This window comes from Schistocerca nitens, chromosome 1 (assembly GCF_023898315.1).
Source record: "Schistocerca nitens isolate TAMUIC-IGC-003100 chromosome 1, iqSchNite1.1, whole genome shotgun sequence".
In the NCBI taxonomy this organism is placed as follows: domain Eukaryota; kingdom Metazoa; phylum Arthropoda; class Insecta; order Orthoptera; family Acrididae; genus Schistocerca; species Schistocerca nitens.
Genome location: NC_064614.1, coordinates 898,520,830 through 898,809,187, shown reverse-complemented (window position 1 = coordinate 898,809,187; position 288,358 = coordinate 898,520,830). Strand labels below are relative to the sequence as shown.

The window sequence follows — 288,358 nt, the reverse complement described above, 5'->3', positions numbered from 1 at the left end:
AGAGAGCAGACGATCATGTGTCATAACGCGACGTCACGGTAGCATCCTCTGGTGGTCACGATATGAACTAAGCCACTTGAGCTCTGGAGCTTGTGGAGGACACAGTGGGTGCAGTCATCTTGAATAACGTTAGATGTGTCATGTTCTGACATAAGGGTGGCACTGTCGGCTGGCAAGGATATGAACTAAGTCAGTTGGAGTCTGGACCTCATCGCAAACACATCTGCATGATATGGTTTAAATAATAAAAAAAGACAAGTCCGTTTCTCCCGCCATTATCATGTTGGAATTTAAACTTCGTGCGATTTTTATTGGGGAGGGGGTTAGGTTAGTGGTGGAAGGCCAAGTGTATAATCTTACACCACGTGGTGGATACACTGGGTGCTGCCATCTTGATTGACGTCACGGTCGCCACCTTGGATGACGTCACAGTGGCGTCCTCTAGCGGTGGCACTGTGTACTAATTCAGTTGGAGTCCAGACCTCGTGGTGAATACACTGGCTGTCACCCTCTTGGATTACGTCACAGATGTGAGTGCCCTGTGGTGGTGGCAATGTGTACTAAGTCAGTTGGTGCTCTGACCTTGTGGTGAACACACCTGCATGGATTTGTTTAAATAAAGTCTTATGTCCAAGTCCTTTTCCCACGAATCCTTAGGAGGTGGTGGCAGTTTGGTGACTGACGTTTGTAAAGTGTCTTTCCTTTCACGCCATTTTGTTAGCTTAGTAGACATATAGGAATAGAATTTTGTTTACCGCAAGAATTAAAAGTTGGTTCCAGTTCGTGGGAAGAGGTGGCAGTCGGGTGACTTAGGTTAGTGGAGGTGCTCTTTTTTCCTGCCATTTTCTTAGGTTAGTGGAGGTTGTCCTAATGGAATTTGAACTTCCTGCCAGGCAGGCGTAGCAGTGGGGCATGGCACTTTCCCACCAGAGAGGTTAACTAATTGATCAATTTAATTAAGTAGTCAATCAAATTAATAAGAGTGAGAGGGAGGATGCTATTCCATTAACTCTGACCTGAAAGTGTACCTGTAGCAGCGAGGGGGGAGGGGAGAGTGGGTGGGGGACAATAGGGTAAATTTAATTAAGTAGACAATCAAATTGATAAGAGTGCCGGCCGGGGTGGCCAAGCAGTTGTAGTCGCTACAGTCTGGAACGTGCGAGCACTACGGTCGCAGGTTCGAATCCTGCCTCGGGCATGGGTGTGTGTGATGTCCTTAGGTTAGTTAGGTTTAAGTAGTTCTAAGTTCTAGGGGACTGATGACCTCAGACGTTAAGTCCCATAGTGCTCAGAGCCATTTGAAGTGTTTTTTGATAAGATTGAGAGGGTGGCCTATTCCAATAACTCAGACCTGAAAGTGTACCTGTAGCAGTGAGGGGTGAGGAGGAGGGGGGGAGGGGGAGGGGACAACAGGTTAAGTGCCTGTCAATCAAAAGAAAATGGGTGTGACATGGAAAAGTGCTTAACAGAACAATAGGTTAACTCAGACCTGAAAGTGTACCTGTAGCAGCGAGGGGGGGGTGTTGGGGGGGGGGGGAGTGGGGGGGGAGGGGACAATAGGTTAAGTGCAGTGACATGGAAAAGCACTTAGCAGAACAATAGGTTAAGTACCTGTCAATCAAAGGAGAACAATAGGCTGATGTGGGAAAGCACTTAACAGGTTTCCCCCTGAGTACATACCAGCCCCTGATGTAGGCAACCCGCACTAACAAAATGTGCCAGAACATAGCTTGTTCTACTACTCTCCTGATATACTACTATTACCACATGGTTTTTTTCCTTTTACGCTCGATTGTTCGTCCACCACAAGTGCGATGGTTACGGCGAGTTCTAAGTTATCCATGAACAATCTAAACCCTGAAATTAAACTGAGATACACCCAAATTAATCTTATGCAAGACAAACGCCAAAACCTATGGCGACCCCATGCCTTCTTTCACATTCACTTTCAAAACATCATACATCCCATACAACATACTACGAATGCAGTAGGAGGGGAACAAGATGAATTCATCTAGCAAAGAATAAAGCGAATGTGAAACTGACAATTTGATAACATTGGATGAAAGTTAAACAGAAAATTAAAGAACATCTTTTTTACTGTTTGTAACTGTGGTTGTCCTGTTTGTATTGCTCTGGAAAATAAACACAGTTCACACAGCTTTGGGTCCCCTCTTACACTGAATGGATCGGAATATACTAATACATGGGTTCCTATCCATGGAGTGCTGCGCATTATCTATTAAACAGAGGAAGGAAAGAAGGATGAATTCAGGCTTGCATGTATGGTAAATTCTCTAGGAGAAACACAGAACCCAAGTGGAGTGGGAAGACTAGAATTGCGTCATATAAGATGTCTGTTCAGAAGGACAAGACATATTTCTGTGCGTTACATAAGATGGTTGTTCAGAAGAACAAGATACATATCTGTGAACCGAGATTTTCCACGCAAACATTGGCTCCTTCGTTCACTGAAATCATGGTACCAAGTTTGACCTGAAAAGCTACGTTCAAACGCAAATGTAAACTGAATACCAAGCTGAAAGCGCTGCTGCCTTTAGGATTTACTGCGTCCTAGTATCCTAAATGAGCCGACTTAAGACAGCATCTTTAGCTATACTCACAAATAACAGAAGCAACTGCTTTTCATGTGCACTTCTTCCGAATTCCTCTTCACAACCGCCTGCCAAGTACCCCAGTGCTGCTGACGTAATGTTCAACCACAACAATTTTGGAGAGACCTAATTTACCAGTCTGCAGTCGCCCAATCAGGGCCTGAGAGAAAGTATGGGTGGAAGACATGGTCGCCTTCCAGAACAGGGGAATTTTCTCGAATCCTCTGGAAGCTTCTGTTACGAAATCTGAGATGTCAATGACATACCTTGCTTTTAAAATAGGTGGGAAGCATCGTTTCTGTTGTTCGAGTTTCAGCACAAGTAAGCGGAACTTGGCAGTTGGCACGTAACCCATTAGGAATGTGCAGGCGCGCTGCCTGCCCATTTTTTTAGAAGGTCATAGCCCTCTCCAGAAAGACAGATGGAGAAGCCTACTTCAATACAGTGCTAATCCACAACGTACATTTCATGCAGTGTTCGTAGTATGCATAGAATAGAGGTTGTTCGTGATACAGAGCTATATGGGGATAATGAAACGCATGCCCCACAGACTCCTCAGCATTGATATGACCAGACCATATCCGAATCAGGCATAATAATCAATATGGGGCTTCGATGAGTTACAGATTTATGAATCATGAAAGAGATATGAGACTGACGTATGTCTTTCATCATCCAAGTACCCAGAGAATAATTCAGTAGGGACTTGTCATTTCTAAAAAAATAAGGAACAAGGAAATTTTGATCCAGGAGACAAACAGCATTCCTGGTGATTAACTGAAACTCATATTGTTACATGATGAGGAGCATCATGTACAACATGTGTTCCATATCATTGCAAAATTGTATGCACTGCAGAAGAGATTAGCTTATCTAATTGGCCTTGACACAGTTTGTCATGCCCTTTAAGATTCTTAAAAAAATTATTCTAAGATACATGTCTTTTAGACATATGAAGGGGTTTTTGGCATAATGGTGTAAATCGACTTTCCTCATTTTGAGAAATTAAATGTTCTGTGAAACACTGTACAGAAGAATCAGGAGAGCCTAATAGAATTATGTATATGGATATTGAATTTAATAAAGGATACCATTGGTACTGGAGCATAAATTAAATGTAGTAATATTAATATTATCCCTCAGTTTACTCATTTTGAGCCGCAAGGGTCTATGATAACAGATTAGAGAAGATAAATTACTTTGCCAAAGTCACTAACAGTAACATTTATTCTCAATAGCCGACTTTGGTAATAAATGTTACCGCCTTCAGATCTCAACAGACAGGTTGTATTTTAATAAATATGCAATAATGTGTCTGTCGAGATCTGAAGAAGGTAACATTGATTACCGAAAGTGGTTATCTAGAATAAAGATTGTCAGTAATCTTCGCAATGAAAATTATCTTCTCTAATCTATTAACATCGGTACCATAATTATTATACATTCCATGAATTTACTGTGAATTAACAATAATTGACCACCATTAAGCGTAGTAATATTAATTTTATAGTCATAATTGTCTGTAAATTACATTAATTTCAGTGTGAATTAAAACAAAAATACATCTCAGTCATCTTTGTCCCCAAAAATTTCTTTCAAAAAATTAAAACACACATGCTGTATAGGAGTCTAACATGTCCCATTTTTTATAGTACTAACTGATCGTATTTTAGCATATAGTGGTTCCTGTTTTCTTCTGCTGAGCTGGACTCGATGTCCCTTCTTTCACAATTGTGAGTGTCCAAGATGAAAAAATTCATATCAGCATTTAAGCTGTCTTGTAATGTACCTTTGTAGTTTCCGATCTGCTATACTGCAAACACCGAATTTGTAGTCAAGATACTGGAGACTTGAATTAATTAGTTTTTTCCGTTAACTACTGGCTTTTCCAAAGCTACCGTCGGTACAGATTCTTCTTGCTACATCTGTCTTACTGTAAATGACTTCCTTCATCGTGATTGAGCACTGATTCCCTACCGGTCTGACGGTGTGTAGATAGTTTTTCCTTTCGCCTGGAGTCCCACAGAGCCAAAATCAGCATCGATCGGCAGATATGAGCGCCGACCTGTCATAAAAAATATCGTCAAGAACATCCACATGAAGGAGTGCATCTGTCACAAGTTGCAAAACAGGAGATGGTCATTTTAAAATTTTCGTTTTTTCCAGTGTAGTCATCACTGTATGTTATTACATGTTTTCTTACACACTAGCCATTTCTTTTATGTGTTTCAGTATACAGGGTGAAAGATCCTGCGATCCTCTCAAAGCTATAGAAAGAGTGCGCTTTCTACTACACAACATAGCACTTAACTCATTTTCGTAAAAATCTGATTTGCACCACTGTGCCATAAACCTCTTTATATCAATTGTCGTCACCAGGATTAATGCTGAAGACAGACATAGTATTCACATTATTCACATTGAAGCTTTGACAGTTAAGGCAGAGAAAATTATCAATGCAGTTTGATTACCAGACTACTAAGTAGTGTCATTCACTTTGCATTATTTTCAATTTTTACAAACACATCGGCATACTTAGGTTACATACAATTGTATACACAGAGCTAAGCTGTGTTGAAACAAATGTGAGTAAATTGTAACTCAAGTAGTGTAAAACAAATTGAAATTAATAAATGTAAATTGCCACAACAAAAAATAGTAAATTTCACTAAGCTAGGGTGTGTACAACGAAAAAGGGACTAGGCTTTCAACAAAACAGTTCAAGAGATCTAAAGCATTAATCTAACCCATTGACTCGTGAAGGAAACATAGACAAAGAAACAGTCACACATATAATAACTAATGAAGAGCATAGACAAAGAGACACACATATGGTCACGAAAACCCGGTATACAAATAGTTAAGGGGAGATTGTACCTTATATACTTACAATTTTAAATTTGTCAATTTTAGGTACATTTATCTCTTGAACGGTTCATGATAATGTTATAAAATTTTAATGGCTGTTGGAGGAAGAGTCTCTCTCCATTCACCTATTTTTGTAGTTAAATCACTTACATAATTTATTTTTTAGAGAATTTTTTGCAAGTTGTAAAATTTTTCCACATCATCATCATCATAAGTCGTTGTGCCCATTTCTGAGCGTGGTGACCCATGAACCAAGCGTCTCCATCCCGGGCAGTTGACAGCTTCTCTTAGTGCCTGCTAAAGAGGTAGACCAGAGATCTTGATTTGATCTATCCATCTGCTCGCTGCTCTTCCTCTTGGTCTCGTGCCCTCGATCTTTCCTTGCAAGATTATTTTCTTTAGATTTTCTATTTCTTCTCACAATATGGCCAAAAAACTGGAGAATTTTTTCGGTGACTCGAGAGGAAAGGCGTCTGGAGATATCGAGTTGTTCAATAATGGACACATTTGTTCTTCTTTCGATCCATTTTATGCATAGCATCCTATGCCAGCACCAAAGTTCAAAAGCATCAATGCGCTGTTTGTCTCTGGCCTTGAGTGTCTATGTTTCACAACCATAAAAGAAGGCAGAAAACACGAGTATCTTTGTGCTATTTGTTATTGCTCTGCTCTGCCAGATCTTGGTGAGCTTCTTGATAGCCACTCGCCCTAGCGTGATCCGTCTTCTTATCTCATTTTCACAACTTCCCATGCTGCAGATGGTTGATCCAAGATAGATGAAGGAATGCACGACTTCCAGTTCCTTTAATCAACCCTTGAGCTGGATCTGTTCTTCTCAACGAATTATCATGAATTTGGACTTGCTGAAGTTGATGTCTAATCCATATGCTAGACTAATGTCCTTTATTCTTGTTAGTAGCTCAGCGAGTTCATCTTCGCTGTTGGCTAAGAGCACAGTGTCATCAGCAAAACGGACGTTGTTGATAGTTCTCCCACCAATTGAGATGCCTTGGTCCAACCATCAACAGCTTTCCTAATGACATGTAATGCATAGATGTTGTACAGTTGTGGAGATAGGACACAACCCTGTCTCACATCTTTTGATACTCTGAAGGAATCAGACGTGCCAGCACTTGTCTTTACAGCTGCAAAGTGATTATTCTATAGACTTTTGATCAGTGCTATCAAGTGAGATGGGACACCGAACACTGCAAGCACTTGCCACAACTTTTCCCAGACAACACAGTTGAAGGCTTTCCTATAGCCAAGAAAGCAGACGAAAACAGGGACACAGAACCCTCGCGATTTTTCTGTTATTTGTCTTATGTTGAGGATCTGTTCACGAGCTCCTTTCCCTTCAACAAAACCTGCTTGTTCTGTGGATATGTGAGGCTGAATGCACCGTATCCTTGATCATCTGCATTTTCTTCGTTCTCCCTGGCTCTCTTAGCATTCGTTGAGTGCATTCATGCCTTCCTAGCAAAATTCTACTTGCGTGAGATATGAGGGCAATAGTTCGGTAGTTGGAGCAGTTCCTGATAGACCCTTTCTTGTGTAAGGGGATGAAGAGAGACTTTGGCCAGTCATCCGGCCACTCCCCAGTTTCCCATATTCTTTTACACAATGAATGCAGCACATCAATACCTTCCTGTCACAATTCTTTCATCATTTCTCCAGATATACTGTCTACACCGGGGGTTTATAATTCTTCAGATGTTAAATCGCACTCTCTATTTCACTGCATAAAATTGTAGGTTCCAAAGTAAGTTTCTTGACTGATTGATTGTTCTTACAGTTGTTAATTCCAGAGTACAGCTTTTCACAGTACTGTTTCCACCTCGCAACAAAGTCTTCCTTGTCTCCTATAAGGTTACTCTTCTCGTCATTTACACACATTCATCTACAAGTTTTCCACATATTTAAACTTTATTAATTCATAATTTCTATAATATTAAACTGAGGTTCTTTTAAAAATGCATAATTGATGTGCAGCCCAGTTTCTGTAAGTTATATAAATTTGACTGTTCTCTGATGGTAAGTTCCTGAAAAAATTACCTAGTCATTATAAAATAAAATCTCTGGGATCTGGCTTTAAAGATGAGCATAGTTTGTTACTGACCTTAGAACATCCCTGCACTATATCCTTGATTATCTGCATTTTCTTCGTTCTCCCTGGCTCTCTTTGCATTCCTTGACTGCATTCTTGCCTTCCTAGCTATCACAGTCACTTCATAATCCGCTTTCTTCACACGGACAACATCCAATTCGGTACATGCCATCACCATATTTTCCCCAGGTTGTATGCCTAACTTTTGAACTCTCCCCACATTGCCATCATTAAATGAAAGAACAGCATCATAAACACCCAAATTCAATGTATCTTTACCTACAAATACTGTTTTAGGAATTCTAGACCAGATGACACTGTTAAACGATTCATTTGGGTTCTGGAAGGACATGGAACAAGTGAACGTAGCGCACGAACAGGGCAGCCGACTGTGAGCGCGAAACATTTTCACAAATATGCAAATTAGATTTTTGGCGTTCAAGAAGTTGGCAGCATGCAAAAGGGGAAGGGGGGGTGGCAACATGTGCTCCCCTTAAAGTAAATGAATATTTAAAGCCCTTAATAGCTAAAATGCCCTTAGAAAACATATTTCTCTAGTACAATACACTCCAAGGAATCTTTATGAGCAAAAAAATTTTTTTGTATTTTGCCCCCTACGAAGGTACAAACTCCCTTTCAGGGAAAAGCAGTGGAAGAATAGAACTGTCAGTTCTTGCCGACCGTTTGAAACAAGTCAAAAAAACTTGTTTTATTCAGTGATTACTACCAGTTTAAATCATAACTAATAACATAGAAATCATAATAAAATTTTAAAAAACAAGTTCTGTCGTTAAAATGCACTAATAACATAGAAATCATAATAAAATTTTAAAAAATAAGTTCTGTCGTTAAAACGACGAAAAAAACACCACGTATTAATAGTTCTTTGTCGGGCACTAATTTGGTAGCACGGAACACCAGTGTTCCACAGAGTACAACTTGGAAACCGTGCTCTACGGTTTTGAAGTGGGTACAGTCTTCTGATGCTATACTGATCTCCGGCCGGCCGCGGTGGTCTAGCGGTTCTGGCGCTGCAGTCCGGAACCGCGGGACTGCTACGGTCGCAGGTTCGAATCCTGCCTCGGGCATGGGTGTGTGTGATGTCCTTAGGTTAGTTAGGTTTAAGTAGTTCTAAGTTCTAGGGGACTTATGACCTAAGATGTTGAGTCCCATAGTGCTCAGAGCCATTTTGAACTGATCTCCCATTTATCTCCTAATAACTGCACTTGCATATATTGGAAATAAATGTCCATTGTGGCTGTTTTCTTTAACTACACAGGAGTCGCATTAGTTTTACCACACAGTCCAACAATCCTCATCCAAGACTGGTTTAATGTTACTTTGTCCTAAGTACCATGGCATATAGACAGTTATCTCCATGTATTCAAATGTCAACAAATTTGTTGTGCTCTTAATCTAACCTCAATTGTTCTGACGATGGACCGAATGTCAGTATCGTTAATTCTTCGTTAATGCTAGGCATAATAAGACTCGATTATTAGAATGTGAGTAATTGGTCGGGACATCAGAGCAGATAATACTAGAGACATAATTTTCGTAAGTCGAGCTTATTAGTGAGCGAGAGTTGTCCCTTGGCTGCCGTTAACCTAGAAATCGTTCATTGACACTCTGGGTAACAACTAATACTCAATGTTCATGGGGGTCTCGTTGTATAGTGTGTTGGAAGTCATTTGCTAGTAAATGAATGAAAATTTTTATAAGTCTCTCCTTTCGCCATGCCCCTGAAGAAATTAGGATGGCTCCGCAGAACTTGTTCTGGGCCTCTGACAGCTGAAGTCCTTTGAGGAATAAGCCGTACTCTCACTTCCGTTGGATGACATTACGGGGACACCGCCACAAACAGGATCGCTGACCAGTGTTCTCCGCGCAGAGGAGTGGGAAGTCTGTGATCGTGACTGACAGTTCACTCTAAAACATGTAATGAAGTGTATGCATTGCATTGTATCGTGCCCCAAATAAAAGCTTCATATCAACGTCTTGTCCAGTGCATTACTGGTAAGTCCCTTGTCCTATACAAGAGAAACTACCTGCATTGGTGACCCCGACTACCATGAATGCCACAATAACGGCGAAATTTCGTCCCGAGTCACCTTATTACGTACTAACAATGCACCCATTGGAAATAAAACCAGTTTCGTCAGCCTTTCCACGCGCCTCTGCTGCTCTGTTTTCATCTGGACCTGTCGCCGTTCATTGTTCTCACAGCAGACAATGTGCGAAATCGGCCGGGATGCTAGTGCAAATGTTGCTTCGCAAGACACAGTGAGTGTGACTCAACAGTGGCCATGAACTGAGTCATGATTAATGAACTTGCACTCTGAAGCCTTTCTGGCAAGTTTCAGTGAAACTCTGCGTTTGGTGCTCATGCAGACAATTATCATACCAACTGCATCTTCAGCGCCTACTGCACCATGATTTCTACGCAACCGCTTTGCACACACAATTATTGTGCTATGCGATGTGAAGTTCGGTGGTACAAACTCTTTGCGGATGCCTTCAGTGGCCCTGGTCGTACCTTACTATTCAGCTCCCACAGTACAACCATCATCTAACTATACAGCACAGCAGCGGTCTGCACTTCAAACTAAACTTCTGCATCTCCATTCCGGCAATGTAACATTGTGCTCTGCGATGGCAGTGTGTGTTTCATCACTGGGCATTGTGTATTAGAATTCGAAATTTGTTGTGCTAATGTGCTATCTTGCTGAACATGCTTAATTAACTAGTGACATCGTAGTCACTCCTCCTACCTACAACAAGTATGCTGCCATGAAGGCAGCCTTGCTATAACAGGTCTCTAGCATCCCGGAGCATCAGAGGCATCATGTAATCTATGATGAGCAACTCACTATGGGTCTCCTTCTCCATTGTAGGGCTGACGACATTCCTTGGTGGGATAGTCTTTGATGCTAGATCCTATTCTCTGGACCCTGTGGATCATTAAACTTCCACTTCAGCTAGCCATGATTTCTCATGAGGTAGAACTGTTGGAGAAAAAACTCGCTTTAGCAGGCAGATTGTTTACTGTTATGCAGCAAAGACAACACATCAATCTGGGCGAGTCTCTCCAACACCCTTCCAACTGGCACACACGCCAAAGAAACCCGACGCCACTCAATTCTGTTTGCAGCTGATGTCAGGGTTCCCATCCTGAGTGCTCGATTGCAGAAAGCACATGGCACCACAACATTAGAAGACAACGCCACATCAGCTGGTTAGCCACCTTTGAGCCACACTGCTGTTGGTACCATTTGCAATTTGGCGCCACTGCTCAATGATCATGCCCGCTCTCCGCGACTGATGAAGCCTCCCCCATAGGACATCCTGCAACAACACCCACCACAAGACAGTACTTTTCTTCCCGCGTCGTCCCTCCTCGTTCAGCAAACGCATTCCAGTTTCCAACTTTGCAAGCTCCTGCATGACACTATCAATGTGCTACCAGGAACAGTGCAATTTATGACATCAGTACGATCCTGGGTCCATCCATTCATTACAAAGTACTGTATCTTGCACCTGCTCTCCTCTATGCAGCATAGGCAGCGGTGGATGAACTGTTGCACTCAGATATTGTTCAACTTTTGGATAGTGCTAAGACCTCTCTCATGCATTTGTTCCCTAAGAAAGATAGTTTTATCTGGCCCTCTGCTGATTACAGGACTCTCAACTCCCACAAAATTCATGACATCAACCTCGTGCCAAACATCCAAGACTTCAAACACTTGCTCGTGGAGGCAATTATTTTCACTGTGACTGATTGCTGCAAGACCTATTATCAAATCCCCATGCACCTGAATGATGTCACCAAGGTAACTGTTGTTATGCTCTATAGCCCCTTTGAGTTCCTTATCATGCCATATCAAATGAAGAATGGTGCTCAAATATGGCACTGATTTCCTAATGGGGTGCTATCCAAACTGAATTGCTGTTACATACATGTAGTTGATAGCTTAATTTCCCCACCGATTACCAAAGCCATGAGCAACATCTCTAACTTGTTCTCACTGCCTCCATGATGCATGGGTGACTATCAATGAGGAAAAATGGCAACTGCAGAACTGGGAGGTAACATTTCTATGACAACTTGTCTAGACTACAAATGACGCAAAAGATGTTTCAACCATTCCAAGGACTATTTCATGATGCCTGTTTCCATGATTCATCCTATACCAGACATCCAGCTTGTCATCACCACGGACATGAAAGATTCAGCCATTAGGGCGATCCTTCAGCAAGAGGTAGAATATCACAACCAGCCCCTCTGCTTCTTCTCCAAGGAGTACATGGCCTGTCAGAGGAAAAAGTCTGCATTCGACCACCTGTTGCTCACAATATACGAGGCTCTATGCTACTTTTGAGAGGATACCGAGAGTCGCCATATCGTCACCTAAACTGATCACAAACCACTAGCAGATGCAATAAATCAGTAGTAGGGCAAAGAGAGCATCGCCCCACATTGCATTGTTGCCAGATTTATTCAAAATGGCTGATCCAAGATGGCAGGGGTAGATATGGCAACATAGTAATGACACTATGGGGGGAATTTTCATGGGAAAAAGGTCACTTTGACTACCTCCACTAACCTAAGCCATCCGACCACCACTTCTGCCTTGGAATTGGCGGGAAAGGACTCACCCTGTGTTGGGATGCTGGACATAAGTTTGTTTTGCATACTGTGTTTATTTAAACAATTTGAGTTGTCATAGTCAGTAGCTCCATCCAGTGTGTTCACCACGAGATCTGGAGTCCAACTGACCTAGTACACAGTACTGCAACCAGAGGGCACTGTCATCCCATGGTGGTCTGGGGAAAAATGGTAGGAAAACGATTCAGTCTGTGTCCAGCTGCTGGAGAGAGGAAGGAGTGTACTTTATTTATTTTCAGTGGAAAGAGGAAACAATTTATTTGGGGACAGATTTCAGATAGTTTACTTATTACACTGATACCAAACACTTCCCTTGACATGCCTGAGGTCACAATAAATAGCGTACAGACCTGAACACTGCTCGTAAATTACCAAAATAATGCAGTACACTGATGTACAGACACGTAAACAACTCGTACATTGTCAAAATAATACATGTATAACGCTCTGCAAACAGGCTCACTAATTATAAACAGTCGAAATAATGCACTGCACGGCCTACAAATCCGCAAACTACTCGTAAATTACCGAAATAATGTAGTACATTCGTAAATTGTCAAACGGATGCATGTAAAACGCTATGCAAACACGCTCACTTGTTATGAACTGTCGAAATAATGCGTTGCACAGCCTATAGACCTGTTCACAAAATAATGCAATACACTGATGCAGAGATTCATTCACTACTCGTGAAACAGTCAATAAATAATTCAGGTGTAACGCTATGCAAACAAGCTCCCAACGCTTAAACATCCGAAAATAATGCACTGCCCAAACATTTGTTGCACATCAAAAAAAGCTTTCGAACTATCGTTAAGAAATTCGACTACGACATATCAGCGAACTGTTCCCTACAGAGCTCCAAGGCACTCACACCTGGGTGGCGCACTCACCATGGTTCAATCTGTCCCACATGCGAGATGCCTCTGGCCTCATGCACATGTTCACCTAGGCACCGTTGCTGTCACGATGAGATGTACCTGCGAGATGTTTACCTAGCAACTCATTCTCGTACGCGGAGCTAAAAGTTTGTCAGAAATATCTTACACAGTCTTTAGATATTATGCCTAAAACCATGATTTCAGCAGTCATCGTGAACACGTTTCCTCTGAAAAAAGACGAAATTTCTTAGAATTGGTGCATTTGATAGTAAAAGGTGATCCTATAATCAAAGAAGATCGATAAAATTTGGAAGAGTCTGCTGGTAGCATGAAAGGGGCACCTCCTTATTTGTCAACAGAGATACAAAATGAATTTATTTTTATTTTGGGTGAACATGTGAAAAATTGTTGCAGATATAAAAAAAGGCTAAACATCAGGAAATAATTTTTGACAGCAATTCCAATAAAACCAAAACTGATCAAATGAGACAAATAATTAGATGGATCCATGCACATGGTCCAGTCACATTAATGTGACCACCAGCTATATTCAGAGTCAAGTAATAACCACTCACAGACGCCAGATGGCAGCACTAGCAGTGGAAAGTACACTCCTGGAAATGGAAAAAAGAACACATTGACACCGGTGTGTCAGACCCACCATACTTGCTCCGGACACTGCGAGAGGGCTGTACAAGCAATGATCACACGCACGGCACAGCGGACACACCAGGAACCGCGGTGTTGGCCGTCGAATGGCGCTAGCTGCGCAGCATTTGTGCACCGCCGCCGTCAGTGTCAGCCAGTTTGCCGTGGCATACGGAGCTCCATCGCAGTCTTTAACACTGGTAGCATGCCGCGACAGCGTGGACGTGAACCGTATGTGCAGTTGACGGACTTTGAGCGAGGGCGTATAGTGGGCATGCGGGAGGCCGGGTGGACGTACCGCCGAATTGCTCAACACGTGGGGCGTGAGGTCTCCACAGTACATCGATGTTGTCGCCAGTGGTCGGCGGAAGGTGCACGTGCCCGTCGACCTGGGACCGGACCGCAGCGACGCACGGATGCACGCCAAGACCGTAGGATCCTACGCAGTGCCGTAGGGGACCGCACCGCCACTTCCCAGCAAATTAGGGACACTGTTGCTCCTGGGGTATCGGCGAGGACCATTCGCAACCGTCTCCATGAAGCTGGGCTACGGTCCCGCACACCGTTAGGCCGTCTTCCGCTCACGCCCCAACATCGTGCAGCCCGCCTCCAGTGGTGTCGCGACAGGCGTGAATGGAGGGACGAATGGAGACGTGTCGTCTTCAGCGATGAGAGTCGCTTCTGCCTTGGTGCCAATGATGGTCGTATGCGTGTTTGGCGCCGTGCAGGTGAGCGCCACAATCAGGACTGCATACGACCGAGGCACACAGGGCCAACACCCCGCATCATGGTGTGGGGAGCGATCTCCTACACTGGCCATACACCACTGGTGATCGTCGAGGGGACACTGAATAGTGCACGGTACATCCAAACCGTCATCGAACCCATCGTTCTACCATTCCTAGACCGGCAAGGGAACTTGCTGTTCCAACAGGACAATGCACGTCCGCATGTATCCCGTGCCACCCAACGTGCTCTAGAAGGTGTAAGTCAACTACCCTGGCCAGCAAGATCTCCGGATCTGTCCCCCATTGAGCATGTTTGGGACTGGGTGAAGCGTCGTCTCACGCGGTCTGTACGTCCAGCACGAACGCTGGTCCAACTGAGGCGCCAGGTGGAAATGGCATGACAAGCCGTTCCACAGGACTACATCCAGCATCTCTACGATCGTCTCCATGGGAGAATAGCAGCCTGCATTGCTGCGAAAGGTGGATATACACTGTACTAGTGCCGACATTGTGCATGCTCTGTTGCCTGTGTCTATGTGCCTGTGGTTCTGTCAGTGTGATCATGTGATGTATCTGACCCCAGGAATGTGTCAATAAAGTTTCCCCTTCCTGGGACAATGAATTCACGGTGTTCTTATTTCAATTTCCAGGAGTGTATATGAAGCGTGTCAGAAGGACATGGCAACTAGTGTCATCTTGCTGGGAAAAAAATTCACAATACCACTCGAAACTAGTGACAGACACACTCAAAACTACCCTTCACCTACAAGGTCGTGGAAAAAAATCAAGGGGTGTAAGGTACTATCTTTATTCTTTTGAGCTGTAAATATGTTCAAGTGATGAGATGCTGGTGTTGGACAGACAGTAGTTTAAAAACTGTATTACCTGTAAGCATACAGCTGAGGATAGTATCTGTCGTTGTTTGACATCAGAGTTTGCTACAGACACCTGCTCAAAAACCACCCTGCAGCCCAGGTAACCGAAGCCAATTCACACTACCACAATAATGGAAAAAATGCATCACAGTTGTAATTACACTTCAGAATTGTGAAAAAACCAGTACTCATAATGAACGTGTCATAATGCAACACATGTACTGGGGAAAGTCGTCGTCCTAAATGACTGCAGAGGGGGCAGTAGTTCAACGTGCGTTCTCGTCAATAGGTGTCCACAAACTACCGAAAATCGAGGCCCTCTTCCTCATGCCTCCCCTCAATCCCTCTCTCCCTGCATCTACATACGGGGGGGGGGGGGGGGGGAGGACGGGGGGACAGGCTTTTTCAAATGGCCAGCTGCTCCGCCATGCTTTGCATGGTCGCTAGCCACCTTGAGGCGACGCTCTTTCGCCAACACAAATGTATAGGCAACTAAACAATATGAGATAAAAGGACGGCCACGAAAGTGCAACTTGTTCGTGTAAAATATAGAGACACAGTCCCGCCCCCACACACAGCCCCCATAGTCAGGAGGCGACCACCCACAGACTATGCACACTCCCAACACTTCCAATAGGCATGTCGTTCTGCTATGAGAACACTTTTATTTAATGTCAACGTAACTCTTTCTGGCAATCTGTTAAACGTATTTCTCAGAAAGACTGGACCCCTCTGGAACCACCGAGCGAGGTGGCGCAGTGGTTAGACACTGGACTCGCATTCGGGTGGACGACGGTTCAATCCCGCGTCCGGCCATCCTGATTTAGGTTTTCCGTGATTTCCCTAAATCACTCTAGGCAAATGCCGGGATGGTTCCTCTGAAAGGGCACGGCCGCCTTCCTTCCCCATCCTTCCCTAATCCGATGAGACCGATGACCACGCTGTCTGGTCTCCTTCCCCAAAACCAACCAACCAACCTCTGGAACCATAATATTCTGGAGAACACTCAATATCGCTTTTACAAATGGCTAGCTGCTCTGAAAAGCGCTTTGTTGTTTTTCTGCGGCTCCACTGCCACCTCTCTGTGGTCACTGGCCTTCCGCTACCCTCCGCGATCGCTCAGGGCAAGCGGGATGTCTTGAGGCAGCGACCCTTAACGCTTAAAGCGACCACAGCCTCACACCGCAGTGTCTTCAGTACAATGCACTCCGGCGAGACGCTGCTGGGTGATCAGCGTCATCGACTCTGACAAAAGCTACACATCTAATATAGCACGACCCGGGCGTCCCTCAGAACAAAACCGTGATAAGTGAGGGCTATCCTGACCGGGGGTCGTTTGTCTAAAGGGACAACTGCGACCTCATAGGGAACTCGGCCACCACGCCATTCCAAGCACTGGACTGTAACATTTGTATAAACATCAACCCGACTCATATAATAAACAACTATTAAAACTGGGCCAGCCGGAGTGGCCAAGCGGTTCTAGGCACCTCAGTCCGGAACTGCGCGACTGCTACTGTCGCAGGTTAGAATCCTGCCTCGGGCATGGATGTGTGTGATGTCCTTAGGTTAGTTAGGTTTAAGTAGTTCTAAGTTCTAGGGGACTGATGACCTCAGATGTTAAGTCCCATAGTGCTCAGAGGCGTTGGAACCATTTTTTTTATCCATCTAATCTTCAGTATTCTTCTGTAGCACCACATTTCGACAGCTTCTATTCTCTTCTTGTCTAATCTGGTTATGATCCATATTTCACTTCCATACATGGCAACACTTCATACAAATACTTTCAGAAAAGACTTCCTGACACTCAAATCTTTACTCTATGTTAACAAACATCTCTTCTTCAGAAACGCTTTCCTTGCCATTGCTGGTCTACATTTTGTATCCTCTCTTCTTCGACCATCATCAGTTATTTTGCTCCACAAATAGCAAAACTCATCTACTACTTTATGTGTCTCATTTCCTAACCTAATTCCCTCAGCATCACCCGATTTAATTCGACTACATTCCATTATCCTCGTTTTTCTTTTGTTGGTGCTCATCTTACATCCTCCTTTCAAGACACTGTCCATTCTGTTCAACTGCTGTTCCAGGTCCTTTGCTGTCTCTGACAGAATTACAATGTCATCGGATAACCTCGAAGATTTTATTTCTTCTCCATGGATATTAATTCCTACTTCAAATTTTTCTTTTGTTTCCTTTACTGCTTGCTCAATATTCAGATTGAATAACATCGGGGAGAGGCTACAACCCTGTCTCACTCCCTTCACAACCATTGCTTCCCTTTCATGCCCTTCGACTCTTATAACTGCCATCCGGTTTTTGTATACATTGCAAATAGCCTTTCGCTTCCTGTATTTTACTCCTGCCACCTTCAGAATTTTAAAGAGAATATTTCAGTCAACATTGTCAAAAGCTTTCTCTAAGTCCACAAATGCTAGAGACGGAGGTTTACCTTTCCTTAATCTATATTCTAAGATAAGTAGTAGGGTCAGTATTGCCTCACATGTTCCAACATTTCTACGGAATCCAAACTGATCTTCTCTGAGGTCGGCTTCTACCAGTTTTTCCATTCGTCTCTAAAGAATTCATGTTAGTATTTTGCAGCCGTGACTTATTAAACTGATAGTTCGGAAATTTTCACATCTGTCAACACTTTGGGAATGGAATTATTATATTCTTCTTGACGCCTGAGGATATTTCGCCTGTTTCATACAACAGCAGATTCTTTGCTTTCTAGTTTTCTGAGTAATTTGATCATCACAACCTGTTTCACGCAATCTACTAACATGTCAGAAAAAGTCTATCATTTCTAGATTGCACGACGAAACTTAATTCAAATGGTGTCTGCTTTATACTTAGAGGTTATGAAGTATGAAATAAAACCTATTTTTAAACACACAATCGTGACGATAATAATACAAAAAACAATCATGAATCCACAAGAATAGAGACAGCCAATTCCTATTAGTTTTGTGAGCAAAGTTGGTGTAGTTTTGAGGGAACTATCAGCTTCCAAACTTTAACCAGTTTAATCTCATAAGATTTTTCCTTGCGCGTGGTACCACTTGTCTTAGAAAGAGAGGCGTAATCGTCTTACAAGCGGCCAGATGTTAAAAACACCACCACATCGACCATGTACAGTCGCATGTGGTCTTGCTTGTAATAGTACTTCCTATAAGACTTTACTGCGTCTCTCTCTCCCAATATATCGAAAAACAATTACGTCTCCGTGTTGTCACTGAGCATATTACTTATACCGTATCGCTCTATTGGAACTGGAGGCCAGTGCTCGAAGGCCTTTGCGCAGATCTGCACAAAATTTTGTCGTGTGTACTGGAAGAAGACAATATCCATCAAACTATTAATCACAAGAGAGGGCTCCTTTATTGTTCCTTCATAAGCAGTGTAATAAAAGAATCTTGCGTTCCCCTTAAGGTTATCGCAGTCAAATCCATACCTTCCCTGGCGACAGGACATTGTCATTTTCTTTGCACACATCGGAACACCTACATACTTTATAAGCCTGTTGCTCTAGGTGAATCTATCACGCATCCCCTATTACTACTACTCAGTATAATATTTCACCAATAACTAAAAGCTGGCTATATGAAACAATTGTGAGCGAAAATCAGCGATGGGTGGACATATCTGATAAGATTTTTCCTAGCGCGTCGTACCACTTGTCTTAGAAAGAGAGGCGTAATCGTCTTACAAGCGGCCAGATGTTAAAAACACGACCGCATCGACCATGTACAGTCGCATGTGGTCTTGCTTCTACAAGTGCTCACAAGTATTGCTAATGATATCCATGTTAAAAACAATACAAGCCTTATAAATCGAGGTATGGCATTACCTCCAAATGAAGTGGTTTTCCACATAAATAACTCTACATTGAATATAATCAGTGATCGCCAGAGTGTGTATTAACAGACCGACATTGCTGTTACACGTCGTCAACACTGTAAGCTCATAATAAAATCACCGAATTTAGAAAGTGACTCGCCTATGAAACTCGGTATGAAGGTGGTATTTGCAGCTCCTTCATGCCGCCGCTAGATATTTCTCCAGTATTTGTAATGCATTCTGTCTCAATGCACTTCAGAGGCTCTGCGATATTTCCACTGGGTTATAGGCGATGGTTGATTGAGAATAATCTCATACAGTAGATGCTGTGCTAATTGAGATCGTAAGAAATGTACATGGGCTTTTCAGATCTGTAGTGTTACGCTCTCGATGTCTGCAATTCAAGACTTTCCATTCAACCATATACCTTCGTTAGATCCTGTGGAGAAGTTCTTTAATGATTACAGCCACTAATGTACCATATTCTTGGCGCTCTCGTTATCTCGAAACGAGTCACCCTTTTCGAACTTATCTGCTACAGCAAAATTCCAACTTGACGTTTTAGGCAGTCCCTATGCCTCTTGAAACCGCTGCCATTCCTGCAGCTTTGCGCATATGATTGTTCCAATTCAAGTCAGAACTGAGCAGAAGTCGGAGAGAGCTATGTCTACCACCTTCTGCAACCTGTGTAGAAACAGGGTGACCTGAGTTAGTTTGACAGGACCGTGTTTTGACCATTCGGTGGAAATGGGAACATGGTGCCGTAGCTATGCCAACAGTGTACAATGTGTAACGTCAGTGCCAAATGAAGCACACTCCTGCAGGCAATGGTTGATTGAGAATGACATTGTGTTGATTGAGGTCGTAAGAAATGTACAGTGGCTTTTCAGATCTATAGCCTTACGATTTCTGGTAGAAATGCTGTCTGCAATTTGGAATCAAGTTTTTCCATTCAACCACATATCTGCATTGGATCATATGGAGAAGTCTTTTAATGATTATAGCCACTAGTGTACTGTATTCATGGCACTCTCATCTCTCGAAACGAGTCAACCTTTTCGAACCTATCTGTTACAGTAAAAATCCAACATGGTTTTAGACAGTTCATTTGCATCTTGTAACTGCTCCTCAGACTCTGCCCCACCATCCCTGCAGCTTTGCGCATGTGTTTGTCCCAATTTAAGTTGGAACTGAGCGGAAGTTGGAGAGAGCTATTTCTGCCACATTCTGCAACTCGTGTAGAAACAGATTGAGCTGAGTTAATGCTAAAGGACTGTGGTTTGACCACTCGGTGGAAATGGGGACATGTTGTCATAGCTCCACCAGCCATACACGATGTGTAAGGTCGGCGCCAAGCGAAGTTTGCTCCTGCAACACCAAGTAGTATAAAAGACCCTATGAACAGTTACGGTGGTGTTCCTTAGCAGGAAAATTAGGAAGAATCAACATCATATAGGTACTGGAGCCTGAAGCAGGTCCAGGTCCCTCAGGGTTCATTCATGTCTATCACCCAAACATTCTATCATCGTTATTCTGTATCATTCAACAGCGAAAAATTACAGACTATAAAAGCTCCGCTAACCTCATCCAATAGCTTTTTACTGCATCTCTCTCTTATGATATATCGAAAACAAATACTGTCTGTGTGCCGGCATCGAGCATATGCAGCGATCCTTTTAAATATACAGGAACCGATCCATTGGAGGAGGGGGCCGGTGATCGCCATCGGTTGCACATACCAGTGTAAAGTTTTATCGCCTGTACCTTACAAGGACCATCTCCCACAGATTATCAGTCGCAAGAGAGGGCCCCTGTTTTGTTGTTTGATACACTGCTTTTTCTGATGTAACACACTTTGTGCACTGCCATACATTTTGTTATTTTTTCCGCCACGACTTCGAGGTCTGTATCAGGTTCTAAAATGACATTAACACTTTCTGATCCATTGACTCTCACAGAAAACTAGACATTGCACAGAGTAAATCATGTTGTTGCCGCTGCTCCCACAACACACACACACACACACACACACACACACACACACACACACTGAGTGATTGAAATAAAAGACTGAGGCATTGTGGAGCGTTTCCAAACTGCTCTCTGAAGGTGACTGACGACCTCTACATTTAAACTCGTCATTCACAGTGATGGGATAGCTGGTGGTACTGTGTTCCGGTTGATCGATTCCTCATATTCCTGCCATGTACCGACTGCTGTTTCAGTGCTAGCCATCCACGGAAGGTGTTGCCCCTTCCACCAAGACTCTTTCTCCATCTCAAACAAGTGATGTCAGTCAGTCGCAAGAGGTGGAATGCTGCAACAACAGCACACCAAGATGTTGAAGACCCAACTGCCAGTCTACCAGATTTCATCTGCAGAGAAGTGAGTGGACAAGGATGAACAGAGTAAGAACTGGCCACGCCAGTTGCAATGCTATGATGCACAAGTGGGGACTCCGAGATTCTCCAGCCTGTGATTGTGGGGCCCAAGAACAAACTTTCAACATATTGTCAGATACTGTCCTCAAAGGAAGTATCCTGGACCATATACTGACTTTATCAATGCTACTCCCTCTGCAATTAGTTGGCATCAATCATTAGATATTGAACTATGATTAAATGTATCTGTCTTTTTTCAACTTGCAATTATATCAGTTAAAGTAGTTAGTAATTTTCACAATTTAAAAATTTGTATAAAATTTATGTCAAAAATTACAACTAAACTATACGTAAATACTTAACTAGATATACATGTAAAATTAAACTTTATGTACCTGTCAATATTTGCTGTTGTTACCATACTATAAATTAATTAATTAATTATGTAGTAATCAACAGCATACCAGTGAACAGATGGGATGGGAAAGACACCATCGGTGTACTGTAATAATAACAATCACAGCTGACAGTGTGATAAATTTTAGCAATTTTACCATAATTTCAACAATGACCAATGATGTGGCAGCATTGTTTCAAATTTCTGTATCATCGCTAAAAAGCCCCTCCACTACTTTGCTAGTAGCATTGCAAAATGTAAATAGATGGCTGCGCAAAACTTTCGTTCATTGTTAATTCTCGAACATATACACCAAAGTATACCAGACAGCGACCTACATTTCTCTAGCGCTTCGATCATAATGCGTAATTTATGATCTTTCTCTATGCGGATGGGAGTCGCAGGGCATTCTGCATTCTTAGGATAAAGTTAGAGGCCGAAAGATCTCCTCGCATTGTCTTTGACCAACGCTCCCTGCAGCACTGGCACCGATTTAATTTGTAGCTGAGCAGAGTAGACTACCACATCCCAAGTTTCGTGAAGGAACAGTGCGAATTGAGGCTGTAACTGCTGTTCCACACCCATCCAAGTGCACATGATTTCTTCAGATGGACGCATGTCGAGGAGGTTAGCACCCCTTGTCGGTGTATAGTAGTAGATTTGAAAGTATTATGATGTAATAGCAGACGGTTAATAACAAGAAACGGGTGGTTTTTGGGCATGATGAGCTACAGACAGACAGAGTTTGCAGCATTATACGTAAATCAACTGCACTATCAATTCTAAAGCATTGTTCTAGTGTCTGGCGTCATTACCAAGAAGGTGTTGATAAGAGAGAACATAAACACATGCGCTCCTAAGGCTACAAGGTTCTACACTTAAAGAACGGTACAATGTTCGATCATTGTAGCTTCTGCCCTATTGATGATGAAGTCCCATGCTACTTGACAGAGCGTAGGGGAACGATGTGGGAGACCCGCACCGCCGTACTAGGCAAGGTCCTACTGGAGGTGGTTTGCCAATGACTTCCTCCGACCGTAATGGGGATGAATGATGATGATGAAGACGACACAACAACACCCAGTCATCTCGAGGCAGGTGAAAATCCCTGACCCCGCCGGGAATCGAACCCGGGACCTCGTGCTCGGGAAGCGAGAAATCCACAGCGAGACCACAAGCTGCGGCCTCTGCCCTGTATGTAATTCAAGGCTGTTGCTATCCCAATATATTTCGAGCACATGACATACATTCTCCTTGCAGTTTTCTCTACGATAAAATATGGTGACAAACTGTAAAATGAAAAACTACTTCCTTAAAGCATCTATTCCTTGTGGTACATGTACAATATAGTATTCCAGAGGCATATAGCCCCCACTGTTCACATCCCATCACAGTTCAGAAATTATACTATGCTCGCATCAGTCCTATAAAAAATGATCGTTAGTAATGGAGACTGCCTCCTACAAAGAAAAAGAAATGCATAGCAGCAGTGTTTGACATGTGAAATTACACGTCATGCCGCCACTAACTCCGTAAACAGGACATCTGTCAAGCAGATGTATTCACAGGGATTGTAGTACCTCACAAACACCTGTCGTTAACTTAGAATCACCGTTGTTATGAAACGATTTTATGTCCAAGATGCGGCAGGGGAATGGAATACGTCACATAAACCTTCGTTCGTCTAGAGCAGGGCTTCCCAACCTTTTTAGCTGGCGGACCCCTTCTTCAGTCGAAAATCCATGGCGGACCCCTAGTCAGTTAAGAGCACAGTAACTTTAAATTTCAGAGCGAAACCCATGGGAACTGAAAGCTTCTTAATGCAAGTGCCATGTTCCCAATGACCCCCCCCCCTCTCCCCCACCCCACCCCGAAGTATCAATAGTCTTTGGTTTAGAGATGAATGAAAATTACTTGAAATTAACGATCCAACTTGAATTCCCACTGTATCTAGACACTTACTAGTGGATTTACTCCCTTTGTTCAACATACTATAGCCTGATTAAAATTACTTGGTAATTGACATTTCACACGTTGGAGCTGCTTCCTCCAAGAGCAATCAACGTCATGTCCAAACTGTTCGCTGTTGACAAGCTGCCGCTTGTGGTCTGTTCACTTCCACTGTTTGGCTACTGTTGTGTAAGGAGCATGCATATTTCGTAACAGTCGTGTGTGTGTGTGTGTGTGTGTGTGTGTGTGTGTGTGTGTGTGTGTGTGGTTTTTCGTGAAATCCGAAGAAAAATGTTCAAATGTATGTGAAGTCTATGGGACTTAACTGCTGAGGTCATCAGTCCCTAGTCTTACTCACTATTAACCTAAGTTTAACTTCCGCTAAGGACAGCACACACACACACATACACACACACACACACACACACACACACACACACACATGTCCGAGGGAGGATTCGAACCTTCGGCGAGAGCGGCCGCGCAATCCACGACGATATGGCGCCTTATACTGCACGGCCATTCCGCGCGGCTGTGAAGAAAGGAGGCAGACCCATGATTCGGGATACAAGCATATCACGAAAGAAAAAAAGCCAATGTCGCGCAATGTGTGGGAATATATTCACTCAGTTTGCATGCGTTTTCAAAACCGGATTTCGTAAGCCGATGTCCCAGTTCCGCTTTTGGTTGGTCAGGTAAACACATCAAAATCGATTCTGGAAAGCTGCTTTTATAAATCCGTTTTCCAGTTCCACAATCGATTTTCGTGCCCATGTAAACAGCTCGGAAAGTCTAGTTATTTTTACGTCTTTGCGTATCTACTGAACGGCAGCTGTCAGTCCATAGCCGGCAGCTAGCAGGCGGCGTTGCAACAGTGTACTGTCAGTTGGTAGCTGGCAACTGGCAGGCGTCGTGGCAACAGTTTAGCCATAGCTGACAACAACTATTACTTGGACACTATATCGTGGCAGTCAGCCTCGACTGTAAACAAATTAGAAAAACAAACAAACAGACACTCCTATTTCTATATAAGAAGACAAAGCATTTCACAGAATGTAAGACTTTTTTTCTCAAAGGAAGCAATTCTGGCAGAGGAGGTTTACCTTTTACAAGGTGGCACGTGAAAAGTCCTCATTTGTTTACGCTCGTAGCCAGTTGCCACAATATAGTGTCAGAATAATAGCAAGTAATTGTAACTGAAGTATAGGCAGGCCATATTTTTAACTGAGAGGACGGAATATATCATAAAAAAATAGAAATTAGCTTTAGAGATCATTTTCATTTTCATAACAAAAATATCAATGCCAACAGAATTCAATTAATAATTATTTTGTAAATGACAGAAGATAGAAACAAAATTCCTACAGAGTTATAGTTCAGGTACTTTCACTGAGCATCTACGAAGAAAAATGCTTTCTTCTTTACTATAGATGAGTCTGTATGAATAATAATGGAATCATAATGTGATGGTTGAGGGTGCTTCTGCTGACACAATTTTGAAAAGTTGGGTTCAATTCTTGACAAATGGAGGTGCTTCTGCTGACACAATTTTGAAAAGTTGGGTTCAATTCTTGACAAATGGAGACGGATGTCTGGTTCTGCATCTAGACAGCTTCGGTACTTAGTTTTGTGGGCAGCATAGATCGAGAATCCAGAGTCACACATGTATGTTGTGGCAAATGGAAGAAGTACACGTTTTGCCTTTTCAACAAGGTGGTAGTATTTCTTGTTGTCCAAACGGATCCGAAAGTGTGAGTAACCGTCAATGTCAAAACTTGATTCCAAGGTAGGGTCCGTGGCAATTTCTGTCAACATCTCATATTCATTTGATGATAGAATGTTCGGCTTTTTGGATACAGTGAATGAGTTGACCAACCGTTCGTATTTCTGCAGCTACTCATCTTCAGCTGTTGGGAAATAATGCTCCAAAACTACATCAAGCTCCGGAGATGTTCCAGGATTTGATGAAGCAAATTCTTCCCAAGCGCCAATGTTTTGTTTTTCAAAAACTCCTTGAGAAGAGGAAAACACTCGACCTCCCCCTCCTCGACACTCTCTGCCCAAAAATTGATTTTCCTCTTGAATGCTAACTTTGTCGATAGCAGTGACCTTTGTTTCACTTTGCCCTTGGAGTGAAATATTAATTTCGTTCATTTTGGAGAAAATATCTGACAAATAGACAAGTATACACTGCCAATTTTCGTCATTAATAAGGTCTGCTAATTTGGTGTTATGCTCCAAAAGGAAAGCTAATACTTCCAATCTTAATTCGTACAACCGAGAGAGTGCATTCCCATGTGAGAGCCACCTCATTTCTGTGTAGAGAAGCAGGGAACGATGAAGGCTTCCCTTATCTTCACACACTTGTGAAAAGTCTTGACTTCAACGGCCTTGATTTTATGTAGGCCTAGTTAATGATTTGAATGGGTTCGTCTAAAACTTTCTTGAACGAAAGAGGCATTTGTTTCGTAGCTAAAGCGTATCTGTGGAGAACACAATGACTACTGCTGCAATTCTTGGCGTTTTCTTTTATTTTCGTTATTGCTCCAACTGTAGGACCCGTCATAGCTTTTGCACCATCTGCTTTTAATGAATTTTCATTAACTGTTTTTGTATGAGTTTTCATGCAATACTGAGAAGCAGCTAGTTCAGCACTCTTCCTTTTGAAAAATCGACGTCTTTAGCCTAGAACTCCGGGTGAGTACCTTCAAAATGACGGCGCAATTTAACTGGAACCATTGAACTGTTCGGAAGGACTCGCGCACAAATTACACACTGAGCTTTACCGTCCTTTGTCTCCATAAAGCCCATTTCTAAATAGCTTTCGTTGTACTTACGCTTCTTGGTTATTCCACTTCCACAGGATATCGCAACCAATGGCGTACTTGCAGCGTTTTCACATAATAAATCCGGCTGTGGAGCTTCTTGTGGTTGTTCTTCCTTTGGTCGTCCTCCCTCCTCACTCATTTCAACTGGAAACTTCCATTGTTGTGAAGGCGATGGAGAAACTGCACCCTTCTTCAATAATCCTGACTTCAACCACCGATCCATGTTAGAAGTAATAAACTGGTCAAAAATCGACTTATGAAATAGGTAGTGCACTGACAAAGCAAGCTTAACATTTAATGATGCCTGGGGCCGCATACGTGCCTGCGAGGGCTGTGGTTGGTCGACAAAGCTCTCTGCAAGCATGCGTAAAAGGTTTCAGCGCATCTAGCGCCCTGAGCCGGCGCACAAACGACCCCCGTATTGTTGCGAAACAGTCGATCAGAGAAGCCGCATTCTCCGGCACTAAACTCACTTAAGAACCGCAAACTTTCTCTGCCTCGTGATGACTGGGTGTTGTGTGATGTCCTTAGGTTAGTTAGGTTTAAGTAGTTCTAAGTTCTAGGGGACTGATGACCATAGATGTTAAGTCCCATAGTGCTCAGAGCCATTTGAACCATTTTTTTGAACCGCAAAGGCTGCTTGAAATACGATCTGAAGTAAAAATACACGTTTTTCACGCGAAATAAAAAAAAAAATAGTGATGAATTTGATTTTGACATTTTTATTCAATAATTTTATTCATTATTTTACACGATTTGGTGAAAAGTGGCCGCGGACCCCCTAGAAAGAGCCGGCGGACCCCTAAGGGGTCCGCGGACCACACGTTGGGAAGCCCTGTCCTAGAGGAATGTTTCGAAACAGGATGGAAGTCCTCTGATGTCAAAGAGGTTTGCTGTTAACGATCGCAAGTAGGCAGTGTTTTCTAAGTCACACGCAGAACACGCAGTTGTATGCGAGTCGAACGCAGGTTATGTCACACAACTGATGTATCCCAACAGAACAACCGAAAAAAATAGTCAAATAACCTGCAGCAACATGTCCCTCTCTCTCTAGAATGCATCATCAATCTACCATTAAATCCTACCTCGTTACAACTCCATCTCAACCGATCACTCCGTCCACTCACTTTCATCCTTTAACGCATAGAGGCAGATGGTTCTCATTTTTCCAGGAAAGCACAAAAGGTAGCAGTCAACTCGTGTGTATCAGTATTACCTCAATAGACATATAGTAGAATGTTGCCTCGACGAAAAATACTGTTCTCTCGGGTCCCAGTGCTTCCATCCCAACGTTTTCTTGTATTCCTCTTGCTGTCGTATACTCGTTCCCTTGTACAATAATTGTTCTGCACCAATCAGAAGAATTGCAAGTACTCCCTCAATTTCCCCGCATTTCGGAGTATTTTCTCTCAATTTATACGTATTTTCCGTCATTTTTCGTAATTTTATCTATTTTATACCACTTTTATCCATGCGAGCATAACATGACTTCTCGTAGAACTGCCAATACCAAGTGCAAATGCACCATTTTGTGGTCGGGCGGCATAGTGTAGCACTGTACTCGAATGCATCCAGTCACTTCCAGCTACGTATTCTACAGTTGCAGCACGTTTGTTCTGTTTTCTGTATTTCTTTGTCTGTGCATATGTCGTGGATGACTCCCAGGTCCCACAGAAGACCAGATGTAGGGTTCGAGTGTGGATACGCCGAGCATTATCTCTGGAGTGCTTTGTGGAGCAGCTAGCCACTTGATAAAGCGATATGGAGCATTCTCCAGAATTTTGTTGTTGTTCCAGAGGGATCCACTCTTTCTTAGAAATATGTTTTAACAGGTTGCAAGAAAGAGTTACGTTGATGTTAAATAAAAGTGTTCTCCATTCCAGAACGAAATGCCTATTGCAAGCGGTGGGAGTGTGCATAATCTGTGGGTGGTCACCCCCTGACTATGGGAGCTGTGTGGGGGCAGGACTGCGTCGCTATATTTTGGACGAACAAATTGCTCTTGGGGTGGCCGTCCTTTTATCTCCTATTGTTTAGTTGGTTATATGTGCTACTGTGTTGTCGGAGGAGCGTCCTGTCAATATGGTTAGCGACCAAAGCACGTCGGAGCAGCTGGACATTTGAAAAAGCCTGTGCCCCCCACCCCATAGGTTGCTGGAGGGAGGGAGGGAGGGAGGGGAGGCCTAAGGAAGAGGGCTTCGATTTTCGGCAGTTTGTGGACGCCTATCGATGAGAATGCATGTTAAACTACTGCCCCCTCTGCAGTCTAATAGAACGACGATTTTCCCCAGTAGATGTGTTGCACAATGATATGTTTATTATGAGTGCTGTTTTTTCACAACAATTTCGAAGTGTAATTAGAACTGTGATGCATTTTTTTGCATCAGTTGTGATAGTGTGAATTGGTTTCGGTTACCTGGGCTGCAGAGTCTGTAGCGAACTCTGATGTCAAACAGTGGCAGATACTGTCTTCAGCTGTATGCTTACAGATAATACAGTTTTTAAACTCCTCTCTGTCAAATTCTGGCATCTCGTCACTTGAACGTATTTCCTGCCAAGAAGAATAAAGATAGTTCCTTACACCCGTGACATTTTCCCGCCAGCTTGTAGGTAAAGGGTAGAATCTGAGTGTGTCTGTCACTAGTTTCGAGTGGTATTGTGAATTTTTTTCCCAGCAGGTTAACACCAGTTGCATGGTATCGTCAGTTTTTGAGCTATATTGCGATTTTAGGCCATCCGTGTGTAGCGCTATACATATATTTGTGTAATTAGACCCGATCTTTATGATTAATTATGTAATTAGGGTCTATCTGTACTTCATTTTCCCGACCAAAATAAATAAAGTACACTAACCTAAACCTCCTCCCCTGTACCTGGCTGGTTTCCATGTGTTGGGGGGAGCACTTTGGGATTCCACCTAGTAGAACCAGGGGTCGAGTCTTGGAAAGGACACCGCCATTTTTAATTTCCCGTCAATTCCCAGGGCGTCTGGTGGTATAATTGTGGTAGGGGGGTGCACTTGGGCTCTCCATCCAGAAGGACCAGGGTTTGAGTCCTGGAAAGGGCACTGTCATTTGTAATTTCCCTCCAATTCCTGGGTGGGGGTGGGGTGAGATGTGAGCACGGCCCTGGGACAAAGAAATCCCCACTAAAATTCGAAATTTCTGACAATGGGGTAGGTGGTGGTGGGGGTGAGTGGGAGGGTGGAGAGAGCTTGGGCACATGAGCAGGCTGAGAAAAACACGTCACGTCATCCAGGGGTGAGGGTAGGCGTGGTAAGTAGATTAATAAAAATTCACATAAAGCTTATTTTAAGAAACCATGATTAAAGTTAATAAATGTTTTAAAACGAGAGGAAAAAGGAGACCGAAAGTCTGCGTTGTGATAAATTTTATTTGGTTTCTTAAATCTTTATTCCTGTGACTACTTTTTGTTGTAACACACATACATATATATCCGATCCACTCACCCGCTGACCTCCCCCCCCCCCCCCCCCCCCTAGTCACTGGGCTGGCGACGCCCTTGTGTGGAAGTCTTAAAAACTGTCTCCATTTCAGCCAGCGAACTTTGCTTATCATCTCACAAGGGGAGGCCACGACGTTGGGATCACGGATTTACTTCAAACTTTGTACACCTTTAAGAGGCCATAAAAACAACACAGTGTGCAAGTCGTAAGGCGTAATACTCTGGCAATTCCGAGAAAATCGCTAAATCGCTAGAGAAATGTTACGCGTCTGTTACGTAGCTGATGTATGTATGCGTAGGTGCTGGTCGTTAGAATTAATGATGGTCAGGTACTTAGCGTTCGAGCTAAATAACACGAACGTATATGAAACGACGGTTCGACTCCCGCTCGAACTTAGCTTTTAATCTACATTTTTTTCATCACTGGGCATATCATTTAATTTATACGACATTTGAGAGGTACAATTTAAAAGCTACGTGTATTTGCATGAATTTTTGGTGAATTTCATGTTATTTGGCTACTTACTATTTTTAATTAAATTTAATTATAACTATCGATAATTTCATTAAGAAACGCGTAGAGTTTTCCAGAAAATGTACGCCTGTCGTGATTTTCGAAATCCCTTATACATAAAATCTGGTAAGGTACCCGGAACTAGTTTACACGTCGCCGTTTCGAGCTGGAGACACAGAAGCAGGTCCCATTTGGTAATTGCAGTAACTTGCGTAGCGGTGAGACGTAGCAAGAAAGAATAGTCCACGTGATTTTTTTAAATCTCTCAGAATTAAAATGAATGTTTCAGCGAGACTCGAACCGTCATCTCATACTTGTTCGTCCTAGAAAGCTCGAACGCTAACCACCTGACCACCATTGACTCTATCGTCCAGCTCCTTCACACATCAGTTACCCAATAGACAGGAGAAACGTCTCTTGCGATTTTTTCGTAATTGCCAAAGTAGTGCACCTTACTACTTGTATGTTATTTTGTTTTAATGGTCTACTAAAGGTGTACAAAGTTTTAAGTAAATCCGTGATCCCAACGCCGTGGTGTCTCTTTTCGATCCCTGTAATAATTCCATTATACCACCCACGCGGAGTGGCCGTGCGGTTTAAGGCACCTTGCCACGGCTCGCGCGGCTCCCTCAGTCGGACGTTCGAGCCCTCCCTCGGGCATGCGTGTGTGTGTTGTGTTGTCTTTAGCGTAATTTAGTTCAAGTTGGAGTAAGTAGTGTGTAAGCCTAGGAACCGATGACCTCAGCAGTTTGGCCTCATAGGAATTTACCACAAATTTCCAATTTCACTATACTGGCCTTTCCTCGTACAAACAAATTAAATGCACAACTTCGTTATGAGTCCATTCCCTGACAGCCTTCTTCATCAACTTTTTTGCCGACACATTACTGACATTCACTCATAGTGCATGTTATAGCGAAATTACTCTCAACTGTCCCGACAATGCCTGGACACACTTATAGAGCGGCTAGTTGCAGTGTTGATGTCGCGCAGTGGGTAGCATGTTAAGCTGTAATCCGTATTACTCGTAACGCGGGGTCGAGTCAACTCAGTGAATTTCGTTTTTATTATCATTTGTTAATTCTATGTAATATGTGTCTATGATGTTTTATATGTTACTTGCTGCGTAGCATTGTGTAAGTCTAAATAGATTAACTGCTTCCAGAATTAGATTTTCACTCTGCAGCGGAGTGTGCGCTGATATGAAACTTCCTGGCAGATTAAAACTGTGTGCCGGACCGCCGGCCGGTGTGGCCTGGCGGTTCTAGGCGCTTCAGTCTGGAACCGCGTGAGCGCTACGGTCGCAGGTTCGAATCCTGCCTCGGGCATGGATGTGTGTGATGTCCTTAGGTTAGTTAGATTGAAGTAGATGTGAGTTCTAGGGGACTGATACCACAGATCTTAAGTCCCATAGTGCTCAGAGCCATTTGAACCATTTCGTGTGCCGGACCGAGACTCGAACTCGGGATCTTAAAAGCGGTGGCTCGTTTTTTTACTTTACAGGTTACTATTACTTGCTGTATGGGCTGTGATTTTTGATCCACTACTTCCACCACATCAAGTGGATTTAGTGCTCACGTACTCACACTGAGCCGTGAACACTTCCCAGTTTATCACTGGGGAATAGTTGAACATGAATACTACTGTTATCGGTGCCATGCGTGCAATGGTCGTGCCAGGCGCGCGATATTGAATCTTTATACTATCGTTAGTGGCGCGAGACCTGCACGACCTTATAGTAACCGTTATAGTTCCACATTATTCTGTTACACTAGGGGTGAGTTCACGTAAGGAAAGAGAGAGAATGTAAGATTAACGGACTCATTTATTAAACAGTTGAGAATCGAACAATAATACAACCAAATGGGGGTGGGGGGAAGAAAGATTGGAGTTCAACAACCTGCCCCAAAGTACGTTCATAACACGCCACGATAGCAGGAGGAAAGGAATTTTAGTAACGATCGTCGTATTATCAAATAGAATTCCATTTAGTAAAGGAAGGGGTTGCAGGCGTGCAACGACCACCACCAGAAATTAGCCAACGACTGAGAAGAATCGCTCGGTAGCCTCCCGTACTAAAGTAATAAAACCCGCAAGACGCGAAACTATTCACAATGACCTATCAGGTTCCCTCTGGGCCGCAGGGCGCGAATCTACAGTGCACGTCGGCGCTCATGCGTACCGAACTTCATCCCCTGGAAGCGGCACCTCCGGTCTCCGGCACGGTGGCACTAGAACTGAACTACTGCCCCTTTGTCCACCACCCATCCGCGGAGGGCGGTTGGTGCCCACCCGCGAAAAACGGGAGCGCACCTCAACTGGCCAGTCATAGGGCCGGAATTTCACAGGGAGGCGACCTTGCGACGTTAAAATTGAGCAGAAATAGCGTTTACAAGGTTGGTAAGGCAGGTTGGGGAACTGAGAACAGGAGAAACTTTGGCCACTACTGAATGTTCAAACGACACCATGTGCTACCCTGGCGATCGGAAAAAGGATGGGAAACGGGAAGCAATCGTGGCTGCTAGAAAGACTGCTGCCCTCGCCCATAAATAAAGAAAATCTCTAGCGCCAAGCTCCTCTCACAGATCAGTGTGAGACAAGCTGTAAAAATCGTCAAATAAATCAGGCAACCCTGGCTCTTTCTCTTCCCCGGAGTCAGAGACCCTAATTTAACGAGAGGCGACTCCTAATAATCCATTCACTTGCTCATGGTGGTCGTTAAACCCTCAGTACGTGCAGCTGCTTTAGTTTTGAGACAGGTAGAGGAAATGTGTTTACTTTGGTCGAAGTAAGTCAAAACTTATTAAGTAACCGTTCCGTGTGCCTTGGAAACAATTCTGTATTTTAATTTTTTCTGGTTTTCATTTCTTCTCTTCAGTTGCTCACCTTTTTTTTGTTTTTGTTGTTTCTTTTGAAATTAATTTTTTTCCGCCCTTTGGCGCGCCTAAAAACTTGCCGGCATAGGCGGCCGCCTCATCTTGCCTAATGGTAGAAACGGCCCTGGGCAAGGGGCAGGGGATAGCAAGTTTCACTTCTCACGATCGCCCATGGCCACAACCATACCGACTTTCCAGTCTTGTCGTAGTTAAGGTGAGCAAGGATAACGGATGACAGTCTTTAGGGGACGAAAAGCAACAGTGATTGTAGCCGTCTCCGGGGAAACGGCGAGGCGTGATGGCGCGCAAGTCGTGCAGCGGGCGGCTGCAGCTGGAGCAGTCGCTGAGCCACGCCGCCGCCGTGGTGGAGGCGGCGCAGGAGATGCGCGAACGCAGCCTCGCGGCCGAGCGCGCAGCGTACGAACTGCGCGCCCTGGCCGTGCGCGCCACCAGGGCCGCCAACAGCATCCACGCCTCTGCCAGGTCCTGCTTCGGCCTCGCCCACAAACTGCTAACCGAGGTGAGATGCTGCTGCTACTACCACGTCTGAGCAACAACAGGCACATTCATCTACGGCGCCTTTGGTTAACTACACTACTGGCCAATAAAATTGCTACACCACGAAGATGACGTGCTACAGACGCGAAATTTAACCGACAGGAAGAAGATGCTGTGATATGCAAATGATTAGCTTTTCAGAGCATTCATACAAGGTTGGCGCCGGTGGCGACACCTACAACGTGCTGACATGAGGAACGTTTCCAACCGATTTCTCATACACAAACAGCAGTTGACCGGCGTTGCCTGGTGAAACGTTGTTGTGATGCCTCGTGTAAGGAGGAGAAATGCGTACCATCACGTTTCCGACTTTGGTAAAGGTCGTATTGTAGCCTATCGCGATTGCGGTTTATCGTATCGCGACATTGCTGCTCGCGTAGGTCGAGATCCAATGACTGTTAGCAGAATATGGAATCGGTGGGTTCAGGAGGGTAATACAGAACGCCGTGCTCGATCCCAACGGCCTCGTATCACTAGCAGTCGAGATGACAGGCATCTTATCCGCATGGCTGTAACGGATCGTGCAGCCACATCTCGATCCCTGAGTCAACAGATGGGGACGTTTGCAAGACAACAATCATCTTTCTGCACGAACAGTTCGACGACGTTTGCAGCAGCATGGACTATCAGCTCGGAGACCATGGCTGCGGTTACCCTCGACGCTGCATCACAGACGGGAGTGCCTGCGATGGTGTACTGAACGACGAACCTGCGTGCACGAATGGCAAAACGTCATTTTTTCGGATGAATCCAGGTTCTGTTTACAGCATCGTGATGGTTGCATCCGTGTTTTGCGACATGGCGGTGAACTCACATTGGAAGCGTGTATTCGTCATCGCCATTCTGGCGTATCACCCGGCGTGCTGGTATGGGGTGCCACTGGTTACACGTCTCGGCCACCTCTTGTTCGCATTGACGGCACTTTGAACAGTGGACGTTACATTTAAGATGTGTTATGACTCGTGGCTCTACCCTTCATTCGATCCCTGCGAAACCCTACATTTCAGCAGGATGATGTACGACCGCATGATGCAGGTCCTGTACGGGCCTTTCTGGATACAGAAAATGTTCGACTGCAGCCCTGGCCAGCACATTCTCCAAATCTCTCACCAATTGAAAACGTCTGGTCAATAGTGGCCGACCAACTGGCTCGTCACAATACGCCAGTTACTATTCTTGACGAACTGTGGTATTGTGTTGAAGCTGCATGGCAGCTGTACCTGTACATGCCATTCAAGCTCTGTTCGACTCAATGCCCAGGCGTATCAAGGCCATTATTACGGCCAGAGGTGGTTGCTCTGGGCACTGATTTCTCAGGATCTATGCACCCAAATTGCGTGAAAATGTAATCACATGTCAGTTCTAGTATAATGTCCGCAGATCGTGGTCTTGCGGTAGCGTTCTCACTTCCCGCGAACAGGGTCCCGGGTTCGATTCCCGGCGAGGCCAGAGATTTTTTTCTGACTCGAGATGTCTGGGTGTTGTGTGTCTTTCATCATCATTGGCTCACAAGTCGCTGCAGTGGCGTCAGCTAAAAAGGACTTGCAATTTCGGCGGCCGAACACACCGCATGGGGTCTCCCGTCCAACAATACCTTACGATCATTTCGTTTCTAGTATAATATATTTGTCAAATGAATACCCGTTTATCATCTGCTTTTCTTCTTGGTGTAGCGATTTTAATGGCCAGTAGTGTATATAACCTTATTAATCCTGGATCTACATCTACACTCTGCAAACAGCTGAAGTGCATGGCAGAGGGTACGTCCCATTGTACCACTTATTTGGGCTTTTCCATTCACGACTGGAACGCGGGAAGGATAACTAATTAAATGCCTCTTTCTGTGCTGTAATTAATCTAATCTTATTCTCACGAAACCTATGGGGACGATATGGGGAGGGCGTTGTAGTATCCGGTATTCCTAGAATCATAATTTAAAGCGAGTTCTTGAAACTTTGTTAGTAGCCTCGACATACGAGAGTTGTCCAGAAAGTAATGCACCGCATTTTTTCCCAACAATTCTTTATTGAACATAAAGAGAATTACACACACTAAAGAATGGTGTTTCATCTACATACCCTGTGTTTCCACGTAATCTCCATCCCGTTCTATGGTCTTCCGCCAGCGCGAAACAAGAGCATGTATATCCTGTCGGTAATAATCCTTGTCATGGTGGCGGAGCCAGTGCTTCACTGTGTGAGTCACTTCCTCATATTCCTCAAAATGTCTTCCACGAATGGCATCCTTTAATGACCCAAACAAGTGGAAATCCGAGGGGGCTAGGTCAGGGATGTAGGGTGGATGGGGTAACACTGTCCAACCCTGTTTTGGGATGTGTTCAGCAGTCCTCATATTTGTGTGGTGCTGAACGTTATCTTGTTGCAACAAAACATCTCCTAGATTGCTGTGGCGCCGAAGTCGCCAGAAGCGCGCCTTAAGTTTTGTTAATGTGTTGACATATGCTTCTGAATTAATGGTACCGCCTCTTAGCATCATATCAATGAGAATCACCCCTTCACAGTCCCAGATCACGGTGATCATGACCTTACCAGCGGAAGCACTTGCTTTGAATTTTTTCTTCTGTGGTGAGTAGGAATAACGCCATTCCATCGACCGTCGTTTTGTTTCAGGTTCAGAATGGTGAACCCAGGTTTCATCACCTGTCACAATCCGGCAAAAGAGGGCTTCCTCCTCAGCTTCAAAATGTTGCAACAATTCAAGACAAATGTTTTTTCTAGTGCGATTTGTGATACACCGTTAGACACCATGGGACCGATCTTGCACACACTTTTGAATATCCAAGTGCAGATAATTGCATACACACCTCCTTTGCTGATTGACAGATGCAGCGACAACTGCCGAATGGTAATGCGTCCATCTTCGCTAATGTCGTCAGCTCGCTGCAACATGTCAGGTGTGACAGTCAAATCGTGGAGCTCCACCGAGCCCCCTTCTGAAGACCTCACGCTCCGTGCCCAGTGGCGGATTTAAGAATTTTGCGCCCCTAGGCACACCATATAATATGCGTCCCCCCCCCCCTTCCCCAAGGAAAAACATGTTTTAAATAATAACTATTACCATTTTGGGTGGGAGCGCTGTGATCTGTTTCCGTACTCTGCTATTCGCTGTTCTGAAGGACACGTCAGCAGTCTAGTCGCGCTCAATCAAAATGTAATATGGTCCCTGAACTGTACTTGGTGTATGGCAGCGGATAAAACAAACTTAAAACTGAATTTTGTTAACACATTCTTCTGTCGAAAGACAACAGAAACGAACAAAAGGAAAATAACTTTTCTTTTACGGCCTAAAAATTGAGCAGAGCGTGTAGGAGACAACGGATTTTTGTTATCAATCAAATCGGCGATAGTGGAGCCTGTAGATCATGCGCTGACCTCACAATGCTCCCCCATAGATGGCGATCTTGTGCACTTTGGATCCAGTTGTCACGGACTCCTAGCTGGCAAAGGTCTTGCTGTGGCTCATCCTCCCATCGCTTCCTGAGTCTTCCGATTGGACGGGTATCATCAGGTCTTCCCATAAGTACGACTATTGCCCGAGAGGTGTCTGGTCTCTTAGCAAAGCGGCCTGCCAAACTTATTCTCCGCGCTTTCAGTTTTTGAATGATGTTCGGTTGCCTCATGCCGGCCGTTGTGGCCGAGCGGTTCTAGGCGCTTCAGTACGGAACCGCGCTGCTGCTACGGTCGCAGGTTCGAATCCTGCCTTGGGCATGAATGTGTGTGATGTCATTAGGTTAGTTAGGTTTAAGTAGTTCTAAGTCTAGGGGACTGATGATCTCGTATGTTACGTCCCATAGTGCTCAGAGCCATTTGAACCATTTTTTTGGTTGCCTCATTGGCTCATACAATTCTTGGTTTTTTCTACGTCTCCACGAGCTTCTTTCGAAGACCAACAAGTTTTCTTCATCCATCATTGTTATGCTTGGGGTTTCTGTCCCATACAGAAATACTGGCACTATCACGGCATTGTATGCTTTAAGTTTGGTCTTAACTGATGGATTCTTGGATGACATTATCTGCTTTAGACTGAAATAAGTTTTAGAGCCATTCACAATACGTTGGTTTATTTCTCGTTTTAAATTATTTTGTCTGTTGAACCATGTACCAAGGTATTTAAAATTTTCCACTTTATCTAATTTCCATATCCCTACCTGTAATGGGATGTAATTAGGGGCTTCTCTTGAGACCTCCATTACCTCGGTCTTTTCCGCATCAATCCATAACCCAATCTTACTTGCATTTTGCGCTAGGTACTCTACAGTTTCTGACATCTCTTCCTCTGATTCTGCTGGAACTGCGATGTCGTCTGCATAGCCCAGTAAATCTGTCCTACCACTTAAGTGTTCTGCTAGAACTGCGATGTCGTCTGCATAACCCACCAAATCTGTCCTACCACTTAGTGTCACCCCTTTGATTTCCCTTTTTATTTCTCGGATTGCTTTCTCTAGGACCAGATAAAATAACATTGGTGAAATAACATCACCTTGTCTCACACCCATTCCTTGGACAGCTACCCTTGGTATTTGACTTTGGCTATTGTCTCCGCTGTGCACACCTTGACCATATTTATTAACTTCATTTGTATACCAAGCTCTTTCAGGATGTTGTACCTACTTAATCTGTGGATACTGTCATAAGCCTTTGAGATGTCCACAAACGTCACCAGAAACTGATGGTTGAATTCCCAGCACTTTTTCCAGATTTGCCTCATGGTGAAAATTTGATCGATGGTCGATCGTCCTTCCTGGAAGCCTGCCTGGTACTCTCCTACAACGTCTTTTGCAAATGGCTCAAGTTTATCAAGTATTATTAAAGACAGAACTTTATAAGGTACACTTATGAGAAAGTACCTCTGTTGTTGTTACAATTCCTAATACTGTTCTGGTTATGCAGTGAGATAATGACGGCTGATTTCCACTTTTCTGGGATTTCCTCTTTTTCCCATATTTCTTTTATGAGATTGTATAGCTCTTCCTAAAGTGTTTCTCCACCTGCCTTCAACATCTCTGCCGTTATCCTACCCTCTCCTGGTGCTTTACTATTCTTTAGTTTCCTCATTGCTCTTTCTACATCTTGTTGAGCCACTTGAATGTTTGCGGCTTCTCCTTCACCCTCTGCATTATTCTCATGTGGAAAGACACTCTCTGGATCTTCAGCATTTAATAGGTCTTCAAAATATTCTCTCCACCTATTCAGATTTTTTTTCTTGTCTGTTAGCATATATCCATTCTTATCATTAATAACTAAAGCTTCGTTTCTGTGACCATTCCTCACACGTTTCAACATCTGAAACATTTTCCTGCTGTCAGATATTGTATTTCCCTTTTCGGTTTCATCAATCATATTGTTCATGAACTTTCTTTTTTCTGTTCTCAGAATCCTATTTGTTTCTTTTCTTACGGTCTTGAGTGCTTCCTGTTGTACCACACATTGTCTGTCCAGCATGTGCACCGATCTTGCTCTCTTCCAGCAATTCACATTTTGTTCACATGTCTCGTTGAACCATTTCTTCTTCGTTGTTAGCTTTTTCTCTCCTAGAATTTCTTCAGCTGCTTCAGTTGCAGAGGTCCTTATTTCTTCCCATTGCTTGTTAACACTTATTTCGTCAGGATGGTCTGATGCCAATATTTCAGACATGTTACTCACTTTAATGTTGTACTGCTGGCATATATGTGGATCCTTAAGCTTCTCAATATCCAACTGTCTCTTGGCCGTGTTGTTCTTTTTCATTTCGTAGCACAGCTGTAACCGTAATTTGACTGTGACTAGGAAGTGGTCTGTGTCCGCATTTGCTCCCTGTATGCTCTCAAATCCATCACACACTTCTTGTGCTTCTCATCTACCAACAGATGATCTATCAGATTGACGGTGCTACCATCTGGGGAAATCCAGGTGTCTTTGCGGATCTGTTTGTGGGGGAAACGATGTTGAGATCACCAAAAGATTCTGACTTAACCCAAAACTGATTAACAGCAGGCCATTTTTCATTTGTTTTTATATGTAAACTCTCTTTTCCAATTGGTTCAAATGGTTTTGAGCACTATGGGACTTAACATCTGTGGTCATCAGTCCCCTAGAACTCAGAACTACTTAAACCTAACTAACCTAAGGACATCACACACATCCATGCCCGAGGCAGGATTCGAACCTGCGACCGTAGCAGTCGCGCGGTTCCGGACTGCGCGCCTAGAACCGCTAGACCACAGCGGCCGGCTCTTTTCCAATTGTTGGTCTACACATCTCTTCTTGTCCCACTTTGACATTGAAGTCTCCCAGAGTAATCTTAAGATTTCTGTTGCTAATGCTCTCCACAGTTCTTTCCAGTTCTTCATAGAATTCACTCCTCTCTTCTTCATCAATTACGTTTGTTAGTGCCTATGCATTAACAAGAGTGAGATCGCCATACCTATGTCTAATAGCTATACACAATATCCTGTTGCCAGAAGATGCCTGACACAAGTAAGTGGAAGTAATGTCAGACTTTGCTAAGGGCCAATGTGGTTGCCACCCACATACTCCCAAGGCAGGAGCCCCTTGGGGGACTTCTCTTTGTCTGGAACCTCACCAACTGAGCTGTCTGGCATGGGTGACCCTACCAAGAACATAACTCCCGCCAGCATAGCTCAGTGGATCACTGAGACACGCAAACTTCCCCACCAACGTTATGGTGGTAGTCCCTGAGGAGAATTTTTGCTATACATTCACTTTTAATGTGTTCTTTTACACGAAACAGTTGAAAATGAAAATAACAAAGTTGTGTTACGATCTAAAAATTGAGGCGAACGTCTCATACATTAGAAATGAATACGTGCTTTTACAGAGATTCGTTCAAAATGAAAATTAAACTCGTTTTACGATCTAATAACTTGAATGTGTAGCAGATAAAAAAACACGTTCAGTATTAATACGTGAATTTATAGGAAGCGTAAGAAATGAAAATGAAACAGAGATTTCGGTGCACGAACTAGTTACTAAATACAGATGAACAAACACAGAACTGAATTTGCTATTACATAATTTTACAGACTAGTGTGGAAAAATCTAATAGCCGGCCGATGGTGGCCGAGCGGTTCTAGGCGATTCAGTCCGGAACCGCGCGACCGCTACGGTAGCAAGTTCGAATCCTGCCTCAGGCATGGATGTGCGTGATGTCTTTAGGTTAGTTAGGTTTAAGTAGTTCCAAGTTCTAGGAGACTGATGATCTGAGATGTTAAGTCCCATAGTGCTCAGAGCCATTTGAACCAAAAATCTAATATGTTTTGTAATCTAATAGTTAACGTGTGAAGAATTAGGGTCTGTGTAGCTAGATGCTGCATAATAAGTGTACAGAATACCTTTAATCCATGTAAGAACCGAACAGTTTTGTACTGCAGCTACTGCTCTCACCATAGCTCTTTCTAACGGTATTTCCAAAGCTTTTACGTATTTATCAACAGAACTGAACTATGTTATTTATTAACACTTTTTCATCTGAGCGTACTCTCCGATAACGTATATTTCCGCGATAACTATACATTTCACAGCAGATGCCAAGAATACGCATCAGCTATGATATGCTAAGTATCAGTATGACTTGACTGTGCAGCACCGAGCGGCCTGGGTCATTCGGATACTGTTTAGTACTGTAGGGCGCCTTCGGTCACGTCTGCACGTAAACGAGATTTAGTTCCACATTCTGCTATCGGCAACTGTAAAATAGATAGGTAATACGTAGTTTGTAAATCCAATGAATGTGCTCTTAAGTTATAATAAAAATCACATTATAATCTTAAATTTTTATAACTAATATGAATAAATAAACAAACTCACCAGTCAGCAAAGTTTGTGTCTGGCTATGATGGAAGAAAATTTGTTGATCATATCTTCATAGTTCAGACGGTTATCAGTTAGGAGGCCGGCTTCGATGTGAAGAATGGACAAGGCGTTCAGTCTCTCCTCAGACAACGTAAAACTTAGGTACGATTTCAGTCTTTTAAGAGCCGAAAACTAGCATTCTGCTGAACAATTTGTAAGTGCCTTACAGAGAAATTTTCTAAGAGCAATGTCAACATTCGGAAACACGAACTGTAACCTCTCTTTTCATAACAGTGTACTCATTTCGACTGTATATCACTAATCTCAGAAGATTTCAAAAGTTTTGCAAAATGTACACATTCACTGGGGAAGAAAGGCTCTAACTCTGTGTCATATGACGCTTGGAGTTCTGCTACACGTTCAGCAATATCGTCAGGTGAACTGTTCTTAAGGTTACGGAAAACTGTGAAGGCGTCCAACCTGTAGCTATTCTTTCTCCATACTAATTTGGCGTACTAGTTGTCGGGTACTGGGAGAAATGTTTCGACTCTAAATTTTCCCTTCCAGTCAGAAAAAATTCTTCATAGTCCGCTTCTTCGTCATCATGATGTTTGCGTTTTCGTGATCTTTTATAGGTGCATTCATATTCTATATCAGTCACAATCTCCATGGATTTATTTTCATAATAGTATAGCATGCCACAAATAGATGCAATAAATCCTACAAGTGAGTCATATAATTCATGCACTATTTTAGTATCAATATTTACACTTTGCAATTTCAGATTTACACTGTTAAATCTCTGGAGTACGTCCTTCCAAACTGTCGTCATGAATACTGTTTCCAGTCTGCTGAGTTGATTCAATAAAGCTTAAGACTCACTTCGCACAAGTGGTTTTTCAAACGTATTATTGGCAATATGTGTGAGGCACCTTCCAGTTTTCATATAGACTTACACACGCTTCCTCTCTTGCTGACCAACGTGTTTTTGATAAACTTTTTACCGTTTTGCTTCCTGCTTTTATGAAAGAAAGAATTTTATCCCAGCGTTGTGTAGAGGAAGAGAAAAAATTATAAAGGTTTTGCACTACATTGAAAAATGAACATGCTTCCCGACAACATCTTGCAGTACTAGTGCCGACTAAATTCAAAGAATGTGCTGCACAAGGCACATAATGTACTTTCGCATTTCGTTCTCTAATGCGTGCCTGCAAACCAGTGTAGGTTCCTGACATATTGCTTGCATTGTCATATGATTGGCCTCTACAGTTAGTAATATCAATGGAATTTGTAGACAGGACTTTTAGTACGGCTTCAGTTAAGTTTTCGGACTTGTGTCCCAGGTTTGGTAAAAACAGAAGGAAACGTTCAACAGGTTCACCATTCTTGTTCTCATATCTTAATCTGAAAGATAATTGAGCAATATGTGAAATGTCTGCAGTAGAATCTACTATTATAGAGAAATATTTGGCCTGTTTTACTTCACTTGCGATACTTCTTTTTGTTCGTTCAGAAAGAAGCTTTATTATTTCATCACAGATTGTTGAAGAAAGGTAAGTTGTATGTCCCTGCCCCGGATTTCCATATCGTTCGATGTGCTCTGTAAGAAAAGGATCAAACTCGCCTATAAGTTCAAGAGACATCATAAACTGAACATTACGTAATGAATGGAATCTTTCAGCGTGTCCACGTAGGGGAAGTCCACGACTTGTTAGCTTCTTCACTAGTGCAAACACTCTTTTCAACACACTACGCCAGTTCATTTTTTCTATCTCAACATATGACTCGAAATGGTTAGGTCTATCTATTGTTCCAAGTGACTTTTTTCTTGTTAAGAGTGATAACTCAGAAATGATGAGATAAAATATTAGAAATATTTTTCCAATCTGCAATACTATTACTAGCAATCGCGGTCTTACCTCCAAACAATTTACATGGTGCACAAAATAACAGCACCTGTGCTACAGGAGTACACTAGAAAATCGCGCAAAGCTGATTAACCATTTTAAAGTTTACGGTAAAATACATTTTTGTTCAAATATCAGGTTTTATCGCCTATTGATCTTCAATTAGAAAAATCACCGTTACAATTTTGATTAATGCCACACTGTAAGAGAATGTCGATTGTTGATTCATTGACACACCATTCCGCAGAATCACCACTAACGAGGTTATATCTGTTTGTTATGTCTGACTCGACACTTAGCTTTTCGTGAAACTCGAAATCAGGAGCGATTTGCTTTTCTTCATTTTTAACTTTCGTTTCGTCTGTATTTACTTCTTTTACAACAGGTACAGTGCCAGAAATATCATCTGTACTACTTGAACTCGAAGTAGAACCAGCAACATTTTTTGCGAAAAATTTATCTACTCTGCCAAGCGTTTTTTGAACATTGGCTGCTCGTTCTCGCCTTTCCTTCGGTAGTTTCCGAAATGCCGCCCAACGTAATTTTGCACGTTTGCTTTTTTTCACTGTTATTCATGTTAAGGCACTTACAAAATCGTCAACCAACAGTCAAAACAGAACAAAAAAAATTGTAAAAGGAAAGAAAGAAAGAGTGTATCCAGTTACAATTGTACTACACGGCACATGAGCACAAAGCTTTTTTACTTTAAACACGGCACATGAGCACAAAGATTTTTCCTTGAAACATGGAGCGATGAATTGACCAATTTGGATTATTCGACGTAACTGTGCTATGAAAGAACGACAATGCAGAATAACTTAATTTCATTGTTGCCTGCTTCTCTGTTGTCAGTGAACAGTAGAAACACACCTGCCAGCTGGAATTTGTCTCGTAAAGAAAACGGGACAGTCCCTTTTTTGGCTTTTGTTTCCCACTTCGCAGGAATTTTAGCTGGGACGCAAATATGTTCTGAATATTCTTGACACAGTCTTTGTAATTTAAAAAGCAAATAATTTCTGCAATTTCTAGTGGAGAGGTGTACTGGATCGACTTTTATCCCACTTATTCTTATAACATTTTAGCGGTTTCTGTGGGCAGACAAGACTACAAAGTTTAAGTAGTCTTGCTGGTAGTTGATGTGGTGTGTTGTCATTTGTGTGAACACTGCTGTTATATCTACACGCAAATGCACCTTTTGTTCCAAGATAAAAGAAAAATAACCTTTCCTCGAAGAAAAAAAGCTTATTTAAGAAGTTTAATATAAAATTTGCAATCCCACGATCTATTCGATTGCACAGAGTGGGAACTTTGACATCGTGCAGGCCTCAGCACAAATAATGAGACAAACGAAAGTTTGTTGGCTTATGGGGGGGGGGGGGGGAGGTTTTGGGGGGAATGGAATATTGCTTAACAAAAGGAGAGTTGGGGCCCTCTACCGACCAATTGGTAAAAATTAGTGCCCAAAAAAAAGGAACTAAGTAAATAAATTTTTTTAAAGGGTTGTGAAGTGTATTTCACAAATTATTAGATATTCTGTTAATGTTCTTTTTCGTATAAACATGTATTTAAAAATGAAAAACGTTCCCAGTATCAACATGTTTCGTTAAACTGGTGTCATTCAATCAAAGCTTAGATATTGAAGACCACAGAGCTTTCACAGTAGTTACAGTAATGGAGGGTTGACTAGATACTTCCCCGTAATTTCTACAAGAAATTTAAGTAGAGTCGGGTTTTACATACTGAGGCCCACACATGTTGCAGTATTTAAGAAACTGCTGATTAGTTTTCAGGGGTCCCGGTATTTTCACGGGGAAAAATATGGTAGGGTTAAGTAGAAGCCGGCAGATTATCGGAATAATAACATTTCAAACATTGTATTGTAGACTGCCGTCCTGACAGTTTACTTCAAAATATTTTGAACAATCATGAAGATGATACCAGACAGAAACCCAATGTTAAGTTTCCATGTATATTTCCGAGCTTGTATTGTCGAATTTCGCTCTTAAGGCTTATTTAAACTAGCAAGCTGTTTAACAATATCAAAAATTTTTGTCGTTTGTAATCGCAGTTATTTTAAAACGTAATAGGTTAACATGAGAACAAAGCAAAAAATGCCGCCCCTAGGCCTGTGCCTTGTGGGCTTATATGTAAATCCACCACTGTCCATGCCCAGTGGCTAACTGTACTTCTGTTGACAGCAGATGCTCCTCAGACTTAGCACAAGCGTTTGTGAATATTCCCCACAGTTTCTTTCTCTGCAGTAAGAAATCCAATAATGGCACATTAATTGTAACGTATGCTGGGGCGATTCTAGTAGTCGGTCATTGGGGAGGGGAGCTTATGGGGGGGGGGGGGGGGGAGGTTTTGGGGGGAATGGAATATTGCTTAACAAAAGGAGAGTTGGGGCCCTCTACTGACCAATTGGTAAAAATTAGTGCTGTTTTGGAGTTCAGGGTAAAAAATGTATTTTAATAAATAATAAGACGCCTATTTTAAGTAAAATGATATTTACATGTTTGGATAGTAAGCTATATGCCGCTCTTATTGTTTTGTTAAAATGTGTTTGAAATACATTGTGATCTATACTTCTAAGTAATTATTAAAAAAAATGATTGAATCTGTTGGAGTAATACATTCACTGATTCTGAAGTCATTTTATCCCTTCCCCTTGCCACCGCCCCTGGGGTAGCATTCATCTCACGCTAGCTGATGAGAGCACTACGTCATAGTGACGTAACGCTACGTCATCGTGACGTTAATAACCCTAAATCGACTTCATAAGTATGTGTATCGATCTTTGCAGTTGTACGACAGAGGTTGCGCGGTAACGTGAAAGCTAAATGTGGTATGTTCAGCCCAGTTGAATTAGTTATGTAGCTGGAATCCCAACAGTTTTCGATGTTATTGTGTGTTTCTTGAACATAATGAATGTCTGAACGAAGGAACCATAACGAAAAAAAAAAAAAACGCTCGCAGTCATTTTTTTAAAACCGATGAATCGGCCAGAAATCATATGGAAGAAACGTGAAATAATTAATTATTAAGCCGTAATCCGAAGAATTTAGGATGTTATTGGGTATTTCATGAATATAACGAAAGTAAAAAAAAAGCTTGTAGTCATTTTTGAAAAATCCCATGAATCGTGCATGATTGTGTCGACAGAAACGTGAAATTAATTAATTTTAAGCTCTAATCCCAAGAATGTGGGATGTTATTGTGTGTTACATGAATATAGCGAATATCTGAACGAAGGAACCATAACCACAACGAAAGTCAAAAAAAGCGAGTAGTCATTGAAAAAAATCCGATTAATTCTGCATAAATAATGTGGACAGACACGTGAAATAGGGAGAAATTAAAGTGTTTCATATTTTTATATAAGTCAATGGATTGTACATAACTCTTCTGGGCAGAAACGTTAAGCCGAGAAATTAATTTGGTTCCAAAGATAATTCGGAATGTTTCTGGAGTTTTAATTTTGCCTTCATTCTTTATACGCTGTATACTGTGAAAAAACAATGATATTTAGTCTATAATTGTTACTCACATTTTAATATGTAAGCAGTATCAACTATAAAAAAAGTAAGTCTCCTAGTAGTTGCCAAATGATGTTGGAACACTGGCTGTCACAATGGGTGAGCTACTTGACAAAACAGTCACAACAGCCCACAGTTTTAGCAGCAATGTTTCATATGCGATGGTGGAATACAGTGTTTTTTTATTCTTTCTATAGACATGGTATTAATTTTAGAGGTGTTTGGCATGATTACTATAGCTATTTCCATATTACCTAAGAGTCATACAAAAAGTAACTGAAAATGGCAACAGTACTCACTGCTCTCAGTTGATTAAATTTCTGGTAAATGTGACTCGCATGTCATTGTTTTTTCATAGTATACAACATATGAAGAAAAATAATGACATGTGTTATAACAGGTCAGTACATTATAATCATCAGCAATAACTTATTTCTGAAGAGCAAAAGAGTCTGCGCTGATCTACAGCACGAAGGCAAAATTAAAATTCCAGCAACATTCGGAATTATCTTTGGAGCCACATTAATTTCTCAGTTTAACGTTTCTCTCCAGAAGAATTATGTACAATCCATTGGCTTTTATAAAAATAGGAAACACTTTAATTTCTCTCTATTTCACGTTTCTATCCACATGATTTATGCACAATTAATCGGATTTTTTTAATGACTAGACGCTATTTTTGACTTCCGTTATTGTTTTGGTTCCTTCGTTCAGACATTCATTACATCACCTCACCCAGCATGACATGAATGCTACCCCCGCCCCTGAACGTATGTCACATACAGACGCAATTTTGAAACTGTCCTGTAGCTATGCTATATGTTGGAAGTGATGGAAACTTGGTGCGCTCGCTCTGGAGACTTCAAATAAGACACAGGGTGTGGTGGCAAGGGGGGAGGGGGGTTATGGGGGCTATAGCCCTATCCCCTCCAATGGAGTAACAAATTACACTTGATAAAATGACTTCACAAAACAGCGAATATATTACTCACACAGATTCAATCATTTTTTAAATAATTATGTAGCAGTTTAGGTTGCAATGTATTTCAAACACATTTTAACAAAAGAATGCGAGCGGCAAATAGCTTACTATCGAAACCAATAAATATCATTTAACTTAAAATGTGGTTGTTATTATTATTTATACAAATTTTTTCCTCCCCTATGAACCATGGACCTTGCCATTGGTGGGGATGCTTGCGTGCCTCAGCGATACATATAGCCGTACCGTAGGTGCAACCACAACGGACGGGTATCTGTTGAGAGGCCAGACAAACGTGTGGTTCCTGAAGAGGGGCAGCAGGCTTTTCAGTGGTTGCAAGGGCAACAGTCTGGATGATTGACTGATCTGGCCTTGTAACAGTAACCAAAACGGCCTTGCTGTGCTGGTACGGCGAACGGCTGAAAGCAAGGGGAAACTACGGCCATAATTTTTCCCCGAGGGCATGCAGCTTTACTGTATGATTAAATGATGATGGCGTCCTCTTGGGTAAAATATTCCGGAGGAAAAATAGTCCCCCATTCGGATCTCCGGGCGGGGACTATTCAAGAGGATGCCGTTATCAGGAGAAAGAAAACTGGCGTTCTACGGATCGGAGCGTGGAATGTTAGATCCCTTAATCGGGCAGGTAGGTTAGAAAATTTAAAAAGGGAAATGGATAGGTTAAAGTTGGATATAGTGGGAATTAGTGAAGATCGGTGGCAGGAGGAACAAGACTTCTGGTCAGGTGACTACAGGGTTATAAACACAAAATCAAATAGGGGTAATGCAGGAGTAGGTTTAATAATGAATAGGAAAATAGGAATGCGGGTAAGCTACTACAAACAGCATAGTGAACGCATTATTGTGGCCAAGACAGATATGAAGCCCACACCTACTACAGAAGTACAAGTTGATATGCCAACTAACTCTGCAGATGATGAAGAAATTGAAGAAATGTATGATGAAATAAAAGAAACTATCCAGATAGTGAAGGGAGACGAAAATTTAATAGTCATGGGTGACTGGAATTCGGCAGTAGGAAAAGGGAGAGAAGGAAACGTAGTAGGTGAATATGGATTGGGGGTAAGAAATGAAAGAGGAAGCCGCTTGGTAGAATTTTGCACAGAGCACAACTTAATCATAGCTAACACTTGGTTCAAGAATCATAAAAGAAGGCTGTATACATGGAAGAAGCCTGGAGCTACTGACAGATTTCAGATAGATTATATAATGGCAAGACAGAGATTTAGGAACCAGGTTTTAAATTGTAAGACATTTCCAGGGGCAGATGTGGACTCTGACCACAATCTGTTAGTTATGACCTGTAGGTTAAAACTGAAGAAACTGTAAAAAGATGGGAATTTAAGGAGATGGAACCTGGATAAACTGAAAGAACCAGAGGTTGTACAGAGTTTCATGGAGAGCATAAGTGGACAATTGACAGGAATGGGGGAAAGAAATACAGTAAAAGAAGAATGGGTAGCTTTGAGGGATGAAGCAGTGAAGGCAGCAGAGGATCAAGTAGGTAAAAAGACAAGGGCTAGTAGAAATCCTTGGGTAACAGAAGAAATATTGAATTTAATTGATGAAAGGAGAAAATATAAAATTGCAGTAAATGAAAGAGGCAAAAAGGAATACAAACGTCTCAAAAATGAGATCGACAGGAAATGCAAAATGGCTAAGCAGGGATGGCTAGAGGACAAATGTAAGGATGTAGAGGATTATCTCTCTAGGGGTAAGATAGATACTGCCTACAGGAAAATTAAAGAGACCTTTGGAGAAAAGAGAACCACTTGTATGGACATCAAGAGCTCAGATGGAAACCCAGTTCTAAGCAAAGAAGGGAAAGCAGAAAGGTGGAAGGAGTATATAGAGGGTCTATACAAGGGCGATGTACTTGAGGACAATATTATGGAAATAGTAGAGGACGTAGATGAAGATGAAATGGGAGATACGATACTGCGTGAAGAGTTTGACAGAGCACTGAAAGACCTGAGTCGAAACAAGGCCCCCGGAGTAGACAACATTCCATTGGAACTACTGATGGCCTTGGGAGAGCCAGTCCTGACAAAACTCTACCATTTGGTGATCAAGATGTATGAGACAGGCGAAATACCCTCAGACATCAAGAAGAATATAATAATTCCAATCTCAAAGAAAGCAGGTGTTGACAGATGTGAAAATTACCGAACTATCGGTTTAATAAGTCACAGCTGCAAAATACTAACGCGAATTCTTTACAGACGAATGGAAAAACTAGTAGAAGCTGACCTCGGGGAAGATCAGTTTGTATTCCGTAGAAATGTTGGAACACGTGAGGCAATACTGACCTTACGACTTATCTTAGAAGCTAGATTAAGGAAGGGCAAACCTACATTTCTAGCATTTGTAGACTTAGAGAAAGCTTTTGACAATGTTGACTGGAATACTCTCTTTCAAATTATGAAGGTGGCAGGGGTAAAATACAGGGAGCGAAAGGCTATTTACAATTTGTACAGAAACCAGATGGCAGTTATATGAGTCGAGGCACATGAAAGGGAAGCAGTGGTTGGGAAGGGAGTGAGACAGGGTTGCAGTCTCTCCCCAATGTTATTCAATCTGTATATTGAGCAAGCAGTAAAGGAAACAAAAGAAAAATTTGGAGTTGGTATTAAAATCCATGGAGAAGAAATAAAAACTTTGCGGTTCGCCGATGATATTGTAATTCTGTCAGAGACAGCAAAGGACTTGGAAGAGCAGTTGAACGGAATGGATAGTGTCTTGGAAGGAGGATATAAGATGAACATCAACAAAAGCAAAACGAGGATAATGGAATGTAGTCGAATTAAGTCGAGTGATGCTGAGGGAATTAGATTAGGAAATGAGACACTTAAAGTAGTAAAGGAGTTTTGCTATTTAGGGAGTAAAATAACTGATGATGGTCGAAGTAGAGAGGATATAAAATGTAGACTGACAATGGCAAGAAAAGCGTTTCTCAAGAAGAGAAATTTGTTAACATCGAGTATAGATTTAAGTGTCAGGAAGTCATATCTGAAAGTATTTGTATGGAAGTGAAACATGGACGATAAATAGCTTGGACAAGAAGAGAATAGAAGCTTTCGAAATGTGGTGCTACAGAAGAATGCTGAAGATTAGATGGGTAGATCACATAACTAATGAGGAGGTATTGAATAGGATTGGGGAGAAGAGAAGTTTGTGGCACAACTTGACCAGAAGAAGGGATCGGTTGGTAGGACATGTTCTGAGGCATCAGGGGATCACCAATTTAGTATTGGAGGGCAGCGTGGAGGGTAAAAATCGTAGAGGGAGACCAAGAGATGAATACACTAAGCAGATTCAGAAGTATGTAGGTTGCAGTAGGTACTGGGAGATGAAGAAGCTTGCACAGGATAGAGTAGCATGGAGAGCTGCATCAAACAAGTCTCAGGACTGAAGACCACCACAACAACAACAACACAAATTTTTTATCCTAACTCCAAAACCGTTACCAAAAACTATTTTAAGCAACACCAAATTTTACCAATTTGTTGGTGGCAGATCCTAACTCTCCTTTTCTTAAGTTATATTCCGTTCCACTAACCCCCCCCCCCCCCTCCCCACCGACTGACTTCTAGAATCGCCCCCGATAGATAACACATATTGTAGGAGAGTAAAATATCTTTCACTCAATTAGGGCATCTGATACAGCAACTGTATGTAGAGTATTTGAATTAAAAACAGAATAATTTGCAACCAAGACAGATTTTAATAAAGATACTCTTGGATAAGTTACATGAGTGATATGTAAGCAATCTCCTTTGTAGACAGATTGTATTTCCCTAGCATTCTACAAATATAGCGAAGTCTACTATTTGTTATATTGCGACTGGGCTTATGTAATTGTTCCACTTCATCTCCCTACTAAGTGTTACATCCATGTATTTGTATACGTTTACTGATTCAGCCAGTGACTCACTGATATTATATTCATAAGATACTATGTTTTTTTTTTTAGGTTTGTGAAGTGCACAATTTTTCATTTCTGAACATTTAAAGCAAGTTGTCAATCTCTGCGCTACTTTGAAATCTTATCAAGGACTTACTGAATATTTTATACAAATGACTCAGGTGACTTTGCAAAGCCAATGAATGTGAAATAAATTTTGTGCTAACAGACTGGTCTGCAGTAAAGCGTAATGTTTACATTCTTGCCATTTGTAACAACTTTGCCTTGTTTCACAGGGGTAAATTCATGAGGCACAATACCGGTAGAATCGAAAAAAATCATCGACATTGTCTTCACCTTCAATCGACTTTGCCGTGCTTTTTTTGGTTGTGGTGAACCTGGAGTCTTCCACTGCGAAGACTGCACTGTGGTTTCAGGATCAAATCCATATGCCCTCAATTTGTCACCTGTAATTTCCCTATTTAACAAATTTGCGTCATTTTTAGTCCGATTAATCAGTTCTTGGTACACTTCAAGTCAGTATTGTCTCTGGTCACTTGACAACACTTTTGGAATGAATTTTGAGCACACTCAACGCATGTTCAGATATTCAGTTAAAATTGACTGAACTGCATAGAAACTTAAATCAAGTTCATAAGCCACCTCCCTGATTGTACGTCTATGATCAGAGCACACTAGGTCACGAACTTTCACAACAATTTTGAGGTGGAAGGATGGCTGGAGGTGGAAGGATGGCTGGACCTTGGTTCATCTTCAAATGATTCGCGGCCATTTTTAAACCTGTTGAACCAGACAAAAACATTTGACTGGCTCATACAATTATATCCAAAAGCTGTTTTTAATAGTGCGTAAGTCTCAGAAGCTGATTTTCCGGTTTTAAAACAAAATTTCACACAAACTCGTTGCTCCGTTTTTACGTACATTTTCACGCAGACAGAATCTGGCAACAGGCCCTAATAGACCCACACTCAACCAGGTGCCACTGAATAAGGAAAACACAGTTTCCTGTCAGAGGGCGTTCAAGGACAAGGCAATGACTCACTCCACACCCTTCATGTACCGGCCCACCAAACCAGTGAGCAGTAGCGGATCCACACACGTAGAAATATGAGAATTTGTTTGATATTCTGTTTAATTAACAATATGCAGTAATAAATATTGACAGACTGAGTGGACACAGGAGTAGTTACTTCAGCATAAGATTCTGTGTGACCGAGGTTATCTTTCAGATGTAAGCTACAGTCCTTGCCAGATAATTCTGTACATTTCAACCATGTAAACTAAACTGGACACTGTCACCAACAAATGAGTACATCGTTTAGTGTGTTCACTCAAAATCGTTCAGTGCTATTGCATGAAAGTTCTGCTAAGTCCGAAGCAATATGCAATATGAATAATTCAGAGTTCCTTACTGCTCCACACTGATTTTTTTACAAGTCTGAAACTTGAGCTTCTGCACTGAATTGTGCATAGTTCAGCCCTGCTTCTGCACCGAATTGTGCATAGTTTAACCCTACGGCATTCCAGCCACCCAGAATCTTTCTTGGTAGGTTTCACTACACTTTCCAACTCATGTAACACACAAATTCCACTCAAGTAATTCCTGGTTCCCACACTGCCCTCACTTCACATGCTTGGTCCCTATATACCCGAGCTACCACTCTACCTCAAAATAATATACTTTTACTTCCTAAATACAGAAAAATGCATATAAGAACTATGTCTTATAACCTAAACTGAAAGCAATGGCACCACAATCTTCTGCTTTCAAAGTTGCATCCTCAAATCACCACAGCAGTATTTGAATTTATTGTTTGACTGCAACATCATTTATCAAATTTCTTTGTCATAAGTTACTATACTTTCATTAATTTAAACGATTCTAAAATGATGTATGAGCCTATTCTTTTCCAAAGAATTTTTCCTGCTCTTTCTTCTGATGATGACCATTTGAACCTAGCTTCAATAATTTTTACTGAATATTCAAATTAGCTATACCTGAGACTTAAAAACTAATTAATTCTAAGGAATAGACTTCACCCAGTTTTTGATAGATTCACAATGTTTAATATCACTACGCTTTTATCTTTGGTCTTCCATAATTTCTTGTTGTGATTTGTTTTTAATTAATTCAGAAATCAATATTTAACTGTAATTAGTGTTATGACAAACAATTTTGTACAATGCCACACCGAAAAGCAATGGCTCCGATTTCTTTATGTGAAAACTCTTTCAAAGCTTTTTAAATAATACAAACATTCTTAACATTCTACATCTTTATTCTTCATGACTACATATTTGCAGCCCTTTCCCACTAGAAGCCTCCAAATTGTAACGTGGAACATGGGTGTGCAATGTAACTATGTTGGTATGTGAGAAACAGCATGCTGTAATTGAGTTTTGAATTTGATGGGTTCTTCTGCAAATGGAGCATCCTCTCGTTCAGCATGACAGAGCCAGACCATACTCTATTGCTGTGACATTTGCAGTAATCCAATGCCTTGTGTTCACATTCTATAGTGGTGATATCAACAAACAGATCTCTTGTTTGGAGAAATAAATATGTGTACATGAAGAATAAAGATGTAGAATGTTAGTAGCACTTTTTCATTTGAAAAAGCTCTGAGTTTGCACATTAAAAATTTGGAAGCATTATTTTTCAGCATATCATCATATATTGATCAAAATTTTCATGTATCATTCACTGTCACATGAAGTGCTTCATCGAATGACACCTTAATTATAGCTGCAAAATTTTTTCTATGAAAATTATCAATTTCCAAAGTAAATGTTAAAATTTTCTCTTTACTTTTGTTGTGACTCAGTCATTTAGCATCCAATGAAAAGTGTTCCTGCTTTAAACATTCTGTACATTTTTTTAATAATTCAGACAGTGTATTCAGCTGTTCAGTGCTACCTATAGTGGTGATGGTATCATAACATTATATTGATAAGATATTGAAATGGCAGCATTCTCTGGCAGCACCCAGTGCGTAGTCATCAGGTACAGTTTTGGACGGCAAACTTCTGGGAATTCCACCAGATAATCTGGCCTGCCACACATTTTATCAGTGCTGGCTTGCACACCCATGGTCCCGGGGCCAATGGCAGTGATATCTGCTGGCAGCTCAATGAGCTACTCAGCCAGGCCCACCTTTTACTCAGGCTAGATGGAGTTGGTTGTTGGTGGGGACTCTGTTTTCTTTCCACTGGCTTATGCAGGCATGTGACTAATATATATTCAAATGATTTATAGAGTTCAGTCGTACATCTGTGATAATGCTTAAGTTTTTCATTTATGTGCAGGTCATCCACAGTATAAATGAATTATCAGCAGGTGATGCAGTGGGATTTAGTGTTCTTCAACATCAAGCAGAACGGCTTTTGTCTGTAATTAGCCATGAAGCAATTCAACAATGTGTGGATGACACAGAGCATTTGCAAACAAGTGGACTGTCTGACAGAATACTTCGTCTTGAATCACGTGCTCGACCAGTGCAAGGTGTAAGTCATTATAACAATATTATTTTAGAGGTTGGGAAACCACTGCCAAAATTTCACATCATGAGTAAGATCTCCTGCACTAGCTATTAAAATACTTTTATTGAAAAGTTATGAACAATTTCACATCAGGGGAGATGCACCTTAAGGTGAGAGGGTTTGTTTATTTATTTTTTAAACCAGTCATGGCATGCCAAAGCAAATGCTATGAGCCAACTCCCATTGTTCATTGTCAAGTTGAAAACAATTACTTTGCTGTACATAACAGTTAAAAAAGAAAAAAAAACTGTAATCTGAAATGCACCTTCACTGATGTGAAACCAGTCATGAATGACTTTTGAATAAAAAAGTATTCTACTAGTCAGTGTGGAAGATTTTATTCTCAATTGTAGCAATGCTTATAATACATTTTATTTTCTATGTGTTGTGGTAATATAATGGCTGAAAGAAAAAAAATGAAGCAATAGTTATCTATATAAACAACAGAAGACAATATTAGTCTTCTAGCAAATCTTGTGTTATAAGTATTTTAAACGATGATACAGAGCTGTATAAACCTCTGTTAGGTAGCAGTCATGGAAGTGGAATATCAGAATTTGTTCAAACTCGTGGATAGTGGAAATATAAATATATCATACTCTCTTTAGAGAAAGATCTTGGTAAAGTAGGTCATGTAGTAATATGAAAGTAATTTTATAAATAATTCTCATTTATTTTTATTTATTTGACATTATCTGTCTTCTGTCATTTAATTTAGTTGCTCTGTCCTCAGCAACCTGCTTCCTCAGTGTTGTGGAAGTTTTATAGTTCCATTTATGATACCATCTTTATCCATCTGATGAATGATTCCGGTGGTGGCATCAGAAGACTCTTCTAAGTGATGGATAGTGGTGTTTCTTGCATGGGTTGTTTCAGCTCTGGGAATAAGTTGAAGCCTGCACTATCAGGTGCATGAGGAAACACTTCCCAACCATATTTGTGCAGCTATTCAGTTACGATTTTGATGTTATGTGTATGAACATTGCCACGGAAAATGAGCAACTGAGGTTTTCTGTCCAATTGTTGAATAAATTAATGGTAATACATCTCTGTCACATTTTGCCCACATGGAATTGTTTCGACAATGATGATTACATGAACGTCATACAGTAATTTGTTTGACCTTTGATTAAGCTTTGTAATATTTTTTGGTTCACTATGAACTCATCACTAGCTTCGCCTAAAGCACTATGGATTTTGGCCCAATTTTTGACATTTACATTTCAGTCTTCTTGTGAAATCTTTGATCCTCAACAGCCACAGTACCCAACATCAATCTGGGTACCATTTCTAACTTCTGTTATTACAAAATAAAAGATGGTATCAGCAACAACAAAACACAAACTTCTTCTGCAAACTTTACCCGATAGGGGATATAACCAACAATATCAATGTGTCATTCACTCTGCAGTGCAGCCAGTCTGAACCTTATTAAAAAATAACCCAACTGAACTCTAGCAATTCCCTGAAATGCTCCTTATTGCGCTATTGTGTCGCTTTTTGATCGGTATGACACATGTTCTGTTGTAAATATCTAAATTCAAGACTCAATTCAGAAGGTCGATCAATCACATGTTGATTTCACTGGTGAATTTCTCTCATTTGCCAACAAGTGACAAGACCTAGTTGCACAAATAGTGGTCGATGGCCCACACTGTATCCAGAGCACTATCTTTTCAGTCCAAATGATTTCCAATATTTTCACAGTACAATTTTTGCAATAGAAGAGTCTTACAGGTCGAGTTAGAAATACCAACTCCAATATCCAGTGCAATTGTGGAGTCCGAGTGTGGGCTATGCTGAAGTATTAAGTGTGAGGATAACAACAAGTGATTTAAGTGCAGTAATACCTGCCCTTTTGGGTGATAATGGGTGTTGTGTTGAGGCTCGACAGCCTGGGCCAGATACACAGAAAAGTGCATGAGCCGGTGATATTCGTGCCGTGCAGACTGGAACTGCAGATGATGTTGTTGTGGTAGACACTACAGGGAATGCTCAAAAAGTTGTTGATATTTGTGTTGCTGATGATGTGGAACAAATGGCACCGACATATATATTTCCTCATAAGCAGGGCAAACAGAGGAAAAGAAAGAGGAGACGAGTTTGTAGTGTGTGCCAAGTCGACACAGCTGAGTCTGTTGAAGACTGTAGCGCAAGCAAAAGTACTGGCTCACAGCCTTGCAGGGCACGCAGCTGACATGTGCAGCAATCAGTTTAGAGCACAGCTACAATCTGATGTATGCAACAAGTATGAAGTCGGTGAAGGGGACAATGTTAGCTTGAAAGTAAACATTCTGACTGAATGTCATACCAAAGTTAACCTTTGGTGATAGAAAGCTGTTGTTGCCAGTGTAGATCTATCACGGGAAAAGTCTGTTGTATAGGAAAAGCCAGTTAAACCCTGTACAAATACAGTAAGGTGTAATTCATGTGGTACAGTGTCATCAGGCACCAAGAAATCGTCGTGAGTAAGTAGTGTAATCTTACCCTCCCTCATTAAATTTTTTGTAGTGTCTTCATTTCTTTCAAATGCTTCAAGAGGTGTAAGATTTACAAAAGAAAAACTTTTTACTTATCTTCATTTTCTCTCCTTGCTGTTGGTTCCAAGTCTTGCATCTAAGGGTACATTCTTGCAGCTGAAATTTTGGCTTACTGGGTTCCACATGACTAAGTAACTGATGAAGTGTTATCTGTTGCTATTGTTTTCTTTTATTTTATTCCATTCTTCTGTATCACACTGTCTTCACAATTTTCATTTTCATAAAATGATTAATTATACTGAAGTTGACAAGATTAGCAAAATAAGTGCATTTCCATCAGAGGCATTTTGACGTTGACAAGATTAGCTAAATATGTGCGTTTCCATCAGAGGCATGCCCACTACTACTTACATTCTGTGGTACTCACAATATTCCAAAGAGTTTTCCTACTTTCTTGACAAAAGAAGAATCATCACCAAGATATAACATTATTTTATTAATGAATCCAGAAATAAATTAGTGTTAGATTGTGCAATTAATAATAGGAATTTTAAGTATGCCAGACAATCGTAGTTTCAAACATTTCCAAAAGATGAATAATTTTAACTGCACTTACAGAGTGAAACAAATTAATTTCTTTTTATACAATTTAGTCTGAAATATAATACATTGCTCTCAAAATCATATGAAATTCTTTCAGTTAAACAGCTGACATAATGTTCACCTATGCAAGAATATGTTTTCTTGGGAAGCATTAGGGGAACCTCTGTTGCAAGGACAAAGTTCTGAAAGTTATTCAAAAACAAAAGATTAAAAAACCACCAGACAGAAAGATGAGATGCCAAGCATAAGAGTTTAACTGAGCCAGACCAAGTATTGTTTATGATGAGGTTTGGTTTGTGGGGCACTCAACTGTGCAGTCATTAGTGCTCGTAAGTCCCAATTTTTAAACTTTCAAATTTTTACACAATCTAATTGAGCCACGGTCACAAATGATGATGATGAAATGATGATGACAACACAAACACGCAGTCCCCAGGAAGTATTGTTCAAGCTGATATGTAATGTTAACTTAGTAGGAAAGAAAGTGTGTGTAATTTTTAGTTTATAAGTGTGGAATGGAGAGTTAGAAGCTGTTTGTGCATAAGCATGGAAAGAGCCCTAGCAGTGAAATATGTTGTGTATTATTTGAGTTAATGGACAGGGCAACAAACCCATGAGACACATTGTGAGATTAAGCAATACAAGGAAAGATTCTAAGGTGATGACAGTTATAGGAAGTTTATGAAGAGTATTGTAGTGTAAATATCAGAGAAAAATGAATTTGTAGAGTGTAAGGAAGAATGGAAGCAGTTGTAAAATGTAGTGCAGTAAGTGTATTGTGTTTATAATTGCCAGTCTAATATAATCAGAGTGGAGAACTAGCCCTGAGCAAGACCCAAGGGGCTGGGTCTTCCCCATGGAGGGGAACAGTGTAGTGTCACTACCCAGTTTTTAGAAACATTTGGTAAGGAAGCCACTGCTAAATGTTGCAATAAGCATCTGCGGGCTGGTATGCACAGTGTGGCAACAAGTGGGTCAGAACAACAAATACACTATAGGATTGTGAGACAAGCTAGCTGTGCTTCGCTATATCTGCACCACTCAGCAGTAATAGCTGGAGTGGGCGGATGTGACACCACACCAGAGCAAGACCCATGTTGTGAGCTATATTACCAGAAGCTTGTGAATAGTGCAACAAATGTCACTCAGAGCCATGTAAATAGCTGCAAATTTTGAGGCAGATTCATTTGGAGTCCAGTAGTACCACCCCACCAGGATGCCAGATTCACACTACCACCAGGGGCAGCCATGGGTTCGAGTTTAGGCCAGGCCAGCTACTGCCTGCACTGTCTCCTTGTGGGACTCGATGCCACAGCATCACGACCTGCTGTCGCCAGACTCCTGCCAGGGGGCAACAGGTTGCTTAGTGCGTGCAGCTATTCCACAGAGGAACGCCAACACTGCTGAAGTGGGAGAATATCGCTGACATCAAGGCCGTGGGCTGACGTCAGCGTCGAATGGCGCTAGCTGCGCAGCATTTGTGCACCGCCGCCGTCAGTGTCAGCCAGTTTGCCGTGGCATACGGAGCTCCATCGCAGTCTTTAACACTGGTAGCATGCCGCGACAGCGTGGACGTGAACCGTATGTGCAGTTGACGGACTTTGAGCGAGGGCGTGTAGTGGGCATGTGGGAGGCCGGGTGGACGTACCGCCGAATTGCTCAACACGTGGGGCATGAGGTCTCCACAGTACATCGATGTTGTCGCCAGTGGTCGGCGGAAGGTGCACGTGCCCGTCGACCTGGGACCGGACCGCAGCGACGCATGGATGCACGCCAAGACCGTAGGATCCTACGCAGTGCCGTAGGGGACCGCACTGCCACTTCCCAGCAAATTAGGGACACTGTTGCTCCTGGGGTATCGGCGAGGACCATTCGCAACCGTCTCCATGAAGCTGGGCTACGGTCCCGCACACCGTTAGGCGCTCACGCCCCAACATCGTGCAGCCCGCCTCCAGTGGTGTCGCAACAGGTGTGAATGGAGGGACGAATGGAGACGTGTCGTCTTCAGCGATGAGAGTCGCTTCTGCCTTGGTGCCAATGATGGTCGTATGCGTGTTTGGCGCCGTGCAGGTGAGCGCCACAATCAGGACTGCATACGACCGAGGCACACAGGGCCAACACCCGGCATCATGGTGTGGGGAGCGATCTCCTACACTGGCCGTACACCACTGGTGATCGTCGAGGGGACACTGAATAGTGCACGGTACATCCAAACCGTCATCGAACCCATCGTTCTACCATTCCTAGACCGGCAAGGGAACTTGCTGTTCCAACAGGACAATGCACGTCCGCATGTATCCCGTGCCACCCAACGTGCTCTAGAAGGTGTAAGTCAACTACCCTGGCCAGCAAGATCTCTGGATCTGTCCCCCATTGAGCATGTTTGGGACTGGATGAAGCGTCGTCTCACGCGGTCTGCACGTCCAGCACGAACGCTGGTCCAACTGAGGCGCCAGGTGGAAATGGCATGGCAAGCCGTTCCACAGGACTACATCCAGCATCTCTACGATCGTCTCCATGGGAGAATAGCAGCCTGCATTGCTGCGAAAGGTGGATATACACTGTACTAGTGCCGACATTGTGCATGCTCTGTTGCCTGTGTCTATGTGCCTGTGGTTCTGTCAGTGTGATCATGTGATGTATCTGACCCCAGGAATGTGTCAATAAAGTTTCCCCTTCCTGGGACAATGAATTCACGGTGTTCTTATTTCAATTTCCAGGAGTGTATAAAGTAGATCCTAAACTGATACAGTTCCTAAACATAGTAATGAAAAACTTGAAAACCACACTTAATATCCAAACAAATTCAAATAATATCACATCACAGCCAATACAGATTAAGCATGGAATATACCAAGGAGACTCATTAAGTCCTTTCTGGTTCTGCCTTGCTCTGAACCCACCATCCAACATGCTAAATAATACAAATTATGGATACAATATTACTGGAACATACCCACACAAAATCACACATTTGCTATACATGGATGATCTAAAACTACTGGCAGCAACAAATCAACAACTCAACCAATTACTAAAGATAACAGAAGTATTCAGCAATGACATAAATATGGCTTTTGGAACAGACAAATGTAAGAAAAATAGCATAGTCAAGGGAAAACACACTAAACAAGAAGATTACATATTGGATAACCACAGCGACTGCATAGAAGCGATGGAAAAAACAGATGCCTATAAATATCTAGGACACAGACAAAAAATAGGAATAGATAATACAAATATTAAAGAAGAACTGAAAGAAAAATATAGACAAAGACTAACAAAAATACTGAAAACAGAATTGACAGCAAGAAACAAGACAAAAGCTATAAATACCTATGCTATACCAATATTGACCTACTCATTTGGAGTAGTGAAATGGAGTAACACAGACCTAGAAGCACTCAATACACTTACACGATCACAATGCCACAAATATAGAATACATCACATACATTCAGCAACAGAAAGATTCACATTAAGCAGAAAGGAAGGAGGAAGGGGATTTATCGACATAAAAAACCTACATTATGGACAGGTAGACAATTTAAGAAAATTCTTTCTAGAACGAGCAGAAACTAGCAAAATACACAAAGCAATCACTCATATAAATACATCGGCTACACCACTGCAATTTCATAACCACTTCGACAACCCTTTAGATCACATAACATCAACAGATACGAAGAAAGTAAATTGGAAAAAGAAAACACTGAAAAGGCAATATATACAGTGAGACGGAAGGATTCACGATTGCAATACAGGATCAAACAATAAACACCAGATATTACAGCAAGCATATTATTAAAGATCCCAATACCACAACAGATAAATGCAGACTTTTCAAACAACAAATAGAAACAGTAGATCACATCAAAGCGGATGTACAATACTAGCAAATACAGAATACCCAAGAAGACATGACAATGTAGCAAAAATAATACATCAACAGCTTGCCTTACAACATAAACTTATAAAACAACACGTTCCCACATACAAGTATGCACCACAGAATGTACTGGAGAATGATGAATACAAATTATACTGGAACAGAACCATTATAACAGATAAAACAGCACCACATAAAAAACCTGACATCATACTCACCAATAAAAATAAGAAATTAACACAACTAATCGAAATATCCATACCCAGTACAACAAATATACAAAAGAAAACAGGAGAAAAAATTGAAAAATACATCCAACTGGCTGAGGATGTCAAGGACATGTGGCATCAGGATAAAGTTGACATTATACCAATTATACTATCAACTACAGTACCAGTACATCAATGCAATACAGCTACATCCAAACTTATATATGCAACTACAGAAATCCGTAATTATTGATACATGTTCAATTTCCCGAAAGTTTCTAAATGCAATATAACATATACCGTACAGTTAAAAGGAAGTCATGTTTGATCAAGACCCGTGTTGCTTTCCATTTTTGACCAGACATAACGTCTGAGAAAAGAAAGAATAATAATAATAATACAAAAATCATAAGATTATTCTTCGGGATTAATCAAGTTACAGTATTCAAGTTTAGAATACAAAAAATAGATTTTTATAGGTACATATGCAAATCCAATACAGTTTTGAGGTTTCAAAACATTTTACATTTATAACTATATAGTGACTATATCACAACTTATGGTTGTTTTGCAAATACTGTAACTTAATTCTGTGAAACTGATGTCCTTGCGAAACTGAGTGCAGTTGCAATGTAATACTTGTGCTTGGGTTCTACACAACAATTTTGTTACACGAAGACGAAAAATTCTTCAAGTGCATAAATTTCTTAGTCAAAGCATATGTTGCTTAACTTAATACTAGAGAGGACTTGATAGTTTGAGGCAGGACACTGGCTAGTTTCAGACCACAAGGCAATACTAACCTTACGACTTATCTTAGAAGAAAGATTAAGAAAAGGCAAACCTACGTTTCTAGCATTTGTAGACTTAGAGAAAGCTTTTGACAATGTTGACTGGAATACTCTCTTTCAAATTATGAAGGTGACAGGGGTAAAATACAGGGAGCGAAAGGCTATTTACAATTTGTACAGAAACCAGATGGCAGTTATAAGAGTCGAGGGGCATGAAAGGGAAGCAGTGGTTGGGAAAGGAGTGAGACAGGGTTGTAGCCTCTCCCCGATGTTATTCAATCTGTATATTGAGCAAGCAGTAAAGGAAACAAAAGAAAAATTTGGAGTAGGTATTAAAATCAATGGAGAAGTAGTAAAAACTTTGAGGTTCGCCAATGACATTGTAATTCTGTCAGAGACAGCAAAGGACTTGGAAGAGCAGTTGAACGGAATGTACAGTGTCTTGAAAGGAGGATATAAGATAAACATCAACAAAAGCAAAACGAGGATAATGGAATGTAGTCAAATTAAATCGGGTGATGCTGAGGGATTTAGATTAGGAAATGAGACACTTAAAGTAGTAAAGGAGTTTTGTTATTTAGGGAGTAAAATAACTGATGATGGCCGAAGTAGAGAGGATATAAAATGTAGATTGGCAATGGCAAGAAAATCGTTTCTGAAGAAGAGAAATTTGTTAACATCGAGTATAGATTCAAGTGTCAGGAAGTCATTTCTGAAAGTATTTGTATGGAGTGTAGCCATGTATGGAAGTGAAACATGGACGATAACTAGTTTGGACAAGAAGAGAATAGAAGCTTTCGAAATGTGGTGCTACAGAAGAATGCTGAAGAAAAGGTGGGTAGATCACGTAACTAATGAGGACGTATTGAATAGGATTGGGGAGAAGAGAAGTTTGTGGCACAACTTGACTAGAAGAAGGGATCGGTTGGTAGGACATGTTTTGAGGCATCAAGGGATCACAAATTTAGCATTGGAGGGCAGCGTGGAGGGTAAAAATCGTAGAGGGAGACCAAGAGATGAATACACTAAGCAGATTCAGAAGGATGTAGGTTGCAGTAGGTACTGGGAGATGAAGAAGCTTGCACAGGATAGAGTAGCATGGAGAGCTGCATCAAACCAGTCTCAGGACTGAAGACCACAACAACAACATGTTAGTCTGTTTCTTATACTACTGTCATATGACTATTTAGATGGCATTTTAATTTCATTTTAGCACTGCGCTGTCATAGATCACACGTGACTGAGATAATGTATATTTTGACTTGTGGCACATCCCTAATGGTTTCTCTACACAATGGAATCTATGGAGCATGAGTCACCTATGAATCTATCACAAAATAATAGTTATGGATCCAGCACAAACTATTGTAAACCTTGGGGATACTTGATAAATAAATCATTACCTTTGTGGCCAGTATATTTCTTGATTTCATGCTCTTCAATTTTTTTCTTTGGGAGAATGTCAAAAGTATGGTTTATGTTTTTTGAACTGCCATATCTGAACTGCTACCTAAAATCCATTATGCATTTCACAACATGAAACAGAAACCTGCCCAGCTTGACAGAACTGGATGGTCAATACCACAGTGGTATTAACCAAGTAATGAGGCTCATGCCATAATGTTGGAACATTTGTAAATTTATTCAAATGTTCCTTTAATTAAATGTGTTTTGTGTCCAGTTGTTATTGTTCATTCTCAGAAACTTATGGGTGTCTTATCAGCATAGCTGTTAAATAACCGGGTAAAAAAGTCATTTTTAGTAACAAAAAATGGTCCACTGTGAGTCTGTCTAATCATTTTGAAAACTTAGTCTGTGAAATCTTGAAGATCTCTTCAAAATCCAAATCCTGATATCAGTGACCATACACTCCTTTAATATGTAAAATAAAATAGTTTCTGTGGTTCAAATCTCACCATTAATCATGAAGTTTATTTTGTGTTTTCTCTGTTATAGTATGACAAAGTATACAAAATCAGTAAAATCAGTGCTCAGAGAATCTGTATGCTGTATATATACTAAAAGAAAAATAATTCACTATGTAACAGGTTTCAGAGCCAGATGTTTATAATGATATATTCTGCAAAACCTTTCATATGGACATTGTTACAAAGACATCAAACATCTCAATTTTCCAATACAGGTAGATTCATCTGTGAACACACGCGGGTCACGATGTGACATCGATGAGCGTTATCCCGATATGAGCAGCTCTCGGGAATCCCTTATGGATCTGGGTAATGTGGTGAGTCTGCCACCAGTGCCTGAAGACAGTCTTGGAAACTTCTGCAAACTTGCTGTCAGAACGTCTAGCCTGTCATCACTGAAAAACTTCCGCAAAGTAAAACTGTGTTTGCAGCGTGCATCCTCTGAGGAGGATGAGGACAGTGAAAGTGAAGAACACAGCTTTGCTTCATCGGTAAGGTTTTTAACATTTCTGCACCTAAATATTAAAAAACAATTCAGTTATAATCTCACTTGCTACATACACAAAGCAAAGTAGTACAATTGTTAAAACATTGGGCTTCTGTTTAGAAGTGAAGTTGAGATACCTGTACAACCATCTGCATAAAGGTTTCCTGCAGCATTCCCAAATCATTTAAAATGAGTGCCTGGACAATTTCTTCATCAAGGCCACAGGCGATTCCATCCCCTATCTCTGAGCCAGTGTTCCATCTCTAATTACCACATTGTCAAAAAGATATTACATTTTAACCTTCCTTAACTTTTTAAAATTGCCATTTTTATAGCTTTGCAACTGTTTTCCTTGTATCAACAGTTGGCTTGGATACATTTTCATTCCTTATGGGGCACCTGTATCCAAGTAATATGGTTACTTCATATATATGATTTAAACAACTGACACAGTACCTTAAATGAGGATAACATTTGAAGCACAGCAACTCAATAGCACATAAAAGTGTGATCTCTTCATATGATAACTGGACTGATGGTAAGGAACAAAAGATTTTCTTACATGTTCATAAATCACTTCAATTTTTTGCTCTGGACTAAAACATGACGTATATGGTCAATATTCATAGTTCAGGAGCAATCCTTGAAACTGTAAAGGCAAGTGACATAACTGTTCAGGGGCATCTGTATTTAAATGTGCTATCACCCTATTGGTCTGAAAATAAGCCACATTTTTATTCAAATTTCACCCTAAAAAAATTAGGGTGTGGCTTCTATCCACTACGTTGTCTTTTCACAAACCTTTGCTGTAAAATTATACTCTTTTACAACAATACAACTAGCATCAGTTGCAAAAACTGGTGACAAGGCATTTTATTACACAACAATCTTTTACCTGTATTTTATTGGCTAGATCTACCAATATTGTTTTGTTAGCTTACAATTCAGTTTCAGTTGGATACTGGAAAGAAAGCCTGTTTTGTGCCAATACAAATGATCATTTTAGTGATAAAGCATCATCACGCCAAGCAATTGAGCACTCGTTCAGGGGACAGACATGTGGCAAATATCTGAAACTTGAAGCTAAGGTTTTTTCCCCAAGTACAAAATAAGAGGAAAGATGGAATGCTTATCTCACAAGAAATAATCCAACTGAAATGCTTGGAAATCGCAAGAGCTTTAAATGTTCCACAAGGAGGATTCTGTGAGAGTATAGGTTGGTGTCATCATTTTAGTGGAGAAATGGCCTTGGTCTCTGGTGAATTACTACACCAGCACAAAGAATGCAATCAGGTTTCCAGGGGAAACTAGTTAACTTCAAACTAGTTCGGCATACAGTTGCAAAAGTGTCACTCATACCCTATTCATCAGATTGGCAAAGCTGACAGAACACCAGTAATTTTTTACATACTGAGCAGTGTGACAGTAGGCATGAAAGAGGCAAAAAGTATCCCATTAAGAGGAACTGTGAATGAAAAAGAGAAAAATAACTGTGATGTCAGCTGTTACAGCCAACGGGAGAAAGTTACTCCATTATGTCATCCTGAAGAGAAAAAACTAAATGCAAGAAAACCTTCCTAAGGGCATAGTGATTCACTGGCAAGAAAGGCTTGGATGACAATGCAACTGATTGTTGACTGGCTGATGATTAAAATTCATCTGGATTTTGTACCATGTCATTGTATAAAATACTTCAATTGTAAAGTTAAAACCAACATTTCAACCATATTACAGTGCCCTTCCTCAGGGAAAGACGTAGTTATGTCGACTGGCTGTCCACTGTATGAAATCGCAGACCTGGGGCGCTGCTTGCTAAGATAGCCATAATAGTTTTGGATCCTTTTAAGGGACATCTAACTTCTGAAGTAAAAAGATAAGCTTGCTGCATGAAAGACATACTTTGTCATAATACTCAGAGGAATTACTTCAAAACTATTGGTGTTAGATGTGGCTATAAACCATCCATTCAAGGATAACTCTGAAAAATGTATTCAGATTGGCCCCTGGAAGAAGAATATACCCTTACACAGTTTCGTAAGACTAAGAAGCCATCAGTCACTCTAATGTACAAGTAGATTCTTGCTTTGTGGGCCTTCATATGATCAGAGTCTAGCACACGGGGGTTCAAGAAATGCTGCATAGGAGGTAGCGAGGATGGGAAGAGACAGAATAAATGATGGGACTGAGAGTAATGAAGCAATTACAGTTTATGACAGTGGATATGACAAAGTACGGTACCAGTACGTTAGATGCCAATGAGTAGTATCAGATGTTAGAACAAATGTTTACAGGCTACCTATGTCTTACTTATACGCAAACGTAAATTTCTGGTAATTTTTCTCTCTTCAATAAGAGTTTAGCTTATTTTCACACTCAATGTTTTTTTCTTCCTCAAAATTTAGAGGTGTGGCTTATTGGGCCAATATGAGATATAATGTAACTTATAGCAGAGACTATCATCCTGAGGATTTTTTCCCAACTGTTTCTCTGTCCCATTTGCCTTCATTCTTTCCTGTCTGGTGCCTTTCTCTCTTTTCCCATCCATAATTTCCTGTTTGCCTTGTGAAAAATACATACTTTGTCTGCACACAACACACAGTGATACAATTCCTATGGTATTATGTAGTAATGGTCCCATCCTTTCACACAGCAACTTACAGTCTGCCCAGATGACACACGTTATGTGTCTTATTATTTTCTACTTCTCAGAAATATTACATCTGCTCACTGCACTTCGTGATTTAGTAGCCTTACCCCACACACCTTACACACACACACACACACACACACACACACTCTCTCTCTCTCTCTCTCTCTATCACTTAGACTCTACCAACATGCTGTCTTTTTATGCTCATTCACACTTGTTACCTAACTCCCAGTATTGATGGAAGTGCTATCTGACCATAAATTTTATTTTGTCATCAGTCATAACTACCATTATTCACTATTTTGCAGCTCCACTACACTTCCCACAAAATAAATTTTATTTTTTGCTCTCTCCTTACTACATTTGCTTCATTTATTTAGTTGTACATTTTTTTTTACTCTAGCCATCAACCATGTATCCTTGCTCTTTCCACCTACCAAAACACAGAAAAATTTGCCTACCACAAGCAAACACTCAATTCTACATACTCTTTGTACCTTGCTGGTTAGAACAAATGTTACACTGTAAAAGATCTTTGACAAAACTTCTATAAAAGCTAGGACCACACTGACAAAGATCTCTTACACTGTAATACACACCTAATCCATGGTAAGCAACCCTCCCTCCCAACCCCTGCAATGGCCTGAAGTCAAAAATCATCTTTCTGGTGCAAATCTTCAATAACCTCCAATTTATTCATCAGATTAGAATCAGACCAAAGCTAACTCTGAACCCTGACTATTTCAGTTAGTACCTATTTACAACTGTGATCCTCCCTGTTGCCAGCTAACTATAACCTTATTAACTTACAAAAATTTGCAATCAGTTTCAGTCCACCATCTTAAATCTGATCTTGACCCAATTATTCACAGTGCACACCACAAATTTCACCTGCCATGATGAATTACATGATTGTGTGGTGGAGGACTTTTACCACACACAATTGCAAGGCTTGCTGGGAGCCTCATTTATGAAGACCAACATAACCTACAGTTTCTTCTCAAATACCCTCTCGAGCATCTGCCTCTATCCCTTTACATGCTTCTCAAGATCCAATCCAGCACCATATACATCAAAAATAACTATGTTCTCTCTCTTTGCACTGTAGATGCCACCTCCCTGACCAATGTCCCAGTGACCTTAGTATTGTCATTACCTGCCTCCTGCCTGAGATTCAGGATCAATTTCTACTTTTGAAGGTTCACTTGTTAGCAAATCAGCAGTACTGCGATGAGCTCTAATGTCAACATTACATACCAAGTTGTTTGTGCAATATCTTGTGTAATCCTTTATAGCCGCTCAGAGTCTTAAACCCCACACCTAGTTCAGATTCAGTGTTGACATCCTAATGAACTGAATCAAGACTGAGGACAATCTATCTTCATTCTTCACTCGTTCTTTGGCTCAACCTACAAATCTCTAATAATAGGGTGTGATCGTATAGTTCCGATCCACTTCAGTGAAATAATGGATGTTTTTACATAATACGCATGTGTGTTCTTTGTCAGTCTATGTATATATTTCCTCTGCACTTCAAAATGACCTCCATCCATTTCAAAGCATTGCTCCCACTGTTGAAGAGCAGGGCTGAATACATTCTGAAGAATAACTCGTAAAATATCCCTTACCTTTGTTTTGTACACCCTTCTCTGAGCTGCAGATACTGGATATTATTTAGCTCACCTTTATTCTTGACCACAGATGTGACAAAGCTAGGATTTCGTCTTCTGATTCTGTAGCAGAAGTTGGCTGTCATGAAACTTGCACAGTATGCAATTGCGTAAATAAATATGCTGCTTCTCAGATCTGTGTGACATATATTCCCTAAGTACCACACAATTGACTCTTTATGATAAACAGTTCTTTCTACAGCATAATTACGAGGGCTTTATAACTCATTTATGAAAGTACACATCAACTTGACAGTTCGGAATACGACAACAGAGTGAATATATTTTACAATCCCCCCCCCCTCCCCCCCCCCCCAATCAATGTTAGCACATTCGACTGTGGATCTTGCTCCAGGGTTGATGCAATACTTCAGCCTGGGCCAACGACAATAGATGGAGTGTGCACAAGTGGACCCGCAGGTACTCACTCTTGCGAAGTTACAGCAGTCGCCATCCCCCTTGAAGTCATGTGTCATACCACTATGTGGCTCTCCATATGAAAAATATGAAATAAAAAATGCACGGCAGTTGCACTCTTCTATAAATTACATCATTATATCGTTTTATTGCTTGGGAGCATATTTTGTCAGAAAGGTCGACAACAGGTTACACATTATTTCAGCATAGTCTTACATATTTCCCATTCAGTAGTAGTGTGAGATGACTCGCAGTTATGTTTGTTAACTTTATCGCAGATGTGGAATGTTACCTCATCAGTAAACAATAAGTGACTCATAGGTGTTCTGTTTCAGCAACTGCAATTGACTCAGTGCCAAAAAGTCCCTAAAATATAGCTGCTTGATCTACAGACAGTGCGGAAAATCTTGCACAGCCCTTCACTGACTGGGATTATTCTATCTGACCTTATTCAGACACAGATTTCCAGTTCCCCTTCTGCACATAGCACCTCCTCCCACAACTTCTAACTGACCACAAAAGGGGACTCCCTTCATCATTTAGTATGTATCAGGACTGATCAAACTGAATCAGATTTGCCTCCAAGGCAACTACTCCCCATCCCCACTCTCCCTAAACTGTCATTTTACAAAAAAGTATAGACTGAGCACTGCACTTTAAATTTAACTTACAGGTTTGCAATAAGATTTGAATGAAAAACAACTCAAACTAAAATTCTATTAAGCACTGCTCAGTTATAAAATGAGTATATGAATACTTATTGGGAAGAAAGAAGCAAGGATATATCAGAAAGCCCAAATAATTGTAACAGATTTTATTTACACACAATATCATTCACTGCTTTATAAAAATTTCTTTGGCTAGCAAATGGTTCACAATGTAGTCAGTTGTATAAAATGTTCACAAATGTGCTCTTGATCGATTTACACAACATTAAAATTTATGTATCAAAAATAAATTACATATCTGTAAAAGCACAAAACATAGGACCAGAAATTTATGTAATTATAAACATAATGCAGTACACAACAAAACAAACTGACTTGTTGTACAAGTAATAAATGGTAAAATTCGTTCTTATAAGCAATAAATAATGGAAATTCAAAGGCCAATAGTAGTCACCTTCCCAGTGTCATTTAAGCTTGCTTACAGCCCTAGACATATTTTACGTCAGTCATCATCACAGATGTTTTACATACACAATTCTATTTTTACATCATTTTGCAGTCATATTTGGGATAAAAAATAACTAATACATTTTAAAAAGTAAAAAGAATATTGTTATTCTTATATGAAGCAACATAATCAATGGATGTACCTTAACTCCAAAACTGTTACTTTGTGCACAGCTGAATGAAATCTTAAAAATAATATGTTTAGGTGAGGGCCTCAAAAAATAATGCTTATATTACAACACTATCATTTTGTTTTGCAGGATGAGCAAGGAAGCAGTGACAAGGAAATGAGGCCAGCTTTTCTGTCGCAAAAAAAGAACATCATGCTTGGTAACATTAAAGAAGAAGTTTGAAGACTTCTGGCACTTGACACCATTTCCTGGTTTATTTTGTCTGCAAAAACATTAATGGCCTTCTGGATTTTTTTGTGGGCAACAGCTCCTAGATATACTGGAAGAGAGGAGAATAATTGTTGCAAAAATACTTGTAACTTAAGAAGTCAAATTATAAGGAAACAATGTTCACAAAATATTCTCTGTTATATGACTGCTATATAAACTTGATTTTATATCTAAACATAGCAATAAAAATTGTGAAAAACAGGAGCAACCACCTAATATTGGGAAAAAGCAGAGATGTATATAGGAAATCATGAACAAGCCTCAAACTTCTCTTAGAGTGCTTTATATTGTAGTTCCAAGGAAAATGCACGTTTTGTTTTAGAAAAGTCTGCTGGAGGATGTGATAACTCTAAACTACAATTTTAAAATAACAATTTATAAAGGCTTCAAACAAATCATTTTTAAAGTTGTAGTTTAGAATTATCAAGACACTTTTCCAGCTTCTGACAGACTTTTCTACGACTGAACAGATGTACGAGGCATGATCAGAAAGTAAGTGTATTACATTTTCAAGTGTATTTGAAAAAGAAATTACAGGATATTGTTGATATACTTGTGATTATTTTTACCATATACTTACCATACTGTTCAATGGATGTGGTGAGCTGTGACACAAGTTTCCTAACTCCCACCTCTAAGAAGTTTCCCACCAACTCCTTCCCCCACTACAGAATCTCTTTCAGCACCTGCTCGTCTATTGAAAATTTAATTTTGTAGCTCAGGCTATGTGAGGACATATGTCATCATGCAACAAGCACACTCCTCCCATCAGCATTTACCTCATTTTTGTTTTGAATGCTTTTTTTTAAGGGTCTCAGTACCATTGTGCATTGATGGTCTCCCAAGGCAAAGATTCCACCAAAATGATGCCTTTCTAGTCCCAGAAAACTGAGGCCATGATTTTTCTGTTCGATATAGTGGTTCAGAGTTTTTGACACATGGGGAATTGGTGTGAAGCTAATGTAGCAACTCTTTTTGTCTCAGGAATGTAATGAGCTGCCTACATTTCATCTCCAGTCAGAAAATCCTCTTCTTCCATTTCAAGTTGCTCAAGAAACTCGTTGGCGCTATTGACTCGATTTTTCTTATGCCACTCAGTCAGCTGTTTTGTGACCCATCTCATGCACAGTTTCTGATATCCCATTGTTTCTGTGATTGTCTCGTATAAAGAGAGTGCCAGAGAGTTGTGGAAATACTGCAGAAATTTAATCTACTGTCAACTATCAGTCTTCATGAACATGCATATATGGACTGGAATGATAAGTGAAAATTTGTAAAATTTGTCCAAAGGCCGGGAATCTAATCCAGGTCTCCTGCTTGCTAGGCAGGTTTGTTGTCCACAAAGCCACTTGGCACAGTGGTTCACACAACTGTACAGGTAACCCTTGCATGCATCCCTCCTTGATCCAACTTCTCATAACCACCCCAGTCTACTTTTAAATTCCCCCTTACACAGGAACAGAATTGCCAAGGCTTTCCATATTCTGGAATAGCATCTCAGCATTGAACATAATGGGGGATCCAGCATGAAACCCAGGTGCAGGTACTTATAAAAAATGAAATCTTCTTGTATAAGGGGGAATTTAAAATTAGACTGGGGCAGCAGTGAGAATTTGGATTGAGGGAGGCATGCCAGAGTAATCCATGCAGTTGTGTGAACCACTTTACTGGGGTGGCTTAGTGGCTAACGCACCTGCCTAATAAGCAGGAGAGCTGGGTTTGATTCCCAGCCTTGGTACAAGTTTTCACTTGCTGGTTCAGTCTACATATACATAAAATCATGTGCACAAGACCAGTAAAGTCTCTGAAATTCTGTAATTTCATCTTCATGAACAGTGTCCTTGATTTTTTGCACCAACTCATCACACAAAAAGGTAAGGTCTTCCACTCCTCTGTTTGTCTTGAACATTTGTTCTGCTTCCACTAAACTCCCCACACCACTTATACACACTTGTTCTGTTCACAACACCTTCACCACAAACAGTTTTGATTTGTGAAAACATTTCAACAGGTGTTCGTCCTTCCATGAGTAGGAAGCAAATCACAGCACGACTCGCCTTTGGCACAATTTCTTACCACACTACAATGCGAGTTTACACACTATCTTTTTCCTGCGGTGCTTGCTCTGGTGAGAGGATGCCCCTCTACCACACAGTGTTGCCAATACTCAAATATCCATGGCCCATTATGGTCACAGTACACTTACTTTAGAATATGTCTTGTAGACATTATGCCAAGAACCTACTGCACTGCCGCAGCTGGTGGAGGAATGACACCCTACTTGACATGTCTCAGGTAGCAGATAGGAGGGTCCTCACTGGCTGCCGACAGACTGGGGTGAAATAAAATAGCTCTCTTGGACCAAACACCACCACCACCACCACCACCACAACTACAACAACAACAACAACAACCTGTACTGTAGTTGAAGCTTGGAGCTTGCTATACACGAGGTGAACCACCTTTGAGAGTCCAACATGGGAGGGAATCTGTAAGTAAAATTCCACCAGGAAGACTGAACTCAAATATCATGGGAATAACTTGAGATGTAATATGGATGAAATGGAACATCTGAAAATACCCCAGATTGACAGATGATTGAAATTTAGGCTCAAGACAGGACAGATAAAAAATTTAGCAACACCCAATATAAAGTCCCTTAGCGGCCCAGGGAAACTGAAAATTTTGATCGATAAGAGATTCTGACAACTGGACTCCACAAAGTGAAGGACAGAATTTACAGCAGAATATCTAGAAAAAAATTAATGAAGCAATGCCCACAATTTGGAACAGACTTTGTGGTCAACCTCAAAATAACAATGTCCACAATGGAACTCGGATCACAATCCCCCTAGGCTTTGAACATTGATTATATGAGCTGCAGATAGAATATACATCGTAATGAATGCCCATCACCAACTGATGATAAGAGTGAGAGGAAAAAGGCAAAGGAGATTTGGATGGACTCTGCGAGTTTTTGGATACGATGGAGAACAGTATCAACAAAATCACACTAAACTCTTAATTGGAGGCTTTAATGCCCAGTTACATAGGGAAAAGAGCTATAGGGATGTTTTAGGGACATAGCCAGCATAAGGGAGAATGAATAAAAAAAAAGTAGTGGAATCCTGCAGAAATGAGGACATGATCTCAAAAGTCAACATCCTTCATGAGAAGACTAAATAAACTCAAAACTCTGAAACAGTGAGACTAGAATAAAGAGAAATGGCAGGTGGACCATGTTTGCATGAATAACAACTACCACAGGGAAATTTACAGTGTGAATGTCCTGAGAGCACCAAACACCAGTTCAGGTCATTATTTGAGTAAAATAAAAATTAAATTCATGCCACTGACAAAGAAGGAAATAATTCCCAATGGAAAAACAGAGCTGAACAACTAGCCCTAATAAAGTAATGGAAAAAGCACCAATGGTGCAATGATGAATGCAATAAAAACAGTGGAATACTAACAATATTATGAAAAGGATAGACTGCTACTCACCATATAGAGATGTTGAGTCGCAGACTCGCACAACGAAAAGATTGCTATACATTTAAGTTTTCCACCAAAAAGGCCTTCTTATAAAGTAGAAAACACACACATGAACAAACTCTCACACACGACCACCATCTTAACTGGTGTAGCCAGACAGTCAATAGACACAAATCCTGGTTAAGGTATGAAGAGTCAAAAAAACAGAAGAATCATACTTGTTACTCACAAATCAAAGAAAGATAACCCAAAAAATAATAAGGAGAGTTAAATACCAATACCAAAAAGATATGCTGTTAATGACAGAGACAAATGTTGAGAAACAAACTCACGAGATGACTAAAAAATATTTAGCGGACAACTCCAATGATATGATCCTCCAACACCAATGCTAAAACACAAAAACTGTAAGATGGCCCATAGCAATGGATGAAATCAGAAATTTTAGCAGAAACATTTATCAAACTACAAAATTTTGATGATCCTCCAGAACTTCTTCAAATAAACGCAGAAGTCCCAGTAAAAATATCAACGGAAAATCTAAACCCACCAACTATCCACAATGTCTGCAAAACTTTGACAGAGCTTGGGAACTACAAAGCAAGTGGAGAAGATCAAACATTTGCAGAACTCTGGAAACATGCAGCAGAACTAGCAAAGACATCTTTACCCCCAGGTATGACTCATTAATTACACAAAAAATGAGAAAAACACATCTGGATAACTAGGGAGAGATTTCCGTCTTTGATTGCATGAATAAAGTCTTACAAACAATTCTGTACAATCACAGTACAGACCAACTTGAAGAGGAAGTAGAAGACTGCCAGGGAGAATTTAGACCCTGCAGATGCTGCCTGGAACATATAGCGTCCCCAGTGCTATATTACGAAAGGACTTGAAAAACAGTATTTATAAATTGAATAATATGTTTTTATCGTGTAGCCGTAAAATAATAATCTCTCTGTCCAAGTTTCAAATGCAAAGAAATAATTTATGACAAAATGATCTAAAGAGACGACAAGATACGCTCTTTTGTTAATTTTTTTTTAGTCGTACCCACTTCCTCTTTTGTCTTGAATGTGTTTAGAGGGGCATCTTGCGAGTGCTGGCAAATGTAAGCATATTTGTATGAGTTAAGCATATAATATACTGATTTAATATTATTGTGCACTTTTAATTTGTAAGAGGTGATCCCGATTTCATGTCCGCCTTCCTTGAATTAACCTGCATTCAAGTAATTTACAGTTCAACAATCGCAGCGGCCGATGCAGCCAACGACGCCATTACGTGGCGATATTAACTTATGAAAAATTAGCGGAAGCGGAAAACTCGCCCGCTATTAACATAGTATTAATTTTTCTCCACAGCCGCCCGACGTTGCAGAAAATATTTAGCTTTAAGATTCTTATTTTCAGTACCATAGCCGAGACCCAGAGCCAGGACTCTGACTACAATACAATGGTTAACGGAGGTAAGAAAAATACTCTCGCGCGTGTGTGGGCCGCAATTGTAATTAATAACTAAAGATCTTATGCTTTAAGGTGAACTGACTAGCCGAGGAAATTAATATGAAAAGTTTATTACATTGTACAACTTATATGCTCATGTTTTAAGATTCAGCGAGTCTAACATTCATTAACGTAACGAATAATTTGAAATTAATATTGTTAAAAAGGAGAACTTCAGGAAAGCATTTAATTGTAAAATCAAAATTAAATGGAATATCATTTTTATTCAGGCCCACCACGTAAGTCGGCAACAATCAAATAATAATAATAACCATAACATTATATATATTAAATTACGATGGCCGACGGACGTGAGAAACAGATAACCATTTTAAAATTACTCTAAGTCCAGACTGTTATACAGATGGTTGTGGGGCCTCCGCTGTTCAATATAAAATGTCGAATCTTAGCATTTTCAGCTGTCTACAATTCCAGTTGTTATTTTATTGAGCAACCAGTTCAGCACTACATCACACCATCTTTATCTTCAGACTGCCTGATCAACATTTAGTAACAATCCCAACTCTGGTCCAGACAAAATAGGGGCAAGCATTCAGTGACTGGTATCCACAGATTTCTACTTGACACAGCGATCCCTTTGATCATCACTTGCCAACAACTGATGATCAAAGGGACCACTGTGTCAAGCAGAAATCTAGTTGAGGGTCCCCAAATCTAGAATCTAGCGGGACACATTCCACTCCCCAACGACACCACCACACGGGTAACTGAAACTTTAGGATGTGGTGCATTCCAACTGGTAACCTCCGCACATGAGGATAGATGTCAGAAGTCAATGCTCCTCATATGCAAAAATAATGTCATACTCATTGGACAATGAGACAACTGTCAGATGGTGATGAGTAAGTGAGCTATAGTCGGTATCATTGGAACTTAAGAGTAAAGATTCTCACTTCTGCAAGGAGATTGTCGAGGGAATTAATCCCACAGGCAGCCTTATGTCACAATGATAGACTGGGTCTAACAATTTCAAACTTGAATGTATGCTGAGCCATAAACCTGGCAGCGATAGTTCAGTCGGGACAAGACCAAGGCCTGGTAAATATGCAGAAGAGTAGCATGATCTCTAGCCCCCACGTGGTGTGGGCAACGAAGCAGAGAGCGTTAAGTTTCCGCATTAGCTAGTCTTTAGTTGACAAACATGGGTCTGCAAAGTGAGCTTTTTTCAAAGAGGAAGCCCAAAAACCAAACTGTGCAACAACATCCTAGCACAGGATACCCGAGTAAAGTTCTGGGTCAGGAAGGACTGGTTTGATGACAGGAACACAGGATTTAACATTTTTGCAGGAGAGAACTAGGAACCATGGAAAATAGTCCAACTGGAGGCCCTTTCAACGGTGCCTTGGAGCTGGCATTCAGCTGAGGGTATGGCATAAGAAATGTACCACATGCAAAAGTTGTCAACATACACTGCGGGTGTGACCAGTGCCCAAACGAGGTCACTAACCCATTGACATTGATGAGGAAGTTTGTTACACTTAGCAGAGCCCTGTGGAATGCTGTTCTCTTGGACCCATGGAGAGCTGAGTGAAGTACCAACTATAATCTGGAACAATCATTTTGATAAAAATTATGATCAAGCAGTTTGCAGAGCATGTTGATGAGACTCATGGTCAGTAGATGCCAACTGCAACTGAGCTTTCATTTGGCTTAAGGATCAGGATGATGATATTATCTTGCCACTGTGAAGGGAAGACACTGTCAACAAATACGGTTGAAAACCCTGTGTAGATGTGGCCTTAACATTCAGATGTTGAATCGTCTAACTATGAACTGAATCAAGGTCTTGGGCCATATCATGAGGAAAGATCCTGAAGTAGTTACCCGTCAGTGAAAGATTCATTATATAATTTGGTTTGGCAGAGAGTGAAATATATGAGGACATCTCCAACTTGTCATTTCTGTCATAGAAAGGACACTGACACAGTTGCAAATTCAGCTGTAATGTATTCAGCATGAACCGATGCTCAGTACAAAAACAACCCTGAAGTATGAGACCTGGAATGGTCGTCAATCTTTGGTGATACAGCAGACTAGGGACCTTGGTCCACAGCTGGAAAGATGAGGCACATATTTCCGAGGAGGAGACGTAGCACTTCCAGAATTCCTTCTTGCTGTTCTTAATTAGATAGTGAGCCTTGGTTTTCTCTGCTTAAAAGTGAGTATGGAGTCTTGTGAAAGGAGCTGCCCGAGACCTTGCAGGGCTCTATGATGAACCTGAATAATTGTTGCAATGTCCTTTGTCTACCAAAGGTCTGGCCGGCAGCATGGTAGCAGAGTGTGCCTGTAGAAAGAGGAATAGTAGTTCCAGCAGCGTGGCTGACTGCATCAGAGCTGTCTCCCACAACCTAGTCGATGCAGTGTGACCGGAGGAGGGGTGGAGGAGAATTATATAACTGTCAGTTGGCTCTTTTAAGAGACATTAGTGCATTGGGTAGGTACAAGGAAGTGACAGGGTCACCAGAAAGTGGTGGAGTGACCACTGTTGTGAAGCCAAGAGGTTGGGGGAAGAGATCATTTCATAAGGCTGATAGCCAAAAAGGTGTCATGAGCACCACTGTAGTGGGTACGAGTACTGTCATTAAGGAGGAATACATCAAGATTGGAAAGAAGTTGGTCAATCAGAAGACCCCTAGCAGATGAAGAGTTACTTCCCCACAGGGGGTGGGGTGCACTGAAATCCGTAAGGACAGGGGTGCTGTTCGATTACGGCGGTAATCTCAAGGGAAATAAGTGCCCTGGCTAAAGGTAAATGAAATGTTAAAAATGGTGATTGCTGTGATAGTTTGCACTTGTACCGCTATTGCTTCCAACGCAATATGAAGGGGTCTCCACTCACTTATGACATCTGCATGCGAACCAACGTTCAAACCCCTCCAGTTGCCCTACCATGGCCAGCACTGGGGAATGGTCATAAAAAAAAAAAAAAGAGTTACTTGAAAGGTGATACATACTGCATAATAAGAGGAAATTAGGTTTTGCACCTCCACAGGGTGTATATGTGGACAAGGAAAAAAAATTCCCGGTTTTCCCGGTTAAAAATACACTTTCTCCCGGGTGAAAACATAGTTTTTTCCTGTTAATTGACAGTATATTTTCTCTCGGAACTGTATAACTTATCAATCCTTTGAATGGTTATGATTTTATACATGGGAGTAGAATTTCCCGGCGCTTTAGAAAACGAAACACCTTTTGGAAAGATGTTTGATGTGCAGTAACATATACGCTGCATATTTTCATATTACGAAAGTATAAATTCTAATTCCACCAAACACCGCATGTTACTTTCCGAAGCATTGAAATCGAGACTGCGATGTGTATTTGTAAGCCAGTCATAGCTCATGTCACTTGATCTCGCCAGCCGATGACGGTGGATATTCAGAGCTTCGGACATGTCGTGTAGTCAGTCAATAGCAACATCACTGTTAAGCAGCGCGAACGCACAAACAGGAAAAGTTAATGGTTTATATATATATATATATATATATATATATATATATATATATATATATAATGTTGCTAGAAGAAAAACAAAGCTTTCACATATAATATTGGTCTCTAAGGCCAATACGCTGCAAGAGAAGCTAAGCTTTCGCATATAATGTTGGTCTTTTATGCACGTATTACATTTTAAGATGTATCACAGAAATGTGCCAGTAAATTTTTTAATAACGACATAAAAGTGTGATCTTCTGGGCTAAAAATTTCTATTAGGCCTACTACAAGCAAAAAGCTTTACGTTAGGAAATAGTTTTACACCATTCATACACTCCAGTGTCTCAAGCATGAGATCGAAAAGTAGTAGTGCGAAATTTTTATGGAAATTTGGAATCGTCTTATTCTTCCGCAATTTGTGTGATGTCCCCGTTTCTTCTCCTTCCTGATTCTAACAGACAATGTTGTCATCACTAATTCTGTATCTATTCCTGCCAATGTCAAAGCTTATTCGCCGGTTAACTTCACTAACTCTGCCAGTTTAGTTACCCCGCAATTATTCTCCGGTTAGGCATTGTTACGTGTTCATACAATGCGTTTTCCGCGCTACGTCCAGAATAGACCTTAAAGCAACTGCTAGCCGGAGACTGTACAACTGGCCCTTGCTAGTATAGGAATCTGGCCAAAAATTTTCTGTCAAAATTTCATTTTCTTGGATACACCGAGAAGATAATACGTAATCTTTCTTACCTGTTATTCCTGTTAGTAGTTTATTTGCACTCTGGAAGTCTGAATCTATGGATTTAGCTGGTAATCGTAACAACGCTCATCATTCGCAACCCTATCAACCACATAATCAGACAGTGGTTAGCTTTCTTTCATTCGGCTATACTCTGCTCAGCTCGTATGGCTCCTTTTTTGTCTGCAGGAAAGTTTATTTCTAGATGTGACGAGGATTCCACTGACAGAGACATCACGTACACTATGTTGTGTTGTTGTTGTGGTCTTCAGTCCTGAGACTGGTACTATGTACGCATTCACATATCAACTTATGATTCATTCAGAAATCAACTTAGAACGTGTTCAATGATGTTCAAAAACCGACAGGGACACGTTTCAAAGTCATACGAATAGTCGATAGACCAACTCACGCTGGATGCTAGGCGCTTTGTGAAACAAGTTTTATATGAATTTGCCCCCCCCCCCCCCCCACCCCCACCCCCTCCCCCGCACTGCGACTGCTTACACAGCCAACAGCCACGTTTCTGTAGCCAGAAGCGGAAGAAGGTTGTACTCAACTGTGCACGCGTATGATCCCACTCGTAACTGCTAAAACAAATCTAATAACAGTTGTGACATCATGCTCATCAGAGGCAATTTGTTGTTACGAAGCATTGCATAGTCTTCCTAAAGTCTTTGACACATTTTGCTGTTGGCAGACGCTTGTATGAGCACTGTGTTTTGTTGCTGTATATAACGCATTTCCTTTGGAATTTAAGTTTTATTTTAGTTTTTTCTCTCTTTCATTTTTTATGGCTGCAGTATTATTCTGCAGTAGCAGGATTCAGTAATATCCTTTGTTAGAGTATTGGTTCTTACCAGTCAAAACTACAAAAATTTAACTGAGAACAAAAACAATGAAAAATTCCCGGAATTCAAAAAAATTCCCGGGTTTTTCCCGGATGAAAAAATTCCCGGATTTTTCCCGGATCTCCCGGGTCGTAGACACCCTGCCTCCAGCAGATGACAGCAGTATCCATTACAGCTCCACTGAAACATCATGTTGAGGATACCTTGTTTAGGCATGAAGGGGCCAGGAAAATTGGTTACATCCCAGGACCACTATTGGAGGACATCATCAGAGAACACTGGCTCTGCATGTGAGGGCATGGGGGGAGGAGGCGGGAGGGGGGGGGGACTTGGTGCCTCCAGGACCACCTCAGTAGCCTTCTTGAGAATATTATGAAAATGAGAGATTGCTACTCACCATGCAATAGAGATATTGACTCGCAGACAGATACAACAGAAAGATTGCTAAACAAGTAAGCTTTTAGCCAAATGACCTTCTTCTGAATTAGACAACATACATTCCACATTCACGGAAACAAAACTCATACACACATAATCACTATCTCAGTGGAGAAAGATGGTGGTCATATGTGTATGAGTTTCATTTGCATGAATATTTTTTCCCCTAATTCAGAGAAAGCTCTTTTGTCCAAAAGCTTACTTGTTTAGCAGTCTTTTTTTGTGCCTGTCTGGGACAACATCTCCACTATGTGGTGAATAGCACTCTATCCTTTTCACAATATTTTCATTGTTCCAGCCTGAATTTTCCACTGTGGTCGCTTTCTTCCTATTTTTTTCTACTCTTTCACAAATTTTGGTCACTGAGATTCTTGCAAGGACTTATCCGCTGTAGATGTGGGGACAGACCACAAAAATACTGTTTTATCACTGTGAAAGTGTCTCAGTCTGTTCTAGTACACACCAGGTATTTGAGTAAAATGTTTCACTCCCAGTCATCTGGCTTGTTCCTCATCCCATGGGATAATCAGGTTGGGGAAAGCAGAAGGATTGCAACTGTGCGAATTAAATTATCTAGATTTGTCAGTTGAGACAGCCAAATCAGAATGGCCAATGTATTGGTTCAATTTGATACATGTCACATGTGAAATGTCTGCCCTGATGCTAGCTACAGAAGGATTGCAACTGTGTGAATTAAATTATCTAGATTTGTCAGTTGAGACAGCCGAATCAGAATGGCCTATGTATTGGTTCAATCTGATACATGTTACATGTGAAATGGTCTGCCCTGATGCTAGCTACTCCAATCAAGGATTCTCTCCATCAGCGCTAACCTGCCACAACAAAGGTTATCTGGCACAATGGCTGTCGCTGGGAGTTCTGAAGTCCCAGGAAAACTGCCATCTACTCCTTGGCTTGTATTGACAATTAACAGCTCAGAGATCACGAAGTTGCTTGAGTATTCTACTGGAAGGGGATGTAATAACCCAAATATGTTGGATTGGCTACCACAATGGTTCTTAAGTGTGTATATGGGTCTATACAGTTATTGTGAACAGAAGATCGTCGACACCATTGGCAGTAGGCAATATTTAATGAATTCTTCCCCAGTTGGGCCACAAAATGGAGATCACACTCATAAGGGGACCAAAATTACTTCAACCAAAGAGTGATGTAAGGGACATAAATCAAGATGTCAATGAAAGAAAGCTGGACATAAGGATATAGCTGGGTCCACATCAAATGCTGTCACACGAGAAGGAAACAGAACTAAGTATAGTCAGAGAGTGGAGAATGCACTACAAGAAAGGACGTAGGTGCTGCAACAGCTTGACACCCCCTGCTCGTCATACACATACTCACAAAAGAGTTGTGTGGGCCCCCTGAGGAGACAAGATGATTTAAACCAAAAATAAACAAATGACAAACAATGAAAGGGTTATTCACAGATGATGAAAGATTGAAAAGGTCACAACACATGAAAGATACTGGACAATTCAGAAGAAACAAACATGCACTTATCACAGAAGACGACTAGCAAATGATTGACTGAAGTTGTCACAGGGCACCATGAGATGAAATTAATAATAGATTCACGAAAACAGATGCTTGGAAAGATGTGCATCAGAGATCAGGGTTCCCCACAAAAGCAAAATCACTGCACTAACCCAGCTATCTGTGGCTCATGAAATATACGTGTGATAGAAGTTTTAGGTCTGTAGATTTAATTATAGGCGTTTTTGAAGTCTACAGTAGTTATGACTTCTTGTTTGTGTCTTCTTTTGCTGACATCCCAATTACTAATTTTAAAGTAATTATTTGTTCTAGGAGTGTGTCTGCAAGGCCTATATTCTCCTTTGTAGTCTCCAAATTTCTCTTCAAGTTGATCTTTACAAAGATTGTACAGAATTTCGGATAAGACTTTATATGTGCAATCCAAGAAAGAAATCTCTTTGTAGTTACCCACATTTGTAATGGATTAATTATAGCTGGGCATGCAAGCAACAGTTTGTACCAAAACCTAAACTGTATGGCTGAGTGCTCATTTGTTGCCCCCTCACACTGATCTATCATTGTGAGTGGTACAAGAGGGTTTGGAGGTAGTGTTATTGCAGTGCTTGGAGTGCAGTTTAGTAAGGGGTATTGACATTTATGTAACCAATAAATGACATGTGGATTTGTCTACACCTGAATGATCTGAACTAGAGCCTAGTTGCAGGGTTAATCGGCAGCCATATCCAGTCTGACCAAAATAGAATACATTTCTAGTTATATGTGAAACTGTTAATACCACTTCCAAATACTGCAGGCTTGGTTAAACATGTGGATCTGAAAGAACACTCAGTTAATACCCTGGCACATACACCTACATACGTACTCTACAAGCAATCATACGGTGCATGGCGGAGAGTACTTTGTACTAATACTAGTCATTCTTTTGCCTATTTCACTCACAAACTTAGCAAGGGAAATTACTGGTTACATGCCTCCATATGAGCCGTAATTTCTCTTCTCTAGTATTTTCAGTCCCTACATGAGATGGTCAATAACGTTTCACGAAAAGAATCTCATCCTCCCTCTATGGATTCCCATGTGAGTTCACGGAAATTTTCACAATACTCTCATGTCGGTCAAACCTTCGGGTAACAAATATAGCACCACGGCTCTGAACTGCTTCAACTTCTCCCTTTAATCTGACCTGATGCTTACCTCAAACACTTCAGCAGTACTCAAGAATGAATTGCATAAGTGTTCTATGTGTGGTCTCCTTTATAGATGACCTAAACTTTTTTAGAATTCCCCAATAAACCAAAGTCAGTCATTCGTCTTACCTACAACCTACATCATATGCTTGTGCCATTTCATACAGCTATGCAACATTTCACCTAGATATTTAATCAGTTTGACTGTGTCAAGCGGCACACCACTAATATTGCATTCGAACATTACAAGACTGTTCTCGCTACTCATCTGGATTAGGTTAGATTTTTCTGCACGAGAGCAAAATGTCATTCATCACACCAAAGAGGAATTACGATTCAGTCATTCTGTATCCTCCTCCAGCCACTCAGCAATGACACTTTCCCATACATTATGGCATCTGCTCGCCCTATCCATCAGATTGTTTATTTATACACAGAACGAGAGTGGTCCTAATACACTTCCGATATCAACACAGGAAAATGAAAGACCATATGACATATGAGGGTTGCTCAGAAAGTATTTTTTCTGAGCTGAAAAAAAAAAATGATACAAATGCGAAATATTACGTATGTATTATCTGAAGTCTCTCGAGCGAGCATGCCAAGATTCCCTCACTTCCGACAAATAGCATAGCTGCAGGACAGTTTAAAAATGGCGTCTGTAGGTGAAGTACATTACAAGCAATATGCTGTGATTGAATTTCTCACTGCAGAGATAGAAACTGTGGGGAATATTCATAAACACTTGTGCAAAGTCATGGAGCATTTGCTGTCGACAGAAGTACAGTTAGTTGCTGGGCACGGAGGGTGAGGTAATCAGAAGACGATTAGGCTGAGCTCCATGATTTGCAGTCGTTGGGGAGACCATCCATGGCTGTTACTACTAACATGTTGCAGTGAGCCGATGTTGTCATTCATGGGAACAGATGCATTATAACTCGACAGTTGGTGCTGCATTTGTCAATCAGCAAAGGAAGTGTGGATGCAATAATCCACACTCTTGGATATTCAAAAGTGTGTGCAAGATGGGTCCTATGGTGTATCACAAATCGCACAGAAAAAAAAATTGTCTTCATTTGTTGCCATGTTTTGAAGCTGTGGGGAAGGCCTTCTTGTCCCAAATTGTGACAGATGATGAAACCTGTGTTCACCATTTTGAGCCCAAAACAAAATGACAGAAGAAAAAATTCAAAGCAACTGCTTCCGCTGGTAATGTCATGATCACCATGTTCTGGGAATGTGAAGGTGTGATTTTCATTAATGTGATGCTAAGAGGCGGTACCATTAACTCATAAGCATATGTTAACACATTAACAAAACTCAAGATGTGCTTCCGGTGACTTCAGCGGCAACACGATAACGTTTAGTCCCACACAAGTCTGAGGACTGCTGAACATATTGCAAAACAGGGTTGGACAGTGTTACCCCATCCACTCTACAACCTCTACATTTCCACTTGTCTGGGCCATTGAAGGATGCCATTTGTGGAAGACATTTTGAGGATGAGGAGGAGGTGATTCACACAGTGATGCACTGGCTCCACCACTGTGACAAGGAATGGTACCGACAGGGCATACATGCACTGGAGGAAGGCCATTGAACGGAATGGAGATTATGTAGCAAAATAGGGTGTGTAAATAAAACACTATTCTTTTGTGTGTGTAATTCTCATTATGTTCAATAAAGAATTGTTGAAGACAAAATGCGGTGTATTACTTTCTGGGTAACCCTTGTATACACAGATCTGTTATGTTTATCAGGACATTGCTTTGAAATCCTAAAATTAATAAGAAGCAATACACATGGGCACAACAAAAAGACTTGTCACAAAGTGAGCTCTCGGCCAACTAGGCCTTTGTCAGAAATCCCCAACACACACACACACACACACACACACACACACACACATGTGCACAGGTAGACAGGCAAACACAACTCTCCCACACTCTGGCTATTGAAGCCAGACTTCTGGTCTGATCTGGCTGTAGAATCACCCCTTTTCTGTCACTTTTTTCTCTTAAAATGCAATTGTTTATGCATAACTGCACAGGTGATCTATATGGATCAAAGATTCATTACGACTGCAAGAGATTATCTCCAGTTTGTGATGACAAAACCTCTGTGGATAGAATGTGGAACTTCACATGTACTATGGGCTGACTTCCTTCCAATTTAGCAATCTTGGAGAGTAGGATCATGGCGGAACTGTAATTAGCAGCAATGTTGTAAGCTGCCACTTTGAATACATAATTAATTTGCTTAATTATGATAACATTGCATCTCATACAAATGGAGGATGTATCTTGAAATATAGCAAAGATTTCATGAATGGAAGAGGTACGTTTAACATTTTGGTTATTTTAATTCTCCCTTGTTTGTGGCTCAGAACATTATTTGGTGTGTCTTAAGGGGACCACACCATGGTTCAGGTCGTGGGGGGGGAATTCGATTTTCAATTTTCATCATATTTTGATAGATTAAGGTTTTATTTAAGTACTCTGAAAATGATTTTGCCGAAAAACTTTTTTTCAGGCATTTAAAGAGCATTTTCCTACCACGTGTGTTTATGTGCCACGCCCTCTTTTCTGTATATATTTTAGATCCTTATATCCCCTACATTGTCATTTTCCTTTTTTTTTTTTTTTAACTCCCGAGTGTGTTGGCTACCCTTGGAACGCAACGGTCGGTATTCTTTTGTTTCTGCTGTTTGTAAACAACACGCTGTTAGTTATGTTCAAGTGAGATTGTGAGTAGTTGTTATATTTATGTTTGCAGTGCTTGTTTACGTGTGTTTTGTTGTGTTTATTGAAGATGACGAAACGTAAAGGCATTTTCAAGAAACGACAATTTAGAGGAAACAAGTTTAGAAAGCTTTCTGTGCAAGAGGTTATGTCGCCTGGCAACAATGTTTCTAATTGTAATTCTTCAACAAGTGCATCATCAAAGAAGCTCTCACCATTTCAAGAGAGCGACAACGAATTTACTGTAGGTGACAAGGGGTGCAGTAACATTATTATAAATTTGAGAATATTATCAGATGTAATTTCTAAATTTGTACAATGTAGACAGTGTGCTGAGTCACAGAGTGCGAAAATTTGCGAGAGTGCCAGTGGGAGAAAAGGCCTAGCAATTGCTTTGGATTTAATCTGCACTAAGTGCTCAGCTGTGATTTCATTTATGAGTTCTTCAAAACCAGATGCAAGTGGCCCTTATGAAATCAATACTAGATTAGTTTATGCCTTACGATCCATTGACAAGGGCATGGCTGCAGGGAGAACATTTTGTTCAGTGATGAACTTACATCAACCACCAAATAAATTTGAAAAACTGACTTCAATATTAGAGAAAGCTGTATGTGAGGTCAGTGGGGAAAGCATGAAGCTGGCTGCTAGGGAAGCAGTGGAAGAAAATGATGGATGTTAGGATATTGCAGTTGCACTTGATGGAAGTTGGCAGAAAAGAGGACATAATTCTCTGAATGGAATAGGGACTGCCACGAGTGTAGACACCAGTAAAGTGTTAGATGTGGAGATAGTGTCTAAATACTGCAAATGTAAAGTCAATGAACATAAAGAACACAACTGTGTGGCTAATTTTAGAGGAACAAGTGGTGGTACAGAGGTTCATGGAGTACAACAAATATTTCATCGCTCCGTAGAAACAAGAGGCGAACGACACACCAAATATTTGGGCGATGGTGACAGTAAGGCATACAACAATGTGGTGAACTCTAAGCCATATGGAGATGCCCTTATTAGCAAAATAGAATGTGTAGGTCATGCTCAAAAACGTTTGGGAACAAGGGTGAGAAAACTAGCTGCTGATATGAGGGGGGAAAAAAAAAAAAAAAAAAAAAAAAAAAAAAAAAAAAAAAAAAAAAAATTAGAAGACAGAAAATTGTTGACTGGACAGGGTCAGTTAACTAAAAATGAAATAGAAAACTTGCAGGTATACTATGGGCAGGCAATTAGGAGAAATAAAGAAAATCTGGAGGCACTGAAGAGAGATGTTTGGGCTATATTCTTCCATAAGTCCTCTACTGATGAGAAGCCATGTCATGGATTGCGTCCATCAGGAGAAAATTCATGGTGCACATACAATAGGGCTCAGGCAACTGGAGAATCTTATTCTCGCCAGCATTCTCTTCCTGCTGCTGTTATTACAGCAATTAAACCCATTTTCAGAGACTTGGCTCATCCTGACCTTCTAAGGAAAAGTTTGCATGGGCAGACACAGAACCCAAATGAATGTTTCAACAGCATAATTTGGAACCACCTTCCTAAAACTGTATTTGTAGGCACGCATACAATGAAACTAGGAGTTCACGATGCTGTTATTACATTCAATTGTGGTAATATTGGAAAGTGTTGGTTACTGAAAAAGCTGGGAATATCCTGGGAAAATATGATCGCTGGGCTGCAACACTGTGATAAAATGAGGACAGCCGATGCAGACAGGTCTGAACGTAGTATGGCCAAGAAAGCAAGACAAACATCCACAAAGGTGAAAAAGAAGCTGGAAGACCTGCTAGAGGCCAAAGAAGGGCAGGACAGTTTTAATGAACTGTAAGTAACAAATTTCAAAAGTTTTTTCTTTTAAGTCAATTTCCCGCAAACTAAAATTTTCAGTACATATGCCCAATTATATCAGAAATTATCATAGATAAATGAATGAAATTTTCAGAGACACTGCATAACATAAAAAGCCACCTCTGGTACTGCAGTCATCAATATTCCCCCATTAGGAAGTTCACAAAAAATATTTTCTGCAGAAAAAACTTAATATTTTTTGTTAATAAATTTAAAAAAGTATTTCTTAAAAACTGTAAAATGGATAAAGTAGGTTTTAGTACAGTTGACTCTATTAGCATCATGTAACATACAATAAAAATATTAAGGTCCTGCATCAAATAGTTTTTTTCAGAAATGGGTCAAATACTTGCCTAAATTAACATGGGTTAGATAGGCAGAGTGTGGTCCCCTTAACTCATATGGAACTTTGTATCATGAGAAATCAGTAAAGCCTAAACCGTGGTCCTTCGAGCAAAAGAAATTTCATTCCAGATGCCGACTTTGACACTGAGAGGCAGTCAGAGTTATGATTATGAACTGTAACTGTCTAGTAATTTTGTTTTATAGACTTGAGTATTCAAAATAGGAACTCAATTTACACCTGCGAGTGTGGGAGATATTTGTGTTAAAATATTGGAGAAACAACTTCTAACGCCCAAAAGTTTCCATTCAAGTAACTAGATATTGTTCAGTGATAATAATAAATTAACTTCTGTTAAATAGGGAGACAAATTAAATATAGTTGTAGAGCCAGCAACAGAGGGACTGATTACTTATACAAAAAACAGTGTTAAGTTTCCAGCTTTACAGAATAGTGAATCCTGTACTGAACAGGCCTTTGAAAACTATGCCACAACGGAGGAAATTGATATTCATATACCAGGTAAGTCTAACGATTTACAGGTCACTACTACGAAATATCTCGTCCCATCAAGCACTTATGTTGATTCTTTATTAGACTTAAAGACTGAGTTTGTCTGATAGTGCTGACAGAGGACACCAAAGTTGTTGCCATTCAATTTTTAGTTATTTCCCACAACACAGTTCCGAAAGAGGATTGAAGGTCACTGGTTAAGATTCACTGACAACTTCTTCTTACACGCTATCTTTGTTTTGGTTGTAAAAACACTAATCAATAGTTTATTTGACCATGGTGGTCAAATGTTGACCATAAAACATTCTCAGCAATTAGGATCAGGTCACAAAACAAAAAAGTGCAACAGAAACATAACCAATGATTCAGTCAAAATGTTTCGAGAAAAATTATGAGATCAGCACTGGGAAGAAATTGACAGTGCAGTTGTTACTGAAAAAATTTCATTATCGCAGTAAGATAACCTATAACTAAAACAAGAGACATGCTGTAATGAAAACTCTGTGAGTATTGTATGCCATCTAGTTTGCAATGTTGTTGTTGTTGTTGTTGTTGTTGTGGTCTTCAGTCCTGAGACTGGTTTGATGCAGCTCTCCATGCTACTCTATCCTGTGCAAGCTTCTTCATCTCCCAGTACCTACTGCAACCTACATCCTTCTGAATCTGCTTAGTGTATTCATCTCTTGGTCTCCCCCTACGATTTTTACCCTCCACGCTGCCCTCCAATACTAAATTGGTGATCCCTTGATGCCTCAGAACATGTCCTACCAACCGATCCCTTCTTCTGGTCAAGTTATGCCACAAACTCCTCTTCTCCCCAATCCTATTCAGTACCTCCTCATTAGTTATGTGATCTACCCATGTAATCTTCAGCATTCTTCTGTAGCACCACATTTCGAAAGCTTCTATTCTCTTCTTGTCCAAACTATTTACCGTCCATGTTTCACTTCCATACATGGCTACACTCCATACAAATACTTTCAGAAATGACTTCCTGACACTTAAATCTATACTCGATGTTAACAAATTTCTCTTCTTCAGAAACGCTTTCCTTGCCATTGCCAGTCTACATTTTATATCCTCTCTACTTCGACCATCATCAGTTATTTTGCTCCCCAAATAACAAAACTCCTTTACTACTTTAAGTGTCTCATTTCCTAATCTAATACCCTCAACATCACCCGACTTAATTTGTCTACATTCCATTATCCTCGTTTTGCTTTTGTTGATGTTTATCTTATATCCTCCCTTCAAGACACCATCCATTCCGTTCAACTGCTCTTCCAAGTCCTTTGCTGTCTCTGACAGAATTACAATGTCATCGGCGAACCTCAAAGTTTTTATTTCTTCTCCATTGATTTTAATACCTACTCCAAATTTTTCTTTTGTTTCCTTTACTGCTTGCTCAATATACAGATTGAATACCACCGGGGAGAGGCTACAACCCTGTCTTACTCCCTTCCCAACCACTGCTTACCTTTCATGTCCCTCGACTCTTATAACTGCCATCTGGTTTCTGTACAAATTGTAAATAGCCTTTCGCTCCCTGTATTTTACCCCTGCCACCTTTAGAATTTGAAAGAGAGTATTCCAGTCAACATTGTTAAAAGCTTTCTCTAAGTTCACAAATGCTAGAAACATAGGTTTGCCTTTCCTTAATCTTTCTTCTAAGATAAGTCGTAAGGTCAGTATTGCCTCACGTGTTCCAGTATTTCTACGGAATCCAAACTGATCTTCCCCGAGGTCGGCTTCTACTAGTTTTTCCATTCGTCTGTAAAGAATTCGTGTTAGTATTTTGCAGCTGTGGCTTATTAAACTGATTGTTCAGTAATTCTCACATCTGTCAACACCTGCTTTCTTTGGGATTGGAATTATTATATTCTTCTTGAAGTCTGAGGGTATTTCGCCTGTTTCATACATCTTGCTCACCAGATGGTAGAGTTTTGTCAGGACTGGCTCTCCCAAGGCCGTCAGTAGTTCCAATGGAATGTTGTCTACTCCGGGGGCCTTGTTTCGACTCAGGTCTTTCAGTGCTCTGTCAAACTCTTCACGCAGTATCGTATCTCCCATCTCATCTTCATCTACATCCTCTTCCATTTCCATAATATTGTCCTCAAGTACATCGCCCTTGTATAGACCCTCTATATACTCCTTCCACCTTTCTGCTTTCCCTTCTTTGCTTACAACTGGGTTTCCATCTGAACTCTTGATGTTCATACAAGTGGTTCTCTTCTCTCCAAAGGTCTCTTTAATTTTCCTGTAGGCAGTATCTATCTTACCCAAGGTGAGATAAGCCTCTACATCCTTACATTTGTCCTCTAGCCATCCCTGCTTAGCCATTTTGCATTTCCTGTCGATCTCATTTTTGAGACATTTGTATTCCTTTTTGGCTGCTTCATTTACTGCATTTTTATATTTTCTCCTTTCCTCAATTAAATTCAATATTTCTTCTGTTACCCAAGGATTTCAACTAGACCTCGTCTTTTTACCTACTTGATCCTCTGCTGCCTTCACTACTTCATCCCTCAAAGCTACCCATTCTTCTTCTACTGTATTTCTTTCTCCCATTCCTGTCAATTGTTCCCTTATGCTCTCCCTGAAACACTGTACAACCTCTGGTTCTTTCAGTTTATCCAGGTCCCACCTCCTTAAATTCCCACCTTTTTGCAGTTTCTTCAGTTTTAATCTACAGGTCATAACCAATAGATAGTGGTCAGAGTCCACATCTGCCCCTGGAAATGTCTTACAATTTAAAACCTGGTTCCTAAATCTCTGTCTTGCCATTATATAATCTATCTGAAATCTGTCAGTAGCTCCAGGCTTCTTCCATGTATACAGCCTTCTTTTATGATTCTTGAACCAAGTGTTAGCTATGATTAAGTTGTGCTCTGTGCAAAATTCTACCAAGCGGCTTCCTCTTTCATTTCTTAGCCCCAATCCATATTCACCTACTACGTTTCCTTCTCTCCCTTTTCCTACACTCGAATTCCAGTCACCCACGACTATTAAATTTTCGTCTCCCTCCCTATCTGATTAATTTCTTTTATTTCCTCATACATTTCTTCAATTTCTTCGTCATCTGCAGAGCTAGTTGGCATATAAACTTGTACTACTGTAGTAGGTGTGGGCTTCGTATCTATCTTGGCCACAATAATGCGTTCACTATGCTGTTTGTAGTAGCTTACCCGCATTCCTATTTTCCTATTCATTATTAAACCTACTCCTGCATTACCCCTATTTGACTTTGTGTTTATAACCCTGTAGTCACCTGACCAGAAGTCTTGTTCCTCCTGCCACCGAACTTCACTAATGCCCACTATATCTAACTTTAACCTATCCATTTCCCTTTTTAAATTTTCTAACCTACCTGCCCGATTAAGGGACCTGACATTCCACGCTCCGATCCGTAGAATGCCAGTTTTCTTTCTCCTGACAACGACATCCTCTTGAGTAGTCCCCGCCCGAAGATCCGAATGGGGGACTATTTTACCTCCGGAATATTTTACCCAAGAGGACGCCGTCATCATTTAATCATACAGTAAAGCTGCATGCCCTCGGGAAAAATTACGGCCGTAGTTTCCCCTTGCTTTCAGCCGTTCGCAGTACCAGCACAGCAAGGCCGTTTTGGTTATTGTTACAAGGCCAGATCAGTCCATCATCCAGACTGTTGCCCTTGCAACTACTGAAAAGGCTGCTGCCCCTCTTCAGGAACCACACGTTTGTCTGGCCTCTCAACAGATACCCCTCCGTTGTGGTTGTACCTATGGTCCGGCTATCTGTATCGCTGAGGCCCGCAAGCCGCCCCACCAACGGCAAGGTCCATGGTTCATGGGGGGGTAGTTTGCAATAAAAAATTCAAAAAACAAGTATTGCACAAAAACAATAAAATATCCAAAAAATAAAGCAAAAACAACATGGAGTATAGTCATATAAGAAAAAAATGAACACACTGAATTAAATGAAACTGAGTTCACAGTTAACAGCTGTGGTAGAAATGATGACACTTGAACCTTTCTTTCCTCTGAGCTGAGCTACATACCAGCCACAAGCAGTAGCTTAAACATCAATAATTTATATGGAATAGTATTAATATAATTAACATGCTTTAATACACAATGTATTTTAAAATTTGTGATTTATTTAACTCAATAAAATTCAGTTTCAATGCCAGATTAAAAATGCAGAATCCCCTGAGAGTTTATGAAATTCTGTGAGATTTCCCTGATTTTTACAGGTAAAATGTAATTCCCTAAGAATTCCAGGTTTTCTAGAAGAACCCCACCCTGACAACTGGCAGCCATTACATAAAAAAATAAGTCCCTAAGTAAATAATAAAAATCATTATCTTAATAAAAAATGTTAAATCTGGCTATGGCAGCATCTCTAGCAAAATATTACAGCTAACTTGATAACACCACCTTCGAGCAGTCTAAATAATTGGTAATGAACTCATTGGTTAGTGCCAGACAAGATTTAAATCCAGCTGTTGTAAATCCTATCTTTCACTGTGAGATAAAAGAATCACTTCTGATCATACATTTATTTCACTCCTCTAAATCTTTTTAAAGATAGTTTTAAAAGCTAGCACAAAAACTTTATTTATCCTTTTTCTGAAATGTGTAACAGATGACTTGTTATTTAAATGGCTTCCATCATTCTGCTTCCTTTTATAAATATTTACTGAATTTCAACTTTGACAATTGTTGTAGACAAGCATTTTCAGTAAACACTTTCCTTAGCAAGAAGCTTCCAAATTTCTTTCAGCTGGCAGATGATAGTCACTCATGTCTATTGGAAGTCCATAAAAAACATTGCCACAGAGGCAGTAAAAAGAGGAAACTCTTGATAGAACAGAGAAACACAACAAATGTGACATAACAGTACAAACTTTGAGTTTGGTGTGCCAGTAACAGTCCATGTGAACAGAGATGTTTTGTATTATGGTTGCAACTGTGTTGAAAATATCTGTCAGACATTATTCAAGTAGTATGAAAGCAAGGCAATGTAGCAAACACATATGGAAGATCTTATGTGTAGCTAGGTCAGGTTTAATTTCATGGTTGTTGAGAAGATTGCAAGTAGAGTTAACATTCAGATGTGGTACAGGAAGGTCAAAAGTAGTACAGGAAGGTCAGTCACACACTTTACAGCTCACCCCAAGATCATTATATTACCAAAAGTAGCATTAGTCCTGGGTAGTGAGCAGCCTATTACTTAAATTTAAATCTGAATGAACTAGCATGGGATTCCTAGACCATAGGAATAAAACTCTTAAGGCTTCCACTACCGATCACTACAAACTTCAGGAAGCTGCCTGATTAGCAATGGTCCACTATTAAAAGCAGTATTGAACAACATTATCAACAGACTGACAAGCAGCTGTTCATACTGTACTATTATGTGAAGACATCACACACTCCGTGCACCACAATGCACAATCACTGCAAAAATACAATGAGCTGACAAAACTCATGGGATAGCAATATGCATATATACAGATGTCGGTAGTATGGCGTACACAAGGTATAAAAGAGCACGGCATTGTCGGGGCTGTTAATTTGTACTCATGTGTCATAGCAGAAATCAACGTGGGACTTATGATGAATGTGTGCATTAGGACAGTGCAGCAAAATTTGGCATTAATGGGCTAAGGCAGTAGATAACCGATGTGGTTTACTAACAGCATATCACTTGCAGAGCCACTCCTGCGCTCGTGACCATACCGGTTGTACACCAGATGACTGGAAAACTGTGGCCTGGTCAGAAGAGTCCCAATTTCAGTTGGTAAGAGCTGATGGTAGGGTTAGAATGTGGTGCAGATGCCACGAAGCTATGGACCCAAGTTGTCAACAAGGCATTGTGCAAGCTGGAAGTGGTTCCATCATAGTAAAGGCGTTAGTTTACATGGAATGGACTGGGTGCTCTGGTACAACTGAACCACTCACTGCCTGAAAATGGTTATGCTCAGTACTCGGAGACTAATTGCAGCCATTCATGGACTTCATATTCCCAAGCAATGATGTCATGTCACCGGGCCAAAATTGTTCACAATTGATTTGAAGAACATCTGGATAATTCGAGCGAATGATCTGTCCACCCAAATCGGCCAACATGAATACCATCATACATTTATCAGATATAATTGAGAGGTCAATTTGTGCACAAAATTCTGCTTTGGCAACCAGGAGGTATCCCACGACTTTTCTCACCTCAGTGTAGTACACTTACATTGATCAGCCAGAACATTATGACCAGCTACCTAATACTTGGTACATACACCTTAGGCATGGATAAAAGTGGTGACACATCATGGCATGGACGCAATGAGGTCATGGTAGGTTGTTGGTGGGAGTTGGCAAAACACACACACACACACACACACACACACACACACACACACACACACACACACACACGTCACCTAATTCCCGTAAATTCCAGGGAGGGGTGACAATGAGCTTTGACGCCACGTTCGATCTCATCCCAAATGTGTTTGTTTGGGTTCAACTCTGCCAGTCCATCACACTCTGGGCCTTGTCACAAGGACATTAGCTTGGTGATAAATGCCACTATCGTCGGGAAACATGATTGTCAAGAAGGGGAATACGCTATCTGCAACCAGTGTATGATACTCCTTGGTGATGATGGTGCCTTACATGTGCTCCACTGGACCTACGGATGCCCACATGAATGTTCTCCATAGCACAATGGAGCCGCCACCAGCTTGTCTCCATCATGCTGTACAGGTGTCAACGAGACGTTCCCCATGAAGATGATGGATTTGTGCCATCCCATTGACATTATGAAGCAGGTACTGAGATTCATCAGATCACACAATGCTCTGCCACTGCATCAACGTCCAGTGGCAATGGTCACATGCCCATATCAGTCATAGCTGCCAATATCATGGTCAGACTCAGATAGATTGCGCACCTTCCCCATTCTACACATAATGTAGTATCGCCCTTTTTCTGTCATTTTTTCTCTTGCAGGACAAATGTTTAAGCATAACTGCACAAGTGATTTATATGGCTCAAAGACTCAGTACGACTGCAATAGAGAAAGAGATTATCTTTGGCTCGTGATATCAAAACTCTGTGGACTGAATGTGGAACTTCTGATTTAGAATTGCAGAGGGTAGGATTGCAGCAGAACTGTAACTGGTGGCATTGTTGTAAGTTGCCATTTTGAATACGGTATGAAATTTCATTAATTGTGATAACATTTTATCTCATACAAGAGGATGATGTCTCCTGAAATGTAGCTGTGTTGTTGTTGTGATCTTCAGTCCTGAGACTGGTTTGATGCAGCTCCCCATGCTACTCTATCCTGTGCAAGCTTCTTCATCTCCCAGTACCTACTGCAACCTACATCCTTCTGAATCTGCTTAGTGTATTCATCTCTTGGTCTCCCTCTACGATTTTTACCCTCCATGCTGCCCTCCAATACTAAATTGGTGATCCCTTGATGCCTCAGAACATGTCCTACCAACCGATCCCTTCTTCTGGTCAAGTTGTGCCACAAACTTCTCTTCTCCCCAATCCTATTCAATACCTCCTCATTAGTTATGTGATCTACCCATCTAATCTTCAGCATTCTTCTGTAGCACCACATTTCGAAAGCTTCTATTCTCTTCTTGTCCAAGCTATTTATCGTCCATGTTTCACTTCCATACATGGCTACACTCCATACAAATACTTTCAGAAATGACTTCCTGACACTTAAATCTATACTCGATGTTAACAAATTTCTCTTCTTCAGAAACGCTTTCCTTGCCATTGCCAGTCTACATTTTATATCCTCTCTACTTCGACCATCATCAGTTATTTTGCTCCCCAAATAGCAAAACTCCTTTATTACTTTCAGTGTCTCATTTCCTAATCTAATTCCCTCAGCATCACTCAACTTAATTCGACTACATTCCATTATCCTCGTTTTGCTTTTGTTGATGTTCATCTTATACCCTCCTTCCAAGACACTATCCATTCCGTTCAACTGCTCTTCCAAGTCCTTTGCTGTCTCTGACAGATTACAATGTCATCGGCGAACCTCAAAGTTTTTATTTCTTCTCCATGGATTTTAATACCTATTTCAAATTTTTCTTTTGTTTCCTCCACTGCTTGCTCAATATACAGATTGAATAACATCGGGGAGAGACTACAACCCTGTCTCACTCCCTTCCCAATCACTGCTTCCCTTTCATGTCCCTTGACTCTTATAACTGCCATCTGGTTTCTGTACAAATTGTAAATAGCCTTTCCCTCCCTGTATTTTACCCCTGCCACCTTTAGAATTTGAAAGAGAGTATTCCAGTCAACATTGTCAAAAGCTTTCTCTAAGTCTACAAATGCTAGAAACGTAGGTTTGCCTTTCCTTAGTCTTTCTTCTAAGATAAGTCGTAAGGTCAGTATTGCCTCACGTGTTCCAACATTTCTACGGAATCCAAACTGATCTTCCCAGAGGTCGGCTTCTACCAGTTTTCCCATTCGTCTGTAAAGAATTTGCGTTAGTATTTTGCAGCTGTGACTTATTAAACTGATAGTTCTGTAATTTTCACATCTGTCAACACCAGCTTTCTTTGGGATTGGAATTATTATATTCTTCCTGTAGTTTGAGGGTATTTCGCCTGTTTTGTACATCTTGCTCACCATGATTATGAACTGTAACTGTAGCTATGAAGATCATTTATGGAAATATATAATTCATGAATGGGCAATGGCGCATTTAACTTTTGGTTATTTTAATTTATCCCTTGACTGTTGCTTGGATCATTATTTGGTGTGTCATTGCTTGTAGGGAACTTTGTATCTTGAGAAATCAGTAAAGCCTGCACCACGATCGCTTATGCTCTATTTTGAGAGATTAATTCTTGGACTTTTATCAAAATTAATACACAACTTTGACACTGATTCCTAAGATGCAGAGTGAGTATGTCATAGCACCCAAGATGGCTTCCCCATGGCGTTGACTGTAGCTCTTGACAATCTTAAGAATTTTCTGAGACAACGATAGCTGGAATTCTGGCAGAGCCACAGAAATTTTATTCCAGGTGCTGACATCAAGAGACAGGCAGAGTATGATTATGAACTGTAACTGTCTAACCATTTTGTTTTATAGACTTGAGAATTCAAAATAGGAAGTAAATTCAAACATGAGAGTGTGGGAGATATTTGTGTTAAAACATTGGGGAAGCGACTTCTCTTTCCCAAAAGTTCCCATTCAATTACCTACATTTTTCAGTCATAGTAATTTCACATCAATTTAATGGGAAAAGAAGTTAAATTGGTGATTGTTTAGGCCATGACTCTGTGTCTAATATTTGCGTGTATCTGTTTCATGACACACTGGAACAGGTACTGCCGCTACAACATTGGGTTCAAACTACGAAAGACCAGAGACTCAATGGAAGACAACATATTCAGGCAGGACCTCTGATCAATTATCTTTCTGCATCTTTTATGCCACCAACTTGGTTCTTGTAGTGAGTAGAAGTGGCCTGGACTCCGTTGCTGTTCTATGTAAGGGATAGTTTTCCATTTTTGCTACCATTCTGTACACAAGCTTCTGTAGCGACAGTCTGTGAAGTGCTACGAGATTTTACTTGTGTGTGGAATAGTTACAATTTATTTCATGTGTTGATCAGAACTGTCAAGTTTATGGAACTGCAGTGCAGGATCTAGCTAGATCCTCAGCACCTGTGATTGGTGCCCTCACCAACTACGCAAAAGCTTAGTTTGCTGTCTGATAATATGTCTCATATTGTGCAGGTGTAGTCAACCATGGCACAAGCACAGTCAAATATGGCACAATCGCTTTCAACTATGGCACGTGCACAGTCTGAAATCCAGACACAGGTTGCCTTAACTTCGTTGATCGTGCAAAATCAAAACGAAATGCAAGAGATGATAGCTGATCTTGTCAGAAAGCGTGATGTAATGTCAAATGAGTTACAAGAATTGTGACAGGCTCATGAGAAATTTCTGATAGAGATTGAAAAGACATGTGATGCTGCTAATGAAATTGTGGATCAACAGAATCAAGTAGAAGAAACAGTTTCTAGCCTAAGCAAAACAGTGCAAAATATTTCCTCAGGACAGGAAGGTAAAATCGAAGAAAATTTTGAGGTACATAAGCATTACTTTTCGGAGTAGATCAACTGGGGAAAAGGCAAAGGAACAGCATCTGAATCAGGCGATAATAGATGGTGTAAAAGGTGCTATCTCATCCTTATCCTCAGACGAATTGCCAGAAGAGAATTTCTTTAAGAAAAGATCAGAAGAGGTTAAGACTCAGGTAGGCTCCAATTTTGTGAAATAGAAGGAGCAAGTCAAGGAATCTATTAAGATGACCAAAGGAAAGCTACAAGAGTTTTGAGGGCTGATGAACAGTGGTAGCAAGGTATATCAAGCTCCACAACAACAAACTTCGTGTGACAAATCAAGTTACAGAAATCAAAATGTTCATTTGTCATACTACAGTCCCCCATTCAGTCCACAAGAAGCCACTATGGGCCATTACATGTTTCTACACCTAACATCGAAGAGAAAATGCTCCAATATCAACAATTTCAGATATTTAATCCCGATAAGAGGACTGTAAACCCTGTACAGTTCGTGCGACGGTTCGAGGGAGCTTTACCTTGAAACTGAACTGATGCAGAGAAGATAAGCTATGTATTGGGATATATTCAAGGAGAAAGTGCACAGTGGGCAACCAATGCATGCGAATCTTGTCGGATTTATGATGAATTTGAACAGGTGTTCTTAGCAAAATAATAGTCACATGGAATTCAACAAAGGTTGCACCAAGAAGTATTTTACCCTCATGCTCATTCAAGCAAGTGACGTTAAGAAACTACTTAGAAAAATATCTTAATAAATGTCGCTACTGGGATGATCCATTACCACAACAGGATCTATTGAAAATATTAAAAGCTAGATTACCAGTTAGTGTCAGAAATCAGCTATTTATCACTTATAAACTCACATGGGAAGTATTTTATTATATTGTTTTAAAATATATGTTAAAATTTTCACGTGCGTTACTTCAAGATCTAAGTGGTAATTTTTTTTATATAGAGGGCTGTGGATTGCTGTGTTAGAAAGGTTAAATAACGTGTTTGTATTGGTAGCACAGTCAAAATCAGTATCTTATTGTTTCATAGTATAAACACGCATTGTATGTCAAAGTGCTAATGTTTTTGATGAATAGATTGGTAATCTCTCAAAAAGTAAAGTATGAAGCCAAAATGAAGTGTTTTTAAGAAACGTGGGTTTCAGGGTAATAGATTTACGAATAAATGGAAACACTGTGTTCAACATGTGGCGTGTGAAGGTAGAGACAATGAAATACAGGCAAACTTGTCAGTATCTAGAAAAACACCTATTAGTGCTTTGAAGATTAAAATAAAACGTTGTGATACACAGTTTCCTCAAAACTAAAGTGATGTAAATGGTTGGTCAGGTTATATTCTGATAAATTTACACATCCTAACAAGGGTGTTAAGTGAATGTGTGTGTTGTAAAATATGTGGAGGGCCAGTTAGTTTACATGAAGACAGTGAGGTATCAAATGGACTAGCCATGAAACTTATCATTAATTGTGCCAGTTGTAAATATACTAATTCGTTTTGGAATTTTGATGAGAGTAAAGATAACTATTTTGAAGTAAATGTTAGGTGGTTTTACGGATTGAGAGCTACTTGCAAAGGACACACTGCAGCAGAAACAATGTGTGCCATGATGAATATGTCATGCCAATCTTGTAAAATTGACAAGTACGCAGGATTTATTGGAGCTGCTGTGGAATCTGTTGCATGTGAGTCAATGAAGGGTGCTGCAAACGAAGCTGTTGAAATAAATGATGGTACGACCAACATACCAGTAGCTTTTGATGGCACTTGGCAGAAGTGCGAATACAGTTCTAGAATTCTGTTTCTATGGTGGCGAGTGTGTATGCTGGAAAGGTAACAGATTTCCAGATTTTAACCAAAAATTGTTATAAGTGTAAATCAGGGAATGAAGAAGGGCACATCTGTGACAGAAATTATGAAGGAACAAGTAGTGGCCTCTGCAGCTATTGAAATTTTTAATCGACCTGTGTACAAAAGTTAAGTGTGTTACATTAAGTTCTTAGACGATGGAGACACAATCATAAACAGTGTAGTAGCCACTCAGCCTTACGGTGAGAAGATTATCACAAAACTGGAATGTGTTGGTCATGTCCAGAAGAGGATGGGACCAGGTTGAGGAAGTTGAAACAAAGTTTGAGACACAAGAAACTTTCTGATGGTGAAACCATACGAGGCAGGCTGACAGAAGAAACGATTGATGAACTACAACAGTATTATGGGATGGCCATTAGAAATAATACTGACAATTTTTTGAAAATGAAGCAGGCAGTATGGGCTACGTTACCTTCTTCCACAGACTGTCAACTGATGAAAAACCAGTACACCACCTTTGCCTTCCTGGACCTGATTCATGGTGCAATTACTACAATGCACAGTACTCATATAGTTCATACAGCCATAAACATTCCATCCCTGCAACAGTTGTGGATATCATAAAACCTATTTACAGAGACCTGGCAAATCCTGAACTACTGAAGAAGTGTCTGAAAAAATCCCAATGAGTCATTCAATTACCTTATACGGACTCGCTTACCAAAAAATGTTTTATTGGAACGAAGACACTAAAGTGGGAGGGGGGGGGGGGGGGGAGGGGGGTCAGTGATGCTGTTACTGCTTTTAATGATGGCAACATTGGTAGGGTGAAAGTGCTACAGCATACGGGAATCAATCCTGGACCAACCTGCATCAGAGAACTTGAATGGATGGACAAGGTTCCCATTGATAAAGAAGAGTATGCAGCACAGTTGGCCACTAAGGAGTCCAGAAAGAAGAAAAGACTTGGAAAAAGATCAAGAGGATGATATACAGTATGGTGCAGGGTGCTTCGGAGTGACTAAAAATAAAAAAATAAGCACATATTAATTGAGTTACACTCTTTTGAAACTTTAGAAGCCATTCCCGAAAATTCACATTTTCTGTTGCATTTTTCCCTAAATCTCAGAAACCACTTTGAGTAGAGTATTCAAATTTTCAGGAAGTAATAACATACATATCCTGAGTCTACTGAACCAAAATAAGATTATAATGTTATGTATAATTAAAATTATTTAGAATAATGTAAAAAATGGTACACAAAATTTTAACCGTGTAATAAAAAAATTGTATTTCCGAAAGAAGTGGCTGAAATGCAATTATTGTAGTTCAGTAGAACCAGAACATACAGTTTTAATGTCCTGTAAAAGTTTCATGTAAATGTTACATTTGTTCCTGAAATACAGGGAAGCCAAGTCACTAAATTTAACATTGTCAGGATAAGGTGTTCCAGCTGCCCTTTATGTGTCAGACAAAAATTTGGAGGAATTTTTGTTTGTTAGATTCAACTGACTTCACTGTTGGAAGAACAACAGTGGAAATGGAAATGGTAGGGGCTTCCAACTGGACAGAAAGAAAGGCTAACGGAAGTACAATCCAGTCCAACCTAATGACCAACATCTGTCTACTAGTCAGTTTTGGAACAATAACTTTCTGCAACAGCAACAATAGAATGAGCTGCAGTCTCTATGCTGGGAAATTGGCATATGTAGACACCAATAATTACAGAGGTAACAGACGACGCAAAAAGTGGCAGACGCGCATCCAACAGACTAATTGTGACCACCTCGAGTCCCAGAGACGCGGTCAGGGATTCGAATAACGGTCATGACCAGCAACTGCAGATGCTACGGTACAACGATGGAACAGAATTATCACACGAATTGTGTGAGGATCAGTATGACAACGTTTGTCCTTTTGTGCAAGTGTCAGAAATCCTTGCCACAATCAAAGGAATTCCAGTCACTGTAACATTAGCCGTGGCAGCTTCAGCTAATGTTATAATAAGCGCCTTGTTCCAAAAGCTATTGTGAAAAGCAAAAGTACCAATTTTGCCAGTGATAACTGCAGAAATATAGGAGCCTTAAGCACAAGATCCACAAGAGTCAGGATGCAGACACAACTGAAGTTGAAATTGGGAAATGCAGCAATTACATGCACAATCCTGGTTGTTGAAAAATTGATCTTTGATTATATCCTGGGCATTAGTATCACACAAGATATGGATGGAAGTATCAACTTCTCAGTGGGGAAAGCAAAATTTTGTATTGCTGGTGCTTTAGTGGAAATTGACTTAATACGGAAGGAAGGAGTACATGAGCAGTACTACCATGTGGCCCATATAAGCTTGATCATCACAAATAATAAAGACCGAAAAATGTTTTCCCTGAACACAATGAAAGTATCTACTTATTCAGATCAAGTACTCAAGAAATTAAAGGAACCTTTGCACTTCACTAATTCACAAAAGCACCATTATCAAGCCTCCTATTACCTCATATGGTTGTTTTTGAAGACAAACCTGGCGTCATCAAAGCATGGTGTGTGTCATCTTTATGTTATGCCACATAGTACATACAGTCATAGCTTTTATCCAGTTCTCTGGTGTCTTAAGAAACAAGAGGAAATTATGAAAACTTGTTCATGCCTCAACCAAATTCACTCCTGCTGAGTTGATGTTTAGAAGAAAGGAAAGAAATGAATGCGTAGACAAAACTCCAAAGGCAGATGATACTGACATACCTAGGGAAAAGAAAATAAGACAAGCTCTGGTTAACCTCACTGAGAAGGCCAGGTTCAGAATAGAGGATTATGACAGGAAGCTCAAACGGATGCGGACATTGAGGATTGGTACTGCTGCAAGCACATCTGCAATCCTCATTACTTTCCAAAAATAATGGTAAGTGGCAATTATTATACACTGGACTGTTTATGGAAATGTCTTCCGGGTCTGGTACAATGGCTAGTGCATCCCCCATAGGTGATGCGGCCGCAAACTGATGTATAAGGGCACACGCGAAACAGCTAGTGGCGTTGGTGTTATAGTATCATCCAAGTTTGACGGTAATATTTCTGAAGTGCAAAGATATGACGAGTGTCTGATGAATATTGTCTACATCACTGATGGCAGAAAAATTCTCTTTTTCAGTGCCTACGCTCCACAAACTGGCCAAACAACTTCTGTCAAGGACGCCTTTTGGAGGATGCTTGATGCAAAGACTGCTGAAGTGCCCTCAGAAGATTACATCATCATCACTGGTGATCTGAATGGGCACATGGGGTGCAGAAAGGAAGAACATACTGCTCATGGCCAGCATGGGTTTGGAGAAGAGAATTTGAACCTCATAATCTGGCAACGTCAAAAACATGGTTCAAAAAGTGTGACTCACATCTAATCTGTTTCTTTGTTTTCGAAAGTGCCACTCAGTGACACTCTGGAGCACATTGGTTCCATTTTCCTGCAAGACATCACAAAGCTCTTCCATGCATGTCTCACTACTAGCTATTTCACGTGGAATGGCAATTTCTACGAACAACTGGAAAGCGTTGCCATGGGTAGTCCCCTCAGTCCAGTGGCGGCCAACTTCTTCATGGAGCATAACGAAGCACAGGCACTGGACTCGGCGACTTGTAAACAAAAGGTGTGGTACAGGTACATCGATGATACTTTCGTTGTGTGGAGCCATGGTGAAGAACACCTCGGTGACTTCCTAAGACACTTGAACAGCCTCCACACCAACATAAAATTTACCATGGAAGTAGAGAAGGAAAATAAACTACCATTTCTAGATGTGCTTGTCAAAAGGGACTGCGAAAACCTGGGACATCGCGTGTACCGAAAACTGACACACACGGGCCGATACCTGCACAAACTATCAAACCACTACCCGAGCCAGAAAAGAGGCATGATTCCTATGCTCATAATCCGAGCAGGACGAATATGTGAGCCACAGCACCTCAAATGTGAAATGCAACATCTGGAAAGTGTTCTGAGGAGAAATGGGTACTCCACAAATTATATTAGAAGTGTAACAGAGTCAAACACTCGATGAAGTAAGAGATCAGGAAAAGAAATATCGGGTACGGCCTTTCTGCCATACATTCCCAGAGTGATGGACAGAATTGGCCATATATTGCACAAACACTGCGTAAAGACAATTTTCAAACCGACAAGGAAGATCAAAGAATGTCTTAGATCAGCAGAGGATAAAAGGGACCCACTTGCAATGTTGGGAATATACCGCTTACCGTGCACATGTGGAAAAGTTTATGTCGGAATGACTGGACGATCAATCAACACCAGGATTAAAGAACATAAGCGACATTGCAGGTTGGGGCAGGTGGAGAAATCGGTCGTGGCAGAGCACGCGCTGAGTGAGACCAACCATGTAATAAAATTCACCGACACGGAAGTTCTGGCTGTAGAGAAGCACTATCACACTCACTTGTTTAGAGAAGCCGTTGAAATACACAAACAGGGGAACAGCTTCAACAAGAAAGAGGAAAGCCTTAAGGTAAACGGATGCCGGCTTCCCGTACTGCAGCGAACGAGCGTCGCAGGTAGCAAGAGGAGAACCGCACTGGAAATGACCGCAGAGAAGCCCTCGGATGTTGGCTTGCCAGGTACATATAGTCTGCGACCACAAGCTCGGCTCCAGTTCACCACCGGCAATGGAGGGAGAAGCTTTGACAATGCCAGCCACTCGTGCTGGCGAAACGTTAGTAAAATCATCAGACGAATGTTGACCAAAGAACCCAAGACAGAATCAAATTGGCAGTTTGTCAACAAGTGGCCATGAAAGCCTTAACAATTTTGTATACAAGCACACTGATCGCACAGGACCTGCAAGAATCAAATGGTGAAAGTTCAAGGATAAGGAAGCAGACATCATAGCCCGAATTATTTTGCCACCAGTTACCACAGTTGAAGAAAGCTGGGAGAAACTAAAAAGAGTCTGCTCACGAAGCTGCACATGCAATTCTTGGGACAACAAAGCCAGGATCACGAAGGGTTGATCAAGATAATGTGGCTTTGGAATGACACAGTCAAAGACATGGTGTACACACACACACACACACACACACACACACACACACACACACACACACAAAGTCTGTATCATGAGTTTCTCACCGATAAAACACCGGAGCGATGGGATGCATACAGAACAGCCCGAAGAGATGCAAAACAGGTTATAGCAGCAAAATCCTCACGTTATGCTGATCTACACGCAAAACTTGACACACGTGAAGGAGAGTGGGTCTTACATCGACTAGCTAAAGAAAGACATCGCAATTCAGAAGATTTTCATTGGTTCTACTGAGTCGGTGATGAAATCGGTAATCTGCTAGTTGACTGGAAGAAGGCCAGAGAATGATGGCACAGCTACTTCAAGAAGATCTCAACAGAAGAGTTTCTCATCTACCAATACCCACCGGCAATGTTGCTGAATGGCCCGTAAGAGAAATTGCAGTCAAAGAGGTCAAGAATGCTTTGAGGAAAATGAAGGATGAGAAAGCCACTGGCCCAGATGATCTTCCAGCAGAGTTACAGTGTTCCTATCATTGGAAGGCAGCCAAATGATAAATGGAAGTCTTCAAGAAGATAATTGAATTGGCGAGGGACAAACACCAACTGATTGGCAACAGAAAACCACCATGCCTATCTTTAAGCAGGGAAATCCCACTGAGTGCACTAACTACCACCCAATTCGAGTTCTCTGCCACGCCATGAAAAACTTTGAGCATGTTCTGGACCAAAAGATCTGTGAGATCACACAGATTTCCAGAAACCAAGCTGTATTTGTGAAGAACTGTTGCACAACTGATGTGATTCATGCTGCAAGACTCTTAGTCCAGAAATATCATGAGAAAGCCAAGCTGCTGCACTCAGCATTCCTAGATCTCCAAAAGGCCTTTGATCAGGTGCCACGCAGTCTCATCTGGCTAGCACTTCGACAGCAAGATGTGTCAGAGCAGCTTATTAATTGGGTGTAGATAATTTATGCACAGCCAAGAAGTTACGTCCGTACAATCTCAGGACTATAGAAGGACTTTCCCATCACAGTCGGTGTCTATCAAGGTTCTTAATTATCACCACTTCTGTTCATTCTCTTAATGGACACTGTGACAGCTAACCTGCACTGGCCATTATGTTGATGATGTGTTGTTGGCAGCAGAAAACAAGCTTGATATGCAGAGCCAAATTCAAGAATGGGGTGACCGATTGGCCCAACACAGTTAGCTCCTCAATTTGACATCAGACAGACATGAAATGGGAACTATCACAATTAATGGTATAGATCTGACTCATGTGAGTAAGTTTAAGTACCTTGGTTCCACGATCACTGTTGATGGGCGACTCACCAAAGAGGTCAACACCAGAGCTCAGGCAGCCTGGATGAAGTGGTGAACAACAACCGGAGTCACTAGCGACCGCAGGATGAAAGATAATTTAAAATAAAAAATCCATCGCACAATCATCCGACCAGTCGCCTTGTATGATTGTGAGTGCTGGTCGACTACAGTTGAGACAGAACGCCGCCTAAGTGTAATGGAAACAAAGATATGGTGGACAGTGGGCCTCACTTAGTTATATCACGTTTCCAATGACATCATTAGGAAACAGTTTGATGTTACACTGGTCCAAGACAAGGTGCGTGAGAGTGGTCTTCAATGGTTTGGGCAAGTTTTACGGGCCGGTGATGACTACTGCCAAGGCAGGTTACATACTTGAAGTTGATGGAATTCTAGTCTTGAGAATTCAAAATAGGAAGTAATTGTGGTAAAATATAGGGGAAGCAACTTCTCTTACCCAAAAGTTTTTATTCAAGTAAGTAGTATTATTCAAACATAATAGTACAACAATATTATAAAAACGAAAGTTGCTACTCACAATATAGCGGAGATGCTGAGTCACTGAAAGGCAGAGCAGAAAGACTGTCACAAATAAAGCTTTCGGCCCCTAAGGCCTTTGTCAAAAATAAGACACACCGTGTGTGTGTGTGTGTGTGTGTGTCTCCACTGTTTATTTTTGATAAAGCCTCGTATGGGTCAAAAGCTTTATTTGTGACAGTCTTTTTGTTGTGCCTATCTGTGACTCTACATCTTCGGTGAGTAGAAACTTTCCTTTTCATAACATTGTTACATTCCATTCTGGATTTTCCATTGTTCAGTCATAATAATTTCACTCCAATTTAATGAGGAAAAACATTAAAACAGACAGAATGTTCACTGATACTACATGCACCATGCGTGTGTCTGACTAACAGTCAGTCCTCACCAGGTGTAGTTCATCGAGAATTTCGGGGTAAATTCTAGAGACCCTCGTATTTACACCGTCTTGAAAACGTGTTATTTTAAAGATGAGTGTGTGAAAGTGGAACTGTGTCTACTGCACCACGATTGTGTGTGTGGAGGACTGGCGTGTATTGGGCGGTTGATGGGCGCAAGCAGGTAGCCACAGCACTTGCCTCGGAAGTTACACACCCAGCACAAGGAGCAAACTTGACATATTCCATGACGGTGCTACGTAAGTCATTATTGAGAACAGTTGAATGCTGTTAAAGAAAAGAAAAGACATTTACTTATTCACTTACTTTTGTGAGGTCCAGATGGTGGACTTGCTAGAGCTTTCTAGTTTGCATTTGTTATAAAGTATGTAAGAGTATCTGTCGGATCGGTAATTGTTGGGCTTACAAAAAATGATTCAGTTATATAGTGTCATGTTTGTGGAAGTGAAAATATAGTGAGATTGGTTTAAAAGTATCCTGAGTGTACGGAGTTATTTTAAGAGTATAAAAAGTTCCTCCAAAACAGCACCTTATCTTCAGAGAAGAAGTTGGGCAGGCAATTGCAGCCGGCTATCCTGAAAGGAAGATCGGTGAAACAACTCCGTGTAAGCTCAATAATAAAGTGGGGGTGTGAGTTTGGCACACCAGCACCACACTGCTCCCTCCAGTCGCCGGAAACCACAAGACAGGTGATGCCGCTATTGCGTGGACGGGTTTATGTCGATAGTAGGTCGGTGGTCATAATGTCACAGTGTTATGGCTGATCAGTGTATTTCAGTAACTGAGAAGCATTATGATCAAAGAATAGATTAGCAAAATATCAATTGCAAAGCCATTGTTGAACCTCTGTAATTTCAATGTCATGCGATTATAAGAATAGAAATTTATGTTTTAATTATATATATCATTATGCAACCATTTTCTTTACAGTCACTCAACATGAAATGGTAGAGCTTACTCCATCCTTTCTGCACCACTCTTCTTGACATATAAGCTATCACCTCTACAACACCTAAAATAAACTGGAGATTCTATAAATTTAAAGCTCAAACACACAATAATCTCGACTGAATCCAAGTCTCAGAGTATGACAATATATAATGAACACAGACTAAATATTTACCTTAAAATTTTGTGTCCATGTTATGGGGACACATCAGGTGCTCCATCAGGAGCATTCAACAAATCTGGTGAATGGCGAGTGATATTGCTGACTGTATTCCTGTTTTCTGTTGGAGACGATAATGCTGCTCGCAGTAGGACCAGTAAAATCCACATGATAAACACCATAACAGGAAAAGTGAGCAGATGATATCCACGTAACCTGAAGGCTAGCGCACCCACAGAAATCCAGATCACAAGTTCTCGACTTCCTAGGCGTCGAAGACTGAGTCGTGGTGGTAGCTGCTGTGTAACAAGAACAGGGAACCGACGAGATCCAGAAGTGTTACGTTCATAAGAGTGAATGGTTTGAGGTGGCAACAGTACTCGCTGCATCACTCTGCCTACAACACCAGGCCTCCGGTACAGTTCTGCTAACTCTGATCCATACTGGAAACATAAAAATGCATTTATGTTTTATCACAAGTGATAACAGAAAATGTAAGTCATAATAGTTACTATTTACATATATATCATTTATCTATACATCGTGTAGAAGTTACATTTGTTATTTTACGTAAGAGGCAGAGTGATTGTAACAGCTGTATGCACACACAACATTCTAATATTCTACTGGCCCTTGGAAAAGAATGGCAGATGTAAGTCATCAAATAATCAGAGATACAAATGTTTCTACAATTTCACCTTTAGATCTGTAATATAACAAACAGGGTATGAGACTGCATATCTCAGATCATGGAAAAACACTAATTAAAATACACTTTCTAGATAACCATTATTCACGAAACACAGAGACAGCAAAAGAGTGAGGTATTTAGCTATAAAAATCCTTAACTAATTACACAGTAATGTGAAGAATCTAATGCAATAAAGGTCATTAAAATTGTGACAAAATGGAGGCAGCATGCAATTAACTTCAAACTGGCATGAAGCTTACTGCAAGCTTCAATATGCAAATGATTAGCATTTGAGTGCAACCACACAGAGTAGGTTGGAGTATGGTGCACCCGAAACTGAACTTATATTTAATTTATTTATTCAAGTTATTAAGAACAACCATTCAATCTCCTACTAAGTACTATTGTGTGGCACTAAGACACCTAACTCATCTTTTATTCTGTTGTTCGAAGAAACATTCTGTAAATTTGTGACTCTGAAGCCCTAACACCACCTCCATGTGACCATCAGCCATCGAGTGATCAGTGTAAACCACTTCATGGCCCCAGTAAATGTTGAGAATCAAGAGGAAGAGATAGCGGAGAGCAGCAGGGTTAATGGAGTCTTTAGGGCCATGCGAAAGGTCCAGAAGAATTGGTGGCCTAGGTATACACCAAGGAGGTGTACATGAATGGAACTCGAGGAGAGATGGTAATGGGAAGGACTCCAGTTCAGACAGAAGGGACCAGATGTGAACTGCAATTGTATGCCCTGACCTGGGCCGCCAATGCGGGAGATGAACTGCTGTGGTTGGGAAAAGAAGACGGTAATTCGGATTCACAGGAGAACTACGAACATGTGCAATGTAACTGGCAAGCAGTTGTGCACACCTAGCCTTCAATGGAGGGACTCCAGCCTCCACCAGGACACTGGCCACCGGACTCATTCTAAAAGCTCCCGTCACTAGGCTAATGCATGGATGAGTGTCTTCAGTTTTAGAAACGTTCAGTCATAAATAAAGTAATAGAACAAAAGCAATGTCTTGATAGCAGACATTCTTTTATAGAAAGTTTGGAAAAATCATTCTTTATACCAATTGCTTCATATTCTATTAATTAATTAAACCAAAGAAGCAATAAGACTCCAAATTCAGGCGATAGCAAGGAAAGGTGTTTGTATCACTCTCACGAACTGCTTTTTCGCAATAAAGAACAGCAGTAATTGTTTATTTCCTATTGTACTTCGACGAAGCGTTAGTAATTCATAGTCATACCAACAGCGTTTGTCAGTATTTTGCATGATGTGTTATAGTTCTCATGACGTTATGTAGGCAGACGAGGTGCGTTGGCGTAACAGTTAAGGTGTCGGGCTGCTATGCGAAAGGTTATGAGTTCAAACCTTGTGTGGTGCTTAATATTTTCATTATTTAAAAACAATATCGAAGTGCCTTACTTCGCGAATTATATTCGTTTGAATGCAATTTTTTGAAATTTCTAGTGCTTTGTCTCTTCATTAACCCTTTTGCTGCTGCAGACACGTGCTCCCCGCATTCCGCGCTGTGCGCGATTTTGTCATCACTGCACTGTTCGCCTGTGCAGACACATGGTGTTCCCACTGCTTTGACATACTTATCATTAGATTTCACAAAAACTATTTGGCACAAAAATTTGATTTTTACACGTCTTCTTGACTGATACCTTCCCCCCATAAATGACTTAATTTTGTTTCGATATTCAACGCAGTTATTATGCAGCATTAAATGTAGTAAACCATTGCACGAAATTTTGAAGAGTTTCCGTATGGTCGATTTTAGTTGCCACAATGTTGAGAATGAAATGTGGACAAGATACCTAAATTTCATATAAAATTTGCTGTATAACAATATCTCATTTAATTTAAGTACTACGTAGGTGTCGTGTGTAATATTGAGAAATATTCCGTCTTTCGCGACTGTAATAAAAGTATTATTTACACCGGACGCGTTTGGCTTTATATATTCAAGTCCTAATGTTTTTGTATGTCCACAGTTTTGTTTAATGTATTTTGTCTACTTCCTTTTGATTGATTGAAGTGCTTTAAAATAAAGCCAAACGTGCTCAGTGTAAATAAAACTTTTGTTACAGTCGCGAAAGACAGAATATTTCTCAATATTACATACGACACCTATGTGGTACTTAAATGAGCTATTGTTATACAGTAAATTTTATATGAAATTTAGGTATCTTGTCCACATTTCATTCTCAACATTGTGGCAACTAAAATCGACCATACGGAAAGTATACTCTATGGACTTTTACCTCTGCAAACTCTTCAAAATTACGTGCAATGGTTTACTATATTTAATGTTGCATAATAACTGCGTTGAACATCGAAACAAAATTAAGTCATTTATGGGGGGAAGGTATCAGTCAAGAAGATGTGTAAAAATCTAATTTTTGGGCCAAATAGTTTTTGTGGAATCGATTGATAAGAGTGTCAAAGCAGTCGGAACACGATGTGTCTGCACAGGCGAGCAGTGCAGTGACAAAATCGCGTACAGCGCGGAATGCAGGGAGCACGTCTTTGTAGCAGCAAAAGGGTTAATGCGGCCGTGGTGGCTTTACTTCATGAACTGCGCGCTCCCCCCTACACGTAAGCTTGCGAACGATGCTATACTATGGCGCTGCTTCTATTGGCGCGTGCGTCGTGTGCAACTGGCAACGCAGCAATCTCCCGCGTCTGGGCGGGCATGCGTGAGTCGCCAAGATAAAAGAATTGAACTATAGTACTGGAGGAGCAGTACAAAATGCATCTGCATACAGAGAAGGTGAGACCGATGGCCAGACAGCTGCTGCTAGACCGTTAATGGCCACTAAAAATAGAGATACACTCATTACAGAGGCCTGCGGGACCCCCGATATGGGGGGAACTATGGGAGGCACGGAAAGTAGGAGCGATAGGAAATTTTGGATAAAAATCGAGAGCAGGCCCTGGAGACCCCACTCATATAATGTGGCAAGGATATGATGTTGCCAAGTCATGTCATAAGCTTTTCGTAAATCAAAAAAGACGGCAGCCAGGTGTTGGTGTCTGGAAAAGGCTGCTCGGATGGCAGACTAGAGGGACACTAGATTATCAATGGCAGAGCAACCCTGGCGGAAACCACCCTGGCATGGAGCCAGTTGGCCATGTGACTCCAGGATGTAGCACAACCGCCGTCTTATCATACGTTCTAACAGCTTACAAAGAACGTTGGTGAGGCTCATGGGCCGATAGCTATCCACATCAAACAGGTTTTTACTGGGTTTGAGCACTGGAATGATGGTGCTCTCCCGCCATTGCGATGGAAAGATGCCTTCGCACCAGATCCGGTTGAAGATGATGAGGAGATGTCGCTTGTAGTCGGACAATAGATGTTTCATCATCTGACTCTGGACCCGATCTGGCCCAGGAGCTGTCAGGTCAATGTGCAAGGACGTTGAGGAGCTCCCACTCCATAAATGGAGCATTATAGGGTTCACTGTGATGTTCAGTGAATGAGAGGGCTTTCATTTCCATCCACTGTTTGAGGGTGCAAAATGGTCAGGGATAATTCTCTGGCGCCGGCCGAAGTGGCCGTGCGGTTAAAGGCGCTGCAGTCTGGAACCGCAAGACCGCTACGGTCGCAGTTCGAATCCTGCCTCGGGCATGGATGTTTGTGATGTCCTTAGGTTAGTTAGGTTTAACTAGTTCTAAGTTCTAGGGGACTAATGACCTCAGCAGTTGAGTCCCATAGTGCTCAGAGCCATTTGAACCATTTGAATAATTCTCTGACCCGGAGGCTCGAGCATAATGTTCAGCAAAGAGCTCGGCAATTGTGTTTGTGTTGGTAGATAACACGCCATTGATGTTAATGCCAGTAACACCTGTCGGGGTCTGGTACCTACAAACACGTCTGATCTTCGTCCAGACTTTGGAAGGTGACATATGGCACCCAATGGTCGAGACGTACCTCTCCCAACACTTCTGTTTCCATCCTTTTATAAGCTGGAAAATGCAGGCATGGAGCCATTTAAAAGCTATTAGGTGCTCTAGGGAAGGATGCCACTTATGTCGCTGTTGAGCTCGCTGACACTCTTTAATGGCCTCAGCAATTTCCAGCGACTGCCAAGGTACTGACTTTCGCCGGGGACATCGTAAAGAACAAGGGATCGCGTTTTCCGCCACAGAGACGATCGTTCTAGTGACCTCCTCAACTACCATATCGATGGTACCATATGGAGGAGATTCAACAGTGACAGTAGAGGTGCAAGTGTCCCAGTCTACCTTGTTTAAAGCCCATCTTGGTAGATGTCCAGGGGAATAGTGCTGGGGAGTGACAGGAAGATGGGAAAGTGGTCACTATCACACAAGTAATCGTGGCCTCTCCAGTGAACAGATGGGAGAAGTCCTGGGCTGCAGAGGGATAAATCAATGGCCGAGTAAGTGCCATGAGCCACACTGAAATGTGTGCAGGCTCCAGTATTTAAGAGGCAGAGGTCAAGTTGAGACAGGGAAGTTTCAACATCTCTACCTCGACCAGTAAGCACAGTGCCACTCCACAGAAGGTTATAGGTGTTAAAATCACCCAAAGATGCGAAAGGTGTAGGGAGTTGATGAATCAGTACTGCAGGGGTACTGTACCATCTGGAGAAAGACATACGTTGCAGACAGTTATTTCCTGCATTGTCCTTATCCTGACAGCCACAGCTTGAAGAGGGGTTTGAAGCGGCAGAGGTTCACTGCATACCGAGTTCAGGACACAGACACAAACTCCACCCCACAAGCTATTACAGTTGCTACGGTTTTTGTAATATCCCCTACAGCCGCGAAGGGCAAGGGTCTGCATTGTCGAGAACCAGGTTTCCTGGAGGACAATGCAGAAAGCAGGTGTAAAGCTTAAGAGTTGCCGTAGCTCAGCCAGGTGGTGGAAAAAACTGCCGCAATTCCACTGGAGGATGATGAGATTGTGAGACTGGGAGGCACGAAACAGTCAATGAGGCAGTTTACGCTTCAGGGTTGCCTCCTGCCACCGACTGAATGTTTGTGTCCATTTGTACTGTGGATGAGGCATCAGTGAGATCCATATCCTCAGGGGATGCTGAGATCTCCACCTCACCCGCAGGTGGAGGATTGGTAGGGAGTGGTGATATTGGGGCCACTGGAGAGTTGTTTTCCTTAGCGGACTTCTTTGTTTGCTTGCCCTCTCGCTTCTCTTTAGGGGCTTGCTGGGAGGACTTATCCGAAGTAGCTTCAGGCACGGAGGTAGACAGTGAAGCTCTTTGTCCAGCAGTTTTTGGCTCATTTAGCCACTGGCGAGTGTTCGCTGTGGCATTAGTGGAGACCTTGGGAGATAGAGTCCCAAGGGACCCCTTCCGCATGAAGGGAGCCAAGGAGGCTGTTGCTTCTCCGGCTGGGGGGAGGGGATCGATATCCCCTGCGTTTGTGGGGCCTTGCTTCTGAAGTAGGTACTCTGGAAGCAATGGAAGGAAATTTTCCCCCTACCACCCAGGGGGCGGATGTATTCTGAAGGCCCGGAGGGCCCACTGTTCGTGGCACAGAATGTGGTACAACTAGTATTTGTGGTGGCGATGGTAATGTAGCTGCAGCGTATGTGGAAGTCAACTGAATGGGGTGTGATTGTTCAAATTTATGTTCAGCCTCTTGGTAAAACAACGGGTCCAGGGTCTTGTTCTCCATGATTTTCCACTCCTTTTGGAGTACTGTGCAGTCTGGCGAGCAGGAGGAGTGCTGCTCTCTGTGATTGATTCAAGTGGGAGGAGGTGCACAGGGAGTATCTGGATGCAGTGGAAGTTCGCAGTCTCGACATGTGGCGTTGGCAATGCAGCGGGAAGACATGTGCCCAAATTTCCAGCACTTAAAGCACCGCATAGGGGGAGGGACGTATGGTTTAACATCACAGTGGTAAACCATCACCTTGACCTTTTTAGGGAATGAATCACCCTCAAAGGCCAAGATGAAGGCACCAGTAGCAACCCTGTTGTCTTTGGGTCCCCTGTAAACGCGCTGGATGAAATGAACACCCCACCGTTCTAGATTGGCGCAGAGCTTGTCATCAGACTGCAAGAGGAGGTCCCAATGGAAAATAATTCCCTGGACCACGTTGAGGCTTTTATGGGGAGTGACGGAGACAGGAATATCACCCAGCTGGTCACAAGCGAGTAATGCCCGGGATTGGGCTGGGGATGCTGTATGAATCAAGACTGCACTGCTTCTCATCTTGAACAGCACTGTCACTTCCCCAAACTTATCCTCAAGATGTTCAACAAAAATCTGAGGGTTCATAGGTAGGAAGGAGTCCCATCCATTCTGCTACAGACTGAATACCAAGGCAAATATGGCTCTCTTCTTTCTGTAGCTCTAAGTTTCTCCCATGGTGTAGCGAGGGAGGGAAATGATTTATGGTCATATCTGTCAGCATTGTACTCCATCTTGCCCTTTTTAAAGACTGCTGGTGCCGTATGCTCACCAGGAAGAGATGACTTAGTCCATTTCATTGTTGGTCATCCGCCCTGATACCACCCATTCTGATCAGGGGCTCCCCCCACGGGCGCCAGCCAGCCACAGCAAAGGGCACCTGGCATGATGGCCATTGCTGGTAGTCCTGATGCCCCAGGAAGACTAGCATATACTCCTTTGCATACGTGGGGAGTTTACCACTCAGGCATCAGCAGTGCGAACCCTGGGTTGTCAGGGGGCTACCATCAAATGGGTACATGACGGCCCCACAACAACGGTCTGGTTACCATGCTGAATATTGGGCACAGAGAAATCCAATAGTCACGGGGGCGAAAGAGGACAGGAGACAATGGAAGAAGATGACATATCGTGGAAAGTATCCTTGCCCAAATAGTTGAACTGTAGATGGAGATGCAATGCCATGACAAGAGATTCAGGAGATCGAATCTAAGGGAACTATGGATAACTTGTGCACCAGGTAAGGTGTCCTTCCCCTTATGGCCCGCACTTCTGTAGAATTTGGAAAGTGGCAGGTGAAACCATAAAATGGGACCTGAACGTACAGGGCCTAAAAGTGTGAGACTACTTTTAGTCGCCTCTTACGACAAGCAGGGATACCTCGGGCCTATTCTAACTCCTGGACCCGTATGGGGGTTGGACAATGGTATGAACTGGAAGAGGCAGGGTTCAATGTTGGAATTAGGGTGGTTTTGGTTGGAGGGATTGGCGGCAAAGAAGTGCTTCCATTGCAGGGAGTGGGGACAGGAGAGTAGGCCTTTGACAATTCTACCATAGTGAGTTTTTCATTCTGCAGCGGAGTGTGCACTGATATGAAACTTCTAGGCAGATTAAAACTGTGTGCCGGACCAAGTTCGAGTCTCGGTCCGGCACACAGTTTTAATCTGCCACGAAGTTTCAAGTCTACCATGGCTAAATTTGGATGTAGGGCAAAAGCCAGAATTTGGTGGAGGGTTCGTAGGGAGTTTTGGGGGGTATGGCAAGTTGGAAAGATCAGCTAGGCAGTGTTTAGCTGCTATGAGGGATGTGGGAGGAGCAACACTGTGGGTACGATAGGTGTTGGATAGTGGTGCCCCAAGGCAGCAGTAGGTTGGATAATTTATGGAGGTGATGTCTGGGATGCTTCTCCAGGTGCCGGTGAGGAAGGGATTCAGTTTCAGAGAGGCAATGTCAAGAGTAGGGATTGCAGAGTAGCAGTATCTTTGCAGAGGAAGCAGAGGTGGTTTTGGGATGCCTGTGCCATGGAGATACGTTTTTGCAGTACCAGATCTGCAAGGGTCAGGAACAGGTGGAAACTGGAAAGACGTGGATCATTGTGAAAGGAGGGATTGGATCCAGATAAAGGCTGTTGGGGGGATTCCATGGTTTAGGCAGCATTTGAGAAACAGGATGTGGAGCTGGGTTTTGGACAGGGAAAGGGGTACTTTTCTAAACTGGTGCAGGAAGTTGGAGCAAGCATCCATTGTGGCAAGAATGGTGCAAAAGGAAAAGGGAATAGCACAAAAATGTGCAAAATAGGTGTTGATAGTTGTGAGAGGTGCTGGATAAGCAAATAGACATATAAAAATGCATAAAAAATATGTAAAGACGCACAGAAGCAGGCACCAATATACAAAAATAGGCACAAATGCATGAAACTGTGTGAAACCCCATAAAACTGCGCACAAATACATTAAAAACATGGGCAAAACGGTACGATGAGGTATGGGTGTGTGTGTGTGTGTGTGTGTGTGTGTTGCAATAAGTGAAGAGATTGGGGGGAGGGTGGGGGTGAGGGGGGGTGGGGGTGGGGGAGGAGGGGTGTTTATGTTGAGGATTGAAAGTACATGTGGCAAGGACAAGGTTGGAAAATGAAAGTCTAAAGTACGTCAGGATGAGGCATGAAGTGGGATCAATAGGAATAAATGTAATTAACTAACAGAGGAAAAAATCTGTGGCATTAGATGCTGCATCAATAATCCACGCGGTCACAAGGTCTATGTTGTGAATGGACAGTCATTGATACAGTGTGGCTCGGAAGTAGATGCGGCTTGCAAGGTGGTGAATAAACACATGAGAGAAGAGAAAGAATGGACACTAAGGATGTTTGGTTAGCGGAGCACTCAATTGCGCAGTTATAAGTGCAGACGGACACTAAGAAGAGTAATGCTATAGAGAAGAGCAACAGAAGAAAAAATCTCAGGCTTGTAGGGTGGAAGAAAGCATTTAGCAATAATCAAACAATGGAAACTCCAGGTAGGAATATCAACAATGTAGGAAAAAATACATTGCTACTTACTGTAAAGAAGACACCTCAAGTTATATACAGGCACGATTAAAAGACACTCACATAAAGCTTTTGGCCACAGCCTTCATCAGTAAAGACACACGCACACGCACTACTGCCAACTCCAACAGCTTGGGCATGAATGCAACATCACTTTGGCTGTAAACAAAAATCTGGAGGGCTTGGGAAAGGGGAAGGGACAGTAGTGTATGGGTGGTGAGAGAGAGACGAATGCTCCTTGCAACTTGACATGTCTTCTTTATGGTAAGTAGCAATCTTTCTTTTCCTACATTTCTGCCTGGAATTACCATTGTTGGATTTTTGCTGAATGGCTTTCTTCCATTCTACAACCCGGTATGTTTTCTTTTGTTACTCTTCTCTAAAGCATTACTCTTCTTAGCGTTCATTCTTTCTCTTCTTTCCTGTGTTTATCCACTGCCTTCAAAACCACATCTCCTTCCGAGCCACATTGTATCAACAACTGTCCACGCACAAAATAGACTTCATGACTGTGAAGATTGTCAATGCAGTACCTAATGCCACAGATAGTTAATTACATTCATTCCTATCAATCCCACTTCATCCCACATCCTGACGTACTTTAGAGTTTTGTTTTCCACAGCTAAACGTGCAATACGAACCTTTGATTCTTGAGCTAACCCATATCCCCCGCCCCCTCCTCCTCCCTTCACTCATCGAAACACACACACACACACACACACACACACACACACACACACACACACACACACACACACACACTCACTCACACTCACAAACCTCATCATTTCTTTTCACCCATGTTTCTTTATATTTTTAACGTATTTGTGGGTAGTTTAACTATGTTTCACATATTTTTGTGTATTTTAACATATTTTTACATATTTGTGCATTATGTGCTTGTTTCCGTGTGTCTTTAGTTATCCCGATCCTCTCACAACCATCAACACCCATTTTGCCCATTTTAGGGTCATTCCCCTTTCTTTGCACCATTCCTGCCACAATGGACGCTTGCTCCAACTTTCTGTACCAGTTTAGAAAATTATCCCTTTCCCTGGCCAAAACCCAGTCCCACATCCTGTTTCTCAAATGCTGTCTAAACTATGGAATCACCTCAAATGGCCTTTCTATGGATCCAACCCCTTCTTTCATGGTGATCTACATCTTTCCAGATTCCGCCAGTTCCTGGCCCTTGCAGATCTGGTGCTGCAAGAACACATCTCCATGGCACAGGCATCCCAGAACCACCTCTGCTCCCTTTGCAAGATACTGACTCTACAATCCATACTCTATACATCACATCTCTAAAGTTGAATCCCTTGCTCACCAGCACCTGGAGGAGCATTCCTGACACCACCTCCATAAATTATCCAACCTACTGACATTCTACTGCCGTCTTGGGGCACCACTACCCAAACCTATCATACCTACAGTGTTCCTGCTCATACACCCCTCATAGCAGCTAAAGCCTGCCTAGCTTACCTTTTCAAATTGTCACATACTCCAAAACTCCCTATCAACCCTCCACCAAAATCCAGAGGCAAAACATTGCCATAACACTGCTGTTAACCTTTCCACCAAAACCCTCAACTCCATAGATGTTTCAGTCTTATCCAAAGGCCTCACCTTTGACCCAACACACAAAATTAAACATGGTGGACTTGTCAAAGAACTACTCTCCTCCTCTCGATCCCTGCAATGGAAGCGCTTCTTTGCCACCAACCCCTCCAACCAAAACTGCCCTAATTCCAACACAGAACCCTACCTCTTCCAGTTCGTACCACCATGCCACCGTGATCTCCCCCTCGCACCTAATCACCCGCTGGCCGCCTTACCTCCAACTTAGCCCCACCACCTTTCCCCAGGTCTCTTTCTCAGAACTCCAACCTAACAGTAGAAGAAAGAACAGCCAGACACAACTTCAAAACAAATCCTGACCTAATCATCCTACCTCAAACAAAGGTTCCACCACTGTTTTTAAGAATCGCAGTGACTGACTGGCAGAAGGCCTCCGCCAATTGTCTCGCAGTGACTACCTGGCAGAAGGCTTCTGCCAATTGTCTGACTCCTCCACCTATAAATTTTGCCAGAGTGATCCCATCCCAGAATCACAACACAAACTCCAATCTCTGCTGTGTTTTGTTTTGCTTTAGCTTGCAAAACACAACTAGGATCATAAGCGCCCAAACTCCAAACTCTGCTTAAAGCATTAGGCCTTTCCCAGAACATCTCCCCTGAATCCATTCCCCTCCTTGACACTGTGATAGCCTGTACACCCACCTTCTACATGCTCCCCAAAATCAACAAACCCAACAATAATGGACGCCCCAATGTCGCTGGTTACTGTGCTCCTACTGAAAGAATGTCGGCACTCACTGACCAACACCTCCAACCGATTGCCTGTAATCTAGCATCCCATGTCAGACACCAACCACTTCCTGCACCAACTCTCCACAATCCCCATCCCTTTACCTCTGGATCCCTACTGGTCACTGTTGACCCACCTTCCTATACACCAACGTCCCTCATGCCCATGGTCTAACCGCTATTGAACACTACCTTTATCAATGTCCTTCAGTCTCTTAACACACTGCCTCATTCTTCAAACTCCTCATTAACTTTATCCTAACCCACAATTACTTCTCTTGTGAAGGGAGAGTATATAAACAAATCCACAGCACAGCCATGGGCACTCGCATGGCACTGTCCTATGCCAATCTTTTTGTGGGCCATCTGTCATCTAGAGGAGGCCTTCCTAGCCTCCCAAAACACCAAACCCCTAATCTGCTTCAGGTTCATTGATGATATCTTCAAGATCTGGAGCCAGGACCAAGACACCCTATCTTCATTCCTACATAACCTCAACACCTCCTCTTCCATCTGCTTTACATGGTCCTCCTCAATCCAGCGTGCCATTTTCCTAGATGTTAACCTCCTCCTCTCTGATGGCTCCATGCGCACCTCTGTCCACATTAAACCAACCAACCACTAACAGCACCTGCATTTTGGCAGCTGCCAACCCTTTCACACCAAAAAATCCCTAACATATAGCATGGCCACCTGGGGTGCAGTGACAAAAACTCCCTTGGTCAGTATGCTGAGTATCTCACGAAGACCTTCACTGACAGACACTATCCCCTAGAGATAGTCCACAAACAGATCTCCCATGCCATTTCCCCTCCAACCCCCAATCCTCGTATCACCCCCACAAACCAGCCACAAAGAAATATCCCCTTCATCACCCACTACCACCCCAGACTGGAACAACTGAACCACATCCTTTGGCAGAGCTTTGATTACCAACCATCATGCTCTGAAATGAGGGACATCCTACCCAACATACTTGCCACCCCACCTAAAATAGTGTTTTGTTGTCCACCTAACCTCCACAACAACCTAGTCAATCCCTATGCCACTCCAAATTCCAACCCATTGCCACAGTGATCATATCCCTGTGGGAGGTCCAGTTGCAAAACTTGCTCAATCCACCCACCCAGCATTTCCTATACCATTCCTGTCACAGGTTTATCTTAGCCCATCAGCAGCCAGGGCACCTGTGAAAGCACCCATGTCATTTATTAGCTCTGCTGCAATCATTGCACAGCTTTTTTTTTTTTATATTGGTATGACTACCAACCAACTGCCCACCAAACAGCCGACACCAAATTGTGGCCAAGAGCAAAGTAGACCACCCTTGGCACAACATGCAGCTGAACATAACAAACTTTATTTCAATGGCTGCTTCACAACCCGAGCCATCTGGATCCTTCCCTCCACCATCAGTTTTTCTGAACTGCTCAGATGGGAGTTACACTCACAACACATTTTCTGCTCTCATGATTATCCTGGCCTCAACCTGCAATAACATACTGTCTCCACACCCTCTACCCAACAATTTCTACCCCCCTCTGCTCTATCATCTCATCCCCATTCTCATCTACCACCCTGTTTATTTGCAGACCTCTGCCAACATATCTGTGCGTCATTCCTCACTTCTCTCCTTTTTTTGTTTCTTTTTTCCCCACCTCCCTGACCCACAACCTCCTGATACTGCAATTGGAATTGACAGATTCAGAAGGGCCATATTCATATTCACCACCAAAAATCTTGAGTCAGAAAATGGGCTTGTTTGCTGGAAGACAGTTAAGTATCCACATGGATAGTGTAATGACGTATGGGCACTACAGACAGTTAAGTTACCAGACCAGACCATGACTGTCTTCACAAGTTGCAAAACGAGAGCAGTCTTATACACACACCAAAAAAAGTTTAGCATCACCATGGTCCCGGAACCTGTACAGAAAACTGGAATAGATAACATAAACATCATTTCAGTCCTTTTTATTGCTCATGAAAGCCACAAATTGCATGTTGTACACCATACAGCGAAACCTCCAGAGGTGGTGGTCCAGATTGCTGTACACACCAGTACCTCTACTACCCAGAGCATGCCCTCTTGCATTGATGTATGCCTGTATTCGTCGTGGCAAACTATCCACAAGTTCATCAAGGCACTGTTGATCGAGACTGTCCCACCCCTCAACAGCAATTCGGCATAGATCCCTCAGAGTAGTTGGTGGGTCATGCCGTCCATAAACAGCCCTTTTCAATCTATCCCAGGCATGTTCGAATAGGGTTCATATCTGGAGAACATGCTGGCTACTCTAGTTGAGCGATGTCATTACCCTAAAGGAAGTCATTCACAAGATGTACATGATGGGGGTACAAATTGTTGTCTATGAAGATGAATGCCTCACCAATATGCTGCCAATGTGGTTGCACTATCGGTCAGAGGATGGCATTCACGCATTGTACAGCCATTATGACGCCTTCCATGACCACCAGTAGCATATGTCGCCCCACATAATGCCACTCCAAAACATCAGGGCACCTCCACCTTGCTGCACAGTGTGCCTAAGGCGTTCAGCCTGACCAGGTTGCCTGCAAACACGTCTCCGATGATTGTCTGGTTGAAGGCATATGCACTCATCGATGAAGAGAACATGATGTCAGTCCTGAGCGGTCCATTCGCATGTTGTTGGGCCCATCTGTACCGTGCTGCATGGTGTCGTGGTTGCTAAGATGGACCTCACCATGGACGTTGGGAGTGAAATAGCACATCATGAAGCCTACTGCGCACAGCTTGAGTCATAACATGACGTCCTGTGGCTGCACGAAAATCATTATTAAACATGTCAACATGCTGTCTGGGTTAATCTGAGCCATAATCCGTAGGCAACAGTTATCCACTGCAGTTGTGACCCTTGGGCAGCTTGAGGGAGGCATGTCATCGACAGTTCCTGTCTCTCTGTATCTCGTCCATGTCCAAACAACATCACTCTGGTTCACTCCGAGACATCTGGACACTTCCTTTGTTGAGAGCCCCTCCTGGCACAAAGGAACAATGTGGATGCGATCAAACTGCGGTATTGACCATCTAGGCAGGGTCGAACTACAGACAACATGAGCCGTGTACCTCCTTCCTGGTGGAATGACTGGAACTGATCAGCTGTCGGGCCCCCTCCGTCTAATAGGTGCTGCTCATGCATAGTTGTTTACATCTTTGGGTGGGTTCAGCGACATCTCTGAACAGTCAAAGGGACTGTGTCTGTGATACGATATCCACAGTCAACGTCTATCTTCAAGAGTTCTATGAAATGGGGTGATGCAAAACTTTTTTTGGTGTGTATTTACTAAATACGGTAACCGATATCTGCTAGTAGCTCCCATATTGTTTCACATTTTCCAAAGCAATGTCTGCTCTTCAGCATATGAAACAGGTAAAATTAACAAGAAAAACAATAATCAGTGTAAAGACTGAATATTAACAACTTTAACATCTTGAAAGAATTAAATTAAAGCTCCCAGTTCTGTCTGTACCTGGTTCACTCCTTTTATCAAAATGTTGAAACGTGTAGTGAAACAACAGATTTACAATGATCGTATCTTGCTGGAATTATTTTTTTTATCAGACTTATTTTTCTTCATTTTCAGGAAATTTCATACTAAAAAGTGACTATTAACTGCTGTAATTATATCTGTGTAACAGATTCATAGTATACAGAAAGTATTCCTCCTTTTCTTCAATCTGTTGATGAAGAACATTGACAACAGATCTGAATAACAAACCTAATTTGATTTGTTAGGCACTTCAGTGTATTTCAGGCAGGCTATCTTCAGCAACCTAATCCATAATTTTTCCTTTCCAACCGTCCTACTAAATATATTTTTACATCAGTCTCAAAGCATTTTAATACTATTACTTAATCCATGATGACAATGAGAAAGTCTTCTCCCTCTGAAAGACAACAGTTATCAGTGATGGTCTTACCTGCATCAATGGTACCACTTAGTTAATTACTGTACACACTTCTGAAATCACATACAATTTGACACTGCAAACTTTGGTACAATGCCAAACAAAAACATGATGCTGTTGAAACTTGGTTGTTTGTATTTTTTATTACATAAGGAAAATTTGTGGCTAAAAGTCCACAAGAAATTCTGAGCTCTTAGAGGCAATAACTGTCTAGATCAGATTATGCTTTCCTAAGCTTTTCATACCATTCCTGTTCAATGATGATTTATTCTCAAATTGCAAAAAAAGTTCTACAATTTTCAATGTAATTCATTTGGTTCAGCTTCAATTTTAGTCACAGAAAATTGGTTGTAGCTACCCTCTCTTAGTTGCCTTCAAATAGGAGGAATATAAAATATTGCTAGGAGTAGAAAAATTTCATGTAAACAATAATGCGACAAATAACAGGAAATCAGTGATTTACGAATATAATGCGACTCTGCCAGATTTTACAAGTTGTGAAATTTGGTATTTTCACCATTCCCGTTTAGAAATGTTGTAAACATGAAGGCAATGGGTTACTAATATTGGCAACTGCTATTTGTTTAATGTTGAAATTGTGTCCTTAATTTTTTTTTCAAGGTTGATGTATGCATGTAAGTTTAAAATGACCATTTATTTCCAGCCTAAGGAACTAATGCCTTGATATGACATCAGCCGATAACAGTTTTATCTGCCAACATCAAATTTCCCTACCCTTTTGTACAACAAATTCATATTTTGGAGACACCTCTAATGCGGTGCAGCAATTGAACGGCACAGTTTCATAGTACGCAGTATAAATATGAAAAACAACAAATACAGCAATTTAGCTTTAAAAACACGTGAGCCAAAATGGAGTCTGATTAACTTGCATCTATCAGGCAATCAGACCTCTAATTACACTGCAGAACACGCAGCTATCACAACTTCATTTTGCACAATAGTAAAAATAATACTGAGTACATATTGTTGCAAACATTTTCATTGTACTGTTGTACCGCAAGAAACATGTCTCTGTGACGTCATGTGTTCTGTATTGTGACTGGCTGATACAAGTCAATGAAGCAGTGTTTGTTATGCTAAAATGCCGTATTTGGTGTTCTGAAATACAGAGTTCAACTGGTGCACTACATTAAGGGTCTCTACAAAACACGTCATTTTTGCTACGGTTTGTTGTGCAAAAGTATTAAAAAATGTAATGTGCTGAGGGCAATTTGGCCCCTATGTTCAAATACAGATTCAGAGTGGCAGTTGTAAAATTATAGTGAAGTATTGAAGCTTTTGTGGCTTAATGTCTCAACAGAGATCTTCAAGAGTTGTGATTATAAAACTTTCAATGTTGTTTGGTTGCAGAGTTCTTTGTTCTTTAATTGATTAGATTTAATAGATTTAACATAGAGGTTTTTTTTTCAACAATGGAAATAAATTAGATGTGCTATATCAATCATAACAACAACTCTCTCTCTCTCTGTCTCTCTCTCTCTCTCTCTCTCTCCCCCCCCCCCCCCCCCCCCCCTCAGTGGTCACAGGCCCTGTAGACCACGTGCTGCATCAACGATCTGCTTCCACCCTGCGGAAATTTCTAATGCTGCGTTTCCACTTTGTACGAGGTCGGCCCAATGGTCTTGTTGTCTGCAGAGTTCCTTCAAATGCTTTCTTGGTGATTCTGTTGGTTTCCATTCTAGCCACATGTCCAGCCCATTGCAGTCTCCTACTTTTTAATTTCTGGATGATGGTGGGCTGCTTCATTAACTGATTTTGACTTCTCAATACGCCATTCTCCCACACAGGTCCCCAGATTTTTCTCATTACTTTTCTTTCGAAAACATTCAGTTTTTCTCTTTCATTTTTTGTAAGCGTCCAGCTTTCTGAACCGTACAGTACTATGGGGCAGATGATAGTGTTGTAATAAGAACAACACTGATCATTAATAATGTAACTAATGGGTATAATTCTATTTTCATCATAACACTGAACAATAAGGGCAGCATAGTTTACAAATAAGCTGTAAGGAAATAACACCAGCACAAAATAATACCTAAATCAGCAAATAAATAAACAAAAATTTCATGTCTCTAAATGCAGCTTGTCCTACCAATAAGAAAATTGTGATTAGTCATCATATGACTAGAGAGTCATTATACACATGGAATCACAGGTAGCATACAAAAATATTTGTGATTACCATTTCATTAAGCTTTGAAGAAATTTGGTAGCCAATCTTCACAAGAAAGGCAATTTCTGATGATCTTATTGGCTGCAGTTCTGGATCTCCTTGGTACTCTATTAAGCGCCTCTGTCTCCAGTCACGGATGGAAGGACTGACAAGGGGATCCTGTAAAAAACTGTTGCTTTCACAAGTGTAGTCAAGAACACCATAGCACTATGCATTGCTGTACACAAAAATGTAAACAAATTTTTGTTAACCCTGGCAATGCCAACAGTGGAGGTGAGGTTACTTCATGCTCACCTTTTGTAAATACTGTAATCTAGTTGTGAAATTCTAAAAAACATTCATTGTTTTTAATCCACTCTTCGACCAGATTCAACAACTGTTTCACTTTGTCCATTACACTCAATCCAAAAATTTAAGTCTTACTCAATAAATAATAGCATCAAAACATATTTTCTGGTTTTGGATCACACAGCATTACCTCTTTAGGAAGTAGCTTTTTCAACAGTCAACAATAATTAACAATTTTTTTTTTGGTGGTTGATTATAAAGTACAGCTCCCGCCTCCCCAGTCAGTATACAGTAATAAGCCAAAACATTATGACCACTGCCCACTGTGATGTCTGGCGCCGCCTGGTGGCGCTGCGGGCATGTGAAGCGGTAACAAAAGTGTGCCAATGGAGGATCATCCTAACGAACATATGGGCTGCAAATGGGGAAATCCATTGCAATAAGTGACTTTGACGAAGGGCAGTTTAATATTACACAGAGCATATGGACAAGTATCTCAAAAATGACAAAGCTGTTCGATTGCTACTATCTTGAGCATTTACGGAAAGAGGTAGGAGGCAGTGAAGCTACCACTAGGCACTAAATAGTTGGATGTCTACAACCCTTCAAGAACGTGGGGTTCAGAGGCTTTGTCTGCTGTAAAGTAGGACAGATGGTGATCTGTGGCATCTATCTGGCATCTATTCCAACAGATAAAGAGCTAGAAGTCAAAGGTGCAAAAATTTTCCTAACTGCAGTTTGTGGGGTGTTTGTTAATCCTCTAATACAATAAGTAGATACTAAAACACTGGTATTGTAAGTTTGATCTTTTATAGTATGATTGGTTGGTTGGTGGTTTTGGGGTATAAAGGGACCAAACTACAGGGTCATCAGTCCCTTTTTCCTCAAGCAAACAAGTCTCAAAGTAAAACAATTAAAAACAAATGAATTGGGGGAAGTAAATGGGGAACCATATCGAAAGAGAAAATAAAAAAAGTGAACCAAAGGGGGAGATACACACTAAATGGAAAGGTAGAGGGAGGCAGTAAAATAACATAGCAGACGGCTTGAGCTTGCTGATCACAACGATAAAAAAAAAGGATGAGCCAGCCACTCTGCAACATACTAAAATCGCCAGCCTAAATGACAAGGCGAGCATAACATACATAGGGAAAAGACAAACAACAAGGCAAACAAAATGCAAAGTAAGAGCGACGAAGATGTAAAAGGGAGGGAGGATGGAGGCCTGGGGGACAAGGCCAGGTGCCCAAGCTTCGATGGTACGATAAAAAAAAAACCTCGCAAATGAAACAAAAAACTAAATTGGCCGTTTAGGCATTTTCGCCCAACATTGTAGGTATAGTGCTGGGAAGGTTAAAAGTCCACCACAGAATAGCTAAAATAAGGCAGTCCAACAAGAGGTGGATGACAGTTATACGGGAGCCACAGCGACACTGAGGTGGGTTCTCATGATGGAGGAGGTGGCCCATGTGTTCTCCATGTATGGCCGATGCAGAGCTGGCAAAGGACAACAGAGTCCCTGCGAGTGGCTCGCATGGATGACCGCCATACATTCGTTGTCTCCTTGATAACACGGAGTTTGTTTGGGGTTCTGAAGGTATGCCATTCAGTATCCCAGAACGTGAAAACTTTGCGGCAGAAGACCCATCAGAGAAATTTCCAGAGTTGGTTTACCAGCAGCCTGTTTGGCCAGGCTGTCGGCAAGTTCATTGCCCGGTATCCCGACATGTCCTGGGGCCCAAATGAAGGTCACTGAACGTCCACTGTTCTATGGCATAAAGAGACTCCTGGATAGTCATTACCAAATGATATCAAGGGAAACACTGGTCAAGAACTTGAAGGTTGCTTAAGGAGTCATTATAGATGAAGGACACACCAGTGCAGGAGCAAATATGCTCAAAGGTGCGACAGATGGCTACCAACTCTGCAGTGAAAACACAGCAGCCATCCGGCAAGGAATGCTGTTCAGTATATCCAACGTGAGCATAAGCAAAGCCAACAAGACTGTCAGCCATTGATCCATGGTGTCGACTATTTCTGAGCCCTGGAACTTGCCAAGAAGAGAAAGAAATTGCCGGCAAAGGGCCTCAGGTGGAACGGAACCTTCTGGGCCTTGCGATAGGTCCAGCCGAAGCCTTGCCCGAAATATGGACCATGGAGGGATATGGAAGTGGGAGCTGCAGGAAAGGTGGTAGTTATAGTACAAAAAGCAAAGTATTAACTTCATACATGCACAGTGACTCAAATTATCTCACCAAGTAAAATATTACTCTTCTGCAGAAGGCTCTCTCATCAGCAGTTTGCAAAAATCCCCCAAAAATTCTTCGGCTAGATACGCTGTATGAGAGTGAACAATCTCCTATAAGAAGCTGACGTGTTTCACTAATGGTGTTAAAACAAGAGCATGCATAAAATCAAGACCTACTGAAGCACAGAAATGTCCCATTGTCCTTGAATGTCCCCACCAAATTGACAATCTGAGTAGTAGCTTCCAGTGTTCATGTTGCAATTCACATAGACTGTGCAGCAAGTCTTGTTTTAGCCTTTACTTTGGACTGAGCTTGACTTCGTCAATACTTCCAATCCCAAAATAGTAAATAAAGCCTCACAACTTGCCACAAGTATCCCCAAGTGAAATTCCCTGATTTCCAGACAAGTTTTAGCATTTTTCCATGACAAATTTTGAGATCTCAAGGGTAAGTAAAGACTTAAGTTGACAATCCACCTTCGCAGCTACAATACAAGAAATAATAGTACCAAAAAAAGAAATATCCAAATAAAACTTGCAAGCAGATGGTGTTTCCTAATGTGAGCAAAAATCTTAAGTACTAACATCAACATTTTTTGTAATGAACTGTTTTTAGATGGAGAAAGCAAGCCAAATGGAATGTGGGTTTTATTAAGTCCACTGACTTTTTTTTTCAATAAAACAAAACACATTTGGTAACAAAAATACGCATTTCCTTTGCATCGCAAAATAGATTTAAAATAACTTCACTGATTTCATAAATAACCTCAGAAAAAAATAGGCCTCTTGAAAGAAGTGTATAAGGTAGGGAAGAGTTGTGTAAACTAACAATATAGGTGACTGCCAATAAAATGTTGATTCTACTATGTTCATTACTGTAGGCTATTACCAACTGTGTTACATGTATTATTTTACAGGTATTATGTGACTTTTCTTTCAAGAAATATCTGAGCACATAGTGTACAAACCATCAACCATCAGAGACTGCCAAAATTGTCTTCTTCTTGTCATCCATACTTTATAATATATAAGCTACTTTTGAAGTGCTAAAATAAATAAAATTTCTATAAAACAACACACTTTGTGATGTGTTTGTGGTGAGACAGTTGCAATTTCTGAAATCCATCGCCTGTGGCTTCTGGCCTACAGAGGAACATTACAGTACCGGGTCCATGGATGATGATGATGATAATGATGATGATGTTGTTGTTGTTGTTTTCATCTTCAGTCCAGAGACTGGTTTGACATAGCTCTCCATGCTACTCTAACCTGTGCAAGCTTCTTCACCTCCAAGTAATTACTCCAAGTTATATCCTTCTGAATCTGTTTAGTGTATTCATCTCTTGGTCTCACTCTATGATTTTTGCTCTCCAAGCTTCCCTCCAATTCTAAATTGGTGATCCCTTGATGCCTCAGAATATGTCCTACCAACCAATCCCTTCTTCTAGTCAAGTTGTGCCACAAACTCCTCTTCTCCCCAATTCTGTTCAATACCTCCTCATTAGTTATGTGATCTACCCATCTAATCTTCAGCATTCTTCTGTAGCACCACATTTCGAAAGCTTCTATTCTCTTCTTGTCCAAGCTATTTATCGTCCATGTTTCACTTCCATACATGGCTACACTCCATACAAATACTTTCAGAAATGACTTCCTGACACTTAAATCTATACTCTATGTTAACAAATTTCTCATCTTCAGAAACACTTTCCTTGCCATTGCCAGTCTACATTTTATATCCTCTCTACTTCGACCATCATCAGTTATTTTGCTCCCCAAATAGCAAAACTCATTTACAGTACTACTTTAAGCGTCTCATTTCCTAATCTAATTCCCGCAGCATCACCGATTTAATTCGACTACATTCCATTATCCCCATTTTGCTTTTGTTGATGTTCATCTTACATCCTCCTTTCAACACACGGTCTATTCCTTTCCACTGCTCTTCCAGGGACTTTGCTGTCTGTGATAGAATTACAATGTCATTGGCAAACCTCAAAGTTTTTATTTCTTCTCCGTGGATTTTAATTCCTACTCCAATTTTTCTTTTTTTTCCCCTTTACTGCTTGCTCGATGTATAGATTGAATAACATCAGGGATAGGCTGTCTCACTCCCTTACCAACCACTACTTCCCTTTCATGCCCCTTGACGCGTGATAACTGCCATCTGGTTTCTGTGAAAATTGTAAATAGCCTTTCGCTCCCTATATGTAACCCTTGTCACCTTCACAATTTGAAAGAGAATATTCCAGTCAATATTGTCAAAAGCTTTCTCTAGAAATGCTTGAAATGTAGGTTTGCCTTTCCTTAATCTAGCTTCTAAGATAAATCTTAGTGTCAGTATTGCCTTGCATGTTCCAACACTTCTACGGAACCCAATCTGATCATCCCCAAGGTCAGCTTCTACCAGTTTTTCCGTTCACCTCTAAAGAATGTGCATTAGTATTTTGCAGCTATGATTTATTTAACTGATAGTTCATCATTTTCACACCTGTCGACACGTGCTTTCTTTGGGATTGGAATTATTGTATTCCTCTTTAAGTCTGAGGCTATTTTGCTTGTCCTATTAATCTTGCTCACCAGATAGGTAAAGTCTCGTCATGGCTGGCTGTCCCAAGGCTATCAGTAGTTCTGATGGAATGTTGTCTACTCCCGGGGCCTTGTTTCAATTAAGGTCTTTAAGTGCTCTGTCAAATTCTTCATGCAGTATCATATCTCCCATTTCATCTTCATTATGTCCTTTTCCACTTCCATAATATTGTCCTCAAGCACATCGCCCCTGTATAGACCCTCTATATACTCCTTTCACCTTTCTGCTTTCCCTTCTTTGCTTAGGACTGGTTTCCCTCCGAGCTCTTGATATTCATACAGATGGTTCTCTTTTTTTCCATAGGACTCTCTAGTTTTCCTGTAGGCAGTATTTATCTTATTCCTAGTGATATATGCCTCTACATCCTTACATTTGTCCTCTACTGATCCTTGCACTTCGTATCAATCTCATTTCTGAGACATTTGTATTCCTTTTCCCCTGCTTTGTTTCCTGCATTGTCACATTTTCTCCTTTCATCAATTAAATTCAATATTTCTTCTGTTACCCAAGGATTTCTACTAGCCCTCGCCTTTTTAGCTACTTTATCCTCTGCTGCTTTCACAATTTCATCTCTCAAAGCTACCCATTCTTCTTCTACTGTATATCTTTCCCCTGCATTTGTCAACTGTTCCCTAATTCTCTATCTGAAACTCTCTACAACCTCTGGTTCCTTCAGTTTATACAGGTCTCACCTCCTTAAATTCCCGCATTTTTGCAGTTTCTTCAGTTTTAATATACAGTTCATTACTAATAAATTGTGGTCAGAGTCCGCATCTGTCCCTGGAAATGTATTAAAATTTAAAACCTGGTTCCTAAATCTCTGTCTTACCATTATATAATCTATCTGAAATCTTCCAGTGTCTCCAGGCCTCTTCCACTACAACCTTCTTTCAAGATTCTAAAACTAAGTGTTTGGTTGGGTTGTTTGGGGGAAGAGACCAAACTGGGAGGTCATCGCTCTCATCGGATTAGGGAAGGACGGGGAAGGAAGCCGGCCGTGCCCTTTCAAAGGAACCATCCCAGCATTTGCCTGGAGCAATTTAGGGAAATCACAGAAAACCTAAATCAGGATGGCCAGACGTGGGATTGAACCATTGTCCTCCCGAATGTGAGTCCAGTGTGCTAACCACTGCGCCACCTCACTCGGTAAACCAAGTGTTAGCTATGATTAAGTTATGCTCTGCGCAAAATTCTACCGGGCGGCTTCCTCTTTCATTCCTACGCCCAGACCATATTCACCTAAAACTTTTCCTTCTCTTTCTTTCCCTACTATCTAATCCAGTTCCCCATGACTATTAAATTCTTGTCTCCCTTAACTATCTGAGTAATTTCTTTTATCGCATTATACATTTCTTCAATCTCTTCATCATCTGCGGAGTTAGTTGGCATGTAAACTTGTACTACAGTGGTAGGTATGGGCTTTGTGTCTGTCTTGGTTACAATTATGCATTCATTATGCTGTTCATAGTAGCTTATCTGCCCCCCTATTTTTTTTATTCATTATTTAACCTACCCCTGGATTACCCCTCTTAAGGCGGGTCCACATTGAGCGCACCGCACCGTGCTGCTGCACCCCGCACACCGCTGTAACAGAGAGGAGTGCGCTGTCCGCACCGCTTCGAGTTGCGCACTGTGTTCCAGTTGGAGCGCGCACATGGTCTGAAGGTGGAGCGAGCCAGGAGCCGTCTAAACTGAGCGCGCGCAAACACGCCACTTCCTTTGATGTACCGAGAACAGCCGGAAAACTGCGCGGCACGGCACGGCGCAGCGCGGTTCGCCATCCACACTGAGCGCGCAGAGCCGTTTTGCGCAGTGCGGCGCGCTCAGTGTGGACCCGCCTTTAGATTTTGTATTTATAGCCCGTGGTAGTCCTGCATTCACCTGCCCATGGATAAAACACAAAACTCCACTGCATTATGCCACACACAAACAGACCCGGCATGCGGGCAGGTTGATGAGACCAGATCTGATGGGCAAGACATGCACATTAATGGGAAAGGAAGGGCTTCAGATTGGCAGGCCTGATCCATTAGAGATACCTGTTGCAGAAATTCACTAGTGTGGCCAGCTATTCAAGAGTCACAGGCAGCATGTTGATGAAATGGGACCCCATTGATCAATCCATGCAACAGATAACTTGTGCAAATATTCTGAGAATCAATAGCAATGATGATAAGTGCCAATTCACCATAAAGATGATCACTGAGCTGCAGACGAGATTTTTTCAGTGTTTTAATTTCCCTGACATGTTTGAAAGTCCGTGATATTCCCTGAATTCCAGAACCTGTGGCAACCCTGGTCTCACAGTAAGTGCAGATACTATGTATCCCTGAATAAAAAATCCTTAACACAAAACATTACAATCACTAGTACTAGATTTGCCTGTGTTCATTCAGTATTATTCAGAGTGGCAGCGTTAGTAAAATGAACAATTTTAGCAAAGCTGTGATAATTTCTGTCTAAATCAGACTGGTTGAATGAGGCTTTGAAACCTGCTCCTTCCTAGCAAGTGTCTACTACCTTAAATAGTTTGTACTGTAAAAATTACAAAATAGTACAACTTTAACATTTACTAAAGTGACTGAACTGCAACATTTTTGTATTGTACCTGATTTTGAACGAAGTGCACTTGTACACACGTTAATTCAAGTGGTACCCATTTGGGAGCATGATTACCCATATTACCAATCCTTTTGTAGAATATTCAGAATGACTGCCTGGTGTTTATCAAGCTGTGCTTATGCACTGCAACAGCAACCACCACCTATTCTCCTCCAAGGTTATTTGAACATGGTCGATACCAGTTTGTTATGACCTGTTTATTTTCCAAGATAGGTTATTCCTTTACTTCACTTACAGAAGCTCATGTGACACACCTAACAGATGTCCTACTCTATTTAGAAATTAATTAAATGCACTGGAATGAAGTGAATAAATCAATGAGTATATAATCAACAAAGATGCAAAGGTGTGAAGTGATGGTGTGAAGTTGCAATTGAAAATTTCATGTTACTGCATCTTCAATGAGTCCATTCTCACTGACCGAATTAATTTCAGTGCATTTAATTCATTTCACGAATATTCCTCTTTGATGGGTAAGCCACAGTCCTCCACCAACTTCATTCCCCCAGTGGTGCTATTCTCATATATGCCAAGAGAGATCCTCTACTAACATTGTTCAGAAATTGTAAGTACACACATCAGAAGTCCGAGTCTGGCCTGCAGGTGCACTCAGATAGCCTAATTGTTAAGGTAACTGTCCACTATAAGCAGGAATTTTCAGTTGTCACTGCAAGTTTATTACTCCTCTAAACCATAACTAGTTTCAAGCACTTTATACTTATCTTCCAATAGTTTACACTCAATGTAAAATTTTGGAACAAATTATACGAGGGGGACCAAAAGAAATGGGATTGTTGTCATAAAAAATTTATTGATGAACATTTTCACAAAATTACTTCAGTCACCTTCAAAATACTCTCCATTACATGCGATGCACTTGTCAAGTCTCTTTTCCCACTGTTGGAAGCATGTTTGGAACTCTTCAAGTTTGATATTGTCCAGTGTCCTTTGCGAAGCTGTTTTTACCGCCTCCATAACGCTCCCCTTTTAGCGGTGGTTGGTTTTTTTTTTTTTTTTTTTTTTTTTCATGGAAATAGGAAACAGTCACACGGGGCTAGGTCTGGCGAATACGGAGTGTGGGGAATGACAGACCACTTCTGAGATGCCAAATAGTGGGTCACTCGTAAGGCCGTGTGTGCTGGAGCGTTGTCGTGATGCAGAAACCAGTCACCTGATCGCCAAAGTTCCGGGCGTTTCCTCCTCACATCCTCTCGCAGATGCCTTAAAACATCCAAGTAAAAGTGCTGGTTAACAGTCTGGCCAGGGGGTATGAATTCCCGATGCACAATTCCACGAACATCAAAAAAGACAATGATCATCGTCTTCATATTTGACCTCACTTGCCTTGCTTTTTTTGGTCTGGGAGAGTTGGGAGTCCTCCACTGGCTTGACGCTTGTTTGGTTTCTGGGTCATACCCGTAACACCTATTCTCATCCCCTGTAATGACTTTGTTCAAGTTTGGATCACATGCAATCTCTGTTTTCAAGCCATGACACACATTTATGCGGATGGTTTTTTGCTCCTGTGTGAGAAGGCACGGAACAAATTTAGCAGCAACACGTCTCATGTGCAAATCCTCACTCAAAATCCGCTGGCACAAGCTCCAACTGATTCCTGTCTCTGCTGAAATTTGGTTGATCATTTGGCGACGATCCTTGCTGATCTTCTGGTGAACCTTTTCAATGTTCTCCTCATTTTGCGATGTTGAAGGGCGTCCAGAATGAGCTTGGTCTTCAACACACATTTCACCACACATCTCACCATGCTTAAAGCGCCCAATCCACTTGAAAACCTGTGTGCAGCTCATAGCGTCCTCCTGGAAAGCTTCCTGAAGCATTTGGTGTGTCTCTGTTGCAGTTTTTTTTAAGCAGGAAACAAAATTTCACACACACTCATTGTTCTTTTAAAGTTTCCATAATGACTTCGCAGAGGTAACCCACCAACAGTCAGAGAAACACAATACCACACTTGCACGTTCAGCTCTACACTGACATCGTCTGCACAGCTGTTTCATGAAGGTCTCTACTAATACCATCTAGCGTGAGAACCCTGCACTACGTCTACGAGTGGCAGCACCCTCGGAGTCCAGTTTCTTTTGGGTCCTCCCTTGTACACTCTTTTGTCATGTACATACTCTATTAGAAAAGTAAACTGCCTCTTTCTACTATTGTTGTCATCAATGAGGTGAGTTATATCACACTGATGTAAATGTTTAGTTTCACATACTAGAGTGGTATATAACATGTGTTTTCTGTAAGACTAGTTGCATTTCAGCAGGACTGTTCATTTTAAGGCATCTGTTGTAAGGAAACAAGGCATGCCACTGCTTCAGTATGAATGATAAAGTAAAATAAACAAAATTCGTATCTGAGATGTATTTGGAAAAGGGAAAAATAAGAGCTTTGGGAACTCTGATTCATTGTAGTGATTGCTGTTGTTGTTGTTGTGGTCTTCAGTCCTGAGACTGGTTTGATGCAGCTCTCCATGATACTCTATCCTGTGCAAGCTTCTTCATCTCCCAGTACCTACTGCAGCCTACATCCTTCTGAATCTGCTTAGTGTATTCATCTCTTGGTCTCCCTCTACGATTTTTACCCTCCACGCTGCCCTCCAATACTAAATTGGTGATCCCTTGATGCCTCAGAACATGTCCTACCAACCGATCCCTTCTTCTAGTCAAGTTGTGCCACAAACTCCTCTTCTCCCCAATTCTATTCAATACCTCCTCATTAGTTATGTGATCTACCCACCTAATCTTCAGCATTCTTCTGTAACACCACATTTCCAAAGCTTCTATTCTCTTCTTGTCTAAACTATTTATCGTCCACATTTCACTTCCATACATGGCTACACTCCATACAAATACTTTCAGAAACGACATTCTGACACTTAAATCTATACTCAATATTAACAAATTTCCCTTCCTCAGAAAAGCTTTCCTTGCCATTGCCAGTCTACATTTTATATCCTCTCTACTTCGACCATCATCAGTTATTTTTCTCCCCAAATAGCAAAACTCTTTTACTACTTTAACTGTCTAGTTTCCTAATCTAATTCCCTCAGCATCACCCGAGTTAACTCGACTACATTCCAATATCCCTTTATGCTTTTGTTGATGTTCAACTTGTATCCTCCTTTCAAGACACTGTCCATTCTGTTCAACTGCTATTCCAAGTCCTTTGCTGCCTCTGACAGAATTACAATGTCATCGGTGAACCTTAAAGTTTTTATTTCTTCTCCATGGATTTTAATACCTACTCCGAATTTTTCTTTTGTTTCCTGTACCGCGTGCTCAATATACAGATTGAATAACATCGGGGAGAGGCTACAATCCTGTCTCACTCCCTTCCCAACCACTGCTTCACTTTCATGTCCCTCAACTCTTACAACTGCCATCTGGTTTCTGTACAAATTGTAAATAGCCTTTCGCTCCCTGTATTTTACCCCTGCCACCTTCAGAATTTGAAAGAGAGTATTCCAGTCAACATTGTCAAAAGCTTTCTCTAAGTCTGCAAAAGCTAGAAACGTAGGTTTGCCTTTCCTTAATCTTTCTTCTAAGATAAGTTGTAGGGTCAGTATTGCCTCACGTGTTCCAATATTTCTATGGAATCCAACTGATCTTCCCCAAGGTCGGCTTCTATCTGTTTTTCCATTTGTCTGGAAAGAATTCGTGTTAGTATTTTGCAGCCATGGCTTATTAAGTTGACAGTTCGGTAATTTTCACATCTGTCAACACCTGCATTCTTTGGGACTGGAATTATTATATTCTTCTTGAAGTCTGAGGGTATTTCACCTGACTCATACATCTTGCTCGCCAGATGGCAGAGTTTTGTCAGGACTGGCTCTCCCAAGGCTGTCAGTAGTTCTAATGGAACGTTGTCTACTCCCGTGGCCTTGTTTCGACTTAGGTCTTTCAGTGCTCTGTCAAACAGGTCTTTCAGTGCTCTGTCAAACTCTTCACGCAGTATCATATCTCCGATTTCATCTTCATCTACATCCTCTTCCATTTCCATCATATTGTCCTCAAGTACATCGCCCTTGTATAGACCCTCTATATACTCCTTCCACCTTTCTGCTTTCCCTTCTTTGCTTAGAACTGGGTTTCCATCAAAGCTCTTGATATTCATACAAGTGGTTCTCTTTTCTCCAAAGGTCTCTTTAATTTTCCTGTAGGCAGTATCTATCTTACCCCTAGTGAGACAAGCCTCTACATCCTTACATTTGTCCTCTAGCCATCCCTCCTTAGCCTTTTTGCATTTCCTGGCAGTCTCATTTTTAAGACGTTTGTATTTCTTTTTGCCTGCTTCATTTACTGCATTATTATATTTTCTCCTTTCATCAATTAAATTCAATATTTCTTCTGTTACCCAAGGATATCTACTAGCCCTCGTCTGTTTGCCTACTTGATCCTCTGCTGCCTTCACTACTTCATCCCTCAAAGCTACCCATTCTTCTTCTACTGTATTTCTTTCCCCCATTCTTGTCAATTGTTCCCTTATGCTCTCCCTGAAACTCTGTACAACCTCTGGTTTAGTCAGTTTATCCAGGTCCCATCTCCTTAAATTGCCACCTTTTTGCAGTTTCTTCAGTGGTAAGGATTTATTATTGTTTTGAACTTTCAAATGTTTCACCACATTGTAAGCCACTTTCGTCCTGCCTGACTAAGACAGAGGCAAGGTGATAACACTGTCACTTTCAAAGAGATGTCAAGCCTGGAAGCTGAGTATGGACAATACCAACCCCATGACACTTAGATTCCCACATGGTGCATGAGCAGTCTCAAGGATCGTGACACTGTCAACAGACAACAAACAGTGCCTACAGTCTTGGAGATCGGTGGATTGTTCATGCTTGTTAAGAATGGCTGAATTATCTCAGGCTATCAACTATCCTTGCAGACAAAAACTGAATTGTCTTAAGTTAATAAGAGGCAGTAATAGATGAGGGATTTTCACACCTTTCTCACAGTTTTGTATCAAATAAGGAGCTGAGACACGAAAGTTTGTGGACAAGGGATTGAGGCAGGTAATTCAGTTGTACTTAACAACAATAGGTAATTGTTTAAAACATATTGTAGTAAGTTTAGTGGAATTTTCACTTACCCGAGCTTTTGATCTTTATGAGATTTTTATGCATTTGGCAATGTAAGGAAAACAGAGGAACCTTATTGTCCATTTACAGAAGAAAAATATTTTTACAAATTAAGCAAAAAGTCTGTTTTAATGTACTACTTTTTTTAACTTAGTTGTTGTAAAATACAATTTATTAATTTAAGTGCATTCATACGAACAGATAGATTCTGGAAATAAACAGTAACATTCAAAAAATTAAAATATGATTAAATGGATTTACCTGAGGAGTTATAATTGGTGATATTGGGGTAACTGTGCTGACATCTGGCCTTGGAATCTGTAGAAAAAAGAGGTATCAAAAATAATATGATTATCTTCAGTAACGATAGGTTATACCTAACAACCATCTAGCATGTGTTACTCGGGACTTAACCATTAAACTATATAGAAAATTTCACCTACAATTACACTTCACCAATGCACTGTACACAATTAGTTACGATGTCCCGTCTTTATACAGTAAACTCTTAAGCAGACTGAAAATACCTAATAATAATGTGGAACTGGGAAAGGGCTTGATGGAATATAAATTACAAATTCGCAGTACGGGCATGGGCATCTGTCTGTAGAGAAAACTCTTCTAAAAACCCAAACCCCCTGTTTGGTTCGGGTTCAGTGATAATATTGTACGATATGGGTGCAAGGGCAAGGCACACTATACTTATTCCTCTACAGCCTCTCTACCACCTGCTTCCTTCTCAGACTGGTGCACATCTTGCTGGACATTGTCCTCAGGCTCTCTGATGGGTCCATCCAAATCTTTGTCCATATTAAGACCACTAATTATCAACCGACCACTAATTATCAACAGAGTCCACATTTTGCTAGCTGCCATCCCTTCCACACTGAAACGTCTCTCCCCCGTCAGCTGGCAATCCTCGAGTGGAGCATCTGTAGTGACAAGTAGCCCCTTGCACCATTTGATGAAGGTCTTATTAAAGCCTTCACAGACAGCGATTACCCCCAAAACTTAGTACACAGAGAGTTTTTCTGTGTCATACACACATGCTGCTAACCCTCTGACCACCCATGAGAACCAGCTGCAAAAGTGGTATTCTGGGGTCACCCAATCTACACAACATTCTAGCCCATTCTTTTGCTTGACCTGCTCTAAAACCCTTTGACACATTGCTTCTCTGAATTATGTAGATGGGAGTTGTTCTTGCAACACATCCTTCAATCCCATAACCCTCCTGGCCGCAATCTGCAACCCCCACTAGTCCCTGCACCTCAACCCTCTCCACCCTTGCACTATGACCATGATTTCACTCATCCTGCACCCACCCCATCTCCTCTCCAGTCTCCCTCACATCTGCTCCCCAATCCATTCCTCATCAAGGTGCACTGCACACAACCCCCTTGCCTGTGGCCAGTACAAGTGCACCAGCTACAGGATGCACCTATTGTTTCTCCCTCCCAACTATGACCCACCCTTCCCCAACACTCTCTCCATTCCCTGCCTTCTTTCTCCCCTTGCCCATTCCTCCTGACACAATCCCTCAGTCCAGATGACTTGCAGTGCTAGCACAATGTAGTCATTTGGGGCAAAGTAGTCATATAGGTGTGTGTGTGTGTGTGTGTGTGTGTGTGTGTGTGTGTGTGTGTGTGAGAGAGAGAGAGAGAGAGAGAGAGAGAGAGAGAGAGAGACTATAGTAAGGGTCAAAAAGTAGCAATGTTTTCAGTCCTGTTTATGTACCTGTTAATGCCTGAAGAGTTTCAACTATTCCATGAGTTGTTACCTGAATTCGATAAATCATCAAGCATTACACAGGAAGGTGAAACACATCGAATGTAAAAAAAGAAGATAGATACAAGAATGTCCTGGATGTAACACAGACAATGAATGGAGTAAAGGAAACCACTCACAAAATAGTTGAGAAAATGAGTAGTATGCAGGTACATGCTTTGGATAATGTTCTTACTCAGAGCTATGAAATGAAAACAAATGAACACACACACACAATTATAAAAAGAGTAGTTAACTTTACTCCTCCTATTTTTGGAAAGGAAACAATTACTAATTAACATTTCTCACCTCAAATGTAGAGCAGAGTAGCTGTAAGCTTGTGTCCAAATAAGCAACAACCTTTCTCCTCTCATCCAGGGGAATGTCTGCTGTAGCAGAAGATCCAGAAAAGAACTCACGGAAACTAGACAAGAAGCCTAGATTCTTACATGCATGTTCTTCAGCTTCTTTTGCGAGAAGTCTAGCTGTTCCAATGCTTTGTCCCACAAGTAAGACAAATGCCTTAACCTGCTCAAAATAAATAAATAAATAAATAAACAAACAAACAAACAAACAAACAAACAAACAAACAACACAAATAATAATACTATTTAAAAAATAAATTCGAAAATTGAGCACATATAACATTAAATTTCAGAAACTTTATACCATCTGCAAATTTTCCATGTAGCTTGCAACTCCTGTGCAATGAACATTAATCAATATTTCATGTATCCATCATTATCAAGTGATTTTACTCTTCGGCTCCTCACTTATGCAATAGAAAAATGTGTTGATCACAAGCTGGTCCTCGGGCGACATCGGTGAACTACATTCAAAACTGTTCCTCATCCTTGTAAAAACAGTCTGAGTCATGCAAGTACATGAGTCTTCCTCAGTGTGTTGACCCCGAACTGTACTGCAAGTCTTCTAAACATTTTGGATGGTTTTACACCAACTGTTATGAGAACCTTGTTATAATGCGTTGCATGACTGATGGAAGGTGTCTTTTGCTCTGACACTGCGATTCTGACTAAAGAAATGGTCTACCACTGGAAATGACTGCAACAATGAACAGAGATTGCACCACTCTGTGTTTGCAAAAAGGCACTTAAAAAAATCTGTTTTCTAACTGATTCACTCTCTTACAATCACTATTCCGAATCTGATTGTACGAGGTGCATTCAAGTTCTAAGGCCTCCGATTTTTTTTTTTTCTAATTAACTACTCACCCGAAATCGATGAAACTGGCGTTACTTCTCGACGTAATCGTCCTGCAGACGTACACATTTTTCACAACGCTGACGCCATGATTCCATGGCAGTGGTGAAGGCTTCTTTAGGAGTCTGTTTTGACCACTGGAAAATCGCTGAGGCAATAGCAGCACGGCTGGTGAATGTGCGGCCACGGAGAGTGTCTTTCATTGTTGGAAAAAGGCAAAAGTCACTAGGAGCCAGGTCAGGTGAGTAGGGAGCATGAGGAATCACTTCAAAGTTGTTATCACGAAGAAACTGTTGCGTAACGTTAGCTCGATGTGCGGGTGCGTTGTCTTGGTGAAACAGCACACGCGCAGCACTTCCCGGACGTTTTTGTTGCAGTGCAGGAAGGAATTTGTTCTTCAAAACATTTTCGTAGGATGCACGTGTTACCGTAGTGCCCTTTGGAACACAATGGTTAAGGATTATGTGTTACCGTAGTGCCCTTTGGAACACAATGGGTAAGGATTATGCCCTCGCTGTCCCAGAACATGGACACCATCATTTTTTCAGCACTGGCGGTTACCCGAAATTTTTTTGGTGGCGGTGAATCTGTGTGCTTCCATTGAGCTGACTGGCGCTTTGTTTCTGGATTGAAAAATGGCATCCACGTCTCATCCATTGTCACAACCGACGAAAAGAAAGTCCCATTCATGCTGTCGTTGCGCGTCAACATTGCTTGGCAACATGCCACACGGGCAGCCATGTGGTCGTCCGTCAGCATTCGTGGCACCCACCTGGATGACACTTTTCGCATTTTCAGGTCGTCATGCAGGATTGTGTGGACAGAACCCACAGAAATGCCAACTCTGGAGGCGATCTGTTCAACAGTCATTCAGTGATCCCCCAAAACAATTCTCTCCACTTTCTCGATCATGTCGTCAGACCGGCTTGTGCGAGCCCGAGGTTGTTTCGGTTTGTTGTGACACAATGTTCTGCCTTCATTAAACTGTCGCACCCACGAACGCACTTTCGACACATCCATAACTCCATAACCACATGTCTCCTTCAACTGTCGATGAATTTCAATTGGTTTCACACCACGCAAATTCAGAAAACGAATGATTGCACGCTGTTCAAGTAAGGAAAATGTCACCATTTTAAGTATTTAAAACGGTTCTCATTCTTGCCGCTGGCGGTAGAATTCCATCTGCCGTACGGTGCTGCCATCTCTGGGATGTATTGACAATGAATGCGGCCTCATTATAAAACATGCGCATGTTTCTGTCTCTTTCCAGTCCGGAGAAAAAAAATCGGAGGCCTTAGAACTTGAATGCACCTCGTTTGATAGCTTCAGTCGTAAATGTCACTTTCTAGCCAAAGTAAAAATTATTTGTCACATCTACATAATTATGTAGTCACAGGTATATTTCTACTGATGTACTGTCTTCCCAAGTTCTATCTCTAATTATTTCACATCCAAATATAGCACAGAACATGGAAGGGGTGTCGACCACACTGGAGGAGTGGTGCAGATGGGGCTGAGAGTTCTCTGATGTGTGGTCAGTCACGCATCGGTGGATCTGATCTTAGTGTCTTGACATCAAAGTATCGGAGGCGTGCACAGTGTACAACTGCTGGTATCCACATTTGGTGCATGCTAAACGCTCGGACCCAGATGTGAAGCACAGATGGAAACTCTCTGAGGCAGGTGGTCAGGTGTCAGCCAGAGCATGTGGAGCACTGTACAGGGTGGGCTAAGGTTGCTGATGGGAGTGAACCTATATGAACTCAAGAATGTATCAACGGCTTCCTCAGGACAGGATTGAGTGACATGTTTTTTCATCTGAGTCTTGAATGTAGGGGTCTGTGGCTCTACCCCTCGACTGGATAGGAGATGAAAGGGAGAGGAGCTAACACGCATTGTCAGTTAATAGCATATATGGGAATGTTTCTATGGAAAAAATCTCTGTAGGGGTGTAACAGTAGCTGTCAAGGGCATGGATGGTCACAGAACCACATAAGGAAATTTTGAGAAAGCATCAACCTCTACAATCCAAAAGCAGTTACAGGGTGTATAAACAGACAAGAAAAGAATTTCTGGGGTTTTCCCTTATTTCCTGGTTAAATAATCACCTTTTCCCAGGCGAAAATTCACTTTTTCCTTGTTTAGTGTTGATACACTTATCAATCCTTTATGTAGTGAAGGTGTTTTTTACACCAGCAAAGAACTTACCAGCACTTTAGAAAACAAAAGCCAGTAAAAAGAAAAACCACATTTTGTACAGATCTTTGATAAGTGGCAATATTTACACTGCATATTTTCATATTTTGAAAGTAAAAACACAGATTCCACCAAACGCACCACATCAGCTTCGGAAGAACTGAAATCGAGACTGCAATGCTCTTTTGACAGCCAATTACAGCTGACTTCATGTGATCTCGCCAGACAATAACAACAGATATTCAGAGCACAGGACATATGATGTAGTTAGGTGATGGCATCATCATTCACTATATTTACATGGCCTCCCAAAACTGGATTTCATAAACCAACTTTCCTGTACCGCTTTTAGTTGGTCATGTAAACACTCCGAAATATATTCTGGAAATCCACTTCTTACTGCCAGTTTTCCACTTCCACAACTGATTTTCACTACCTTGTAAACGCACAATCATTTTTGAAATGTGGTTGGTCTGGCAGATTACTATTTGTTTTAAAAAATTTCAACTAATATAGATGGAGTGACTCATTGCACCGTGAAGGAGAAGTATATATATTACACTGTGCATGAAGCAGTCTACTACTAACATTTAATTGAAAGAAATAGTGATTGCGCCCACTAAACTTGAAACTGGAACAGCTGATTTCCAGATGCCATATCTGACTGGGCTACCAAATCCATTTCAGGCCTCAAAACATGTAAACATGACAGTGATGAAAGGTTTCCAAAATTCAACTTTCGTCTTCTGGAAGATGTGTCACGTGTAAACATAGTGACTGTTAAGTAGTGCAAACAAACAAATAACAAAAGTTAATGGTTTAAATTAATAAGCATACAGCAGAGGTACAAGGAAAACTAAGTGTTCACAAATAGTATTAGTCATCAAAAAGGTTTTACTGAATCCTCAGTAGCCAACAGTAACACACCATCAAGTGCTGAGGAATGAGAGGTGGTGGTGGTGGTGGTGGTGGTGGAAAAGGTAATAATTACACAAGGGCACAATGCTCAGACCAGTGGTTTACCCACCCAGCTGTGGTGGGCAAATTACCCAACCTGAAGTAAGACAGGACCCTCCACAACAGCCACCAAAAGCTGAGCACTGGTAATGGGAAAACCATCCACAGTATTTTGGGCTTTGGTGTCTGAATGGAAACACAACAGTTCATCCTGATTAAATGCTGTATCAGTGCCAACTGACAGAGAGCACCTGCAGTAGTGTGTTGTGCAGTGGGTCAAGAAGAAGAAGAAGAAGAAGAAGAAGAATAAGAGAGAGTCCAGAGTTGCAGGCGATGGGCCACTTTGCCTGATAAAGATGCCGAAGGGTGGAAAAGAGAAGATAGAGGTTTATGATGAGTAATCAAATGAAATTTAGAAGCATGTAGGAAGACAAGACTTTTTTTGAATGCATACACAATAACAAGCGCTTCTTTTCTATCAGTGAGTAGCACTGCTGCACCTGATTCAGAATTTTGGAAGCATACGCAATAGGACATACAGAACTGTCTACATATTTGAGCAAGAGTATGGCTCCAAGATCATACTATGAGCTGTCAGTGGCTAAAACAAGATGTTGCCTGGTTGGAAAGTAACTAAACAAGGTGCCGAGTATAATTTTGACATCAATAAGATAGAAGCACACTTATAAGCAGGCAACCACAGAAAAAAGAACACATTTACATAAGAGAATATGAAGCAGCCGAGCCACTGTGGCTGCACCAGGACAAAATTTATTGAGGTAAGGAATCTTCTCAAGAAAGGCCTGCAACTCTATGACATTGGTAGGATGTGGCGACACCATAATGGCATCGAAACTTTGGCATAAATGTATGACGCCCGAGTGCAAGACTTCAAAGTGAGACAGACAATAGACGGCTGAATAAACCGTAATTTGTCTGAGTTGCTTTTCAGAACAGCAGCCTGCAGCACTGTGAACAAGCAACAAAGGTTCAACCAACGTTCATCTGTTGAGGAACCTGAGGGCACAATGTCATCCCGTTAGTTAATGCATTTCAGCACGGATGCTGTGAGTTGCTCCAAAAACTGCTGGAAAGTGGTAGGGGCACTAGTCATTCTAAGTGACATGTGCTGGTATTGATGTAACCAGAAGGGAGTTTTCATTGTAAGGTTATGTTTGGAATCATCATCCAGAGACATTGCAAGTAGGCTTCCGACAAGTCCATTTTGGAAAAATATTGGTTGACTAGAAGAAGGGATCAGTGGTATGGCCCGTTCTGAGGCATCAAGGGATCACCAGTTTAGTGTTGGAGGGACGACAACAACAACAACATTGGTCCCTTGAAAGGTGTGCTAAGAGTCCATCCCGAAGGGATAACGGATGGGTATCAATAATAGACTGTGAATCGACAGACTTTTTAAAATCATCTCAGAGCAGAAGATTGCCATTAGGTTTTGCGACAATAACCAATGGAGTATACCATTCACTAGAATAGACAGGCATGATAACACCAAAGACATAAGTTTATCTAGTTCTAATTTGACTAACTCGCCGTAAAGCTATTGGGATTGGGTGGGCAGGAAAATAAAACTGGAGCCCGCTGTCAGTTTCATTATGGTGTGAGCCTTATTATCAGCAGCACACCCTACACCTTCTGAAAAACAGGGAGGAATATTCCAAGCATACCTGTTGGTATGGAACTTGATATGATACCAGAAGCACTTGATCAGGAATAGAGAATCCAAAAATTCTGAAGGCATCTAACCCAAATAAGTTTTCAGTGTTGGCATCATACATTACTAACAAGGTCAAGCCTGCACAACTGCTTTATACACTACAGGAGTAGGAAATGTTCCCAATATGAGAATTTGTTGTTTCTTGTAACTCACTAACTGACGAGAAACGGGGACAATGCTGGTGATATGATGGTTGCCTGTCGTCCATGTGGCCTGCTCATGTTGAACAAAACAATAACGGCAAGACTGGAGAGAGCATGTGGCCACTGTTGTGATGCTGACTGCTATTGTTGCTTAGCACAACACTACCCCATGTGGCATGGAGACTGTGGTTGCACGAAAGCCGCTTAGGAGGAGAAGCAGCACTGGCAGCTACCTGACATCAAGCTTCTATCTGATTTCCTGTTGCCTATACTTCAAAGGTCTGGGCAAAGTTCAAAGCTTCTGTGAGAGACATGGTAAAACACATTCAAGATCTTCGCTATCGGGAGCCATGCATATTACAGCATTGGGAACCACTGAATCAGCATATGAGTCCCAGTGAGTTTCAGTAACAAATGGAATGACACCAAAGCACACGAACTTTTGCTGCCCAAGCTCTGTATGACTGTTGCAGCTACTTTTGACAAAGGTAGAACTCAACATGAGCAGCAATAACATGACTAAGTTTGCAAGGATAATTAGAGAGCAACTGACACATTTCATCAAAAGAGAGACTTGCAGGTTTCTAAGAGGAACTATCTGACACAAAATGTGATAAACATGAGAAGAAACCCATGACAGAAACAAAGCCTTACACACCTTGGAGTTAGTGACTAGAAAATATTGCCGAAGGAGTTTTTCATATGCAACCCAATCTTCTCGATGAACCCTGGCACATCAACAATGCTGACGAACTGTTTGGTGCCACAGCGGCATTATGCTTCTGACTGGTGAGAGCTTGTTGCTGTTCAACAAGAGATTGAAGAATTTCTTCTGCAAACATATTGGCCATAGCGAATTTAGAAACGAAACACGCAGAGTAGAATATTGCAATCATCACCAAAATGTACAAACTTAATATCAAAATTACCACCAACCAACTTTTGTTCTGTTTCCATGTGAAGGGATACACAAAGACACTGAATGAAGTAGGAATCTGTACAGTCACACTGAACCATAGCATATATTAAAGCACAGTCCAACACCTGAGCAAAACATTTTTCATGTAAACGTTAGTCTGTGGAAGGCCTGGCACACCACATTATATACGGCTGTTTTGTACATGGTGCAGCACTTGTTGCGCTGTCTGTAGTTATGCAAGGTGACCTCTTTGGGTCAGCTTTGCAAATTATAAACAGTGCTGTAAAATTTTTAGAAATTGACGGACAAGGCAGTAAAATCATATTGTATATTGTATTATCAGACCAAAGACTTTGCTGTGTTTTATTATGTTGTTTATTGCTATAGGGCTATTTTGGAGTGGTTGTCATATTCAGGTTATCTTCAAAAGGTACATGATTTGGGACAGTATTTCAAATTTTTAAGTAGATAATTTACCATATTGTAGAATTATGGTTCGCTATGTACATCACATTGTCTTGATTTCCATGTGACATTAATGTCTCAGTTGCTGTCACATTATTGTGTAAGTTTGCTACTTTGATGCTGCTAGAGCTACAGTGAATGTTAAACTTTTGTTGGAGCAGTTACTTGTGTAGTTGTTGAATTATGAAAGTTTATTTCATAATGCCATTTTGTGACAGCTGTATTGACAGTTGAGTCAGTGATGTTACATGGTTACAGGCTCCTCGCTTCCATAGTATTCTGTAGGTCATATCTTTGTTCTTACCAGCTATATTATATTGCTTGTATGATTCGCGTTTATGTGATTCTACTCCCATGTGTGACTTTATCCTACTTTTCGCTATGGAATTGGTTATGCCAGATAGTGGTGCGGTGCATGATGTTTGTGACAATTTCTCAATGTTGTTTTCTTAACCCTTTCACTGCTATGGGCACGTATACACATCCGGCTACATTGTTCCCCAGGCGTCATGGACTTGTATGTGTGTCACCTGGATTTTCCTACAGTGCTACATCTGAATGCGTTCTGAGCCGTTGACCTCTCACTGCTGCAGATGATTTACTACCATATCTTTGTATCTTGAATCGTTTATGAGATAAGACGATTGTTACGATCACATGAATTGCGATGCACAAGAACATTAATAGGTGCAAAGGGTGCAACTGTCCTTCAGATATAAAACACAATAACTCATAAACGAACTGAGATAGCCTTCTGCTCTCAGTTTTAAATAAAAGTTCGATATCTTATAAAATTTTCATTTCACTGGAATGTATGAGCTAAAATCAACAACATGGAAAATTTACGCAATGTGCATTTACCTCTGCAAAATCTTTAAAATTTTGCATAATGTTTTACTTAATTTGATGCAACACAGTACCTATGACGGTTAATAAAAGGAAATTCAGTACTTTATCAACTGAAGATATGAAACTTTACCAGATACTAATTATTTCATAACAGCCAGGAAGTTGCATGGACAGAACTGGGCACATCTCATTAGAACAAAATGACTATTGTTTTGCTCTCAATTTTAAATAAAATTTTGATACCTTATCTACATTTGATTTACTGCAATGCATGAGCTAAAATCAACCATACTCAGAGTTTACGCAAAACATTTTAATCTCTGGAACACGCTAAAATTTCATGCAATGTTTTACTTAATTTGATGCAGCACAGTAAGTATGATGGATACGGAAGAAAAAGAAAAATATCCAGTCCTTTATCAAGTGAAGATATCAGACTAAGATTTCCAAAAAACAATTTTTTTCACTTAATAGTTTCCAAAAAATCTGTTAAATATTTCATATTGGCCAGAACACCACCTCCCACCATAGGTGTCAGCATCTGGCAAGCAGTGCAGCCATAACAAAAGCAGCCTCTGCATGGAATGCAAAGAGCTCATCTGTAGCAGTGAAAGTTAGACATATGCTTTCCAATGTTTACTTTTAAGTGATGGAAGAAAGTTGATGGGTTACAGCTGCTTTCTGTAATGTGTTCTCGGTATTGAATGTTGAAATTATGCCCAGTTTGACCCATATAGAATTTATCACGTACTTTACATTGAATTTTACATATACCTGGATCTGAATACATGGTTCAAAAATTGTGTCATGTCTGGTAAGCAAAATTTTATGTTAGTGTGTTTCCTTAGAATGTTGTTGACAACTGGATGGATAGAGACAGATGTATTATGAATTTTCAGATGTCTACATAATTTAAGTACTCTAGGATTTATCACCAAACATTCTCTTTCTTTGAAGTCGGACAGAATAGTATAACACTGTTTGATGACTTACTTTGTGCAGCATATTTGTTTGTGGGATCTCTAGTGATTTCTACAATGTTATTTTCTGTGAAAAAGTAATTTACTTCTTGTAGATAGTAATTTGTTTTAGTATTATCAACAATTACATTTGACAATATTATGAAAAAGATGGCGGAAATGTTGAGTCGCAAAGAGTCACAACAAAAAGATAAAGCATGTAAGCTTTCACTCTGAAGGCCTTCTTCTAAAACACACACACACACACACACACACACACACACACACACACAACTACCATCTCTGTCCTATACTAGAGATGGGCAAAACTGTTCTTTTCAGAGATTGGATCAGAACTGTTCACTCCCTGAAATGAATTAGGTCTTTTTCATGACTCACCACTCATTTACAATAGAAAATAAATGGAAGGCACATTGCCCTTTAAACTTGGTTTATTCCAGTACTATACCTGTATTTTGATCTTATTTGATCCTATTTTGAAGTAACACAGATAATGAGTAAGAATTTTGTATTGTTTATTGAAATTTCCAAGATATGACAAAGTTTTTGATTATTGATTTATTTTGCACTATCGTGGTTTTTTGGGTGATCGGAAAATGTTGTAACTTGAGATTTACATTAACAATATATTTGGCTATAATGTATTAAAATTTCATTAACCTCATACAAATACATCGCAAGCCATATATTTTTAAAGTGAACGTTTCCTTCCGAAGACGCCTAAAATCGCAAAATCCGTACCAGAATAAGAAAAAAAAATATAAATTTGACTGTAAAACGAAATGGTAAGAGGAGTCATCAGGAACCTAATCTAATCAGTTTAAACAAATAAAAATAAAATAAAAACGATTGATGTATACATAACATAATAATGTAATATACATAGCGGTATTACTACGAAGAACAATATCCAGTGGGGACGAACTCCGATGCAGAGGCGCTGAGTCGAGCAGGTCGAGCCGCGAGCTGTATTACTGCATGAGCTGAGACCGCAGAGACCAGAGTGACACCTGAGTTGCTTTGCTCAACGCTCTGGCTAGAGTCGAGACGGTGGGGTGAGCGTTGAGCGGGCGAGTTCCGAGGGTGGGGGGAGCGGTGAACTCACCCGCTCAGAGACAAATCGTCCGTTCCCTTGCGAGCAGGTTTTTGCAAGTAGTTCCTATGTTATCCGCTAGGTGGCTCTCTGTCCTGTTGCTCGCATCAACTGCCCAGAGGGCAGGACGTGCGACTGAAACGATCGCCGACAGAGTGCGATTCGAAGTTAAGCTGCGCCAGACACTGCACACGGCAGACGACGCACAGAGACGGCACGGCATATGTGAAACACAAAATCCAATGGGGCACTGCACAATGCAGGCAGCCAAGGTAGAAGCAGGGCAGAGGCCGGCGCTGGCTGTGTTGTGTGGCGTGCACTGTGCTCTGACCAGCAGAGGCGCTGCTGATATGCTCCGTCTCTCTCTCTCTCTCTCTCTCTCTCTCTCTCTCTCTCTCTCTCTCTCTGCCGTGGGAAACGTTTGGAGCTACCGTTCTTTTTTTCTGAATCACTGATTGTTCACTCCTTTGAAAGATTCAACTCTATGAATTAGTTCAAGAGCGGATCCCCCATCTCTATCCTATACGTCATATTGTCATTATTACATAATGGATTTTCTATTGCTTAAACTATTACCTTTGTCTGACTTTATAGTTATTGCAATACTAGGTATTAGTTTATCACTAATTTGGCATAATAGCATATAACTTCTGTACTGGTTGTTGTAATTATTGGTGCTCTCTTTTTCTGTTGCATTCGTTGTCCTAAAAGTGATTTTGTTTTGTTGTTTTATAGGTAATCGATCTGCCAATCACTATTTTAGTTGTTGCTGTAAGTTGTTTCCTGATAGTGCTCGGAAACTTGCGTTCTGGATTATATTTTTAAAAAACTATTAGACAAGGGTTTATAATATAATCTAGAATTGAAATTTAAGTACACTATCAGGAAACAACTTACAACTACAGCTACTATAGAACTAATGCAGCTAGATTACCAATTAAACACAAAAAGAAAATTGTTATTAGGACAGTGAATGCGATACAAAAAGAAAGCACTGACAATAACAAAAATCAGTACAAAGACTGTATGATATTAAACCAAACTAATAATAAACTAACATCAAGTAATGCAATAACAAAGTCAGACAAAGGTAACAGTTTAGTCACATTAAAATGTAATGACTATATACAAAAACTAAATGACTTTTTTATGGTAAATAATATCACACAAATCATAATATTATTATATCACACACCACAAAGCGAACCACAAATGAGTGTTCCTGAAGAAATCAAAATATACACTCCTGGAAATTGAAATAAGAACACCGTGAATTCATTGTCCCAGGAAGGGGAAACTTTATTGACACATTCCTGGGGTCAGATACATCACATGATCACACTGACAGAACCACAGGCACATAGACACAGGCAACAGAGCATGCACAATGTCGGCACTAGTACAGTGTATATCCACCTTTCGCAGCAATGCAGGCTGCTATTCTCCCATGGAGACGATCGTAGAGATGCTGGACGTAGTCCTGTGGAACGGCTTGCCATGCCATTTCCACCTGGCGCCTCAGTTGGACCAGCGTTCGTGCTGGACGTGCAGACCGCGTGAGATGACGCTTCATCCAGTCCCAAACATGCTCAATGGGGGACAGATCCGGAGATCTTGCTGGCCAGGGTAGTTGACTTACACCTTCTAGAGCACGTTGGGTGGCACGGGATACATGCGGACGTGCATTGTCCTGTTGGAACAGCAAGTTCCCTTGCCGGTCTAGGAATGGTAGAACGATGGGTTCGATGACGGTTTGGATGTACCGTGCACTATTCAGTGTCCCCTCGACGATCACCAGTGGTGTACGGCCAGTGTAGGAGATCGCTCCCCACACCATGATGCCGGGTGTTGGCCCTGTGTGCCTTGGTCGTATGCAGTCCTGACTGTGGCGCTCACCTGCACGGCGCCAAACACGCATACGACCATCATTGGCACCAAGGCAGAAGCGACTCTCATCGCTGAAGACGACACGTCTCCATTCGTCCCTCCATTCACACCTGTTGCGACACCACTGGAGGCGGGCTGCACGATGTTGGGGCGTGAGCGGAAGACGGCCTAACGGTGTGCGGGACCGTAGCCCAGCTTCATGGAGACGGTTGCGAATGGTCCTCGCCGATACCCCAGGAGCAACAGTGTCCCTAATTTGCTGGGAAGTGGCGGTGCGGTCCCCTATGGCACTGCATAGGATCCTATGGTCTTGGCGTGCATCCGTGCGTCGCTGCGGTCCGGTCCCAGGTCGACGGGCACGTGCACCTTCCGCCGACCACTGGCGACAACATCGATGTACTGTGGAGACCTCACGCCCCACGTGTTGAGCAATTCGGCGGTACGTCCACCCGGCCTCCCGCATGCCCACTATACGCCCTCACTCAAAGTCCGTCAACTGCACATACGGTTCACGTCCACGCTGTCGCGGCATGCTACCAGTGTTAAAGACTGCGATGGAGCTCCGTATGCCACGGCAAACTGGCTGACACTGACGGCGGCGGTGCACAAATGCTGCGCAGCTAGCGCCATTCGACGGCCAACACCGCGGTTCCTGGTGTGTCCGCTGTGCCGTGCGTGTGATCATTGCTTGTACAGCCCTCTCGCAGTGTCCGGAGCAAGTATGGTGGGTCTGACACACCAGTGTCAATGTGTTCTTTTTTCCATTTCCAGGAGTGTATATTCACACACATGAAATTTTATTGAAATTATCCTTCCAAACAAGAGACAAGTAGAAAAACAAAATCTACAAACATATCCACTGATCATTTTACCATGAAATTAGAAGTAACCATTGGAAATCATATGTCTAAGAAAACAACACTGTAAGCCTTGTCTCAACCCTATTTGGCATAATCAAGTTATAAAAAAACAATAGGATTAAATTACATAAACACAAATCATGTAAGCGATATGATATAGTGAGTACAAACACAGGTATGACCAAGCAAATGGCCTGTAAGCACATAACATTGCTGAATGAACTGTCTATGCTGCCACAAAACATCATTATGAAATAAAGTATCATAATTCGACAGCTACACAAATAACTGCTCCAACAGAAGTGTAACATCTATTATAGCTCCAACAACATCAAAGAAGCAAACTTATACAATAGTGTGACAGCACCTGAGACATCAATTTCATATGGCTATCAAGACCACCTGATGTATGTAGCAGACCATAATTTGAAAATATGTTATACTATCTACTTAAAAATTTGAAATATCATGCCAGACTATGTACTTTTCACACATGACCTGAAGACGCCAATCATGGTGAAATAGATCTACAGTAATAAACAATATAACCAACAACAGCAGCATCTTTGGTCCCATAATTAATTGGTCACACATGTGTACAAAAATTAAATTGTTGTAGAATATTGCTGAAAGAGAAAGAGGGACAAGGAAGGAAATGATTGAGGATGAAACTATTTACATTAAGAAGAATGTAAGTGTTATAAATATATTTGAGCTGCAGAATTTTTTAATAATTACTTTTTAATAGCAGGTGAAAAAGTTGGTTCTAGAAATTGAGAAGAGAAAGAGAAACAGTGTACTGCTGCAGCAATGCAGAGGAAATTGCGTGAATGAAAATTTCACACACTGCTCTACCTAAAATAAGGAAAATCATTATGGCTTTCACAAATAAATGTTTATATGGAACTGATACCTCCATTAAGACATAACTAAGTTGTGGCTCTATAACAGGTAATGTTCTCATTCACATTGGTAAAAAATTATTAATTTAGATTATTTTTCCAAACAAATTAAAATACATCACTGTTGGAGACACTTTACAAGACTGATAACTCCATATACAGCAATAACTAGCAGCTAGTTCAGTATTTAGATAATTTCACAAAATACTTGAGAAGTTTATGCTCTCTGTGATCATTATGTATGACTATTGGATGTTCAGTACGTCACAGTTTGGATTTCATTTGTTCATCATGTTTATTCAAATCGGCTGTTCCACTGAGGAAGCTATATACACGTTCATGGTGACATAATAAAATTTTTAAATGTTAAAATATCAAAGATTTCTTGATTATTTCAATTTTGGTTAATGGAGAAATTGTTATGAGATGCAGGTTTCAGCACAAGCCTGAGACAGAGGACACAGACAGTCTTGTATACACTACTGAATACTTAAAGTTGGGGGGGAAAAAACACATATAAAGAACTGCTAAAACATTTAGGTATAGCTAGCAGTTTGAGAATAACACAGAAATATTCTACATAAAATACTAGAAGGAAATATTATCTCCTCTTCACTGTAATGAATCTAAGTTTGGCAGTGGTATGAGTGAAACACATAACTACAAAACTCTTTTGATAATTTGCTAATGGAAATATAATGCCTGACAGATAACAGAGATATTTTCAGATAGACTAAACTTGTTTCTCCAGAACAATCCTTGAATATCATGGAGGAATTCTTGAATAAGCAATGAATTACAAACTTGTAAATGGCCAGCATGTAACCAAATACAGATTCTTTCACAACCACTATTACAGGCTTCTAGGAGTTAGAAGGGGAACTGAATATGAGTAAATACAGTTCTGAGAAGGAATCCATGCCTGGAAATCTACTGTTTGGGTGTAAATCATGTTTGAAGATTGGGTCACTTTGAAATCTTGTTCTTCACAGTATGCACACAGTGGTGACAGTTCAATGACCTGGATTCCTTACAGGAGCCCATGGCATGGCAATGTTTTGTGTACTTATTGTCAGGTTGTTTTCTGCACGATGAAGGATGTCCTCCTCAAAACCAAGATTGCCGAACATCTGTGGAGCACCACAGCCAACTCTCCAGTTACAAATGTACCTGTTTCTTCCACTCCTTATTTTAATCAGATGAAATTGTATGTGGTGTTATTAAAAAGGAAAACAGTTCCTAATGTTCAGCAAAATTATATTCATTTGATTTGTTCACGAACTGACTTTCGGCTTCTCAGTTCATCTTCAGACAACAACTGAATGTCGCAAACACAGATACAGATAAATATGATGTGTGGCTTACACAGATATTATTTGTACAGAAGATACAAAATGACAAAGTGTTTACACAGGAAAACATTGCAATAATTACATTAACTAAAAAAAGAGGAGGTTAAAAAGTTTTTACCTGGAGATACATTTAACAAACAATGAGAAATAATATGAATTTACAGTTTGAATATAGTATTTATAACGAAAACTTTATTTAACAAAGGGGAAACTGAGTCCAATCATTTAATACGAGCCTGGTATTCCGTGTCGTGCATGTTGATTCCAATGGGGTCATCTTTCTGCTTTTCTTGACATAATGTAAAACTTCACATTATACATCATATGACTAGTTTTCTGCTAAAAGATGATCAGTACAGGTTGGTTCTTTCTTCTGCAATAGTCAGCTTCTCTCATATTCATGTAGCCTAACGACCACAGCTTTGCCTGACTGAACGTAATACACTTTTTCATACTGCTTGCAAGTGATTTTATATAAACCACTCTGTGCCAAGGGTTGCAATTTGTCTTTACCATTGATTAAAAAAGTTTTGACATGTTATTGGTATTAAAATGTAGGTCTGTAATGTGAGACTTCAAACTTTTATAAGATTGTCTGAAATGCTGCAAATATATGGAAATTTGCACCAAGATTTGTAACTATTGAGTGATTGTTGTTGGTCAGCATACTGAAGTAGTTTAATTTTATTCATTTTCATTTTTCGTGGCATATTATCAATTATGGCAGAACTATAACCATTGCTGGAAGCAATTTGTTTGATGGTTTGTAGTTCTATTTGGAATGTTGATCTTGATACTGGACCAGATATGAGGTGATGCACCACCAAATGGAAAACTGCATATTTTGTGGATGCTGGGAACACACAGGGATTATTTTATCAGTAGCTATGCTTTTCTGTAAATGCTAAATTTGTGTTTTCTCTAACTGATGTTTATATTATGGTCCAAGAAATTTATAGAACAGCACCACTGTAAGCTGAATTTTCTTATGTTAGAGTTTAAATGCTGCACTAATGTGTCTAACTGTCTAGTGGTGCCAGCTTACAAACACAGCACATCATCAAAATATCCAATTCAATTGTTCTTTCTGTAAGAAAATTTGTTCAAACTGTCAGTGAAAATACCTTTAGAAATTAAATACATTAATACAGCATTTAAACTCAAAACACCAGAAAATTCAGTTTACAGTGGAGCTGGTAAGTTGTTCTATAAATATGTCTGGCCATAATATAGATAATAGTAAAAGAAAACACATATTTAACATTTACAGAAAAACATAGCTTCTGATATGGTACTTACTGCAAGCTCCCAGCATCCTCACAGCCACAAACATGTAGCTTTCTATTCAATGATGCATCACATCATATCTGTTGCATTACCAAATCAGCTTTTCAAACAGAACTACAAACCATCAAACAAATTGCTTCCAACTTCTGCCTTGATTGACAATATGCTACAGAAAAAGAAAATGAATAAAATTACACCACTTCTGAATGCTGGCCAACACCAGTCACTCAGTGGCTATGGATCTTGCAAAATTCCATATTCCGGCAAAATTTCTGACAACCTTGCAAAAAAGTTAAAGTCTCACAGTTACAGAATATTGATAACATATCAAATTTTTTATTCAGTAGTAAAGACAAATTGCAACTCTTAGCGCACTGTGGTGTATGTAAAATCACTTGCAAGTAGTGGGAACGTTTACTGGTCAGTCAGGCAGAGCTATGGCAATCAGGCTACATGAACATGAGAGAAGTTGGCGATCGCAGAAGAAAGGTTCACCAGCTGCTGATCATCTTTTAGCAGAAAGCCATTCAAGTGTCATAGAATATTAAGTTTCACATTTGTCAAGAAAAGCAGAGATGACCCTACTGGAAATCAACACACAACAGAATGTCAGCCTAGAATGGCTATGATTGGACTTAGTTCCCATTTCCACTTTGTTAAATTAAGTTTTCATTATGAATACTACAATCAAACTGTAAATTCATCTTATTTCTCATCAATTTTAAGCGTATCTCCAGATAAAAACTTTGTTTAAGTCCTTTTTTAATTCGTGTTGTTATTGTAATGCTTTCCCATATAAACACTGTCTTTTCTGTATCTTATGAAGAAATAATATCTTTGTAAGTCACACACTATGTTTATCTGTGTTTGTAACATTCAGTTGTCACCTGAAGATGGACTGAGAAGCCAAAAGCCGGAAAGTGACCAAATCAAACAAATATAATTTTGCAGAACATCAGGATTTGTTTTCCTTTTAATATTATCATCACTTTCTGCCCAGCACCAAAAGGAAATTCAGTTAATGTTTGTTCTGAAAATGATCACAATCTCTGAACTTATGTTATATCCAAATGGTACATTTGTAAGAATTGTGAAGCACCCTGTGTAGTATATACAATTAACTCTACAATATTTTGTCCAACTGACATTCCCGATCATAACATTTATTACGAATATGGTCTATGGAAGATGGAGTCAGTTAACTAACAATGTAACGAAGTAGCGAACAAGGAGAATTGTTGCCAGTGGTCCCTGGCATCTGGTAAAAGTGAAGAATTGAGAAGCAGATGCACAGATAATTAAGTGACTTTTTGTGCTTTTCTTTTCAGTGCGATTTACAAAACACACTAGTATCAATGCAACAAGTGCCAAAAATTAATGCACACAACTAAAAATGTAATGCGGGTGTATGGACAAAACCTATCCGGATAATTTTTTTTTTCCTTTCCAAATCAGATGAGTACTGCAACAAACCTTAGAAATCCCAGGTTCTGAAAAAAGTGGTTGATAGTTTTCGAATTCAGTAAGTGGCTGTTGATGTTGATGCTGGATAAGTCCTTGCCACTTGTTAGGAATTTTTGGTACAGGTCCTGAGCGATCTGCTGAGGGATCAAATGATTTTTCCAATTCAGAGAGAACTTGTGAAAGGCCTGGCTGAGAGAAGACCTGCAACAAAGCAAACATCTGACATCAGGAACATTAACCTTATTATCTTCACTTGCCACATGCCGCAAAACATTGTCAAACCCAAAAATAAAAGTCCAGACATCATTATACGAAATAACAACTTATTAAAAATTATCAAATTGTATGAAAGAGTAGCACACAGCCTCTGCCCATTAATTACACAGGGTGTATACGCGGGCAAGGAAAAACAATTCCCAGATTTTTCCCAGTTAAAAATACATTTTCTCCCAGATGAAAATACACTTTTTCCATGTACAGTATCAGTATATTTTCTCTCGGAACAGTAAAAGTTATCAATCCTTTGGATGGCTATGGTTTTATACACCGACGTAGAATTTCTCGGCACTTTAGAAAACGAAACTCAAGGGGGGTAAAAAGTAAAAAACCACACTGTGGAAAGATCTTTGACATGCTGCAACATGTACGCTGTATATTTTCATATTACGAAAGTATAAATGCGAATTCCACTAAAAACCGAATGTTACTTTCTGAAGCATTGAAAACGAGACTGCGATGCGCTTTTGAAAGCCAGTCATAGCTCATGTCATGTGATCTTGCCAGATGATGACATCAGATATTCGGAGTATACTACACGTGATGTAGTCAGCCAATAGCTGTTAAGTAGTGTGAACACACAAATAGGAAAAATTAATGGTCTAAATTAATATACATAGTGTTGCCACAAGAAAAACATAGCTTTCACATATAATATTGGTCTCTAAGATTTGTGGGGACATAGGACCACTGGCTCACCCCCCAATACCATCACTACCCTACCGCAGTGAGAACAATTGTACCTTTGCCAGATCAGTTCTTTGTAGTACGCGCTCTATGCTACACCATACACTATCTTACTGTGTTTCTGGTAACACTTATCCTTGAGGAAACTGGAGCCTTACTTGCAATACTGTAAATCCCACTGCCATTTAAAGTCTTAAGAATCAAAGAATGAATATGAAACAACATTATACTCTTAAGTTCACACTGTTTCTCTGTAATTGCCTCTAATGAATTCAGGTATCTCATCAAGATTTTATAATGTGTAATAATATTATGGAAAGGAAAGTTGCTACTACCATACCACAGAGATGCTGTATCACAGGTAGGAACAACAAAAAGACTGTCGCAAGGTGAGCTTTCAGCCAACAATGCCTTTGTCGAAAATTGGCAACAGCCAGACACACACACACACACACACACACACACACACACACACACACGACGACAGTCTCTGGCAGCTGAAGCCAGACTACTCTGTTTTAAATACAAACTACTGTTCCACACATATTTTCATTTCTCCAGTCTATCTTGGCAGGCTGTTACAGCAAATGGTTTCAAAGTGTTTCTAAACAAAAACAGTTTTGGTTGCGAAATTATTTAATGTCAATGACACGTTCCACCCTTTTGAGGCTTCATCAGATTGTCTATAAAAATGAGCAAACCAATCAATTAAATACAAGTGGAGGAAAAAAGGCACAGTCCTATCTTGCACAGCTACATAGACGATGTGAACTAAAAGTAATAAAACTTATGTAAAAGTACGATAATGATCAAAGCAGAAGAAATGAATTAAAATTTGTGCTGGTGGAGAAGGCACTGCACTCAACTTGGGTAGTTCGTGCAGCAATATTAACCATGGTGCTGCGGTGATGTGATGGTTAGCATTTCTGCCTAGCAAGCAAGAACACCCTAGTTTGAGTCCCAGCCACAGCACCAATTTTAATTCATTTCTTCTGCTTCGATCATTACCGTAGATCTAGAAGAGACTTAAACCTCTCAGGGAAAAATTTAATTATAAGATTTATGTAAAAGTAGCTGCATATATGAGCGATCAGTCCGTTTTACGTTATATGTGGTTTTATAATGTAAAATGGACACCAAGGTAACCGAACATATAATCCATTCATCATGAAGCATCTAAACCATGAAGTGGACATAGTGAAAGGAGAGAAACAGTCAGAATAACACCGAGAAAGTACAAAAATGTGGCAGAATAACTTCCAAAGTTACTGTATATTACCTAGAGCACATCAGCCGGCTCCGCTGTGGCTGTACAAGAACGGTCCACGGTTTGAGTTGCAAACGGCACAACGTCTGTATTGATGCATGCGCACGCGCACATGCACGCACGCACGCACGCACGCACACACACACACACACACACACACACACACACACACACACACACACAAAATTACTATGACAAACTGATATACAGATATACACTCCTGGAAATTGAAATAAGAACACCGTGAATTCATTGTCCCAGGAAGGGGAAACTTTATTGACACATTCCTGGGGTCAGATACATCACATGATCACACTGACAGAACCACAGGCACATAGACACAGGCAACAGAGCATGCACAATGTCGGCACTAGTACAGTGTATATCCACCTTTCGCAGCAATGCAGGCTGCTATTCTCCCATGGAGACGATCACAGAGATGCTGGATGTAGTCCTGTGGAACGGCTTGCCATGCCATTTCCACCTGGCACCTCAGTTGGACCAGCGTTCGTGCTGGACGTGCAGACCGCGTGAGACGACGCTTCATCCAGTCCCAAACATGCTCAATGGGGGACAGATCCGGAGATCTTGCTGGCCAGGGTAGTTGACTTACACCTTCTAGAGCACGTTGGGTGGCACGGGATACATGCGGACGTGCATTGTCCTGTTGGAACAGCAAGTTCCCTTGCCGGTCTAGGAATGGTAGAACGATGGGTTCGATGACGGTTTGGATGTACCGTGCACTATTCAGTGTCCCCTCGACGATCACCAGTGGTGTACGGCCAGTGTAGGAGATCACTCCCCACACCATGATGCCGGGTGTTGGCCCTGTGTGCCTTGGTCGTATGCAGTCCTGATTGTGGCGCTCACCTGCACGGCGCCAAACACGCATACGACCATCATTGGCACCAAGGTAGAAGCGACTCTCATTGCTGAAGACGACACGTCTCCATTCGTCCCTCCATTCACGCCTGTCGCGACACCACTGGAGGCGGGCTGCACGATGTTGGGGCGTGAGAGGAAGACGGCCTAACGGTGTGCTGGACCGTAGCCCAGCTTCATGGAGATGGTTGCGAATGGTCCTCGCCGATACCCCAGGAGCGACAGTGTCCCTAATTTGCTGGGAAGTGGCGGTGCGGTCCCCTATGGCACTGCGTAGGATCCTACGGTCGTGGCGTGCATCCGTGCGTCGCTGCGGTCCGGTCCCAGGTCGACGGGCACGTGCACCTTCCGCCGACCACTGGCGACAACATCGATGTACTGTGGAGACCTCACGCCCCACGTGTTGAGCAATTCGGCAGTACGTCCACCCGGCCTCCCGCATGCCCACTATACGCCCTCGCTCAAAGTCCGTCAACTGTACATACGGTTCACGTCCACGCTGTCGCGGCATGCTACCAGTGTTAAAGACTGTGATGGAGCTCCGTATGCCACGGCAAACTGGCTGACACTGACGGCGGCGGTGCACAAATGCTGCGCAGCTAGCGCCATTCGACGGCCAACACCGCGGTTCCTGGTGTGTCCGCTGTGCCGTGCGTGTGATCATTGCTTGTACAGCCCTCTCGCAGTGTCCGGAGCAAGTATGGTGGGTCTGACACACCGGTGTCAATGTGTTCTTTTTTCCATTTCCAGGAGTGTATAATGCGGCAAGAAGTACCTAGGTGGTGTACATGACCGGCTTAAGGCACATTTTCGAAAAACAAAAGTGTGTAAAACTAGTAATTAAAATGAGGGTAGTCGCAGTGAGACTGACATCCGTCAAGAATTATTCAGTGCAGTAGACAATAATACTGAAGGTCCCTCAGAGTTTGTTCAAGCCGCTGTCCCAGCAGTTGTGGGAGGTATTCTTACAACACTGATTTTAGATACCAGTGCAAGTGTAAATGTGACAGACGCTAATTTCTTTAAGAAAACAGCACAGTCTGTAAATATTCTGGCTTTGCCAGTTCAAAACTGAGTGGTATCTCGTGCTATTGTTGCCAGAGGCCAGACAGTTATGTTGCAGGCACAGATAGATGTAGAATTTGAGAACAGAGTGGATGAATTAATGTTTCTCATTCTGAAAATTTTAACCGTGTCCTGTATTGTAAGCACAGAATTTGTGCGGGAACAGGACATAAAGACAGACCTCCCGCATGGGGAATGCCATATAATGTTGGAGGTGACGAGTTTGTTTTGAATCTTATGAAGACAAAAGCGAAACACAGCCGACTTTGCCAAGGAATACAAGTTAAAATAATTAAGAATAGAGTGCTGTGGGTGAAAGACCATTGACAGTACATGAAGCCTGCAACTAAACTAAAGAACAGAGGGTTAAACGAAAAAGATTCTTCGCTCATAAGATGCATATCCGAGGAGACAAAAACATTATTGGATGAGCAGAAAATGGAATTATGTGTATTACTGGAGAAATATGTCCAGGAATTTTCATTAAGGCCTGCCATGATTAAGGACTGTGTGTACTGGATGGAAGTCGTACCGCATAAAACTTACTGCTATGCAACCTATTCTGTCCCACAGTCCAGAAGGGACGCTGTCAGACAAGAGATCCAAAAAATGATACAGTGGTGTATCACAGAGCCTTCCCTTTCACTACGCAGCAGCTCATTATTAGCTGTGGGCAAGGCAGGCAGAGGGGTGTGCCTTGTTCTTGATGCACGATGTATCAACAAAATAATTGTTCCGGTAAGAAGCACGCCAGAAGTTTTATTATCAACAAAAGGATCTGAAGAAATGCGTTCAGTGAGGATGTTTGCACAGATGTCAAAGTATTTTGTCTTATATATTTTATCTACAAACCTGTATTGTGAATGTATACATTTACAGATAGCACTAGAAGATGCATAAAATTACTAACATTCATTTGACATTAGAAGTAGTGGTAATGATCTTTTAGTGTTAAGTATCTGCTGAAAATAAGTAGTAGTCCAAAATTAATGGACATAAATATTACCAATGATCACACACACACACACACACACACACACACACACACACACACACAAAAATCAGTAATGATTTTTTAGTTATAAGTATCTGTTGAATATAAGTAGTATTCAGGAAGTTTTTCTATGTGTTTTCATGAAAGTATGTTTATGCTGTCAAAAGTGATTCTACGTAATGAGAAAGTATCTTTCTACAGCACTACAACTGTGAAATACGAAAATGAGGACCGTGTATTTTGTCAGTGAAAAGGTTATTTTCAGCATTAGTTGTATGAAGTCTAGAGTGTATAGGTAAAGTATAGTTTAAGGAAAGGTGATGAACAAAAGCCACATGAGAACTGAAGTTATGTTTTTTATAATGTGTTACCTACAACAACGTAAACAGATGAACTGCTACTTGCAAGTAAGTGTGTATCGAGCAAGACACAGTAATATTCAGTCTAACTACTTACCTTGTGGTAAGCACTTTTCTTTCCAAGTTTAATTTCTATGGAACAAATATGCGATACACTTAGACACAGAATAGTGCCAAGTAAAGAACAATTAGTTAATCCTGGTAGTGAACTGTATGTAAACTGAGTACATTCTTGGCCACATTTGTGCTTTATAGAATGACACTAAACTAAGCTTATCATTTACTGAAAGAAATGATGTACAGGCCAAGCAATAACTATAATCAAATTGTAAATATTAGTATGTAGCAACATGAAAGAGAGCATTTCTAGTTGATAAGTCAAACAGAAGCCAGTACAAGGTGCTATTGGACTGATATTTCATTTTGTATGTAAATATTTATATTTATGCTAATCTCTTACTTATCTGTTTAATATGAGTTGATATGAGTTTTATTTTGAAATAGAGAATTGCTATGTAAAGACAGACTAGCACAATTTATTCAGAATGATCCCTTATATGGTAAGAGACGTGAGACCACGCGTTATGCGAGTTTATGCAGAGCAGGAGGTTGGATTTTTGCCACATGTGATTTCAGAGGCATGTGTTAATTTTGTGATCACAGTCTGCGTTGTTTGGATTTTGTTTATGCTTTGCTCTTTGCCAATCTGTTCCAAAAATAGAATTATTTTATGGGTATATGGTAATATGACAATATACCTAGGTAATGGTACTCAATCTGTAAAATATAAAAAGAGGGAAGTAAAGAATTTTGTGAACATCAGACCACAAGCAATGCATTGGAAAAAACACAGCTAACATACCAAAAACACACAAGTGACACTTTATTCATGTGAAGCCACTTGTAAGAAAGACAAATGTAAAAACTATGTCAGTTAATTTGCACACGAAGTAAATACGATCCATGAAACGAACAGACTTGTGCAGGTAAGAAAAAGGAACTCATTTATTTATAAGTGAAGATCGCGATGTGAACTGGTGGACAATGGTCATAATAGGACATTCGAATGAGTGACATTGAGTACCCAAAATGGACAAAGCAAATAAGAGTTACATGAAGTGAACAGTTTATGTGTCAAACTCACCGTTGTGAACTGCATGCCAGCCAACGCAGTGAGAAGTCCTGTGCAAATGATTTTTTTTTATGTGTACACACACATTGACACATGTATCCACACACATAAAGGATTTAGTGAACTTATAAAAGGTATTATTGCACTGGCGAGGCAACGGGCGAGTAAAAGATTGGCTCGTCAATAAACAAACACTGTGTAAAAGTGTGATTAATTGTTACCCCACATAAACTTTGCAGTTGTACACAGAGTGTTTTTTTTTTTTTTTTTTTTAATGTACCAATTCTAAGCAGTGATCTCCTTGAAATGCCTGTGCTGAACACTAAAAAACATATACGAGTATTGTGCTTAGACAAACTCAGTGGACAAGAACTCGACTTACTTAGTTTGAAAATACGTCATGATCTGTAGACAGTGTTGCCAACTACGAACTAGTGAGAACTAAAGTTCCCAAAGAAAGAATTGGATCACAAGATCTATAAACACGAAAGACAATAATGAAAGTGAACTCTGTTATACTAATCAAATTTTTCCTAGGGCAACTCTGCGATATTGAACTAATTTTTGTAGGACTGATGATACTGCTTTGCTTTGATTTTCGCGTGTCAATGGAGAGAAAAAGATCATGATTTAATGTAGGGAATGTATTTTTGTGCTGTTCCGATAAGGAATGTTCTTGAGAAATGTTTATATATTGCTCTGTCATCCAAGTTGAAGGCAGCTGCCATAACTTGTTTTGGACTCTATAAAAGCAGAAGCTGTGAGGTCTCTCTCTCTATCTCTCTCTTTCTCTCTCTCTCTCTCATTTGTTTTCGATGGATGTTTCATAAAATGTAAGTGTCGCTCTCGTATCTGTAACTTTTGGTTAAGTAATTATGTTAATTTTTATTATAAAAGTCGTGTTTGAATCAAGAAACCTACTTTCCTCTTCCACTAATGCCACATCTCAATTTATTATGATGCATTTTAGAACTTTTTCAGGCTGCAGTGAAGGAGAGTTGCTGACGAATTGTTTGGTGGTCACAACCGAATGCTACTATTGTTCAATCGGCATTTACTTCATCAAACTTTTATTTCAGCATCCTTGAGATATGTTTTACTAATCTTTTCTATCAGTATCTGGGCAAGGTAACTACACAAAATGCATAATTGTGAGATCGGTCACTGGCCACTAAACAATTCGATTGGTCAATGGTCTTGTCGGTCTGACAGGAATCTGATGCTGTATGGTGAAATGCAATTTCATTAATAACTAAAACTAATTTTCTATGCACCTTCTACCATTTCAGGAGCTTTACCACTAAGCAGAGTTGATCTAAAAAATTTTATAATATAACATTATTTTACTTTTTTAAATATCAGCAATATTTTAAGAGATAACATAGATGTCAAATAAAGCTAAACTTTAAGTGAAGCACTTAACAGAACCAAAATCTACACTAATAATAAAACAATCATTTCTGTCTGCTGAAACACACTATTCTTCAAAACTGCCAGACCAATTTTCATGAGGTTACCAACTGACACAGTTTATGAAGTGTCTAATGCAGAGCAGATGATTTTTTGTTGTTTCAAATGGCAGAAAGAGTCAATGGAGAATGCAGGAGAACAGCTTTCCCAAGGAAGTGTGCTGGCTCCAATAATAAGTAACATACTACCAATGATCAGCCACTGAACACTGGAACCTGGTGCTTCATCTGCACACATGACACAGCTGCTGCTGCTGCTTCTCAGGGAATGGCATTTGAAGACGTAGAATCCAATCTAAATCTATTTTCAAAGAACTTGCTATCTACTATCACAACATCACTTGAAATTCAACACAGATAAAACCCAAGTGTGTGTGTTCCCCCATACAATAAAGAGGTAAGAATGTTTGCAAACATTGTAACTTCTTTGATGATAATACTCAGTAAATGTCTGAAGATGGCCTTGTAAACCGAAAACCAGTAAACAAAATAAAAGTAATATTGTAGAGCAAAAGCAAACTGGTGCTTTTCATTTATTAGGTAAGAAGAAAGTTAGACATAACCTGGAGAGGACACAGTCTAAATCATTGTGCCCATCTCCAATATCTAGTGTCGAAGTCGGATTGTGCCTTAAGCTACAAAGAACAGTGTATAGACACAAGACACAAGGTATGCACCAGAAACAACCTCATCCATAAGCTGACCTAACACCACATGGGGTCCCATTGCAGCATCCCCTGCACATCTGCAGTTGTTTTATGTTTCTCTGCTGTGGAGTATGCCACGCCAGTCTGGACGAACTCTGTGCATGGCTCTTCACGAGACAGGCTGTGTAGTCACAGGGTGGCTATGATCAACCCCAGTCAACAAGATATTTCTACTCAAGGGAGCACCACCTTCACATGTAAGAAGACAGGTAGCAGCAGAGAATGAAAAGAAGAAGCAAGAAATGGATTCAAGGCATCCACTGTTTGGAACTCACACTTATCCATCACGACTGAAATCCAGAAGACGCTTCCTACTTACAACTGTACCAATTCCAAGTTCAGCAGAAGAACTGAGATGTGGAGAATAAAGTCTCCTGTAGGATTATGGATAGAAAAAGAGAAAGTACAATCAGGCTTCCATCTTCAATAGGGGACCTGGAGAACCTTCAATATGTTTAAAACAAGGGTGAGATGGTGGAAGACTAATATGAAGAACTGTGGTATCAGTGTTGCTGAATGTTATGAATGTGGAGCAAGGCATTACTCTTTAAAACTTGTTGGTCTGCAGTAACCTGAGCAAACCCTATGACATGGAAGATGTGTTTGCAGTAAATATCTGCCATTCTGGTTGCTGAACATTGGACTCAAGTGTGAAATTCTTTGCAATTAATATTAAGATTGTAGTTTTTATTATATTGTATTTTATTGTTCCTTGAACTGGGATAAAAAAAAACACATCTTGTTTTTCACAGATAAATTGAGTGTAGATTGGGTAGCGGGAAAGGGGGGGGGGAGAGGGGAGGGGGGACATATAGGCATAGATAAAAAGATATCGTAATTTAAATTATTATCTAAAACTCAGACATTCAGAGTTTGGATGTTCAAACATCATGGTGTAGTGCACCAAAGAACCAACAGATGGCACTCTTTGTCTATTAGTACACCAAAGAACCAATAGATGGTGCTGTTAAGATCTGTATTTCTAAAAAATAATTAAAAGATTAAAAAAGGTAGAGGGGTAATGTGGTGACAGCTTTCTGACGAGTTCTTAAGATCATTGATCATCTTCTGAGCATTTATTTGCTTAAATGAGGGCTAAATAAGGATCAAGGCAGTGTACTCTGTATATGGCTGCCTCTAATATAGGCGGCTGTGGTTTGCCCCATCAACTTGTTGCTCAACCTCATAGTTCACCTCGATACATATTGGGAAAGTCAATAGTTTTCATGATTTTGACTGTTGCCAAATGCAGCAATCTAATGTTTATTGTGTTACATCAGGCTTGAATTAATTTCATATATTATAACAAATTACAATTTTTCCTAATCACACTGTTAATTGCTTCAACCTTGTATTTTTTATTTGAAATATCACAGTACATTTTCATTTAAAAGTACACAAATTTCCAAGCAGCTACCACTACTGACAGAATCAGCAATCAAATGAGTTATTATCAGTGTCACAACAGACTTAATTTAACTTCACTGCTGAAAATAAACACTACAGCAGTCCATGCACAACAGTTCATGGTACCAGTATGTTCTAAAACGTCATCTGTGATAACGCATTTTTTTACGGGGTCATATCTCAGGTTCTATTGATCAGAGTGTTTCAGACAACCCTTCACCTAGCGACCATTTCTATAGTTTATGGATGAATGTCTACTGTAACTATCCTTTACTGCAGGGTCAAAATTTCAACTTCCTCCAACCCAGACAAATTGAAAAAGTCTGGTTGTTCTGGAGCATTAGGTGTGGTCTATGGGGACTTTAAGCAGCTTATAGAAGCGCCATTCATTCATGGGTGGTTCCTGAGAAAATCCCGAAAAACCCAGATTTCTTGGTACGAAAAGTACTTACTGCGAGGATGGCCACTTCTATAATTCCTATTCATTACAGAATGTAAACTTATTACACGTGTTACTAAGATAATATTCTCGAGGAACTTAAAACTCTTTTCGACATCATTACCCGTTCCTGATATCCAGAGGGTCAGACTACCATAGTACACAAACAGAAAGAAAGCTAGTAGTTGGAGTGCCGACTCACCATGCTGTCCAGTGCAGCTCTACATGCCTACAGCTGCACACAGAGAACGACGGTTAACCTGCTAGTGAAGGTACAGCAATGTCATTATGAGTAGAACATCATACGTGCTCCATTAGCTCTCCCCATTTTCTCACTTGAGTTTACACACACTATTCGGTAAAAAAGTTACTTATGTGCTCATTATCTCACAAATGGTCATCCTTACTGCAATATTCACATATAAGTAAGTGTAGGTTGCTATGATTTTGTGTTTGGTGTGTTTCACACTGTATGTTACTGTGTATGTCTCCAATCTTGAGAAAATGGATTTTATGTAAGGAATTCACTACTGATCACATGCGTGTGACAGTGAAACATTCATAACATTCCTCTTATCTTCTAAACAGGTTGTGATATTGAAATGAGATTTTGTCAAATGATAGCATGCACAGAGGAGATTATTTTGCCGAATGGTTAACACATAGGACTTTCTTATCTACGGGGATATAACATAAGCTATAACTTTTATTTTTATTTATTTTTTTCCCAATCCAGTGCTGAAATGATTAAGTTGCATTGACAATTAGTGAAAAGAGAATTTACTAGTATGAAAATAAACATGAAATTTCTTCTCCCCTTATGTTACTGGAAACTGACATAATTAAGTTTTCAGTACTCTAGTAACCTCTCTGGTCGCCACCTGCTTTATATATTTAATGAGACACTCTGTTCCAAGTTTCTGTCCCAATAGCTATTGCAAGGTTTTTGTCGAAATTATACTGTATTTGGCAAAAGAAGCCAAAGTAAAACTGTCAACAAGAGAAATGTAGTTGTTACTCATATGTGATGAGAAAAGGTTAACAGTGCAGACTAAAACACACTGCCAATTCTGTTGCAAGTTTGACAGCATCCTGTAACCCACTGTATTTTTATAGTGAACAACTGGAATGGAAAGTTATCAAAGGATTTTCTTTCTGTTCTTCATCTGAGCAATATGGAAATAATTCACAGCAAATAGTGTATCATATTTTTGCTCCTGGGTCCATTCAGAGTGAAGTGGTCAACTTATCCACTTTAATTGTCTTTTGATGTTTAAGAGATAGATTATATACATTTATAAAATGTTTTAACCTTAATGGCTAGTCTCAAACAGTTCGTAAAGTAATGACTATCATATTTTCATAACCTTGTTATCCACAGAACACCTGGCATCTTTTGCGTAACAGATATATTTATCTAGCTGCCACGTTAAATTTTGCTTTTTTGCTAAAACATAACAGAAAATCAACACCGAGAGGCCCTCAAAACAAAGGCGTGGAGTCACAATCATTGCAGCTGGAGCACCTGAGCAGTGCCAGAAATACACAACTAGATAATTGTGCAAATGACAGGTGAATGAACAAGAACCACCATACAACCTTATTCTTGTGATTTTAAAGAAACAATTTGATAAACTATATTTGTATCTTCACTGTGTAGTGAGTTATCTTTTTGCATTCCTGTTGTGTTTTGCAAAAGAAACAAAATTTAACATGGCAACTAGATAAATCTATGTGTTACTCAAAACTCCTCACTGATGATGCTTCTCTGAAGAAATGAAGTTCAACAAGTAAAAAGAAAACAAATCGTCAATTCTGTTGCAATTTCAGGGGTATCCTGTAACCCAGTGCATCTTCAATACTGCACAGTTGGGAATGAAACTCACTGAAGGAATGAATGTTTTTACTACAAATATAATTTAATTCAGCAGTGATACTGACTTTGATCAATCGTTAGCAATTTTCTGCAAGTTGCCAGTGTGTCACAGCTTAGAGTTTTATTGGGTAAGTACTAGTCTGAAAAATGCAGCACTGTTCTATCAGAAACAACAAATTTGATGCCTGTTTATCTGAAAACATGATAGTAGTTGATACTAGTACTTGAGGTTAAAAGAGATTATAAATGCATATAATCTATCTTTAATACATTAATCTTTAATCTTAATCATCTATCTTTAATACATTAATCTTTATCTTTAATACATTAAAACCACTTAACTCTGAATGGGGATAGGAACAAAAACTATGGTACACTATTTGCTGTGAATTATTTTCATATTTCTAAGAAGAAGAACAAGAAGAAAATCCTTTGGTAAGTTTCCATTTAGTTGTTCACTACTGAAAATACAATGAGTTACAGGATTCCACCAAACTTGCAACAGAACTGGCAATTTGTTTTAGTGTGAATTGTTAACCTTTCCTTCTTTGAAGAAGCATCATGACTTATGAGTGATAACTACAGTTCTCTTGTTTACAGGTTTAATTTGGCTTTTTTGCCAAAACACTAACTGCGCAAACTCACCCTGCAATAGCTATTGGGACAGATTCTTGAACATGCAATAGGCAACCAGACAGATCAGCCTATGGAAAACCACATTGTGTTGCTTTGCAGTAACATAAGAGAAGAAATTTCATGTTTATTTTCATAACAGCTACTTCTCTTTTACTATCTGTTGATGACTCTTAAAAAATTAACGTATTGGACTAATAAAAATAAAAGCTATAGCTTCTGCTATATGGACTTGCATAAGAAAGTTCCTTATGTCAACCATTTGCCAAAATACTCTCTTCTTGCTTGCTGTAATTTGCCAAAATCTCGTTTCGATATGTCTACCAATTTAGGAGCTATGAGGGATGTTGAGAATATTTCATTCTTGCTCACACGCAACTGAAAATGAATGCAATACATAAAATCCATTTTTACAAGGCTGGGGACCACCTCTCAAGTCTAAAGAAAAATGTTAGCCAAATTTCATACATAACATTGGTGTAATATGCACCAAATGCAAAATTACAGTGACCACTATTTTTCACTGCAAATTTTTAAAATTTTGCGCCTTGTCTTACTTAAAAGTGAATTTCACAAAAAGTGTAGCAAGATGATGAGCACTTCACCTTGAAGCTGAAATATAAATCTAAAATTTAATGAATAGTGCCTGTAAAATCATTTGAGAAAGACTTGCCTTGGTTCTGTCAGCACAGTGTGTCATCAACTGGCATTCCGAAAGCCAGTGAAAAATGTCTTGTTCGTTCCAGATTGGTTGCAGACATGGGGTTGCACCAGTCAGCACTGCCAGCCAGCAGCATCATCAGATCACAAGGGGGATATTTTCTCCGCTAGTTCAAGCAGCCTCGCGCCATGCATGTACACCACCTTCTTTCTATGAGCCTCCTTACTTATGCAGAAAACTGCAAAAATCAGTTTGTAGCAGTTTCTACACTGTGGGCAACGATTATCAAAATAACTAACCATAGCAAATGGCTCAAACTTAAAGTGCACATTCTTTAGACATTCATCTAGAAACTCCATTTTCAAAAATCTGTATCTGTTACCAAGATGCACCACAAAACCATAATTTTTCAGTAGCACAAGTACCAACTGTGGGGATAGCTACTTCTATAATGTCTATACATAGCCAATCAATGAATTTTTTACATGTTCTTAAACTGATTTTCTCAGTGAACAATGAACTATTTCTGACATCATGGTCTGTTGCCAGGATTCAAAGGTTCAAAGTTACCACACCAAATAACATTTTTTTCAGCAAATTTACTTCAATAAAGCTTTGTCATGGGCTGTCACAGTATAATGTGCACTTCACACCTACACAAATTTGGCAAAGTGGTACCAAAGTGACAGAATATGGGCTAAAAAGGGCCATAACATGCCAGAAATGAAGTTAAAATAACTAAATAGAAGTTAAAGTAACTACGAAAAATTATTTAAAACCTGAAAGACTGCAAATCCAATAAAATATATTTCTATAAACATTATTGCTCCTTAAAGATGCAAATCATAAACCGAACATTTTCAATGAATGGCGATCAATGAGCAGGTATCAAGAAGAAACATAAAACAAACAATTTTGTGTTAATCTTATGTGTACTTATATGTTATTTAACTTCCCCCATCAACCATGGACCTTGCCGTTGGTGGGGAGGCTTGCGTGCCTCAGCGATACAGATGGCCGTACCGTAGGTGCAACCACAACGGAGGGGTATCTGTTGAGAGGCCAGACAAACATGTGGTTCCTGAAGAGGGGCAGCAGCCTTTTCAGTAGTTGCAGGGGCAACAGTCTGGATGATTTACTGATCTGGCCTTGTAACATTAACCAAAACGGCCTTGCTATGCTGGTACTGCGAACGGCTGAAAGCAAGGGGAAACTACAGCCGTAATTTTTCCCGAGGACATGCAGCTTTACTGTATGATTAAATGATGATGGCGTCCTCTTGGGTAAAATATTCCAGAGGTAAAATAGTCCCCCATTCGGATCTCCGGGCGGGGACTACTCAAGAGGACGTCGTTATCAGGAGAAAGAAAACTGGCATTCTACGGATCGGAGCGTGGAATGTCAGATCCCTTAATCGGGCAGGTAGGTTAGAAAATTTAAAAAGGGAAATGGATAGGTTAAAGTTAGATATAGTGGGAATTAGTGAAGTTCGGTGGCAGGAGGAACAAGACTTTTGGTCAGGTGATTACAGGGTTATAAATACAAAATCAAATAGGGGTAATGCAGGAGTAGGTTTAATAATGAATAAAAAAATAGGAGTGCGGGTTAGCTACTACAAACAGCATAGTGAACGCATTATTAGGCCAAGATAGACACAAAGCCCATGCCTACTACAGTAGTACAAGTTTATATGCCAACTAGCTCTGCAGATGATGAAGAAATTGATGAAATGTATGACGAGATAAAAGAAATTATTCAGGTAGTGAAGGGCGACGAAAATTTAATAGTCATGGGTGACTGGAATTCGAGTGTAGGAAAAGGGAGAGAAGGAAACATAGTAGGTGAATATGGATTGGGGGGAAGAAATGAAAGAGGAAGCCGCCTTGTAGAATTTTGCACAGAGCATAACTTAATCATAGCTAACACTTGGTTCAAGAATCATAAAAGAAGGTTGTATACCTGGAAGAATCCTGGAGATACTAAAAGGTATCAGATAGATTATATAATGGTAAGACAGAGATTTAGGAACCAGGTTTTAAATTGTAAGACATTTCCAGGGGCAGATGTGGATTCTGACCACAATCTATTGGTTATGAACTGCAGATTGAAACTGAAGAAACTGCAAAAAGGTGGGAATTTAAGGAGATGGGACCTGGATAAACTGAAAGAACCAGAGGTTGTAGAGAGTTTCAGGGAGAGCATAAGGGAACAATTGACAGGAATGGGGGAAAGAAATACAGTAGAAGAAGAATGGGTAGCTCTGAGGGATGAAGTAGTGAAGGCAGCAGAGGATCAAGTCGGTAAAAAGACGAGGGCTAATAGAAATCCTTGGGTAACAGAAGAAATATTGAATTTAATTGATGAAAGGAGAAAATATAAAAATTCAGTAAATGAAGCAGGCAAAAAGGAATACAAACGTCTCAAAACTGAGATCGAGAGGAAGTGCAAAATGGCTAAGCAGGGATGGCTAGAGGACAAATGTAAGGATGTAGAGGCTTGTCTCACTAGGGGCAAGATAGATACTGCCTACAGGAAAATTAAAGAGACCTTTGGAGAGAAGAGAACCACTTGTATGAATATCAAGAGCTTTGATGGCAACCCAGTTCTAAGCAAAGAAGGGAAGGCAGAAAGGTGGAAGGAGTATATAGAGGGTTTATACAAGGACGATGTACTTGAGGACAATATTATGGAAATGGAAGAGGATGTAGATGAAGATGAAATGGGAGATAAGATACTGCATGAAGAGTTTGACAGAGTACTGAAAGACCTGAGTCGAAACAAGGCCCCGGGAGTAGACAACATTCCATTACAACTACTGATGGCCTTGGGAGAGCCAGTCATGACAAAACTCTACCATCTGGTGAGCAAGATGTATGAGACAGGCGAAATACCCACAGACTTCAAGAAGAATATAATAATTCCAATCCCAAAGAAAGCAGGTGTTGACAGATGTGAAAATTACCGAACTATCAGTTTAATAAGTCACAGCTGCAAAATACTAACGCGAATTCTTTAGAGACGAATGGAAAAACTGGTAGAAGCGGACCTCATGGAAGATCAGTTTGGATTCCGTAGAAATGTTGGAACACGTGAGGCAATACTAACCTTACGACTTATCTTAGAAGAAAGATTAAGAAAAGGCAAACCTACGTTTCTAGCATTTGTAGACTTAGAGAAAGCTTTTGACAACGTTAACTGGAATACTCTCTTTCAAATTCTGAAGGTGGCAGGGGTAAAATACAAGGAGCGAAAGGCTATTTAAAATTTGTACAGAAACCAGATGGCAGTTATAAAGAATCGAGGGGCATGAAAGGGAAGCAGTGGTTGGGAAAGGAGTGAGACAGGGTTGTAGCCTCTCCCCGATGTTATTCAATCTGTATATTGAGCAAGCAGTAAAGGAAACAAAAGAAAAATTCTGAGTAGGTATTAAAATTCATGGAGAAGAAGTAAAAACTTTGAGGTTCGCCGATGACATTGTAATTCTGTCAGAGACAGCAAAGGACTTGGAAGAGCAGTTCAACGGAATGGACAGTGTCTTGAAAGGAGGATATAAGATGAACATCAACAAAAGCAAAACGAGGATAATGGAATGTAGTCAAATTAAATCGGGTGATGCGGAGGGGATTAGATTAGGAAATGAGACACTTAAAGTAGTAAAGGAGTTTTGCTATTTAGGGAGTAAAATAACTGATGATGGTCGAAGTAGAGAGGATATAAAATGTAGACTGGCAATGGCAAGGAAAGCGTTTCTGAAGAAGAGAAATTTGTTAACTTCGAGTATAGATTTAAGTGTCAGGAAGTCGTTTCTGAAAGTATTTGTATGGAGTGTAGCCATGTATGGAAATGAAACATGGACGATAACCAGTTTGGACAAGAAGAGAATAGAAGCTTTCGAAATGTGGTGCTACAGAAGAATGCTGAAGATAAGGTGGGTAGATCACGTAACTAATGAGGAGGTATTGAATAGGATTGGGGAGAAGAGAAGTTTGTGGCACAACTTGACTAGAAGAAGGGATCGGTTGGTAGGACATGTTTTGAGGCATCAAGGGATCACCAATTTAGTATTGGAGGGCATCGTGGAGGGTAAAAATCGTAGGGGGAGACCAAGAGATGAATACAGTAAGCAGATTCAGAAGGATGTAGGTTGCAGTAGGTACTGGGAGATGAAGGAGCTTGCACAGGATAGAGTAGCATGGAGAGCTGCATGAAACCAGTCTCAGGACTGAAGACCACAACAACAACAACAACATGTTATTTAAAAGTGCCAAAGTATATAAACTGTCAACAATATTATGAAAAGGAAAGTTGCCACTCACCACATAACAGAGATGCTGAGTCATAGCATATCCACTATGTGGTGAGTAACAACTTTCCTTTTCATAATATTGTTACATTCCATCCTCGATTTTCCACTGTTTGATATAAACTGCCACAATTTTACTGACATAAAGAATTCATTTTAGACTATATAAGCATCACACCCTGCTGTAGCACGGAAAACAAGGGAACCAGCAGAAAAATGCTCCTGTCTGAGCACAAAAAAAATGAATACGTTCCTTTTTATAAGACTGACAGAAATGGGGAACCAACTGCATCTTCCTCACCAAAAATTCTGGCATGAGAACATACTCGTAGTTATCTGTGTTGAAAGAGTGTAGCACAGAGACAATGATGGTGGAAAAGACATGAGACAGTCCCAGTGGGAGAGAAATAGAGAGGACACGGCAATGGTGGGAGAGACAAAGTGACAATTACAGAGAAAGGGAGATGGATGTAGATAAAAGTAGTGACAGCAAAAGAGAGTGGGTGAATTTTGAACCAAAATTTTAAACATGTAGGTATAGGGGAACAAGTAAGTTGCCACCTGTGCAACCAGTTGGCAGGAATCTCAAGGATTGAAGGCTCAGGATGTGCACAAAGTTGCTGTCCACCTAGGAAATGTCTATGAGTGAGACAGATGGAGAATTGTTTTCATCAGAGAGAGCACACAACAGCCTTGAATTTAGGCACACTGTTGTCAGTTCTTCAAATGTCAGTACTCTACTGTCAATGACACATTTGAGATGTGACTTCAAACATTTGATTCCTGCTTCCCTCACTCCACCAAAGTGAAGGGCACAAAGCGGAGTAAAATTCCAATTAATACCCTCTGAGGTTGAAAAGTTCATCACACTTTCAACTGCAGCACCACAGAAAAAAACGCTTAAGTTCATTGTGTACACTTATAAATGTGTACCATTATCACTACACATGTGATAAGGTTTTCCTCTTCTAGCAATGAACTCCTGACGACAGTCAGAAATGATCTGGTTACTAAGTCACCAACTCACTTTATAAGGATGGCTTTTGTTACCATACAAATAAATAAAGTAATATAGACCATGGTGGTAACCTTACTCCATCTTGCACTGCATTTCACAGTAACAGGGCTGTGTAGTCCTCTCCACAATGCTGGAGAGGACAAGAATGGTTCACTTTAGAGGCCAATAGTTGACCCTACAGGTGAACCGCCATGTGAAAACATTTCCCGATAACTCCTTTAGTTGTGCTGTGCCCGTTGGGAATCCAAAATCTCCTACACAACAGACAGCGAAAGCTGTGACCTAGCGTGCAACAGGTTTTCATGTTCACACACAATGAGAATTTTTATCAGATGATGCTTAGGTGGTATGATAACAAGACGTTGCTCATCCTACAGGTACTTGGCATTCATTAACCTTCCCCTCACTCACAAAATACCTTCTGCGTCAACAAACGGGTGGAAATCTCTTAATTTGCTATTATGTGGAACAGAAAAATTGGCCTTTAACAAAGTGATCTCACCATACTCACCATGATGAATTATGCAAACGCCCTTTTGATAGCATTTTGACATTCTTGTAGGAGGAGGAGGAGGAGGAGGAGATTAGTGTTTAACGCCCTGTCAACGACAAGTTCATTAAAGACGGAGCACAAGCTCGGATTAGGGGAGGCTGGGGAAGGAAATCGGCCATGCCCTTACGAAGGAACCACCATGGCATTTGCCTGAAGTGATCTAGGGAAATCATGGAAAATCTAAATCAGGATGGCCAGATGGGGGATTGAACTGTCGTCCTCCTGAATGCGCATCCTTGTGGGGTGAGTGGCAAAGTTACCCTGTCAGCTTGATGCAACATAGCGTTTTAAACAAACCTCAGTGCATAGCCCAAACCCATGAAGTTTTCTTGAATGAGGAATATTTACACACCAATTCATCACCAAGTTCAATGACAGGCACAAAAGATACTCACACACACCTTCATTCTGGTGCATCTTTTACCACTTGTGAAGGACAAGTGCTCTAGTCCAGGTCACAGTTGGATAGCCATGAAGGGCCAGTCCACCACTGCAGAAGTTAGCTCAAATGTTCTGGACGAATGTCACATGATATGTGATCAGCAGGATTGTCTTCTGATTTTACAAATGTCTAGATGGGAACTGAACTTAGTTCCTGAATTTCAGAGTCTGTGATGGCAACAAAGGTTTTCCAGTGACTGGGACTACGATGCTGCCAGCAGAGAACTATAATGGAGCCCATCCACAGATGGATATCACCACCGTTTATGATGTCTACAGTACTGGCCATCTTATAAATGAGTTGAGCAAGAAGAAGAGCACCACATAATTCGAGTTGTGGGAGAGATTGTTTGACAGGGGCTACATGAGATTTGGCTGCAGCCAATGAAACTACAACTTTTTTGTTGGGAAGAACACATCTGATGGAAACACAAACATACACCAATTGTGAAGCATCACAGAAAATGTGAATTTTGTGTTTAACTTATTGAGCACAGGGAATGATCTTCCTCCTAATCAAAATATCATTGAGGGAAGGCAACTGGATATGAAGGACATTTCATTCATCAATTATGTTGGATGAAAGGACTTCATCCCAATAAAGGCTCTGTTGCCACAAGTGCTGCAAGAAGAAGCTTGCATCCTATGACATGCGCCCAAAACCCCAGGCTGGTCAAAAACAGATGCTATTGTACTGGGTGATCAAAAAGTCAGTATAAATTTGAAAACTTAATAAACCACGGAATAATGTAGATAGAGGGGTAGAAATTGACACACATGCTTGGAATGACATGGGGTTTTATTAGAACCAAAATGAAGGATGGCGCTCCACCACATATTGCTAGACACGTGGAAGATCTCTTGCGCGTGTCGTTTGGTGATGATCATGTGCTTAGCCGCCAGTTTTGTCATGCTTGGCCTCCCAGGTCCCCAGACCTCAGTCTGTGCAATTATTGGCTTTGGGGTTACCTGAAGCCGCAAGTGTATCGTGATTGACCGACATCTCTAAGGATGCTGAAAGACAACATCCGACGCCAATGCCTCACCATAACTCCGGACATGCTTTACAGTGCTGTTCACAACATTATTCCTCGTTGGTTGGTTGGTTTTGAGGAAGGAGACCAGACAGCGAGGTCATCGGTCTCATCGGGTTAGGGAAGGACGGGGAAGGAAGTCGGCCGTGCCCTTTTTGAAAGGAACCATCCCAGCATTTGCCTGGAGCGATTTAGGGAAATCACGGAAAACCTAAATCAGGATGGCCGGACGCGGGATTGAACCGTCGTCCTCCCGAATGCGAGTCCAGTGTCTAACCACTGCGCCACCTCACTCGGTCATTATTCCTCGTCTACAGCTATTGTTGAGGAATGATGGTGGACATATTGAGCATTTCCTGTAAAGAACATCATCTTTGCTTTGTCTTACTTTGTTATGCTAATTATTGCTATTCTGATCAGATGAAGCGGCATCTGTCGGACATTTTTTGAACTTTTGTATTTTTTTTGGTTCTAGTAAAACCCCATGTCATTCCAAGCATGTGTGTCAATTTGTACCTCTCTATCTACATTATTCCGTGATTTACTCAGTTTTCAAATTTATACTGACTTTTTGATCACCCGGTACATAGGACATTACACTCGGTAATCTTTCAGCACCGATGACTCTCCAGCTGCACTTGGCTCTGAAATGTGTCAGAGCCATGGTGCCACAAGATTCCTAATGTTTTTATGGCTTTTTCTACAGCAAGATTACAAGGCAAAGACGTTTCTTTGTCCTGCAATGGAATTTGTCCCATAACACATTGGCTACTGCAGCACCATTTCATCACTGGATGTTCACAAGCTTTAGTTTCAGTAGTTGACCCACAAAATAAGTCATACACATAGAAGCTAGAAAACAATGATTGCAATGCCATTGAAAACTTCTTCCTTCTCAGAGCCAACTGTTGGAGACATCTAGTCACAAGACAGGCTGCAGGAACAGTTCTTTAAGGGGAGTTAAATTGGAAAAAAAAAATTCACATTTTTGGATTTTTATCTCATTATAAAATTTGCAATTTTTCGAATAAAATGATATATATCTCACTTACAAACTCACATGGGAAGTATTTTATTTTACTTTTTAAAATATGATCTACATCAATTGAAAATGTTAAAAAATTTTACATGCCTTACTTCAAGATCCAATAAAATCAGTATTTTTTTATATAGAAAGCTGTGGATTGCTGTGTTATAAAGGTTAATATATGTGTTTGTATTGGTCATGCCCAGAAGCGGATGGGCACCAGGTTGAGGAAGCTGAAACAAAGTTTGAGAGACAAGAAACTTTCTGATGGTGAAACCATATGAGGCAGGCTGATAGACAAAATGATTGATGAACTAAAGCAGTATTATGGGATGGCCATTAGAAATAATACTGACAATTTGTTGAAAATGAAGCAGGCAGTATGGGCTACACCACCAGCTTCCACAGACTGTCAACTGATGAAAAGCCGGTACACCACCTTTGCCCTCCTGGGCCTGATTCATGGTGCAATTACCGCAATTCCCAATACTCAAACAGTTCATACAGCCATAAACATTCCATCCCAGCAACAGTCATGGATATCATAAAACCTATTTACAAAGACCTGGCAAATCCTGAACTACTGAAGGAGTGTCTGACAAAATCCCAATGAGTTGTTCAATAATCTTATATGGGCTCGCTTACCAAAAAATGTTTTTATTGGAATGAAGACACTAAAGTGGGGGGTCAGTGATGCTGTTACTGCTTTTAATGATGGCAACATTGGTAGGGTGAAAGTGCTACAGCATACAGCAATCAATCCTGGACCAAACTGCATCAGAGAACTTGAATGGATGGACAAGATTCCCATTGATAAAGCAGAGTATGCAGCACAGTTGGCCAATAAGGAGTCCAGAAAGAAGAAAAGACTTGGAAAAAGATCAAGAGGAGGATATACAGTATGGTGCAGGGTGCTTCGGAGTGACTAAGAATAAAAAATTAAGCACATATTAAGTGAGTTACACTCTTTTGAAACTTTAGAAGCCATTCCCGAATATTTACATTTTCTGTTGCATTTTTCCCTAAATCTCAGAAACCACTTCGAGTATTCAGATTTCCAGGGAGTAATAACATACATATCCTGAGTCTACTGAACTAAAAGAAGAACATAATGTTATGTACAATTAAAATTATTTAGGATAATGTACAAAAAAAGTACACAAAATTTTAACGATGTAATTAAAAAATTGCATTTTCGAAAGCAGTGGCTGAAATGCAATTATTGTAGTTCAGTAAACTCAAAACACACAGTTTAATGTCCTGTAAAAGTTTCATGTTAATGGCTACAGTGGTTTCTGAAATACAGGGAAGCCAAGTCACTAAATGTAACATAGGATAGAGCGTTCTAACTCTTCTTAAGTGACTGTAGACAATCTATATTCTTTCATCAGTTCAGTGATTCCCACCACAGAATTCTGTGGAATTTCCTATCACCAGGATGGAGAGACACTTGAAGATACATTTTTTCTAGCCACATTAAAGGAGCAAAATTTTATAATAATCGAAAATAAATCTGGTTGGATAGTGGGGCCAACCATCAAGATATGTTTGAGGGGTATTCTATTACAAATGGCAGCAGAGCCATCAAACACTACCCTCAACTTAGTAGCGGCACTGCATTCCTTGAAGACAGCACGGTATGGGAGGTAAAACTTTGGACCTACGATACCATGAGAGTTCGAGAGCCCCATGTGTCCTAGTTAAATATACTCATGCATGACTGCAGCATATTCGTGTTTCAGATTTGCATGCCTTTTAAATCTTGGTATTCCAGACTTCATCAGGTTTCACTGGCAGATGAACCACAAACCTCCCACCTTCATCTTGAGCTGTGTGACACTAAATGCAAGCCTCACAAATTTTATCCTGCTTACATAGGTAGTTCCTCTAGCTCCTAAAACCTTTGCATTTTGGCATCTAAATCATCACCTCTAACAAATGTAGGTTACTGCAGAATGAGGCATGTTGCATGAAGCTGAAGGAATCCTACCAGGCAAAATCCAGCTACAAGGGTAATCCCAAAAGTAAGGTCTCCTATTTTTTTATAAGTACATAGACCTGTTTATTTCTACAGTGGTTTACATCAGTTTACAGCTTGAACATTTAGCTATTTTTCGACACAATCACCATTTCTGTCGATGCATTTTTGTAGACGCTGTGGCAGTTTTTGTATGCCCACTTCATACCAGCTCACCGCCATGCTGTTCAGAAAGTTATGAACCTCAACTTTCACCTGCTCATCGGAGCTGAATAGCTTTCCGGCCAAATGTTCCTTTAACCAGGGAACAGGTGAGAGTCACTGGGCGCCAAATCAGGACTATAGGGGTGATTATGTTCCACTGAAACTGTTGCACGAGAGCAACGGTTTGCCGAGTGATGTGTGGGTGAGCGTTGTCATGGAGAATGTGTATGCCCTTGCTAAACATTCCTCTTCTCCGGTTCTGAATTGCCCATTTGAGTTTTTTCAGAGTCTCACAGTACCTGTCAGTGTTAATTGTGGTCCCAGCGATTCATTTCCGACAACGAGGTGAAAGAAGAGGTTCATAACTTTTTGAACCGCATGGCGGTGAGCTGGTATGACATCGGCATACAAAAACTGCCACAGCGTATACAAAAATGCATTGACAGAAATGGTGATTATGTCGAAAAATAGCTAAATGTTCAAGCTGTTAACTGATGTAAACCATTGTAGAAATAAACAGGTCTATGTACTTATAAAAAATAGGAGATCTCACTTTTGGGATTACCCTCGTAAATTTAGTTTCAATCAGTGATGGATCTTTTGGTTTCTCCAGCCTTTCCCTACATACAACATCGAAGAAAACCTTGGCACCAAGAATTGAATCTACTGTGGCAAGCATGTTGAACTAAGGATCAGCAAGTGGTAGATCAAGTGGGACATTCCTACATCTTATATCTATACAGCTTTCTGTTAAGTCACTGGCGACATTGTCCACAATAGCACAAGTGGTTCTAACATGAAGGTCACTAAGCCTCGACAACAGTTCAATGTTATGGGTATAAGAACTGAGGCTGTAAAGGCAATGTCTTTGCTGTCGCAGGAAATGGCTATTTTGTTTCAATTTTAATTTGATTGCCATGCCTTAGATATAAAAGACAGCTGGCTCACACTATCTTGCAGCACCCTACAAGACTGCAGCTTACCCTTGTTGTCTAATGTTGACAACTGCAGTTGCCAACAAAACATTAAATTTTATGTTTGATCTCCCTTTCATAGGCTGATGAGCCAAGGAGTAGCTTCCAGATTCACCATCCTGTTTATCCTTTGAATAAGCTGACTTGTGGAGCAGTATATAGTGCCTTCCCTTACAGGCCTTACAAGGAGAAATCTTGCATTTACTCGAGAAGTGACTGGACACATGCACAAAAAACAAAACTTATTTCCTGTTACAAATGCCTGCCGTTCATCGATACTTAGCGCTTGAAACCACTTGCATTTGCTGATAGCATCAGGTTCTTTAGAAAACTGACACAGTTCCCCCAGCATCAACATTAGCCATATGTCCCTTCTTCACATTCCTCATTTGATTTGAGTTACTGGCATGTTCTTGTGGATTGTTTGAGGTGATGTCTCTGAATCTGATCAAGAAGAGCTTGTTATAAAACCAAAACATCTATCAATTGATTCTGTGTGGTGAATGTGCATCCAGACATTTTTACCTCCCACTCATGATGATCTGTGGGGTCACAAAGCAACTAGAATTGCTTCTGAAAGAATGACTTGTGAAGTGGGACATGTGTAGGGGGAAAAAAAAGGTTAAGCTATGGAAGCAGCTACTGAGGTAACAACGTTCTTGTGGAGTGCACATAGGGAATGTTAGGCCAAAACAATGAGTCACATACAAGAAAAAGATCAAAAGATCACTGAATTGCTTCTGGGGTTTAATTGACAAGGCATGAATGAAATGTGTACAGTTATTACAGGATGTTTGAAACCTACAGTACCTGTAAAATTATACCAGCCGCAGGCACTGTGACACCAGATATTTGTCATGAAGTAGGCAGCCAATGCAGAGAGAACTAATCAGGCTTATCAGGAAAACAATCCATTATATGGGCACATTCCAGCAGTTACAGTGTTGATGTCCAGAAGTTTCAAGGCCGCTTCAGTGTTGTAAATAGCAGTTGCTATCAGCAAGGAAACCCTTCCACCTGGGCATGAACACAACTGGATCATACGGAGGTCACTCAGCAGTCTTTCAATCTGGAGTTGGAAGATCCAGGAGTAACCACCACAAATGGCACTTCCCTGTGGACTGCAGAGAAGAACACGCCATTGAACACCTAGTAGTATATCAACTATGCGCTGCATCTTGTACAGAAGAAGATCTTCTGCTCACAACTCAGAGAGCAATTTGTGTTACAAGATTTTGGGCAACAACTTTTATTATTAATGATAATTATCATGTACTGCATTTGCTCCCAACTCAAATGTGTTAATAAATAAAGCAAGGAAACTTTGAATGTAAAAATTTTGATGGTAAATTGCCAAAGCATCCCTAACAAAATCCCTGAGTTTACTGCCCTCCTGGAAAGGTGTCACACTCAAACTGTACTCTGAACCTACAGCTGGATGAAATATTTAATGAGGTATGAAACATATATTAAAAACACTGGTTAGACAGCACGGGAAGGATGGTATTCATTGTGATTGGCTACATATTGTGTCTACTTAGGTGGAAACTGAAAGTGACTGCGAAGTTATCTGGACATGAGAAACTTGTCTACGTGAACACAAGTTAATCATTCGATGTTTTTATCTACCACCTGATTCTGCCATGACAGTTACAGAATCATTCAAAGAATGTCACTGCTCAGTGGCACAGAAGTAGCATGATCATGCAATATTAGCTGGAGATGGCTTTAACTTACCGAGTACAGACTGGGACGTCTATGGATTCATTGCAGGTGGTACGAAAAGACAAGTCTTGTGAAGGAGTCCTCAATACATTTTCCACAACCTGAGCCGAGCAGCTAGTTTGATGGCCCAAATACTATGGAAAAATTTTATACCTTGTAGCCACAAACATGCTTGATGTTACTGAAAGTGTCAATAGTGATCATGCTGTCATCAAAGCGAAGATGGTTAGTAAAGTTAATAAATCCACTCAGAAGGCAGAAAGAGTTTTTATGCTGGAACGAGCAGATAATCAGTTATTAATGTTCTGCTTCAACAAAGAATGGGCATTATTTTGATTCCAATATTCTGGACATAAAGAATTATAGGCAAAGTTTAAATTGATTGTAAATTTGTAAATTGTGTTCTAGAGAAGTATGCGCTGAGAAAATGGATTAAGGATGGAAAAGTCACACCATGGTTTAATAACAAAATTCAGAAAATGTTGAGGAAAGAGAGAGTGTCGTATTCGCAGTTCAAAATAGACTACAGAAATGCCAAAGGCAACAGTTATCAGAAATTTGTAAGCCTGCACAAAAAAAAAAAAAAAAAACACACACACAGTGCAATGGGTAAGTTGTTATGGTGTTGGACTGCCAAGAGGGTGAGCCATGTTCCAAACTTCCTTGTGGCATTTATTCATTTATTTATTTATTCTTCACAACATTATGAACTATCCGTCCAGTCACTGAAATGTTTGTTCTCTTTCTGTAGTCTTGGCAGTTGTCATACTACACAAGGGTTATAGAATATGACTCATGTAGTAAGAATACATTATTGCTGCAAGTAAATGTGATCAATAGTGAGGGCAGGCAAGCTACCACGTTGACACCTCATAGAAATGAAAACAAGAAATATATGGGTGTGAACTATGCAAGAACAAATGAATTCAAGAGTCAAGACTTCCAAAACAGAATGCAGCTTCACAAACAGATTTTGACAGAGTACAGAGAAACTGTGTGATTGTGAAACTATTGCATTCATTTGTTGCAGCTTATGTGACAAACTATTACATTTTCACCATTTCCTTGGGAGGGGTCACAGTCACATTCGTACGAACACCTGTATCGGGCAAGGAGACATATCTCACTCATCATTCGTACAAGTTATGTGCATCAATAAGAGATTCCTATCATATGACAAATGTACTGTCACTAATGCTGTGTATGACACACTAGACGCGTTTTCCGGTGGAGGATTCAGCTAACTAGACACGTGGTCCTCACATGTTTGTGGTTTTCCTTCGAAAGCCACTTCCTTTTAGCTGTTAATAAAGTAGTTGTCCGGTTTCTGATTGACTGTCCACTGGATCCTCTTATCACTAAACCTGAGGGGAGTGTGAAGGGGAGTTTCCCTTGTTAGTGAAATATCTTAAAGCCGAAGTTTTAAATTTCTCATTTAATAAATCATTCACACAAGAAAATCAGAGAGACTTTCCATAATTACGGTAGATTGTCACACTGACTCCAGTATGGAGGATGCACACAAAAGCATTACTGGTATTGAGAAGCAACTGAAAGAGTTGAAAACAAATAAGTTGCTTGGATGAAGCTTTGATTCTGTTTTACACAGAATACTCTTCAGCACTGGTCCCTTTCTTAGCTGGCATTTATCGCGAATCTCTCACTCAGTGCGAGGTTCCCTGCGAATAAAAAAAAATGTAGGTGACTACTGTAAAGAAGAAGGGTAAAAGAATGAACATTCGAAATTACAGGTAAACATCCTTGATACTGGTTTGTTCCCGAATCCTTGAGCATATTTTTAGTCAGAATATAATAACTTACCTAGAGACAGAAAAACTTCTTTCGTCAAATTAAGGACAGATTTAGAAAACATCGCTCATGCAAAACTGAGCTAGCTGCTTCTCACACTATATCCTGTGAACTATGGATGAAAGGCCACAGACAGACGGTATATTTCTAGATTTCCGGAAAGCAGTTGTTTGACACAGTGCCTCACTGCAGATTGTTAACATAGGTCTGAGCATATGGAACAGGTTCTCAGATATGAGTGGCTCAAAGACTTTTTAATTAATAGAACCCAGTACATGGTGAGTTCTCATCAGAGGCAAGGGTGTCGTCTGAAGTGTCCCAGGGAAGTGTGCAAGGACTAATCTTGTTCTCTACATGCATAAACAATTTGATGAGCAGCAATCAGTGACTATTTACTGATGATGCTGTTATGTATGGGCAAGCACCATCGTTGCTTCACTGTAGGAGGATACAGTATGACTTAAAGAGAATACGTATCTGGTGTGATGAATGGCAACATGATCTAAATGTAGGAAAATGTAAGCTAATGCAGGTAAGTAGGAAAAACAATCCGTAATGTTCAAATACGGTATTAAGTTTAGCTAAGGCATTGCAACATATAAAGTTTTCCTTAAGAACAGTTGCAGCCACTGTCAGATCAGGGTGTCATAAAACTGAAGGCACCTACGCCACAGTTAGCAGAGGAAGAGAAATCTGCTGCGATCACATTGATCTCTCACACAATGAAAACATCAGTCAAAATTGGCAGAACTCTCTGGCAGAATAATGCCAAGTATATTTTCTGCCTCCTGCCAAAGATGAAAGCCTTGTTGTGGGTCTGCCAAGGACTCCAGAAACCACGAGTCTACCACGTGCCATGCCAGGGCAGGAAATGTATGAAGGCCAGATTATCTGGACAGTACAGGAAGTAAGTGCAGAACGCAAGTGTCATACAGGTAAGCAACAAACAACAAAGCCAGATCCAAACAACATATCACAAATTATGACGGCACCAAGTTGTTAAAAACCACACCAACATCTTTTAGGATAGCTTTTTAAAAGAGTCTGTTGAGATCCGGTTATATGAAGAAATGACAAAGTCAGCACTTTCCAACTAGGTAAGGCTTGGGATACAGCCTTGAGCACCATCAACATGCAGCAAAAGATTGCAGGAAGATCCACCCATGACACATCAGTGGAAGAACTGAGGCCACACCACATCAGCAGCATCTCAACCTTCGTGATGGCTCATGTTATGACCAAGCACTTCCATTTCTGTATCACCAGTGGAGCTGCACTTAGGTACAGTGGACTCGAGAACAGCAGCAGGAGGAAGAGATTATATAAGATGGCATCCAGCAAAAGACTCTCAGTCATCAGGACCACCTGAAGCTGGCAACACATCAGATTTCCAAAACATCATACTGTTTGGACAATGTCACATGGTTCGATACCTGACAATATTTCAAAATCATCATCATGGTGGCAATTCAAACTGGGAGGGGAAAAAAAAGGTCCCTGAGAATTCCGGGTGTGAAAATGAAGAATGATGTCGAGAAGCTCCTGAGAAATTAATGGCAAGTGGGGATGTCAAACGCAATAATGGCTTTTCTTTCCTCTGAACTGAGCTATACTAACCAAAGTTTTTGAATATCAATCATCAATAATTTATATGGAATAATATATAACTAACACTCAGAAATATTAAGTATTTTAAAACTTGTGATTTATGAAAGCCAATGAAATTAAATTTCAATACTAAGCTAAAAACAGAATTCCCTGAAATTTTATGAAAGTCCTGAAATTCCATGATATTCCCCAATTTTCCCAGGTAAAATGTAATTCCCTGAGAACTCCACTTTTTCCACAAGAGTTGCCACCATGATTATACACCACAAAAGTCTACAATCTCACAGATTTTGACTTCTTGCAATTTGAGACAGTGCCTGCTGACAGAAGTGACACTATTAGAAATATAACAAATTGAAAGGATAGTTGCTACTCACCATATAGCGGAGATGCTGAATCGCAGATGGGCACAGGTCTGGCTCAGCTGCCAGAGACTGTGGTCATGTGTGTGTGAGAATTGTGTGTTGTCTATTTATGGCAGAGGCCTTGTTGGCTGACAGCTTATTTTGTGACAGTCTTTTTGTCATCCCTATCTGCAACTCCACATCTGTACTGTATGGTGAGTAGCAACCATCCTTTTCATAATATTGTTACATTCCATCCTGGATTTTCCATTGTTTGACACTATTAGGAACTGCATACAAAAATAAGTCAGAACTCCTTGAGATGCTATTCATCAAGGAAGTTCCCTGTTTCCTGAAGTTTACTTCATGAATGATGCAGCTGTTGGCAATTACATTCCGAAGTAAAACAAATTTATCATACCTATCTTATTTCACAGTTGACAGATTAGCAACAGCAATAATAAAAAACCAGAAATGAACTACATTGGCTCACTGCAGAACCAAACACACAAATGCCACACTCAAACAATGAGATACATGCTTTAAATGAGTGTGTATAAACCACCCTTTCGAATAAAATGCAAAACCATGTCTATTGCTGGACATCATCACTTAACTGTGGAAACAAAGAATGGTCAACCTACAGAGTATGATGCAAAGCAGTGAAGTTGTGAAGCTAACAGGAATGGGCCACCAACAGAGAGGCACCACATTGACAAATGGTTGGTTCCTCTCACCTTATGGTCACATCCTGAGTCAACCAGATATGGCTGATATTTAGATTGTAAAGTATAATCGATTCGCTTCAAGAAGCGTGGAGGGAAGATCACCATGCAATTGTCGACTCCTTTACGGTACATAGCCATTCTAGTTTCCAAGCCTCCAAAAGCTAAACATGTGGTGTCAACATCCTGTCTGATCCCAGTTTTCTAATCTCTAAAGTGTCCATTTCAGACCTAATTATTAACAATATTATGAAAAGGACAGATTACTACTCACTGTAAAGATGACACATTGAGTTGGAGACAAGCACAACTAAAAGTCTGTTGTTACACATTTGAACTTTCAGCCTAAGCCTTCTTCAGGGAGGGAGGGACACACACACACACACACACACACACACACACACACACACCATATGCACGCATGACCACTATCTCCAGCCAGAGTGACCACTCTGGCCGGAGTTCTGGTCATGTGTGCATGACGTGTGCTGGTTTGTGTGAAAGTGTGTGTGTTTTCCTTTCTGAAAAAGCTTCTGCCCAAAAGCTCAAAGTCTTTTTGTCTTGTCTGTCTACAACTCAACATGTCATCTAAGGTGGGCAGCACTCTATCCTTTCCATAATACAGTTGCTACTCCAAACTGGACTTTCCATTGTTGATATTAGTCATTAATTTTGATAAAGTCAAGCTCAAGACTCTGTGTCTATTGTTGTATGTCATGTCAATGGGTTTAATGTTCCATTAACATCAGTGCTATGGGAGAAGTTCGAGGAAGCATCTTGAGAAGAACTATTTTAGGAATAACCTGGAAAGGAAAAAACAGAAAGCACAGAGTTTGGATTATTGTTGCCATATCTTCATGCTGTTGGACAATCTGGGATATTCTATTTTTTTGAATATGAAGTTTAATGTCTATTACGCACACCACAAACATATTTTGTATATTACTTGTCAAGGGACAGAAATATTAAAAATTACAAAGTAAAATAGAAGCTTTAGCAAGATATAAATATTTTTATTGATTTTCTTACTTTAAAAGGTCTGAGTAAGATAGATTCTTGAGCTTTGCTTTTAATTTAGTGAACTCACCTTTGTGACCCTATAAAGCATGTAAGAATTTTTTGGAAGAGGCAAATCAAGGCGAGAGAAACGAGGTAACAGTTGGTGAAAGATTGCTGTGTAGGCCGGCAAATTTTCTGCCACAAAGTAACTCCATATGCGGATATCACATGTCACGAGAGGCCCTCTCTCAATGCCTCCCCTATGGCGTTGTTCTGTGTAGCGCCATGGCTGGATGAAACTGAGCCACAATTCGAGAACCCACCGAAATGAACCATCGAGTGGCCAGTGTTGCATGCAGTGTTGCAGAAACAGGAATATCTTCCCTTGCACTGCACCCAATATTACTCTGAAAATTCAAGGTAAATTATAAACACAGTGCATGAAATGTTCAAGTTCATATAAATGTAAGTATAAAGTACTTCAAACGGAAGTGTGAATGCATGCTCTCAAGATGGTATCCGTTAATAAAATATTCTTGGGCTTCAAGATATGACAAGTGGTCAGCTGCCCAAGACACTTCAGCAGAGATCTCCTCTGTCATTGTAAGTGGTTGACAGTCAGGACTCGGAGAATATTTTATTAATACACGACTTTTGTTCATATGGTAACAATGCATCTATGTTGCCTGCTAAAAAAATGTTTAAGATACTGAGTAATACTACTTTCAGCAATTAAAGCGAGAAAACATCCTCCTTCAAATGCTGTATTCCTGTGTGTACTGCCCCACATAAGACATCAAAAGGCTGCAATGAAGTCTATCAAAAAATGGCTCTGAGCACTATGGGACTCAACTGCTGAGGTCATTAGTCCCCTAGAACTTAGAACTAGTTAAACCTAACTAACCTAAGGACATCACACACATCCATGCCCGAGGCAGGATTCGAACCTGCGACCGTAGCGGTCTCGCGGTTCCAGACTGCAGCGCCAGAACCGCGCGGCCACTTCGGCTGGCGAAGTCTATCATTCAGATGCCTTGAGACAGTAATAACTGTCTACACCTACAAAAGTGATCAATATGAAATTCTGCATCTTAAAAATTTACACTTTATTTAGGAAGAAGTGGTCTTTTTACAGCAACAGAACCACAATAGCAGAGATAATAAGAAAAAAGAGCAAGAATTTTCAGTCAAGAGCAGGAGGAGGAATCCAAAGACAGAAATGACTATGCTACTGACAATTTCTAGTAATCATGAAAAACTTAACAATGATCTTTTACACTTAAGAAAATAGCTTCAAGATAGCTGCCAGCAATAAGAAATCTTGAACTTGTTATTATTCAAAATGGAAAAAAAATGTCAACACTGTGATTCTTTCCTCGAGCTTGTCACAATACAAGTAAAATTAAATGTTAGAAAGAAACAGAGGCAATATTTTTTATCACAAAGTGCTGTAACAGCAGACCTTGCTTTACAAAAACTTAACACAGGAGGTCATTACACTCCGCTTGATGAAAGTATATGCGAACATACACCAATGGTTCACCTGATAGGAGAGTCAAGGGTGGCCTTTTATCATGTTATTGCAAGTGTAATGACTGTCAACATAGATCAAATATTCTAAGAATCACCAGAAATAAAGCTAATGAGCCACCAACCTTTGATCCTGACTAGCTCTGAGTAATCATCTGATGTTTGTAATTATGTAGTATCACTTACCAGCCAAAATACCGCTGTGTCCTATTCAATAAGCTTGGATAATTCATCTGCTTGTAACTGCATTTGAAAGCATCACTTAGAATATGTCACTGTGAAGACTGTTGTGTGTTGAAATATTCATACTCCTCTTGTAAAATCATACGCAGAATTCTCCCACAGCTTACTTGAAACAGAGCTCTCAACTAACATGAATGAGTATACACTAGTATAGTTATAAGGAACAAAGAATTTAGTCATGTGTACGGCACACAGTGCAGCTGTAGGGACTTGAATGCTTGTCACTGCACTAGCAATCCCAAGTTTATACACACAAACACGTTCTCTACCCAACTTAGCACCAGAAACTCCCACATGGCATGGATTATGTAGCAACAGTTCGAGTGAATGACCAGTGGTGAGTAGTATGCTGTGCCATTAGATTGTCAGGTTTGGCCACAATTTGGACAGAAAACTGAATAGTTGGTTAGAGGCCATGTGCAAATACTTTCTTTTCCATAAGTTTGGAGTGTAAAATATATAAGGAAGACAGCAATAACTTGAAACAAACACAAGGTAGTTGAGATGAAAACTGAACTTTTTGCTACCACACAAAACAAACAACTACACACAAACCAGAAGTCTGCAATTCATTTGTGGCATGTGCACATTGCATAAAAGTTTCTTTTTATCTCTATTTTTTTCCGAGAGAGAGAGAGAGAGAGAGAGAGAGAGAGAGAGAGAGAGAGAGGAGGAGGAGAGGAAGAAGATGAGCTGGGATATAATGCTTCGTCCAACGAGGTTCAGCAACCATTTACTCGACGGACTACAGGTAATTCCAAAAAAAGACATCACAGGTCATTGTACTTTGTCCATCTTGTTAACTAAATCTTCTATTACTGATCTGTAGGATACATTAACATTTTTTGGATTACAAGGCCATCCTCACTCCATAAGTTACAGCCTGATGACAATCTCGTAAGTTGGTAACATGTTAATTAATTAAATTAATACTCTAGAAAATTTTTGTGCTTTTCATTCACAAGGAAAAAATGTGGTTTTGTCATCCCACACCAGATATTTGCTTTTTTGCTCTCTAAGGAGTAGAATGTTGATTCTACCCAAACCACAGTCTGATCCTTATGGGGTTGCCAAAATGCTGGCAACAGGAAGTATCATGCATGAGGATATTGCACTTGCTGATGTAATACAAAATATACTGTATATACTTACAGCATACCGATTGTCACAGGAAGAAACACATGCAACTGACATACAATGTGTACTCTTCCCTGCTGATTAATGAAGTGTCTGTCTGTCTGTTTGTTTGTTTATTGTCCTAAACAGTTCAGTATCCTCTTTACAAATATTGTTGGACACACAGTTAAAATGGAAACAAGTAGATCAAAATGAGAACTGCATACACATGCCACATATTAAAATGAAAGATTAGAATAAAAACACAGAAAATGAACAAACAGGTCAGGGCATGGTAGTTAATTGACCTTTACATAATAAGTGCATGATCCAGTCACCTACATTTCCCACTAAAATTTCCTGCCTAACAATTTAAGTAGTACACCATTTCCAGCAATATTCTTGAAATTCATGTCAAATCTATAATAATGTCATTTAAAATAGAGAGATCAGCCAAAAACTGGCTGCTGCCATCTTGTCAAGGTATAAAGCACTCTCAACTAACATGTGATGTATAGTTTAGCTGCATGTCGTAAGCACCACAAAGTAAGAGGTCTTCATGCCAGAGAAGGAAGCCACTTAACACAGGACTGTGTCCCATTCAGAGACATAATGGGATGAGTGTCACACCTAAGAGCCCACAAGATGGAATTCAACAATCTTATGAAGTTGATTTTGTAAAATACATTTTGTTATGCATCATCTTATAGTACTGCATTGTTCCTGATAGAAACAGACACTGCTGGGTGACAATCACCCTCCACTTCTGATGTATGTCCTCAGAAGTCACGCCTTGTCTCCAAATCTAACAGCAGTTGGTAATCATAAGTGTTCTGGGGTAAAGTATGTAACAATTTTAATGCATTGTCTAAAGCTTTTCTGATGGGGTACCTATTGTTACAGTTCCTGAGGACCCTGCAAGGTGGATATCAACAACCTCCTTAACAATAGTGGCTCATCAGGATGAAGCTTGCACCAAAATTTGTATTTTTCCTACTACATAGCCACATTTACATTCAGGTATATGTTCAGTGACGGATAATCTGTTGGACTGGAGGAGTCCGGTGTTGTGCTTGTGATCACCCACCATCTCTTGCACCATTCTTATTGTCTATCTCAAGCATTCCTTCTCACCATCTCATGGAATGCAATATACCCCTAGTTCAGGAATTTTATATTATCTTCAACTTTGTTGAGGAGCTCTTGTGTTTTGGCAAAAGTGGGATGAGGCAGAAGATAAACATGATAATATTCATTCCTAAAATGTCGCTAATTCTTCAGGGTGTAGAACTGGCATAGCATTCACTTTAACGCAGAGCTTAACAACTCCCTGATTCTATGTTTGAATACTCATGCCTGCTCATGCTCCTAAGCACAAGTACAACAGTAATGGCGTTGTGGGGAGCACGGGAAATGCACGCGCACACTGTGCTCATAACACATGATAAGTGCCAACTGTGAAATGGGAAAGGGTCAGTTTTGACAGTGGTGCCATCTAACATCAACAACAGCAAGTCAGTGTTGGATAACACTGCTTGACCAACAGGCACAGAGACTTTTGCTATCCACTTTGACCTGTGTGTACTGTGAGTACTTCGATTTCTGGGAGACTGTCACTACCAGAGAGAAAGGCCAAGAGCAATAATGTACCAAGAGCAATAACGTACTGATCATAAAGTTTACCGGCAATTGTCACAGGTTGTGGAAAAAAAAAGTCAAAAATCATCAAAATGTACACCAATTTAATGCTGGAAAACAAGCCTTTACTATGGGATGGGATATGGTCTAAAGATGACAATGGTTGCCTGGACTGATGATTTGTAGTTCCCGCTAATGGTAGGCTATGTTTGTTTGTTTTGTTTTGTTTTATGACACAAAAACAACTAAGTTCATATTCGTCCTTATCAGAACCATAGAACACTAAGACAAAAAAGGCGTTAAAAGTGACTACACATTAAGCCCAATTGATGGAAGGAAAGACAGCTAGAAACAGGGACTTCCTCTTCAAGAAAGGTCCATAAAATATGCTACAGAGACAGCGGAAGTCCTGAACTACATATTAAATGTCCTTTGCCATATTGCTACAATGGATAAAAAGTAAAACATGGTAGACGGCCCATGAATTGTTCACTGTAATGGCCGATACCTCACCGACAACAACCATATACTACAACATAAGTGGTTAAAAAACGGGCATTCCGTCAGCAAATGGTGAACTGTCAAAACTGATGACAGTGTGTGCAGTGGTGGGGGACCACCATTTAACAAATGGTGATGGCTAAAACAACAAGCAACCTAGCTAAAATGACCGTGGTGAGAGGGCTGAGAGGAGGTCGGTGAAGTTGCTGGGAGAGGTTTAATTCTCCAGAACTTTTTCCCATGAAGGAAGGAGCACTGGAGATGAAAAAATGACACCACATGATGACGAACAGCAACACAGAGATCAATGGAAGGAATGGAAGAACCAGAAGGCCGAGGTAGGAGGACTGCAGCCTCAACAGCAGTGTCAGCGTCCAGCGTCCTCGTTTCCCATCAGACCGACATGGCTAGGGACCCACATAAACATCACAGTGGCTCCATCAATAATGAGCATTTGGAAGCTTTCTTGGACCAGTTGCACTAAGGAATGTACTGTGTACAGCACACAGAAGCTCAGAAGGGCACAGAGAGTCAGAGCAAATGACCCAATTGAAAAACCTGAGTCGCCGAAAGTACTGCGTGGCCTGATACAGGGTGAAGAGCTCCACTGTAAATACTGAGCAATATTCTGGAAGCCAATACCAAATATCATCAGTGCCAATGACAAGAGCACAGCCAACACCATGGTCAGTCCGAAAGCCATCAATGTACACAAAGATACTACCATGAAGTTCAATGTGAAGGTCCAGAAACTTATGGCAAAAGAGCGAGTCTGGAGTAATGTCCGTAGGAAGCAAATGAAGACCAAGGTGAACACAGGCCACCGCACAAAGCCCAGGTGATGAAGGGTTCACATCCATTGGGAAAGTGGCAGGTAGCATGGAGCTAAGCTGCTGGAGCAAAAGCCAAAAGCAAACTCCAGGACATAACAGAGAAGAGGGACGCACCCCATACTGGTGGTCAATGGAGTCATTGAAGAAGGAGGCATAAGATGGGTGGCCAGGCATGGCAGACAAATAGCATGCGTATCCACTGAGAAGAACACCATGTCAGTATGACAGTGGTAGTTCACCAGTTCTGCATACAGACTCTCAACCAGGCTAGCGTAAAAGGCACCACTAGGCGAACGGATGCCACAATGGTGGACTGTATTTAGACGGTGTATGGACGGATGTCCAGATGCATAAACAAAACACCAATAGTCTAGTTTCGAATGGACAAGGGATCAGTACAAATGGAGGAGGATGGTCATATCTGCTCCCCAGGAAGCCTCACTGAGGGGACACAGGACGTTGAGGGACCGTGTACAGCAGGCCGCTAGGTGCGACACATGGGACGACCAAAAAAGTTTCCAATTGAGCATGAGCACCAGGAATTTCGTAGTTTTAGTTAATGAAAGAGCAACAGGCCCAAGATGTAAAGACGGTGGAAGAAACCCATTGTACCACCAGAAATTCATACAAATGGTTTTGTTAGTGGGAAAGTGAAAACCGTTATCAATGCTCCACAAGTAAACACGATCGAGAGATGCAATTGTACATATAAAGGACAAATGCTTGTCCCCAAGAGAAAGTTTCTGCAACCTCTGAATGTGAACACTGTGCGGCCCTGTGGCAGTGGATTGCGCTGAAGTGAGAGTATGCAAAGGGTATTGCCCATGCTGCCTCCACTCATTTTTGATGGAGGAAGGCAGATTGATAGTGGGTGGCACTCAAAATATCTGCAAAATAGTGGCCCAATGTGTTGGACATAGCAATAGGGTCCCCTATGACAACATTTGCTATTCAGGCAAGAAACTGGGGAATGGACCTTGGTCTGAGAGAGCCATTGGAAGTTGGCCCATATGATGGAAGAGGGGCTACAACTGTTAAAAGAACTAATAAATGAAACCCAGCTACCTTTTTTTGCTGTCTCGAAGAATGCAATGACACTGTGCTCACAACTGTTTATAACGAATGCAATTCGTCATTGTAGAATTATGGTTAAAAGCTCAGAAAGCACCTCTCCAAGCACGAACTGCATCGCAGCATACCTCACAGTCCACCATGGGATGGGACGTGGCGCAGTAAAGATGAAGCATGAGAAATGAAACATTCTGCGGCGATAAGGATAACATTTGTAAGGCATTCGACCTGGGAAATAAAGTCCTTCGAAGATCGCCAGCGAGGAGTAAAGCCTTCGGTCAGTCTTAGAAAGCTGCTGTTTGTGTTTGCATTTATGTGGGATAGGAGTCAGCAAATGAATAGCACATGGTTAATGGTCACTAATACATGTCAGAGAGAATGGACCACTCGAGATGATGGACAAGCTGGGCAATGCAGAATGAGAGGCCCAAATGGGAAAAAGTGTGCGAGGATTCTGAAAGGGACATAGGTGCTCCAGTGTTGAGGCAGATGAGGTGAAATTGAGTAAGGTCAGTCAAGAGGGCACACTCTCTGACAGGTTCTGGGAGAGCCACAAAGGGGATGGTGCACGTTAAAGTCTGCCCTGGAGACACCGAATGATGGAGGGATGTCGACGGTACAATGAGAAAAGATGAAGCAACGAAGGAAAATGTGAACCACAACAGCTTGCAGCTTTGTGTTCAGTGAGATGGTTTGGCTATCGACGTCTTCCCGGATGAGCAGTATGACTTCCCCATGAGATGAAATACTGACCTTGGGCGGGAGGTCAAAGCGGACCAGAAAGAAATGTGAGAGGTCAAAATGGTCACGAGAAAGCAATTTTGTTTCCTGGAGGTAGAGAACAAGTGGATGCTGCAATTCCAAGAGCAGCCATAATTCCTCCTTGTTGAATCTAAGGCCACGAACACTCCACTGGAGGGGAATCATGGCAGGGAAGGGAAGGGAAAGAGGGAAAAAAATTAAGGAGTATCACCTTGACGGTTGCCAAGTGCCAGCTTTCGAAGACACACTGCTATAGGACGCGGAGACTGGAGGATCCCGTTCAATGAGATCTACAGAGGAATCAGCATTCTCCCTTGGTCAGTTTACAGATTCCAGGCCAGAAAAGTGGTTGGCGGTGCGCTCCGGCGACACAGAGGTCGGCCAGGTAAGGGTATCATGTGAGCAACACTGTTGAAGAGGATCTCTGAGTCAACTAAATGGAAGATCATTTGCCTTTGATTTCTTGAAGCCTTTGCAGTTGACAGATGAAGTTTCAGATGTCTGTTACCTGGAAGGGCGAGAAAAGTCTTTGCAGGAGTATTCTTTCCATCCTGTCTGACTTTCTGGTTGTGTAGCAGGTGGTTTCACTGTATGGGGCAAAAATTTGGTGGCTTGTTGCATGGCTGGGGGAGGAGAAGACAGGGATGCTACCATGACACTGGGAAATTTTACAATCGCAGTGCTGAATTTGAACAATCGTGATGCTGAATTTGAGGCTTCAAGTCTGCGTGGCTATGTCCTTTCGAGAGCAAGATGTAGCAAGAATGATACTGTAAATGCCAGATGGTAAAACGCAAGGCTTCCCACTAGCCACCAACTTGCAAGCAACAGAAAAGGCACTTTTTCCTTCATCCAGACCTGGACGGCCTGCTCATTAAGACACACAGGATATTTTCGGGAGGAGGCTGCATGGTCCCCATTGCAATTGATGCAGCGGGGGAAAGAGGCAAGCAATCACCCTCATGAGTGTCCCTACCATAAATAACACATTTGGCTGGGTTTTGACAAGACATTCAAGTGTGGTTATAACGATGACACTGGTAGCAGTGCATCAGGTTCGGAATGTACGGTCGGACTGTGATGACTTCATAGCCTGCTTTGATCTCTGATGGAAGCACTATTTTATCAAACATGAGAAAAAGAGTGTGTGTGGGCACTAAGGATGCGTCAACTTTTTTCATCACCTGATGAACTGCAGCGACGCCCTGATCAGAGAGGTAAGTTTGGATTTATGCCTCTGTCAGACCATCGAGTAGCCAAGTGTAACAACACCACGCAAAGAATTCAGCATTTGATGGGCCTCGACATGAAATGGATCGCCGTGGAGAAGTGAGGCTGCAAGCAATTTTTGTGCTTGAGAATCACAAGTAGTCTACAAAAGTAAAGTGCTATTGCATAAATGAGAGCAAGAATTCAAAGGGCTGATAACTGCATCAACACCCTTCTGAATACTAAACGGATCAAACATAATAAAGGACTGACTGTCTTAAGTACGTGAAACCACGAGAAACCGAGGTGTAGCTGGGAGGGTCTTTGAATCTCATCTACGTCTACATCTACGTGATTACTCTGCAGTGTCTGGCAGAGGGTTCAATGAACCACCTTCAAGCTGTCTGTCCACCATTCCACTCTACAACAGCAAGCGGGAAAAACAAGCACTTAAATGTTTCTGTGTGAGCCCTGATTTCTCTTATTTTATCATGATGATCATTTCTCCCTATATAGGTGGGTACCAAGAGAATGTTTTCACAATCAGAGGATAAAAGTGATGATTGAAATATCATGAGAAGATCCCGCCTCTATGAAAAACGCCTTTGTTTTATGATTGCCACTCCAATTCACGTATCATGTCTGTGGCACTATCTCCCCTATTTCCTGTCGCAAAACTGAGGCAATAATCCACAGACACGCAGTTTGGCTAGAAGATGCTTGTGAGCAACAGTTTCGAAAGCTTTCTGTCGATAGCACTCATTACTTCATGAGTCTAAAGAGTTAGTTACGTTTCACAAGAACGATATTTCCTGATTCCGTGCTGACTATGTGTCAATAAATCATTTTCTTTGAGATAATTCATAATGTTCGACACAGTATATGTTCCAAAACTCTACTAAAAATTGATGTTATTGATAGGGGCCTGTAATTCAGCAAATTACTCCTATTTCCCTTTTTGGGTATCGGTGTGACTTGAGCATTTTTCCAGTCTTTAAGTACAGAACTTTCTGTGAGCGAGCAGTTGTATATAATTGCTATGTATGGAGCTATTGCATCAGCATACTCTGAAAGGAACCTGACTGGTATACAATCTGGACCAGAGGCCTTGTCTTTCTTAAGTGATCTAAGCTGCTTTGCTACATCGAGGATATCTACTTCTATGTTTCTCATCTTGGCAGTTGTTCTTGATTGGAATTCACGAATATTTACTTTGTCTTCTTTGGTGAAGGTGTTTCGGAAAACCATATTTAATAACTCTGCTTTAGTGGCACTGTCATCAGTGACTTCACCATTGTTATCGCACACTGAATGTATTGATTGATTCTTGCCACAGGTGTGCTTTATGTATGACTAGAATCTCTTTGGATTTTCCGTCAGATTCCAAGACAAAGTTTCATTGTGGAAATTATTAAAAGCATCTCGCATTGAGGTATGAGCTATATTTTGACCTTCTACAAAACTTTGCCAATCTTGGGGGTTTTTGCACTCTTTTAAATTTGGCATGCTTTTTTTGTTGCTTCTGCAACAGCAATCTGATCCATTTTGAGTGCCATGGGGGGATCAGTACCATCACTTATTAATTTATGTGGTATATATCTCTCTCAATTGTCGTTGATACTATCTCTTTAAAATCATTCCACATCTTTTCTATGCTTACAAGATCAGATCGGAAAGAGTGGAAACTGTCTCTTACAAAGGCATTAAGAGCATTTTTATCAGCTTTTTTAAATATGTGTACTTTGCATTTCTTTTTGATGGTTGTAGGAGTTACGGTATTCAGCCAAGCAGCAACTACCTTGTGTTCGTTAAACCCTGTATTCATCATGATACTCCCTATTTGTCCAGGATTATTTGTTGCTACGAGGTCAAGTATGCTTTTGCAACCATTTACGCTTCAAGAGGGCACATGAACTAATTGTTCAAAATAATTTTCTGAGAAAGCATTCAGTACAATTTCGGATGACATCTAAAGCCTGCCACTGGCTTTAAACGTATAATTTTTCCAGCATATCGAGGGTAGATAAAGTCACCATCAGCTATAATTGTATGAGTGGGGTACCTATTTGAAATGAGATAAGTTTTCTTTGACCTGTTCAGCAACTACATCTTCTGTGTCCGGGGGTCGGTAAAACGATCCAATTAATAGTTTAGTCTGATTGGCAAGTATAACCTCTACCCATACTATTTCGCAGGAACTATCTACTTCAATTTCACTACAAGGTAAACTGCCTCTGACAGCAGTAACTACTCCACCAACAACTGTATTTAATCTATCCTTTCTGAACACTGGTAGATCGTTCGAAAAAATTTCGGCTGAACTTATTTCCAGCTTTAGCCAGCTTTCCATACATATAGCTACTTGAGTTTCAGTGCTTTCTATTAGAGGTTGGCGCTCTGGTTCTTTCCCAACACAGCTACGACAATTTACAACTACAATACTGATTGTTTCTACAATTACCTTACTGTGTTTTACTTGTCCCCTTTTAGACAGAATCCCTTTCTGTGGTTTCCTGAGACCCTCTAACCTAAAAAACTGCTCAGTCCTTTCCACACAGCCCCCACTACCCACGTAGCTGCTTCCTGTATGTAGTGGACTCCTGACCAATTAAGCGTAATACGAAAACTCATCACTTGGGGCTGCAAGTCATGGAATCTGCAGCCTACACGGTCACAGAACCACCTGAGCCTCTGATTCAGATGCACCATTCCACTCTGCACCAAAGGACCAAAATCGGTTCTGTCGACGATGTTGTAGATGGTGAGCTCCGCCTTAATCTCTCAAGCAAGACTGGCAGTCTTTACCATTTCCGCTAACCAACTGAAATCAGAGAGAATCACCTCCGATCTAAAGCAACACATGTCACTGCAGTTGGCTGCACACTATATTCTTCATGATATCCACCCCTAATGTTGCAGCTCCCTCTGTGAATGCCCAGACCTTGCGGGCCGAGAAGCTTCCTCTGGAACAGTGTGGACGACTGCATTCGGCTCAGACTTCATCAGCCAAAGATAACGCCCAAAACCTGTTTGTCAAATGAACTGGAGAGGCCCTACGATCAGCACTTCGGAAAGTCTTTCGCTGGTAGCCAGACTTTGTAATGATCTTCCACTCAACCAATCTCAGTGCAGGCAGTACCTGGGGGGGGGGGGGGGGGGGGGGAACATCAGTGTACTGATTAGGGGACAAGTGGGACATGCTTGACGTCCCTCACATACCCGCGTCTGATGCTCCACAGTGATGTCCCTTGGCAGCAGCCTCAAACTGTGTGACAGAAGCCAACACAGCCTGGAGCTGTGTGCGAATGGTCAACAACTTAGCTTCCATCTGTACACAGCTATCACAGTTCCTATCCTTTACTGCAATCGCTCCTGTTTGAAGCTCGTAAAAATATGTAATAAACAAATGGTGTACTTGCCTTATCAGGAACTGGCTGTGCTCTCTCACTGACAGTCTAACGACACTTAGCTGTTCTAAGCAAAACGAACAAAAGCCTGTGCAATATGAGGGTCGATAACAATGGTGGTACTCTATGCTACACTATTATTAAAATAAAAGGTTGTGCCTAGTAAGCACTCAAACACACAATAAATTACGAAACTACACTAGTAACTACACAGATAACTGAAAGTAAGTCACTCCTGTTTGAAGCTCGTAAAAATATGTAATAAACTAATGCTGTACTTGCCTTATTAGCAGCAGGAACTTACGGGCTGTCAACCGACATCATTAGCCTCATTCTGTTTACAGTTAGTAGATGTAGACTGAAACTAAGATGATTGACTCATTGCTCCTTCTGATTTTTTTTTTTTTTTTTTTGAGGGGGGGGGGGGGGCTCAGAGGGAGCCCCTCCCCCTGCCTTAGGTAATTGTTCAAACCTCCCAAACTCATAACAGAAGGACCACTTGGCAATTTGGGATGGTAAGAGCTCAGCCAATCAGCCCTCCCTGGGCCTGGCCTGTACCAGAGGGTACATGTGTACCCTATCTGTCGACCCATGGCTGGGAATTACACATTACCCAGACACCTGTTAACACATCTGACACATGCACGAGCACAAAGGATGGAAGAAGAAAAAGAGGAACTTCAAACATTGAATTGGAGGAAGGACAGGAGAAGAGGAACACACACACACACACACACACACACACACACACACAGAGAGAGAGAGAGAGAGAGAGAGAGAGAGAGAGAGAGAAAGTAATGGAGGGTCTGTTTTGATATCAGGCTACTGAAAAATCAGAACATATTCCCAAAAATATCTCAGACATGCGCCCCAAGGGGGAGGAAAAGAATTTCAGGAGGATAGACATGCAGCACAGAACAAAAAAGTGCTGCAAATGCTGGGCCCCCTGGTAGCCAAGCACGAACTCACCACAAAGTGGTTAGCCCCCTGATGGGGCAGGCTATGTTTGGTGGACAAGCATGTATAGTGACATCTCAATTGTCATTAGGAGAACTTTCAGGCACTTGGTGGAGGTATTATCATGCGAATAATGTTTACAAGATATGCAACTGGATCCCTGAAACATCTGTCACCAGCTATCACACATGAATGATACTGGAACCTAGCATACAATCCTGCTTATGATTATTCACACACAGCACCTTGTAGCCAACCTTTACTTTTAGAAACACAATGCACGACCACTTGTTTTCCAAAACTGAGTTATAATAGTTTGAGAAACACTTCATCGACACAAGAGGGTTTGTGAGGACATTCAACCTCCCACAGTAACACCTTACCTAGATCCCAGTAAGCACAGCCAAGATGCTTTCACATAGATCTGTATGCCTTGGGCCCACTTCTGTAAGTTGTGGACATTGGTAGATCAGGATAACTTCCCACAGCTTTCAGACTTTTCTCTCTCTCTTTTCTTCAATGTCTGTGCCACATTTCATCATCAGTTCTTAGAAGATTTCAAACAAAGCATCTCAGTCTCATGATCAGCCAGAGATATATATACTTACTCAGGCAGAGGTTGAGCACCAAGCCTACTGTGTGGTAGGTGTGCCTAAGACTGCCTGTTAATGACTGTATTGGATCAACACTCATCCAATGTTATCAGCACTTGTATGATTACTTTGAGAGTTGTTTTCTTTTATATACTTTTGTACTACCTTCGCAATGAGTGGGGTTAAGTGAAAAGCCCACTTAAAGTGCACAGAATACTCTAACATTGTGTGAAAACGTGGTTGCCCAGAGTGTACGGTTACAGAGGACTTGCGGTGTTGACCAGCTGTCCGTACAGGAGCTCAGGTTCATCAAATCCAGCCAAAAGTGCTCAAGGGTTCTCAATATGCGCATCAGTTGCCATGACCCAGAGGACACGTGTTGCTTATTTAATGCAATGGATGCAGCAAGCATTAAGATAACAAGGAAAGCAACAGCTTTGAGGGAAAGAAGAACTATAATCGCATTGGTTACATTAGGAGAATACTGGAGATAAGCAATGTATGACAGTAAAGTCATGTTGGACATAACGAATTCCAAGAATTCATGTAAAAATAGTTCTGTGATAATGATTTGCCAGAATCACTAATGTTCTATTTAACTCAACAACTATAGCTCTGACGAAGTCCAATATTACCAAGTGGTTACTGTGACCCTTTCAACCACTAACTTTGCATACTATATGAATTCCATATATTCCATAAAAGCTTGGTGACCAACTGTTTCCAAAATGAAGAAAATACATTTATTAATGAATATAAGAGAGACAAAAAATACAACACAGTACCTTTTCAATTCATCCATGGTTGACATGTCAGCAGTAAAGCTATTAGCAAAATAATGGAAGTGTTTTATCATACTCCTAACAACTCTAATGTGATCCAAGGCAAGTCCTCGCTCCTATAACAAATACAAAAAGCTCAAGTCATTTGATACTCAATAAACAAAAACAACACTTTAGATGCAATATCTAAGATGCCACTTTGTGTGGAGACTTAATATTTTACATGACACATGAACTCTAATAATTTCCTTGATATTGTTATTGCAAACACATGGAGCAAAGGACATTCAACATGTATTTAAGCACTGTCACAGGTCATTTACGCAATAATTTAACAGCTAAAGGTATAGTTTGAAGAGAGCTTCACCAAAGCTGGAGTTTTATTAAGCTAACGTATCTTGCCACGAAATATGAGCCTCAAAATAAGATGAAGCAGAACATAAAAAGGTTAGAAACATACATTCATTCATTCATTCATTCGTGCATTATTCTTTGGTTCATGACACTAACTGTTGAAGGACTGCTGTATCACATGCACCCAACATATAAACAACAAACTAGTTATACCCACCTAGTATTTTATGCCCCCAACCATCACTAGCTAAACTGTTGTCCCTGTAAAATATATCAGTGTTTAAAGGATCCAGAAAGTAGCACACAGGGATACCACCTTCTGCATTTATAACCCCCCATCCCACCACCACCACCACGACCACCACTGCCACCACCATCATCCTGGTCCCCAACTAAACCAGGAATTTCAAACCTCAGTGAGCACACAAATTTGAAATAGCCATTAATTTGTCATGATGGAAATGCAAAAAACAAATAAGGGGGACAGACATGAAAATTAGTATGCTTGCACCTTACGTCAGTAGTAGTGTTGATTAATACCAGGAGCACCTTCTGGGATTCTGGAAACATTGCCTGTAGCCAAAACAATGACATCTTCATCTGATGGGTAATGGTAGTTTTGAACAGTTACTTTTTCTGACAAGCCTTTGACTGATAGCATCATCATATTCTTATGATGATTTTCTGAATTTTATGCCACCTTTCCCAGCACAAATCTCCTATTCATAGATGCCCTCCTGTAGACTTCAGAATACATCAACCCTATCAATAAATAACAAAATCTGGTTTTTGAAGCAACCATGACTTTCTAGTAAACTGCTCTAACATAGGGGCAGTTACAAATTTCAACAGAATTTCATTGCTAAAGAAGACCATGTAGTTCATTTCACTGCTGAGGTATGCCGCAGTTATGTGTAAGTCTACAAGTACGATAGTATTGGGTTCTGTAGTTGAGGACTACTAATTATGTGGATTAATAGGTTTCCGTTGTTTGATGTAGAAAAGGGATATGGGAGGGGGATGTCACTGATACAGAAGCTAATTCATGGACATGACTGCACATTCATCTATGTCTACATCTACATCTACATGGACATGCTAATCACACTTAAGTGTCAGCAGAGGTCTCATTTCGATGACACTCTATTATTCCACTCTCGAACAGCAAGCACGGATAACGAACCCCTATATCTTTCTGTGTGAGCTCTGATTTCCCTTATTTTATTATTACAGTCATCATTTCTCCGGATGTAGGTTGGCATCAACAAAATATTTTCACAATCAGAGGAGAAATTGGTGATTGAAATTTTGTGAGAAAATCTCGCCGCAACGAGAAATGCCTTTGTTTTAATGATGTTCACCCCAAATCCTGTATCACATCCGTGACTCTCTCCCATACTCCTCAGTAATACAAAATGTATTGGCCTTTTTGAACTCTGTTGATGTACTCTGTTAACCCTATCTGGAAAGGATCCCACACCATGCAACAATAGTCCAAAAGACGACAGACAAGCATAGAGTAGGCAGTCCTTTAGTAGATCTGTGTCTTCTAAGGTTTCTCTCAAGAAAACACATTCTTTGACTCATCTTCCGCACTTTTTCTGTGTTCTTTCCAATTTACGTTGTTCGTAATTATAATTCATAGGTATTTAGTTGAATTTATGACCTTCACATTTGATTCGTTTATCGTGTAACAGAAATTTAAGATTCCTTGTAGCACTCATGTGGACGACCTCACACTTTTCGTTATTTGAGGTCAATTGCCAATTTTTGCTCCATACAGATATCTTTTATGGATCATTTTGTAATTTGTTTTGATCTTTTGATGACTTAACTAGATGATAAATGACAGCATCATATGCAAACAACATAAGACTGCTGCTCAGATTGTCTCCTACATCATTTATATAGATAAGGAACAGCAGAGGGCCTATAACGCTACCTTGGGGAAGACCAGAACTCATTTCTGTTTCACTCAATGACTTTCTGTCAATAGCTACGAACTGTGACCTCTCAGACAGAAAATAATGAATCCAGTCCATAACTGAGACAATATTCCATAAGCACGCAATTTGAATACAAGCAGCTTGTGTGGTATGGTGTCTAAAGCCTTCTGTAAATCTAGAAATATGGAATCAATTTGAAATCCATTACTGATAGCACTCAACATTATGTGTGAGTAAAGAGCTAGCTGTGTTTCGCAAGAATGGTGTTTTCTAAATCTGTGTCGACTGTCAATTGGACCCATCTCTTTGAGGTAATTCGTAATGTTCGAAGATAATGTATGTTCCAAAATCCTGCTGCATATCAACATCAATGAAATGGGCCTGTTATTTAGCGGATTACTCCCACTGCCTTTCCTTAATTTTGGTGTGAGCTGTACAACTTTCTAGCCTTTGGAAAGCATACTCTGAAAGGAACCTAATTGGTATACAGTTTGGACTGGAAGACTTGTTTTTATTAAATGATTTAAGTCGCATCACTACTCTAAGGATATCTACTTCTAAGTTACTCATGTTGGCAGATGTTGTCGATTCGAATTCAGGAACATTTACTTCATCTTCTTTGATGAAGGAATTTCAGAAGGCTGTGTTCAGTACCTCTGCTTTAGAGCATTCTCATCAATAGTATTTCCCTTGCTAATGTCAGAGAAGGAATTAATTGTGTTCTGCCACAAGCATACTTTGCATACAACCAGAATCTCTCTGAATTTTGTACCAGGTTTTGAGACAAGGTTTCGCTGTGGAAACTATTATAAGCATCTCACATTGAAGTTCACACTAAATTTTGAGCTTCTGTAAAAGATGGCCAATCTTGGGAATTCTTCGTTTGTTTAAATTTGGCATGCTTTTTTCATTGTTTCTGCAAGCGTTCTGGCCTGTTGAGTGTACCATGGGGAATCAGCTCCATTGTTTGTTAATTTATTTGGTATGTATTTCTCAGTTGCTGTTGATACTATTTTTATGGATTCAAGCCACATCTGGTCAATACTTACATTGCTATTTGGAAGGTGTGGAGACTGTCTCTCACAGGAAAGCATGAAGCAAATTTTTATGTGCTTTTTCGTTTATTTTTGGAGAATTTGACAGTTGTATTCAGTCCGCTATGACAACTCTGTGTTCATTAATCCCTGCCCATTTTGATTCTCAGTATTAGCTCAGGATTATTTGTTGCTGAGACGTCAAATGTGTTTTCACAACCATTTACCATTCACGTGGGCTCATGAAATAACTGCTCGAAATAATTTTCAGAGAATGCTTTTACTACAATTTCAGATGATATTTTATGTGTACCTCCGGATTTAAACACATAGTTTTGCCAACATATCAAGAGTAAATTAAAGTCACCACCACCTATAATTTTACAAGTCAGATAAATGCTTGAAATTAGACTCAATTTTTGTTTGAAGCTTCCAGCAATTGTATCATCTGAGTTCGGAGATCAGTAAAAGGACCCAATTATTATTTTATTCTGGTTGCAAAGAATGACCTCTACCCACACTAATTCACAGGCATTATCTACTTCAATTTCGCTACAAGATGAACTACTTCTAAAAGTAATAAACACGTGACCGCCAACTGCATCTAGCCTATCCTTTCTAACTATCAGCTCCTTCACAAAAATTTTTGCTTAACTTATCTCTGGCTTTAGCCAGCATTCAGTGTCTATAACGATTTGAGCATCAGCGCTTTCTATTAGCGATCTGAGTGCTGATACTTTCCCAACATAGCTATGGCAATTTACAACCGTCATACCAGTGGTTAGTCCTAGATCTATCTTCTTCCTGTGTTCAACCTACACCCTTTTTGTATTTCTCTGAGATACACTAACCTAAAGACCACCCAGCCCACACCACACAGTCTCTGCTATCCATGTAGCCGCCTCCTGCGTCCAACTGACTCCCAACATATTGGCGGAACCAGAAACAACAACGACCTATAGTGAAAGTCGAGGAATGTGCAGCCCATGCAGTCATGTAACCATCTGAGCCTCTGCTACAGATTCTCCACTCAGTTCTATACCAGAGATTTCCAAACGGTCCTGTCAACTATGCTGTAAATCGTGAGCTCTGCTTTCATCTTGCAAGCAAGGCTGGCAGCCTTTACCACTTCTGGCAGCTGCTCCAAACCAGAGAGAATCTCTTCCAATCCAAAGCAACACACTTCATTGGTGTACCACCATAACACACTTCATTGGTACCACCATGAGCCACCACATGCAGTTGGCTGCACCCTGTGCTCTTCATGGCATCCAGAAGAATTCGTTCCACGTCCGTAATGACTCTGGTAGCACACGAAGTGGACACTGGCATTCTTCTCCTCCTTAGCAGCCATAACCCAAAAGAGGGCCATAATGCACCTAACACTGGTGCTCCCAGCTACCAATAAACCCATCCCCTGCAATTGCCTGGATCTTGCAGGCTGAGAGGTTTCCTCTGAAACAGGACAAGTGACTGCATCTGGATGGGAACAGTGTCAACCATAGACAGCACCGTCGGACTAACCGGGGAGGCCTTACACATTTGGGTGCCTGGGAAGTCTTTCGCCATTTGTCATGCTGTGAGGTGACCTCTCATTCAACCACAGGTGAGGGATCATCTTCAATGCAAGCAGTAACTGGGCGGGGCACCGGTGGACCAACCTGTGGACTCATGGGTGGTGCTGTACATCCATTGGATCCCCATGACCAGCTCACAACAGTGATTCCCATCCATTACAGCCTAAAGCTGCATAACCGAAGCCAGCACAGCCTGAAGCTGAGAGGAAAGTGTCACCAACTTGGCTACCATCCACACACAGCAATTACAGCCCCTATCCCTACCAAAGACCATGGAAAACTACACAGATAAATAAAGGACTATCAATACACGCTGCAGAATTCTGTAGGCACTGACAAAAAATGAAAGGACTGTGCCTAATAAATTGGATCAATATGCAGAGATTCAAAACCTGAACTACAAAAGCTCACAGGAGAGACTAAATAATTTACTCCTGGTTAGGAAATTGTAAAATGTCACAAAATCAGTTACTTCCCTACTGATGCTATGTCTTCGCCAGCAGCTGCTGACTGACTGATTCATAAAACAGAAAAAAACTATTAACAACCAAATGTTTTTTTTGTTAATAATTTTCATCAAAGAAATAATTTCAGTCCCATTTCCTTGTATAATGCAAAACGGCACAATTCCACAATCTGGCCCTAGGCATACTAATTGGGCCCAACTCATCACCATGACACCCTCTGTCAGTGTTGTCGTCAGATGCAGTGCGAAGGGACATGTGGTCAGCACACTGCCCTCCAGTCATTGCCAGGTTTCTTGATCTTGGAACCACTATGAAACAATGAAGCAGCTCCTCTGTTGGCCTCACAATGCTGAGTGCATGCTTTAATACTCCTCGCATGAAGGAAAAATCGCTGGCAGTACCGGAATCAAATCTGGGTCTGCCACATGGCAATCAACTACCGAAACAGGTATTCTTAGCTATAACAATCTTAAAAACATTATTTTTTGTGCGCTTCAAATATGTTTGTAAAAGGATTCTCAAAGTTTCAATATTTAGCTTCATTTTCATATTTCAGTGCATAATTACATTTTGTTGAAAATAAGCCTGTCTGTGCTTTATCATAATATCAGGCATTTGAAAAATGTTTGTTTCTGTTGTTCTAAATTGTGTTTTGACAATTTTGTTAAATTGTGAAAACAATGGGTAGGGATCTACTGTGCTGGAGATCTGCTTCAGTAAGTGCGAGAATCATAGCAGTGGAACTTCCATCAATTATAAATATTATGGAGGCAGGGCACAGGTCTCAACTTTAACTAGGTTTGAATTTTAAAAGTATTTTCAGGAAAGACTGGGTTGTGCTGCTGGATGTGACAAACTCTTAGAATGTCTGCAGATGATGGGTTTTGGGAAGACGAGGATGATCTTTTACCATTTGGGGTCAGAATTTTTCCTGGCAAGATCTTATGTTCCATCTGTCATTTACAGATTGAAATGGATGGCTAAGTAGCAGCTTTCAACTGATCCGTGAATTAGACGATATCTTTTATTGGGTGGGGACTGACGATTACCGTATTCTGTAGACTATAAGACGCACTTTAATTTTTGAACATTATATATAAAAAAATTTTTTTACAATTTTTGTCATTAGGTTGCAAAGCCAGACTTTAAAAAATTCTTAGTTTATATAATCGAACAGACCTTTAAAATCCCTGAAAAACATCACCTGAACTTCCTTATTATTATTATTCCTCTTCATATCTAAGATGGTGTTCACTGATCGAGAGTGTTATTTTTGCTGCACTTCTTGAAGGATTTAACAATAACATCTTCTCTTGCTCTAGACCATGACTGTTTTATCCACTGACACACTTGTTTGAGTGTAGGTCATGTTAAGGCTTCCTTCTACATGAATTCATGTTGGGTTTGATCTATCATCCATTTGTTCCATTCCTCTCTCATATATACTTTAAATGTTCTATTTATCAAGACATAAAGAGGCTGCAATTACGACGTAAGTCTGCATGGAATAACAGCAAGCTCTGTATTCCTCTTTCACAGAATTTTTCAAATGAGTATTAAACTGATATAGCACCAGAAGAAAACTCTTCTTCAATACACTGCCTTTCCTTCTCTCTCATGCTCTATTAATCCACAATTTCATACCAGCCTTGTCCACCCAACCCTTTTCATGTAGGCGAACACCACCTGACAGTATTTCAGAAGGTTTTGGCATTGTTTAGCACATGAAAAGGATCATTGGATTAAGATTAGTACCATCATCACAACATGAAAGGACAACAATATAGAACATTTTTTCATGTCCAACTTTTTTTATAGTTACAGTTTCAGCACTTTCATGGCAACAGCTCTGTTATCTCGGCACATCAGATGTCAAAGGAGTTTCATCCACATTCGCTATTTGGCTTAGTTACACACTGGCTTGCTTTCAATGTTGAATAACAAAGTGATGGAAAAGTAATATTTTCTCTTCATACTCTTGTGGCATTTTCTGCAATATTTTAGTTTCGGTTCGCTTGCAAAGTCCATGATGCTTCACAAACATGTAGCGCAGGCCAACTCCACCCTTAAAGTTTGTTCAGTTCGACTGTAGCGCTAGCTTACAATTGTGCATTTGAATCATTTTTGTATTAATTCCAATGCCATTTTGACGGTGTCCTTGAATTGGCCATTTTGCCTTCTGGAGTTGGCCATTTTGCATTCAGTCCTCTATTTGCACATTTAGTCTTCCTCATTTTTTCTGTTCTTCCTTACTAGCCTGCAACTGTGAAGGATTTATCTGTTGGTGGGGGCCCAAATGCTGCTCAGCTGCTCTGTTTTCATGTTTTTCCGCTTATGCTATTACTTTCAATTTATAGCCCATATCAAATAAAAACCTTTTACTTTTTTCCATTACAAAACTACCTACTAACAAAAGTATCCACTGTTACTGATAACAAAAATCACTTTCAATTCATGTTCCCTGGCACTGTAGACAGCAATGACATATCACGAGCTACGCAGTGTTCTAAGTTTGTGATGACGGAGCAGGAGGGAGACAGTGTTAGCAAGCTTGTGAATCCCCACAACTCATGTTCATTGCCTTGGTGCACTACTGCTGCCAGTTGAATCCAGTGCTGCCAGATAGAGAAAGGCTTCCTGTAGCATCAACTATATGGCCACTTTTAAGATTGTTTGGAATTTTAAATCAAGCACTGGATGCTGTTATTAATTAATTCCAGGTGGGCAATTCTTTTAAGAAAAAAGTGCATCTTAAAGTCAGTAAAATATGGTAGTCCTTTTAGAAGAACAGTTGTTCCAGAGCACAGAGAGATTTGGATCTGAGACACTTGGTGATTTAGTAGAGACTACAGTTTTCATAGGGTCTGAATGGGAGATCTGCTAGGGCAAAACTTCTACCACTGCCCAAACCATACAAAGACAACCAATGCCAGTGTCCCCATTGTATAATGTTCCAAATTACCTCAGCCCTTACAATAGTGTACAAATGTTTGAGAGACTAGATATCGAAAGTCCTGTGACTAATTTTCCCAAATTCAGCAACTGATATCCAAAGATAATATGTTTCATCTCTCTTCTAAGAGAAATGTCATCACTGTTGCCAAAGAATGTTATGTTCTTGTTCATGCATTCTGTATTGGGTTTGTTATACACTAACACAGGCCAACGGTGGAAAAACTTTTTTGCTGAAAATACCTTATTGTTATGTTTTTTAGGGTGGGAAATCCAAATATGATACTTAAAAAACTGTATCACCCACCATTTCTTCACGTTTTACAGTTAAATTTATTAAATTAATCAATTTTTAAAAGAATTTAGCAGATTTTATACAGCTAAAATAATTTAAAAAGTAGGTGTAATTAATGCAGATGACATTGGTAGCACTGCTGAAAAACATTTGCTGGCAAAGAAAGGTTAATTCTATTTTTATGTTAACAAATGGTGTTTTGTTTACTGTCAACCTAACCTCACTTTTCCGTTTCCTGTACATGTGCTCAGTACAATGTCTAATCATGGTTGTAAAAACTACTGACAGTTTTTGTTATATTTGTGGTGAATTTGTGATTTAAAAACAACAAAGAAACATTACAGACTTTGTGAAAAGGTTTATCTATCATACTTTGTATCTAAATTTGGTGATCAAGATAAATCTTGGGTGCCACATAAGGTATGTTATGTGTATGTTGAATATCTGAGAAAATGGTCCAAAAAGAAGAAAAAAGCCTTTAGATTTGTTCCTATGATATGGAGGAAGCCAAGAAATCAATCAGATGATTTCTAGTTTTGCAGTGTTGATATTACTGGTAATAATTCGAAAAACAAGAAGGTAATAAGCTACCCTAACCTTCCATCCGCCATCCAACCAGTAGAGTATGGTGTAGATTTGCCAGTTTCTGAACCACCAGATGATTTAAATTCTATTCCAACAGAAGTATTTTCTGATGTACAATCTGATTTAGATGAACCAGATGATGAATTCCACTGTAATACAGAAAGTCTAGAGCCCAAATTGTTTACTCGGACCGAGCTTAACGATTTGGTTAGGGATCTGGGCGTAATGAAAGAAAAAGCTGAATTGTTTGGCTCTAGATCAAAAGAAAAGAACTTATTGGCAGTTGGACCAGCAGATAAATGTATAGAAAGAGAGAGAGAGAGCAGCAAATTTTCCAAGGTTTTTCAAGAAGACGGTGATTTAGTGAACTGCTCAGACATTCCTTGTTTGATGAATGATTTTGGTGTTGAATACAAAGAGGAAGACTGGAGGCTGTTTATTGATTTACCCAAAACTAGTTTAAAGGCTGTTTTATTACACAATGGTAACATGTATGCATATATAACTGTTGGTCATTCTGTACATATGAAAGAAAGCTATGAAAACCTAGAAATAGTGCTACATAAAATAGGCTATTCAGCTCATGGTTGGATGATATGTGGCGATCTAAAAGTAACATGTATGCTCCTTGGTCAGCAAGGTGGCTTTACCAAATTTCCGTGTTTCTTGTGTTAATGGGACAATAGGGCTAGGGATCAACACTGGTGCAGAAAGAAGCATGGATATCATTCAAGCAAGTTGTTACAAAGTTCTTAGGACATTAAAAAAAACCCAGAATATGTTTCTATTATAGTACAATATTAAAGAAGTTTAAAACTTTAGGATGTTTAATGAGACTGAAAGTTCATTTTTTGAACAGTGATAGTGAGGAGCAAGGAGAGAATTTTCACCAGGACATTAAAGTGATGGAAAAACGCCACCAAGGCCGCTGGAATACCAACATGATGGGGGCTACTGTTGGTCACTTCAACGAGAAGTTCAGCAAGCGATTCATCGTAGAAAAAGCTACACAAGAAGCTTCAAAGAAAAAAGAGAAAGAAAATACAAACTGATTCCAGCTGACAAGTGAAACCTCTATTAACACATATCGTTGTTTTAAGTAGCTTACTGTAAACACAAACCATGCTTATGTGGTAACAAAGCATTTCATTAATTTCCCCATTTACCATACAGCAGAGGATTTTTATATTATATAATAAAAAGCATATTGCTTGAGAACTATTGGTGATACAAAAAAACTAAGGCTAGATTTGGATTCAGCTCATAAAAATCTACAAAGATCAGCTATCACAGTAAAAAAGTCCTTTTTTTTTAAAAAAAAATTGCTGGCCTGTGTATTTTAACAAAAATTAATATTGTATCAGAAAACATGCATATCTCAATCTAAATGTTTTTCTTACCCTAACGGGACTCATTTGCAGTGAGTCTGTCTGTCCAACAGAAAGCCAAATATCAACAAAGATTTGGACTACTGTCTCACTTCTCCATATATCAACAGGGTCATTTTGCTGAATGACGCTTGATGTATGTAATGATGTTGGCGTGTTTGTCTGATTCAGCACAGACTGACGAAATATGGTTGGAACATCGGCTAGTCTGCAACAGAAAATCAGTTTGCAACTATTCATATTAGAATGTCTTAAGAGTTTCCACACTATGCTGACATGTTTCATTAAGTTCAAGGTGCTTTCAGCTAGACTGCTTTTAGATTGTATAATTTACTACAGTAACTACAAACTTTCTTTTAAACTTTATTCATTACAAATAACTTTTTATAAGAATTTTATTCATGACTAACAACTTTTTATAAGTTTTGCTGATATGCATAATGCAGGTCGTGTATTTCGAGTCAAAGAAAACAAACTTAAAATTAGAAAATGTAAGAAGTTGACTTGTTAACACTACCCACTAGCTATAATCATATTTTATTTCATCAGTCAATAACATGAAACATGCATTGTTGAAACTTGGCATCAGAGCAGCATTGTCAGTTTTCCCAAGAAAGCTGGTAAACAAAACCTTGGATACCACTTGCTCTCCACTAAAATCTTCAATACAAGTCTGGTTTGTCTGCCAGTGGTTTCATCTAGAACAAAATATACTGGATTGTTGACTACTACTCATCTGATTTGTGACTTTCTCCATATAGTGGCTGAACTTTCTTGAAGTATTCTCAGTGGAAACAGACTTAAAGCATACTTCTTCAGATAGCATTTCAGAATGGGATGGCTGAACATGGAAAGGGGAGTACTGCATTCTAGAAAGTAGCCAATGGATCATAAAAAATTCATTTCTACTTTTTGAACTTTAAGAAGCCAGTGTCTCACTAACAAATTGCTGTCTCATTGTGCAGTTCCTTATTCTAGGTGTGTTTTGCATTTTTCACACTCTGCTGAACATAATTTTTTTGGTGCATTTAATCAACTGTGAGTGAGACACTGCAATTGCTATACATCCCTCACCCTGAATACAGTCATTACTAAACTGTCTAACAATAACACACATTCTCATATGTAAATGCACCTTGCACAATGATCAGTGTAACAACCACTGCTTGAACTGACATATCAAAGTAATATGCTTGCTTGCAACTTTTTAAATTTACTCCTGTAAAGATTAGAGATGGACATACTTAGTTTGATTGGATGTTTGTTGTTATTGCTTAGCCCACATTTTTTTTACTGTATTATCGATTATTTTTCTCTTGCATGAATCTCCCCCCTTTCCACCAAATGGTGCTATGACGACAGTGTCTTGCGTTCTTAAAATATTTCTGCAGTAAGTATTATGGTGCCTTTTTTTAGTTCTGTTGGTTCAGCGGTTGATGTGTTAACCCTAGGACTCACTGTGGGGTCATAAGTGACCCCAATCATCTTTACTATGGATAAAATAACATTTCTATTTCTTGTAAAAATCCAGAATTTTATGACTTTTACCACACAGTATTGTAGTTCTCTCACAAAAATTTTTAGAGCGCTTGACACAACATTTAAATCAATAATTAACAAAAACTACTGTTGGGGTCAATTATGACCCCAGATAGATTATATGTAACATTCATAGAATGTATAGATTATCAACTATCAATCTCTTTCTTAGGTATTTTGAGTTGGTAACACTGAATTCAGGTGTTATTCAGGTGTTACTCAGAACTAACCTCAAACTGGAAGTTCGTTTGTACGTTTGTTGTTGCAGTGTAATTTCAGGAATACGTTTTGCTCCTGGCTATAGTGTAGAACAAGCTATGGAAGACTTATTTCGTAGCAGTAGTGATTCAGAAGGTAGTGACGCCAAAGATGATGGAACAGAGACACAGGTAGACCAAAGTGATGAAATTTGTTTACATGAATTAGAAGAAAATGATATTCTTGCTGAAAATGATGACAGTGGAGAAGATGAAAGTGCAGTACTGGTAAGCAGGGGTCGGGATATTGCATGGAGTTCAAAAGAACCATCAATTCGTAGATTACCAATCCGCAACATACAACGATTTTCAGCAGGTATTCCTAGTACAGTTAGTGTTAGCTCAGCTGTTGACTGTTTCAGGCAGTTTATTACTAACGAATTGCTGGATATAATAGTTCAGTTCACAAATCAACGAGGAAATGAATTGAAAGTGTCTGGAAAATTAGTTGACTGGCGTGATACAGACAGATGCGAGCTTCTTTGATTTTTAGGCTTGCTGATTCTGTATGGCATACAGAAGAGCCGGGGGAAACCTATTGGCGAATTTTGGGGCTCTGAATATGGCACTCCTCTATTCCGTGCTCCTATGTCGAGGAGGCGATATCAGGACATTCTGCGTTCACTTCGTTTTGACGACTGCATCACAAGACTTGAAAGGAAAGAGAGGACTGGAAATAAGGCTGAAGCTGTACAGGAAATATTTGATTTGTTTGCCGTGCAATGTCAAACATCATTTATACCTTCCAGCAACATTACTGTTGATGAACATCTTTGCGTGTACAGAGGTCGGTGCAGTTTCAAGGTCTACATTCCTTCAAAGCCAGGAAAGTGTGGTATCAAGATATGGTGCGCAGTAGACTGTGAACATGGTTATCTGACAAATCTTCAAATGTACACTGGAAGGAGTGGTGATGTCAGAGAAGTGAATCAAGGCAAGAGAGTGGTCTTAGATTTAGTGCGTCATCTGGCTGGCAGTGGTAGGAATATTACCACTGACAATTTTTTCATGAGCTATGACCTTGGCCAAGAATTGTTGAAAATGAAGTTGACACTTGTAAGTACTCTACGTTCTACAAGAAAAGAAGTCCCAAAAGAGTTTTTGCCTTCGAAAACTAGGGAAGAATGCACTACCAGATTTGCATACAGTGGTAAAACCCTATTAGTTTCGTATGTTCCAAAAAGAAATAAGGCTGTGCTACTCCTGTCAACACAACATCAATCATTTGAAGTGCCCAAAGAAAACAACTTGAAACGAAAACCAGAAGTAGTGTTGTATTACAACTCAACAAAATCAGGTGTTGATATGCTAGATCAAATGAGCTCTTACTATTCTGTGAAAAAGGGTACAAAACGTTGGCCATTAGCAGTATTTTATGATCTTGTCGATCTAGCTGCACTCCATGCCTACAGACTCTTCTGTGTTGCTGTTGAAAAAACAGAGAGACGTCTTTTTCTAATGAAGTTGGCCAAAGAAATGGCAAAGCCCCAAGTGGAACGTAGTTTGAGTTTACCACAAGCAAGGAACAAGGATATTATCAGCAGTATCAAATGGTGTGGATTTGATGATCTGTTAGACAATGGACATCCAGACGTAATACCTGACAATCAGAAGACAAAGCGAGGCAGATGCTCCATTTGCCCCCGATCAAAGGACACAAAATACAGTTCAACATGCAAAAAGTGTAACAAATTTGTTTGCAAGGAACATTCTGAAATAGTTACTACTTGCAAAGTATGTGCAGATGGCTATGGTACGGATTCCGGTTAGAATTATGTTTCCTGTTGAGTTGTTCATCACATTTTCTGTAAATTTGAAGCCATTGTGAAACATTTATGAGTGAAACAAATTATGACTTAGAGTAATATTGTAACTTCTGATATGTAATTAATCTGCCATATGTAATTTAATTCTACTATGTACATACCTGTTAAAAAAGCTGTGAAATGTGTCTAAATAATAAATAAAATGTAAACAAACATTATTAAACGACAGTACGTTGTTCTCTGAATGATTAGTACACACAGTCAATTATATATTGATTGGGGTCATGTATGACCCCAGATGGAGTACTAGGGAAATTTTAGCAGAGTGAGTCCTAGGGTTAAACAAAGTTTTTCCAAGATAAACAAATTGCTAGAAAGATAAGAATGTTCCCTTTCATTAGATTATATGCGAGTTTGACGAGGAGGCAGCCAACCAGGAGACAGCAGATGAGCTGTTAGGCGTATAAATGCCAAATGGGATATCCAATAAGGCTGAAAGTCCCAGATACAAACGTACGAGCATTTAATATGAAGAACCTAAACAGTAGATCTAATCTCAACAGCATGATTTAAAGTGATTGGAAGCATAGTGTCACGTAACAGTCATATGGTGCCATGTCTTGGTAGAAGTCTTTCAAATTAATGTCACTTTGGCTACTTCTGTGTCCCTGAGGCAATGGCACTAGTTTTTCCAGGCGGTCACCCATTCAAGTATAAACTAGGCCCACCATTGCTTATAATCGATAATTGGGTGACAACCAGTGGCAATATTGAGGCATTATATATAAATTGAATGGAGGGAGGAAAGGAAAGGGAGGGGAGGGGATCACTGCTGTCAGCTGTATCGGGATGTTATGTAGAATCAGCAGTGATGAGTGAAAATGTGTAGCTGACTGGAATTCGAACCTGGGGTCTCCTGCTTACTATGCAGGTGTGTTAACCACAGCGTCATCCGAGACACAGCATTATCGTGATCGCATGGCCATTCCACACTCCTGTAAAATGCCACCTAACTGCAGTCACTGTTCATTTCCTCCAAGTTCGCCACTCCGTCCCACAGGAGGTCAGACGTATCTGTGCGTCTGTACTGAAGAAGGTGGATCCATTGCCCAGCTAGGTGTATCAATAATATGAATGTGTGGTATCTGATCTTTTGGACATGTCCGAAGGAACAGGCACCACGCATTCATATATTGAGGCAGTCAACGTAAAAGCACTTTGGGAGAGAAATGGGTACTTTGCAATATTCTACGAAAAAAGTATTAACAAAGAATGAAAGTCTGGCGATGAAATATTATTAATATTGTAAGTTCATTACCGATGAGACAAATATTTACTTTCAATCATATAATGGAATATATTTCAGAATACCTCTTCCATGTAATAGCCAACTTCGATGCCTAGAGGGGTACATTTTTCTGTCTTACAGTTTTTCAAAAACAAAAATTACTGGGCTAACTCTTGAATATATGTCTTTCATGAGAAATTTTCATAGATCAAAACCCAAACATTTAGCAGAGAGTCTAAAAAAAAAAAAAAAATCATCAGCCATGAAAGAATTAAAGGGTTGGAGGTAGATAAAGATTGTTACAAAATATACTGACCTGGGGGCGGGGGGAGCTTATGCTGAAAAAAAAGGTGCAACAAAATCACTATAATGTTTACTGCATGGTTTCTTTGCATGATAAGTCATTTACAACCATTAAAAAATTTGCAGCACTTAAAAATAATAGTGCCACTATTTACATACCGGATTTCTGAGCATTTGTAATACACACCTAAAACAGTAATTTATTTACAAGTTTAACGCAACAGACTCTAGCACGCTGCTTAAGATTCTGAGAGAGGAACCAGTCAAAGAATACAGAATTGTAGACTGTCCTCAGTCTAAAGCTACACATGTGATAGAATTTGAAGATGTCTGCACCCATAAACTCATATTTTATAGATACCCAAAAATCATTTCCATCCATTCACAGGAAACCCAATATTTGAAAAATCTGTTGCAGATTATGGATGCATGCATTAATGACATGGTGGATCATGCTGGTGAAGTGTTTCAACAAATCCTGGGCCACATTCCTACAAAGACAGTTAGACAGCTAATAAGGCTTCCAGTTTGTTTTTATGAGTACCCTTTTGTGCAGCTTTGTTTTAAGCACTGCCCTACCTGACAGATATATCCAGATTATGAAGTGGTCACAGGAGTGCAAATCGCCAACTACTTCCCACTGAGCAGTGTGTGCAAGAGCAAAATGGCAGCTGTCAATAGAGTCCAATCCAGTAACAGTACCAAAGTGAATGCTATGTTACATATTCAGTAGATGCTGGAGTCTCTTGTTAACAAGAGGCTCTCAATTGCTCTGGGGCTGGTAATAGCATAGATCTGTCATTGATGGTATGTATCTAAATCCACATTCTCAAATAATGTTATGAGAGCAGTATAATGAGGTTGTCCAGAGCATCTGCACCCATTTTTTATGAGGGGTCAAATAGAGGAAACATACTATTGCACCTGCATTGTTGTAATGACAGAGGTAGAAAACGAGAGAGTGAGTGAGCCGTGTGTGGCTCATGTGCCTGCCATGATGTATTTTACACCCTATTTTTAACGTACTTCCACCTCACCACATTAATTTAAATTACTACTGTCAATGAGTTGCTGCTTTGCTCGATCATGAGCGGCGCTAGCAGCGCATATTGATATATCCCCTCTCGTAGTATCTTTGCTCGACTGCTATTACTTCCCACTCATTGTCTGTTGTAAGTGAGTTAGTCGCAGCTCGGGTTGCGAGTTCGGTACTGCCATTCAGTTGGAACACGTCTGGAGTGCAGTCGGGAACTGCCTGACCATTGCCGCCACAGATCTTGAGCCGGGACGCAGTCTTTGTGGATCGTCGGTCAGTCGTCCTATTGGACGACGCGTTTTGGCTCGCCGATCGTTCATGAGTCAGCTCTGTGTGTGCGTGCGTGCGCGCATCGACTCCAGCTTTGTCTTCGTGCGTGCTGAATTACTGTTGCATATCGTTCAGGTCTTCGTGCAAGTGTTTGTCAGGTTGTGTGTGTAGTTGGTGTTAGTTCCACTGACGACTATTTTAGATGTTGTCGGCATTCCGAGGCGAGTCGGTCCGTTGTTGTGGACGAGGGAAGTTTCCACGCGGAGCAGTGGCTGGGGCCGCTAGCAGTCCCTGCGAAGTGTCGGAGTGTGTGTGGAGCTGTCTGAACACTACAAGCTTTGTGGTTCACCGATTCAGGACGTCTAAGTTGGGTAGTGGTTTCAACCACCCAAGCCACGTCTATTCTTGTTGTGGTGGTTCGCTTCAGTGGTTTGCTGTTGGGGAGGTTTTCTGGTGTGCAACACCGAGTGGTTCTACTGCTGAGATTTAGCTGCCATGCGGTGCAATTAACTATTTTGGTCGACTACGATTTGAGTGCACCAGTGGAATTTTCTGTCTTGTGGCCGTAAGTGTTCTGGTTACTTGCCCTGGGCACTGACTTAAATTCTGGCAGTGTTCTTTTAAGCGAGTTAATTATTAAAGTGTTTCAAATTCAAGTGTACCAGCGGAATTTTCTGCCTAATGGCCGTTAGTGTTCCGGTTACCTGCCCTGGCCACTAACGTAATTTCAGGCAGCGTCCTTTCCTCACCTGTTGTCGTTGTCCAGCATGGTGTGTAATTTTGACAGCTAATACGTACTCCATTGTGGATTATCATGTTTGTTACATTGCTGGTTGGAGTTCTCATGTACTGATTGACGGGAAGTAAGTTGTTGTGTCGGTCGGTCGGTCCGTGGCTGCCCCCCTGGTTGGGTTCCAAAGGATCAAGTATAGTTGGGCTCACCACCTGTTTCACCTAAGTGAATGAAGGCAGATTGACCTCCCTGGAGGCCTTCCGAGTGCCACCGGTGTTTAATTATCTGTTGTCAGCTATTTTAAATTTTAGGCTTATGGTTATTATTGTTTCTTAAAATTTTGCAAAATTAATATTTTTAAATTTATCTTTCAAGCTTAAACACTGCGCCCTTCTGCCTTTAAAGATTATGGTAATATATTTTGAAATTTTGAAGTTTGATTGTGGCCCTCAGCCATTTATGTTGTACACTGCATATGTTGCCTTTTGGGTTTTAAATTATTGTATTGCTATCTTAATTGAATTTTGATTTTTTTAAGATTTCTTGTTAGCCTGCTGCCTTTAAAAGTCTATGGTAATATATTCTAAAATTTTGGAAATTAATTGTGGCCCACAGCCAATTTGTATTGCACTTTGCATATGTTGTTTTTCGAATTGTTTTATTGCTATCTTAATTTGATTTTTACCTAGTTAAGATTTCTTGTTGGAGGCTTTCAGCCATGAAGGAGTTGCTAAATTACAATAAATGACAATTATAAGCAGAAACTGACCTCAACCATTGGCCCTTTCCACAATCCTATTACCTGATCTGCCCAGTGGGTTTAGCGGGTGTCTCAGTGAGAAAGGGTATGCACCAACTACAAAACTGGCTATCAGACATATAGCCTTCTGTCCACTCATTTAGTCATTCCTGTGCAGGTTGTATCCCTTGGGATACAAATGTAAGATAAGTTAAAACTTTTGTTTCTTGTAAATAGAGAAACAAAAGTATTTAACGTTACAAGTTTGAATTCTGTATGAAGCCTGAGCCTGTTAACATTCCACTGTAAAGGTGGGAAAGCTACAAGAGCCTGCTTTCGCAGTTTCACAAGTGACTACGACAAGCGACATTTACCATTTGTTGTTGTTAAAATACTGCCATCTCAAATATTAGCTGATTAGTTTCTTTACAGTGTGTGATTAAAAAAAAAAAAAAAAAAATTAATGCAAAGGTTTTCGTTAGATTAGTTTCAATGATTTGTGTATAGGCCTAACTCAATATCAATGCCTCAATTTACTCTATTCAGTTTCTTGCAATCAGTTGCATTTAGAAAAGACACTTTAAAATTAGTTTGCATAATTTTGTTTTGCTCGTGCTTTTGTAAGTCATGAATTGCAAGCAGATCAACTATAGTCAGTTGAACATATAACACATCAGCCTCAGTTGCAAATAGAAACCAATCTTTACCTAGGTTTCAGCCAAAATAATTTGGTCTTCTTCAGAAGCTATTGACACTAAACTACTGCATGTCAAAATTTGGCCATATCAAGTATAAAACTATAGCACCGTAGTAGCCAGTCATAAGCCTACATTACTTAGCTGAAGAGAAACAACAAGCCTTACTGTGCAGACGAGGTCGGTAGGCCGCGAGAGCTGCGCCGGAACTAATTGCAGCGAGTAGCTATGTACCGAGTACCACTAATGGTCATGTGCATGCACGCATGCTTAACAGTAGATACCTTTATGTTAGGAATTGGATTAATATAAGCATTAAAACTGTTAATGATGTAAGATATAACCGAACTTATTTCTGAGGTGAACGAGAACACTATACATGGATTTGGAGCCCATAAGAAAGACTAGCTATTACTTGGCAAAATTATTCCTCAATTTTGAATACATTAGATTCGACTACAGAAAGTGGAGTCAGGCATCGGCGACTGCAAAGGCAACGTAACATCAGGGTCAGTGAAACAAAGGTTGAAAACCTTCAAAACAGTTCTTATTTCTCAATTGTAGCTGGTCATTACGTAGGTTTTCTTTATCACGCAACAGGTGTTTAAAGATTTGCAACTCCTCAAGGATGTCAAGCCTTGTGCCTTTAGCCTCGCAATTTAATAGCTCTGTGTTATTTAGGATTGGGAGCATGGGCCAATTGAACAAGGTGCTCGGCAAAAGTCGAGCCACGCATGGCATCACCACTTTTCATGTGTAAAGGTTCTTTATATCTAGCTGAGATGGCTCTCCCTGTCTGGCCGATGTAATAACTCGGGCAATCACTACAGGTGATTTTGTACACCCCAGAATGAGATAATTTGTTATTAGTATTCTTTAATGAGTGGACCAAGTTCTTTTTGAGGCTGTTATTCGTAGAATAACACAAAAGTGTTAATGTATGGATGGAAATTACAGTATATATTGATATATATTAACAGGGACATTAAAACACAATGAATAACCTGTACTCCAGGAGCGACTCAGCAGTGCTTCTGCTTGGTGGTAGCAGACAGAATGGGACAAGATGGAGCTGTTGATGCTTGATTACAGGTTACTCATCATGTTTTACCAGCCCTGTTAATACATATCAATAAAATGAATATTACACTAGACTAATCTGAGAATGCACTATCGAATAAGTACGTAAAATTCCACTATAAAAGTAATTTTGTTTGTAAAGGAAACAAACTGACACTTTGTCTAAACTGGCTATTGGATGAAAGACATGATGAGCAATATTTGTTTGGGCTGACTCCAGCTACACACTGCAACAGCAAAATTGCAGACACTTCCTGAAATACCAGACAAAAGTGTCCGGTGCCACTTAGGACAAACAGTGAGTGAGTGAGCGAGCGAGCGCGCTCGTGCACACTTGGAAACACTGTTAGCAACACATTCAAAAGTTCTTGACGGATTTGCTTCAAATACTTAGATGCTGCTCTAATAAACATTCAGGCAGACGTAAGCTATACATATATATTTTAATATATATGGCATATAAATATCTATATAATATATCAAGGGTGAATATTTATAAGAGCATCTTCATCCTTTCGAATAACAATGATTTCATTAGCAAACAAAAGTACATTCACGTACTCCTTATTTTCTTAAATTCTTAAACGCATGTGGCCTCTATCGACCTTGAGAAGGCTTTTGACTGTGTAACACATGATAGCCTATGGAAGATTATGTCTGTCTGTGGAATATTCTTGTCACCTTATAGAGGTAGTGAAAAATCTTACCAAAACTACACATATTGTAATAAACACAGGTGGGAATAGATTACAAGAATTAATTATGAACCAATGTGTTAGATAAAGGTGTGGAATGTGTGGAATATCACCTACCCTTTTTAATATTTAGACTGACTTCTTTCTTTGCAGATGGAAATGTAAAGTAAATAAAGGAGTTAAAATAACAAATGATTGGTTGGTTTGTGGGATTAAAGGGACCAGACTGCTACGGTCATCGGTCCCTTTTTCCAAATACTAAAAACACCCACAGAGAATAAAAACGATCCACAGACGAGAAGACAGACGACACAGAACAAGAGAAACTTAGACAAAGACCAGACAAGACGAACTAAAATCACACAGATGGTGACGGTGGTTGGCCGACCATAGAAATAAAAAAGGAAAAGCCAACCACTTATAAACACATTAAAAAACCAGTTTAAAATCGTAGGCCAAAGGCCAGAATCAACACAAAACAATAAAATAAAACAGAAACACTCAGATTAAATGATAAAAAACCCCTGCCCGAATAAAACGTAAAACTAAGTCAGCCATAGCAGAGTCAACTGTTAAAAGGGCAGGGAGCGTGTCAGGCAGTGCGAATGACTGCCTGAGCACAGCTAAAAGCGGACACTCCAATAAAATGTGGACCACAGATAAAATGGAGCCGCAGCGACACAGAGGTGGGTCCTCACGGCTGAATAAGTGGCCGTGCGTCAGCCGAGTGTGCCCAATGTGCAGTCGGCAGAGGACAACAGACTCCTTGCGAGAGACGCGCAAGGAGGAGTGAAACACAGTCGTCGTCTCCTTGACGGCACGAAGTTTGTTATGGGTGGCCAGACCGTGCCATTCAGCGTCCCAAAGCGAGGAAATGTGTGGGCGGAGGACTGCCCTCAAATCAGTCTCCGGGAGGCCAATGTCCAGAGATGGTGTACTGGTGGCCTTTTTCGCCAGGTGGTCAACATTTTCATTTCCGGGTATCCCAACATGGCCTGGGGTCCAAACAAAGACCACAGAGCGGCCGCAACGCGCAAGAGTATGCAGGGACTCCTGGATAGCCATCACCAGACGAGAACGAGGAAAACACTGGTCGAGAGATCGCAAGCCGCTCAGGGAATCGCTACAGATCACGAAGGACTCACCTGAGCAGGAGCGGATATACTCTAGGGTACGAAAGATGGCGACGAGCTCAGCAGTGTAAACGCTGCAGCCAGCCGGCAATGAACATTGTTCGGAATGGTCCCCTAGAGTAAACGCATAACCGACACGACCAGCAACCATCAAGCCGTCAGTGTATGCAATGCCAGAGCCCTGATACGAGGCCAGTTCAATAAGTAATGCAACACATTTTTTTTCTCAGCCAATTTTGGTTGAAAAAACCGGAAATTTCTTGTGGAATATTTTCAAACATTCCCGCTTCGTCTCGTATAGTTTCATTGACTTTCGACAGGTGGCAGCGCTGTACGGAGCTGTTAAAATGGCGTCTGTAACGGATGTGCATTGCAAACAACGGGCAGTGATCGAGTTTCTTTTGGCGGAAAACCAGGGCATCTCAGATATTCATAGGCGCTTGCAGAAAGTCTACGGTGATCTGGCAGTGGACAAAAGCACGGTGAGTCATTGGGCAAAGCGTGTGTCATCATCGCCGCAAGGTCAAGCAAGACTGTCTGATCTCCCGCGTGCGGGCCAGCCGTGCACAGCTGTGACTCCTGCAATGGCGGAGCGTGCGAACACACTCGTTCGAGATGATCGACGGATCACCATCAAACAACTCAGTGCTCAACTTGACATCTCTGTTGGTAGTGCTGTCACAATTGTTCACCAGTTGGGATATTCAAAGGTTTGTTCCTGCTGGGTCCCTCGTTGTCTAACTGAACACCATAAAGAGCAAAGGAGAACCATCTGTGCGGAATTGCTTGCTCGTCATGTGGCTGAGGGTGACAATTTCTTGCCAAAGATTGTTACAGGCGATGAAACATGGGTTCATCACTTCGAACCTGAAACAAAACGGCAATCAATGGAGTGGCGCCACACCCACTCCCCTACCAAGAAAAAGTTTAAAGCCATACCCTCAGCCGGTAAAGTCATGGTTACAGTCTTCTGGGACGCTGAAGGGGTTATTCTGTTCGATGTCCTTCCCCATGGTCAAACGATCAACTCTGAAGTGTATTGTGCTACTCTTCAGAAATTGAAGAAACGACTTCAGCGTGTTCGTAGGCACAAAAATCAGAACAAACTTCTTCTTCTTCATGACAACGCAATACCTCACACAAGTCTTCGCACCCGAGAGGAGCTCACAAAACTTCAGTGGACTGTTCTTCCTCATGCACCCTACAGCCCCGATCTCGCAGCTTCGGATTTCCATATGTTTGGCCCAATGAAGGACGCAATCCGTGAGACGCACTACGCAGATGATGAAGAAGTTATTGATGCAGTACGACGTTGGCTCCGACATCGACCAGTGGAATGGTACCGTGCAGGCATACAGGCCCTCATTTCAAGGTGGCGTAAGGCTGTAGCATTGAATGGAGATTACGTTGAAAAATAGTGTTGTGTAGCTAAAAGATTGGGGAATAACCTGGTGTATTTCAATGCTGAATAAAACAACCCCTGTTTCAGAAAAAAAATGTGTTGCATTACTTATTGAACTGCCCTCGTACATCGCAAGGAGGGAAAGAAAGCGGCGGCGGAAGGCCTCCGGAGGGACTGAGTCCTTCGGGCCCTGTGCCAATTTCACCTGAAGGCGAGGGCGAGGCACACACCATGGGGGTGTACACAGAGGTGCCCGGAAAGGTGGCGGAAGAGGTAAAGCGCCAAGCCCGGAGAGAAGCTCTCGGACGCGGACCGCGATCGTACAGCCTGACAGGGGCCGACGTTCTGGCAGATGGATGACCGATCGCGGGAACACAAGACGACAGTTTGGATGCCCGGGCAAGCTAAAAACATGGGCAGCATAAGCGGCCAATAAATTTTGGCGCCTGAACCGCAATGGAGGGACACCTGCCTCTGCAAGTATGCTGTCCACTGGGCTGGTTCGGAAAGCACCAGTGGTAAGCCGTATGCCGCTGTGTAGGATTGGGTCCAGTACCCGCAGCGCAGATGGGGATGCTGAGCCATAAGCCAGGCTCCCATAATCCAGACGAGACTGGATTAACGCCTGGTAGAGCCATAACAGGGTAGATCGGTCGGTGCCCCAGCAGGTGTGGCTGAAGCATCTCAGAGCATTTAGATGCCGCCAACACACCTGTTTCAGCTGCCGAATGTGAGGCAGCCAAGTCAGCCGGGCATCAAAAACTACACCCAAAAACATGTGGGTCTCCACCACAGCAAGGAGTTCGTCAGCAAGATAAAGGCGCGGCTCAGGATGGACTGTTCGGCGCCGGCAGAAATGCATAACGCGGGTCTTGGCAGCCGAAAACTGAAAACCATGCGCTACAGCCCAAGACTGCGCCTTGCGGATAGCACCCTGTAGCTGACGTTCAACAGCTGCAATGCCAGTAGAGCTGTAGTAAAGGCAGAAGTCGTCAGCATACAGGGAAGCGGAGACAGAATTTCCCACCGCTGCAGCGAGCCCGTTTATTGCGATTAAAAACAGACAGACACTGAGGACAGAGCCCTGTGGTACCCCGTTCTCCTGGACTCGGGAGGAACTATGAGAGGCCGCGACTTGCACGCGGGAAGGTACGATACGACAGAAAATTTCGGATAAAGATCGGCAGAGGGCCGCGAAGACCCCATCCATGAAGCGTAGAAAGGATGTGATGACGCCATGTCGTATTGTACGCCTTCTGCATGTCGAAGAAGACAGCGACCAGGTGCTGACGGCGGGCAAAGGCAGTACGGATGGCCGACTTCAGACTCACCAGATTGTCGGTGGCGGAGCGGCCTTTACGGAACCCACCCTGAGACGGAGCCAGAAGGCCCCGAGACTCGAGTACCCAATTCAAGCGCCGACTCACCATCCATTCAAGCAACTTGCAAAGAATGTTGGTGAGGCTAATGGGCCGGTAGCTGTCCACCTCCAAAGGGTTCTTCCCAGGTTTCAGAATGGGGATAACAACACTTTCCCTCCATTGCGGCGGAAACTCACCCTCGACCCAAATGCGGTTGTAAAGGTCGAGGAGCCGTCGCTGGCAGTCCACTGAAAGGTGTTTCAGCATCTGACTGTGGATGGCATCTGGCCCAGGAGCGGTATCAGGGCAAGCAGCAAGGGCGCTGTGAAATTCCCACTCACTGAATGGAACATTGTAGGATTCCGGATGGTGGGTTCGTAAAGAAAGGCTCCGACGTTCCATCCGCTCTTTAATGGAGCGGAAGGCCAGTGGGTAATTGGAAGAAGCGGAACTAAGAGCAAAATGCTCTGCCAAGCTGTTGGCAATTTCGTCGGACTCTGTACAAACTGCTCCATGTAGCGAGAGCGCAGGGACGCTGACAGGGGTCCGATAGCCATAGAGGCGCCGGATCTTGGCCCAGACCTGCGATGGAGTGACATGGAGGCCAATGGTGGACACATACCGCTCCCAGCACTCCTGCTTGCGTTGGCGGATAAGGCGGCGGGCTCGCGCACGTAGCTGTTTGAAGGTGATAAGGTGTTCGATTGAGGGATGTCGCTTGTGACCCTGGAGCGCCCGCCTGCGATCTTTAATCGCTTCAGTGATCTCAGGCGACCAACAAGGCACAGTCCGCCGCCGAGGGGACCCAGAAGAACGGGGAATGGCAGATTCGGCGGCAGTAACGATACCGGTGGTGACCGATTGAACCACCGCATCAATGTCATCACTAGAGAGAGGCTCAATAGCGGCAGTGGAGGAAAACAAGTCCCAGTCAGCCTTATTCATAGCCCACCTGCAAGGCCGTCCAGAAGACTGACGTTGTGGCAGTGACAGAAAGATTGGAAAGTGGTCACTACCACACAGGTCGTCATGCACACTCCAGTCAACAGACGGTAAGATGCTAGGGCTGCAAATCGAAAGGTCGATGGCGGAGTACGTGCCATGCGCCATGCTGAAGTGTGTGAAGGAACCATCATTTAAAAGCGAAAGATCGAGCTGTGCCAATAAATGCTCAATGGTGGCGCCTCGACCTGTCGCCACCGAACCACCCCACAGAGTGTTATGGGTGTTGAAGTCACCCAGTAACAGGAAAGGGGGGCAGCAATTGGGCTATCAGAGCAGCCAGGACATGCTGCGCAACATCATCATCCGGTGGAAGGTAAACACTGCAGACGGTAACAGCCTGTGGTGTCCACACCCGAACAGCGACAGCCTCTAAATGTGTTTGTAGAGGGACAGACCCGCTGTGAAGAGAGTTAAGGACATATATGCAGATGCCACCAGACACCCTTTCATAAGCTGCCCGGTTCTTATAATAACCCCGATAGCCACGGAGGGCGGGGGTTCGCATTGCTGGAAACCAAGTTTCCTGAATAGCAATGCAGAAGAAAGGGTGAAGGCTGATAAGTTGTCGGAGCTCAGCTAGATGGTGGAAAAAATCGCTGCAGTTCCACTGGAGTATGAAATTGTCCATGGCTGCTGAGAAGGCGTGAAGGGACTAGGAAGGCAATTTACGCCGCTTGTTCACTCGCTGCCACCGATTCAAAACCCGCACGAGTGACATCCATGGCGTCTGAGGGACCGGCGAGATCCAGGTCTTCAGCAGACGCCAGAATCTCGACCTTGTCCTCAGACGCAGAGCTTGTAGAAAGCGGTGGGTTCGGGTGCCACCGCAATGTAGTTGGTCTTGGGGACTTTCTTCTTTTTCGGCTTCTCCCGCTGTGCCTTCGGTGGCTCAGGCTTCATGGGCTTCACTGGGTCAATCTCAGGGACGGACGACGACCGCGAGGCCCTACGACCAGGGACTGGTGGTTGTTTCAGCCACTTGCAGGTGTCCGCGTTTCCACTGGTCGGAACTTGCGAAGGGAGGTCCCCAAGGGACCCCTTCCTGGTGAGAGAAGCCAAAGAAGTCTTACGCTTCTCCGGCTGGGAAGGGGGAACTGATGTCCCCGATGGTTTGGGGGGTGTTGCTCCTGAAGTAGATGGAGCAGGAGCAACAGGGAGTGAAGTGCCCCCCACAACCAAGGGGGCCGGTGAAGTCTGACATAGCTGAGAGGCAACTGTACGTGATGACACGGAAGTGGATCGTACCGGTGTTGCAGCAGCGGCATAACTTGTTGGCATTGGCACAGGATGTAACCGCTCATATTTCCGCCTAGCCTTGGGGTAGGTCAGGCGGTCCAAGGTCTTATATTCCATTATCTTCCTTTCTTTCTGGAATATCCTACAGTGTGGCGAGCAGGGGGAATGGTGTTCTCCGCAGTAACACAGATAGGAGGCGGGGCACATGAAGTATTGGGATGCGAAGATGACCACAATCTCTACACGTGATGCGGGAAGTACAGCGAGATGACATGTGTCCGAACTTCCAGCATTTAAAACACCGCATAAGAGGAGGGATATATGGTTTCACATCACATCGGTAAACCATCACCTTGACCTTTTCAGGTAAGACATCACCCTCAAAGGCCAAGATGAAGGCACCGGTGGCTACCTGATTATCCCTCGGACCCCGATGGACGCGCCGGACGAAGTGAACACCTCGTCGTTCTAGGTTGGTGCGTAGTTCATCGTCGGACTGCAGAAGAATATCCCTGTGGAATATAATACCCTGGACCATGTTGAGCCTCTTATGGGGCGTGATGCTAACTGAAACATCCCCCAACTTGTCACAAGCGAGCAAACTCCATGACTGGGCAGAGGATGCTGTTTTGATGAGAACTGACCCAGAGCGCATTTTGGACAAGCCCTCCACCTCCCCGAACTTGTCCTCTAAATGCTCCACAAAAAACTGAGGCTTGGTTGGCATAAAAGATTCACCATCAACCCGCGTACAGACAAGGTACTGGGGTGAATAATCTCCACTGCTGTCTTTAGCCATGCGTTCCTCCCATGGAGTGGCTAGGGAGGGAAATGATCTTTGATTGTATTGCTTGCCGTTGAGGTTAGACCTCGATCGCTTAGAGACTGCTGGTGGAGGCCTACCAGCGAAAGATGATGTACCACGCTTCATTGCGGGTCATCCGCCCTGATGCCACCCACTCCGACCAGTGGCTCTCCCCACGGGCACCACCCAGCCGCAGCAAAGACCAGCTGGCAGGATGGCCTTTGCCGGGAGTCCCGATGCCCCAGAGGGATAGGCATCTACTCCTCGGCATACGTGGGGAGGTAGCAGCTCAGGCATCAGCAGTGCGATCCCTGTGTAGTCAGGGGGCTACCATCAAGGGGATACATGACGACCCCACCACAACGGACTGGCTACCGTGCTGGATGTCGGGTGTCAAATATCCATATGTGTCATGAGTGCGAAGATGGAAGTGCATAATGGAGGGCACGTATGGCACCCGGAACACACTGCAGCTGATGTGGCCGGATGCTCGGTGTAAGGCCAACTCCATGACAATATCGGTTGTGCCAGATCTTAGGGCAAGATGGATATAGAATGCACCACATAAGGTGTCCTTCCCCAAATGGTACGCACTAACAGAAAATTTTGAAATCTAGTGGTCAAACCACTTAGGGGACCATCACATTAAGGCTGAAAAGTTTGAGACTCCTTTTAGTCGCCTCTTACGACAGGCAGGAATACCGCAGGCCTATTCTTACCCCCGAACCCGCAGGGGGAAAAATAACAAATGACGAATACCTGAATGTACTTTTGTTTGCTGATGACATCATTATTATTCAAAAGAATGAAGATGACCTCCAAAGATCAGTATATCAGCGGAACAAAACATGAAAGAAGTACAACTTTAAAATTTGTAGCAATAAAAACAAAAATAATCACATTCTGAGGAAAACATCCAGTCAGATCAAAAACTGTTTACGATAATTCAGTTTTACAACAAGCGTGTCACATCTTTTGTTTATGCTGTGCTGTAAGTTTTGATTTTGACTCTGATTTTGAAAATAAAATACACAAATTTCAAGCTGTCTGTGGTACCATTAGCAAAACACTGGGCCATAATCTACAATAAGAGAGCATCATGAAATTCTATAAAATGACGGTTCCTGCATTATCCTATGGAAGTGAAAGCTGGGAGAGGGGGTAGAGGGCATAGAGGACGTAGAGGGGTGGAGAGGGGTGGAGAGGGGTGGAGAGGGGTGGAGAGGGGTGGAGAGGGGTGGAGAGGGGTGGAGAGGGGTGGAGAGGGGTGGAGAGGGGTGGAGAGGGGTGGAGAGGGGTGGAGAGGGGTGGAGAGGGGTGGAGAGGGGTGGAGAGGGGTGGAGAGGGGTGGAGAGGGGTGGAGAGGGGTGGAGAGGGGTGGAGAGGGGTGGAGAGGGGGGAGAGCGAGAGCGAGAGCGAGAGGGGGGAGAGCGAGAGCGAGAGCGAGAGGGGGGAGAGCGAGAGCGAGAGCGAGAGGGGGGAGAGCGAGAGCGAGAGCGAGAGGGGGGAGAGCGAGAGCGAGAGGGGGGAGAGCGAGAGCGAGAGCGAGAGCGAGAGGGGGGAGAGCGAGAGCGAGAGCGAGAGGGGGGAGAGCGAGAGCGAGAGGGGGGAGAGCGAGAGCGAGAGGGGGGAGAGCGAGAGGGAGAGCGAGAGGGGGGAGAGCGAGAGCGAGAGCGAGAGGGGGGAGAGCGAGAGCGAGAGCGAGAGGGGGGAGAGCGAGAGCGAGAGCGAGAGGGGGGAGAGCGAGAGCGAGAGCGAGAGGGGGGAGAGCGAGAGCGAGAGCGAGAGCGAGAGCGAGAGCGAGAGGGGGGAGAGCGAGAGCGAGAGCGAGAGGGGGGAGAGCGAGAGCGAGAGCGAGAGGGGGGAGAGCGAGAGCGAGAGCGAGAGGGGGGAGAGCGAGAGCGAGAGCGGGGAGAGCGAGAGCGAGAGGGGGGAGAGCGAGAGCGAGAGCGAGAGGGGGGAGAGCGAGAGCGAGAGCGAGAGGGGGGAGAGCGAGAGCGAGAGCGAGAGGGGGGAGAGCGAGAGCGAGAGCGAGAGGGGGGAGAGCGAGAGCGAGAGCGAGAGGGGGGAGAGCGAGAGCGAGAGCGAGAGGGGGGAGAGCGAGAGCGAGAGCGAGAGGGGGGAGAGCGAGAGCGAGAGCGAGAGGGGCGAGAGCGAGAGGGGGGAGAGCGAGAGCGAGAGCGAGAGGGGGGAGAGCGAGAGCGAGAGCGAGAGGGGGGAGAGCGAGAGCGAGAGCGAGAGGGGGGAGAGCGAGAGCGAGAGCGAGAGGGGGGAGAGCGAGAGCGAGAGCGAGAGGGGGGAGAGCGAGAGCGAGAGCGAGAGGGGGGAGAGCGAGAGCGAGAGCGAGAGGGGGGAGAGCGAGAGCGAGAGGGGGGAGAGCGAGAGCGAGAGGGGGGAGAGCGAGAGCGAGAGCGAGAGGGGGGAGAGCGAGAGCGAGAGCGAGAGGGGGGAGAGCGAGAGCGAGAGGGGGGAGAGCGAGAGCGGGGAGAGCGAGAGCGAGAGGGGGGAGAGCGAGAGCGAGAGGGGGGAGAGCGAGAGCGAGAGCGAGAGGGGGGAGAGCGAGAGGGGGGAGAGCGAGAGCGAGAGCGAGAGGGGGGAGAGCGAGAGCGAGAGCGAGAGCGAGAGGGGGGAGAGCGAGAGCGAGAGCGAGAGGGGGGAGAGCGAGAGCGAGAGGGGGGAGAGCGAGAGCGAGAGGGGGGAGAGCGAGAGCGAGAGGGGGGAGAGCGAGAGCGAGAGGGGGGAGAGCGAGAGCGAGAGGGGGGAGAGCGAGAGGGGGGAGAGCGAGAGCGAGAGGGGGGAGAGCGAGAGCGAGAGGGGGGAGAGCGAGAGCGAGAGGGGGGAGAGCGAGAGCGAGAGGGGGGAGAGCGAGAGCGAGAGGGGGGAGAGCGAGAGCGAGAGGGGGGAGAGCGAGAGCGAGAGGGGGGAGAGCGAGAGCGAGAGGGGGGAGAGCGAGAGCGAGAGGGGGGAGAGCGAGAGCGAGAGGGGGGAGAGCGAGAGCGAGAGGGGGGAGAGCGAGAGCGAGAGGGGGGAGAGCGAGAGCGAGAGGGGGGAGAGCGAGAGCGAGAGGGGGGAGAGGGAGAGCGAGAGGGGGGAGAGGGAGAGCGAGAGGGGGGAGAGGGAGAGCGAGAGATGGGAGAGCGAGAGGGAGAGCGAGAGGGGGAGGGGGAGAGGGAGAGGGAGGGGGAGAGGGGGAGGGAGGGGGAGAGGGGGAGAGGGAGAGCGAGAGGGGGGAGAGGGAGAGCGAGAGGGGGGAGAGGCAGAGCGAGAGGGGGGAGAGGCAGAGCGAGAGGGGGGAGAGGGTAGAAGGGAGAGATCCAATAGCAGTGACAAGGTTCCTAAAAGAAATGAAGGGCTACACAAAGAGAGACATGATTAGAAATGGCTGTATTAGAACAGACTTAAATATTTTCAACACAAATGAAAAAATTCAAAAATATCATGAAGATTGGAGACAACACCTTGCACCAGATCACAGTATTCCACAGAAAATCCTGAACTATAAGCTGAATGGGAAAAGAGATATCAGAAGACCTCGAAAAAGATGGGAATGATTTTGTTCGAGAGTAGGTAATAGCCTAATCCTTGAAAGGAAGATGGTGATGAATATATAAAGGGGAAACTTAGAAAGTATCTCTAGGAGCTCTTGAGCTATTTACTTGAAATTTTTACTTGGTACTCTAACAAGTATTTAGAAGAAAATGCTGTGCTGTGAAAACGTGTGGTTTTGTTTTCTTTCTTGGAGTCAGTTTTCGCTACAATAGCAGGGCATTTAACTGTCAGACAAATTGTGCCTCACATATATATAATTTTAAACAAAAATTGTTTACACAACTATGTGCTGTTTTGTTTTCTTCCTCACAGTCAGTTTTCACGGCAAACAGGAAAGTTGTATTTATGATTTACAGGCTTACGGTTATAAAACTACTGCAGAATCTGAAAAATCCAAAGTTTGCAGATTAAAACTATGTGAAATACTGTCAATGAAGCTGTTATCCTCACAGATCCAGCAACAGAAGAGGTGTCTCACACTCCATGCACCAATGATCCCAACCATTTACCCATTTATTCTAAGCAATGTCAATTCCCAATCAACGAGTCATTGGCAATAACAATAAACAAGGCTAAAGATCAGAGAGAGAAGAAGAAAAGATGGACAGAATGGTGGCACAAGATGGATAATGAGAGGGTGAAAGAGGAGATGGACAGAGAGAGATGGAGGGAAGAGATGTAGAGAGATAGAGGGAGGAAGAGGAGATGGACAGAAAGAAGGAAGGGGAGAGAAGGAGATTAGGTTTATCCAATTCCATATATATTTAGCAATTGCGAAACACTGCCGGGATCACTAATTGCAGTTTACAGTATTCATAAAACTTACTTGCAAAACCCAAACAACATTCATAGATTTTTTAATTACACCACAGTCACCTTCCTTCCCATACAAACCATGCCTTTTTTCCCATATGAACCAATATCTACACCCACCTCCTTAGTCAAGATTGCTAATGCAAGGCTGTGTGGTGGCACTCATCTGAGAGTTAAGTAATTTTGAATCCTAGCAGTGGCTGACATTTTCACTGCCTGTATTTGGCCAGCAGAGGAGGAGAGGAGAGTTGGTAGCGTATAATTTCTTATGATTCTTTGTGTCAATGTCCTGTATTAAATTCAAAAGCTCTCTGCAATTCTCATGAAGTGAGGGCATGTGATACTTTTGATTGTGGTCCATCCATTGGATGCAGTCATTAAGCTTGGTGGCTCCCTTGGTGCTATCCAGGAGATGTGGGCTATGTGCTGGCTCTGGGTTTCATGCTCTTCTGTCTTCATATCTGCATGGATAGGGGTGAATAAGCATGGAGGAACAATGTCCCTTCCAACAAGTGGCTGACCATGCCCTGTGATCTGTATCAACCAACAATACCATACAAAACTTTTTTTAACCCATATCTACCATTATACAAATTTGCAGTTAGCATTTACAAATGCAAATCAGGCTAAAGAGAGAAAAGATCTTGCTGATGAAAAATGAATAGTAACTTTTGATCAGACTAAATGTTCTAACATGTTTGCCATCCACTGACTAAAGGTAATATTTTCCTACAAATTCTTTGGGTGCGCATGTCCATAAACTATTTTTCACAGTGTGTATTATGTTAACTCTGTGATAAGTGAAATGCAAATGACAACTTAGATGGGCAACTTTCTCTGCATCTAAGAAGCAGGGGAAAAGGGAGGAAATAAATTAATCAATAAAGTCTTCAAATATCACAATTATTTTCTCATGTATATCAAAAGGCACAATATTGTCTCATAACTTAAATAAGTATTATAGGGCATGTTACCTTTGGTGTTGTCTGTAACATCAATTTTAGAAGGTGATTTTTTTTTATTTTTTATATATATATATTTTTTTAAAAAGGTATGTGGGTTAGTGCGACAAAATAAGGTAATGAAAATGAAGAACAAAAATGTAAAGAAGGAAAATTCAAGAAAAATGAATAATTAATCATATGACAGCCCTAGACGAGCTAACTGGTCATGCTCCACAGCCCTCCAGGTGCTCTTGGAAAGTGGACATGTGATCCCTCGGTTTTCATTCAGTGTTACTGAAAAATTACCTCTGGCTTCCACGATGGCCACTGGTTGCTGTTGAGGGGTGCACATGTGCCACCCCTCGACACCTGAATGCTGTTGACAAGTTTAAGCATACATCAGAATTTCACCCCATATCACAGTAGATTTTCACAGTTCTGGTTGCTAAGATTTGTTGGGATACTTCGTTGTGATTTTGCTTTGCTGCATTCCACTTTGCTTTACGATACACTGTTCATGAGGACTGGCGTCAGTGTTTTTTTCACCATCCATTCCACAAAGGAAATGACAAGGCATTGTAGCTACACTGAGAAATAGCTCAGTGAGGACAAACTACACTCTGTTCATCGTAAGATTAAACTTGATGTGAACAAACACAAATGCAATGGTTGGTCGGATCCCATAACATACATGTAATGGTGGTGTTACGATCTTTGAAGTAGGTCCTATTTATGTATTAGATATATTATTACTAAGTTACGTTAAATGAAACTTTACGATATTCTAATGTATTAACAGCCATGGAAGTTTTTCTTAATCTTGCTTTAGCTATGTAACTTTTATTTCAAAAATCATGTACAGACACAGTCTCTGTACTGTTGTGCTCCGATTGTCGAGCTGTTAATACGCAGTATGAAAATGGCTTAGGCTGATTCTTGTTCTGTAGTGAAACATGCGTATGGAACACGAATAAAAAGTGCCGAGAAAGTATGTTCTTAATGTTTTTGATAAATTAACAGAAAAAAAAGGCTTTGGAGTTTTACGAGGGACTGTATTTAGTTGAGTTGAGATGAGTTAGTAACATACATTGGATATATAGTGGAATTGGTAGCGCAGTAGATGGATAATCGAGTGTAGTTCATCTATCGCTGGTTCATGTCTCGCCTTAGTCATATTTATTTCCTTTCAATCTGAAATACCTATAACGCATAATTGTAAAATTCATCATCATTTCTTATGAATAACACATGTCTTATTTCTGATTACATATTGCATGCGAAATTCCTTTTTTCGTTTCAAATATAAATTCTTAATATTCAATATTTTATGAGATCTCATATTGTTAATAAAGGTTGCTTAATTAAGAAAATATAACAATTTAATTTTTTAGGGCAAAAATGAGAAACCAAATGCTCTCTATTTGGACTATGCCCATTGTTTTATGCCATACAAATTCCGCATTTTTACATTTGCCACTGTGCCATTGCAATGTGAACCCAACAGAACTGATCTGGAGCCAAGTTAAGAGATTTGGCCTGAGGAATAACAAGACTGTAAGCTGCCAGATGCACTGGAATTAATGCACACAGCTTTTTCATGTCACTGCGAATGTTGGTGGGATACAGAATGCAACATCATAAAAAAAAAGAGGAGAAAATGCGGCGCCTGGTTAGCTTTTTAGATTCTGTTGTTGATCGACTTGTTATCAATGTAGCAGATGACAGTTCCGCAACCGAAATTTATTTCTTGGATTTGGATAAGGAAGGAGTCAAGAGTTTACCAAAAGACTGACTGTAATTAACACATTCAGTGGCTTCAGTATTCAACAATATGGTGAAATCCCAGCAGTATACTTTTGCATCACACATTACTCACTCACAAAAATTATCACGTGTTTAAGTTAGGAATTTTCGTCACTCTTGTTTGTAATTGGAATACTATGTTAGATGAGAATGAGAGCATTTCATGCTTTCCATCTGGTCACCTAAGAAGTGTGTGGTAGTGCTGGAGTTTTGCTGAATATTATTCACTCTCTTTAAAAATTAAATTAGATTCGAAGCTGTATTGTTTCTTTGCTCATCTCTTTTTACTTCTGAACTGCAACTGCTCACATCACTCCAGGTTTGTTGGAACAGCTGGCTGGCCAGTGCTGTCCAAGTTAAATGCACTGGTAAAGCTGTTGTCCCGTATATCGCTCAGTCTCCATGCATGTAACACAGCATAAAACGTATCCTTATGGCCGTACTTCACTGCTCTGGACACAACTTGGCCTCTGCTCCATGTGAAACAAAATCCATTGAGATTCAAAGAGACATGAAAGAATACAAGCCATCATGTTTACATCAGGTTTATTCTTATGATGTACAGGGTATATTCAAAGTTGACATAAGTGATAACTCCTCCACAATTCTGAAAGCAACAGTCCTATGCTGCCTTTATCAGCTGGTATAACCTTAGAGCATTAAGTTTCAACAAGAAATATAATTGGTAGTTCTTTCGAATCCAAAGAATCTGAAAGTGACAGTAACTTTTGGACTGGGCTACCAAAACTGAATCACACTATTGAAGAAAAACCCATATTTACATCTCTATGGATCCGTAGCAACCATAAATTTGCAGAGATGTTTCAGAGTCAGAAACTAATTTTTAAATATAAAATAACATTCTTCTCAGTGGTGACTTATCTTGGAGCGAGATAATAAGGCATCACATAAAATACCCCAGAAATGTTCAGTGCAGGGCAAGGCAGGCCCGTCTGGTAAATCTCGCCCAGGGGCAAGCCAAACACATGATACTTAGTGCAGGCAATAATGATCTACCAGTCAATTTGGTCTGTACCAGGCATGTGTATAGAACCAAAGGGTTGAAGGAAGCTGAAAAAGAAGTGCTACACATAGAAGTGAGGAATTTATTATGTAAAAAGGTATAGACATTTTGTGTAAAACAATAAGTGTGGACAGTGAACGTAGGAAAAAAATGTGTGTTGGCATTTTCAGAAAGAAGGAAAGCAACATTTTGTAATACGATTGAATGACTCGAAATCTAAAAAATAAACAATACACTTAAGTGAACAATGGAAAATCCAGCTTGGAATATCAACAATTATGAAAAGGATAGATTGCTACACACCTTAAGGGGCTCCGGAAAGGCTCAAAATCATGAAAAGTTCAATTTTTACTTTTTTGCGTTTTCTGAATCTGCAGACTATTACCTTTTAATAGATATATAATTTATTCAATTCCGAAGACTACAACTATTTTTAAATTTTTTTTGAAATGTGTTCTACATGGGCGTGACCCACTGTGGCGCTGTTAAACTGCTGTCAAATGGTGGTATTATTAACGTCCGTGTTCATCAGGTACATTTTAGTGATGTGAGATAAAGTATGTGTTGTGGCTAACCTGTGATGGTTCAATATATATCGCTGGTGTGATTGTCGATTGTTTCATGTTTATTTACTCTGTCGTTATCTCGAAAATATTCGTAATTAATTCTGTTTCTTGAGTCTCTGTTTTGTTGAAGTATAATAATGAGTAAAAGTAAAGTTATTAGAAATCCTCTGAAGGCTTTTAAGAAAAGGAGAAATGTTGGGAAGCCAAAGGTATGTGTTATTACTGTAAACAATAAAGATGATGAAAATCCCCAACATAGCTTGTGTCCCAAAGAAGAAGACATTGGTGTAAATATAACAAAGGATTGCTAACTGGTGAAGTCTACACTCATAAGCATAGTCTGCCTCATGCAATAATGGAGGTGATAAAACCTATTTTCAGAGACTTAGCAGCACCTGAACTGTTGAAAAAGTGTATTCACGGAAAAACTCAAAATCCCAATGAAAGTGTAAATAGTGTTATATGGTCGAGAATCCCCAAGACTGTATTTGTTGGAATAGAAACACTTCACTTTGGTGTGTATGATGCTGTTGCGACTTTCAATGATGGGAACATTGTAAGGTGCAAGGTATTTAGAAATATGGGAATGAAGATAGGTTCTAACATGGTACAAGCGATGCTTGTTTTAGACAAGGAACGCCTTCGGGCTGCAGACAGGGCTGTAAAGAGTCTAGAAATACAAGCAAGAGTAAACAGGAGGAGGAACAAGAGGAAGCTGGAGGAGGAGTTTGCAGAGGATGAAGATAATCCATCCTATGGACCTGGAATGCACTAAAAAGTTAATCCAATCTTTGTCGCTCGATTCCCAAAACTTTTATTTTCTCATACTAATTACATGTTTTCTAAGGATCTTCCAAACATATTTGTTTCAAACTTTCAGTAAATGTTACACAGTACCTTCTGCATAATTTAACACAGCCTTTTTCCAAAAAACTGTATATTTTTGAATACATAAATAAAAAATTGCAAAAAATATTGTGAATTTTCATTACAATTGAAAAAAAAAATCATCTTTAATAACTGAACTAAAATTTTGTAAAATCCCTGTGTTAAGTTGTAGCCAATATTCCAATAAATAATCTGTAAAAAGTTCAACTTCCTACCTCAAATACTTTGTGAGGAAAGATGTAATTTATAAGCGTTATTTTAACATTGCAAGTATAGGGCATTCCGGAGCCCCTTAAAGATGACACTCCGAGTTGCAGACAGGCACAACAAAAAATACTATTACACAGTAAGCTTTAAGCTGAAGCCTTCTTCCTGAAAATGCCAACACACATTTTTTTCCTATGTTCACTGTACACACTTCTCTCTCTCTCTCTCTCTCTCTCTCTCTCTCACACACACACACACACACACACACACACAAAATGTCTATACCTTTTTACATAATAAATTCCTAACATCTGTGTGTAGCACTTCTTTTTCAGCATCCTTCAACTCTTTGATGCTGTAGACATGCCTGGTACAGACCAAATTGACTGCTAGATCATTATTGCCTGCACTAAGTGTCATGTGTTTGGCTTCTACCTGGACTTGGGAGGAACTATGGGAGGGACCAACTTGCATGCGGAAGGAACGAAGCGACAGAAAATTTTGAATAAGAATCGGGAGCGGGCCCCTAAGACCCCACCCATTAAGCATGGTGAGAATGTGATGCTGCCATTTTGTGTCGTATGCCTTCCGCATGTCGAAAAAGATGGCAACCAGATGCTGACAGCAGGCAAATGCTGTACGGTTGGCAGACTCCAGGCAGACCAGATTATTGGTCGCAGAGCGGCCCTTACAGAACCCACCCTGAGACGGAGCCGGAAGGCCCCGAGACTCAAGTAGCCAACTCAACTTCTGGCTCACCATGCGTTCGAGCAACTTGCACAGAACGTTGGTGAGGCTAATGGGGCAGTAGCTGTCCACCTCCAGTGGGTTCTTGCCAGGTTTCTTGCCGGGTCCGATATCCTCATCAATTTTGGGGGTAGGTCTCTCAAAGGAAGTACCTGGGGAGCACCGTAAGAAGCAGCGTCCCCCATCATGGACATGGGTGGAAGAGTCGGTGCGGCCCTGGGAGCCTACTGGAGGTTTAACAAACACAGGGACAGCTGTCGCCAATGGGGACGATGAAGTCACAGTCGCAGCATATGATGTAGTCATTTGAACAGGATGAAGTTGTTCGTATTTCCTCTTTGCATCTTGATAGGTGAGACTGTCCAGGGTTTTTATCTCCATTATATGCCGCTCCTTATGGAGAACAGTGCAGTAAGGTGAGCAGGGCGAGTGGTGCTTCCCGCGGTTGACAGTAGTGGAAGGAGGCACACACGGAGCGCCCGGGTGCAGAGGATGACTGCAACCCCTGAATGTGGCACTAGAGGTACAGCGAGATGACATGTGGCCGAACATCCAGCACTTGAAGCACCGCATAGGAGTAGGTATGTATGGTTTCACGTCACAAGAGTAAACCTTCACCTTGACTTTTTCAGGTAACAAGGCACCCTCAAAAGCCAAGATGAGGGCACCAGTAGCAACCCTGTTGTCTTTGGTCCCAGATGCACGCACCGGACCAGGTGGACACCCCGTCGCTCTAAGTTGGCGTGTAGCTCCTCATCCGACTGAAAAAGGAGGTTGCGATGGAAAATAATAACCTGGACCTTGTTAAGGCTGTTATGGGGCGTAATCGGGACAGGGATGTCACCCAGCTTGTCACAAGTGAGCAACAGCCGCGACTGGGTTGGTGAGGCCGTTTGCATCAAAATCGATCTGCTGCACATATTGGACAATGCTACCACTTCCCCAAACCTACCTTCAAGATGGTCGACAAAAAACTGGAGCTTCATTGCCTGAAAGGTCGCTTCATCAGTCCTGCTGCAAACTACGTACTGAGGTGAATAAGGCTCGCGAGACCTGGTCGCCCTACAAACCTCCCAAGGTGTGGCCAGGGAGGGGAACAATCAGAAATTGTAGGTCTCAGCATCAAAATCATTCCTTACTTGCTTTGAGACTGCTGGGGCTGAGCAACCACCAGCTTCATTCAATTTAACCCATTTCATTGCACATCATCAGCACTGATGCCACCCAAGGGCACCACCCAGCCTCAGCAAGGGCCACCTGGTGGGGTGGCCTTTGCCAGGAGTCCTGGTGCCCCCGAAAGGAAGGGCATCTAGTCCTTGGCATACGTGGGGAGGTCTCAGCTCTGGCATCAGCAGTGAGATCCCTGTGTTGTCAGGGGGCTACCACCAAGAGGGTACATGACAACCCCATCACGACTGACTGGCTACCACGCTGGATTTTGGGTGCCGAAATGGTCCAGAACTGTCGTGGGTGCGAAGGATGGGTCGGAGCAGGAGACGAGAAGTAGGTAACCCATAAGACGTTGGGTGCAAAGCCCGCTACACGACAATAAAGAGCATGCAAGATCTGGGGGCACAATGGACAAACAAAATACACCACGTAAGGCGTCATTCCCCAATTGGCACACACTATAAACAGAAATTTGGAAAAGGTGCAGGTCAAATCTGAGAGTGGACCATCACAGAAAAGTCGAAATGTTGGGGACTCCTTTTAGTCTCCTCTTACGACAGGCAGGAACGGGGCCTATTCTAACCCCTGGACCTGCAGGGGGGGGGGATCGGATTTTCCACAGCACAAAATATAGTTGTAATGACCTGTTCAATCACAACATCGATGGCACCACATGGGGGAGATTCAACGGTGAAAGCAGAGGTGAAGGCTACCCAGTTTGCCTAGTTTAAAGCCCATCTGGGTAGGCAACTGTGGGCATGACGCCAGGGGAGTGACAGGAAGATGGGGGAAGTGTCACTATCACACAGGTCGTCATGTGCTCTGCAGTGGAGAGATGGGGAAGTCCTGGCTACAAATTGATAAATCAATGGCTGAGTAACTACCATGAGCAACACTGCAATGTGTGGTGGCCCAGTATTTAAGAGGCAGAGGTCGAGTTTGGACAGTAAATTTTCGACATCTCTGCCACGGCCAGTAACCATGGTGCTACTCAATAGGAAAATTGCCCATTACCACCTGTTCATTCCTAGGGTGTCCACCATTGTACACCTACTGCAACTCCTTCAATGCAAAGGTGTTCCCTTTTTCTGGTCTCCAGTGTGCAACTGGGTCTTCACCATGTTGAAGGGACGCCTCCGTATAGCACCGTGTCTAGCTACCATCGATCCTAACGAACCACCAGTTTTGATTCCAGATGCCTCGCAGTATGGCATGGGACTGATCCCTACCCCATGGGAATGCAGATGTCTCAGAGCTTGGCTGCTGTATGTCCCCAGTGTGCTAGTCAACAAGGCTCCCAGAACATCATTCTCTACATGACCTCCAGCAATCCAACCCTGGGAACACATCCATGTAGATTTTGCAGGTCTGTTTCTGAATCTGTTCCAGCTGATTGTCATTGACATGTTTTCACGCATTTTCCATACATGGTTCAGTGTTCCTGTCACAACTGAAGACGCTATTCAAGCTCTCTCCACAATTTATTCTGTGGAAGGTATTCTGGTTACTTCTGTTTCTAATAATGAAGCCACTTCCTATCTCAGGCATTTCATGAATTCTATTTGTGGTCAGGATTCACCATGTTCACTCCACTCCCTTTCACCCAGAATCTAACAGGTAGGCCGAGCCCATGGTTCACACTTTTACGGCTAAGATGAAAAAATATCTGCAAGACTCCCCTGCCAAAGGGGTATTAAATTCCTCTGACAGCCTTGCACACATTTCCTGTTGGTTCCCATAACACAGCAGAGATCCTCCACAGGCTCCAGCCAGGACACTGCTCCATTTCCTCCATCCTGGCTCTTGTCCACCATCGTGTTCTGGTGTATTGGGTTTTATGGCAGGGATGGCAGTCTAGATGCATAGTTTTGGTCGGTGACCCACTGGATATTGCAGTCACCATGCGCCAAAATGACCGCTGTGTGTATACAGAGAGTGGTCTGGGAGGTCCAGTACCATTGAAATCAACTCCACATCTGGGTGAGCACCCATCTCCCTGTCCTGGCCACACCACCAATTGCTGGGTGTCACCTACCTGCAAGGGTTCCAGCCTCCTCTTCCACCTGCAGCAGTACCTCCACATGAAGAGCCTATGTCTATGCAAGCTCCAGCAACAGCTCTGCTGGTACTCCAACCAAAGTGCATATCCCTCACCAGTCCAATGTCACAAGAGCAGCCTTAGCCTGCAGCTCTTTGACCTCTCCCTTATGCACTGACGCTGGACATTGTCATGGGCCCCAACTTAAGACTGCCTGTCGCCAGTTCTGTCATCTCATGCTCCAACAGGGAAGTGTCAGGGCTCTCCACATGCTGGCTACTTTCACCTGTGTCCCCAGACTCCACCGACTGTGGGTTTCTTGCACCTCTAGCTGCTAAGGCCTCCATGTACATAGATGCCGTCTCCACATGGGGCCAACCACAGCTTGTCCTAGGAATCAGTAACAGTATGTCCCCCCCCCCCCACCGCCCCCCCCCACCCAAAGGGAAGAGTGGTGTAGTGACATGCATAGAGTCACATCCGAGACTGAGGCGCACAGCTGTAAGGCACACCATAGAAGCGGCAGGTGCAGTCAGAAGTTTGAAGCAACAGAAGCCACCACACGTGGACGTGCACATAGCCTCTCACCCGTGTACTCTACCAGCTGGCCAACAGCTTTGAGAGACAGGTGCAGCCAGCTCTAACACAGTTACATATTTACCTCTGTACGTGTTTTATTGGGTTATTATTGTGAGCCAGTCTGTGGCTAGTGTACCCACTACAATAAGTTTTTTCTACTGTCTTGTCCATTGTCATGTGGAGTTGTCTTGTGGGAATAGAACATTAACTACTTCATGGTTTTTGTTGTTATTTACAGGTAAATGGTAATTTGAAACATAATATGAAAAAGTAAATATAAGAAGCAATCAAAAAGGTCCCATTTGAGAGCACTGCTGCAATGTAGCCCAACCCTGACGCAGGTATACAAGCACCAAAATCTAAGGAAGGGATTAGTGTGGCATTCATGTCTTTCTGACGTGTATGCAGTAAATGTGGAAATATAACCTACGGCAACATTATTACTAAATGCACCAAAACAGGACCAACAGACTGCTATTCTTTCCTTGGCATCCAAGGGACCAAATCCAGATGACATCCTCCAGAAAATGAAGAATGTTTATGGGACAGCAGATCTGTTGAAAACCACTGTTACAGAATGGCGCTGCTGTTTCATGATAATGTACATCCCCTTATCAAAAATGTAATGCCGGAATTATGCCTACTCAAGTGGGAGACAACTGAGCACCTGCCCTATAGTCTGACCTCTCTCCATGCAACTATTTATTATGCCTTTGGGCCCATAAAGGCCATGAAGGGTCAACAATTCCTGTTGCCTGACGATGTGCAGCTGCCAGTTATGGACTTCTGCATGCAGCAGGACATGATGTTTTAAGAAATGGGTATCTTCAACCTGGTGCAATGGTGGGATGACTGCCTCAATGCCCATGGCAATTTTATCTGATTGGTGTACCTATTCTGGACTGTACAGCCTTCAAATAGAAACTTTTTGTTCACCACTTATAATATAAAGTCAATCAAATGAGATTCTTACGAGTAATGCTTTCATGCACAAAACGATTTGTATTTTTGTATGTAGCTATAAAATAATTCACCAATGCTTTGCTATCCTAAGTTAATCCACAATAGTATTCCCCATATTATAATACTGCTGCCATTTACTAATAATTAACAAAAGTTAAAATTTAGACTATGTCCCTTAAAATACAGGGTATGGCAAATCTAAAACCACTATCACACTTGGAAAACTTGACACTACAATATTATTGAAAGCAATTTTAGAAATAACACATGAAATAATGAAGGGTGATGCCCCAGGTCTGATCTTTTTTAACTAGTAACTTTTAAAATATCTAATTCTGAGAGAAACTAATTACTTTCACAAAATCTGCAGAAACTGGGCAACAAATCTAGTTAGATGGTTGGGTCTGAAGATTAAATTCTGACTTTTAGATTGCACAGTGAAGAACTTACGAAATATTCAAATTAGGAGATCTTGTGAGCTAACGAACTTCATGCAAAACCAACTCCACACAATGGTCCAAATTGATAACTTTATAAATATAATAACAAGAATTTAAAATACTTCACGAATGGGAAAATTTGACAAACAAATGTAGACATTGCAATTTAGCACATAATAAAAAAAATTAAGGGTTGTTCACAGAACGTTAAGTTGTCTGAAACTTGCTGCATTTCAAGAGGTGGAGGAAAAGAAGAGTTGATTGCTGCGAGGAACAAGCCAGAAGGTGCACAAAGCAGAAAGTAGAGGGGTGGATTGGCAATCGGTGAGGAGATTGGAGATAGGATAGAGAAAATGAAAAAAGTGTTAATGTAGATGAATGGAGTTAGAGGTGCAGGGACATGAGAGAAGGTGGGGTGGGGGATAGGGGCTAGTGGAAACTGAGGCCAGGAGGACTGTGGTATCAAAGAATTTGTCGAAGGTACAGTTCCCATCTTTGTGATTTAAGAGAAATTGGTATTTCAGGGGTGGAGGTCATTCAGATTGTGTGGGTTGTGAAGCAGACAATAAAGTCAAGCACATTGTGCTCAGCAGCATGTCCTGTAACTGGACAATCAATAATGCTGTTGGTCATAGTTTGGCTGTATCCTTTCATTCAGGTGTTGGTGCTAGTGGTCAAGCTCACATACAGAAGTTGCAGTAAAATCTGTATACGACAGGATTGCTTTCATATGCATTTATATCTACATTCACATTCTGCAATGCTTTCATATGCATTTATATCTACATTCACATTCTGCAAATCAGTGAAGTGCACTGCGAAGGGTACTTCCCACTGTACCAGTTAATAGGATTTCTTCCCAATTCATTCACACAAATATCATGGGTAGCACGTTTATTTAAAATTCTCTGTGCACTGTAGTTAATTTAATCTTATCATCACGAGCACTATGGAAGTGATGTGTAGGGGGTTGTAATATACTGGTCAAGTCATCATTTAAAGCAAGTTCTTGAAATTTTGTAAGCAGGCTTGCTAAGGATAGTTTGCGTCTACTTCAAGCATCTGCCAATTCATTTCTTTTGGCATCTCTGTGATGCTCTCCCACATGCCAGACAAACCTGTGACCTCTCATGCTGCCCTTTACTGTATATGGTTTGAAAGCAATCTGCTTTGTAGACTGCCTGCATTTTCCTAATATTCTATCAATAACTCTAAGTCTGCCGCCTGCTTTACCTATGACTGAGTCTATGTGGTTGTTACATTTTGCATCTTTACAAAGTGTTACACCCAGGTATTTGTATGAGATGACCAGTCCACTGCGACTCATCGATATTTTAGTCATTTGGTACTACAGTTTTCCTTTCAGCAAAGAGCACAATTTTATATTTTTGAACATATAAAGTGAGTTGTTGATCTTTGCAACACACTGAAATCTTATGAGGAGCCAAGTGAATATTCATACCTACAGTTTTTTTTTTCAAACAGTACTTCATTATAATTACATCATCTGCAAAAAACCTGAGGTTACAATTAATATTGCCTGCAAGGTCATTAACATACAACATAAACACCAAGGATCCCCACACAGTTCCCTGGGCACATTTCAAGTTACTTCTACCACTGTCGATGACTCTTGATCCAAGATAACATACTGCATCCTCCCTACCAAAAAATTCTCAATCCAGTCACAAATTTCACTTAATACCCAAATATGATCATATTTTTGATAATAAGCATAGATGTGGTACTGAGTCAAATGCTTTTCAGAAACAGAAATATTGCATCTGCCTGACTACCTTGATACAAAAATTTCAGTACGGCACTTGAGGAAGTGAGAGTTGAATTTCACATGACTGATAATTCTGGAACCCATGCTGGTTGGCATGGAAGAGGTCATTCTGTTCTAGATACTTCATTATGCCCAAGCTCAGAATATGTTTTAAGATACTACTACAAATATACGTCAACAATATTGAACGGTAGTTTTTTCAACCATTTCTGCTACCCTTCTTGTAGACGGTTGCGACCGGTGTTTTATTCCAGTTACTGGGCATAGTTTTTTGTTAAAGCGATCTATGGTAGATTATAGTTAAAACAAGGGCTAACTCGGCCACAACTTCAGTGCAGGGGCTTGGAGCTTTGTTCAATTTTACAGATTTTAGCTGCTTCTCAATGCCATTGACACTAATATTTACATCCCTCACCTTCGCAGTGGTGCAAGAGTTGAGGTGAGACAATACTCCTGGGTTTTCATTTGTAAAAGAATATTTGAAAACAGAGTTCAGTGTTTTTGTCTTTGCTTTTCTACCCTCATTTTCAGCCACTGTTTCATCCATTAGTGTCTGGACACTAACTTTGGTGCCACTAACAGCCTTTAAATATGACAAAATTTCTTTGGGTTTTGCAACAGGTCCTTCCATAATGTTCTGTTATGGTAATCACTGAAAGCTTCACATATTGCCCTCTTGACAGTCAAATGTGTTTTTTTCAGTATTTCTCTATCTAAAGCCCTATGCTTTGTTTTATATCTATCATGTGGTAGTCTCTGTTTCTTTAGAAGTTTATTTGCAGTGACTATACCACAAAGGGTCCCTCTCAACATTAACTGTTCTACTAGATACAAACCTATCAAGTGCACTGCCAACTATTCTTCTACATGCTCCTCTCCAGAGCTAAATACTTCAAGTTCCTTTTTGAAATACGACACTACTGCCTCTTTATCTAGTTTGCTGAAAATGTTAATTCTTCTACTTGATTTAGTGGCTCTTTGTACGTTGGTAACCACTGTTTCTCAACACCGTTGACACTAATATTTATATCACTCATCTTTGCAGAGGTGCACTGACAGCAGTTCCAATGTGGACATCCTCAAAGAGGTCAAGTCTGTTTTTTGCTTCCATCATGAATGGGCCACTGAACAATATGTTCTCTCACAGAATGCATTTATAAATGTTTTGCAGAATGCCTTGTCATGCTCACCACACACAAAACTGTAATTATTCAAACTCCCAAAACTTTAATTATTCAAAGTGATTATCGGGCAATTAACACTTCCTCAAATGATGATGATATGATTGGTGAACTTACTTACTATTGACCTTCGGTTTTCTCAAAAGTTGTGTGTTTTATCTGGAAGTGAGTCTAGTGACTGATAGAAGAATCTGATTACAAGTTTGTGTCCACTCTTGATACTGCATATTGCCCACACAATCTCACACACAGTTTCAATTTCTATCTCTGTGGATTTGAGTTGCTTGTCTATTGTGACAAATACACCATCCCCACTTACTGTTAGCCTGCCCTTTCAATATACGCTTAAACTTCCCCCAAATGCCTCGCTGTTATCAATTTCAGGTTTTACCAGCTTTCTGTACCTAGTATAAAAGGAGCTCCAAAGTTTTTAGGAGTACTTCAAATTCTGACACTTTGTTGTGGATGCCTCAGCAGTTAAGCACAAGGGTTTTAGTACTCTCACCTTTACGGGCCATTTCTTTGAATCACTTCTAAGTCCCCTACAACTACCTGTATGCACCCCAAATGCTACCTGGGCAGAAACCTCCTCTGATATTTAATGCATGCATGACCCATTTAGGTGGGACCCAACAGTTCACAACACAATGGTGCAAGTCCAGAAAGTCTCAGCCCAGCTTGTCACAGAACCTTTTTTCTTTGGCTGAATCCTTCCACTTAGAACTGGGAGGCCATAATCAGTTCTGGGACAAAGCTGCAAATAGTGAGCTTTGTTGCACATCCCTGTGCAAGGCTGATCTTCTCAACCTCCTCTGCCAGTTGCTGGAATGATTTAAGTATGACTTCAGAGCTCAGATGGCAGGCATTCTTTGTTCCCATGTGTGCCAAGATCTGCAGTTGATTGCCCTGTTTCCTGACTGGCTGGTGGAACAGCTTCTTCAAAATGGTGAATGAGGCCCACAGGCATATACACAGAGTCCATCAGTGTTCCTTCACATCCCTTGCTGTCATATCCCTAAGGGATATCATTATTCACCATATATCTGAAGTGTTGACAGCTCATAGACCCCTACCCTTCTGAATTTACTTCCTCTTGACATAGGACACGGCAGGTTTCTCAACAGGTGAAGTGGGTCTTACAGGCTCAGTTCTGGTTTCAGTGAAAGACAGCTCCTTTAAGTAATTGGTTAGGGGGATCAGTATAACATCTTGAGTTCTCCTTGGTCCATTTCTCCCTTGTACAGGTGCCTAGGCCTGCCACAGACAAGTCACTGACAGTAAAGTGGATGAGTGATGGTAAGACCCTGTACGTAACTGTAGAGGAACCTGGATATCCTGTATGTAACTGTAGAGGAACCTGGATATCCTGTATGTAACTGTAGAGGAACCTGGATATCCTGTATGTATCTGCAGAGGAAACAGGATCCACTCAAGCAGATAGCATGTGTGACATCTTTGGTATACATTTGGTACAGAACTCTTGCGACCACTCCCACTAGGCCCATTTGCAGGAGCTTCTAATTATTGGACAGCAGTCATGGTGATTTCCTGCTGCTTATGAATGTCAACTAACCTACCCTGGATTCAAGAACAGCATTCACAGTGAAGCTGCATTGTGGCTAGTGCAATGCTTTAAAGAGTTGTAAAAATCTATAAAATAACCCTATTGATATTCTTTTAATCTGTTAAGCAAAAAATATTAATAACTTCCTTTAAGAACTAAAGCAGTTTGATGGTAAGCAAAATGCATAAGCAACAAACCTAGGATCAAAGTTACTAGTTTCCTGAAGCTTTTATGAGGTGATAGTCACTAACAAAATTGTATTACTTTATGATAAGTGCAGATAATATAAACTCCTTTTAAGGAAAAACTAGATGTAACATTAGTTATAATATGCATTACAGCAACTAAATCACAAATGAAAATTTAATATGAAATTGGTTAAGTAAACAGCAATCACAGCTTATGAAAATTTGAGAGGAGAGAGAGAGAGAGAGAGAGAGAGAGAGAGAGATATGATAATACAACAAAATTAGGGAATGGGTGTTTCGAATGAGGATACTGTTGTAAAAAGTTTTTAAAGACACAATTTATGTTTCAGGCATACAACCGACAATAATAGAACACGTTTTCCACAGCATTCACGATGTTCTAAATTTTACATTGTATTATGATACACGATCAATGTAAGATGAAGCAAAACAATAAACTATTGGAATCTTGAATTTTGAACCAACACCTGAATCTGGCATATGCAGTTTCACGGAAAGGAAAATTTGAAAGTCAACTTGTTTATGTAAATTAAACTGCAAATTACATTTGCCTTTTTTTTACTTAGCTGAAACTATGATAACTTCTACAACAATGTGCCAAAGACGAACACTGGAGCATTATTTTATCACAATCAAAATAATGTAAATTGTGGGGTACAAAGGACGCACATCTTATTTGGGCAGCTAACAACATGCATTACCTTTCACCAGTGGACTTGCATCTGATAGAATGGGATATGCCTGTGACAGGAATGGAATAGGATATGCTAGATGGATAGACCCAAGGCAGATCTTCTATAGAGAAGGGATTGCGAGCAGGTGTGGCACGTGGATGGACCATGATATTACGTTGATTGGGTGGGAGGAGATTTTGGTGGAATTGTGAGAAGAGAAACATGTTCCTCATTCCAGGCAGTCAAAGATCTGGTGGAGACTGCAGTTAAGTTAGGATGCTACTGGCTACATTAGGGTGATATTGGATAATGAGAGGGGGACTCCCTTGTAGCTGGATTGTGGGGTGGTTAGACAAGTAAGGGAAATGGGAAATAGGTTTGTTCACAAACTAGGTGCTTCTACATACTTATACCTAACTACATGGTATCGCAATACCTCCTTTTGGTAATCTATCATCATCCACTGATTCCAAACAATTTTTCAGTTTTATAATGGTCATAGTCAGCTTTTGCTATTCAGTTGTCTATGGGATGCAGAAGAGTGAAGGTATGGGACAGGAGCTGAAAACATACACTCTGAAAGATACAATCCAGCAACACAGACAAAAATGGGAAACCCACTTGGAGAAAATTAATTTTATATTACTGAATAGTTCAATATGATAACTTTTGTTAATGATCACTCACGTCCTGAATAAAACCATTAATATATGAAAACAATTCTGTTGTACTAGAAGAAACAATGTATATATGTACTACTGAGAACTTGCCAAAGGGATTACCTCACTGGAGTATGTCGCACCAATGGTACTGCCAATGCAGGACCTGGCACATGTGGACGCACCTGTGCACCTGGTGCACAAGGCAGAAAATGTGATAGATATTCTTCCGCTACCATAATGTAAACAGAATCCCAAAAGCCTTCACTCGCTTCTGGTGGTCGCCTCAGCTGGAGCCATGGGTCTACCAAATGTGTAGCGAAGTGAGTCATGTAGAGTTCAAATGGATCTTTCAATTGTTAAGTAACATACAAGAAAATTAACAACATTCATAGATGTCTCAAAATGTTATGGTACAGGAATACAAAGTTCGTTATTTACTTAAGGTTTTTCTTCCCTAGGTAACGCCAACAAATATTATAACCTTCAGTTTGAATAGTTGGCTACTAGAGTGAGTCTGAGTGAATTAAATGAACAATGGAATATACAATTATAAATAAATTCCTTTAAAGAACACTTCAAGTATATTTAAACTGATATCTGTGTGTTTGGGAAGTCCTTAGTGAAATATAAATAACTTAAGGAGTAAAAGTAACAACTCACCAAATAGTAGAGGTGCTGAGTCATTGACAGGCACATAAACCTGACTGGAGATGTTGCAAGCTTTCAGATCGAAAAGCCTGCATTATTATCAAATTCCTTAAATTATGTAAATGTTTATACTTTAGACATGCAGAATTAGCTACAGATTCTTAGTCGTTCCTGGATATTTCACAATGAGTACAAAGGGTAGGGCCATAACACACTTTTAAAATTAAAAACAAGCTTTGATGTAAAATTTTTATTCATCAATGTGCTAGTGAAACATACTGTGGATATTAAACAGGAAGATGCAGCACTGGCCCACATGAGATCTTGCAACTTAACCTCACAAATACTTCCTGTGGAAAATCAGTTTTAATGAGCAGATGAACATAACTGTTATGAGTTCTTTGTTCTCATAATAGCAGAAGATGTGCTCACAGAGGCATTTAGAGAGGTGGCACTACTCTACTTTCCTCCACATCACAGATGTTGCCTCCATTATGCAGATATGATAGGTGTCTTTACACTTCCTTAGACGGATTTTGTATTTCCACTCTGAGAATATTTGTCAGTATCTCGCAAGCAACTACTTTTGAGAATGTCAACACAGGCCAATTTTGTCTTATTTTATTATTTCTTATTAATTTTTTTACTCAGGAACAGTGTGATCCAAAGCGACTATCATTGTACAAGTCACTACTTCAGTTCATAGCGTGTTACCAAAAAATTAAAAGATGATAAACCACAACAATGCATCTCAAACAGTCAGTATAACTAAGTAGAAAAATGCAGTGGGAGATTTTTAACTACTGTGAGATATTCCTGTAAAGAATAGAAGTGGTACACCACAAGGATGGCTTTCAACTTAGATTTTAAGATCTCTTTCAGTTTTGCTGGTAGTCTACTGAAAATGGAATCTGCAACTACATGTGGCATATGACTGAGTTAGCCTTCAAAGATATCTTGAATAATTTTCTAAGAGCTTGCTACCCCTTGGATATAATGTAGATTTCAGCATGTCGTGTCTAAAAATACAATGGTTCTCTTTCATAGAAGTGAGACCTTGACAGTAATTAACACCATCAACTGCTGCTGGGATTAAAAGAATGCTTCTCATGATGACTCATGTTGCAGATAGTCTTTTCATTCTGTAGTAACTGCTTTGCAAGAGTTTACCTGATGTACCAGGAAATTTATTTCCTGTAAATGTTCTGGCTAATTTCTCATCGAAATTGCCTGAAATTGTTTAAGATAATCTACAAATATTTCAGTGATGAAATTAACAGGCAATTTCCTTGTCAAGTGTCTGTATATGTGTGGATGGATGTGTGTGTGTGTGTGTGTGTGTGTGTGTGTGTGTGTGTGTGTGTGTGGGCGCGCGCGCGAGAGTGTATACCCGTCCTTTTCTCCCCCTAAGGTAAGTCTTTCCGCTCCCGGGATTGGAATGACTCCTTACCCTCTCCCTTAAAACCCACATCATTTCGTCTTTCCCTCTCCTTCCCTCTTTCCTGATGAGGCAACAGTTTGTTGCGAAAGCTTGAATTTTGTGTGTATGTTTGTGTTTGTTTGTGTGTCTGTCGACCTGCCAGCACTTTCATTTGGTAAGTCACATCATCTTTGTTTTTAGATATATTTTTCCTACGTGGAATGTTTCCCTCTATTATAATCAAATTGCTAAATTCATAGCGTGCCAGGCGGCAGTAAAAGTGTACACCCCTATTGGCATAGTAGGAACTGCGCATGCGCAACTAGGCACACACACAGCCAAGGTCGGCAATACATTTGTAAACTAGAACCACAACACAACCCAATTGTGATTTGTAAACAACATTTCAGGTTACCATTCACTGATCGTTTTTCTGACACTAAAGGACACAGTTACTATTCTCTTGAATTAGCCACTGAAGTAACATCTATTACAAATTATCAGCTGCATTTTGCAGTATTGGTAAGTACTGCCAATACAAATAAAGAGCTGAATTAATATTTACTGTGCTTCTGTAAGGCATACCTTTTTTTCTTCCTGTTTCACAGTAATGTGGAATCCAATTAATGTTCTCAATTTAGCAATGATGAAATATGAAGGATGTGGTTTCCAGCCGAAATCACCTATTTCTCCTGAGGACATACAGGGTTTGTATACAAAGTAATGAGGCTGAGCTTGTGAATCAAAATTTATTGTAGTTATTGCTACAACAACTTAGTACTCTTCAATGTATGACCCTTGAGAGTCAACATTCAGCTGCATGTAAGGTTTCCATGCTTCAAATGCTGCCGTGAACACTGAGTCCGGGATGGCAATGGTTGGCCTCACATGATGGACCCTTGCTTCCAGCCTCTTGAGCACTTTGCAATAAAAAGCACTATTGACAGTTTGGCCTTGGTGCACAAACTCATGATGAACCACGCGCCTAACATCACCTTCGCGTTGCGAATGCGAGCCTTTTTTTGGACGTGGGGATGCTGTGGTGTGCCCTTCGGCACTCATGTGCTTTGTCTCCTGGTCGTACTCGAACACCAAAGTTTCATCTCCAGTGATAATGTTATCTAAAAATTCTGGATCAGCTTCAATGCTCTGGAGATTATCTTGGCAGGCAGCCACACATTATTTGTTTTGAACATCTGACAAAATCTTTGGGACCATCTTGGCGCAGATTTTCCTCATCGACAATGCTTTGGTGGTGATGTACAATGTTATTTTATCAAGTCTGAGGTTGTCTCCTATCACCCTGACACTCATCTGACGATCCATGTTCAATAAAACGTGCACGGGGTCGATGTTTTCGTCAGTTTTGCTGCTTGACGGGCCTCTACGCTGTCTTGGCCCTCTTTAAAGCTCTTCATCCACCTGAAAACTTGGGATTTTGACAGGCAATAATTGCCGTAGGCTTGTCGACACATACCCAATGTTTCTGTACCCAATTTTCCTAGTTTCACACAAAACTTTATGGCATAACGTTGCTCGAGCATTTGCGTCACGACCAACGACTCTGCGACGTGTCCACTCAATACGCGACGCTGGCAAGACATGAGCCCACAGGTGACTGGCTCGCCTCGCATTTTCAGCCAGACACCCTCCACCACCAATCCCCCTGGGTGAGCACACCCTGCGAAGTACAGTAGCATTAGAAAAAGACCTGTCTCTCTCCTTTTTATGCAAACACTGTATGCATCATTTGTTAGTTGAGTTCCTTGACATTCATTCGAATAATATCAAAATTTCGTTTGAAACTGTGGATACGTTAGAAGAAATAGGAAATAACTGCGACGATCCATGAATTGTGGTTCAGATGACATCAGTTGTGCCAGTAACAGCTCTGATGAAGAATACCTTCCAAGTCTTTAAAAAACACACACACACGTACTGCAACAGCTTTCAGTGACAAAGAAAATGCAGTGAAATATTGGTTAAACAAAGCAGTGAAAAATGCTTGAAGTTACGTAGTGTTCAAAAGCATTTTAGTTTCATAAAATTGGAGCATGACCTGTACAAATGGAGGCATGAATTACATGAAGTAAGAAATATGCGCCAAACGGAAACTCAAAACCATCTGAATGAAAAACTGTTTGAAATATTTAGAACTGCTTATGAGAGGCTATGCAGTGTTACCAATGGAGATCTACAAGACTGGGCCCTCCAAATTGCATCTGACATGAACACTGCTAATTTCCAGGTTTCGTCTTCCTTGCTACACAGGTTCAAGAAATTGTACAGAATAGGAAGTCGCAAAGTTACCAAGTTTATGTCATGTAAACGTGTAGAACAGCTGCCAGTGATAGCCAATACGATAGAGAAATTCATAGCTGACATAAAAACGAAACTTGCTGTTATCCCCGCAACTTCTGTTTATAATGCTGATCAGTCATGTTTTGTGAAAGAACTCTGTTCTCACTGCACTTTATCATTTCAGGGTGAAAAAAAGATGGAGTCAGTTGCCCAATCAATGAATGCGGCGACACATTCATATACGATAATGCCAGTGATAAGTATGAATGGTTTACTGTTTCCACAGCTGTATCTCTGTCTTCAAGAACCACAAGGCAAATTATGACCAAAAATTAAAAAAAAAAAAAAATGGACTGTTTAGTTGCAAAAATCTTGTAATCAAACATATCAAAATCTGGAAAAATGGTAGAAAATAATTTTCAACATTTTGTTCAAAACGTATTCCTGCCATCTGCAAAGGTTAATTCATTGCTTTTGTTGGATTCATGGTCTGGATGTAATGATGCCTCTGTTTTTTTGCGGAGGATGACGAAAAATCTGTAGATATAATGTGGATCCCACCTGCAACTACTAGTAAGATTCAACTTCTCGATAATGAATTTTTTCGACAGTCACAAGCATTTTTCAGGAAATTATTAGACAACATAATTTCTGATACCTCTCTCTCATTTCAGGTCTATCAGCGGAACAGTATTCTTAAGCTCCAGTCATTTGTGCAATACCAGTTTTCTTCGCCACATTTTACGAATTTGATCAAGTATGCCAGGTATGCAGCGCAATATGCAGAACAATAACTGGGACCATTTCTGACTCCATCCCAGTTCTGTCTAAATAAAACTAGTGGTTACTCCGAAGTGCCTGACTGCATCAATTTTTCCTTTGTCTGGTGTGCCTGGTGCAAGAAAAGTTTTTGTTTCTGTCGTCCAATAGACACTTTGCGTTTTTGTGATGACTACAGGGAATAAACAAAGTACTGTTTCGCTAACAGTCAAATGTACAACATTCAAACATTATTATAAGGAATGGCCTACAAGAATTGTTATAAAATGTAGTACAGCAAGACACATTTCATTTCAACACATTACAAGTCCTCATTGATGGAAGTCATCTGTGACATCAAACATTGCAATAATTTTATTTTCTCTGCTAGCCACTTTTATCAGAATTACATGTGCAAGAATTGAATTGTCGAAATGAAGTTATTAAAAAAAAAAATGTCTGTATAGCTTAAACCAAATTTTCACTGGAGCAAATAAGTTAACAAGCACGAGAAATAGAGAATTCTGTCTGGTGTATCCAAAAGGCCTCTTGCAGTCTTTCAACTGGATGCCACTGCAGTTACTTACATGTCCCTAATCTTTCCTAGTTACCTAACTGGAAAATGGAGACCTGCCGTTTAACATGGAATCCGAACCACAGGTCTTTCGTGGCCACTCCAACATCTGTGAGAAGTGAATGTTCAATTAAAAGTCATAGTGAAAAAGCTGTGGTCCAAACGGGATTTGATCCTGCACTTTGTGGATCACAAAGCACACGCTTTGCCACTAGACCATTTTCTTTTTCTTTTTTTTTTTTAAATAAATAATATGACCATTAGACCTTACACGCATAGTGGAAACGCTAACTGCGTCACCTCTTGAGATGATGCTCAACATCAGTAATTAGTGTTTATAAATTTCCCCTCAATGGTAATGAGAAGCCAGGGAAAAATGGCAGTGACATACATGGAAAATTTTGGACAAGTGCTAAGTAGAGATGGAGATGCAATTCCGTGTAAGAAGCATGATCTCCACGCATGTCACGCTTCCATACAAGTTGAGACACTCAAATTCTTCCTCCTCTGCAGCATTTTACATTATCCATCAAGAACAGTGAGCTTGAAATGCAAAATAACCCTTATTGAACAGCAAAGTTTCGCATTCTGGCTCTAACAAGATAAAATTGTATCCTGTACACTGAATATTAGCTCCAAAAACTAAAAACAAAGTTTTCATAGGCAATGTTCCCTACCTTGTGTTCTCTTCCATTCCCTCCAGTATATACGATTCTATCCATATTAGTGAATTTTCTGCAAATGCTCATTCGTACATGTTCACTTCCATTCGTTCCATGATAAACCAGGCTTTAGGTGCTTAAAACTGGTGTCTGTGAACTCCGGATAATTCTGCTATACGCCGCTGCGTGAGTGATTTGCCGAGTCGCATGCTATACAGGCAGGGCACTACAAACTGCTGTTATAAACTGTTCTTCACATGGGAAAAATGTGCAACTTCAACATTTTTTACAAAATACTTGCAGCGCCTCTTAGCAGCTAAAATTTTGGCTTCCATCAGCTCCAAACAAAAGTCATTATAAGTTGCTGATGGATTTAGTCACAATTTAATATTCTCCTCGCAATTTGGAATATGTCCAGTTATAGATGTTAGTCTTATTATTACTATTATTACCAATTCTGTCATTTACTACAATAAAACAAATACAATATTGCAATCTAAACGATGATACTAAAATGGATACTGTAGAAAACAAAGTTAAGAACTAGATTACAGCATACTTTAAAATTATAAGACAATCAACATTAGAACATAGTTTAGCAAAATAACAGGGTTGCTGCTGTTTTTATTGGCACTGAGTTGCAGCTCATGTAGACATTATTCTATTACCAGAGAAGTATTCTATAATACTGTACAAAGGTTGCTCTTTCAATATACACATTTTAGTTCTAATAGTTCGAATGGTAATGATTAAATATTCTTAAGTAGAGCATTAAATAATTTTAGGGTCACCATTGGGAAGCAGTACTGTGTCTTAGTTAATCAATATCTGTACTGTCTTTGAAGTGAGTGATCTGTTAATCAACTCTATCTGCAAGTCCGAAGATTTGTCTTTGTGTGAACAAGGCAATCTTATCATCTGCAAACTGCAAGGAGTGCCCATTGGCGTCGGTGTCCTTAAAGAAAATTAAGAATAGAGGCCCTATTACAGATCTCTGTGAAATCTGTGACACAACATGTTTTTATTTCATTTCACCTGAGTTTGCTCACTGAACCGATACATTCTGCCACTTGTTATTTAAGTAGGATTTGAGTTTTTAGAACAGATGATTTTAACTTGCTGAGAAGGGCCTTATGTGGGATACAATCAAATGCTTTACTAAGGTCACAAAGTAACACTGCTATAGATTCCTTTCCTTCAAAACCCTGACTTATATTTGCAACTAAGTACTGCAGTTGTCATTGACTTGCCCTTCTGAAAGCAGTGCTGCATATCGTAAAAGAGGTTATTTCCTTCAAAATAACCTCATAGGTGACCTCTCATTATGGACTCCATCACCTTAGCTAGCACTGGTATTATAGATTTAGACCTGCAGCTTGACATTTCATGAGGATTACCTTTTTCGTAAACTGCTACTGTACATGCTACTTTCAGGAAGTCTGGAAATTCATTGGCATGGAGGCATTCATTTATTACTGCTGTCAGTGGTTGAGAAGTTTTACACATTACTCTGTTTAAAATAGTACAGGACATGTTGTAAATATCAGGACTCCCTGAGGGTTTGTAATTTATTTATTATTTTCATTGTGTCTTTTGGACACACTCCCTTCCATATTACCATGCTGCATTTATTTCCAAATTTCACAGCAACTGCAGGATCTGTCCCAAAGTCTGGAATTTTGTCTACTGTGCTTTCCACTATGTTTATAAAATATTCATTAACTTCATCTGGACCACAAGAAGCAGAACGAGAGATGGGTTTTTGCCTATGTTCATTAACCAGATCCCAGCTGCCTTGCAAGAATTTGTGAGCTTCTTCTATAAATCTGAAATTTTTTCCTTCTTTGCTTTTTCTACTTCTATTCCACACATCCTTTTGGACTCTTGCAGTATAGTCTATCCTCAATGGCAATATCTCCAGTAGCTTTGGCTTTATCATTTAGTAGTCGTACAATGCATTTTTTAAAACTAATCTAGAGGTATACCAGCTCTTTACTTTGACAGTTTTCTGTGTGTATTTTGACTTGGCAAATGCATCTCTCTTGAGTTTTGGTGGAACATTTTCATCAAATTTGGCTTTAGGAGCCTGGAACATGAAACAACATATCATTTCAGTTCTTCAGACATTCCATACCAATCTGTAGAAGACACTGCACTTTTGAAATCAACTAAATTTTTCTTTACAATAATCTTACTTCCAAAGACATAATCTGAAAGCCAGTTGGGAATTTGTAGTGTCGTGTGCTTACTGAGCTTGTCCATAGCTTCATGGTTACTGCAATGTGATCTGCATGCAAAGGGTGAACCACACTTACTTTGTAGCCCCAACTCTGTAGGTTCATGACAGCTGTATGAAGACATACAACATCTCTTGTTGGTAAATAACTTGCCACAAATAGTCCATAGCTGCTTACTAAGATCACAGAAGCTCTATTTGTCACTGCCTTACCCAGTCTGAACGCTGAAGTATCCACTTAAGGCAATTTTTGCTCCTAAGCGCACTAGATGACACAAACAGCTTCCCATTTTGCTGATGAAGTTCGCATCTAGTAGCCCCGGACAAGGCAATTCTAGAGCCAAGCCCACACAGAGTTACATCAGTTTTCTTAGTACTGAGCTTACTATCTGCATACATACACACACTATCATGGGCAGAAGTTTCTCTAACCATGCTTTCACCATTTCCAGTTATTCAATATGCCCATAGTATTCTATTTGTGGTTGGGCTAGCCAGTGATGACAGACATAATACATCAGGTCTCACTTCATCAATAAACAATGGTAGTTTATAAAGTTTTGTCCTAAGGTACAGCACATTTGCACTGGCTATAACAAATCCTGCAATTTTTCAGTGGTGACATTTACTTTTCTGTGCATCCTCTGGAATAAAAAAGTCTTATCACCACTTTCTTGGGCCATATATTACCCATTATTTTAAGTAAAAATGAATACCAGTTTTGAAGCTACTATTCAATCCCTTCATTAATCAGTTTTTCAACTGTAAAACTGTTGTGATTCAGGAAAAGTGTTTTATAAGAAGTTCAATATCTCATTGATTTAATATTATCAAATTCATTCATATCAAAATTCACCCCATAGACTTTTGTTATCACCCTTTTCATCTTGTCAACCATTGCCATGCCTGTTAAAAATAACTAACACATGTTGCGAGGTGCAGTAGTAGTGGTAATCCTGACCAGGCCATGAAAGAAAGGAAAAATAGGTATAACATTTTATTAACAACAAAGGCATTTAGAGGGCACACGCTCAGACCAGGGGAGGAATATAGCTATGTCTCCTTTAAAGGAATCACAGCTTGCCCATCATAATTAGGCCACTTAATTTTCTGTGGCTTAGATGTAGGCTATAAACACATTCACAATCTCGATCAGTCACACTGAAAATCAAAAAAGTCTTGAAAATTAATTATTTTAGTTTCATGCATTAATGATAAGTGTGTTGGGCAGTTTTGTTGGTGTACACAAGTATGCCTTATAAAATAGTGACTGCGCTATATTTATGACAAAAATAAATTGACTTACTATGCTACACAAAGGCAAACACAGTATTCTGTAATTTATGGTACACAAAGAAGCCCAATCTCTGCATTTCTTACAACACTTCCACAATAAACCAATACTTGCAGAAAAACTAAAAGGATACTCAACACGACTGATACACGTGTTCGTGTATTTGGATCTATTTGTATTTTTCCAACATACAACTGCGGCACTCCACCATCCTCAATGATATGCCGTAAGCTTACCTAAAACAAAATTAGACATTTTCTATACATGTAAGAATGAGATTTAAACAACGTTTAATGACTGTAATGTAATATACAATCTCTGCTCCCTGGTGAAATTAATGCAGTTATACTAATTTGACAATATTAAGCATTTAACAGTGTCTTCAGTATCACCACCAGACTCGTGTACATCAGATGAAGATGTTGTTCGCAGTCGAGGGATTCATGGAATGTCATGCACATTGGGTAGTGCCTCCGGAGTATTAGCTTTCTTGGTCAAACACAGACACCGAAGTTAGTCACAAACTATCACGAACCCATATCTTTTGTACTTGGCCAATGCTCACTTTCCATAAGGGTTAAATTCTTTGCACAATTATGCGGACGGCTGCCCTTTCGAGAGAGGAGATGTTACTCCGTGGTGGCGGCGCCCACCGCAATGTATGTGAGGCCTCTTGCCTAATCTCTTCCGGTCCACTAGAGAAGACGAAGATCTGATAGTTCTACCAGCGGACAAAGGCAACGCAACGGTTCTTCTGTCATGTGATGACTATCTGGGAAAGATAGATCTCTTACTTGAAGACTCAGCATACAAAACATTGCAGGATGACCCAACTGAACGGATAAAACGGAAGACGCTTTCACTGCTGAAAGAAGAGTTCTTTACCTGACGACGTTCTGAAAAAACTTCGTCCTGGTGCTGCCATGCCACCGAGATTATACGGTCTACCGAAGATTCATAAGGAAGGGGTTCCGCTTCGTCCGATCGTGAGTAATTTGGGTGCTCCTACCTACAATCTAGCCAAGTATTTAGCATCTGTTCTTGGCCCTCACGTCGGTAAATGCGAACATCACATTTCCAATTCTATGGTGTTTATTCAGAGATTGAAGTCTTTGTCTCTTAGTCCCTGGGATTTGCTTGTGAGCTTTGATGTCGTCTCGCTTTTTACCCGGGTTCCTCTGCAAGAATCCTTGCAATTAATTGGTGAGAAACTGGATGAGGAAACGACTAGGCTTTGTCGCCACGTGTTGACGTCGACGTACTTTCTATTCAATGACAAATATTTTGAACAGACTGACAGAGTGGCTATGGTGAGCCCATTGTCCCCAATAGTCGCCAACCTTTTTATGGAAAATTTTGAGGACATGGCGCTGAAGACGGCGTCCTTAAAACCAACCTGTTTTTGGAGGTACGTTGACGATACGTTTATGGTGTGGCCTCATGGGAGAGAAGCTCTTGACCGCCTCCTAGATCATTTTAATTCCCTGCATCCTAGCATCAAGTTTACCATGGAGGTGGAAAGTGATGGAAAGCTTCCGTTTCTGGATGTTCTGGTGTACAGAAAGGATGATGGGACACTGGGACACAGTGTTTATCGAAAGCCTACGCACACGGACCGTTACCTACATGCTTCTAGCTGTCATCCATCGTTCCAGCGTACGGGGGTCCTGCAGACGTTGGCGAGAAGAGCTTATGCCATTTCAGATGGAGAAAGCTTGACACAAGAATTGGACCATCTTAAGATTGTGTTCAAGCAGAATGGCTATACAGATAAACAGATCTGTCGTGCTTTCCAGTTTGGACCTTCGCCTGAACCACCAGAAGATACCTGCAAATCGGCGGGTTTTCTGCCTTTTGCTGGGAGCATTTCCTCGAAGATAGGAAGGATTCTGAAAAGATATCATATCAAAAGTATTTTTCGTCCGCCAGCCAAGATTAGAGCGCTCCTTGGCTCTGTTAAGGATGACTTGGGTTTGAGGAAGCCCGGTGTGTACAAGATCCCTTGCCACTGTGGGAAGGCTTATATTGGTCAGGCGATCCGGACCATTCAGGACCGATGTGTTGAGCATCAGCGGCACACACGGCTACTTCAGCCTGAGAAATCTGCAGTGGCGGAACACTGTCTCACCGAGGGACACAGAATGCTATATGACGAGACACAAATGGTTGCCCCTGCATCTCGTTATTGGGACTGTGTTTTAAAAGAATCCATACAGATTCGTTTATCAGACAATCTTATTAATAGAGACAAGGGTTATCTTTTAAGTAAGACTTGGGACCCAGTGTTATCTGACATTAAAAAACAACGGTCTGTGGTTCAATCGTCGGAATAAAATTTTTTAATTTTTGACAGCGATATATCGATTTCGCCTGTTTCCACCACTGGCGGCGGGGTATGTCTACTGCGCTAGAGGGCAATTACGGCACCTTCTCGCGCACGCGTTGTGGGTCTTCTGCGGCCTATATAGGGGCCGCCGCTTGCGCTGGGAAGTCAGTTCCGGCGAGATCGTGCACCAGCACTCTCCCCTGAAGATGGCGGCCAGTTGGACTGCGGAAATATTGTGTCATGAAGACGTAATGATCCGGCTGCATACCCGAGAAGAATATTATCAATTATTACGCCGGGAAAGCCTTCGTAGTCACATTGTTAGCAACTGTTGGAAAATATACTGTGTTGCAGATTATTGCTCCTAGAGTGCAGTACATAGGGCATGTGTTAAGAAATGATGGTCTAGTACAAATTGCAGAGCATTTTGCAGCTATAGAAAATTTGCCAGTTCCCTAGAATATCAGGAGTTAGTCAGTTTTGGAGAATATGAATCCATATGCAAAATTCACTCCATGGGATGCTCACCTTAGTCATCCATTGAATCACCTTTGCAAGAAAGGAGTGAAATTTTGTTTGGTTAGAGGCATATGGGCTAGAACTGCAGAAACTGAAGCAAAACCGCTGCTCTGTCCCGTGTTTGGTCACATTCACCCCTGGCAAACCTTTGACACCGGCCAGTAATCCATCTCCGTACAGTGATCTATCTCAGAAATATCAATGGCTCAGAGTTGCCTACTGCATTCATCTCCAATCAAAGATAAGTTAGTCTCAAATTGAGGAGGCGGCACTTGCAATCATATATGGAGCAAAAATGTTGCATGTTTTCTTGTACAGAATGAAATGCCACCTCCTTATAGACAATAAGCCACTCATCTCATTGTTTGCTTTGGTCCAGGCTCCCTAACAGAATCTCACAGCTTTTCCAGTGCTGCATCTTGTTTCTGAGTAATTATTCCTACGACATTCACTACATGCCCACCTCACAGCAAGCAAATTAGGAAGCTTTGTCATGGTTAACAGTGGGTCCTGACATTTAACTTTGACAAGGAGGCAATCAGTTTTGCATTGGACCAGAACTTTCAGCATATTCTCAACAAATTTCCTTTGACAGAACAGGAAGTCACAGCAGTTACAATTGAAGATCAATTATTATGCAGAGTAATTCCAGAAGTCCATCATGGATGACCGCAATGTTTTCCCATGGGGTCAGACCAAGCACTCCAGATGTATTTCACACTTCATGACAGCATCAACATTGCAGAAGATATCCTACTGTTAGCTACAGAAGATTGGGACTGCCATATAGTAATTGTACCATCATTGTAAGAACACACTCTGCAGGAGATACACTCCAAGCAGAGATGTCACACATGAAAGCGATGTTTCTATTGGTAATAATTAATCACACTATCAAGCAGTGTGCCCACAACAAGACAGCTATGCTACAAAAATGTTCTCCATGGCCCACGTTACAGCACATGTGGACTTCACTGGTCCCTTCTCAGGGGTCAATTGGCACCTATACCATAAGTAGCACAAGTCAAACAATGGAAAATCCAGGACAGAATGTAACAATTAGAGAAGAAAAGTTGCTTCTCATCATATAGTGGAGATGCTGAGTCGCAGATAGGCACAACAAAAAGATTCACACAATTATAGCTTTCGGCCATTCAGGCCTTTGTAAACAATAGACACACACACACACACACACACACACACACACACACACACACACACACGCAACTCGCACAAACGACTGGAGTCTCAGGCAACTGAAACCACATAAGAGGCACAAGTGTTGCACACGTTGGGCAGTACCTCTGAAGTCTTAGCTTTTCTGGTTCAACCACACTGACTCTGTAGTCATTTGCATCCTAACACAAGGCAGAGTCTTGTTCACTCAGCCTATGCTCATTTTGTGTAAGTGTTCAAGTCTTTGCACTATCGCAGTCTTACAGTTTCCCTGTTGGTCCCTGATGATGCCTCCTAATACACTGCTCACAGGTTAGTTTGACAGCAACATTTTTTGCAGGTGTCACATGTTGTATTCCACGCGCTTCCCAAAGTATTTTTCCATCGATGTTATCATCTTGCTAACTGAGACGTAACAGCCTGCACCAAAATGCAGCAGGAAAATGGTTTGATTTATGAAGTTTTCTTGTTGTGATTGATCAATCAACAGTGTTCATTGTTTCTTTTAAAGTCATTAAGTGAGTTGACCATTTTATTTCATATCTACTACAGTGGAAAATGGTTTGTGATATGTTCATTAAGATTTCGCTGGACATCTCACTTCAGAGTTGGAAAATACTGAAATGTAACTTCCACACAGACAATGGGGCACAGGAAAATAAATATGTATCAAAGGACATAACAGACAATAGGAATTGAAGTTTTGTACCTCACATTCCTGTCGGAGTCCAGCCAGTAAGCACACAAGACAACTGTTCAAGGCACATGAAGCTGAATAGGCCAGTCGTCTAAATACTGCAAGACGGGACAGTTTAATTGGCAGCAAACCCAAAAAACTAATATGAGGTACAAAACTACTTTAACATCTCATCGCTAAAATCATCCACGATTGCCACAAGTTTCCCCAAGTGAAATTCCTTGATATTTCCCCGATTTCCTGACAAGTCTTAGCATTTTTCCCTAACAAATTTTGAGATTTCAAGAGTAAGTTATCTTATGAGTTGACAATCTGTATTTGCAGCTGTGGTACAAGAAACAACAGTGCAAATGAGGAAATACCTATTAAAAAAAACTGGTTAGCAGATGACATTTCCTGATGTAAGCAAAAATCTTAAGTACTAACATCAACATCCTCTGTAACGAGTTGTTTTTAGATGGAGAAAGCAAGCCAAATGGTACATGTGTTTCATTAAGACCACTGATGTTATTTTATTCCAATATAATGAAATGCATCTGGTGATAAAAATGCGCACTTCCTTGGAGTCGCAAGACAGATTTAAAATACCTTCACTGATTTCAGAAATAACCTTTGAAAAAAGTAAGCCTCTTGAAAGAAGCACATAAGGTGGGGAAGAATTGCGTAAACCAACACTGTACACGACCGCTAATAAAATTTGCTTCTATTATGTTCGTTATTGTTGGTTATTACCCACTGAGTTATATCTATTATTTTACAGGTATTTTGGGATTTTCTTTTGAGAAATGTATGAGTATAGAGCGTACAAACTGCCTGCAACTGACTATTTTCTTCTTCTTATTGTTCATACTTTCTAACACAAACTACTTTTTAAGTGCCAACATATACTAGAACAAATAAAATTTCTATAAAACACCACACTACACAACATACTTGCAGTGAGACAGTTGCAATTCCTTAAGTCCAGAGCCCATGGCCACTGGCCTGCTGAAGAGGACCGCAGTCCTGAAGAGGACCGCAGTCCTGTGTCCATGGATAAACCATGAAAATCTGCTGCATTACACCACACACAAACTGAGCTGGCCTTTGGGCAGATTGTTGTTTTTGTTGTGGTCTTCAGTCCTGAGACTGGTTTGATGCAGCTCACTATGCTAATCTATCCTGTGCAAGCTCCTTCATCTCCCAGTACCTACTGCAACCTACATCCTTCTGAATCTGCTTAGTGTATTCAACTCTTGGTCTCCCTCTACGATTTTTACCCTCCACACTGCCCTCCAATGCTAAATTTGTCGTCCCTTGATGCCTCAGGACATGTCCTACCAACCGATCCCTTCTTCTAGTCAAGTTGTGCCACAAACTTCTCTTCTCCCCAATCCTATTCAACACCACCTCATTAGTTACGGGATCTACCCACCTAATCTTCAGCATTCTTCTGTAGCACCACATTTCGAAAGCTTCTATTCTCTTCTTGTCCAAACTATTTATTGTCCATGTTTCACTTCCATACAATCACTTTCAGAAACGACTTCCTGACACTTAAATCTATACTCAATGTTAACAAATTTCTCTTCTTCAGAAACGCTTTCCTTGCCATTGCCAGTCTACATTTTATATACTCTCTACTTCAACCATCATCAGTTATTTTGCTCCCCAAATAGCAAAACTCCTTTACTACTTTAAGGGTCTCATTTCCTAATCTAATTCCCTCAGCATCACCCAAATTAATTCGACTACATTCCATTATCCTCGTTTTGCTTTTGTTGATGTTCATCTTATATCCTCCTTTCAAGACACTGTCCATTCCATTCAACTGCTCTTCCAAGTCCTTTGCTGTCTCTGACAGAATTACAATGTCATTGGCGAACCTCAAAGTTTTTATTTCTTCTCCCTGGATTTTAATACCTACTCCAAATTTTTCTTTTGTTTCCTTTACTGCTTGCTCAATATACAGATTGAATAACATCGGGGAGAGGCTACAACCCTGTCTCACTCCCTTCCCAACCACTGCTTCCCTTTCATGTCCCTTGACTCTTATAACTGCCATCTGGTTTCTGTACAAATTGTAAATAGCCTTTCGCTCCCTGTATTTTACCCCTGCCACCTTTAGAATTTGAAAGAGAGTATTCCAGTCAACATTGTCAAAAGCTTTCTCTAAGTCTACAAATGCTAGAAACGTAGGTTTGCCTTTCCTTAGTCTTTCTTCTAAGATAAGTCGTAAGGTCAGTATTGCCTCACGTGTTCCAACATTTCTACGGAATCCAAACTGATCTTCCCCGAGGTCGGCTTCTACCAGTTTTTCCATTCGTCTGTAAATAATTCGTGTCAGTACTTTGCAGCTGTGACTTATTAAACTGATAGTTCTGTAATTTTCACATCTGTCAACACCTGCTTTCTTTGGGACTGGAATTATTATATTCTTCTTGAAGTCTGAGGGTATGTCACCTGACTCATACATCTTGCTCACCAGAAGGTAGAGTTTTGTCAGGACTGGCTCTCCCAAGGCTGTCAGTAGTTCTAATGGAATGTTGTCTACTCCCGGGGTCTTGTTTCGACTCAGGTCTTTCAGTGCTCTGTCAAACTCTTCACACAGTATCTTATCTCCCATTTCATCTTCATCTACATCCTCTTCCATTTCCATAATATTGTCCTCAAGTACATAGCCCTTGTATAGACCCTCTATATACTCCTTCCACTTTCTGCTTTTCCCTCTTTGCTTAGAACTGGGTTTCCATCTGAGCTCTTGATATTCATACAAGTGGCTCTCTTTTCTCCAAAGGTGTCTCTAATTTTCCTGTAGGCTGTATCTATCTTACCCATAGTGAGATAAGCCTCCACATCCTTACATTTTTCCTCTAGCCATGCCTGCTTAGCCATTTTGCACTTCTTGTCGATCTCATTTTTGAGATGTTTGTATTCCTTTTTGCCTGCTTCATTTACTGCATTTTTATATTTTCTCCTTTCATCAATTAAATTCAATATTTTTTCTGTTACCCAAGGATATCTACTAGCCCTAGTCTTTTTGCCTACTCGATCCTCTGCTGCCTTCACTACTTCATCCCTAAAAGCTACCCATTCTTCTTCTACTGTATTTCTTTCCCCCATTCCTGTCAATTGTTCCCTTATGCTCTCCCTGAAACTCTCTACAACCTCTGGTTCTTTCAGTTTATCCAGGTCCCATCTCCTTAAATTCCCACCTTTTTGGGCAGATTGGTGAGGCTAAATTCGACGGGCGGTGCCTGTGCAGAAGTGGGACCTAAATGGCTTTAGATTGGCAGGCCCGATCCATTACAGATATCCTCAGAAATGGCCTGCAGTTTTGGCCCCTCACAGAAATCCACTTGTGTGGCCAGCTATTCACGAGCCACAGAGAGCATGTAGATGAAATGAGACCGTGGTGATCAATCCATGCAACAGATAACTTGTTCAAATACTCTGAGAATTAATAATAACGAGGACAGGTAGCAATTCACCATGAATATGATTGCTGAGCCGCAAACAGGCACATAGAAAAGACACTCTCACAACTAAATTTTCAGCCATAGCGTTTGTCAGAAAACGAGAGAGTGCGCACACACACACACACACACACACACACACACACACACACACACGTCATGGACACACGACCACCGCCTCTGGCCATTGAGTCTACAGTCTCACAATCAGATCCAAACAAACCACTCCTCGTGTTTCCCTGCCTCTCATCAGCAGCAGCCAGACTAGCACCAAGAAGTAGTGGCAGCACTGACTGCAAGCTGAGGGAGTGGTAGGAAGGGGAGAAGAAGTAGTAATGAGTGAGTAGGGAAATGGCACCTGTACCTCAGCTACACCAAGCCAGCAACAATGCACGACACCTCAGTAAACAAACCATTTCATCTGAGACAAAAATTAAATTTTTCCAGTGTCTTTTTTTCTTTTTTTTTTCAAATTTCCCTGATGTGTTTGAGAGTCCATGATATTCCCTGATTTCCAGAACCTGTGGCAACCCTGTCATTTCAAGTAACCTAGACAGGACTACTCAATAATCTTAGCTTCACCTCACTGATTGATAACCTGTCACATGCCAAATAGAAATGAAAAGATCTGTCAATTGATTATATAATTTACACTGCTTAAAAATATCTCTTCACAATGCAAGGCATCTTAAATACAATTTATGTGCTGTTACATGCTCTTTATGAAACAAAGATATTACATGAAACAATTGTCAATCAGCTCTAATCAACAGAGTATCATCAGGATACCTCAGAAATTGAACGGGCACACTCAAAAGGTACAAAACTAATTCTTTTTGCTGTAGGTGCAAACTGATAGAAGGAAGTGTGGCAGTTTACACGCACAACTCTCTTAGGTTGCAGTAAGTAAGTGAACACAACATTAAACAAAATTTGTAATGTGGCTACAAGGATTTTGCAACTGAGTCCTTTCACAGAAAGTTCTAGGTTTGCTTGCTGTGTCAAGTTCTGATAAAATTTCAAGCTTTCAATAACAGCCTCCAACATCTTTATGCGGGGCTAAAACTGACTGTCTTGACTGGCAAGGCTCCCACTTTACATCCACAGGACAGCATCTGATTGGCTGAATTAAGTCATTGTCAATTCAGAAATGGCTTGTTCCCAGGTGGCACACTCTACATCCAAATATGTTGTTTCTGCTCTCTATCTAGCTTGCTTGCAGTGCCAGCCCTCACATCAGGCGGTAAACCACAAGAAGTCTTCCTATGTGCTTTTTCTTTATGAAGTGCAAAGGCCACGTCTCTATTGAAGTTGTTTTAACAAAGTCTAATTTAAACTGCTTCTCCGTTCACAGAGTCCCAATAGATCGATGCATGACCAAGTATTCTTGCTTGTTCAAACACAAATCTTGTGCTTATCTAACGGGCTATGCTCTGCCACTGCTGATTTATCCAAATAACTGTATTTAAGGTGACACATGCTGGACGCAGTATTCAGCAACAGTGCGTACAAATCGGCCGATATAATTTTTGCCACACTCTTAAGAAGTGTTATAAATCCTTGGCATTCTCAGGTGGAGATTATCCTGGGACTGGTTGCAAGATCTCTCTAATTCTTCTAGGTGGCTGGAAGATTGGTCTGATCCCTTGCCTGTTTAGGACTCTACCTATCTTGGTAGTTATTGTAACATAGAATGAAAGCCACACTATGTGTTGGTCCTCTTGGCTTGTTTGAACAGCATTGCATCTTGGTTTCCTTGACAGCTTTGATCCAATATCACTGACAGAATACCCATTGTTTCTGAACACCATCGTAAGATGACTGATCTCAGAGCCTACGTGGTCATTGTCCAAAATAGTCCTTGGCTCTGAACTAAGGTGTTCAGCACAGCTCTATTCTGGATGGTGAAAGCTACATCCGTTGAGATCCAGATCTGTATGCGTTCATTTCCTGTACATCCATCAGATTTCCGTTCAACAGACACATCTAAGAAAGGTAACTTACCATCTTTCTCCCCACCTTCACTGCAGGATCGCTGGAGAGCTTTTGTAAAGTTTGGAAATTAGGAGACAAGGTACTGCTATAATTAACCATCGCTGACATCACAATAAAAATTTACAAATGTTTCTTCTCATAATGCAGATGAGGATAGGGTCCAATGAAGACATGGTCAGGCTTGAAGTGCTCTCCCTGTTTACAAACGTACCAGCAGATGATACATTAAAAGCGTTGGCTGCTCATATCTCCCCTTATATTTTGAAATCATTTCAGTACACTTTGAGGTCCCCTTATTTCTTGTACAATGGAAATTACTAACAACTGATGGAACAGCCATGGTTCAGCACTGTCACCTGCCATAGCTAACTTTTTCATGGAAGATTTTGAAAAACAAGTGATGAACAGTGCTCCCTTCCAGCCTTCTACTCCTTCAAATATGATGACGATACATTTTTAATCTGGCTGCATGGCCTGAGGTGCTGCAGCAATTCACTGACAGCTCGAATGGGACATATCCTAGCAAGATTTACAGTGGAGGTGGAGGACAGGAAGTTACCTGTCTTAGATATGTGTGCTGAACAGAAATAAGATAGATGACAAGGCCATTCTACATTTAAAAAAACTGGCACCAACAGATCTGTATCTCAATGGGCATAGCTTTCACCCTCCAACTCAGATGAGAGCTATGCTGAACACATTAGCTCACACAGTCAGGACTACTTCAGACAAGGGCCACATCGGCTCTTGACATAAATCATCTAACAACGGTGTTTAGAAGCTACGCGTAATCTGCCAATGATCACACTGTCAAGGAAACGAAGACATGATGCCATTTAAACAAGCCAAGAGGACCAACAAATAGTGTGGCTTCCATTCTGTGGTGCTAAAACTACCAATACAAGTAGACTCCTAAAAAGGAAAGGAATCAGACCAGTCTTCCAGTTACCAACAAAAATTAAAGAAATGTTGCGACCAATCAAGGATAATCTTGGCCTGACAGCACCGGGGATTTGTAACATTTCTTGCGAGTGTGGCGAAAATTATGTGGGTCAGTCTGTGTGGACTGTTACCAATCGCTGTCTCGAGCATCAGTGTCACCTTAAATACAGGTATTTGCATAGTTCAGTAGCAGCAAAGTACGGCCTGTTAAATAAGCACAAGACTGTGTTTGGACAAAGGAGAATACTTGCTCAGCTACTGGGACTGTGATCAGGGAAGCAGTTAAAAGACTTTGTGAAAACAGTGTCAATAGAAGCACTAGCTGTACATTTAGCAATCCATGGAAGCATGCACTCGATAAAGGAAAAGCACAGAGGAAGGCTTCTCACAGTTCACCGCCTGATCTGAGGGATGGTGCTGCAAGCAACACTGGCTAAAGAGACCAAAAAGAATATATGGACATAGAGACTGCTACCTCAGTACATGGGGGACTGATGACCTTCGCTGTTTAGTCCTTCTTAAACATCCCAACAACAACCACCACCACCACCACCACCACCACCACCTCAGTACACAATATTCCCAGTGCTGACATCACAACATAATACAGCCAATCAGATGCCATCCAGTGCGTATAAAAATGGGAGCCTTTCCTCTTCACGGTAGTAATTTTTACCCAGAACGATAATGACAGAGGTAATCATTGAAAGCTTAGAATTTTATCAGAATTTGACACAGCAAGTAAACTGAGAACTTTTTATGAAAAATTTAGAATGTTTTGCATCCAAAGTACAGCTATAAACACAGCCCTGCTTTATTATAACATTTTACTGCACACAAAAAGGAAATATTATATACAAAATATTGCACTACAGACAACAATGAAATGTTATTGCCAACTTTCTATCAAATAAAGAAACTTAAGACAGATTTGTTACTGCCTGGTTTAATTTAATTTCTGAGCTTATTTCGAACAATATTAGATTGCACAGATTGTTATTAACCATCTGTTACTAGATCCTAAATATTATGAAACTGTAAAAACATGCTACAATAAATTTTGTGTGTGTGTGTGTGTGTGTGTGTGTGTGTGTGTGTGTGTGAGGGGGGGGAGAGAGGGAGGGAGAGAGAGAGAGAGAGAGAGAGAGAGAGAGAGAGAGAGAGAGAGAGAGAGATATCATGATGGTTAAACTCAACTTCATTACATGGAAAATTAATGCTAATATCTAAATTAACAACAGAGTAGAGGTAGGAACTTCACCAAGAAACCATAGTGCATACAAAATTTAAATTATTTCTAAAACATACTTCTCCAACACCTTCAAGTCAGTAATGTGTACGACAAAGAATGAGACCTTATTCTGGTAAGGCTACATGGAAAATAATTAATGTTCATCTGAGTACTGAAATATTCTACAAGTTATACTGGTAAACACAATGTTCCTTCTTGTGTGTTTCATTGTTCTTAAGCTGTTTATGCTACGATGAGTTAGACTAATAGTTATAATTCCTCAAGAAAGGCAGAGTGTACTCCTACACCACTCTAGCTTTCCTGACCAGTGGTCCCATAAGCATTCAAGAAACAGTTGAAGCTCTTATTTCAGAATTCAATTAACGAGTTCAATGAAAATGTTGAAAGCTATAATCTGGTCTGATACAATGAAGCAGATAGTTTTGAGCTACCAGTAGTTCTGCACCTATCACAACCATTTTATAGCTGTCAGTAGAAACTTAGCACTCACGGCTTTCCACAGTAAGAAGATAGATAGGCACTGACTGTGTATACATGGATTCAATGTAGTGCAGCACCTGAGAAAATAACTGAACATTATGGGTAACGAAATAACAATAAAAAAAAAATCTAGTGTCATACAGCATTATTCACGTTGAAACCTCTGAACAAATTAAAAATACGTCAAAAAACAAACTTTACATGTTAAAACTTTAAAGAATATACTGACTACCCCCATTCACAATGAGCATTACCCTGATGGATTGCGTAGTGAGGATGTTCCATCCATATTTTGATGGTCAGTAATACAATGAACTCTACCAAGAACATCCTCAACATCAGTCCATAAATGCCACAGACTCACTGCGCCAAAAACGCCCATACCATAAAATACTAGTTGATATTACAAACAACATACAACAAACAGAGATAAGGACAGCTCACAACTGACAGCTGTTACTACTAATTGTTAACCTTTATTCATCCAAGGATCATCTCACAATGATATGGGAATTTTCACATGAACCAATAATGCAACATGAAATCCTTTACGAGAATAGAAGTGAACAGAAAAAAGGTAACAAAACAAATAACTACAAGTGCCTATTTCCAGAGCAAATGAGAATTTAGGGTATCACAGAACACTCATAACATGTCATATCAAGCCAGACTAAGAGATTAAAGATGGTTCCTCACAAAGCCAAATACAATTTGTCGTCCGAGCATTCAAATTTCACACAATTTCTTGCGAAGAGAAAAAAGACGATAGGCCTACATAGATGATGGTACTATATTCATACTTTAGATAATCTTGTGATTTGAAAGAATTTAAAATAGAAGAAAATAATGTGAATGAGGAAATAATAAGTTTTGAAATGAGGGAAATAAAAAGCTTTGAAATGCAGTTTGGTGGTTGGCCTGAACAGAATTTCAGTCAATTGATGTTGTACTACGGATCTATAGCCTGGTGTTATAGCACAGGCTTTCAAAGTTTTACTCACCAATTCATTACTGTTACTGAAGAGGAAGACATAATTAAAAAGCCCAGACTCCTTTACACAAAAACTCACAGATTTTTAAAAATATATCAGTAACTCTTCACACCATGTTTGAGTTATATTAATTTTTTACTTGAAAATTTGCATGTTTTCCAAAGCAGATACATGTTAAATTCCTCACAGCACCATAGATTACACACTATACTCACAAAATGTAGGGTTAAATAAGCGTGACACCACATACTACCACACAGCAACTACAGTATCCTGAGAAATTCTAACATTGCATCTTTCCGATAAACACACCATTTTTGCATAACGATAATTTACTTACTGGCAACCACGCGACAGGGAAATCGTATCGTAAGTAGTTGTCACTTATGAGTCTGTAGCACATGTGAAACAATGGCCCATACGGCCGAAGGAAGTGGTAAATTATCTCATACTCATGCGGGCTTTGATTCTTATAAATCGAATGCAGTCCCCATCCACAATGATCGGCTGAACCAAAAATACTTTCCAATATCAATGGATACACAATCTGCATTTCTTTGAAAGTACATTCGTTCATAATTCTAATTAGTTCTTCGCATCTCTGCTCCAATGGCAGTCCAAAGACAGTCTGAAGGCGTCCCTGTAAAATATTAATTGTTTATACGAGAAAATTTTAATAAATTTACTCTGTAGACAACACTTTTAACATATGTAAACTTACGTTTTCTCGAGTAATGTCCATCATACGCCCGCAAATTATGACAATTTACTTGATCACAGTTTCCAGAAATGCGCAGTGGTACATATACATATGCTTGATTTCTTATGCAGCAATGTGCACAAGACCACTATTAAAATGCCTTTACATTTAAATTAGGCGCGCTCCACAATACTGTGTACAAGTGGCAGACATATTGCAATTCAAAGAACTTTATCCTGACTCTCGAAGAGAGCACAGTCGAACGGGTATCTGCACAGATTCAGTATTTGCCAAACCAACTCAATATATTCAAACGACCCTCAAGCAACAATAGCTGGATGATGATATCTCAAGGTGAGTTTCCACAGGCATTAATTTTTCACACGTGCATCCCTCGACAATACCACATTTGTGAATCAACTTCATGTGGAAACACCCCACTTCCACCCTACCATACTAACTTTAGCGTCAGTTACGAAAGTTGGAAAACATGCTACTCTCTTGCAAGATGTCGCTTCTTTCACTATCGCATACGAGCATTAAAAACTGCCAATAGGTAGAGCATATTGTTCGTAATATATATTAATGACTTGCCATTCTATATTCATACTAGTTCTTTTTGCTGATGATACAACTATAGTAGTTACATCCGATAAACAAGAATTACCCGAGGAAATTGTAAATAATGTCTTTCAGAATATTATTAGCTGGTACTCTGCAAATGGACTCTCAGTAAATTTTGAGGAAACGCAATAAATACCATACAGTTCTGTACAGTAAATGGTAACCACAGACTTTGAAAAGAAGTCTGTTGCTAAGGCAGAATATTCAATATTTCTGGTTGTGGGCATTGTTGAGAAATTGCACTGGATGAAACACACTGATGATCTACTGGAACGCTTAGGTTCAGCTACTTATGCCATTATGTTTATTGCAAATTTTGGTGATAAACATATCATTAAATTAGCCCACTATGCCTGTATTCACTCTCTGCTTTCATATGGCATGTTTTGGGGTAAGTCATTATTAAGAGAAAAGGTATCCATTACACAAAATCGTGTAATCAGAACAGCATCAGGGCCACACCCAAGATCACCTAGAAGATATTTATTTGAGGAACTCTGAACATTCACAGTACCTTACTTATATTCACTTATGAAATTTATTAATAACCCACTTCAATACCAAAATAATCCAAAGTAATCCCTCGAACTGCAGACCTATATCATTGACATCGGTTTGCAGTAGGGTTTTGGAGCATATACTGTATTCAAACATTATGAATCACCTCGAAGGGAACGATCTATTGATAAGTAATCAGCATGGTTTCAGAAAACAACGTTCTTGTGCAACGCAGCTAGCTCTTTATTCGCACGAAGTAATGGCCGCTATCGACAGGGGATCTCAAGTTGATTCCGTATTTCTAGATTTCCGGAAAGCTTTTGACACCGTTCCTCACAAGTGATTTCTAATCAAGCTGCAGGCCTGTGGGGTATCGTCTCAGTTGTGCGACTGGATTCGGGATTTCCTGTCAGGACAGTCGTAGTTCGTAGTAATAGACGGCAAGTCATCGAGTAAAACTGTAGTGATATCGGGTGTTCCCCAGGGAAGCGTCCTGGGACCTCTGCTGTTCCTGATCTATATAAATGACCTGGGTGACAATCTGAGCAGTTCTCTTAGGTTGTTCGCAGATGATGCTGTAATTTACCGTCTAGTAAGGTCATCCGAAGACCAGTATCAGTTGCAAAGCGATTTAGAAAAGATTGCTGTATGGTGTGGCAGGTGGCAGTTGACGCTAAATAACGAAAAGTGTGAGGTGATCCACATGAGTTCCAAAAGAAATCCGTTGGAATTCGATTACTCGATAAATAGTACAATTCTCAAGGCTGTCAATTCAACTAAGTACTTGGGTGTTAAAATTACGAACAACTTCAGTTGGAAAGACCACATAGATAATATTGTGAGGAAGGCGAGCCAAAGGTTGCGTTTCATTGGCAGGACACTTAGAAGATGCAACAAGTCCACTAAAGAGACAGCTTACACTACACTCGTTCGTCCTCTGTTAGAATATTGCTCTGCGGTGTGGGATCCTTACCAGGTGGGATTGACGGAGTACATCGAAAGGGTGCAAAAAAGGCAGCTCGTTTTGTATTATCACGTAATAGGGGAGAGAGTGTGGCAGTTATGATACGCGAGTTGGGATGGAAGTCATTACAGCAAAGACGTTTGTCGTCGCGGCGAGATCTATTTACGAAATTTCAGTCACCAACTTTCTCTTCCGAATGCGAAAATATTTTGTTGAGCCCGACCTACATAGGTAGGAATGATCATCAAAATAAAATAAGAGAAATCAGAGCTCGAACAGAAAGGTTTAGGTGTTCGTTTTTACCGCGCGCTGTTCGGGAATGGAATCGTAGAGAGATAGTATGATTGTGGTTCGATGAACCCTCAGCCAAGCACTTAAATGTGAATTGCAGAGTAATCATGTAGATGTAGAATACTAAAGTGCATAGCTACAAAACTAGAAGAAAGGATAGTCATAACTATTCTGCGCTAAATCATGAAGCTATCGCTAAGGTAAGTGATTAATACTGAAATAAGAGTTCATCTAGTTAATACTACACTTTAGACTAGTGCATTTACTTCTCTATGTTATCTATAGAAGGTTTCGCTTTTCTGAGCGTATTTAGATCGAAAAGTAAAGGATTTCGTAAAGCCTGGTAGCCGTTAGTTTTGTTTACGTTTTAGACGTAAATTACGTGTGAGTGAAGATCATTATTTTTGACTAGACTTAGCTGTTCAAAGTTAAATTAATTCGTCTCTGTTATACATAATTTAGATAGTTAGCTAAAACTTTGGAGGGCAAGTTAAAAAGTTTGTTCACATTAGCGTTTAGTTACGTATTAGTACAGGTTGCGAAACTTCAGTGGTCTTGCATCAAGTTACTCTCCGCTTGTGCGTAAATTTTTCGATATTAAGGTGCATTTACACTGCGATTTGTATCGGCACATGTATGAGATACATGTATATGCGACTTTGCAACATGTATCGCGACTTGTATGAGTTGACAAGTATCAATTTCATACATGTATGAGCGTGCGTTTACACTGATTTGTATCACTGTGCGATGGCTTCCGACGACGATTTGGAAGATTTCACATTTTTATGTGCTGGTACACTTGCTCTTTTGGAAGATGATAGGAAGAAAAGGCGGAGGAAGCGTAGATGGTGGCAGAGAGAGTTTCTTCGCAAACGCGCTACTCACGGAGCTTACGCAATGCTCGTTCAGGAATTAACGCTAGAGGATGGCACATATTTTAGAAATTATGTTAGGATGAGTATGGAGGATTTCCGCGGTTTGCTATCTCTTGTTGCTCCTCTTGTGTCCAAAACCAACACAAACTTTCGGGAAGCGATTCCACCAGAGGATCAGTTGGCAGTAACACTCCGTTTTTTGGCCACTGGGGATTCCTTTACGACGTTAATGTATCTGCATAGAATATCAAAAAGTGCCATACGCAACATTATTCTTCGTGTTTGCGAGGCCATTGTGCAAGTTTTATCCCAAGAAGTGAAGGTAAAAGTTATATATATATATATATATATATATATATATATATATATATATATATATATATATATATATATATATATATATATATCAGAGTATGTAATACATTATATAATTTTTTCATGCATCTGGCACGTATATCAGTTTTTTGCTATTATTCCGGCGGCCTCGCGTGATAATGTTGACAACGGATGCTAATGCCGACAATCGTGTGTGAGACGTTGGCATTAGCAATCGCGCGACAATGCAAATGTTTTGTCATGAAATCTTCGTTTTACGAGGGCAATTACTTCTAACGAGCGGACGAGGGTACATACAAGTAACTGTCAACCAGGAACAGCAGCACAAATTTTCTACCGCGCCGTTGATGTTGCCAACATAACCACGTGAGGATGCTGGAATAGGAACTAAAATTTTAACGGCACATACATTTTGCAGCATAAATTTCTCAAATTTTGCTGAAATGGGTTAGCTTTTAGTTCTTTGGATCGACTGACATGCTTCACTCAGTAATACAATATCACAATTTCTGAGGACACTTTCTTCACAGTAAAGATATCCAACAACATTAATTTGTATTTAGTTTTATTAAGTAGTACTTGACAGCACATTACATGCATATTTCAACATTTATACATGTTTTTAAAGAAGACATAAATTATGATGCATTTGCATCTATTAGTTCATCGTTTGCCTCCTGCAAACATCTGTATATTCCGTTCTCAAGTCTTGCCATAATTCTAGTATGGCCATTTTCATACAGAAATCTGAGCTTATTGGCGACCAAGTCACCCAAGTGGGTAAACTGGTCCCTTTTTCCGCCTGCTAAATTGTCGCCAACTTTTCTTAAGGTCTGTAAGAGACCTTCTCGGTCTTCATCCAGGTCTCTCCTGGCTCTC

At 41.1% G+C, this 288,358-nt stretch overlaps 1 protein-coding gene and 1 long non-coding RNA gene across 2 annotated transcripts; one reads left to right on the top strand and one right to left on the bottom strand.

Annotated features, from left to right (window-relative positions):
- The first annotated feature begins 46,725 nt into the window (after positions 1-46,725).
- Positions 46,726-73,177, top strand: LOC126192176 (uncharacterized). The gene is made up of 4 exons (XR_007538475.1): positions 46,726-46,766; positions 55,692-55,889; positions 66,041-66,316; positions 72,485-73,177. It is a non-coding gene; the product is annotated as an uncharacterized LOC126192176 (long non-coding RNA).
- LOC126192160 (sphingomyelin phosphodiesterase 4) lies at positions 72,541-284,098 on the bottom strand. Its single transcript, XM_049932584.1, has 13 exons — positions 283,910-284,098; positions 283,529-283,828; positions 269,488-269,590; positions 259,581-259,806; positions 220,320-220,515; positions 209,713-209,825; positions 195,156-195,474; positions 162,481-162,672; positions 144,468-144,686; positions 142,653-142,709; positions 129,561-129,710; positions 111,619-112,046; positions 72,541-72,674 (listed from the first exon to the last, which is right to left on the bottom strand). Exons 1-12 carry the CDS (start codon positions 283,931-283,933, stop codon positions 111,639-111,641), a joined length of 2,307 nt encoding a protein of 768 aa, XP_049788541.1. The 5' UTR covers positions 283,934-284,098; the 3' UTR covers positions 72,541-72,674; positions 111,619-111,638.
- Positions 284,099-288,358: the final 4,260 nt, after the last annotated feature.

What these genes read in the sequence shown, in the direction of transcription:
- LOC126192160 (XM_049932584.1), bottom strand. Translation starts at nt 283,933, where the DNA reads ATGATGGACATTACTCGAGAAAAC. An exon ending in TGCTTTATAGGGTCACAAAG is followed by an intron (nt 162,673 to 195,155) that starts GTGAGTTCACTA and finishes GCTTTGTTGCAG; the next exon opens with GTCTTCTCTCAGCCAGGCCT. An exon ending in TACTCTGCTCTACATTTGAG is followed by an intron (nt 142,710 to 144,467) that starts GTGAGAAATGTT and finishes TTTTTTCTACAG; the next exon opens with ATTCCAAGGCCAGATGTCAG.